This window comes from Cyanistes caeruleus, chromosome 1 (assembly GCF_971803275.1).
Source record: "Cyanistes caeruleus chromosome 1, bCyaCae1.hap1.1, whole genome shotgun sequence".
Classification (NCBI taxonomy): domain Eukaryota; kingdom Metazoa; phylum Chordata; class Aves; order Passeriformes; family Paridae; genus Cyanistes; species Cyanistes caeruleus.
Genome location: NC_141701.1, coordinates 44,976,980 through 45,237,035, shown reverse-complemented (window position 1 = coordinate 45,237,035; position 260,056 = coordinate 44,976,980). Strand labels below are relative to the sequence as shown.

General features: G+C 37.4%; 3 long non-coding RNA genes across 12 annotated transcripts; 2 read left to right on the top strand and 1 right to left on the bottom strand.

The window, feature by feature from the left end:
* The first annotated feature begins 73,625 nt into the window (after nucleotides 1-73,625).
* Nucleotides 73,626-244,781, top strand: LOC111924908 (uncharacterized). Of its 10 annotated transcripts, none has more exons than XR_015286943.1 (11): nucleotides 73,626-74,120; nucleotides 131,837-132,019; nucleotides 138,148-138,276; nucleotides 152,915-152,990; nucleotides 204,731-204,808; nucleotides 218,353-218,405; nucleotides 227,540-227,707; nucleotides 227,862-227,941; nucleotides 228,068-228,458; nucleotides 236,151-236,224; nucleotides 243,026-244,781. It is a non-coding gene; the product is annotated as an uncharacterized LOC111924908 (long non-coding RNA). The 10 variants fall into 10 exon arrangements; XR_002861900.2 differs by lacking the exon at nucleotides 228,068-228,458 and adding an exon at nucleotides 160,832-161,141 and having other exon boundaries at nucleotides 73,627-74,120; XR_015286942.1 differs by lacking the exon at nucleotides 228,068-228,458 and adding an exon at nucleotides 121,316-121,441 and having other exon boundaries at nucleotides 73,630-74,120.
* Nucleotides 75,074-77,270, top strand: LOC111924912 (uncharacterized). The gene is made up of 2 exons (XR_002861913.2): nucleotides 75,074-75,229; nucleotides 77,136-77,270. It is a non-coding gene; the product is annotated as an uncharacterized LOC111924912 (long non-coding RNA).
* On the bottom strand, nucleotides 174,720-222,499 carry LOC111924909 (uncharacterized). The gene is made up of 2 exons (XR_002861909.2): nucleotides 220,288-222,499; nucleotides 174,720-180,097 (listed from the first exon to the last, which is right to left on the bottom strand). It is a non-coding gene; the product is annotated as an uncharacterized LOC111924909 (long non-coding RNA).
* Nucleotides 244,782-260,056: the final 15,275 nt, after the last annotated feature.

The window sequence follows — 260,056 nt, the reverse complement described above, 5'->3', positions numbered from 1 at the left end:
CAGTTTATTTGACTCACGGAAGAATCCTACTGTTAGGATGAACTGGCTAATAAAATCCAGAGAAAAAGGGGAGGTGTGTATTTTGAGCATATTCTAAATGGTCACATTTGAACCTTGCTTCTCCTTGGTGAACCTCAAGTAACATTTACTGCTAGGAGTGGGTCCATGGACTTCTATTAAATTTCTTTCTTAAATTTTTCACAACCTGAGAATCTGCCATTTCTCTGGCCCCTACTGCAGGTAATGAACAATGTGCCCTCTACTGTATTGCACTTTAGTTATCCTTTCGATGTTCCTTCACTTGCTGTAATCCTATATGGCCAGGATTTATCCTAATTCCTTAAATTCAGCCTTATTTTCATTCAACTCCATTGAAAGTATCTCTTACATACTGAGCAAATGTTGCATGAGGAACTCTCTGCATTACACAAATGCAGCCAAGGTGATTAGACTTGGACAGCTGACTGGTGTTGAAGTTCTTGTGTCAAAGATTCCTGTAGTTATTTTTTTTCTTAATCAGTCTGGAAGCAACATGTTGCTATAGGCAACTTGTTTACAGAAGAACATAAAGTCTAATATATACTATTCAGTGATCCAGCCACTCACGTGTGTGTGTATGAATTGCATACTGTATTCACAAAAAAAATAAAATTGGAAAGGCACAACATGAGGCAATTTTCATAAAAGACTAACAATGCTGACAGTAGGTGTCCTTTTAACTGAAGACTTTTTTTTCTTCGGGTCTCTTCAGTAAGAGTGTAAGGTCTTTAAAATAACAAAGTTAATTGTAGCTAGCACTGAAATGATAAAAAAAAGATTTGACTCTCTATGGGAGGCTATTTTTTCAATTGATGAAAGGAGAGAGATGTCTGACAGAATAATAGGATTAATTTTAAAAATATGCTCAGATTTGGACATTATGTCCAAAAGCAATGACATGATTACTGTTGTCTTTAAAGAATGTACAAAAGTTTAATTTTAGGGAAAACACTGAAAATGCTAAGACAGTAGACATTTGATTTGCTTTGATGACTTAATAGACAATTTAGCTACCTTTCAAATTGATGGCTGACAATTGAAAAGGGTGCATTTTAAATAAGCTGTCTGGATTTCACAATCTCGGCTTCTAAGGGCTTTACTGGAAATTGTACTGTTAATATCTTTGGTAACAAGTCCAAGTTTTCTTGAGTAGGTTATTTTGGGCACCACCAACTTCCCCTGTCCAACAATATGGGCAAGGAACACACAGCTTTACCATACTGATCTATAAGGAAAAGTCAATCACATTTTATACAATTATTTTTGAAAGTGAGATCCTGATCTTGTAATGAGTTTATTTTCAAAATATTTAAAATGGTATTTTGTTCCATGAACACAGAGCTGCCTGAAAAGAAACTTTTACATGTTCACACACTGAAGCTGGATAAAGATAATATAAGAAGCTATTTTGAATTCCCTGACCTTCACAGATTGAAGTTTCAACTTCAATCAGTGCTAACACAGTTTTTCTTCTTCCCTCCCCTTTTCACAATACAATAAAATTTTATTTGAATATTGTAGTGTGGGTTATAAAATCTCAGAGAATTGAAGTGGCAAGTCTCCAGGATCTGACTGTGCTAAGGGAAGAGATAAATTACCTTTCTTGAAGAAGAGAGTGATTGCTTCATGTTTAAAACCTTTCTGCTATTAGGAATGAAAAACAAACACTTGGCTTTTGGTCTGTGACCTCCCTGCAATCTCTATGAAGGAAATCACATAAATGTCAGCGAAACTAGGCCTTCACATAGGATGGGGTTTGAAACAATTTCCAGAGAAAGTGGGGGCTTTGCCAGCTCAAAGAATAACATTTTTGAAAGACATTTTGGGGACAGGTGTATTATTATGCATTACAGTAACTGAACTCTTCCAACTTTTGTTGTTTTAAGCAAAAGAAATATTAGGAAGATTTTAGATTAATATTAATATAACTTCTACCTCTAAAAACAGAGAACATTTTTAACATTTTTAAAGTCAATAAAGTATGCTTAGAGGAGCATTCTTGTTATACCAGAAATACATTTTATAAGCAAATGTATTGTTTTTCTGCAATAGAATATATATATATATATATATACACACAATGTTATTCTACAGGATTAATCTGTCCCTTTTCTATGTAATAACAGAGTTCTAACATTAATAAGAAACCTAAGTAATATAATTACCTCTGCTTAGAACATTAGCTGCAATACTAACAGTCCTTGTCATTGTTAAATTTTAAATCTTCATTCCCAAATACACATGAGACAAAATAAATAATTTTGTTTAACTGCAGAAACCTTTCTCCCCCAGATTCCTTTCTTTTCCCCTCTAAGACTTTCTCATGCTATTTTAGTGGTAGCATAACACGTTAACGTCTTTATGCTGCAATTTGCTGATATGAAGTTTCATTGTACATGTTAATATAGGAATGCTACAAGAAAGTTGCTTGATCTTCTTCCAAGTTTTAAATACCAATTTTAAGCAGCAATAGTCTCATTCACTAATTGCTGTTTATTTCTTGCATGCTGCTGTATTTTTCCTTTTCCTATCTTCTGTCTCTACCACAGCAGAGTCTTTTTAATTGCAGCACAATTTTTCATTCTGTTCAGGTCAGTTTTATTTCCCTTCCTCCCCCAGCTTTAACAATATTTGCACAGAAAAATACAGAGTGCTGTGTTATTTTTGGCATTTGATAAAAGTAGTCAGTATATTCTAGCTTTGCATTAAAACCAAGGTTAAGTACTGCTGTAAGTAAGGTGTGGACCAAAACTGAAAAAGCTGCTTAGCTAAAATGTTGGGGTTTTTTCAAGAGGTCTTATTCACATTCAAAAAATAATTAGCAGTGATGCAAATCTATGATCTCATTCCAAGAGAAAAAAAAAAAAAATCAGTTTCCTCCCAAATTTGTCTCAAACTAGGACACCTTTTCATTAACTGGTTAAAAAAAGAAACAAGGGAAAAATCTATAATTTTTTTTCTGCATTTCCAAAGATGGTATCTTCTTGTTATAGATGCTTTAAGCCTGAAAGAGCCATAATGTTCTAGGCTCCAGCCTTTCCTCCCATTGCCTCTTAGGTCAAGAAATATAAATTAAAACATTAACAGACGTTTTGCTTTTAGTATCTAGATTTGGGGTCTCTTCAGGCATCCTGGAGGCTTTTTTTGAACTGCTTAATTCTTCAAGAAAAAAGTATAAGCTTCCTTGTACTGTTCTAGTGTTACCAAACTGAACTTTATTTAGTCTGAGTATACTTCAAGGAAAGAAGCCGTCATCTCTATTTATGATGTCTCGTGTATCTGTGTGTTCATAGAAAAATTAGTTCTTCATTCTGACCCAAGTCTAAAAATTGGTCTCAAATTAATAGATGAAAAGCTCATATTCATTAAATATTCTGTGTTCACTCTCTTATCAATTGTTTTCTTCTCTGCACAGTTTTTTTCTCCATCTTTCTGTTCCCTACACTGTACTTGTAATGCAGCGAAATGTCAAAGTACTTAAACCAAAATAACTCAGCATTAGATAAAACAATTAATAAAATTGTGGGTTGATTTCCCCTCCTCCTGCTCTTCTTTATATCCAAAACTTATAAAAGACTATACAAAATTTCCATGGAGGCTAGAACACAAGTGCAGCTTAATAATGAACTTCACAAAATGCCTTTTGACATGCTTTTATTACTGACACCGCTTACCAGGCTCCTGCTGAGTTTAGGGGCTCTTCGCTCTGTGCACTGTGTAAACAAAGAAGAAGCTTTATACTGCACAGGGGGAGTGAAAGTAGGAAGTTATTCTTCATCTTCAAGAAGGATGGTGAACAGGGACTGTGTTTATTCTATTTTCAAGAGTATCTCTCTCCTGATAAGGTTTGACCTCTTAAGACTGACACTACAGGATATGTTATAGTTGAATGAACCTGTTAAGACAACCAGGAAAAGGAGGCTGAAAATTGAGTAGATGCTGTCCTGTGTATTTTCAAATTTCATAAATCCCAAATTTCAGAAAAGTTAGAGTAATTATAAGACTTAATACAGGACTTTCCAGCAGTCCACTATTACATAGTACTTGAAATAAATGTTGAATTATGTTATTTGAGTTCTGATAAGTACTTATATTACAGTTATTTTTGGAACACTCTGATGAGATTTAGATAAAAACAGACAACTTGGAACTGTCATAGAAACTTTATTTAAAACATAACTTACATATAAATACATATTAAAACCTTTTTGTATCTAAGTGAATAAATACAGAGGAACACCCATAAAGAATCTTGAAAACCTCTGCTACAATTTTGTATTACTTTGTTGTAAAATTTATGTTAAATAGGCCACTTTAATCTCAGCTCTTTAAGTTACATGTGAGCCTGTTAGATCTTTAGTTCCTCTTCCATTTCACTCCACATACCTGCTATTTAATGCAAGTGGAAAAGATTTTAAAATTCCTCTTTCCCTTTGTTCACAGGACTGGAATAGAGGACAGGTTTCCATCACAGAGGAGAAAGAACTTTTATAATGACAAAACAATTAAGTTAATTTTCACTATTTGACTGAAATATGTTTTTTTCTAATTGAGAAGCTAACAGTAAATACTAATACCCTCAGAACATTGAAGTCTCCTTTTGAATCATTCTTCCCATCTCACCACCAGATTTGTCAGGCATTTTCTTGGCATGTATGCAGCAAATGTAAATGTTTAAACTGGAGCTACGGTCTGGAAAGCATGGTCTGAAGGAGAGAGATGTAGAGTCTAGAAACTTCTGTCAATTTGTGTTACTTTGTAAAGTTGTAAAGGTAATTAAGTCACCACATTTGTCTTAAAACATTAGCAAATGTTGCCTCTGTACAAGCACACATTCTTATATCTCTTCTAGTTTTCTGTTGTGCAGTACAACTTTACAAAAAATATTAGTTGTAAACAGCAAACTGGATCAAAAATAGACAATCTTGCCTTCTAAACTTGAGGCAGGATGAACAGCAAAATTGTTCACCTTTCTGCTTCCAATATTCTCTGACACAGTCCATAATGTGATCAGAAGTCTTCTCTCTTCAAGTTTCACAAGTCATATTTTTCAGTACAGAAATTAATTTCTAAACAGAGCAGCAATAAGATTTCCTTTAAAAACTATCAAATCCAGACATTTTTCTTAAATTGTTGATTTTTTTAATGTATGAACTTAACGATAATTGATTCCTGGAATATTTATTTTTAAATAAATTTTTATTTTTAATTAAATTTGTAATAATTTTTTTAAAAAATATTTTTTTTTATCATCCATGTTTCTGTGGCCATTTTGATGTTCTGGCTGCTGCCAATGTATGGTAGACTTCTCTGTACTGGCTGTGCAGTCACATGCTGTTCAACCATTGCCAAAACCATTTTCACATTTTCCACTAATAAAACTGCAGTACAGAGAAATTGACACTTTTATAGTGTTACTAGAAATAATAACCCTTTAAGATTTAATATGTTAAAAAGGGAAATAAAACAGCATCTCTCAAGATGGCTGAGGCTGTGAAACTCAGCTCTAAAGACTATTTTTTCTGTACATTGCCTTTGCTTTTAGACTTCATCATCACTTCATCTTATACTGAAGAAAATATGAATTGCTCAACAACAAAGTAAAATTTAGGAGAATTTCTAACTCCTAAAAGAGATTAAAGTACACTCAATCTCAAGAACATTTGTTAGAAAGCCAGCTTTACTCATGTTTTTGCATCCTTCCACCCACAGAAGCAACTGTAAAAACTGAATTTTTTATTTTTCTGGGAAGAGAAAACTGCAAAACCAAAACTGCTAGTGTTTGGAGACCAGGTAGGTGTGCATAATAACTTTTTCTGTCTGTCTTCTTTTTCTTTCTAATGACATGCCCTGAAAAGTTCTAATATTACACGAAGGAAGGGGACTTGAGGTAATCTGTTAGTGGGAAACATAAGATGTACAATCTCTTGGGAAGATTGCTGAGGGGATGGAAGGGCTCAGTTTCTTGCGTTAGACAGTCCCAGTTGTATGTGTCATCCAAAGAGGGGAGCATGGTGCCTCTACCAGCTAATCTGCTTCTGTGGACTACCCAGTGGTGCTGCATACTGGATAGAGCTCTGAATCAGCACTGAGACTGCTCTCATATCACACCATTATCTCTCTACCATGAAGGTCTTTGCAGCTGATACGCTCAACCTGAGTTACTTATTCAAAACCACACTGGTAGGTAGCTCTCAGAAAGATGTTTTATACATTTCCTGTGAAATCCAGTATTTATGGACTACACACAAACTGGCCCAGGTTTCTTTTAAGTGTCTGGCACAGAAAATCCAGGCATGTTGGTGTGGTTGCATGACAAACTGCGTTAGATCCTGCTAGGATATCCATTAAGTGACAGGCTTGTTTTCGCTCAACCATCACGGAAGATGAAGCCTTGGAGTCCCATAGCTCTGTATTCTCAGCTGTGTTGGCATTATGGACCCAGTTATACCCAGCAAAAGCAAAATCTTCCCTGTCAAAGATCCTATGATCAGCTCACTTAGTAAAAAATTACTCAACTTTAGGCATGCATTCATTCATTCATTCATTCATTCATTCATTCATTCACAGAAAAGCAGGAAAAAGATAAAAGGTTAGGCATATACCCACATTTCCTCTTAACTACCTGTTAGTCTTTACTTTCAATTCTTGGTAAACCAACTTGCACTCAGATCTGGTCCAGGAAAAATAAACTAAGCTTCTACAATGTGCTTTATTTAGCTAGGTGTAACTGTAGTGATACAGTGACAGCCTTAGGTCAAGAGGATTAAACTGAGCAATGCTTACAGCTGCTCATCATACTGTTTCATCTAGGTAGTGGATGTACCTTTGGCTGCCTTTTAATCTTAAAAGTAGGAAGTAGGTTAAGTATCCCAACTAGCAGTGACACAGGAGGACGTCGCTCCTAGAGGACCCAAGACTGAGTTTAAATCAGGGACAGTTGTATTTGGAGTTCCACTGCACAGAATTAGCCCTTTTTCTCTTAAACGCCATGAAATCTAAATCTATTATGCAAAGGAAGGGAAAATAAAGGCGGGGGGGGGGGGGGGGGAGGATTGAAATCTTGCTATACATACTTGGTATGTGGGAAAACTGCAGTATTTTTAATGAAATTAGCATATTAGATGGTGGACTAAGTTCAGTTCTAGGTGTAAAAGCAGAAGAATCAATGTAATCCAGAATTTGAAACACCTTGACTTCCAGGCAAGACTACATTATGAGATATTTTCCATAAGGGAAAGAGACAGGGGAAAGACACGATTGCAAACTTTGAATATGTAAAGAGTTGCTTGTTATTCTCTATGTCCATGGAAACCAATGTTTCCAAAGCAGAGGAAAGGAGAATGTTCAAGGAATAGGTGAGGAGTAGTGATGGAAGGGCTCCTCCCAGATCTCCATGTCTCACAGTAAGGTCTGGAAGAGGAGAGCACGATGAAGCTGAGGACCACCCAGGTAAGTTAGGTGTATGGGTCTGTATCTTGGAGGTTGTTGAGAGGACTGGCCCCTCTGAGGCTGCTGTTTGTCATCTCTGAAGCCGTATCCCACCAATGTTCCTTCCCACTTGCACGTTAGTGAGATCTTCACTATCTCACAACTTGACAATCAAAGCTGGGCCACAGTTACGGCTATCATTAAGTTGTCTAACAGCTAACACGTTAAAACTCCAAGAATTTCACCACTTAAATTCCTTTCATTACTTTAGGATGACATGATGCTGTTTATGAATATTAACGTGATACTACTTATGAATGTTAACATGCTGCTACTTATGAATAAGTGCATTACAGTGAGGTTTGCAAAAAAATTCCTAACAGATCAGGGGCTTTTTTTAATTCTGGAACTTATTTCTTGACATCTTTTTGTCCATAGCTGGGAGTCAACTGCACCAGATATTCCTGATCTCCCATCTTTCTTTCTGAGTTCCCCAAATATGACTCAGCCTGGTCTAGAGCTGTACCTGGAGCAGAAAGCTGAAAAGCAGAGTGTATTAACACTCTGCTAATTTGCCTCTCTGGCTGCCAAGTCAAAGCACACGCACAACTTCGTAGCTTGGAGTACAGCCAGGATAAATCTATGACTACACTTATCTGAGCAGATACACATTTCAACATCTAATTCCTTTTTACGAACATCATTCTAAAAACCCTTTCCCCTTTCAGGGTAGGAAGCCTCTGTCTTTATACATGTCTTAGTATCAGTGTTGCTGGAGGCAGTGGGAAGCAGCAGCCATTTTGAAATAGAGTAATTCTTTTATCACTAGGAAAAAGCACCAGCTTCTAATGAAAGCAAGTTTCAGCTCTGTGTTTTTATTGATAGTTCAAACAATAGCAGAGATAGGAACCACAGGATAAGGAAGAGTGGCTGTGCACTTAAAGGTGTGCATTTAAACAGAATGTGCTGAGAAGAACTGTGCAAGTGTATTTATGGCAGAGGAGAGCATGTGTCAGGGATATGCAAGAAGGGTAAGGAGTGGTGAGGAGGTCTAGCATGGACATTTCAGCCACATGGGCTCCTGTTTCACCAGAAAGAGGAAGAAAAAGGTACTTTCATGTGATCTGGAGAGTCATTTCTCTTAATAAATATTTCACCAAAGGTGAAGATCCAGATGATTGCCTCAGTCATGACCTGGGGTTATTGCATGATTTCACTGTACATGGTAGACCAAAAATTAGTTTATTTGGTTCCTCTGTTGTCCATAGCCGATGTTTGGGTTTTAGAATAATGTTTAGCATTTTTTTTTTATGTACATGTTGTAATTCTAAGCTCTGTTTTGACTATATTGTGTGTGATGGGTTTGGGCAGAAAAACATAGAGGCATTTTTGAGCATGATTTTCAGGCAGAACTACTTCCTGTGCAAGATTCTGTTTTGGCAAGAAATTGACAGTTTAAAAAATTGCAAAACAAAGTTCTGTCTATAAAACAATAGAATCAATCATTTCATGAGTCAATAATTTTTCAATTGAATGTTTAAGTTAATTAAATCTTTTAAATAAGTTCATTGTTGAAATTTATGACACTATTGAATGAATTGTTTAAACTGAGCTGGATTGTACTGAATATTTTTGGGATCTTAATTTTTTTTCTTGATTTGGTTTGGGATGAGATTATAAAAACTTGACCTTTTTTCATTATGATTGAACAGTTTCCTATACAGTTTTAATTTTTAGCAGTGTAAGAATATGTCTTAGTATAGATTTCAGATATATGCCATCAACATTAACTCAGTTTTATTGCAGATTTTTATAGCAATTTATTAACTGACACAAATACATTAAGACCATATTGTAAACCAACCACTGATATAGACAAATTGAGGCTTAAATTCTATCTCAGCTCCTGTTCTCCCCTTCACCTTCCAGCACTACATTAAATGAAATGATTAACATTGATCACATGCAGTTGTAGCAGAAAGTTGCAAGATTTGTAAAGGTCATTATTTCATGTGGTGGCTTAATTCATAGTCCTGTAGACACCCCTAAAGTGTTGTGTCTCCTGCATGGACAAGCTTTACCTCTGTCATAAAACTTCCCTTGTGTCTGAAGAAGAATACCAGCCATTACTCATCATTTGAGAGCTTTGGGTGATTTTTCAGTTACCTTGGCTCCTCCCCAAATCTTGTCTGGAAAACAGAGACTGTGGCCCAGCACAAGGAGTGAAAAACAAATCCAATGTACACATGATAGGTTACATTATTGAGGACATGTGCTTAAGCTTTGTTATGGTTATTAATATTATTATTTCCTAAGGATTGATAATTTCCTGGCCAGATAACTTCCAGCAATAAGGTGATGGGACAAAACAATGAATGACGGTGTCATTTTCTTCTAGGTTTGTGATGGAAGGATGAACCACCACTAGATTTATGTCATTAAATAGTGTTTATGGAAGAGACATTTCACAGATAATGTTGTGGAGAAATCTGGTACAAGCAAAGTACTCCTCCAAAACTGAGTCAGGTTGACCAGCTGCTCATCCATACTTTTGACCAAAGGGAACTCAAACATGGCAAAGCATGCTTCACAAAGTATATTCTACTTACCTGCATGACCTTTGCCTTGCTCTGATTCACCTGCATTTGGCTGTAATTCGTTCACGAAATGAGATAATCTGGTTGACATTCTAGCCATTAATGCTGAAGACAATATAGAGTTAGTTTTTTTCTTGAAATATCATTTTCCCCCACATTTCTTTCTTTCTCCATAATCCTGGTATTTTAAATGCAGCATTCTTTATAGTAGTTTTTTGTTTTGTTTTATTTTGTTTTTCAAATAATATTCCTTTTGAGAAAAAAATACCCACTAAGTAGCCAAATCCATTTGGTGGTATAGCACCTTTTATAACATGATTATTCATATTTTGTGGAGACTTAACAAGGACTAGGTAACTGTACTGTCTCTTATAAATAGAAAAATACAGTTTGACACAATTCAGCCTATCAGAAGGGAGACTTAATGAAATATAAATGAGTAAATAGGAGACATGGGAAAGGGATAGGAAAGGATACAAATAATCCTAATGCTTTTCAACACAGATGGAGAAGTGCAGGACTGCAGTCATTTGGTGCTGGTAAAGGCTGGTACTGTCCTTTTCCTGAATTTTCCTAAATGTGGAAGGACATTTTGGGGAGGTATCAGCACAAGTATTTAAGGGATATGAAATAGCATTGACAGCCTCTGATGAGGACAATGCTTGAAAGCATATCCAAATATGTATGTGTGGAAATACACAGGTGTGTATTACATGTGTATATACATACATATACACGTGTGTCTGTGTATTTATAGGCATAAATGTGTAGCATGTAGTCACCTATATATTTAGTGTGAAATATTCTTCAGTTTGCTGTTGTGAAAATGACAAGTTTGATCACTCCATGTCATCTGTACACGTGTGTGGCTTACTGGTTAGAAAAATCAGGTTTTACTTTGATCTGAATGGTGAGTGAGATATGGTTTGCTCTGATTAATTTCATATCTGTGTAAATATAACCTCTATTTTAGCTGGAGAATTTTTGTTGTGAGTGGATGGAAAATGATGTATGGAACAGAAGGAACATAGTTCCATTTTTTTTAGGCAAAAGTTGAACAGGTAACATAGACTGTTGGATAAAACAACAGTTAAAAAAAGGTCTCTTTTGATTTTTAAACTGAACAGATTTAATCTGGAAATCACCAAGGGAAAATAAATAGGGTACATGATAGATGTCATTTTTATAGTGTCATTTTTTTTTGACCAGAGTTACACTTTAGCAGTTCTGCTGACATGATTGATGTTCCAGTGGAGTCTTGTGCCTCACAGAATTTTAACTGCAAACCTTTATACTTAACACATATCTCCTAAGGCAAAAAGACACAACACAATCAACACTAACATCATTTAAAACTGCATCAGCCAGAAGCTGCAGGTCGGTGTCAGTTGTGATTGCTGCCCATTAATGCAATCCTTTGTTATTGTACCAGCTATTATTTTACCACTTGTCATTATACCACCCATCCCTAGGTGGTATGAATGAAGTTTGCTTTTTTCAGTAGAAGTAAAATTAAGTTTTATGCTCCTAGAAATGTTATTATCCATACTGCATTGTTTCAAAATCATGCAACTTGAGTGATAAGTCCCATATGGGAAAAGAGAACTAGCAGTGGTACCTAGAGATTAGTAGGATATAGATGTGCTGCAGTAAGGCCACTAGAATAAGTGCAGAGCCTGACAGATTATAATTTTAGAGGAATAGTATGAAATGAGTAATGACAGTAGAAAAGTAAAAGAACTGAAAAAATAATTGAGAAGAGAAAGTGAAAAGCAAATCGTGCCACTAAATCCAGCAAAGAATAGTAAAGGGAACAAGCAGATATCCAGGGGAGTGAATAAGCCTTTAGTTATCCATAAGTGGTCCCATTACCAATTTAGAATTCATTACAAGCATTAGCATGGCAGCCATCAGCATCGTTTCTGGAACCTCCCTAAATGCTTTCTTTCATCCTTGTGAAAACCTCCAAAGCATAGCAATACAGCACACCTGGCGCAGCGCCAGCTCACAGCTTCTCAGCTGCATGGCAGAAACAGAGTTATGCTACCAGAGGGCAGAAAAAGTGGGGCCAGGCCAGCGTCCTCTCCTGTCACTGGGATGGGCAGAGATGGGACAAAGGGTGGCTGTGGGGAGGGAGGCTCATTCCTGCCATGGATGAGGGCACAAGCTGTGCTCTTCACCCCTGACTTCCCACTGGCACCCACTCAGCAGCAGGAGCGACAGCAGTGGTCAGGAAGATCTCCAGGGCTTTGGCACAGCAGTCCAATTTGCTGAAAATCTATTGTTATCCCAACTGCGTTATGGCTGGATTCCCTCTGCTGCCAGCTGAAGAGTAAGGGAGATTGACCAAATCTCTCAATATTTTGGGCATCTCTGGATTCAAAATATCTGATAATGTGCAAATTGGTGTTCTCAGAAGGCAGCAATGGAGATATGTTGAGTTGAGAATGCTTGTCAAACGGTGTTTGCTGGAAAATATTTTCTTGAGAATGGCTAATCCCTTGCAGAAAATTCTGCTTAATTTGACTTATTATTTTAATTGATGAAGGTTTAAATATTTTAATGTTTGGTAAATATTTGTTTTTGCCTTAAATATTTGATTTTAAGTAAAGAATAGCAATGAAAAATGTGTTAATGAGAACATCCAAACTAAAGTGAAAGATATCCTTTTAAGTCAGACAAAATGTTTCAGTTTACAAGAAACAATCTTTTTATTTTTTTCTAATTTCAGCAGTAATAGTGGGAGAAATTTTTGAAAAATAGATGGTAAAATGAGAACTGTGCCCGTAGCTTCTCTGAGGACTGCTGATCTTCCTTATGTCCTTGGAAGGCATTTGTGCAGTCCTCCAGTATTTGCAGCAACATTGGTGTGGCATTTTGTTTTACTCAGGCAGTAGTAAATGTTGCAAGTAACTGAGTATCTGTCTCTTAATCAAATATTGAATTTGCCTAGGACACTTAGAGATTCAAACACATTTATAAAGACAGTTGTATCAGTACAATATCCTTCATGGTGACCCTCAGAGTGTCTTCAGGGAAACTATGCTAACAGCATTATGTTTTCTGAGAAACATATTGTTTCCCTTGTAAAAAGGAGCAGACAAGTTTGTACTTAGCTGCTGTAAGCTGTTGTTAGTCTAATGGTCTATTAGGAAGAATTTTTGAAAATTATGTTAATCTCTGAGGCAATTCTGGTGTAAGAACATATGGCGTCTTAACTCTTATATCCTTGTTATTCACAATGAAAAAAGTGGTTTTGTCTGAATTCTGAATCTAAACTTTTTCATTTCAAGAAGTGTAGCAAAATTGTTGATGTTGGGCATTTCACAGTGCATCACAGAAAGAGTGGTCTAATTTCCCTTCTGACCTCATGCTTTTGCATCCCTCAGTCAGACTTATGTAGCTAGATTCTGATTCTGTGAACATTGAAATATCCTATATCCTATATCCTAATTATATTTCCTTTTCTTTCATCTAGATCTTGAGATAAATATGAAGAAATGTTTAATGCAAATGTTTCAACTTTTATAATGATAAGTGATATTCAAAATGCAGCTTAAAATACAGACTTCTGTATCCATTAGGCACCATTCTGTGACAGTGATGAATTGGATGAGAAATAATACAGGCTTGGTCTTTGTTGGCATTTCCATTTTGCCTTTGAAAGTGTGGTAGAAATCAGCAGTTTATTTGGGTGAGTCTTATCTCCTGTCAGGGAGCAGCTTGTGCAGGCTAAATCATTGGTCTTTTCTTTCTTTTTGCTTTTCGTTTCATCTTGTTAAAACAGAAGAGCATTTTTCATAGAACTATAGAAAGATTTGTGTTGGAAGAAACCATACAGTTCTACCCTCCCTGCCCTGGGCAGGGACATTTTCCACTAGACCAGGTTGCTCAAAGTTCTGTCCAACCTGGTTTTGAACACTTCCAGGTGTGGGGCATCCACAACTTCTCCGGACAGACAGTTCCAGTGTCTCACCAAGCTCCCAGTAAAAAAAATTTCTTCCTACCATCTAATCTACCTAAAAAGTCCCCTTTATGTACTGAAAGGCTGTTCTAGGATCTCCCCAGAGCCTTCCCTTCTCCAGGCTGAGAAAGCCAAGTCCAGGTTTTCTCCTAAAACAACCTCTAGCAGAACTTAAATGAAAGAGATGGTCGCTGAGAGAGCCCTGCCTGGGCCTGGTCCAGGCATTTGGAGCATTACAGCAAGCACGCTGAAAATAATGGCAGTTCTGGATTTCCAAAGATGATATAACATGGATATAAATGGTGGCTAAATACTGAGGTCAGATAAAACAGTGGGAAGCAGACTTGGGGGGTCAGTGTAGCAATGAAATGGGAGGTAAATGCATACCAATAGGAATGTTTACAGCACTGGTGTTAACACCAGTGTTTTACACCACTGGTGTAAACAAGTCTGATTTCAGTGCTAACATCCTTGTAAGCAAATAGAAGTAATATGGAGTTTAGTGAGATCAGAAAAGGTAAAGTTACAGTAATTAAGTCTTGAACTGGTAGATCTGATGGTGATTACTCTTATTGCTGTGACCATAACTATTATTATTACTGTTAGTGTTTGCCTGATCAGGCAAAAGTGACCAAGTACTGGGTTTGTGGGGAACAGAGCAGCAAGATTTGGATTTTACAAACAGGAGGCAGGGTAGCAAAATGTAGTGTCTAAGTACATTTTTAAATACCCCAGTAGTATTTTTCTAGGATGGCATTAGTGTATTATTGTATACCAAATGAGTCTCAGAGGTGCTATCTACTTGTGAGCTCACCATCATAACATATTTCCAGCTTGTCCCATCAGTCCCCCATGTGTTTTACATCTGTTGTAGAAACTGAAAGCCTTATCTCAAGCCTGGCCTTGTTCTTTTTAGATATTAAATTGTCCCGGTTCAGTGTTGAGACTTTAGTATTTTCATTGTTTATGTGCAAAAGAGGAGAAAAAAAACCAACACATAAAAATTTCATTACTGCTTGGGAAAAGCTTATCATCTAACATGTACAAATAACCTATGCAACAACTCAAGGGACCAATAGTATAAGGTCTGTAAAGCATATGGAGGTATTTACCACCACCAGTCCAAGACTTCGACAGGTGTCTCCTGGGCAAAACAAGGGGCAGTGATTTTGGAGAAAATGAGAAAGTCTATGGTAATTGAGAGCCTGGGAGGAGACACTCATTGAGAAAGGGAGCACAAGGAAGATAAATAAGAGTTTCCTTTGAAGGATGATTCATTAAGCTGACAGACAACCTGCTAGGTCAGCAGGCCTTGGTTCAAATGAAAGAACAAAGAGCTGAAGAGCCCCTCACTATGTCCCAGTTGCTGTTAAGGTGAAGATGTCCTGTGCTCTCAGGCAAGGATGCTGAGTCAGAAGACTGGCCAAAACCCAACAGTTATGCTTTTTGAAAAGTCTCAAGGTGGTTGAGATAGACATGGGATGTCAGCACGCACAAGATGGAGGCTTTCTGATAGTTATCTGTGAAAGAATGTGATTAATCCATTGGACAGCGAAATAAGACTTTTGTAGGGAGTGACCTGCACAACACAGTGAGGATGTGGGTCTGGCTCTGTGTAAGTACATTGTGGGTATGTGTGAAAGTGAGACTATTGACCAGTGTGTCCTGTCCCCCTCACAGTGCAGCCACCAGCTCTTGGACAGAGGGTTCTTGCATGGGCAAACAGGATCCTTGCTCTGCTCTGCCTCTCCTCCAGTTAATCTCATCAGCACAACAAACCCAGCATTGCTGCCTGTCCTCATCAACATTACTGTTTGTTACTTGCTGTCATGGGGCTTCTCCAGTGAGGAATTTGTGCCACTCACAAATGGAATAGAGGAAAGGTAGAGCAGTACAGCAAGGGCGGAGGGAAGCTGGCTGTCTTTTCCTTTTTTGCACCGTTTTTCACTCCAAATCTCTGTGACTGAACACAGCTCCTTCCCCCACAGGAATCCCATTATTTCACTTTGAAAATCTGGTCAGTCTGCTCATCATTAGGTTAAATCAGGATTCCCTGTCCTGTGCCTAATGTGTTATGTGGGGAATTAAATAATGACACTTAAAATCTCTTCTAATTTTAGTCTAAATTCTTCTCTACAATTAAATCTTGCTCTCTTGGCAAAATTATTCTAGATTATTTTAAACAATTAAATTTGCTGCAGACACATGCCCCTTGATATGCTGAGCTTCACCCTCCTCTCCCAATCGTGGAGTGACTTGGAGCCATGTGTACTCCTTGTCCCCTGAGAGAATATCTCAAGGACAAAAAAAGCTGTCAAGTGACAAGAACAAAGCACAAGGAAGTGCTGCTTGTCCTTGCTCTCCCACCCAGTCCCTAATAAAGAAAACTAATAATGCCCATTTTAGGTAGCTGCTTGTACAACTCTACTCTCATTATTTCAGTAAAGCAGTGTAAGCTGCCAGCTGTATCTTTTGTACCTCCAGACACACTTTGCAGAAGAGCTCTTTGCTGCTATTTTCAATGTGAATTTCCCCCCTCCTCCCTCTTTTCTTCATGTTGCTTCTCTAGATCCTGACTGAAAGGAGAGCAGGGAGAGCGCTGCATTCATGGCTGAGGATGACAGGCAGGGCAGGGGGTGAGCAGCAGCAATGCCATCTATTACTTGTGTCATTTTCTCACTTCCTTACTAATACCCTGATAATTAGGAGGGTTCATATTAAGCTTATCTCGGTTCCTTGGTTTAAATGCTAACTATTTGTAATAGCCAGAGGTATCCTGCTGACTGCTGTCCTGAATAGGAGCATTTCTGCTTACATCCCCAAGGCTTTTCAGCTGCAGAGCCCTTTGGGCAGCCATCTCCCAGTTCCCAGTGTAGCTCTGACAGGGGGCGGATTCTGGGAATGTACAGAGTGCCTCTGTAGGGCTGCAGCATGACTGCTGCATCCTATCTCCTTCAGTGCTGTCCCTACTGGCCTCAAGCCAAGTTTAGCCCTTGCTGAACACAAGAAAAGTCCAAGTGTTTTTTGGCAGAAATACAAACCACTTGGAGCACTTTGGCGTATGGATGTGAAGTGTTTTACAAGCATCCTTAGAAGCCCAGCACAGCTCTTTGTATCATAAATTTCTGTACTGTGGACAAGCCTTGAGAAAATACCTAGGAGAGAAATGGGAGGCAACTGACAGCATAATTACTGGCTTGGGGAAAAAGGAGGCCAGAAAAGGTGGGAAGAAGAGATACTTGTTGATTGGTCAAAATTTTAATAGTGCAATTTGACCAAGAATTGGAAATCAGAGAGAAATTGAATACATTTCCATTTTGACACTTGTTTTTCCTTACTGATAACAAAACCTAAAATTATGCCAAAATGAGAATAATTTAAATTTCTGAAGCAAAACATTTAAATTTACTAGTACCCAAATTCCCCAAATTTCATTTTGGATTTAGACTTATTATGCTACCCCATTTTACTGTTACTTCCATACCATGAAATACTCTGATATCCCTTTAATTTGCATGGGGACTATAAGGGTTGTCTGCAGAGATTATATTGTATTTCTGTCTGTACAAAGTCTCTGCATCACTGCATTCTTCAGCATGCTAATGTTGATACTAGTATTTTCTGCATGATTTTCCACATTTTTATTCCTCAACCGATGCCTTGGATACAACCACAATTTAATTCCATCAGAAGTGATGACAAATGTTCTTCGGTGAATTTGAAAGATGATATCAGAATACACTTTGTGTGCAGTGCTCTCATAAGTACATCAACAATCTATTTCTCTTGGCCTGATGAAAAGGAAAAGTTCCTGCATTAGAAAAATATAAAAATAAAGTGGCTCCACTGACTTAAATTCTTGTCTCAGTTTCACTGTTGTGAATCTGGAGAGAGAAAAAAAGAGAAGTAATATAATTTTTTTGTCTTGCCCATCTGTATCACTTGAAGACTCACTGGTTATGTTTCAATAGCTATGAAGCAGGACACATTTGTGAAGCTGCTTGAAGGTTAGTTGGTTCTCAAGACAATAAAACAGTGACAGAATGACCCCAGTTAACAGGTTTTATCTTGACAAAGAACATAGTCCCATCTGCCTTAAGGAGTTTAAAAGTAAAATAAAGAGAAGCTGTCAAGGTCTAGGGAGATGTGGGCATCACTTCTGAGTGTTAGTAGGGCAGTTTCACAGAGCTAAGGAGACTCAGGGAAAAAAATTAGAGGTCACTGCTTAGCTCTGGTTCCTCTGTTGCATTCAGACCACACCAAGCACATCCCACCACTAACTGACACAACACAGGTTATCAACCCATGCTAAACCAAATGGTTAGGCAGCTTTATACCCACTGCTTGTCAAACATGGGGCAGAGAGCACACAGAGGTATTCTGCCTCCTGTAAACCTGCAGAGACTATATATGCTCTCCCTACGGCCTGTTCTTTTACCACATGGGTGTTTTGTGGTGAGTGAACTTAATGATGCTCCCTACTTATTCCTGCTATTTCTTTGTCAAGAGGAGAGTGCAGTCCCTATGTTGGAAACCACAGCTATTTACTGATTTCCTATGTCTTGCAAAGTAAATCTCCTTGTTTCCTATAATTAACCATGTACTTGCAGTTAGAAAATGACCCTGTGATATTACTGGTTTATTAGAGGAAAGTGGAAGCTGAGAGAAAATCTATGGAACTATGGGAGGGAAAAGCAACTGGTTGAAACTATGGGACAGGAATAAAATAGGATGAGAAACAAGTATTCAAGAAGATTGATCATTCCAAGTGTTTTTCTGGCATGGTGGCACTAGGGAAGTCTTGAAGAAGGTATGGATGTTTTTTCTCTGAACAAAGGAGACACTCTCCTTTAGTTCTGCATCTAGTTCTGTCAGTAAAACCTCTGAAAAAAAGAAGAAAAAACATTGGACTTCAGAAACTTAGAACAGCTTCCTAGAAGCTGGAAAGCAATGTGAATGAATGACCCCAGCATGGGGAGAAGCAGCACAGTGCAGGCTGGGAAAGGGGGTGCTCTTGGCTGAGACTTCCCTCCTCTGCTCCTCTTTCTGATGGCTGCTCCTGAGTTCCAAGTTACTCTAGGGGCTGCTTCGTCACAGACCATCTGGCAGCTGCTCCTGGAAGCACTGCTTACCCTTGCAACCAGAAGGAGATGGGGTATCTTGCTCATTTCACCAGGATTTACCAGCATGGCATTTTCAGACTGCAGCTGGCTAAGGAAGACTTGCAGGAACATTTTGTCCCCTGGATGTGAAGGATTGACAGTCTTCAGGGGGACAGTGGGAGCCTTTGAGGAAGGAAATGATGGCACTGCTAGTATTGGAAGATGATCATGCATAGCCTTAATTGTAACACCTGTTTAAAAATACACTGCTAGAAACTTTAGCAAGGTGCAAGAAAAATTTTAAGGCAGTAACTAAAGACAAACCTTTGGGTTGGTCGCTTCAATTATTCCCAAACTCTGTATGTGTGGGAAGAATTATTGATACAGAAACTTAGGAACACTGAGATGTAGGATACAGGCTACTGTAGATAATGAAAAAAAGTAGTGGTATTGATTGCTTCACCTTCAACAAGTAGGACAGGGAACAATAAGGCAAATGGGGACACCCCTCCACATGGTGAACAGCCAAATATCAAACATCAGTAAAGATTAAAAATAATTGTCATATATGCTTAGTGTTTGTGCTTTGATATAGACTGAGAAGAAGGCAATTTAATCAATTTGTTATACTCTGTGTGATATGCATGTCTCAGAAGTTTGTTGTTTTGAAGCTGGTTTTGAAAAAAAAAAAAAAAAAGTCAAAGAGATTTCATTTACAGATAATATGCTAAAAGTCGGTATCAGAGGGGCCTAGAAAAATATATTTGTATGTAGATGGTAATAGAATTTAAAGTTATAAGACTAGAGAATAACATGGCAATGAAGTTTAGCCAGATAGGTAGGCAAGATTTCTTTTAATGTATGGCATCAACATATACCATTCCTGCCACCTGCAAAATATTGTTTATACACTCTCAATTGTTTTTGTGAGAATATCTGGACTAATATTACTTTTTCTTTTTTGATGTGTCTGCAAAATCTCCTTTCTTACTGATGCTCTATTTATTTTAATTTTTTATTATTTTTTGTGGGTTTTTGTTGGGTTTTTTTTGTGGGGTTTTTTTATTTTTTAGATTATTAATACATAGCAGGTCAAGCCTTGCATAAAATCCCTGTTAGAGCAATATATTAGACTATGGAATCTTCCTATAAAAATAAGATAAAGACAGTAGTTTGCTATTATAAAAATGTGGCCAGCAACAATTCACAGCCACAGCAAAAGAAAAACTGATGTTGAAAATTGGCACATTGAGACATCCTCACTGTTCAAGTCCAATTATCTCCTTGGTAACAAGTTCTTTCATTCATTACATATTGTGTTGTCAGAATAAACCATGTAATAGTGCTGTATCTGGGTCTGTACTGCTCCCACGAATATGGAATATGGAAGCCTAAGTGTGCAACCTGCTAACCATTTTCTTATGCTTGCAGGAAAATTAAAATACCCATCTGAATCCAGATCTGTCAGACTACAGTACTCTTCATTTTTCATGTGTAACTTTCTTTTAAGATACAAGTCTTCAGAAGTTAATGGATTCTGAGTTACTTACTGTCTGGTGAAAGAAAAAACTCCACCTGGCCACAATTTAAAATACCAGTAAATTGTGATTTTGCTATGCTAATAGCTTCATTCTAATGAACATGTTTTATACATTCAAAGCTTTTACAAAAGTTGAGTGGACTTTACCCAAAGCACCGGTGGAATACGCTGTGGTGGTTTACACAGCACCCCAGACTCAAATTAAGTGGTTGCAGCTTTGTGTGCCGAAGGTATAACTTGATGCTGTTGATTTTGTGGGATTTTTTTCTCCTGATTCCAGCTTGACTGTAATTAGGATAATGGTTGCTGGGGGCTGAGAGTGGAAGAGGCCATTCATTCCATAATTATCAGGTCTAGTGTCAAGGAAACCGCTACACGTGAAAAAGAACAAGGCAGAGCTGTGCTATTATAGCCCTGTGTACGCTGCTATCTGTTTTGGGCCAAGATCCAAAAGCATTTTGTGGTCTGAAACAGCATCCAGAGATTTCAGCTGGGATAGGAGCCCATTTCTTTTTGTTGCACAAGCACATAAGAAGAGATATTCTGCCACCCAAGACTTTTCAGTCTTGCTACAACTACAGACTTTAGAAAGGGGATGGAAAGATGGAAAGAAGGCAACTGGGACTGGAACACAGCTTGTACGTGGCTTTGACATGACATCTCTTATGAAGTCATGGCAGCAGTGAAAGAGAATACCAGAATATTCACCTCTCAACTGGTTCCTTCTGGATGGACAAGGAATCTGAAATCTAACATTTGGAGCCAAGGAATGATATCATATAATGCCAGGAAAATTAGAAACCAAGAAAGACATAATATAAGTGTGATGGTCGTGGCTCACTTGTATAGGAGAGAGTATTACCATTTGTAGCAGGAGTTATGTACCTTCTAGGTTAGAGCCTGCCAGCCTGCTTATATCCTGCTGCTAAGTTATTGGTATTAACTTGGCATGTTCTGTCAGTCATTAACTTCAATGTCAATCCTAAGCTTTTCTTGGTAGTGGTAAAAGTGGGAGCATTAGGACAGACAGCACTGCTGTGCATAAGTGAGTAAGTCTGCCCTCCTCTGATAAAAGCTACTCCCTGTTAGAGTGATGTTTGCAGCTGCAGCTGCTAATGGCACCACATGCAGGGGTGAGTGAGCTGAAGGGAACAAACTAGGGTAGGCATATAGTTTTCATAAAGTTATCAATTTTTTGGTTGGTTAGAGAGAAAGTAAATTGAGGAATGAGTCAAGCATGTGATACTAATATTAGTAGTCACATAAATGTTTGAAAGACCAAATACCTAAATATTCCAGAGAAAGCAGCATCTCCCAAAGTCAGACAAAGCGTCAAAACCAGTGCATATGTGATCCAAAAATGCTGATGGGAATATAATTGTATTGACACAGTTACATGTGTGTGAAGCCATGAACATGTGATGATTTCATACAAAACAGGTATTTCAGTGTGCCTCCTTCCACCTGCATTGCATTGCAGAGGTGATGCTTGCTTGAGCCCTGCTGTGTTCGGTGCAGCTGACCCACATCTGGGCTTACCCTGGCACGTGCAGTTGTGTAGTTTTATCCATAAGCACTGAAAAACGTTCCTAGCCTGAAAGCTCCTCAGCTACACGTGATATGTATATGTTGGCTGACAAATGCACACTCTGGAGTGTGTAAATGGTTACTTAGGAACAGTTGCATTTCACCAACTCCATCAGGAATGTTGCCTGAACACAGAGATCTTCTCAATCACAAGGGCTGCCATGACTGTGGGACAGTAGGTCCATGGAGAACATGACATTATTTTTGTACTGGACTCTTCAGAGGAAACTGCCACAATCAGAAATCTGATCTCAGGCTCTCTGTCATTTGGGGTATTTCTGTTTTATCATCTGACAAAAGGGAAAAAAAAAAATCACTCAGCACTGCTTTTCTACTAACCCTTTCCAAGTTTAACATCAATGAAACTTGCTATTTTTTTCCTGTGATGACTGAAAAAAGAAGAGTTTCTCATTCAGACATGCTGGGAAAATGTTTTAACACAGAGCAAAAAGCTGCAGCCTACAGAACAGATCTATAAAAGTCTGGGAAAAGTCTTTCTCAACTGGACATTGAAGCAATTTCTCATAAAATGATAAAAAATAAGGGATTTTTTTTGTAATATTGTGTTTTCTTCTGACAGGTCCTGGTTACTGTTCCAGTATTATGCATGCTGTCACATAGAAGAGAAGCATGCCATCAGCATTTAAAAAAATGATGATCCAAAAATCAAACATTTAAAAACTGGTTGTTCAAATAGTTCCCATGTAACATTAAGTGTACAAAGAATGCCAGAAGATGACCATACACGACCCACTAGAGTCTCAGTTAGATAAGAAATTGCTGAGTCCAAAAAGAACGAAGTTTTCACTCCTCAAGGCAGTGCTAATGCCACTTAAAATACCACTGCATTTCTGAGATTTGAGCTAGCTGCTGTCCTCTGTAACTTCAGATGTATTTTAGGATTACTAGTGTTGAATTTGTAAAGAACTGGAGGTTTAATACAAATATTAGAGTCAAAAGAGAATTACAGATATGCATATTGCAGGGTGCTTTCACAAGATTCTGATACTGGAAGCTAAACAGAAATTAAAGTACTTCCAAAAGGAATTTGAATAGGGAATAGGGATTTTCCCAGCCCTGTAACAAGTTTATGAAATCTGTTTGATGTGTGTTTTTGAGGAGGACAGAGAGCCCTATGTTTAAGTTTTGAAATCATTTAGATATCCAAGCAGGGCACTATGAACCTTCCACATTGACTTTTCTAATTTCTGTTGGATCTCAGTGACTTTTAACCATGGACTAACCGTGTCTTCCATCATTAAGCCATGTCAGAATTCTGACTCATAAAAATACCCATGGTGGGATTTAATACTAGGGCTGTAAATTCTAGGCAGGTGGAAATTTATATCAGCTCCATAGACTTTATACAGGTGTCTTTTTCATTGTCTCAGCTAAACATTAAATTAAAAGCATTAAGGGTGTTGGTCCTGATGGGACTGAGACTAACAAGAATGGACATTTTTTCCTTTACAAGTGAAGCTGCTCCAATTCACATGGTCTTGACTTCCTAAATTAACCCTTTTCCTGTGCAATTGCTCTGACATTGCTTCAGTTTCTCCAGCAATGATTTAAGTCTTAGTAGCTGGCAGTGTTTTAAATACAACAGTGCTTGATCAAAGCAGATCTAGACTTTCAAAACCTACTTTTATTACTCACTCATATTTTTCCTATGCAGATTATTCTTCCTGCTGGTATGGTAGGTCCTGCTGGTGAATGATAGGATTTACCTCAATGGGGTAAATGACTCCAGGCTCTTCTTTTCTTTCAAGCCTTTTTCCATGTATTATGCATGTTTCTCTGTTTATTTACTTATGAATGTACAAAACTTATTTGATTGACCTTAGTTCCAAAATGACTGTAGCATGTGTCATCCTTTTCAAGTTAGGAGTATCATAAAATACAGAGATTGTTTGGGGGCACCTGCAGTGAGATGGACATGGCAAAAGAACAGACTCATAGAAAATCTTCTTTCATAAGTTCTTCCTCTTATGGAGTAATATATAAAAACAACAGCAACAACAACATCAATAATAATAATAATAATAATTAGTAGTAGTAGTAGTAGTAGTAGCAGCAGCAGCAGAAGCAGTAGTAATAATAGTAGTAGTGGTAGTAGTCATCTCCTAAGGGCTGAAAATTTGGTGCTCTTTAAGTTACAAGAAAAATGAGTTTAAAAAAGAAGGTGTGAGATTATAACCCCTGAAGCTGGGGATATTTCTTACAGAATTTCTTCTGCCCAGCTCATTATCTGTATGCCTCAGTGTCCCAGCGTTGTGTCTCCCACAGAGAGTTAAAAAGTGATAAACAAATAGATCTCAATTTAGCAGCAAATCCTTCTGGGAGGATATTGTATAGCTGGAATTTTTCCATCTTCCAAATTTCCTGGTGATTTTGTGTCTGAATGTTTTTCACATATGAAAGTCTTTTCAAATCAGCTTGACAGGAAGCATTGTACATACCACACTACTGAAAGTATGCAGAGTATAAAATGAGAGATGAACAACCTGGCTTAGCAGGGAATGCAGTAAAAATTTGTTCAGTCATCAAGCCAAATCTCAAAATGATCCCAAACTAATTTTTGTCTGGCTGAATGTTGTCTTTGAATGTTAATTGTTCCAGGGTCTCCTGTAGAAAAAAGATAGAAGCACATTTTGAGCTGACTCTTATGTAGGGAAGCCCCATAACTCATGAGATTTGAAAACAGCATCTGGTGAAAGCTCGGTAAGGGCTGAAAAAGATGCATAAAAGACAGAAATAGGGCCCCAGTTCCTCAGAAGCTGTTTATCCTGTCTGCTAAAATGTCTCTTTGGCTGTTTCTCTGAGTCATGCCATGATAGTAACAATACTCTGCGCTATTACAAGATGGGTTGGTGAGAGAATAGAAAAGTTAAGGTAGTTCCCTTTGCTCTAAGGCACCCTCAGTGAGTAATAAATATGAGTCTTCACATTCAATTCCAGCTATCTTCAATAAAAGGATTGTTTATTTGCCACAGGGTAGAAAAACAAAGGTAAACCAAAGAAGAAATAAACAAAAAGTAAAACTTAAGCAGACTGTAAGCACAATAGACCAAATTACTTCAGGGATATGTTTGACCCAGCTAAATATATTATTGCAAAAAAAAAAAAAAAAAAAAGCATTCAAGCTGGGCATAAAAGCTGACATCTTAAAACTCGTTTAGTGTCCAAAGTCAGGCATCTAAATCTAAAATCTAGAATGAGAGTGCTTAAAAAACGAATAAAAAAGAAAAAAATATAAAGAAAAAAAGGAATTTTTCCCAAGGTGGTTGCATTTCTGCAGTTCTCAAAAATGTGAGCAGTACCTGAGGGGAACTGTGTTTTTCACCTTTACAGTTCAAGCACTCCACTTGAAACAACCCAGCACAGAGCTGTAGTGAAACTTCAGGGCACAATGTTGCTTTGGCATCTCTCCTCCCTGCCTTCCTGCCTCTGGAGATGCAATGAAAATTCAGTAAAAGACACAAACGAGCAGTTTTGAATCTGGATTACAGCTTTGCTATAGGAAATGGGTATTTATAAGCACTTAACTGCTGTCCTCATTGCGTTTGTTCCTAATTTGCAGTGTTTTTGCCTGTGTTGTAGGCTCTCCAGTCTCTTCTAGCTTTTGCCATTTTGTTTTTTTAAACACCCTCTCTTATCTGTGGAAGCAGGGGAATGGGCTGGATCCAAGCAAGGATTGTGAAATATAAGCTTTCCTTTCCTTTTCTCTTATGCTATACTCTTTCTTTTCATTTCTGGGAAGAAGAAAACTTCCAGCTCAAGACCATTTTTTAAAGGGATTTAAGTCACATAGTTTAGATGTAAAAATTGTACAGTATTCATACTTTCAGTTGATTTCAGTGGGAAATGAAGGAGGAAAATAGGAGTTATAAATACTTTAGTCAACCTAGAGTCCATGCTCAATATTGCAATACATCTCTCCCAGTCAATCAAATGGAGATGTTTTTGCTATAACAGAAAAATCTCATTTTTACTGTAAAATTGCCTTAGCAGATACTGTGGAAGCTGCATGATCTGACCTGTGCATTTCAAGCAATATAGAGCCCATTTTTCTCTCATTATTTCACATTCAGTTTAGGTTTACTCTCTTTTTGTATTGTTTACAACATTAATGATTTGCATTTAATCAAATAATTCCAGTCCAGTTCCATTGTATAAATTTGTTCTCCAAGTATTCACATAAAATCCTATTAGTGTGTTTTCTCTCAGCACATTTTGGGATACAATAGCCTATTAATATGAAAATGGAAATAACTGTACTCCCAGGCAGGTGAACTGTTGTGTGGCATAACTGCTGTGCTGCTAAATTTTACACTCACATTTTGTTATACAGTATAATTCATATCAGAAATGCAGGATGGTGACTTGTCACACGTGGTATGTGCTCTGGGGTTTTTTTAAGTTTTAGCAAAAATCAATCTAGCTGCATGAGCAGTGAGAGCAGGAGCTCCCTCCCCCACCTCTTCCATATGTTCTGAATTAACTGCTGCATTCACATGAGCAAAACAGAGCTGGAAATAGAAACTGGAGCCCAGATCCTCCTTTGGCATAAACTGCATAAACTAGTACAGTTATACTGCAGCTAAAATGCATGGGTTGATGTAAATAAGTAAAGATATGGCCCTTAAGAATTCACTTATTACATAGCCTTAGCCACTAAAAGAAAAGCATCTGTGCTTTGCAGACTGCAAGCCCACTGTTGTAAAAGAGGATGTCCCCTTTGAAAGTGCTGTGCTATACATCTCAAAAAGTCATGGGAGAAAATTTAAGAAATGTTAAGTCATTAAGTTTTATGATCTTTATATGCTTTCATAATACCATTAAAATTGCTCAGACTAGAAAATTAACTATATAAAATGAGGAATCTCAGTTGTTTTTGTCAAAGTGTGGTTGAGTTAAGGACACCATGCTAAAGCAACGGGGAAATCCTGAGAGAGCTCTGAAGCCTGGGAAGTCAGGAAGGGTTTACTGAAAGCAATTTGTGCTCGAATAGCCTGAATTCTTTCTGTGGTGAAATGGCAGGCTCTGTGGATAAGTGGAGAGCAGTGGGTGTTTGCCTCAAATGTAGCAAACCTTTTGACATATTCTGGAAAAACATCCACATAACTTCACTGAGGAGATAAGGTCTGGATGTACAGTAGTAGTTAATGACAGGAAGTTGAATTGGCAGCAGTCTGATGTTCCTGGGAATCTGACATTGAGGTTGCTCCTGTTCTTCATCTTCATCAAAAGCCTGGTGATGGGCTGGCATGGATGAGTCCTCTGCAAGTTATGGATGGTACAAGTCTGGCATGCTGCAGGGCAGGGCTTGCCAGGGAGGAGCCTCAACAAGCTGGATGAATGGGGAGTAAGGAACATTGTGAAGTTCAACAAAAGCAAAGGTAAATTCCTGTACCTGGGAGGGAATAAACCCATGGATGTACACTAGCTGGAGTTTTCTGGAGAAGTTCTCCAAAAATGGACCTTGTAGTCCTGGTAATGTTAAAGGTGCCAACACTGTATCTCTAAGAGGAAGAAAGCTAAACACATCCTGGGATGCATTAGCAAGAATATATTTGGGAAGTGTGATTTTCCCTTCTGTTCAGTACTGACAAGCCACACTTGGGGTGCAGGGCCCTGTTTAGGGGCATCTCAAAATAGTTGTTGACAAACTAGAAAGAGCCCAGAGGAGGACTGCTAAGACACTGGGGAGACTGGAGGATGTGACATACAAGTCTATGGTTTTGTGTTTGTGTATCTAATTGCAGTCTTTCACTACCTGAGGAAGCAATAGAGGCAGCACACAGCCAAAATCTTCTTTATGCATTAAAAGGGGTTAAGAGATGACAGCAATGAGTTGCAGCAAGGGAAATTCTGACTAAAATATTCTCAGCACAAAGTTTGCTGAGACAGGTTCACATGCAAGGAAATGTATCAGCAAGGTCCATCCATGGCTGATGGTGTAGAGAGTAATTTCTAGGGAAAAAGAGAAGGGTAAGAGAAGAGGAAACAGACAGACCAAAAGAAGATGGTGGGTACACTGCTTATGGGCCAGCTGGGAAGGGAAAGGGATGAGGGTTCCCAGAGGAACACCCTCCTGCCTCCTAATCAGCAGGGCTCCCTTACAATACTGTTTTTCCACAGTAACTCTGTTTTCCACCAACCCTTGCTCGAACTCCTGGCTGGTTGCTCCTGCTGAGGAACACTAGCAGTGCCTGGAGCGTGCTTTGAGGAGCAGCAGGTGCCACACCCTGCCTGGTAGCTGTGCTTTGTGCATGTACCTTGCTGGTTCTCTAATGTAGTCCAGATGCTACAGATGGAGGAAAAAGGGGAGAAGGGGATAAAGAAGAAGTGACTCTCACACTAGCAGAAGCCACCTCCCTGCCACAACACCACTATTACTGTTTGCAGGTGCTTGAGAGAAAAAGCATGAAGATGCGGCTTGAGAGCAACAAAAGAAAGACACCATGGCAGGGGCTCTGGAAAGCACTGCCCTGGCAGCTGGTGTGAAAAGGAGCAAAACTAGGCATAAAAAGGGGGAAAGGAGGTCTACAACACTGTAGGCAGAAGGCCTTTTGCAAGCCAACAGGCTAAGGCATCTATGGCACTGTGCAGCAAGGCTTAGAGGGAGGGTCCTTCACTGAGAGAGTGGTGTGGCACTGGGACAGGACCCCAGAGAGGCTGTGAAATCTCCATGGACACCCAAAGCTTGACTGGACAAGGTCCTGAGCAACCCCACCCAAAAGCAGCTTTGTTCTGAGTGTGGGTTTGGACAAGGTCTTTCCCAGAGCCTTCCTTCAAATTAGATTTCCCTATAATCCTCTGTAATTAGTCTTGTGTACCACGAGCACTGTAAATATATTTCAGTTGGTGACTAAAGGCTTAAAATCTTGTCTAAAAATCCCTGTAAGGGGAGAAGACAGAGTCGTGCTCACTTTGGATGTATTTTGATCTTCATAGGAAGATGATTAAAAAAAGATCATTTTAATTGACATAATTTTTATAGAGACTTAATCTTTTTTTTTACTTTCTTTGGATTGAGACTTATGAAAAATGTAAAAGATGATTCAAGCATAAGTACCGAAGACACTGAAGGTTTTGCAGCTATATTTGACTCAATAGTGAATTCAAGGAAAGCTATAATAATGAAGCTTTCTTAGTATCATGAAATCTCCTTAATAACACTATTCATAAAAATAAAAGTGTTTACTGCTTGAACTAAATGCCTCCCAATCATTAAAAAATCATCCATGCATATCAATTCTATTTTCTTTCCCAGGCTTTCCAATAGATATTCTTGGAGAGATTGTCTTTTCCTAGGTTTAAAAAACGGAATGAGAACAGGTGAGTAAATTTATGTAGAATCTGCATCTTCAGGGATTTATGTAAATGAAACCTGAATTTTTATATTCACTATAAATCAGAGTTCAGATAAATGAGGCCCTGTCCATATTTTGACTGAATTCAGTCAATTCATATTAGGTTCAAATTTAAAAACAGCTTGCAGTGCAGTGACCAGACACTGTGCAACCTAACCAGCTACATTACAAAAAAAGTTTCATTAGAGTTACTTATTCATTTATTAGCTCCTAACTAGCACTTAAAAACTGCAGGAATTAGTTTTATATGCTCTAGAAGGTAAGGTGAAAGAATTATGGAAATGATGTCATTCCTGTACAAGTGTGCGGACTAAAAGATTTTAGTGAGCAGGAATTTGGGATAGTGTTGTAGTCTAGATCAGATGATGGAAAAATTCCTACACAGTGCTAGATCCAGCTGATGAGAAAATTAAATGCATATTTTGCCAATGTAGTGCCATATTTCCATCTTGTCAGCATTTTAGAAAACGTGGGGATTTAGTAGGTGTTTTCTCCTGCTTTATCTGATTAGCTATGTGAATATGACTGTCAGATAGACCACTACAAAAATTATCAGAACTGTATTTTGCAGGAGGGAATTCTTCTATCCAACTATTTATTTACAGGATACAGAGAGGCACTAGTGGTCCCCACAAATAAACACAAGAAATCAAGAGCAAACCATGGGATATCAGGGTTATGCATTCTCCTTGTTTAAAGTTAGCCAAGGGCACAGTGCCACTGACTGATGGAAATCCAGCTGCACACCTTTGCCTGGGATGAAGAAGGAAGTCTTTGAAAGTACTATTGGGTATGTGTAGGCTCATCCTTAGCCTACATGTACAAGGGTTAGACATATCTGCTTCTTCTGAGGTCACTGAGAAGACTATTTTATTTTTTCTTTACATTTTGGTTGTACTTATTCTATTTTTGAACCACTAATGCTTTATGGAGACATAAACCAAAATAAGAACCTGTGAATGTCTAATCCTAGATTTAGGGATGGGAAGAGGGTAGTAAGGATATCTAAGGTTGTTTTGCTTTGCCGTTGTGTCTCCTGGTCTGTTGCAAATTAATCTAGTATGAATGAGACTCTTCGGCCACTCCTTGCTCAGATAATGGATGAGAAGGTTGGAGGAAAGCTGAAAAGACCAGCTGGTTTTAGTCCATCTCCTTGGTCTAAGGCTGGATTAACCATTCTTATACAGAGCATTAGAAATCTGTCCAAACTAACCATTTTTTTACTATCAAATAATGCAAAACTAGGGGTGCTGTACTTACCACTGAATGATCTCTTGCTTTCTTAGTTTGCCATCAACCATGCACTGCAGCATCTGCTGAAGTAAGTTTGATGGAAGAACTGAAAATGCAAGAACAACCAAGAACATAGTCATGTTTGCCTTGTTTTCTTCTTCATTGCAGAGATCAAGGGAGGACTAACTAATGTATTCTATTGTTAATTTGCCTTTGTAAGATATTACTCCCTGAGCCTTGAGATAGAAGGGTATATCTTCTGCTAATCCAACCCTCTTGAGGCATTTTAGCAGCTAATCTGGTTGAATCAAATCAGTCCTGCTGCATATGATTAATTTTGGGCCAATTTAATTTTTATTAGTCATGGGTTTCATTCACCTACAGTTGCGTGACTATAATTGCCCTTGAGCACACAGAATTCCTTTGTAAATTTGATTTGAAAATACACCGGGGTAGCCCCGCCTCCTCTTCACCTATTTGTGCACTGCTAATCTTATCATGCCTAGATTCGTGCCCTCTTAAATATAGGTTGGCAAAATGAGACCTTTACAGGCAAAATTGGAGAGTCAACTTGCCTTCTAATTGTGGGATTTCTCAAGTGAATTTAGTGCTTTAGAATGTGGTGCCTATGGCACCCATGAAAGGATTAGTTTATGAAGGCCAGCTCTTAGAAACAGCCCAACAATAGTGCCTTATCCTCAGGATCACTTATCAGTCAATGGGAGTTTGTTCTCAGGAGGGCCAGAGCCAATGGGTAAACTCCTGTTTATGCTAGCCGAGGAACTCTGTCTTCAACGTTTGGATAAATTATCACTTTGTATCCTGTCGAGGTAGAGTAGTATGGGGAGCTTAGAGGAGTCTTCAGCTTTTGCTCATGCAGCTTTGAGTCACTTTGCTCCTGCCTGTGCAACAGAATAAATTTATTTTCATGTGGAGATATGTTGCCTCATCTTATGCTTCCCCTTTCTCACCCATAAATCCTCTCCAGATGAACCAATGAAGCTGGAGCATTCCCAAGAACTGCATGGGTCTTATGGGGTCTGGACAACCTGGGGCTTCATAACAAGGAAGGTTATAGTGCCCCTAATGAGTGCCAGAAAGAACAATGATTTTTCTGCTGTGATTAGTGAAGTGACAACTCACTTAACAACAGTGTTGGTTTTGAGAGCTGCTTTGGAACTAATGTTCCTGGTACCATTACACCACTCCCAGGCTCACATCTGGCTTTGTATGGGCTGGATTTCTGCATCTGATGGTGAACATTAGGTCCTAGATGTCTGTGTTTGATTGGTGTGACTTGAAGAGCTGCTTCTGGTTTAACAAATATAGGGTAAGAACAAATGAAGGGAAAGCCACACTATCTCTCCTAATAACATTCTCTCTTTACTAAAATCCCATAGAGATGTAGCAGACATCGGTGGTATTAATATTACGGGACTTAGCTGATGCTAAGAAGCATTTGGGAAAACTTTGACTGACTGGCTCAGGCAGTTGCTAATGAGGATATATCACTTACAGGGATATGGCAGAGTAAAGAGGTTTATTTCTCAGTGTGCTATTGCCCCGTCTGAGAGATGAGAAAAATATTCAAGCAAATGAGAAACATGAGGAGCTGTAAACCTCTGCCCTGCCTCAGCCCTGATGACATGAAGCAGCTAAGGAAGGTTTCCTCCCTTACCTTATCACAGCATAGAGACACCATGATGCTGTGAGCTGCAGGAAGGACCTTTTTGCATGGAGATCAACACCCAGGGGCAACAGCCTGGAGAGAATTCAGCCAAGGGCTGCTATCCTAGGAAGAGCCTGATGAGAAATGGCTTGAGGCACCCAGGGGGTTTCCCTGTGCAAAACACTCCCCCCAGATGAAAGAACAGAAATGTTGCTGATTTCAGACACACCAAAAGTTTCAGGATGTAGCTGTGCCTGCCTCTGCGGAAACAGCTCATCATCCTTGTTACCCTTGAGACTTCTGGCTGATGTGTCCTTCTTCCATTAGCCACCATCTCTGAGGCTTCTCTGGGAAGGAATCATTCTGCTTTTCTCAAAGCACAGGAAAAGGGATTTATTTATTTGTTTAGATGTTTTTCTGGGCTGTGCTTTGCCCTTCTGACAAAGGAGGTGGTGGGAATGTGTGAATAGAGATAATGTGGACAGATTGATCTGCACTAAATTAATCTCTAGACAGTTTCTGTGAGAAACCTATTTGAAATGTCTTTATTATTTTAAAAGAGAAAACTTCAGCCACAAGATTTTACCAAGGATACAGTGGCTTATTGTGCTATGGACTCCAATAAACCTTGGATTCCAAAATAGATACAGTCACTATGAAATCATGTGCATGAATTTTTCAGATTTATTCCCAACCTTGGATTGTATTTGCAAGTATACAAATCTTAATAGTATGTTTCACCTAATAAAATCGAATTCTCATACTGTGATTGTGGGAAGTAATGTGACATTAGCTTTAGTCCCACTGAAGCTAATGAAGTTCTCTGGGGACTACTCAATGCAGCCAAAATTGTTTTAACACTAGTGTAATGCAGAATAACAATAATTGTTCAGGATATATGCTTCTCACTGTACAACTCCCTCAACTGTTTAAAAAAGACGGTGTTAAATATGGTCTTTAGGTATCTATATTTTTCCATCCAGAGGGGAAAAAAACCCCATAGCAAAACCTCAGCTGTAAACTTCAGGGTTAAAACATTTCTGCATTTCTGCTCATGCCCTTCATGGTATCTTTCAGAAGGAGGGTAAGCATAACTGGAAACCTGTAAGCACAATTTATATGCATTTTAAATGGGCTGAGCTAACATTCAGTTTAATTGGAAAGAGTCCTGAATGCAAAGCAAAGCCTTCCCACACTGTAGAAATCCATATGTTAAAATGCTTCCTTTTTTTTTAAGAATTTCTCAGCTCTATAGCCAAGAGTTGCTAGAACAAAGACCCTGTGCCGTCCTGTTTTGAAAATAAACAAATTGACAAATCTGTTCTTTGTACCACAGCCACCAGTTCCTCAGTATATTTGCAAATGCAGAAACATAAAGCTGAATAATCTGCTTCTCTCAAGACTGCACATTAGGCAATTAGGGGGGTATGTTTGCAGGCAGGCACGCTGGGCATTAGGCACACAACTATTAACAATAATAAGAATTGGGCATTTAATTCCCTTCATAGGGATGCAAATGTATCTCTGCTGTTTAATGCAAGCCAGTGTAGTATTATGTGATAAACATGGATCAATAGCAAAGGATTTTTAAATTTAGAATGCCATTCCTCTACCACAGAATTGGCAATAGAGAGTGTTTCCCAGTAATAGAACCAGTCTACCTTTGCTGAAACAGGAGCAAAGTTATCTGAGGAAGTAGCAACACTGTCATTTATTTTAATGAGGCTTGTTCTCCAACAAATGCTGTTTCCACACTCTCGGGAAGGTTCCAGTAATGCTATAAAAAATGAAAAAGCCCTAACAAATGCTCGAGCATGTCTGTGTTTATATAACCTCAGATCATGGCATATAACAGGGCCCTGTGTTCATGCAGTAGCAGAGTTATTTAACCATGTGTGTCTGCCCTTGTTGAATATTCAGCTTTTTAGTCCAGCTGATAAACTGATTGTCACGTATCCTTAGGTGATTCATCTGTTTGTTGAGCACTAAAAGCTCAGATTCGAACTTCCCCAGATGGATACTGAAAAACTTGTTGCTTTTAGGACATTAGGGATTCATTATGCTTGTTCCTTTCCATGGAATTTTTATACAACCTTTTGTCTTGCCAGTTCCATACAAGTTGGGAGGATGAAAAAAATCCCCCAACAAATCAGTTTTGCTGTGGGGTTTGCCAGTGTGAGTATGGGGAGAAAATCATGCCAAAAGCACACAGGTTCCATGTACTTTAAATTTGTATTTCATCAGTCTATCAAACCCAATGGGAAACTTAATTTCTAAACATGAACATTATTGAATTACAGAATCTGCATTTAGATCAATCCATTCATGCCAAAATTATTAGACTTCACTCGTAAAAATTAATTTTTGACTAGAAATATCAGCAGACATAGCAGCCCTACTTGTGTTAAATGTAATAACTGCACTTAATGCACTCTTACCTGATGCTGAAGACCCAGCATCTGCTTCTGACATTTTGAAAAACCTGAGAAGCTTGTACCTGGATGTTTACAAATGTTTTCTTTATCAGGTGATCATGCAGTCTCAGATAGATATTTCTGTTAGAGGAAAGCACTTGTCCATTTTTCCCCCCTGCCTGTGCCCCTTCTTTCTTCATGCTAATGCAAGTTTATGGTGAAGGAGAGCTTGTTCAAGAAGCCAGTCTGGGAAAATTAAGATCTAGAAAAGGAGGAGGGAAATTTAGAGAATTATCAACAGAAGAAGCAGCAAAAGAAAAATTATGCAATGGTACAGAACCAGTATAAGCATGTGGTGAAAATCTAATGTTCTTTTAGCAGGCATGGTTTTTTGGGTGTGCTAGTTAGTTTCTTTTACAGCAATGAGTTGTCATGCCTTGTCACATACAAAGCTGTGGGTTTGTTATAGATTAACTTGTGACATTTTTAACTTTCCTGAAGCAATTTTGAAATGTTAGTTAGACTAAAAGCTTAGGCAATGTTTGTTTCACAAAGCAGTAATTGATGAAAAAGTGTTTATGAGTAAAAGTTATGGACCTCTTGTTGGCAATTAAACCTTATTCATGGAGAAACTTCACGCTAGGAAATTGGGGTTGTCGTGCTTTATGATTCAGAAAGAGTGGGCAATGCTTGTAGCAGTGTGAAATGGAACTTGAGATCAGAAACAAAATAACTTCTTCTCATACACCAGCAACAACTTATTTCTGATGCCTCTAAGGAAAAACGAGCTTAAACTGGAAAAAGAAAATCAGAAAGGCAAAGACTTTTTTCTGCAAAGTATAGTAAATGACACTTGTTTACACTTGCATTTAAGGTAGCACTCAGCTTACTGTAGTCCACAGTAAGGTTTATAATCTGCATGGTACTTTCTGATACTTCTCTTTTACAAGAAATCATCAAAGATAAAGCGTAGTTGAAAAATTCTGTGGTAAATATGGCTATCAGTTGCCCTTTCACTTTGTCATTTCTCTATTGTGAGCTTCAAGAGAAGGTGATTTTATAAATGAAAGCCAAATTCCACATGTGATGAAGCCTTTTTATTCTGTTTTGGTATAGGTTTGTAAAAGGTTAATCTAAAGTGTTCTGATTTTATTTTCAATGCATATTCTATGAACAAAAAGGACAACAGTATTTAATAACATTTTGTTTATTATAACCATGTCTTTGTTTGGCAATTTCAGCCTGTAAAATTCTATAAAATGGAATATCATCCAAGGTTAATCCAAGGTTATCCATGAAGTATCGGCAGATTTATGCCTTCCCTGCGCTTCTTAGATAAACACAGTGTGTATGCAATGCATGACTTTAAATATGTAGAAAAAAAAATAACAATCTCTTTGAAGCTAGCAGAAGGCTTGTCAGAGAAAATACCCAGGCAGCAAAGATGCTGCAAAGGATAAGCAAAACCCACTTGATTGTTTAGATGCCCATTAGGGGTCAATGGCTTAATGCAGAAGCTACTTTTATTTGCCATAGCAGCATAACAGTTGTTTTCTGTCAGAGGCAGTGCTACCAAGGTGAGGTGTCTGCTCAGGTGTATCAGGGGATACGGTGTAAAACATGGATCCATGCTTTACAAGTACCTGTGTCTCACTACTGGCAGTGCATCTGCTGCTCTGACATTACTCAGAGGAATTAAGGAGCCCAGGCTGCTGTCCTGAGCAGACACTTATCTTTGACACTGAGGAACTGATTGGTGTAAGCTAGTTAATGCCACAAAATGAAGGGAATTATCCTTCAGAAATAAAGAAGTGATCAGATTCTTCAAATGCTGTGAGACTAAAAATGAATGACTTACCCAATCCTAGAAATAGTCCTGCCTAATTTTATAATTCCTCTAAATTAGACTAGCCACATGCTTACTGCTAAGCTCAAATCTGTCTGCAAGATCTAACATATGTTAAATCATGTGTCTGCATGATTCCCTGCAACCCATTCTGTAACTCAAAAATGCACCAAAAAGCTGTCCTGTAATTTCCATGATCTACCGGCAACTGAAAAGAAATTGTGACTGTGTTGCTGAAATTTTCGTGACCCAGGAACATTTTGTGATAAATGTGTTTGTACAAAAACCCATCAAACCCAAAAAGGAGGTGAAATCCATCAGGGAATATTTTACTTTCTTGTAAAAAGCAAAAGCTGCAATGGAAATCACTTTTCTCACCACAGAAATACAGTCACCTCCAAATAACTATTTTTGGAAGTTTCTTGTTATAGCTATAATTGACAGACTGTGAAGAGTTACTTCTTTTGAACATGTTGAACCTTAGAAATTCCTTTTCTGATTTTGTGAAAATGCAAAATTAAGTGTGATTTTTTAAGTATGTCCTCTATTTGGAAGGGAAGTGGTTTATGGCATATGGAAGCTAAAAAATAAAATTCAGGTCACACTTGTGAAGGACTGCCCTGATTTCTTTACCGACAACTGGTTTCAGCATGCAGAATAGGCACTTGGTTAATTTGCAACCTGAATTTTTACTCATGGCTTCTTGACTTAAGCAGCTTTGTTTCTCCTGGATACAGTCGCACGATGCTTGGTTTCTGTACAAGTGAGTGGGGACAGCTCTCTTATGATGCTGGTGCAAAACCCAAGTGAAATTACTTGTAAACTATCTGGCTTGGACAAGCCAACCAATTCCTTTTCTTTCCTAAGAATTGCTGTCTGCATCAGGCTAAAATGACTGGTAACTCAGGAAAACCTTGGACCCTGATTAATTTCAAGGTTAGTCATCGCACAGCCCTTGACTTGGTGAGTGTTACTTCCGACACTGCCCTCTAATTGCCCTCGACAGTGGGTTTGTGGAGGGAGCACTGATAAGGGGTGAGTGACAGTTCAGCTGCATGCAAGCTCTGAGCCAGGTGACTGAGTCACCCAGACCTTGTGTATCACCTTCTCTCCGTGGATGATGCTGCGGGCTGTGACCTTTATGCTGAGGGTGCTGAGCTAAAAGCACCAAACTTGTCTCCTTCAGTGCCTGGTTTGCTTCCAAATGTCACTGGTTTTATAAGGTAGAAGAATCACTCTTTTGACAGGTCCAACAGGGAAAAGAGTAAAAAAAAAATAACCCAAGGAAATGAACAAAAAAATAAAAAAAAAAAATCCCAAACCTGAAAAAAAAACTTCTGCTTTTTAAAACAGAAAAGTTCCACCGAGTGTACTCCACTGCAGAGTCACGCAGTGTCAATGCTTACCCTCCCATAATCAGTTGTTAGCTATCATCTCCCCACTCCGATAGTTACCTCTCACCTTCTTAATCAAATTGTCATAAATAGGTCAGGAATTCTTGCTACTGGTTCTATTCAATAACACCTCTTTATCTCTTACTTGTCCTAAGTCCCATCCAATTTTCTCCTACTTTCCATGTGCTCTGTTCTCATGACAATCACTTCTGTTTGATTGCTGCTACAAGGCCCTGATTACAGTTCTTCACTGATGAAAGAGTGCTGGGACTTGGGGATTAGGGTTGTATTCCAAATTCTGCCAAAAACATCCTGACTTCAGGCAGTGCATCCTGGATACCTGTTTGGTTATACAGAATATTTGTTTACTCCAGAAGAAAAGAATAAACAAGAATCAGGAAAATGAATCCCAAAATGATTTTACATATTTCCTGGCAGAATTCACAGGCTATAGCTCACAACTATTTTAAATCCGTTTTACCTCTGAGAAGGTAGTGCTTCTCTTGTGGGAGGCTGGAGTTGTATCCCTGTTAATGATTGTTAGATTGTCCGTAACAAGCTTTCCCAGAACACAGCTGCTGTCTGACACCAGTCTGATAAGTGTGAATAAACCATTAACAATCTTAGTTCATTAACAGTGGACCAGGTTGGTTTGGCTTCCTTATTTCATCGTGACTTTGTTTTTGCAGATTGCATGTATTACAATAGGATTTATCTTAGTAAAAGTATTGGCTTTTAATTGTAGGATTATACTGAGTAATTCCCAGATCCCCCATGGGGATTCAGCTGTTTTCCCCCACTGACTAAAAGGAGATGAGTTTTCTACTGGTTATTGCACAAGCCTGGGAACTGGGGAGTCCAGCTTTTATTCCCAGTTGTGTCTGTGATTTACTTTGGGATTTCTCAGCGCCTCAGTTTTACCTGAATAATGGCATTACTTACCTTTTGATAGGAATGCTAGGAAAATCCCTGGGTTGTTTGCTGCTTCACTGAACATGAAGTTGCTCTGCACTTACTGAGGGCAGATCAGTCATTCAACTAATTCAAGCAATAACTGGAGACACTGTGATTCTACAGAAGGTTACAGCCTGTGTCTTGGTGTGTAATGTTGTGCATAAACTGAATATCACTGTTGTCCCAGCTCCATTGGGTGCTCTCTCCATGGTTTAAATGGGAGCACTGGAGGATGCTGTGGCAATCTGAGCAACTGAACCTTACGAGGCTCTCTGCAGCATCTGAACTTCTTTGAATCCTTCCTAATTAAGTTTCCAATCTGTTTAAAATATTCCCATTGTTTTTATCTACCTCTCCACCCCACCTACATGCATAAATATACATACTCTCTTTAGACTGTCAAGTTCTCCGTCTTTGTCCAGCCTGATAAAAATATGCACCAAAAATACAAATGCCAAAAAATCCCAGTGATTGAGAAACAAGGGAAGATTTTAAATAGCTGTTCCTTTCACACATAAATTGTTCTAAGGGATCAGAAATGAAAAGACACCTTTGTTTTTATTCAGGAGTGATATTGTGAAGCTAATTAGTTATTAAATTTTTTTCAACACCCTCCTGTATATTATCATTATGCCAAGAGTAGGTGTACAGTGCTTCCTCCTCTATAGTGAAATTGCTTAGTTATATAATCATATTAAGATGACTAAGGAGAGAAGATAATATTTGGAAAATGCTTTTAGATTTCAGGAGCTTTTAGTCCCACATATATATATATATGAATATACATGCATAATGTGCATGCATACATATGTTCTTTCATATGTATATGTATATATATATATATACACACACACACATATGCATATAGCTATATCTCCTTTGCCTCTCCACTGTGCACCAAAAAGACTTCCATAACATCCCTTTCACAAGCTATTTTATTTCACAAAACTTTCTCATGTCCAAATGACCAGTTTTAATCACTATCACCCAGTCCTCTAACAACATGCAATAAAATAAGCATCTGAGACCAATTACTTAATCAAGCCAGTAGCAGGTTATACCTACACTGCTCCACTGTGTGTATTCATAGCACTAGCAGAAGCTTCTGCTGTTCCATCTTTATTTTATTTTTTGCTTTCTAGCCTGCAGCAGCAGCAGCAGCAGCTCTGATTGCGACAACCAATAGACATGGTTGGCAGGATGAAATGTAAAATAACAAAACCTACAGTCTGCCTTGCTTTGTGGATAATATGCTGCAACAACCAGCCATTTCCTGCCTGTGGCTGTGTCAGCTGAGCCATCCACAGTCCATTTTTTCATTGGTATTATTTTTTTTCAGTGTCTATGAAATTTGGAATGGGACACAGCATGCTTGGAATGTGGCCAGTATCCTGTTGAGTTAGTAGAATGGAAAGAAAATAAAAAGTACACTGACCCAATTTCTTTGACTAAATATACCGGGCCATAACAGCAAAAGCTAGGAACGTGTTTATTCTTTGAATCATTTTTCAGATGAAGTGGCTTAGAACAATACATTACAAGTGGAGATGGAGATCAGGTAGTGAAACCCGGCTCTCTGTTGTCTTCAAGCATGTCTTTACATCCCAGGTCTCAAAGATTTAAAAGTATGTTTCATTTTTTCTTTTTGTTGCTTTTCTAAATTTAATTTACCTGAAAGTTTCTGTCCACTTTTCCTTTTTTTTTTTTTCTTTTTTTTTTTTTTTTTTTTAATTAAAGTAGTTAAACAAAAAACAAACAAACCAAAAAATCAGTCAGTGTATTTTTCCTTTATGTGACAAGTGCTAACACTTATGATTTGTGGAGATTGTGTCCCTTTCTCTCTGGTGTGAGCAGAAATGCAGGTGGATGCATCTGGAAGTGAAGAGAAACATAATAGCACAATCAGTTAGTTTTTCAAATGTGAAGCAGAGGATGCACTTAAAACCTGATGATAATCTAAAGTGAACAGCTTGTGCCTACCTTTGGCTGCCCCACACCTGTGCCATTCATGCTGCCACCCTGGGCAACAGTGCTGTTCCAGCAAGTAGTGTGCCAAGGGGTCGGCGGCTCTGTTCTAGGAACTGTGTCCCAAGGAGGACCAAGCAAACCCTGGGACCTCTTTCTCAGTTTCCTCATTCATAAAATGGGGACAATGGTCTGTCTCATCTTTTCAGAACACCTGGGTGTATCTGATTGCAGCATGGTAGGGCACAATGGGAGCCAAACAGAACTGTTCTCCAATGCCATATGGCCAGACAGGTTGCCAGCATTCAGAGATAAAAAAGACAGATTAAATTATAAGTCGTCCCTCAAAAAAGGCCAAACCCAACAACAACAATAACAACAACAACAACAAAGCCAAAAGCCTCAAGAACAAACAGCAATTAAAGGCTTAATTTAGCACTAAAAATCAAAATGCATTTCAGAAATGCCTGGCCAAATAATCATTCCCTTGCAGTACCCCATCTGCTGGCACTGGTGGAATAATAACAGTACCTACAGAGCTGCTCCAGTACATCCCAGCTTTCGTTGTCTTCTTCAGACCTACAACATAGGGTGCCTATCTTACTGTCCTCCTGATTTTCAGCTTTCCTTTCCAGAGATCCCTCCCAGAATGCTTAAAAACTCTAGAAAAAATTATGCACTAGGTGTGAATGAGAGAAAAATATAGCCAGCCATGTGAATTTGGATTTGACTTGGTCCTGAGCACCTGCCTAATACAGAGATCATTCAAGGTGAATCCTGAGTTTGCTTTTGGCAGCCTCTGTCCTCAACATTGAAATCATTTGTCATGGGACAGAGAGGCCAAGATCTGAAAAGAGACAAGGGAGGGATCAAACACCTGAGTGAGGGGAAAAAAGGACATTTTGATGAAACCTGTACATGTTTCTGTCCAGGAGAGTTTCCCTTTCCCTTATGACCACAGATGAAGATGAGCCAAGGTGCTTTAAGGTACCCTGCTTGACTCGGCAGGGGTGAAGAAGAGTGGTCTGTCCAAAATGATGGCTTGGGAAGTTCTGAAGACAAAAGGGTAAATCATGCACTGGTGTTATTCCAAACGGCCTGAAAACACAAAAGCAGGAATCCCGGGATTCCAGCAATTTATGGGTTGGACTCTAGGTTTTTTTCAGGGCAAGGGTTTTCTATGCAAGAATTTCAGAGGCAACAGCTGTTTCATAGAACATTCCTGTCAGCAGGGCTGGGTGAGCAGAGCTAGCAGTGTGATTGTACAAGGTCTGTATTTCAAGGAAACACTGTTATTTGGTCCATTTTGATTTCAAATGAGGTTTCCTTGCGTATGTATTCCCAACCAAAGCCTATTCATTGTAAGAACTGACAGAAGTGAAACTAAGTGAAGGAAAGCAGATGGCTCAAACATGTTGAAAAGCATCAATAGCCCCAGTTCTGATGCATCGATATTTTGGTGTGGACACATTCAGAATTGATGTTTAAATGTCAGCTGGGCCCAGTTTGCAGCATTTCAAAGCTGCCTTTGTGTTTTGAATTCAGCAGGATTGAAGGTCAGAAGTTTTGCTAAGTATTTGAATCCAACTGTACATTTTGCAAACATTCATTTTTATTTGAAAAGATATTCTTTTATCTTGTTCCACTGGTGGAACTTGTTCCACTTGGTGTTCAAGCCTAGGTGGGAGAACACGGAGCAGGAGAAAGTTCAAAGCTTGGTCAAGGGATGACACTTGCTTATGCTGCCTTGACTCTAACACTCCCATTATTGCTCCTGAAAAACTAGATAGCTTCAAGTCTGATTTTTTCCAGTGTGGAATTATATTGTATTAATAAGTTCCTCTCTGTGAATGAGTAAAGATACTGTGGTAAATAAAACTCTTCACTGAGCTGGTTGGTTTTGATGTGTGCATCTTTTATAGTAGAAAGAAAGCTGTGTGTCTATTTAATAGGAAGTGTTGATAGCATAGAACAGAAGAACATGAAAGATATGTATTTCCTTTTTAATGCTATACATTTAAATTATCAGAACTTAAATTAGTGCAATGCAGCAAAGTCTCTTTAGAACTAGCAGAAATGTGCATTTAAGCCATCTGAAGAGTTAGTTATGAACCTTATGCAATATGCAATAGAAACAGGAGCTACATGAAGCTATATTAAAAAATATTCAGTGTATCAACATTCAGTAGAACAGCTTGTTTTCAAAATAAATTTAAAGATGTTTTTAGCCTTGTCACGGTTTCAAAACAATATTTTGGACCTGCAGAAATTATAGTTCAGTTGTCCATTTCACAAACCTGAGCAAAGTCCTCCCTTCTTTACACACAGTAGGGACTTCAGGAAGTAGTAACTGAAATTTTGGCAAAATAGACATTATGAACATGATTTTGCTAAGTAAGTTTTGAACCCACTCTAACTGAACACATGTCATTCTGTGTGTCACTGTGGTGGCATTCACTGTGTGCTTTGCAGGGAAGCAAAGGACTGCATGAACAAGACTAGTCTTCAGAGCTGTTAATAGGCTACAGTTCCCCTGAAATTAGTAGGACTGGAGGGTGTTCAGAGTTTTTCAAGAGACTTGCATTTATTTTCATCTCAGCTACATTTTATTCTATGAGTGACAGATGTGTGGCAAAATAGAGTATTGAAATTTTACTTTCAATTCTGAACTGTGAAGATAGAACAATACTTGCCACATTTCAAAAAGGCTACAAAGGAATATCCTAAATAGTTCACAGAGACACTAGAAGAAAACAAAATAGAAGAGCATTATAAAAAAAAAATAAAAAAAATCCACCTATATTTATATCTGTATAACAAGGAATCTTCAGAACTTTCTGAGTAACAGAGGAAAAGAATTATCTCAAAATCCCAGGCAGAAAAATGAATTTGAAATTGTGTTTTATTTTGAAGAAAATCTTGGATGTACTTCTGTTGAGCAGAAGATTCTGTTTGTGAGGAGGGGGCTAGGAGACACACAAGAGGAAAGCATTCCCAGCTTGCATGACAGAGTCAGAATGTGTTGTCTGGAGGATCAGAATAGGATGCAATTATGAAATCATTCAGACATGAAGGTCAGCTTGCCCAAAAGTCATGTTATCAGGATTGTGGTTAGTAATTAAGCAGGCAGGCAGTTAAAAAGACCACCAAAACCAAACCCAAATCCAAACTCAGCTTTAAATCCCCTTGTAAGAGGAAAAAAAAAAAAAAAAAAGCAGATTTTTAGTTAATATAAGATTTGATAGCTTGATAATTGAATAGTAGAGTAAAATTTGGAGATTCAGCATGTTCTGAATAATATCTAATTAAATCAAAGGTGGGGGAATGGAAACATACCATGAGATACCCTCTCTGAAAGAAAGCTGAGTCCTTCAGAGAAGTCTTTCAGTGCTACTGTGAATCCTTCACTGAGCAAGACTCATTTTATTTAGGAGGCTTTGAGGGTTAAAAGAAATTATATGCCATGTTTTCCTTTCCTATTTTACAATTACTTAGAAAACAAAGGTTTTTCTCGTCCTCATTATTTCTGTGTAAGAGGAAAGAATAATTGAGTAGAGCTCTGAAAATTCAAAATAAGAGAAAACAGGAACAACTTCACTGCCATGTGCCTCATTCAGACCTTAGAGGCATGTTATGTCTTTAATATTGTGAAAGAAAACTTCATCCACAAAGACCCTTTCGACTTTCTTGGAATGACATTTTACTTGCGGTGATTTTTAGCGGCTGGTTTGTTGGCTTGTTTGTTTGTTTTCATTAGAGGAGTCTGCTAAAGCATATTGACTTAACACAAAGTCACCTTGGTATCAGTTGCAATAGCCCCCAAAGCAGTGCTTGGATTTGCAGCCCTAACTGGCATTGTGTTCTGATGCTTTTTGAAGGCTTTTGGAAGTTAAAGTTGAATCAGTCCTTGACACCACTAACCCTGCACCTGCTTCTTAACCTTAGCTATTTGAAACATAAAATTATCATTGCTCCCCAAATCTTAAAAAAAAAAAGTCTTATTCCCTACCCCCATATTCCTGTTAGATTTTGTGATTAACAGTCCACAGCCTTGAGTTTGTGGCTATAGAGGCCCCCTCATATCACGGGGGTCTCAGTAATTCCATTTACTCCATGTGAGCTCTCTGCACTGGGAGCAAAGTGGAGATTTCATCCCTCAGGGTTATCTCAGCAGTATCTTCCACAAACACATCCCTTCTCTAAAAGAAGAAAGGATCTACCTTTTCATCCAGCTTAACTTTGTCTAGACAACAAATGCAGCCAGGTTTTGTACAGCTGATTTATCTTCCCCAGCTGACTAAGCTAGAGTGAATGTGATTCACAAAGATTTTCTTTTTATCCCATGTTTGTCTTTCAAACTTCTCTGGCTGCTTATCTATGCTATGTACCTGGGAAACCTGGGAAACTCTAAGCAGCTATCCCACTCCACAGGCTGAATGCCAGTCACCTCAGCAGGGATACACTAGTGGTAAAATGAGATTTTGGAGAGTCTTATGGGTAACATGCAGTGCAGATGATGCAGATTTCTTTATTTTCCATTTCAGAAGTTCTTAGTGTTTCTTCATGCGATACAGTTTTATCTGCAGTTTGTCTGTAAGTTATACAACACAAGTGTCTTTACAGCTAAAGATAGGTGTTTCTCTGCATTCTTACTAATTTAAAGAAATAAATATCTTGATGAGAATGACCTTCATTATACTTCAGACCTGATCATTGCTCCCTGTGGGCTCCATTACCTCTGTGAAAGCCAAAGACAAAGTTCACTCAATAATTAGAGGGACTGGAGTTGTTCTGGTCTGAGAACCTGACACCCCTGCTGTGCTGAATGGCAGTGTACAGATGAGGGATTTGAGAGCTAAGAGACCAAACTAAATTAAGGCTGCCTAAGGTCTGCCTTGTGCATTAACTTGCAAATAAGGTGAGGGCACAACAAAAAATTAGTGATCCTCCACCTAAGTAGCCTTAAATCATTCCCAATTCCTAAATCATTTAGGGTATGCTCAAACAGGTGGATGTCAGCTTTTGCTTGCCATTCAAACCTGCAGTGAGATAAGATGAATGTATAATGAAAAATATTGTTTTGTGTCAACTGACAGGTCTAGTACTTTTCCAGCAAAACTTGTTGTATTTTTCTGTGCAACCATCTGTTTAGAAAAGAAATTATACATAAGGAATTGTCATAATAAAAAATGTGTATAAATGTATATTTGCATACACACGTGCACATAAAATATATATCTGTGTGCACGTATCTGAACTCATCAGTGCATAGCAGGAGTGCTTACTACAAAGAGCAGATCTATTCCTGCTAAATTCATGGACAAAATTTGCCTGTTCAATGGCATTTCTCTTCTACATTACCACCTACACCTGTCCTGAAGGACTATCTGGAAGACAGCCTGTCCTGTAACTGTCCTATGCACCAGGCCCAGGACAGCTCCTGTGACACAGAGTGGACACAGGCTTTGTCTGAGAACCTCGCAGAAAGGCTGCATCCAGCTCGGATTTTTGAAAAAACTTGAAGCTGTATATAGACATAACTGGAAATTTGGGACCAACAATGGACGAAGGTGCATAAAATGGGACTTTGGTGGACTTTGTGCAATGGTGAACTGCTAGTGGGTAACTCAGCACACGTTTAGCTGTGACAGGGCTGTCCTGGTTTCATTTCAGGCGGGATAGAGTTCATTTTCTTTGTAGCAGCTGGTACAATGCTATGTTTTGGGTTTTGTATGAGAATAGTATGGATTACATGGTGATTTTTACTTGTGGCTAAACGAAGCTTACTCTAAGTCATAAACTTTTTGGTTTCCCATATTCCACCAGAAAGCAGGTGCACAAGAAGCCATGAGGGACTGTGGCCAGGACTGCTGCCCTGAACTGTCCAAAGGAGCTGCCACACCGTGAAATGCCATGCCCAGTATACAAATTTGGGAAATTGGCTTGAATGGACTGATGACTTTTCAGGGGTGGGCTGGACATCACTCAGCAGGTGATGAGCAGTTGTATTGCGCATCACATTTTTTGGTTTTTTTTTCCTCTCTCTCCTCATAATCGCTATTTTTATTAGCAGTAGTGTTTGTATATTATTATTATTATTATTAATTTATTATTATTATTATTATTATTATTATTATTATTAGTAGTAGTAGTAGTAGTAGTAGTAGTAGTAGTAGTAGTATTGCTTCTGCTGCTGTTAAATTTTATTTTGTTTCAGTTTTTAAGCTGTTCCTATCAAAACCCACAAAGTTTACCTTTTCTTTCCCATTCTTTTCTTCACCAGGGGACAGGGTGGGAGTGAGTGGCTGTGTGGTATTTAGTTGCCAGCTGGGGTTAAAACATGATGTGCACTGGGAAATAGGGGTGAACTTTGTGGCTTCTGTGGTCTTTCTCAATGTGTTATTTCTCTGAAACAACTCTGTTTGCTTTTCAACTTCCAGCATCTGTTTTTGTATGCACCCAGTTAGGGCATCTGGCCCACCTGCAATCCCAAAACCAGGAACAGCTCTACATTGTGTTTGAAAGTGCTCTAGATGCACATCAGTCTGTTTCAGCTGTAGAAGGCACTTTCCAAAATGTGATTCAGGACATTTCATTTTTAATGTGTGTTTTTAAGCACTCCAGTTTCCCAAAGAGTGTATTAACAACCAACCCCTTGGTAAGTAGCCTCTGGGGCAGGAAGCAGGAAGGTGAGGCTGCCTTTCATCTCTGCTTTTGAAGCAGTGTGTCTCTACAGAGGGGAATGTCAGGCTATTCCATCGACTTTTCCAGTCTGTCCTTTCGAATCAGATTTCTGACTGAGGGGAAGCAACCAACAGAGCTGGTCTCAGATGCCTGAAGGGTGGGTGTCTGTCTCTCTGGGCTCCCTGAGGAGCCCAGCCTGCTCTCACCTGAGGGCACGGGGGTCCTGGGCAGGCAGGAGGGGTGAAGCATTTGCTTATACCCTTCTATTTCATCTTTGCAAGGGATTAGAGCAGACCATAGCAGTATTGGGGAAAGCAGTGTGACTGTGAAAGCACACAGGACAGAATGGCAAAGTTCACATTCCAGTAGTGCTGTCTTGAGCAGTCGTCACCTCTTCATTCATTTCTTTCACAACAGCCCTTCTTTTCACTGTCATTTATGCTGGTTAAATTTCAAGTAGGAGCAATTCCTCTACTCAGGGTGCGAGGAGAAACAGTGCCTGGAGAAGTAAGGGTGTGGTATGGAAAATATATCAGTAGGAAAGGAAGGTAGATGGAAATTCTCAAAACCATTTTAAACCCCACTGCTGATGAGCAAAAAGCTATTAGCAGAGTGTGCCATTAATTGTCGACATCATGACAGCAAATGTCTTCTTGATTCTCCACCTAGTTTTTTTTTGCCATCTTTCTTGGATGCAGCTCCTTGGCTTTTTTCCCTTCTTTGTCACTTTGCCAGCCTCTTTCTGGATCCCCTGCTCACAGATGTGTTTCCTGCTGTGCTCACCAAGGCCATGGGATTATTCCTGCTGTTCTCTGACACCTTGATGTGTTATACTAGCTGAAGGAGTTCTCTCCTGCATTTGTTTCTTCCTGGTGGAGATTTACCCCTCTGTTTTGGGGTCTCTGACACATTCAATGCTGTTGGGTGTTTAAGAGCCACCTGTTGGTCCTGTCTGAGGAACAAGCTGTCCCCAGCCTCCACCCACTCCTGTTTGCATGGCTGTGGGTGAGGTAAGAGGAGCAGAATGTACAATGTGTTAATAGAAAATTTATACCATATTTGACAGCATTACTCTATTGATGGCTGCCAAGAATATGACTGGCATAACGTTCTTGGGTCTTTCTCTGATCTCAGATGTATATTTGATATGTGTTCAGGCAAACACATATTTCAGGAGAATTTTAAAGAACAATTTATTCCATATATAGCTGTATTACAAGTATTTACTCTGCTGAATTAAATTCTAGCCATCTTCACAATTTCTCTTTGTTTAAAGTGAGTAATCCCCTATAACTGTGCAATTAATTTTTGGAATCAGAAATTTTAAAATCCCAACTGTGAACTTCCAAGAAATTTACCCTCATGGTCCTCTTTTGTAGCTTAAAAAAAAATAGGTAAGAAACACCTGTATAACTGAGGGGGAAAACCATCCTCTTCTGTTATAATCTCTGATTAGTAGTAGGAAGAGTAATCATTTTTCTTTTTTTTTTTTTCCTTTGTCTTAATACATGGCACTGAGATCCTATTGCAATGGACAATTTGAACCAAACATCTCCCCACCTCAGCCCCCTTTTATAAAGAACATTGTGCCTTTTTCGTGTCAAATTTGAGAAATGTTGCCTTGCAGGAGTGTTACACCACCACTCCAGCTAATTCCTAAATCTAATGTGTGTTAATACTCTTGGATAGTGCTTTCACTTTTGAAAGAGGAAATTTTTGAAGGAAACAAAGACAGCTAAATAGGTCAATAGGAATTACGTATCTCCATGTGCTTTTATAAACACCTTACTCTAACATACTGTGGCATCAAATGTGCACACATTCTGTACTTGCAATTTTTCATACTTGATATATGCTTTGTCTAGGCAAATTTCTATACTCCCTCTTGATGGAAGACAGAGCTCTAATGTAGTTTAAGTAAATATGTGATATATTTGTGCCCATCATTTCTCTTACAGCTGAAGAACATACAAACTGCCTCACTTCTATTTGTTCTGCAGGAAATACGAAAACTTAAAAATAAAGTCTTAGATAGCAGAGAAGGAAAGTCACAAAAATAATGTTTGGATTCTAAAAAAATATGTATTAGAAGATTTTTTTCTTTGCACAGGATGAGTGAAAATAAAAAAGAGAGCAAAGAAGCATCAAAATGGAGAAGTCAAGGTGAAAGGGAGTTCTGAGCCCCTTTTTTACCATGTGTCCAGGTAAAAGACTGCTTTATTTTCTGAGATGAGGTCAGCTTCATTATTTGTTTGCTCCAAGTCAGAGATCGGCGGTAGAAATACTGGTGTGCCTGGCAGAAAGGAGTCAAAGGAGCACAAAGCAGCAGGGTGACAAAGTGGTGTGCTGGCTCCTGGACTGAGCTAACGTCACACAGGGCTGCATGACAGCGTGTAAAAAAGGAAAGGCAAGAGCTGCAGGGAGCAGGGAACTCTTCAAGGACTAAGGGTCCAGTGCCTCTGAGCTTTGCTTAAAAAATAATGAAATGATGAAGAAAAAGATACAGTAGCAGATAGCACTGAAAGTTGAGGGATTGCTTAACTCCAAAGCTATATCATTAGAAAACAGGTTGAGAGAAAGGGAAAACATCAAGGGCTAGACAAGGAAGGCTGGGGAAGGGGGAGACGAACGACAGACTACTGTGGATGACATCTTGCAGCCTGAGAAGAAACAAAAAAATTATTGTTCCTTCCCAGTCACCAGGACAACAGCAGACTGAATTTGGAACTGCCTGTAATAATTTATAACTACTTTGTCTTGGTTGGATTATTGCGTTGCTTTTCCTGCTTTTGTTGGATTCATTAGCTTGGCAGAGCTTCAACCAGAAAGGCAAGGTAAGGGGAGAAGAAAGGGGAATTTTTTGAGAAATTCATATCTACAGAACTATGCTATGAAAATCCTGGTGAGTCTTGTTCAGCAGTCTTGTTGCTTTGAGGACTTTTTGTGCTATGATCTCTTCCCAGGGTTAAGAGAGGTGCACACAAAGAGAAGTGACCATGAGATCCTTTGCTGCTGTACAGGACCTTCTGCTTCCTGTGTCCACTGCTGATCTTAAACACTCAAAAAGAAAGCTCAAGAATGTGCTGGGATCTGATAGGACCCCTTGGCCCTGACAGCCTGCTGGAAGGGGAATTTTGGTGTTTGCACCACTGAAAAGCAGGGTGGCAGGTCCAGAGCCTCTGGAGGTGGGAGGTATTAGTGAAGCTGAAGCATGGCCCTGCAGAAGTTGTGCCTGGTACGTTTTGAAGGCAGGAATGACAGGGATAACAGGGAAGCTGAAAACAGCTGTCTGAAATTCCAGTTGAAAAAGTAACCTAGCAGTGACATAGAAGAGATCAAGCATCAGGCAACATACTGCACTTATGTCTTCAGCTGTCTGGAAGATGGAGAGATGGAGACTGGCAATGAGGGAGGGTGCCCTTTCACAGCAGGCAAACAGCTGAGTGACAAAAATTCCATTGGTCCATTCCTGCTGCAATGTCCACACCTGTTAGGGGCAGCTTTGGTAAACTGCACACATGGGAAAATTGCTCACCATATGGTCCAATTTCCTTTGGAACCAGTGTGTGGTGAAATGCAGAAGAATCCATCCTACAGTATGTAAATAAAATGCAGTATTATGGCACTGGACCTTTTAAGCTTGCTTTTTCAAAAGACAAAGGTTTTATTAGGAACTGTCTGTCCTGCAGACCTACATTTCTGGGACACATCAAAGGCATATTAAAAATTTCAAGCAACAATAAGAGGGTACTAATGATTGCAGGGAAAACTCTTTTACAGTTCTGGATTTTATCCTAACAACCAACTCTTGAGTAACCTAAAAGGGTGGAGATTTGTCTGTTCTTCTCTACCTATAAAGCTATCCAGCCTCATGACAAAATAGCCACATTCCACCCAAGTATTTAAAAAAAAAACCCCAAACACCACTGATTCCTTCATCCTCTCTGCATGCCCAAGTTTTATGGCTTCATTAAAGTGACAGATGTGAGGAGGGAGCAGTTTGGTATGTGTCATGCTTTGCACATTGCACTGATTTTATTACCTCTAACATTTTAAGGTGTCAGGGTAGAAAACATCCTGTCCCTATGCATACAGAGGACTTGTTCAATATGGTGGTTTCTGAACAGCTGTAATTAGGGCACATCCCAGACAAATGTATTTGTGTAAATTATTCAGTATTGTAGCCTAACTGTTTGGGTTGCAACATCCATTTATATGCCTGTATTTGTCTTGACTTGGAGCTTTCCCTTCCAAAGATATTATGGCAGACCTCCCTTTCCTCCAGAGGCTGGGGTCAGCTTATAGTGCTGTTTTAGGATTACAGTAAATAAACTTACAGAAAACATAAACAAGAAAAAGAAATGGCAACTCTGAGCCATACATCATTTTCCCTTCACTTTTTCTTTCTCCCTACAGCTATTACTCTAGTCCTTTATGAAACCCAAATGCTCCTTGCTCTACTGTGGCAAGCACTTTGTGAATTGTTTATTAGCTAGGAAAACTGTTTCTGTCTCTCAGGACAGGTGTCAGTAGAAGATATCCAGGACGAATACTCTGTGAAGAAAGTACCTTTATGCCTTAGGAATCAATGAACTATTCCAAATGATCTAGCACTCTGAACCATGCTGAACTGAAGACCAACAAATGTTACCTTCCATCTCTTCCTGTGACTTTAGTGCTGTCTTCATTATCATCTTCTGTTCTCCCTTGCCAATTCACTCAGCAGTTTGCCTCCTGTGCTACACACCAGCTGACAGATGTATCCTTTTCATTTCACATACTCTTAAAGCCTTGGGCACTGCTTTCTGGAGATATTTATACAGCTCTGGGACCCAGTTGCTGGAAAAGTAGTTTGTACTGAATATTTGTTACATGTTCTACAAGATCCCACACACTATTACTTTGCATAGAGTAAAACAACAACCACAAAAAAAAACCCTGCTGAAGCCTTTGTATTTATTTTGGATGAAACTTAAACAGTGCACCTTGCTGACAGTACACCTCATTCTGACAGTCTTTCAAAGTTACCCTCTGTAACAGCCTGAATTTTATGACTAATAATTTTCATATGTACCACAGTGCCTTCAGAACCTACCTACCACCAAGTTTCTTCACTTCCTAAAAGCAAATAGAGTAGGAGAATATCTTCCTTCTGCTCCCCACAAGACATTTGTTGTGTTCTTAACTCAAACAGTGGGAGAGGAAGGACATCTGCAACAAAACACACCACTAAGTCTGTCTCCCCACATTAGCCAGGGTGAGCAATCAGTTTTGTGCTAATTCTGCTGTTGTAATTTCTTCCCTTTATTTTGGTCAACAACGGGCAAAGTGTGGAACTGATATACAAATCAGTTGGGTTTATGTTGAAATTCTCTTCATGTGCATTTCACTTTCAGCATACCTTATAGACATGTTAGCTATCTATTGAATAACCATTTCCTGGCTCTGCCAGAGGAAGGTGTCAGAATCTGAAGGGTTTTTTGCCAAGTGTTTTACCACTGTTTTCTCATTTAGATGGTCTGCTAGAAAAAAGCGATAAACACAGAATATTTGAAAAATGCCACAGCAGAACCCTTAAGGTAAACCAGCTGGCCTTTGCTTCAGTTTCTAGGGCAGCATTTTAATAAACATTAGTCATGGTGATTATGGAACATTTTTATCAAGGATACATCATTTCCAGCATTATCCCATTTTTGAGTCTATATTAGCATAATTACTTGCATTATTAGTATAATTTGAGACATTTTAAGGACATGGCTGGAGAATAAGAAGCTCAGGCTGGAAAGCCTCTGATTGCCAGTTGCTTGCCTTGCTTGCCAGGGCCAATTAACATATTTCTTCCATTTTTACCTTTGTTTGGCTTATCAAAATACGAATGTGCAGCAGACTTTCAGAATCACTTAGGCTCCTTGTTCAGGCTTAGAAGCACATAGCAACACGAAGCACATTCATGCAGATTAAGTGCTCTTTGGAGTATTAGAAACCACTTAATCTGTATAAATATGCTTCAGGTTGTTCAGCTTTTACAACACCTCGAGAAGGAACTGCAGTGGTTCAGAAAAGCACGTGATGCATTATTTAAAAGAATATATATAATCCACAATAAGTTTATCTTCCAAGTGACTATTGTCAGAATCATAGTTTATATTTTTATATTTTGGACTTCATTGCACTGTGTTAATGCAAGCAACAAAGGGAACTTTGGGACAAAGGAACAAAGGGAACATACTCTATTACTTTCAAAATTCTGATTTTGGATCAACACTGTTGATTTAGAAGATAAGCATGAGAGATGTATAAGTACTGAGAAATTTTACTTTACAAATTTATGCAGCAGGAAGAATTTATATTTTTAAACAGGAAAAGGTAAACAGTATTTATTTTCTCACCGAGTTAATATGTTATTCCATGCATAAAAGACCTATTTAGTTTCCATTGACTCTAATTTTCATTTGCAATAGAGCTGAAAAGAATGAGGTATGAGACAGGCTAAGAACATCATATTGTGATGTTAGATATTTTGCTTTTGGGGTTTACAGTGTCATTTAGTCTAATAACTCCTCATAGTATAGTTTAATTATTGCCAAAAATAGAAAGCGTGGTTGCATTGTGCAGCTTTCCCAGAGGATGTCTTATGTGTCCTGAGATAAATTTAAGCTCTATATTTTAATATATGTGCAACTGTAACTGTGTGTCGCATTCTGAAATCCCTTGTTAGACAAATGCTTGCAGGAGCCATTAATAATTGGAAGGTAACCTGGACAAGATAGCATTCACCTTAAAATGCTGACTCCAAAGAAGTAAATAAGACTTTTTCAGACTGGGTGCCCTCATGAAGAGCTGATTTCAATATATCGAATTCCATTCTTCTGTGAAAACGCGGGACTTTTAGCATCAATAAATACCTATTATGGGAAAAACACTGCACTCTGTGGTTGATCCTTTGAGATCAACTGCACTCTGTGGTTGATCTCAAAGGATGATTTAGTAACTGCCTCTTTTCCTTACTTTCACCTCTGGAGCTGTTTGCCCCCTGAGTTGGTGGGCAGCATCCTTCCCAGCTGTGGCAAATAAATGGCAGCCCCTGGAGGCCACTGCCAAGTGTCCTACTCTTCACCACTGAACTACTTCATTTGCTGAGGAGGCACCACTGCAAGCCAAGCCATCCAGGAGACTATCCTAGGTGGTCATAATATCCACAGTGGTTTATATTCAGGTCCCAGAGGAGCACTTCCCTTGGCAGTATGATCTTAACCTCACTGTAGATGTAATAGCAGCTGCCAGGGCTGGTGTTTCTGTCCCTAATACTTGTACGGAGATGGGGGGGAACAGGGGAATTCTTATTTGCATACAAGAGCAGGCTGGAGGCTCCTTTGAAAGATGTTTAGTAACACAAATGGGACTTGCAAAGGGCAGAAGAAGGCCTGGTTTCGGAGACAGAGTTCAATTTTAACCTTCCTTTTCTCTTTTAACATAAAATAACCAAGGACACAACTTTAGCTGTGAAAAAAATTGTTGTGTGTCTGCTCTGATCATTTAATTGTCCCTATGAAAAAACAAAGCTTTTTTTTTTACAAAGATTTGCCATTTTTTCTTTGTTTGGTAAGAATTCCAAATATTCTCTTTTGTAAAAATAAATCTAAAAAAATTATAAAGAAGCTTTGGAAACTCTAATATTTTACTGTGATATTAGTAACCAATTGCAGCAAACTAAACTGGGTAAAAAGGGCTTCTCAAATTCAAAATGGATTAAAAAAACCCAATTAATTAATTAAATTCAATGGATTCACAAAGAAGACTAGGTAATTAAAGAAAATTTCCTAATTTTAATCCAATTTAAGGTGCAGGTTGCATTGTTTATGAAGCACACAAAAATACCAATATTTTTTCTACTGTAAGCTTGGAATTAATTCCCTGGGTTATATCCAGTGCAAACACTGAAATGTTATATGACCTCTATTGCACAGAGGTCCTTTGCCAAAAGCTCATTGCAGTAATGGGCTTTAATATTTTTTGCATTGGATTTTACTCTACTCTTGGTTTTATCTTTCTTGATCTCGGCAAATGTGCTTTATTGTCTGGATCATTTAATTTTGTTAGGCAAACGTGCTTCATTTTTTAATGATAAAATGTTAGCATACTCTTCAATAATAACTGTTTTTCCTTTCAGAGCTAGCGATGCATAAAGTCTAATCTTTTGTAGTTGAAGGAAGATGTTCTTTAAGAACTGATTTAGGGTCTGCCTTTGTTTTACTAATTTTTAATTACATGCAGTCAGACCTGATTAATCTGAATTAGCATGCAAAGCCCCTTTTTAGAACTAAATAAAATCAGATTAACAAGTAAAGGATACATACAAGGATGTGTTCTAAGGTTGGTTAAAAGTTAAATCCTTCTTATTCTTAAACATACAGACATTTCTGTCTGAACAGTTTATGTATTCTAATTGGGTACACAGTTTTGCTGTGTAACAGAGCTTTAATTCCTTTTGACTTTTGAGCAAAGCATCTAGGCATCATAATAATATTATGCAATGAAATGCCTTTGCAGAGTTTTATAACTGGAACTGGACTTAACAAGATCAGTTCAGCAATGCCCTTATAAAAACAAGAGTGTTTAAAGAGGTGGCACTATGTTGCAATTCCAGAAGTCACTTCACTTTTTAAAGAGTACCTAATGGAACTTGGTAATAGTTGAGAGCATCTGCAACAAGGGTGAAGACCCTGACTTTACTCCAAGCTCTACTCTGCTCTTGCTCCTGGTTACCCACTTACTTTGTACTGGCTTTGGTGATGGAGCTCAACACAGCAGCTCAACTAAATAAAATGGCAGAACATAACCTGGAAAAAAATATATATGGAATTTTTCTGTTTGTAAAGCAATCTGAAGGAATTATCCTAGGGGTCAGCCAAGCACTGAATCTGATGAGATGGGGGGAGAGGGTAAATACCTAGTGAAGAGGCATGAAGGGGAATAAAAGGAAGGAAGGAAGGAAAATAAAAGATAGGGGAAAATTTGTCTTTCAGGCATTGTGGACCATTTGTCACTTCAGTCACAGTGTGGGACTGTGCTCTAAGGAGGCCAAAGTCTTCAGCTCAGATGCTCTTGAATATCCTGTTTACCTCACAGGAGCAGAGTCAGTAAATTCAGTTGGATTTAAGTATGTGCTTTAAGCAGAGGTAGATCTGACAATCCATTGTGGGCACAAACTTAAAATGTTTTCTGACTGTGGTTCACACACATGCCCCTGCCTTGGTGGGAGCACACAACTCTCTTGGTGTTTCGCTAATAGGAGCAAACCTTCTCTTCTCTGGGCAGCCACAGGTATGCAGAAACCTCCTTGGAGACAGATGTCTTTTTAAATTGATTTCAGACTACTACTAAACAATTACTTCTAGTTGTAAGAGCTGCACAGGATAGTAACTCTACATCTCATCTCTATGTTTCTAAACCAAAACATGGCAAATTGTACTGCTAGCATTTTGATGGGGGAAAAAAATATTAAAAGGCTTTTAAATACAATGGAAAAGGTTACTGTAGCAGGATGTTGGTTATTTTAATTTGAAATTACAAATACACATCTAGTAGAGGACAAAAAAGCCTTTATACTTGACTAACCCATGCCCTATTTATACTACATTTTACCATGATGTATTTCCGTACTGTGTACAATAAAATACAAATGACTCAAATTCATCAAGAAGGTTTTAATTGGCATATAATAGGGTATCTGGCTACTATACTGGCAAGCTGCCAAAAGGAAAGATGAAAGAAGCTTGTGGAGAAGGGGGCATAAAAATGCATGTGAGTGCAAAAAGCCAGCAACTATAGGAATAAGTTTATGTGCAAGCTAAGTCCAGCTATGTGACCTGGCTTATATCAAAGAACAGTAGTGACATTATGAGATTCCCAACATGGAATTATTTCTATGAGCCATTCATATATTTAATTTTATTTAGGCTGAAGCTGAATTGCTTGAGCAGACAAGTGGAGTTTTGATATGGCTGTTTGGAAGCTGTAGGAACCCAGATGAGCAGAAACCACAACCATGCTAGCATGCTGATCACATCTCTTCCAGCTGAGAGGCCAAACACTGCAAATCCTTAGCTCTCTGATTAGACATTTTGCTTAGCTGGGGCCTAAGTCAGGAAAACTCATTACTCTTTTTTTTTTTTACTTTCCTATTTTCCTTTTTCTTAAGACTATATTCTCCATTCATTTCTTGTACTGCTGTAGATTTTCAACAATGATCACATTATTGGTCAAATCCACACCCTCTTTCCCATCCCCCATCTGGAAAGAACAAACAGTTTCTTACACTTTCTTAAAAATCTGCTGTTGCACTTATGAACTTCAGCTGTCAGGCACTTAGATGCAATGTTTTTCAGGAGGGAATACAAATCTGTCCATTTCAGTGCTATTCCGCTTGCCCTTAATTCTCCTCCTTCATTCTGGATAAATAAAAAGATTAATTCCCACACATTCTTGAAGCTCTCCTTGGCTCTAAATTAGATCAAGTTGGGAGTTTTGCTCATTACAGCTCTTCTTCCCTGCTGGCAGAGAGACTCTTGTATTTGTCACTTGTATTCTTCCTGTCCTCCTGTCCTTACAATTCAATTGTAAATCCCGCATGACCATCATTCAACCAAAGAACAGACTATCAGGGCTTTTGAACATGTTTCCTTCTGTAAAAAGTGTACAAATAAATGCACGTTACTCCCAGACAAACCCTTACACCGCTAATAAAGTTTTAGATGCACAGAAAATAATGCAGTTGAAAATATAGTGGAGCACAAATTTTAAATGCTGCTTATCTCATTAGAATGGCATTTCAGCATTTCAGAGTGCCAGCGTGTCGCTTCTGTTCTGTGGGTTCTCCCCTTCAAGAAGAATTACTGTCTCTCTTTATGCAGACATCTTCTGCGACAACAGTTCCCACCATGTTTTTAATGCATATGTATATCTCAGGCAGAAAAAGCTATACATAGGATGAATCATCTGTTTCATAAACTCGACTGTGCTGTTGTCAGAACCTATAAAAATAATGTGACAGGCAGGCCTCAGCAGAGTGTCTATCCACCAGCTATTGTGAAGACAATCAACCACCTTCAATCTTCATCATCTTGGCTGGAAACCTGCCCCTGGAAGCCCGGGGGAACAGAGACACTCAGGAAGCCAAAAGTTTGACAGATCTGATTTTTCAATAACCAGGAATATGTGCTCCCTAGCAGAGGGTTTTGAAAACACCTTGTCAGTCCCACCTTTCTGTTTATACTGAAAGAGCTCCAGGCTGAGCAATTTTGTTGATTACAGCACTGGTGTGACTGGCCAATATGATACCATCTAAAAGCACCTGTGCTTTATAAACCTTGCACACTTTTTAACAGTGTGCTGAAAGTTCATGGAGGGCCATGAGGTATGGTATGCTCCTAAACATGACCACACACACAGGAGGTGTCTTTCCTGCTTGTCATTCTAGATGGCCACTGAAAAGCACCACTGAAATTATTTTTCAATAGCTGAACATGTTAGTATTATACTCAGCAATATCAGGTTGAGATTGCTAATGTTTGCTTTTTTTCACAAAGCCAAATGACAAAGTGGAGTGGTGAAAGATGGCAATAGGTTCTGATCTTCTTTCACCAGAAAAAAAAAAATTCAACACTCTTCAATCCTAATGCATGGGATTTTTTTCTTGTAAATGTGCTAAAATACCAGAACTGGTCAACACAAAGTGGCCAAATCACACAATAAATTGTGTTACAATACTAAAAGTTCTGTGGACAAGAAGCCAAGGAAATTATCTTAACAATTTCATCCCCCTGTAATTACTGAGATTGAGTGGCCAGTGTAGACATGAGGATTTTGATTACCACTAGATCAGTGAGACCATATTAATTTTATCGTCATCCAAAAGTGTAGGAACAATAATAAAATAACCCCCAAAACATCTTTTGAAATACATACAAAGCCTGTTTGTAAATTAAAAAAAGCCAAAATAGCATTGAGTTCAGCTATCAGAAAGTAAGGCTTGTGTCTACTATGCAATGATGTGAAATTTTATGTAATTTTGTTTGATAAGATTTATGAGTATTTTCTTCCTAATACATCCATCTATATTTGCACAGTTCAGCTGAATTCCATGGAAGAAATTTGGATTTAGATGAAATCAGTAGGTTTTTGTACTGAAAAGCATTTATGAATGAGATCAAGAAATTGTACATATCTTTCTATTTTTCATGAGCTATCATGTTCATTAAGGATGTTTAACAACAGTCTAATACATGTTTGACCTTGAGCCCTTATTTGGGCTTGACTTTAATGATATGCAATTTCTCATTTGATCTAGAGCATAGGTTGAAGCCTCTTCAAAAGTGAAGATAAATTTCCATAATGCAGATTTGTCTGAAATTAAGATAGGACACAGACAGGTGAAATGTTACATCATGTTGACATATAGTACATGGCTTTTTCTTCAATGTTTTCATCTGTCAACCCTTAGATCCTGGTTACCATAATCAGAGACATGGAAAAGTTCAGAAAGAAATAATTTTCCTAAATTTCAGTAATTTTTCTTCAATTCTGCCTAAATATGAGACACAAAGCTGTCTGAAAGAGAATGATTTTTTAATTTGAATTAAGATGGAATTGTAGTAAACATTTGGCTAGTACAGAGGCATTTCTGAAAGTGAAAAATGTGCATTAAATAATAACACTTGTAAAGGCAGAGAGGGTATAAGGGGTGACTGTCTGGTGAGATCAACTCAGCCACATTTCTGTTTCCCTGGTTCAGCACTGGAAGTCCCCTTGCTTCTTTGAGAAACAGCTTGAACAAAACACTAATGAATATACATAGACGATGCAACAAATCCTGTGCTGGCAGAGGTACAGCTTTTATGACCTAATAGGTCTTTTCTCTCTCCAAAGGCTATAATTCTCTGAAAAATGAATCCCTTTCCATGGAAATGTGGGTATCTACTGCACAAAACAATATTATTTTACAGAGTGATGCAACTTGGTTATACTATGTGGAGATCACCTGCACTTTGTTAAAGGTAGAAAATTAAGAGATAACCAGGCTGTTAACAATAAAGGCCCCAGGAGCATAAATGACTTCTTTTTTAACTACCTTAAACAATTACTCCATTTCTAGGCAACCCAGACTGCTGCCTGAATAGTTCTGTGTTTTCCATAATCCCACTAAAGTCTTACAGAGTCTTGCTGAATTTAATTTCTTCAGTTTCCTATTTGTATCCCTGTACTTTCTCAAATCAGCCATTATTCTAGTGATGTTGAATTATACAGAACCTTTTGATTATAGTGCTACAAAACACAAGGAACCTTCAATATAATTGAGGCTTCTACAGTGGTCAAACCAGCCTCATCTGCTTCTTTATGCAGAATTACAGAAACCGTGTGACGTGGCACACATTCCTCACCACTTTGGCAATCCAAAACATTGTTTTAACAAGAAGGTACTTTGGCACTTCATATAATTCCCAGAAATACAAAGAAGAAAATTTCAGAACAGTATGACTCAACAAACAGCCTTAAAAGAAAGATCTGTTTTCATTTCCTGCTGGAATCAGTAACAAAATAAATTTCAGGCTCCCTCCCTCCCCCCCCCCCCCCCCTTTTTTTTTTAATTTTTGACCCACATCAAAATCAGCTCTTTCCAATGTGAGCCAAACTCTGCTGCTGTTCATTTGGTACTGCTTTCCTTTGTGCTCTAGGCTAGACTACACAATTAATTTTTACCAAGGTCTGTTGTGTAATTTTACTGAAGATCACTAATTTTTACCAAAGTCCTCTGGATAATTTTATTCAGGTCTGCTCAGCAGGAGCTGCTCTGGCTTCTGCTCTGATGGTCCAGCCAAATGCTGGATGCTGCCCTCATATCTGGAACAGGAGCAGTGCACTGCAAGGGCTTCTGAAGAGAGCAGGGCATGTTACAGATACAGTGGCAGGAATGTGCCTCCAATCCGGGTGAGGTCTGCTCAAAAATGCTTTTATTCCTAATCCACCTGGAGTCTCTTGTTTGAGCTGGTGCATTTTATTAATCTGATGTTTTCTTATCCCATATTGGTGTAATTCCATGAACTTTCAGAATTATTTTTATTTAAACTATTGTTGGAAGGGAAGAAACAGATTCTTTACTCAGGAGTTTTTTTCTTAAACTTAGAGCTCACTGACTGCTATTTGTGACAGTTTATCTGACAACCTCTTTTTGATGTGATGATTATATTATTTGTGAATGCATTTTGTCCTCCTTTTCCATAACAGGTTAAACTGTAGATATTTCAGTGCTTTGACTTAATGAGGTCTTTCCTAACCTACTAAGCACAGCTTTCTACTTCCTACATATGAAATAAAAAGTGAACAGACAAAAAGAGAATTTTTTCTTCCTTTTTATGTGAATAACATTTTAATAAAATTGTTGGCAAGTTGTGTATATCTGTGGAGAATAAAGAAAACTGAGTCATGTATCTAAAAGCCATTTAGAAATCCATGGGGGCTGGAGGTACTTCAGGGAGAAAAGATCAATTCTTCCTAAAGTGTGAAAACTTCAGAAAATATTTCAATTGTCCATCTGCTTCAATTGTAACATCTACTTTTGCTTCAAACCATTGCTTGGCATACTGATATGTATATTTTCCTTATGCTCACTTGAATGAACTGAGGAATCAGATGATGAAGGCTTTGCTTCTGAAAGCACACATTCCTTTTAGAAAATCAGGAGAAATTGTTCCAAAACCCCAACTACATTACTTAGGAGATATAACTTTAGTGCTATGGATACCAGAAATCTCAGCATGGGAAAGTTTTCCTGTTATCCCCTTGATATTTTACAGATTCTGCAGTCAGTGTTGTCTTCCACCTGTAATAAGGAGTCTAGAAGAAGCAGAAACTTCTGTCATTTACATACCAGATGAATCCACAAAGCCATTTAACACTTATTTCTCATTGATTTTTATTGAACAATGGCTCCTAAATTCTTTTGTGGATCTAGCAAATAATATTTTCATCTCTTCATTGAGAAGAAGGTAAATTTATGGCCAAATTTCTTCAAAACCCAAAAATATTTGTGTTACTGTAATGCATGATTTTGAAAACTTGTCAGTATATTTTACTGCTGTGCTCAGAAACATAATTGCATGCTTTATAAAGTATGATCAATATTGTCAGACTAAGGTAGACAACAATATATATCTCTTCATTTTGCTCAGTTTCCATATTATTACATTTTTCAATATGTTTGGCAACATTAGCAATTAAACACCATCAAGACTGAGAGGGAATTAGAATCAGCCTCAGTCCGGTCTTCCAGCTCCTCTTGTGCTTCTTTAGAAATATGAAACAATCTCAAATGGTGTTTGTCTGACCCATCAGAGTAGTTTCACATTTTCTTTCTATAGCTGGGGCAGTGCAGAACAGCCAGAGCATGCTGATGACTTTGGCTCATTAATTTTAGCCAGACACTGGGTGTGAAGGTTGTTTAATACTTCTGGGCTGAAGCTTTCTCTGCCTCTTTGGAGGCCTGATGAATGCAGTTGGCAGTGCTGTGTCTGGAGCACCAGTCTTCTGACTAAGGCTTCTTGGAGCCACACTCAAACACAGCAATGAATGCAGCTACCCAACAATCAAAAAATGCATCCTGTCACCCTTTTATTTCCTTGCTGCACTTCATGGCCAGCTCGTTTTCACAGAAAAAAATGCTCCTTCTTTAGGAGACAAACCCTGTGGGCAATGGTGGAAGAGCAAGTCTGCTCTGCTCTGCCAGCTTGCAGTGTTCCCATGGGGCAGTTACCACAACTATGAATCACTGAAGGGACTTTCTATATTTACCTCATTCTTACTATACAAGAGCAGTGCATGAAAGAACTTGTGTGGAAATCCTCAGATGCTGTTACAAGGCCTTTTTAAGTATCTTGCAATGTCAAGAGTCAGTTTGGCCCTAGTATACCTTAACTTCATACTTAAGATCAATGGGGCAATCCTAACATAAAAATGAGGAATGTGTAAGACTATTAATCTGAAAAGGTACTACATTTAATGACACATTACCTAAAATATATTGTCTACTGGTTTCAAAGTCAACACAAAAATATAACACGCAGGTAGCTCAGTCTGTGAAATAAGGTTTATGTCTAGAGGTTGTCCTGGTTGTTACTGGAACACCATCAAACTCACTTCTACCCATAAATATCAGACTTTGGAATGCTCCAGAGCAGGGCCAGCTATAAAAAATATTGTTTGCTATTAAGAAACTCTGAGCACTATCCAAACAAGATTATGGAATTCTAGGAGTTGGCCATGAATACATAATTGCATGAACTAAACAATTCTATGATTCTATGATTTCAGCAGAAACACTCTATGGTCTAATATTAAGAAGGTATCATGGTATTTAATAACCTATCCTTCTCAAAAAGAAGATCAGATTTCAAATATATTAATTAGACTTACGGTAAACTGAAGTTAGCTGGTATCACTAATCATTAACATGCATTACTGAGGTACATGCCAAACACATATATTTGTCAGTCCAGGGAAAATTTTGAGTTGCTTAAAAAAACAAACCCAAACAAACAAAGAAACCAAATAGTTTCTGCCAATCCTGAGCCATCATGGGCTGCCATAGGGGGTATGATTTCTGACCCTGCACCAAACCCAGCCATTTGAAAATTATACAAGTATGTGATTACTCAAATCCTTCCTTCCGACCAAAACTCCACATTTATTTTTTGAATTGGATCTTTTGTGCTCCTTCCCCATAATCTGTTCTTGCTAACTGAAAATTACAGGAAGTGCCCACCAATACAGAGATGGGATGAGACAAAACTCTAACATCCAAGGTTCAAGTGCTTCTGAGGCAGCAGCAGCCCTCACCAGCCTCCCAAAGCACCCATGGGAGACCTCCCCACCAGTCAAGAGAGCACTGTCTGCCAGCTCCACTCCCCCCAACCTCACTCCTTCCTACCTGCCAGCTAATGAGGGAGCTTATTGCAGAGAGGCAGAGATGCTATGCACAGAGGCAGCTGCTTTGAATAATGCCCATTTACATTGGTATTCTAGTCCTGCTTTCCCTTAAAGCTGAAAATGTAGGAGCTTACAGCGGTTAACTGTCCTTATGCATCCTTATGAGGATGTGAAGTTGAGCCTATAGCATTTCCCTTTATGGGTGCTCTTCAAGGAAAGAAAAGGGAAAAATCGATGAGTACAGAAACTAGCATAAAATTAAATCTTGTGAAACACACAATCCTACATTTATTTATGCTCATTTAACATGTTAAATGGGCTATTAGCAGGCCATAATTTTTCCAAGTGTCTCTACATAATCCAGGCCTTACACTGCTACCTCTTTAACACTTCTAGAAAAAGACAGCAAAGAGATTTAAAGCATTTGTAACTGGTTTCTGTGAGTAGCAGTGAGCTGGCTGCATGTTTATCAATGTGCCTTCCAGTCTTGGAAGTAGAAAAATGGGTATTTTCCTCTTAGCACTTGCACCCTGTTAACAGAGTAGTGCACAGTTGTCAGCTCCTCTGAACTGTTTCAGCAGCTGAAAATTGGAGAGAAGAGGAAAACACTATCCAAACAAAATTGACAACAATTTGTGCTGTGAGGCAGCACAAATCTGTCTGTTCACTTTGGAGACCCTGCACCTTGTTACCTTTCTGTTGTGATAGCATATGAGGGAAAATCTGGAAGAACACTTAGAAATGCACAGGAAAGAGAAGTAAGGGAGCCAGCAGCACAGACAAAGTAGCTTACAAAGCAGTTACATCTTGGAGGGGCTCTCCGTGCATTCCAGGCCGCTTTTCTTGGTGTTTGTACAAACTTAAATTGCCTTCCTGAGCCGTAGTCCCAGTTCTCTGTCTAGATGTTTGTATCTCTGTTGTCCTTATATACCCCAGCTTATCAGTTTTGTCTAGTTTTCTTACAAAAAAGTGAAATAAAACTTAAAGCAAAAGAAAGAAGAGGAGAACATCTATCAGTACATAAAATGCTTCAGGCAGATTTTCATCTGGAAAAATATTAAGGAATGAAAAGGAATGTGTAAGTGAGCTACTATGAACAACAATAAAATGTAGAGATTAAATGTGAGATAGAGCTGAGCCACTGGCAGAAAACCCACAGGTTACTCCTGCAGCACACAAATGTCCAGCTTGACATTTGAATGCCCAAAAGGTCTGTATCATTTGCTTCTTCAGTGCACTGTGAACAGCATCTTTTAACAGTTACCCTAATAAATGGTTTGAGGGAAACACCCTCGTATTTTCCATTGATATGCAAAACGTTTCCTTAGAGAAAATAAATAAACCAAGCATGAATAAATTTAGGTTCTTAGATTGTGACATTCTTTACAAGTGAAAATCTGGGCCAAGAGTCAGCTAAATGCAACAAATATTTCTCCTAGAAAAAAAAAGCAGCCCAACCATAACCTAACAAGTCTGAAAGAAAAGGTATGATACAGAAAACAGTTATATAAATTGTTCTTATTATTATTTCATTGTACAACTGGCTCCATAAGGGACCCATCAAGATCAGAGCTGAACCTTCACTGTATCAATCTATAAGTGGCTTCTCAAAACATCCCTCCAGGTTAGCGTTGTTGATTCTGTTCTACAAATTATGTTTAAGGTTATAAAAGAACATAAGGAGTGCATTTCCCCTTCGTATTGCTTATCTGCATCAACAATCCATTTAAAGAATGAGCAGGGAGAGAAGAAAAAAAAAGGAACATAAAGAGCAGGTTGTATCTAAAACCTCTAAACCCTGTAAAAGTTGAGAAACAGGTCAGGAGGCAATAGGGACCAGGGTAAAAATAAAGTCTTGCTGTGATTACTTTCTTCACTGAGATAAAAAGGGCCAATGTGGGGCACTTGTGTGCCTCTCCATTGCTCTGGGCAAAGAATTTGCTCAGCAGTTGTGTTAGGTTTCAGGGTTAAGCCAGGCTCAGTCCTCTTGGCCATGACTTTCTGCCTGTGGCAAAGCTGCAAGGGAGTTTGTGTTTATTTGCTTTGAACTTGGTAGCCTACACATGTGGTTTCACTGTAACTGAAGGCTATCTCTGTGATTGCTGGTGTGGTCTTGCCCTTCCTCTTTCTGTGGCCCTTCTTTTGTGGAGGGGTTTGGGTAGAACAGCTCTCATTTGGCAGTAGCTGCTGCAGGACCCCACCCTGTGCGTGGGACACACCTTCTGCCCTAATAAGAGGCTGTAGTGCAGAAGAGTAATTTGTTTTTCTGTGGGATCACCTGCAGCTTGCTGAGTCCTTCCTCTCCTGTGCTGTGGTGTTGGGAACCCTTCTGTGTGGTATGGGTGGGCTTGTGGTGTTTGGCCTCTGATTTCTTGGAGACCAAGTATCTGCTACAGGGCAGCTAGTGAGGAGCACTGGACTCAGTAATGCTGATGTACTCCTTGATGCTGCCCTTGAAGAAATGTGGAAAATCATATCTTTTACATATCAAGAATCAAACTTACTTATATCAAGGTTAATGGCAAATTTGCAGCTTATTTAAGTGGAAACAAGATCAGGTCATGGGTTGCTAGAATTAGAGCTTGGAGCAGAAAAAGACATTGAAAGTCAAGAAGGTGGTTGTGGTTACATGGACATTTTTCCACTGTTGTGCTGACTGAAACAGCCCTGCAGTCACTTGTTCTTGCCCTATTTGTTACACTGACCCTGGAGTTTGTACATGGAGCTAAATTAGTTTTCTGTGTGGAAAACAAGGAGTTTTGGTGGGGGTTAATTTGCAAATGCATGTAATCTGTTATGTTGTTCATTCTGTGCTCACACTTATGCTTTGCAGACACAACAACTGAGGGTGACAGAGAGCAGGGACAAGTGGCCAGAAAAACTGGGAGCCGCTTAAACTACTTTTAGCACCACCTCACTTTACCTTTTTCCTATTTCCATTTTCAGACATGAAATGCAAATAGAAAATGATATTTCATCTTGTCTCATCATTGCCATTGCTGCCTGTGTGGCCCTGTCACATTCTGTCTTTCAGAGGTGGTTTGGGGTAGAAGCACTGAGGGCAAGTCCAGGTAGATGAGGTGACACAACTCTTACAGAAAGTTGGGAAACACCCTCACAAGCATTCCAGGGCTGCAAACGTGTGTGTCCTCAAGTGAAAATAAAGAGAGCTGCTTTACTTAAGTCTCTCTTGCAGAGCCCTGAACTAGGACAAATTGCCTCAAATTTCCTGGGGCAGACCACTGTGCTGATGCATGGCAGCCTGACTGCATCTGAGTTCTTAGTCCAATAGGAAGCACATGAATATTTTAAAGGACCAACTCCTAAATATTAAGGCATTAGTCTATATGTCATCAAGCAACTATAGCATGACATTCCCTTCTGGGAAATAATACACTGTAACTCACACTTCCAGTTTATTTGCCTTCCAGTTTTGCACCTTTTTCCCAGGATCGCTCTTGTTTCTTAACCTTATTTTAGAAGTGCCATTAATACCACGGGCCCGTGTCCAGCTGCCATTGCCACTGTTGGTCCCTCTCCCCAACTCCTCTGACTCAGCATTTTGTGAAACCACACTTGGCAGGAAACACACTTTTAGAGGGACCAACTGTAATTTAGACAAAAAAGACCATTAGCTGCACTCAGCAGCAATGGCAAGGCTGCTATTTTGCTGCTATGTTAAAAGAGACCAAGGCCAGGAAGAAATATATTATTTATGTTCACTAAGTTTTAGATAGAGAGCTTTTCAAAACTTACCCTGCTTCTTTTGCAGTATTTTGTTCAAATAGATGACAGGCTCTGCTGAGTGATCCTGCTCTGTGGCATTAAGTAGTTAACATTTAACAAAGATCAACCCACAAATCCACAGATGTTTCTGTGTGCGCTTCAAAGGAATGTGGAACTTGCTAAAATGGGAAGACCATAGCATGTGGCAACCAACAACAGCATGGTCTTTGAATCTGATTCCTTTTCCCTGCAGACTGGATTCCCTCCAGAAGTGCCTGTTATCCTCATTAGGACAGAATTACCACTTCTTCCATGGCCAACCAGCCACACACACTGGATCTCCTTTTGGATGTCAAACACAGGAGAAAAGCAGGGGTAGCTTTAGATGATATATTTACTTCGTGTCAAGGCTGGGGGATATTGCTTTTAAAAGAGCAGAACTCTTTGCTGATACAGCCAAAGTCTCCAGGAATTGTCAAGGTAGACACTTTAAAAAACTGCATGTCTTCTGACAACAAAAAACAGAAGCTTTCTGTGGGAACACGGCAGTCAAAAAGTCTATTCAGCCCTTACTTTGGGGACAGCATTAAGGGCAGGTCAAGGATAATGAGCTGTGATTGTAAGAGTCGTGTGTAAGAGAAAGAGGTGGCAATGTGTCATTTCAATCAGGGGAGAGTGAGTGGGAAGGGTATTTGTCCTGTGTCCTCTCAGGAAGAAATCTGTTTCCTCCTGCAGCACTGTCATCGCCTCACACCAGTTATTGGTCTGAACTGGCAGGTTCTGCTCTTCTTTCTGGACCTCTAGAGAGGGGTAAGAGCCCACTGTAGCTTTTGTGCTGTCAGCAGACTGGGCATTGCAATGTGGTGAAATAAAAGCCATCAGCAATTAAGCAGAATATTCACGACAGTGATTGAAGATGACTTTATTTCTTGCTGCCTTTGTTTAAAGAATGTCCTTTCCATACACTCATAATGTATACGACAAATGACTCCATAGCTGTGGGGGAAATACATAATGCTCTCCAATCCAAGGTTGACCACCAAATGATTAAAGCAGTGTTGTTTAAGGTTATTCCCAGGAAGGATTTGCTAGCTTCTTTGGGCAATTTTACCAACTTATGTTATATCTGCAACTGAAAAACTTTTTAACCTCATATCTGAACTCATGTGTGTCTGCATATGTAAACATATCTATGTATAAGTAATTTAAAATGTTAATTTTATTTTAATGTCTTTCTGACAAAGAAATTACTATGGAAACAGGCAGGAGCAAAGGTAAGTGAGCACACATTTGTTTTAGCATGAGCAACCCATTCTCTTTCATTGCAAAAATTTGAAGCTTTTGGCTAAATAAATTTTGAGAAAGGTTAGGGTATTTCTATTTTTTTTTTCCCCTGGGAAGGAAGGAAGCACCAACAGGTGTGATCTGTCAGTGGAAATAAAAAAACAAACAAACCAGACAAAAACCTAATCAAAACCCTCCCTAATGCAACAGGTTGGAAGACATTGATCTCAATAGAAAAGAGACCGTCACTGGTTGAAATCTCTCCCAGGAATGTTCTCCCGTGGATTTTGTAAAGGATTAATTTGAATAGAAATTTTTAAGAAATTATCTGACAATCTGAAAATTTAGCTTTTTCAAACAGCTTTCCAGGACTGCTAGCCTGTTTGAGGTATATGCTCTCCTTTAAAATAAAATTCCAGTTATTTTAAAACAGAGCAGAACTAAAAGCACTACAGACAATCAACAGATCTGATTACAAATTTAATGGCCCGATTCACCCTTGCTCTCCTTCAATTTTGGAGCAGTGTGAATCCAGTGCTTTTTATGTTCTCACCCCAGACACAATCTGGACTAGCACAGCAAGAAACAAGTTTCTGGGAGCTTAAGCTTGTTCCGCTTTATTTGGGTTTTTTCTGTTTTTTGTTGGTGTTTTTTTGAGAGCAGCTGTCTTTGAGATTTGTGATCTTTTCTAAAAGCATGACCATAGTGATCATAAGGGCTTGGTGAATTTATTAACTCTACTTGATTAAATCCTCCTTTGACTCCATTTTGAAAGAATTAGTTCCGGAACACAGATTTAGATCTCCTGTACTATGTATTTGCCAGATGCATGGTGAACTTTATAAGCACTTCTATTGCTTTGGACTCCAAAAAATAATATCAGAATATGTAGTGTAAACCATGAAACCCAGAAGTTAAAGATCATTAATATTTCATGGTCCAGGCCCTGAATTCTGGAAATGGATGATCCAATGGTACCTACCTTCCCTTGCAGTCCAGGAATAAATGTGTGACCCTGGCTTGACAGGTGGTATTTTGAGGGATCCAGAAGTGGTTATGTGTTATACCTGAACAGTGTTTTCCTTACTAAAAAACCTTTGATGAAGGAGGTTGTATTTTAATCACAGCATCAGATATTTCTGAAAAGCGATGAAGCTTATTAGATCTCCAATGCAATGACATCTAAAGGCTGAACGTTTAGCTCAGGAAAAAAAACAACCTGAACTTCTAAATTGTGGAAATTATATTTTCATCATCTACTTAGCTATTAGCAATGATTATATTATTTCTTTTGTTTAAATATAACCAAAAATATTCTCTCCTTCTCTCTCCTTTTATGAGTTGTTTTTTCTTTTTTCCCACAGAAATCATTAAGTTAATCCTTGATAATCCAAGAAAAAAAAAAAAAATTAGAGGCAGTAGTTCAAGCTCTTCTGTGTGTGTTCAGCAAAATGTGATACAACTCCACCTTTAAAACTCTTGGGTTTCTATCCAAATTCTAATAAATACTATATGATGTATAAACTCATAAATGTTCACAGCACACAAATGGGCTGCCTCTGGAAATTACATGGCTTGAGCACAGCGTGATTAGATGTAAAGGAAAGGAAAGAATTTGTTATGACATTTCAAAGCTTCTTATAGCACAGTACCTTCAACTACACTTGCCAGCCTGTTACCACAGGGCTGCAGATTGTTGTTTAAAAGGCTTATAAAGGTTTTTCTTTCCTAAAAAGAATGATGAAATTAAACATTGTCATTTAAAAATCTTTTTAAAACAGGGTTCTTATCTTCTCCCATTCAGTAGCAGCTCCTGATTTAGGGAAGTGAAGAGAATGTGCATGATTAGCTAATGTCATATGATATCCTGAATGACACCATGTAGTGATTAAGACACTTGGATTTTTCTCAACTTATACTTTAGTGCTATATAGAGGTGTTAAAATGACCACTCTGGAAGCTGAAGTCTCCTCTTTGCTCAGCAGTGGACAGAAGACAGGATAATCCTGTCTTGGCTTCATTCAGGTTGGTTTCAGCTGCTGTTTGTTTTCCAATCAACCAAAGCTTGCAGCAAGGATTTCTCAGGACAATTTAAAAATTAGATTAAAAGTGGAAGACCCCTGGTATCTTTTATGTAGGAATGCATTGTCAGTAGATTTTCTTTCTTGAATTCATGGTAATTCGTGGTAATTCATAATAATTCATGGTAATTCATAGTGAAAAATTACATTTTTTTACTTTCATAATTTCATGAATTTGTAGGAATCTAGAGACAGAGACTCATTTTCTAATAATCTTTAAATTTAACTTCATTGTTTACCTGCTTTCTAGCTAGCAATGCACCTTATAACATGCAAAGACTTGCAGACTGGTTTTGCTGTGAAAGTGTATTTGAGAAGAGACTGAGAACTGTTTCCACAAGTGAAAAAACTGATTTACACTTAAACAAACCGTTTCTTCAGAAAGGAAGTTTACCTAGGGTAAATGCTGAGTGGGAATGTTCTTTGAAAGGATGTTAATTGTACCTTGCTTCAAAGAACTCCTTGAAATTCCTGTAATGCAATTATGCTAAGTTAGAGGAAGTTAAAGGATTGTGTATTGGCAAAAATGCAGTTAAAATCCCAGTTGAAGTCATGTGTCAGAAGTGCTATTGATGATAACATTGACACCTGCCTCAGATAACTTCAAAGCCTCTGCTCTCTGTATGAACCTAAGTTCACTGAGCTCAGCTTGCAAAAGGACAAACCCAGACAGAGAAACCGGTCCAGACCTCCAAGAAGTGCAAATGGAGCTGTGCCACTTAACAACAGCACATCAAACCCCAGCTCAGCACCTTTTAACACAGAGGATACAATGGTGCGCTCTGCCAAATGAAACCCAACATCTGTAGACCTACAGCTGCTCATCACAGACAGAAAGGGATCTCTGTGACTATCTGCTTTCTCCATGCTGGTGGGAAAAATGAGATTGCTCTGTGTGAGTTTCTGAGGAAAGACAGAGCCTAAAAGACATGTTCCACATTGGATTCTGAAAGCACTGAGGTTCTAAGGTTTCTGATTCTTCTGGGCGTGAGTTCCACCTTTGTAGGGGGCCATCTTCAGACAGAATGATGGCAGGGTTTTTTTTCTGCTCCACAAAGTACTTCAGAAATAATAAAGTCTGAACTGATGAATGCACCCAGAACTTAACTTTGGCAGTAAAACTCATTGCTCTGTGTATCACCCAGGCTTTCGTAAACTGCTGTTTAGCAAAAATATTTGTGCATTTTGAGTCTGCCTTGAAAATTTCTCTGCTTTCAAACATAAATATCATATTTTATTAACTGCTGCTCTGTTTGCCCAGTTCTGTGGAATAACAAGCTAGAGATGAGAAGCTCTAAGATCACACACCCTGTTGGGATTTGGCTGTTTTGTTTATGTATTTGAAATAAGAGTGGCTTAGCAGAAGTCCAAACAATAGAAATATTAATAAATACATTATAAATACATTATAAACATTTTTAGGTTAATAATCCCTTTTTAAGGGATTTCAGATTTTAAAAATAAGGTGGGAAAGGGCTAGATTTTTCTGCCCAAAGCACTTCTAATTATTTGGTTCAATGTCTGCTCTGTCACAGAGGCTCTGGTCCTTTGGTTTCCCCCTCTGCACACAAATTGAAACATTCAGTAGTTTCCACCTCAGTCACGACCATATTTTCCTTTTTTTGAGGAAATCAGGAATAGGAAAATTGCAGAGCAGTCTGGGTCTTCCCCAATTTGGAGTTCCCCTGCAGATGAGGAACATAACAAGATCTGGGACTACAGAGCTCTTCTAGCTTCTTTAGCAGAGATACATCTAGCCCAGACCCTCAAATGTTAAGGGACCCAAATCTTCACTCTCTAAATTCAGTCTCTTATTGCTACTCTCCTCAGCACTGAGTTCTGTCCATAACACAACTTAAAGAGTAAGAGTCATGGACTTCATGTGAGGAAATAATGGAGGATTTGAGAATTTAGAATTTTGCAAGTGAAAATACTCCTCCCTGGTCATATGGTCTTGCTGTGTACACACACCAGAGGTGCTTCTGATCTGTTATTCAAATGAATTCTCAATGAAAAAATATGCATGTGTAGCGAAGAGGAGAAAAAATACCATAAATGCTCCTATACTGGAACAGAAAAATATGGAGTCATAGAATGATGACAAAAATAGATTAATTTTTTTATGTAGTGCACTGCGGTTAATCCTTGTGCTCACAGTATACTTTATTTAGAACCACTGCAGAATTCGTCCTCTGATTTTTCTCCCTGAAATTAGACTGTAGTGATATGCTTCAGACTTCAGAGGAGCCTAAAGGTATTTGATTTAATTTATATCTATGAGTTTTGTGCCTTGTTCATTTATTTTAATCACTGTTGGTTTTCTCTCCCTTTGACTATCCTAGATTTTTGTTCTGATACATCATTGGTTATTCTGATATAAACAGTTCTCCACTGAATTCAGGTTTCCAAAATTTCAAAGTATAACAATCTCATTTGAGAATGAGTATCATTAAAAGGAGCTGTGTGATTATGCTATCTCAGAAGCAGGATGTACAGTTATAATGTTTCTATAAGGTTTATGGTGGTAATCCTCATGCTAGCACCTGAGTTTTTAATGAGATTTTGAACTTAGTATTTTTAGATACAATTATTATTATAAAGAATATGTAAATATTTGTAAGTATTACAATGTGTTAGGATGCTGGGGGTATTTTGTTAAATATTCAAATGCGTTATTTCATAATGTATTTAAACTTAAATATTTCACTGTTGTATGAAAAAATGTTTGGATATTATATCTTAAAAAAATAAAGTGGTTCATGCCAATTGCAAGAAAAAATAGACTAGCATATTCCACAATTTGAAGCTGACATCCATTTGTATTTACTTACTCAGTTATCACTTTTCAGCATGCAATTACATTAATATTTTTAGATGTTGGATGGGTTGACATTTTGTTCCAACCCTAGACAGCCAACTATGCCTTCAGATGGGTCTCTGCCAGCTAAAAATACAGTCCTAGATAAGAACATACAACCTCCACATTAATATTAGTGACACCCAGAAACAGATTGCTGAGCCGAAAAAATTAACTCCAAAGGATTCAGTGGCTTGTCCATTACTGCGTTAGGTCCTAGCCTGAATATATGCAAGAGTAGAAAGCTGAGCAGCCTGCATGTCTGAGGGTTAATGGCTACTTTCACTGGAGAAATGTGGTCTGGCACAATGCTGCAGCTCCTAGCAATTTAGGAGCATAGCATACAGGGGAGAAAGGAGTGTCTGGGTCATGGAAACAGATCCTCACACAATGGTGCTTTCCACAGACACTGCCATAAAACAATACCTTTAGTTACTGTTTACAACTGTTCGTTTCCTTGAAGCTTACACTATCAGAAGGCTACTCCAGACTGTGACTTGTACAAAGTGAGTAAACTTTTAATTTAAAAATTAATTTATCATCAGTGAGTCACAGTCTTGTCTTAAATTCTGTGCTGGTATGTCTAGCATGGCAATGCAAGTTGATTTACCTCTTCACAAAGAAACAGAGTAGAGGCTTCCCTAGAAGACGGACAAAAAACTGAGTCTTGCAAGAACAGAGTAAATACATAAACTGCTGGTCACCTGTGGACAATCTCTGTAATCTAAGTTTTGAATCTCAGTCTGCATGAGATGAATCAGTTCTTTGATGACAAATAAAAGCCTTTTCTGCATTGGTGGGATTTATGATTTCCTTTTCAATAAGTAGAGGGACATTTTATTCTTTTGCACACCAAACTCTTAACATTAGACAGTGTTCTAGATGCCTTACTAATTGAGAATTCAAAGACTGTAGGGGACATGGCTGTCTTGCAGAAAGGAGGCTTAGAAAAAGAAAGGTTAAGATTTTAAGTATTTTTCTCCCTGTTTTTCTCTTTATGTTACATTTGCATGTTCCACTCACATAAGTCATAAAATTGCAGGAGTATATTTTAGCCACAACAGACAGTTTGTTTTAGGGTTTTCCATCTCCCTGTGTCTCTGCTTAAACCATCTATCCTGACATAGGTGAACCTGTATTTGTTGTGCCAATACTGGTGAACCAGTCTTGCCCGTATTTTTGTACTCTGCACACAGAGAGTAACGTCCTGTGGGCAGAAGATGCTTTTGGGAATGCTTTAGCCCTGGCAGTCAAAGGTTTCACCAACATTGCTTCACTGAGGACAGAAAATTCAACAGTAGCTGAATTGCAGAGTTCCCAGTAGACCATTTTATTCTGAGTCTAGGGTGTGAGAACTTTTGCTTTTAAATCACTGTGCTATGTAGTTAGAGCAAAAGATGTTATAAAAGCAGCATTTACTTATCTGGATTCCTTGAATTTCTCTTCCACTCTTTATAATGGGCTAATCTGGTGCTCAGAAAAATGTGAAAAAGCCTTTTAGAGAAAGCAGTAGAAAGATATTTTATGTTCCTTTACTGATTACTTTTCCTTGATGCTAGGAAACAATTATTTTAAGTGGATTACTTCCAAAGAATAACTTAATTTGATAATAAAACAAATACTACTTTCCCATTTATTGATGAATCAAGCAAGGTAATTGGATTTATTACTTTTGAATCTATGAGTAATCCTGTTTCAAAATCACATGTGTGTTTCCTCCTCTGCTTTTATGTTTGTCAGGAGATGACAATTATTTATTCATTCTCTTTCTGGCAGAATTATTTTTTTTGTTTTTTTAATCTGGACAACAAGAGTTTTATGCATAGTTTCTGAACTCAAAATAGAGCTAATTTATACTTACCACAATGTACATCCTTGATGGAGAAAAGTGAGTTTCAGTCATTCTGAGCAGCTAAAAATACTAGTTAATTAAAACAGATCTTGCATTAATACCTACAATATGCACATTAACTGGTGAATAGATATAACATTGTTATGATGCTGTTTTGTACTACTGAATGTCAGGGTCCTGGAAGCTGAGAGACCCTTTGGACATGTATCCTGGTACATGGTATGGTCTTTGGGCTGATATGTAGGAGATGCCTTTGATAGACATATACAGCTAAGCTGGGGAGTGGCCATGCTGAGTGTTATTGACAATTCTCCTTCCTCTGCTTTTTAGCTTTATCCTACAAATCCACCATGCTGAGTCTTTAGAAGATTATAGATTATTTTAGACATAACAAAATAATGGAAGATTTTTCAGCTAACTGAATAGTCAAGTATTGGTTTTTTTTAGTAGTTAATCTAGCAGCATTTATGAATTTCTTTCACTTGAAGATCTCACATCAGTTCCAAAATATTAAGTAAACTTCTTAGAATCTGTACTTAAATTCTTAATTTGTTTTACAGGGATTGTTAAATCTACAATGGTCAACCAGTATAGCTATACCCATTCACACCAGCACGTTTCTGAAGTGGAAATGAAGCTTCCATAAGAAAAAATGTTCCTCTTTCATTAGAGAATAAAATCTGTTCTTTGAAGAACTAAGTCTCCATATTCTGGTTTAAAGTATGATTTCTTTTAATTCTCCTGTTCCACTCAGTAATGCTAGCAAAACTTTTAAGAGAAGATCAGATCATGAGTTGGAGGTGCTCAAGAAACTCATTCAAACTCAGATTATTTTCTTCTGTAAAGGACAAACAACCCATGTGCTTGAAATACATGACTATATTGATGGGATTCATTGATCAGCATAGGCCTTTGGTCCATTTGATAAAGATAGAAATCTGTTACATTCCCAGCTCCATCACCTTTACTCTCTGCCTAAGTGTTGTCCCCTTGCCTGATAAAGTGTTGTTTAAAAAGGGACTTCCAGAGCTGAACGAACCCATCTGCAGAGCTTGAATTGAAGAGCCAGCTTCTGTCATGTGGAACCACAACAAAATTGCATCTGCTGCAAAGCACACAGTTCTGTTAGCTATCATGGTTTTACTATGCATCTGATAATATTTAGACCTTTCTCCTGGTCATGTTCTTTAACAGTAGTAGGCAATGAAGGATAATGATTCATTTGGGAGTTTCCAGGGTTTCCAGGCTACCAAGCCCCACTGTGGTTTTCAGTTGAAACATTTCAATCCACCTTTTCCATTTTTCGATGTCATTTGAATCCATTGCTGCATTTATTTTTCTTTCAAATGAGAGCAGAATGTGGTGTTTGAACTGAAATACATTCTTGAGTGGAATAGAAGAAGGGGGAAGGATAGACATGTTATTTGTTAGCAAAAACATACTATGGGCTTTGTGGTACTGTGGCAAAGTTTGCTCCTGGTGAGTCTACTAAAAGACCCAAACCCCATATCCCCATTTCCCTGATTCCTACCACATTTTTCTCTGTGCCTCCTTCTATGAGGTGACAGAAAAAGCCAGATCTTTTTGACTAATGTAATATACTCTTTCCTCCTCAGTAGTTTCTGTCTCCCCTCATTGCTCCCAGAAAGGGAGGGACTATTAATGACTGTTTCAGGGCATTGGAGGGCTTTCTCACCTCACTTCCAATGCATTCCTTGCCTCCGGTCACCCAGGAAGAATCTGCTGTGTTTGATTTCTGTCTCAGGTCACTTGTCTCACAGCTACGTGCCAGGTCAGTGCCAGTGAGCAGTCCTGCATGGCAGAGCTTTGTTATACAGGCTGGTTGGTCAAGTTTCACACGCACAAAAGGAGTCGGTGTAAAGACAAAAAGAGACAGCATGTGTTTCAGTGCCAGTAATGAATAAACTATCACATCAACTGCACAGCATGAACATCTTTATCCAGCTGTGTTTATAAATTATTTTCATTAATTATGGTTGTTCCTATCACTTGACACAAACAAGGACTTTTTTTTTAAGTGGCCGTTTTATTAATCCATTATTCTTCTGAGGAATAATATCTGCCCGCCCCTCCCTGCCTTTAACTGGCCAGAGATACATCACTTTCAAAAATAAATCTCCAAATGCAGCCCTGCAAACTACTGCTCTTTGGTTCATCACTTATGAAAGAGGATACCTTTTTCTTCTGTCCACCATGAATTAAAATAAAATTGCTTATAATCTATCTTTGAAAACCCTGTGGTCAAATTTATGCCTGGCATCACAGAGCAGGAAACAGCATAATTGCACAGTGGATGAACTCAGTCTCAAGAGTTTAGTTGTGCTTTGAAAGCTTTTTGATGTATTGTTGTACTTTTATTTATATTAATTTTTTTTTTTTATTTTGTTTTGCTTTTTTTAATACTAAGGCTGTTTAGGAGCTGTGTTAGTAACCTGAGCTTTCTAATACTGACTCTAACCGGAGCAGAACCCTAATAAAGCTAAAGGCATTTTAGCCTTTGTTTCAAAGATTACAGTGCAAAACCAGCAAAAAATAGTTATTTTTCAGATATGCATTTTGAGTCATTGGAAATACTTCTGCATTTTTGACTACAGAGAAGCTTTTGAATTCAGACAAATGCATTTCACACAATTCATTTCAGGGCTGATTCATTTTATCTGTGTGTCTCCTGTGCCAAGTGGAAACATTAGGCCTCTTTAAAAAATGATGGGGGATAATAAATGCTCCAGGCATTTGTTTTGCTGAAATGAAGTAATGGCAGGGAAGCATATGGTGAAATATATTTTTAATTACTTTTCAACAATGTTAAATGTTTTTTCCTTATTTTCATATTTAATGTTCTTGATCAAGCTTGCTAAATAGGCAGCTCTTATGGAACACACCACTTTGTGCAATAACACATGACTAATTTTATGGGCAGTACTGTATATCCCTGTGTATCAACACTGTATTACTGTAGAACTTTGTTTATGATGCTTTGTGCCATGCAAGGAAGCTGGGATTGTGAGGGGGCTGTTTTGTTCCTGTTTCATTTTTTTCCCCACTAAGGTCACAGCTCTCAAAACCTTTGTTGAGAGGGTTTGTTTTCTTACATTTTTGTTTGTGCATGCAGAGCAGGAAATATGATTCTCTTCTGTTAGACTAAACAAAAGGAAATCCACCTGAGACTGAGAGGAGACACCAGTCTCTCTTTGAACAACTTCACTTCTAAATCACTCTTCTATCCTCTTCCTTCATCTCCCTCCCTGTAGCACAGGTTCCACACCAAAGCTAAGTGAACAAAAGACACCTGTTCCCATCCCTGCTAAAGAGAGAAAAGCTGCTAGTGCCTAAAGGCTAAAGCTGAGCTGAAAGTGTTTTGGCTACAGGTGGTGTCTAGGCTGTAGATACACCTGCACAAGGGAAACATGAACCTATTGCACAATTCCATTAAATAACAACTGAAAAGTAAGTGACATCACAGGAGGATGGCAGAGGGAAACCAAGGCACAGCTGTCACCACTTGCCTGCACATATATGTCACCTTTTTGGGATGTGCACAAAGGTTCTTTCAATGCAAAATAGAAAGACAAAGTAAGAAAACCTGGCAATTTGCTGTCAACACTTACAGCAGGCGACCACATTCTCCCCTCACTTGTTACAGAGCTGGCACAAATTCTTTTTTCTGAAGGCGTCACGGTCATCACTGATATGAGCAGAGTAATGCTTCTTGTAGCACACCCTGGAGATCAACAGTCCCAGGCTGTTTCAGTCCAGTAAGTACTTTCCAGAGATGAGAACTCCTCACAGAGAAGTCTCTGTGACCATCATCCTCTTTCTCAGCTTGAGTGCCTTTTCTTCCTGTAGCCCTGGCAGTGTGGCAGATAGGAGTTGGGATGTCTCTCTCGCATGTCCAGCACTTCCTTGCTCGCTGCTAGTGATTCAGGGGATTAAAGCAGCAGGATATAAAGCAACAGATGGGGATTTCATTCATTCTCTCTGCTTTGAAAACTGACTCTGAGGAATATATCCATTATTATTATTGTGACCTTCAGTACACTGCATGCAGATTTCAGTTTGAGATGGGATATCTATGGGTCTGAGGCAGTGGCCAACACTGTGGAGAGAAACACTGTGCTGATAGCTTATCCACATTATTCAAGAAAAAAAACCCAGTTTGTAGCAAAGGTCAGAGCACTGAACTCATAAAAAAAATGCCCCTTTTTCTTCATCCCTTCCCCTTCTCACTGGAATCCAGTGCCAAGGAGCAGAAGTAGACTGGGTGGGAGAAGGAGAAGTGAAGCCCAAGTATTTCTCTTGTGATGACATCTCAGACCTGCCCCTGGTACTGGGAAAAAAGCCAACAAACAGAAAAGAGAAGCAAGAAGTTGCCTGAGGGAGAAGCAAGGCCATGGCAGTCAATGGCTGGTCTCCTACTCTGCCTGAATCCATGGAGGAGAAACCAGCCAGGTCTGGGACTGCTGGTGTGACTTTTGGGACACACTTCTGTGGCGGAAGAGAGAACCACAGCCTTTCAACCTTGGAGCAGTGGGGCAACCTTGTGTGGGTGGTCTCCAAGAGGGAGGAGAGGATTTCCCATAGTTCTTTCTCTTCCTACGTGGCTTGATAGAGGGCTTCCTGGGCAAGCTCAGGGTTTCAGCCTCAGGATATGGAATGAAAGAAACAGCCTCCAGAAATGGTATCATTCTTGTTTTAACAGATACCAAAGGAAAGATTAGTCCCAGGGAAGCTTTTGCTTCTGGGAGTCATATCATGGCAGTGCTGTGAAGCTCTCAGAACCTGGATGTGGGGGACAACATTATCTTTTCCAGGGTCTTCACTTTTAATCTTCACAGGTAAAGAATTGGGTCAGTTGTGCATGGCCAGAGACAGCAGTCTCCCTTGCACTTTAGCTTGGATACTGGAGATAACACTTCCTATAAATCAAGACAGCCTGTAAAAAAAATGACAAAAGCTGTGAAGTTCAGCTTGCCAGGAAACTGTTATTGTGCATGTGTATTTGTTTTAGGGAAAAAAATAGATTTAATATCCACATCCCGTTTTGTCAATCTTTTAAAACCCCTGACAGGGATGTGAATGTTATTCAAGATCTATTACATGTCATGATGATAATTTGTTTCTTTTGAAGAGTGTGATGTCTAAGTCGTTTTTGATGATTACATTTCCTTGGTCTGTATTTATTCGAAAGGCACTTTTCAGACCTTATTCAGAGAATTGTTTCCAAACAGTATGCGTAAATGATTAGTAGCGCTTTCAGTCATGCTGTTTGATACCTTTTCCCTTTAGATATTAGTCTAGATGTGAAGACTATGCCCTACCTGGTGCATAAAGAACAGATCTTAAATGTTGCAGCAGCCGAAAGGTTTGGAATGATTTAAAGGTAAAACCAGTCACTTCCCATAGAATCATAAAATCATGGAATGGTTTGAGTTGGAAGGGATCTTAAAGATCATCTAGTTCCAGCCCCCCTGGCATAGGCTGGGACACTTTCCACTAGACCAGGTTGCTCAGAGTTCCATCCAACCTGGCTTTGAACCCTTCCAGGGGTGGAACATTCACAATTTCTCTGTAAGGTCTCATGGTAATCTTCTCTTTTCCAGGCTGAATAGCCCCAGCACTCTCAGCCTGTTTTTACAGGAGAGGTGTTCTAGTCCTCTGACCATATTAATGGACTTTTTCCAGCAGGTCCCTTACTTCTTTTGTTGGGGACCGCAGAGCTGGACACAGTATTACAAGTGGAGTTTCACAAAAGCAGGGTACAAGGACAGAATTGTCTCCCTTGACCTGCTGGTCACATTGTGCTCTTTCAGGTGTTCTTTCTATCTTTCCTTAGATATTCTTGTGCCTGAATTCTACACCTGAAAGTTCTTCATTCTCTCAGTCCCTGCCTTTGCTCAACTTGGGCAGTATAACTGGAGCACTTGCCAGTGAAGACTAAGGCAAAAAAAGTCATAGAGTACCTCAGAGTTCTGCATATTCCAGGTAACTAGGTCTCCCATTTCCTTCTGGAGACAAGCAGCATTTTCCCTAATCTTTCTTTTATCACTGGCATATCTGTAGAAGCTTTTATTGTTGCCTATGACATTCCTGGTCAGATTTAATTCTACCATGGCTTTAGCTTTCCTAACATGATCTCTGGCAGCTCAGACAATTTCACTGTGTTTTTAGGCTACTGGTTCTGGCTTCCACCCTCTGTAAACTTTTTCTGTTTCAATTTATCCAGGAGCTCCTTGTTCATTCACAGAGGCCTCCTGGTGATTTTGCCTGACTTCTTCTTTGGATACATTTCTCCTGAGTTTGGATGAGGTGATTCTTGAGTATTAGCCAGCTTTCTGGTGTCTCTCGTTCCTCCAGGGATTTATTCCTGGTACCTTACCAAGAAAATCCCTGAAGAGGCCCAAGTCTGCTATCCCTGGGATGGAGAGCTTGCTGTGAGCCCTCCTCACTGCTGTAAGGGTCTCAGATGCCACCAATTCATGGTCATTGCAACCAAGGCTACCCTTGAGCTTGTGCCTGGTGAGAACAAGGTCCAGCACAACACCTCTTCTCTTTGGCTCCTCTGTCACTTGAAGAAGGAAGTTACCTGCTCCAAGAACCTACTGGATTGACTGACCTGCTGTATTGACCCTCCAACAGAAGTTCCCCCTTAGGACCACAGCCTATAAATGTGAGGCTGCTCTTCTCTGTCTATAGAGCACCTCAATCTTCCTGGCTGGCAGCCTGTAGCAGATGCCCAGTATAAGGTCACCTGTCCCTGCCCTCCCATTGATCCTGACCCACAAGTTCTCTGCTTTCTCATCCATCCCAAGGCAGAGCTCTATGCACTCCAGCTGATCACTGATGTAGAGGGTGATGCTCCTTCATCGTTTCCCCTGCCTATCCTTTCTAAAGAACCTTCATCCTTCCTTCCCAACACTCCAGCCATAGGAGCCATCCCACTACTTCTCTGTGACCACAGACCTGAAGGTGTGAAGAATAAAACCAGTCAAAGCTCTGGGTTATCAAATCCTCCTAATATTTTACATGAGCTAAGGATGTGGTTTTGAGTAGCAGAATGCTGTGTAAGCCACTGCTGTGTAAGTAAATGCCAATGCCTCAAACACAAGGTTTCCTATTTTGAGCTTCAGTCTATCACCTACATGTGACATAGTCCTACTTTGCAGCTACTATGCTACAGACTCTAAATTGTCTTCTAATTCTTAAAATTCAAAAGAAACTCAGTTTGTTTAAATGTTTAACGCTTCTCTAAAGAATCTAGGCATTTTACACTAGGCTCACCAGAATAAATGTTTATCCCAGTCATCTGCCTTTGAAAAGAAGATTCTTCATCATACCAGTGAAGAAAATATTTTATGACTACTGTAATTTGTTTTCCTGATAAATGACAAGCAGCATTTAAGTTTGAATAAAATAGGTGTACGTATTTTTGTTGTTGTCAATTTTTGTTTTAATACTCCATTATTAGTGTCCTTTAACATTTGACAACAATGGAACAACTTTTCTTGAGAGAAGACCTTTAGATTCTCTTTATCTGCTTCAAACAATAATTAAACACGCAGTGGATTGTCAAAGCCAAAAATTCATTTTGTTTTAATAGAATATATTATGTACTGAAGTCTGTATAGCTCCTATATTCTGTTGAATTTTAGACTTGAATCTATTTGGGAAAAAAAAGGAAACAGTTGCTGCACAAATTGTGCTTCAAAAGAGATATATTTGAGTAGAGGGACTGATTTTTAAGTGTGTAACAACCATAAGATGCATGTGAAATGAATACCAACCCATTTTATCTTTGTCACCAATAAAAGCTGAAAGCTTTTATATTATTTCCTGTTTTTTTGACCAGAGTTTTCATCTCCATGGCTCCTATTCCTGGATCCATTCTTTCTCCTCCCCAATATGATTTTATACCTCTTTCCAAATGAAATATGCCTTTTATCCTTTGGTTCTTGAGTGGCTTTTCTTTTTACCTTTTTTATTATTTATGTCTGCAAATGATAATAAAACTCTTATGACAAGCTTCATATAATGTGGACATACCTGTTTGGGAACAAGGAGGCGAAGTTTCTTTACTTATTGCTGGGATATTTAGGTAATGGGCAAATGTCATGTAAGCAGATGTTCTTTGAAATGCAGAAAAGGTCTTGTATTATGTCTCCTCTTGTTGGTGACAATGTGTCTTGGAATTTAGCTGATGCCTCAGTTCTTCTACATGTCAACTTGTGGCTGCAAAGCTGGAGGGAGGAAGCACATCCTGCAATTTTACCACAGAGGACAAAAGAACAAATGTCTCAAATCAGAGGAGTACTGTGAGGCCACCATTATGCGCGGAGATGAGGAACAGCACAGCTGGAGTCGGGCATACAGTTTCAGATGGCACTAAAGTGTTTATCTGGGGTTGTGTGAGGGTGGAGGAAAGCACTGATGTGACGTTTTTATTACTCTGGTAAATCCATTCCTAGTCCTTTAGACTTCTTCTTCCTTTAAAGAAACTAAATATGTCCTTCAAAGGACAATGTTCGTCTATTTAAAATTAATTGCAAATCCTTTCCTGAATTTGAGCTTGCAGAAGAAATGGGGTAAGGGAAGAAATGAACCGGCTCTGTGAGACAAACCAGACAGAGCCTGTATAACATGTACCCCCTTAAAATTAGTTACTGTCTTCTAAAAGCAGTAACAGTGTATGAGTTGTCATCTTGATGTTCTTAGACTGTCAGTTTGGCTCTAACTAAGCTACCATTTAAGGCCAATTTGTACAGGGGGTAAGAGACTTACAAAAATAATCATCACTAGCTGCTTCCATCTATCCTTTTCCAGCGAATTATCTTCTATTTAGTTCTTACTGATGTTTATCAGCAATTTTCTCCTGGATATTTTTTAATTTTTTTTTTTTTTAATATTTCTTTGTTCTCTCAAATTTGCTTGCCAAAGATACTGTTTAATTTCATGGGCCAAGCTGGAAAAATGTCTGTGACTGCAGGTGAGGACTTAGAGTCATAGATGCCTTTATAATCAGCTAAAAAGGAACAAATGCACACCTCCCAAACTGGAAATTTCAATACCTCTTCTGACAGTACATGCAAAACAGTATCAATTTTTGAAAGCATAATAGTACTCTTAGAATCAAATTAAAGATCTTACTTTCAAGATATCTTATTTTCTGTTCCAAACAATCTTCAATCCACAGCATAACTTCGTCATCCGTAAAAACCCCTGAAATTAAGAGAAACATTATATGATCCCAGCATCTATTATGCATCTTTTTATTTGTTGAAGGCTTGCTGTAGAGTCTGCTTGTTTCCAAGGAATGAAAATTGCTCATTATCCTGGATAATGAAAGAGAGTGTCGTCATCTATAATTCTTAGTTTAGGATACTTACTGTACCCTTTTATTATAAAAGGGTTGGCAGGAAAAGAGTAGACTAAAAGAAGCAGCTCTTAAAATTTTTTCTTAAGTAAAAGAGGGATTTCTTTTCAAGTGAGATTTATGTGTCTTTGGCAGCAAAATATATTGGAACAACTTTCTTAATTGACAGATTGTAACCTGAATATGAATGCTATTTACTGAATACAATTCATGAGTATTAAAGTTATTTTTTTCAATGATCACAGAAATGTGCTTCTATATATACACCTAAGTATATAAGTGTACCCACCTGTCTCTGTATGAGTGTGTAGGTGTATTGTATATGCTCTTATTGCTTTTTTTAACACAGAGCTTTTTCAGTATGTAGACATTTTTTTCTAGTCTGCTCCTGTTTTATTTCCCTGATTAAACTCTTGCAAGCTTATCTTTATAGTGTAAGAAGGTTTTCTTTAACACCCTCTGCCTAAATATGACAGTTCTGTAAACAGCAGCTGTATGTGGTCAGTCACAAGATCTAGAAATCAAAACTATATGGGCCGTAGTCACAGCTCACGAGACAGACATGATGTGCTGGAAATTGACTGCCAGACAGCCTGGATTTGATAAGTGGCACTAGACTGTATGTCACACTTTCTACAGCAGTAGCATTTCACACACATGCACAAGTGTATATAAATTAAAAAAAAAAAAACTAAAAAAAACCCAAAGGAAAAAAGAAAAGACAAGAAGAAAAGAGAAGAAAAAAAGAGAAACCTACCCAAAACTCTATGATTAAAATTATTCAACTAGAAGGACATTCATAGGAACATATTTTTCAAATGTTTGTGCCTAAAGGGCTAGAAAACCAGTTTAGACCTAAACCCCTGTGAACATCATGAATTCAGAGCGGTTAGCTCTTTCTGCAGTTGCAGAAGTGAGCTTTAAAGATGTGACTGCAGTCAGCCAGCAACAATTTATGCTTACATGGAAGAAAAAAGCTCAGCACTGGAACAGTGAACCCAGAAAACTACGAGATGAAGAAAATGAGAGTTTTCTAATAAGGAAAATAATAGTGAAAAAAAAGTATTAGTATTGGTATCAGCAATCAGTATAGGAGTTCATAAAAAAGGCTTCTCCTGATACCAGTCATGGATTTTTCATCTAAGCCAAGATAGCTTTCATCCATCTCACTGACATGTCCTGCCAGGCTGAGGCTAACTCAGCCTCTGTTTTGGATATCATTGCAGGGATGTCAGACTTGAGAAAGAAGGCTTCAAAATGGTTGCAGATCATTTCTAAACACACACACGTGCAAATCCCCCATGGCTAGCAGGTATAGCATGTCCCTGCAAGCACACAGGCACAGCTGGAAGCCAGCTTTTGGATTCTGTCTATGCCTAATTAAAATTATGCTAATTGTAACAACAAGATTACAACTTTGTAAAACAAAACAAATAAATGTGTTTTCCACAATGCTTCTTTATTACTCTATCCGTTCTCTTCACCTCCTGATGGAAAATAATGGGAAAGGTCTGATGGTCAGTAAAAGAAAAGTCAAACTGTTCCTGGCAATTTTTCAAACATTTTTTTAGGGCTTTCAATTTGAAAAACACCCATGCTTTTCTGGGATATTCACATCCCATTTTTTTTTCCATATTCCAGCCTAGGCAAGGTGAAAAATCCCAAAACCCTGAACCACATTATGACTCCTGCTGTATTCAATATCTTTGCATGTAATACTGAGCTTTCAAAACCTTTTAGCCATTCTCCCCATACTTATGGAGGCCCTAATTAATTGCTTTTGTGGTGTGCAGGAATGCTATTGGTTTGTGAAGAGCTAGAAGGAAGTTCCCCTGGTGTAGGAGTTGATGAGAAGTTTTGGGTCTCCATCTAATTAGGCTGTACACTGCTAGGAAGTAGGCACCATGCTGTGCTTGCTTGTTTGCATCAAGTCAGACACACTCCAGCACAGCTCAGGTGTTTTGTAAAATGCAGATATAACCCATTTTTTCCCTGAGATGGTGGTTGGTGAGGGTGGGGAACGACAGAAACGTTTTGGTCTCATAATTCACCAGTCTTGGAGAAAAGAAGGAAGATTCACGCTTCAGCACTGAAATTGTTGTAAATTGTAAAGGTTAGGTACCTTTTATTTATAATGTCTCTATTGTTTTATTTGGGAATTAGAGAGGAGGAATCTCCTTTGTATTGTGGCCGTGGCTATGAAATTGATCTTCAGGGGGAGGTAATCTTGGAAGAATTTGCAACAACAGAATGTATATTTGCTTTCTGAAGCCATTTGACGTTATGAAAACTAGATGCTGTACCTGTGATGATAGAAAATTCCATAATTTTGAGATAGTCCCAGTTCAGCCATTGTGTTTTCTAGTATTTCAGCCTGCAGTCTTTGCTCAGAACTGGAGTCCACAATTGGACATTCTGGAATAAAAACCTTAACTTCATCCTTCTATATTTGTCTCCATATATTAGTCAATATTTGACTGTTTTGTAGTACAACCAGGTCTCAGTTAGCTCTCACCTCTTTTGTTGCTTACGTGCATTCAAGAGCACTCTTCTTGTGTTACTTTATTTTTTTTCCCCGAAATGGTAATGCAGCGCTGGGACTGGGGAAGGTCAGGAAACACAACCCTTTGTGGTTTGTGCACACACACACACACACACACACACACACACACACACACACACAATTAGCCTGCACCCACACAGACTGCAAGCACAATACGCCCTTTTCAGAATCTGAATTTGAATTCTTGGATGCAAAAGCCATCGCTGTCAGCCCATGGCCTGAGCCCTGTGTGGTCAGTGATTCTCCCAGGTGGCACACATCTGGCAGGACCCCTTCAGGATCACTGCTGAGGTTCCATGGCTGCAGGCAGCACCTGCAAGTCCCTAGTTTGGCTGAGAGATACAAGGCAGGTGATCCTCTGGCTTTGTTTCTCATGGGGGCTGACAGTTCTACCTGCTATCTGGATACTGACACCTTGCAAATACCCACAGAGATGGTCTTTAAGCCTCACAGATGTTGTGAATCGCACCTCACATCACTCCCATATCCAGCAGATTTTCACCAGGCTCTGGGAGAGAGGAGGATCATATGAATAGTGATGCTCTGCTACAGTTTATGCCATTTAGTTGCCTTCAACCAAGGACAGAAGGGAGGGTAATGAATCCTAATGCTTTGACCTGGAGGAATTATTTCAGAAGGAAAAGGTGAAAATTTGATTAAATTATAATTTTTGAGAGTAGCAAGGAAATGGTCCTAATTCCACCAACTGTCCCAACCTGCTTGATCTGAGCTGTTGGGGTCCAGGTCAGTAGGTCATCTTTGACTACAAAAGAGGATCATTTCTACCTTAATGAGGCAAAGATGGCTTATTTCCGTCTAACAGATGGCAGTGGATATGAGTCATGCATCTGTCTGGGATGTATTTTTCTGAACAAAGTAATTTGACCAGCAGTTTCCAGTCGCCCCACACTCTTCCCTATGGCTCCAAAGTTTGCACGTGCTTTATAGACTCTGACCATTTACTATTATATCACACTTGGGAGGAAGGAAATAAAACATAGTGCTAAAAATATACTTATTTACATTTGGGAGCACCACATTGTCATAAAAGCACAAATGTGGAACTTGCTTGAAGTTTTACTGGTTTTTTGGTCTTCATCTTTTTTTTTTAATTTTTTTTTTTCTGGCAGTACTCCAACCTGCAATAGGAAAGGAAGCAGAGGATGCTTAAACTGTTTGTATATTTATGGAGCTATTTGCATTTTAACAAGTTATTCTGGGAGTGCTGGACTTCTTGCTAATGATTTTGTATCTTCTAATTATTCAGGAGCTCTGATTGGGATCTTTGCTGCAGTGATCCTGCAGTGTGGATTACTTGAAATCTGATAAAGTAAGCTTTTGTGTTGGAGGGTTCTCTTGGATCTGCCAGAGCATGCAGAGTTTCTCTCTGCTGCCAGTTTACGAGAAACTTGTAGAAAATTATCTTTGCACTTTCTACCTTTCTTCACAGTTGAGGTGAGCCACAGGATTCAAATGTGTATATACACCCTTGTATACAGTGGAAATGTTCAAGCCTTGGTTCTGGAGTGAATCAGGCTAGCATGATATGATGACTCTGGGGCTGTAAGGATTTTCAGTTCTGAGATATTGCAAGCTGACAGGTTCAGAAGCAGAGTCTGTCTCCAATTTGATTTTAGAAGCTGATTTTGCTTTTGATTTTAAGAGCTGCTTTCTGAAGGAAGTAATGGATTTTCAAGTGAAAAACCAACTTGCTCAAAGTAATTTTTTAAGTATTAAGTCTTTTTTTTTTTCCTTTTAGCATCTCTGAAAATCACCAAACAGAGGGTTTTCCTAAGAATTCAGGATTAGTCTGAGACATGGCATTAACTATTTCTTCCTTAAGCAAGTATGAGCACTATCAAAAATAGTGAAACACCTGCTGTTTTTCAACTTCTGCTGTAAGTGAACTGAGCTTTCTTTGAGCTTAGAAGGTTAAGTGAAATAGAAACTAGAACAAGGAACAAACCAGCAATCTTTACCATATAACAGATTATTCTGATACAGGTCTACCTGAAGAAACAATACGAATTAGGATTTGATGTACATCCTTGAGAAGGTAATTTCAGGATATTTGTATCCAGATTTCTAAGGCAGTACATGTTACATGTCTGCAGTGTGTATTAGTGTTCTCTCAAACTTTCAAACCTGCTGGTAATTTCAACCAGATTTGACAGTAAAGCAAAAAATCTGAAGGATAATAGAGAATACAGCAGTAATTATTCCATTTCACTAAGGTAAGTGCACCCTTGTGGGAAAAAAATTTCTTCCACATCCCTTTCCAGTCTTAGACTGGCCTCGTTGATGAGTGAGGTGCTTTTAAATATTACCTTCCCTCCCATTTTTTGGAGTCTCCCTTGCTGGAGACATTCCAAACCCACCTGGATGCATTCCTGTGTAACCTGCTCTAGGTGACCCTGCCTTGGCAGGGTGATTAGACTAGATGAACACCAGAGGTGCCTTGCAACCTCAGCTATTCCCTGATTCTGTGATTTCACTGTTGCTCCTGGAGCTGTGCACTTTACAGGACCTCATCTCACAGACAGCTGAGTCCAAGCACCTGAGTGGACAGCAGTTTCACTCCAGTTGGAATAATGCTCAAGATGTAACAAACCAAAAAAAGTTTTTGAAAAGCATTTGATGCTTTTTGCATTTAAAAGATAACCATCAGGTTTATCACCAAAAGACAGATTAGCTGAGGACAAAATGCTGTGAAAGAAGAGAAATGGATTGTTGTCTGCAGGGATTCACCTGTTTTCTGGACAGATTTTGGTACACAAGGAAGAATGGTTTAGGGACAGTTCTGTTACACTAGATATTGCACCAAGGCAAGGTGCAAGCTCAGTTGTTTCAGGCATGTATATATATAAATAGCCTCTGCATCTTAGATCTGGCTAAGCTGCCTGGCTAGACGCTGGCCAGACACTAGAATATGTGTGCCTTAAGCCTTGAAATCTGAACAAAATCTGTATAGTCCTAGGATTAACTTTAGTCCTTGAGATTTGTCCTTACTTCAGATTACCCTCTCCCAATTTTTATCTAGGATGAACATGCTGAGCTGCAACTAATTTCTCAGGTGCATGTGGTGCTGTAAACAAATTATCTTTATTCTCTGCTAAATAGAGCAAGAAAACCTTCAAACCTGCCTAAAATAACAACTCCTCTTTATATTCCCAGTGTGAGTTTCTGTTTATTCTGTGACAACCCAAGCTGCTTCTGCAGCTCATGTGTTAACTCCTATTTGGCTTGTCCACAGGGATCTTTCTTTACTTCCTTCACTATCTCCCTGTTTTGTTGGGGTTTTTTTTGTTTGTTTGTTTGCTTTGTTTTTTGTGGATTTTTTTTTTTTAATTTTATCCCTGCATTCCATATCTTTATATACCTGTGGTAACCCTTTCTAGCTCCAAACTCTCTTTCTGTGGAGTGGTGAGCCACTTAAACTTTGTTTTTTTCTGTCCCAAGTGTTTTCACCTCAGCAGATAGCCATTAAGATTTAATTACTAACTGCTGCCTAAGTTCTGGGTAGGTTGTAATGCAGACCTTGGTCAGCAGTACATGTGCATGGGGATATCCCAAAATACACTTCACTTCTTAGTAACAGCTTCATAATATCAGCCAGAGATAATAGATTGTGCACAGACTTTCCTCTGCCTAGAATGTAAACCAGCACTTCCTTGATGCCCTACGAGGCAGCTATACAAACACACTGATTTTCTTCTTCCTCTAGCTCATTTGCTCAGCACTCAAGCACCAATTTAGAATGATGGATCTGGTTTTAATCCAGATGGCTTGATGTAGTGATTTCTCTCCCTCTCGCTGGCTCCCTCCCTCCTCTCCTTATCCTGCAATTTCTCTGCTTTTTTTGGTTCTGTTTTACAACCTTTGGTAGGACAGGTATTCTGCTTTCTCCTTTACTGGATATCTGACATTTGTGCTGCCATTGTCTGCTGAGTCTTTCAAGTCACTCCCAGAGATGTGGTCTTTAAAGGCAGCTCTGCATTAGAGAGGCACAGATTGTCTCATGATGTGGCATCGCTCCTACAGGTAGCAGGCATTTTCCTGGCAGCTTGTCTTAAGAATGGAACAGCATAACTGATAAAGGCTAAAGATGCCTGCAGTATGTTAGTAGAGCTCTGTGAGGAAACTTATGCAGCAATTGTTTGTCTCCAGCTCTGCCCAGTATTATAATCATGATATTGGTAATCTACTGGACACTTCTGAGAATTAAGGAAAAAAATACAGCTAAACTCCTCATGGTCTCAAGATGTATGTGTGACGATAATGAATATTATTATCCTCTCTTTAAAAACTGAGAGGCTGTGCATAAATGATTTACTTAGGGCCCCAAAGGAGCCTGTGTTTGACTAGGGAGCTGAACTTTAATTGTACCTGACTTTAATCCTATGTTCTGACTGTACCTCCCTCATTACCTACCTGTCCATTTTCATTAGTGCTCATATCCATCAGCCTCATTAATAAATATGTGAGGGTGCTTTATCATGACTACTAAACAAGAAACTTGATTGAGACCTGATCTGAAAATGTTTACTTGCCTCAAACACACATTGCCTAAAATTGCTGTCATTTACACTGAATGGCAGCTATGTTATGACGTTAACCATGACTCAGTTAATGTCAGCCATTAACCTCAGGTTATGGCCACAGAATCACAAGTGACTGAAGTACTGTTTTTTTGAGTGACCAGTGCCTGCAGCTGGAAATGACTGTCCCCAGAGGGGACAATCTTGTGACAATTTCAGTCTAAATCAGAGTGTCCATGGTTCTGCCTTTATTGGCAGTTCCTGAAAGATGTTTCCAATCCTTTCACTGGCACCTGTATGCACTTCAGGATGAAAAAGTTCAGAGAGAAAAATCCCACCAAATTGTATTTTTTTTTTAATTATTATTATTTTGAAAGGGCTACTTTGACTCTCTGAAGAGAGAATGAATGTCTTATTCTGGCTTATTCTCCAGTCATTCAAGAAGCAGCGCTGGCACATCAGAAAGTACAAGATCACTGTCTGCTCTGCTCTTGTTTATGCTGTACAGCAACCTCAGCTGAAAGTCTGGTGGTTGCCCACAAGGGCTGGGAAGTCCTTGCCATGCAAAATAAGAGCAACTAACTCAGACACCACTGAAAACAACCTAGGAGTAGACAAATGATCAGTTTCTGTCTCACATGAAGAGTATTAACTTCTCTTATTTAGCTTACTTGATGATGTGAAATTATCCTACCCTACTTACAGAACTTGTGCTGGACTTGGGAACAATAACTGGAAAGGTTATAAACCCAGTTACCAGCTCCAGCTGAAGCTACTGCCTGAGTTCATCAAGGATATGTTTGCCTGGTGATTGAAGTTTATAACAGAAATATGTGATAAGTTAAATTGCTTCCCTTGGCTATGAGTAGACCTGCTCTCAGGGGTAGACCTACTACTTGCTCTGCTGCCCCTGTAACACTCTTTTGCAGGGGAGGCTGGGGAGAGAGGCTGGGGAAATAATTTTCTCAGTTTACTTGAGAAGAAATCGTGTACCAGAGTCCTTGCCAATGGTTTAACACAGCTGCCACCTGCAGCTACTGTTGGAGAAAAAAGTCTCACTCATGGGGGTGTATCTATGAAGGATTATTTCAGCAGCACTGAAATCTTGAAAATGTAGAGGAAATAAATTAATTTTTTATTTGCTGCACAATATAATTTTAAGTTTGACTGGAATAGTTTATGAGTTTAGATCTTTGGCAGGAAAAAAAAAAAAAAAGAGAAAATAATGTTTACTTTTAATTTAAAAGACTTTGCTCACTTTCTTCAGAAGCATTTATTAATCCAGCTGTCTTTGCTTATGTATTACTGCCCTAACCTCCTACTTAGGTGTATTATAGAGTTAGTTTCTGAGCTCTTGTTGAAGCTGATCTATTTTGAATAACTAATGAAACACTAATTTGAACAGAAGTGCCTTAATCATCAGTTGATAAATTCAACCAGTCTTCCTTCAGTTCATTTCTGTGATTAAGGACTAAGCTGGGTTAGGGACTGAAGAACTTTGATACCTGCATAAGAGCTTTCAGCCTTAAATGCAGGTTTTCACTGCAGCTAAGGGGATCTAAGAAGTAACTTGCTGACCTTAATAATTCCTTTTTATCTTGTCCCTTACATCGAAACCAAGGTTAACCCAAACCAAACCAAGCCAAAATAAAACAAAACAAGCCAGTAAAACTAGTGATTTATTGGAGCTTCCTTGATAGCTGGATGAGGGGCTTTATAACAGTTAGAAAAGTACCATAGCTTGCTAAAGAAGAAAACTGCACAGACAAGAACAGGCCTTCAGCAGACATAACTTAAAGCTGTTGCATCCACTGAAGCTGTTGGGAAACAGGATATCAGGGAACAACAGAGCCAGATGCACCAGCAGAGTGGAGAGAGCTGTGTGTGGGTGACAGCGTGGCCAGCATGGCAGTGTCCCCACACACAGGATGCAGACCTTTGGGACCCCAGCAAGAAGAGCACAACAGGTCAGTGACAGGATCAGGATCATCCCCAGATGATCACAGATGTCCAGATCACTCTGTGGGTCACAGGGATGGGATAGGTCCAGGGACAACCTGGAAATGAATCGAAGTCAGGATTATCAAGGTGCACAGCTAGTGCAGATTCATGGACAAGTAGCTCAGGCAAGGACCTGAGTGTAAATGCAGCTCTGGAGAAAAAAGGGAGGAGGGGGAGCAGTAGCTCATCCTGTATAGCTCTCTCACATTATCCTGGTCCCTGGTCCCAGGGTGGCTGTGCCATATTAGCACTGGCTTTGAGGGCAGGCAGGGAGTCCCTGGGTGAGAGGAACTTGCAGAGCCTGATGGCACCCTGGGGACCAAGCACTGGATGCCAAAAATAAGCCCATAGACTCCCTGTGTAACTACACGTTTATGTTACTCAGCTGAGCTCTCTTCCTTTGACCACTTCTGTCCTCTTCCACCACTCTGTTCAAATTTGCCTCAGCTGTGCTACAGCAGGCTGACGTGCCAGGCTCTTAAGTAGGTTTCTGAAGCCTTGCTGGTTGAAAAAAAATCCAAGAACATCAGCAAAGAGTTTCCCCAAACCTTTCAAATCTCCTCAAGCAAATATATCTAATTATTGGGAGGATTGTTGGGAACATGGGCATTTAAGGTGCCCTCACTGCTGAAGAAAACATGGGATCAAGACAAAGCATCAGTCACAAGGCAGATTCTTTGTGGGTTTTAATCTCCTAATATGGATATTTCTCTTCCTGCTATTCTCACTTCACGTGTTTAATTTGAGAGTACATAACCTGTTCATGTTCTTCATCAAAGTGCCTTCATCTGCTTAGAAGAAAACTGTATTTAACACCCCCCCAAACAAAACCAATAAAACAAAGCAAAACAAAATAATAATGAAAAAGCACAGATGGGCAATTGCAATAGATTGCTTCCTTCCTCTGCCTCCAGTGGTGTTTTCAAATCTATGAAATGTATTGCAGTGCTTCAGGTCACTTTGCTTAAGCCACCTTCCATAATGTTACAGAGTAAATGCAGAAGACTAATGATAACATGGACTGATGATTCACAGAAGGATGTACTTTAGAGGGTACATAGAAACAAAGGTGCTTTCCTAGGATTGTGCTGAGGAAAAGATTACTTTGACATATAAATCTATTACATAACTTAAATGTGCTGCATTATCACCGCTAACAGTAAAGACAACAACAACTTCACTGTCTGAAATTTTCTCTGTCACTGCACAGTAATTATCTGTCCTATCTCTAAGGTCATTGGGTACTGTGGTTGTGTTTCTAGTTGCTGAAGACTAATGTAATTATTAAATGCATTACAGCTGCATGGAATTTTCTAGTAGGAACTCCAGAAAAAACAGAATCCAAACGCTTTTGTGGCCTCAATATCTATAAAACTAACTAAATACTATTTTAATCCCAAAAATGTGCTAGAGAGAAAGCTCTAGTTTTAGCTATGTGGTCCTGAAAAGTTTTCTTCCTCTTATCAAGGCTGCAGAATGCACACAGCAGTAGATATGCTTGACGTTATCTGTAGGAGGATAAAAGCCCACACAGCAGCTACTCTGTGCTGGACAATTTTGAAGCTGTTGGGAACAGTTTCTGTCCTTTCAAAGTATTAACTGCATGCACATCAGGGGCTGTGGTACTGTCTGGTCTAATTTAATCACTGTAATGTGCAAGATAATCTTTCAGACTACCACACAGCGTGGGATTTGGGTCTGGCACCCTTCAGTTTTGAACATCAGTGCTCCAAGACAGCATCCCTTATAAAAATAGAATGCAAATATAAAGAAAGAAACAGAGCTGATTATCATAAATTCAAGAACTAAAAATGAGCAGAAGAGAAAATAAGAAAAAAAAAAGAATTACATGGCTCAATATTAAACTAAACGTTGTTCAAGATTTTACCAGAGAAACTGAGAATTTTTCTTTTTCTAAGGCACTTATAACAGGGAAAGTATTGTTAAAAAGTTTCATGAGGTAGAATTAAGATACGTTATGATCTGTTATTATTTTTTTTTTTCCCCCAAGCCCAAAAATCTGTAGTTACAAAGAATAAGACATTCACTGAAGAAACAAGTAAAGCTTTATTAGGTAACAAGTGCTGAATAATATATGTTGAAATCCAGTGTAGAAATATGTGCTGTATTTTAATGTGCTTAAAGCTTTTAACTTGTGGAGTGGCATTTAAAAACCCCATATTAAGAAACAAGTTTCCTGTCATGGAATGAGTATAATCATAGTCTAACATTTTTTTTTTTATGCAGCTCACTTAACTGTGGCTAGCATTTAGATAGCCTGTTTGATAGATGGTGTAGAAATTATGTAGATGTTTCTGTTAGGCAATAAGATGCACTGAGAGTCTTTTCAAGTTTCTTTGCTAAAGGAAACAGGTTTTCCTTCACTCACTGCCACAGTAGTTAATTAACTTATATCAATTCAAAACATTTAAGCTGTCAATACAATGCTTAATTTGGACAAAAAGAAATAAAGAAAGTTTGTGTTCTCCAAATCTTTCCTGCAATGTCAATTAGTAATATAAAAGCTACACAGCTTCTCTGTTTCTTGCTAGCTGCCCATCACAACTGCAGTAAAAGCACCTCAATGGATTAGGGCACTAAACTATATGAACTCCCCAAAACACAGAAATTTCCAATCACAGAAACACAGAATGTTTGGGGCTGGAAGGGGCCTTAAAGATCTAATTCCAATCCCACTGCCAAGGGCAGAGAAACTTTCCACTAGAAAGTTTCCAAATATCTGATCTAAATGTACTCCCATTTCTGTCTAAAGCTATCTCCCCTTGTCCTACCACTCCATGCCCTTGTAAAAAGCCCCTCTCCAGCTCTCTTCTAGCCCCTTTAGGTACTGAAGGTGCTCTAAGGTCTCCTCAGACCATCAATAATTAGGAAATATTCTTTTTATACATCCTGGTACATAGGAGACATTTATTACATGTAGAAATAAAGCAGAGAACTAGACATAGTTTTTTGCTTTTCAAACATTTGGAACAATGATATCTGAATTTAATGTTAACATTTATTTATTATGTTGCTACTCAGATGTTTCAGGCTGGGAAAACTCCCACGTGTTGCAGAAAAAGATGTCTGTGAGTTTTAAAAGCAGAGACATCCCCTCAAATTAGAAGTACTCAGGTGCATGGATTGTTGTAAACAAGATAACTTCTCTTGAGGAAAAATAGACCCATAATGCATATATAGGGGGTGATATAGAATAACATTTAAGGTCAAGGCTGTGGATTCAGTGAAACTGAATTTCACTGAAACTTCACTGAAAACCACATTTAATTAAGGTGTTCCAATGGCTGAATTTGTCATGAAAAGACCACTTATCCTCCAACATCATCTTTTCACGTACCATTTTTTATCAGGCTAATTCCTGATGATTTTTGCCAGGAAATGCAATTTCCTTTAGGCAACCTCTCCCAGCAGTGGTCAGCACATATCATATCAGAGCTGAAAAAAACAGATGGTTTATCATAAAATCAGAGTAGTACAGTTAGTATTATGTATGAATTACACCAAGGTTGGGATTGTAACAGACTATATTAAAATGTATAATTATGTTATTGCTAAATCCTCATTCTATGTAGGAAAAAGCAAGAAAAAATTAATTTATTATACTATAATATTCTTTTTTTTTTTCTACTTTATAAACTGTACCCATAAAATTAATGAAGATTCAACTCACTCCTAAAATTCTCCTTTTAAATTTGGAATTATATGTGCTATCACAAACTTTAAGCCAAAACTTTTAGAAACCGAGCATGTCTTGATTAAAAAAAAAAAAAAAAAAAATCAGAGCTATGTAGAAGCTTAAGGAATAAAATTATAAATAGAATATTTTAAAGTACAACAGAATTATACAATATTATTCTTATTAAACCTGGATATTATTCCTACTGTGAACTGTAATTGTTGTGTTTCAAAATAATGTGAAAACAATTAAGTAATTACATAGATTAATATTTCAACATTTTGAAAATGCTTAAAACTTAAATTAATATTTCCCCAAAAGAGTTTAGATTTGCTTAGACAATCATACTGTGCGGGTTTTTTTAATCATCATTATCTTTTTTGTGCATTTTCAATGCACTGAATACCTTACCCAGGATATACCTACTGATGCCACACATATGTTAGGGAAAGAGAGCAAAGAAGAAATTCAATTTACCATTCATCCTGTCCCCAGAATTTCAGCTGATGATCAGCAGATCTAGCTAGCAGGCATACACTGGAAGAGATTTAACCTGTGACACCACTGCTATTCCAGACCCCAGCCTTCCCTAAAGTCGAACAAGTAAATTTATGACAATTTTACTGTCAAAAAGAAGACTTGGATTTTTCAACATGTGCTCACTGGAGCATATTATTAAATATACATATAGCTATTAATAGCTGAGTTTTCAAAATAGCAGGGATATTGTGGATACAGCTCATGGAATTATAGCTGGCACAATTTTTTCCCCTGTGTTCCAACTGGCTTCCTCATGTATGCACTTTGTATATTTGTATATATATATATATATCCAAATTATAGCAATGTATTTGCATTCCAGCAGAATTACTTGAAACAAGAAACTATTATTCAAGGTGAAGAAGACTATCCTATAGCTCATGTTAAAACATATAGCTAATTTTAGGATGTATCTCTCCCTCCTCATCCTTTTGAACTTCACATTTACAGTGAAAACATGCACATGGCCACTTACTGCAGCCATGTTTCTAGTTTTATCTTTGAATAAATGAAGGGGTCCTCACACAACCCATGAATGCTACTTTTATATTAATAAATGCCCTTTTGTTCTTGTTCTGCCTCATGAGAGTTTTTCCAATCAGTGAAAGTTTGAACCCAAACCCTGCCACCTCACAGTACAGAACACTAAACATATATTTATGGCCAAGGAGGAGTATCTATCACTGGTATCTGGTGTGGCTGGCACACAGCAGTAAGTCATTTATATTGGCACTTACTACCTACCCAGAAATTTGGTTGCTGTGTGCTAATAGTGAAATTCATACATTTCCTACTGTCTCCATTGTGTAAATACTACCTTTTTTTACTTCCCTTGGTAGATGTCCATCTCCTGCCCAGGGAACTATCTCTGCCTCTGGTAAAGAAGACATGTCAGAGGCATGGCCAGGAGAAGGATAAAAGGAAGTTTTTTTGTGTTGATTTCAGCTCTTTGGGTCAGTGATGGATGAAAAGGCAGCTAACACAAACTATCACAGCAGCTGAGGGAGTTGTAAATATTTTCACACCAATCCTTCTTTCATCTGCAAAGACAGAGATGGTTTGGCTTAAGAAAGAATGAAAATAGAAGTATGCTTAAGGAGTTCCAGCAACTCTTATTTGAAGGGAAGCTGGAAAAGTAGGACAGAAAGCTGTAGTGGTATTATTAAAAAGTGATGCTGTCATGGTTGCACACCAACCTTCTGCTGAAGTGAAAAAAATGCTTGATTCTGATGGCTGCAAAATATTCAAATGACCATATTTGTTTTAAAAACAAGTGGAAACATCCTGCTTGCAATAGAAGCAACACCAAAGTTGTGATTTATAGCTAAAGATGCATGGACATTGTCATACAGCGTATGTGCTGGCTGCTGTTAGCACTTGTGGTGACGTACTGGGCCCCTTGGGAGGCCATTGCATGCTTTTGTTAGGGGAGAAAACACAAGCCATATCTGTGTTTGTGACAATTCCCAGCTGGCTTCCCTACTAGTGACAGAAATAATTAGCATAAATAGATTTTTAGCTCTTTAATGCCTCTGACAGTATATTGCACTGAGAATAAATTTCCAGAAAATCATACAACTTGTTATAACTTTTTTATGTTTCATATGTGATTTATTGCTACTTATCATTTATTATATTTTTTTTTCTATTGTGAATATATTTGAGCTGAAAACTCTTTAGGGAAGGGTTGCCTCAAAGTGGAAAATGAAGAAACAGTGAAGTGACTACTCCCAGTACAGAACATACCAATTATGTAGTCAGAATATATCTATTGCAATTCAATGTATAGCTCTGTGATTTGGCTTACTTCCTAACCAGTTCCTAACTATGGACTTGACATTTTCAATGGCAGGGCTGTCTGCCAGCTGTGATGTACAATAAGGCAAAGGTCTGATCAGATTAAAAGTTTTCACCTGCAATTTTTGTGTGTGTCATGAATACACTCATCAAATCAGGCCTCCCTGTGAGTGCAGAATAAATAGGAGTAGTGAAATGGTTGCAAACAACTGATGAAGAGATGGTCAAGCAAGTGCAAAATGACGGATTATTTCTCAAAGTGTGATTCCATATAAATAGCATATATGAACGTGCACAAAGAGCCTTTATCACAGAAAGGACATTAAGTATGGCTGACCAAACCTTCAGCTGTGTGACAGAGCTGGTTTTTCACCTCCATCACAGAATGCTTTGTGATACCTTTATACAGGCACCTTTTCTGGTGCTGACAAAGTACAGTGTTACTTTCTACGTGCTCTTTGACTGGTGATGATGGAAGTGTCTACTGTGCTATCTATTCATAACATGCACTTAAAGGTGAAATCATTTATATATTGGCATCACTTTGCAACCGGGACTTCTAGACAGGTAGCTCTCAGGAAAGCAAATTCTTGCTAGAAAAGCCATGATTTCAGTAGTGGAAAGGCAAAGAAAGCAGGAATTTGTTCTTTAATTGTCTTTGTCCATTATACAACCAACATTAAAGGTAAAAATTTATTTATCTGAAAAATCTGAGAGTTAAAAATGACAATGTTGAGGTATTTGATATATACAGACAGGTTCATTAGTGTTTTTTGGTCGCTTTCTGCTGTTCCAGTAATACAGCAGAGCCATAAACCCAGCAGGATTTACAGCTGCTTTGTTTGCTAGAGCAATGAAAAAGGGGCCAGGGTGTCCCTGTGAAAATGGCTCATATTCTGCAGCCTAGATTATCAACAATAGGGACTTAAATCTACATTTAGGTGATTAAATAAGTGGCCTTATTTTCTGAAGTACTGAACCTACTTGTATCCCACTGAGCCACTAAAGGAACTTGAGCTTAATAGTTTCTGATGTGCAAGACTCTATCTGCAGTGGCTTCAGCTGTGGAATGAAGGGCTGGTTTGAGGATGGGGCTTGTATAGAATGTGGAACAAGTTTTCCAGATTTCTGGATGAGGTGTAGTCCTAGGACTGTGTGGAGAAGGGATGAGTGGGTGACAAACGCTAGGCACTTGAGATGTAATAGTCCTGATTCAAAGCTCAGCAGCCTGAAAATCAGAATGTGCCTGAGTGAGCCTAAAAACCTTTTGACAAGAGTAATTAATCCTAATAGAAAATACACATGCTGCTAACAACAAATTGTCACTTCTTTAAAGTTGCTCAGGAAAATGCAACACTACAAGACACTACATGTCTTTGCATCTTCTGTCCATGTTTCCTAGCTAAGATCCTTATCGTGTTTATTTCTGTGAGGCTGGCAAGGATTTCTCTTGATTCTAGAGAAAGCACTAAAGCTGCACCTTACTTTAGCCAGGAAAGAAATGGACATTGCAACAACAGATATAAAGAAAGGTAGTTTAGATTTTGGATGTCTTCCAAATCTGAAAGCAAATCCTTTGGTAGGGAATACAGATGGGATAAAAAACCCAAACCCAAAAAATATGGCAACAGTGCTCCTTCAAGATGATTAATTATTTTTAAACCCTCTACTTCAGGAGTGCAATGCACTGTTATTAACTTTTGGGGTCAAACTAGATAGTTGGAAGCAGTTGGTTCTGAAACAGATTTCTTACAGCCAAATCAGAAAGGTTTGTTGCAATATAAACTTCTTGAACTGCTGAACATTTCCTCCTACGCATTAAAGGACCAGATTTGAAATTTGTTCAGATCAGTACAGAAAAACAGACTTCAGCTCAGTGCAATTTATTTGTGTCAGCTGAAAATATGATTTTCTCTGCTAATTTTTCTGGTTCCTATCAGTGAAAATGGACCCATGATCCAAGCATTTTAGAATTTAAGCAATGCACCCTACATAAGAATGCTAATTTTTCAGCAAGTGTGTTATTTTAGCTTTGTTAATTTATTTAACAATGTTAATTTACCTTAATTTTCTATGGACATGTGAGGGAAGGCAGAATTTTTTCTGCTTCCTTCAATTAAAAAATAATTTCTAATTTTCAATATCATGGAATAACTTTTAACTGGAAAGGAAATGTGACATCCTGATTTGCCAAAATGAACAATAAATAAGAAGGAAACTGTAAGCACAAAACACAATAAATGTAGTCTAGATTTCAAGTGCTTCCTTTAGCTATGATTCAATAAGTCAAATGGTTATTTTTAATTTCATTTCTATAATCTAATAGGCTGCAACTTAAAAACTGAGTTTATCACACTAGCCTGTCACTGAAACAAAATCTAGTATGGTCATCTAGTTCAGGAGGTTAAGATAAGGGCCCCAGGGTTGCTGAAATAAGTGCATTACAAAATGGAAATGATTCTCCACTGAAAAATTCCTGGAGCAATTTTTATGCTTATCTGAGAAACTACAAAATGGAGTAGAGCACAGTCAATCTTAAGCTGAATAGAACTCAATCCCCTCAACCTAAACCCTCATCTAAACTGGCCTCCCCTACCCCAAACCAACCTTCCCACCCAGTGTCTTCTTTCTCAGCCTTGAAATGTAGTGTTTACGAGCAGAGAAATCTCAAATGCTTCCCTGGTCTGGGAAGCATTTGGATCTAAAACATTTTGTCATCTTCTGTGAGAGGCAAGAATTCCTTTAGTACCTTTGCTTCAAAGATAAAGTGATACACAGAGCAAGGTTCAGGGGAGGCAAACTTGCTGCTGTTCCACACGAGCTTGGTCCCCTAACAGAGCATCCTTGGGGGGATTCCTTCATATGGTTCCTAACCTTGAGCCAGCCTTTCCAAAGGCTTTCATCTGCAGCAGAGCAGAATGGGGTATCACAGTAAGTGTGTTTGCCCTCAGGAGGCTTGGCAAAGGTTATGAGGCATTATTGACCTGCAGTGTTGTAATGTCCCTCAAGACTAACCTTAAAAGTTTCAGTTCTGAGTACGTAAGACTAGCTGGATCTTTTCTATGTCTCTGGGAATATTATAGCTTTTCATAAAACCATGTACAAAGAGTACTGAAAAAGGGCAAGAGGACATTGCCATCTTCCCTGAGACAGGCCTGCAAGGTATACACATACTTGGTTTAAACAAATCCCTCTATGTTAAGACAGTTGGTCAGACTTGTACTGCCAACATCAATACAATCTTGACAATGCTGGGAAGAAACTAGCTGGCTACATCATATCTTCATCCTTTCACTTCAACAAATAGAATGAATCTTAGCACACAGCTTTAATGGATTCATAGTTGGTGTACATTGGATTGCAACTCTGAATTTGATGGAACTAAAAATCTTTATATTAGTTGAGATTCTGGCCTCTACTTTAGATTACAGGTGCAATTTCCACAATTGCTAAAATCCTTTTAAAAAGAAGAATGCCCATTATTTTTTCCAAATTAAGCAAATGTATAATTTTCATAAAGCATAGCAAATTAAAAGACCGATCTCTTTTTCTAGGAAGGTTTATTTTGGAAGCCAGAGATGCCTAATAAGTGGTGTAATGTCCTTCATCTCAGCTGAAAAAGACAGACAAACAGGGCTTTAATTTAAAATGAGATGAGGCTTGCAGAAGAGTTTTTGAAATTCCTAAGCCATTTAGAATCACATCTAATGTAAATTTTCCTTTTTGAATACCTGGTCTTTTGGTTTCACAGCAGTGGATCAAGGATCATATATAACAGAGGAGGGTTACTGGGAAGGGCAAATTTGTTCCAATATTTTTTCTTACAATGTCAGTGAAGTTTATATATTTATAAAGTAGGAACTGCATGCCCCTTCATACTCATCTTTTTCAATGACATTAACATTTATATGTGCTGGAGCTGATTCTCACATCAACCACCAACTGCTTTACCAGTTAGTTCACCATCTCAGAATGCTGATCATTACACCAAAATGTTTTAGCTATTTCATACCTAGAATATTTTACAAAGCATGCTTTAGGTGTCTTTGATATAGCTGGAAATTAAATCAACAGCAGCTTCAGAAAGATCTGTGTAACTTTTTGATTTTCCATGGCAAAGTTTAAAATAATCTGTGAAAATATGATCCTCAAATCCAGAATCATATAAAAATGAGAGAATAATATTAATAAAAAATACTTCTTGTCAATCTCTTTTTCAAAGTTGATCAGAAATACTTGACCTTGATGAGATTTCAAAGCTAACCCTAACTAACTGTAAAGAAGAGAAAGGTATTTAATTGACAATACTTGAATAGAGTTCTGTCTCATTAAAACTTCACCTTATACTTTAGCACAGTTTAGCTATCAAAAATACCAGGAAATAAATCTTTGCCTTGAACTATGTGCTATGTGTGAAAGATCTTGGTAATTTCCACCAGGTTCCTAACAGACAAGTATCCATATCACAAAACTGCTACTAATCAGAGAATCAAAGGAATGAAAAAGGAATGGGTGCTGATTCACTTAAAATTTTCCCTCAGAAGACTGCCTGTAGTGAAAATCTCCTGTAAGAATATCACCCTTAAGACCTGGTGGAGAGCAGCACTCTGTGAATATTAATGGCTCAGGGGCACATGCTACTTGAAAATTATAGTTTAGGAATCTCAGTTTCACATTCAGTGATTACTTTAACAAACTGCATTTTTCTCCTTTTCTGTTTCTTTCTAAATATTTATTAGTTTGGGGTTTTTTTAGCCCAAACATTATTTAAGAAAATGGCATAGAGGAATTTTATATGGTCATTAAAGTGTTTTTTAAATCCATATTGCTAACATAGGTCTTCTTTCACTGGTCTGATTCTATAAATTAAAATCATAGGAAATACTAATTCAGTCAAAGCCTTTTCTTACTAAATGATTTAGAAGAATTGATTTCTTTGGAGGGTTGAGAGGATGAAACCCAGCCTTTCCAGCTGCAAATCTAGAGTCCTAATAATCCATCTAATCTCTTTTAGACCATCAGTTTCTAAGAGACATCTGTTAATCTGGCAAGCTGAGAAAGGTAGAGGTGTTATGACTTGACGACATCTGGTCATAAATTGTTTTAACCTGAGACTCTCTGGCCTTGGTGAGACTCAAGTTTTGGAATAAAGGTTAATGAAAAAACTCAACAAGCAAAACCATCACCACTAGCAATAGCAAATAGGAAAGACATTGAAACTAATGACTGCAATAAACGTTTGCATTATAAATCAGTTACCACTGAGTATCACTAAACAGGTAATTTTCAGCAGGCTAGCAGCTAGATTACCTACTTAAGTGAATACAGGTTACATAGTCAGAAAACCTTGTTATGTCAATTTTCTTGCTGGCAATGTAATCATGTTGAATACCTTTTGCCCTAACACTGCTAGGGAGAGAGACATTTTCTTATTACCAAAACCCAGCATCCAAGGCTAATGCTTCAATAACTCTAAAAACTCTCCTTACTTCCTGTACATATTGATGTTTCTGTCATTGCAAGGGGTGTGATTTTATGAGCTGAGTTAGAGACGGCCCAACCTTCTATTTTGAATGAAATTTCTTATTATGGTTAAGCAAACTCCAGGTCAGTTCAGAAATCAGTCCATTAACTGAAAAGTTGTGGATGGGAAGAACTGGCAATTGGAACTGACAGCTGACTTTTAAGGCAGAGATTGGGGAGCACTCCTGAATGTAATTGCTAAGGAAGCAGCAATCTGCAGCCTGAGTTACTTGAGAACTGTTCAGCACAGAGCTGGACTTGTAGAGTGCTTTTTCGTGCCTTCTGGTGACGGGAAACATGACCTGGTCACTACACATGGTCACTAAAAAGCTTGCAATTAGCTTGCCATTGAGGGACAAGTGTATCCTGCTCATTATTGCTGCTGCTTAGCTTTTACTTTGAGAATGAAGCTAGGCTGCCCTTCAGCTTGGCTCCCAAACCTATATAGCAGCTCTCCTCAAAGTTAAAAGCATTGCCTCTGCCACTTTTCCAGTTAAGACCACTGGTCAGGAGGTGACTAATAAAATACTCACATTACTTCCTGCAGGTGAGTAAATTATTTCTAAGAGTTTTCCAGATCTTACACAGCATATTGCAAAAAATGTGGACTTTCAGGTCCAGTGCAATCCCCAAGCACTCTTGTGTGGAAGCCACCTGATATCTGGTTCCATGTTTGGCTAAGGCAGTTAAATAACTCCTCCTTTGCAGGTTATTGAGATATCATATTACTGTTCACATTAAAACTGACTGGCCCAGAATGACTTCACACATCCTAGCCCACAAAGCCATGCTCAGACAAAGTGTTAGGAAGGAAGCATTGCTGCTGTGACTACCCTTGTGTCATGGACAGTCCTGGCTGACTGACAGACTGGCATCAAGATGATGAAAGAAAGCCAAAAAACCTTTGGATTTTTATTTTTACTGTCCAATTGCTTCCCAAGGTAAGGGTATGAGCTTTTGGATCATACATCTAAGGCACTCGCTTCTCACATACTATATAGGGAGCACAGCTCAAAGCTCTGGATTTTGAATGATACTTTTGGGGACAAATGCTTAAAAACAGGCATTGTTCTGCCTAATGTAGATAGATAAAAGTTCTTTGGTCAATCCCATGAGGGACAAAAGGCTGAGACATCTTTGACTTCCTTTGTCAATCAAAGTCTGTAGGAAGCACATTAAAGTCTGGAACAAATACCACCATGGCTGTTCAGTGGTACCTGCATGGTAGAAGGTTTTTCTTCTACTATTACTGAAGTAAAATAACTATTACTGAAGTAAAATACACTTTAGCATTATCTGTTAAAGACTTTTTAAAAAAAAGCTCAAAACTTGGAGGAGTGTTTTTTGCCTTTTTCTCTCAGCTGCTTCTGGTTCAGCATAAAATACATAAGTGTGATGCACACTTAGAGAGGAATTCTGCAAGATGACACTCTTTCTTCAGTTTACCATTATGTGAATATAAACAGAAAATACATTCCCTTTCTGTAGAACACCATTTTTAGGGCTTGGTTTATTGCCTGTTTCATCATATCCCTGTTGTGAACTGATGAAAAAATGTGTGTGCTCCAAAGAAGGGTGTGGTGATGCTTTTAAACTGTGATTTCCATAGACCACAGTTTGAGAAACCCTAGAGTATGGAATGTTGGTACACATGTATCTGTCCCCAGATAAAGCTTTTCTTTAATGTTTGATAATACAATTTCCAAATTGTCTTTTAGTGGAAGACAGTTGGTGCTTGGATCTAATTTCACATAAAGAATGAGGGGTCAGAGGACTTGTACTGGAGTTTGTTCTGTCCACCCAAAGGATGTTAACCCTCTTTTTCTCTTGCTAAGATTCTCCATGTAGTCTCTCACAAGTATATATTGTAGATGATCTTGTCTCCACCTGGGTGAAAAATAGCATATAAATTCAGCATTTTTATTACAATCATAATATATATTTTTAAAAGCACAATACTGAGATACATCGGTGCAAAATAGTTATTAAAATAGAAACATATATTTTTAATGAGCCCTGAAGCCAATATAACAGCAATTATGAATGTAATTCACTACCATAATAAAGTAATTTATTTATCATAATAAATTATCTCAGAATTAAAAAATAAAATATTACTTTAGCTAGAGTCTGTCAGAGGGGGAAGATTTAAGCATTCTGCTTTAAACAAGATGTTGGAAAGGACAAATCAGGAAATTTTATATTAGATAATTAAAGGCCTTATGAAAACCAGACACATTTTGAAGAGAAAAAAAAAATTAATTCCCACTGGATCTAAGACTCCAACTTTCTCTTCAGAAAATAAGTCTATAACTCAGAGAAATATTTTGTGTTTTATTATTTCTTTCTTTTAGTTGAAGTAAAAACAAGTGTAGATTTAGATTCTAAGGATTAAGTTATAGAAAAACCCACAAACTGACCTCCAGTATTTTGGAGAAAAGCCCAGTGAGTATGAGGGAGTAAGAGAATGAGAAAGATGGAATTTTTTTGTTTGAGTGGTTTTTTTTTGTTGTTTTTTTTTTTCCTATGCTTACAGTGCCTTTAGGGATTTTATCTCAGTATGTTGGGTAAACAACACAATGGAATTATACAGGTAGTCTCTCAACACACGTTTAAATTATGCAACAAATGTTTGATTGGTGACTTTGTACTGAAAAGTGCCTGATTCAACCTTCTGGTAAAAGAGAACATGACTTAAAGGGAAGTGAGTTAGAAAATAATGCAGCAACACACAAAAATTTGGAAGCAAAATCACTGTGAGAGATTGAAGCACCATCGCTAATATAAGCAAGCAACCCTGAGAATTGGAAGCAGAGGATTTCAGATAGCTTGGGAATTTGGCTGCCTCTGTGGCAGATACAGTAAACAGCTTCAGAAATGATTGTGTATTTCTGCTAATCACTTAGGCCATAAGATAACAGCTAAGTTGACATTTTGTGCGCAAGAAGTGAAACTGCTTACTCCGGTTCCCTATTTTCTGTCATTTTTGCAGAACAGTGGCTGTCAGCAGTGCACCCTGAGTGCAATAACAGTACAGCACATTGGCAAAAAGACAACCTTGAGACTTATGTGCCCCCAAACACAAGCCTTCTCTGAAATTTTCTCATGTTTTAAAATGATAAGTGTTGCTATCTTTGCACATCATCTAGTAAGAATGCAAAAGAGTGCAAAAAGAAAGGAAACTGAAGATTACTTGGGCCTTCCTTTTTTTTTTAGAAATATGCCCAGTACTTGCTCTTTAGCTTGCTTTCTTATCACAGTTTAATATGCAGTTCCATCACTGCTATTTAGTGATAATTTCGTGACTCGGTGTTGCAATTGGTTTTGCTATTAGAACTAATTAAAAAAAAAAAAATTCTCTCTCTTTATCCACAGACTTACATTTTTATTTGCACTCAGGTATTGTTGCACCCTGACTTTGCTGAAAAATTGTTCATGAGGCCACATTGTAATTTTCATTGATGTTATATCCTTGTTGAAAGGCAGTTCTTTTTTGGGGATGGTAGAAGTGGTGTTATAAACAAAAAATGTGAAGAGCCATTTATCTTGAAGTCAGATCAAATTTGCTCCTCATCAGGTAATGTAAAAACTCACTGACATATATACAGGATAACACTGTTTTAGGCTTTGGTCTTAGGCATTCAGAAAAGGGCTTCTTTCTTCCTGTGTCCCCTTCATTTAAATCGAATAAGAAATACAGAATACTGAAATGATCTATTCATGAATTGAATGTAATATCACTCATAGTCTGTAAAGTTTTCTTCTGATACTATATTTTTTCTAAAGTTACAATTAAAGTACTGAACCTATCACAAGTATCACTTTACTCTAGAAAAAGAAGGAACACATTGTCTTTCCAACCTGTATTTCACATTTCTGCATGCACATAATAGATGTTTACACTTATTACCTTTGTTTATTTCACAGGCAATGTGTGATTTCAATGCTGAAGAGAGGCTGCACATGGCTTTCAGCAGTTCATCCTACCAGTCTAAGAGGTGAACACCCATAATCTCTTTGGAAGAAGCACACCTAAAATAGTAACAGTTTTGTGTAGAAATTCTGACAGTCCATCCTTTCCTCTAGCGAAATTATGGAGATTTTACCAATGGGTGGGTGAAAGATTATCTTGAAATCTTGCTGAGTGCTTCCATCAATGATAAGGGAAGTGTCAAATCACATAAGGAGTAAATATGGAGAGTATATTCAATTCAAGCATTTTGGGAAGCAGAAAGAAAATACCTAGAGACATGAGAAATAATATATATGGTGATAAAGGAGAGTAGAGGTGGATGTTTCCATAGGAACCAAGAGAAAAGAGATTTGTCTGTCTTCAGAATCACTTGCATGACATTCAGAAAGGGGTCAGCAAATTTCTTGGTACAATTCTTTTTCTTCCTTCCACTCTTGAAAACTCTTTAGATACTTGGAAAATAAAAAAGAGTTTGAAAGTTGGAGAGAACTCAAGACTAGGGTAACTGCAAAGCCAGTGTTGCCTAATTTGCTCAAGGTCTTCTATGATATCAAGTTTCTTTCAGTGATAATTAATGCATGCTTATAAGCAGCTGATGAGTACTAACTAGGCCACATGTGTCTTCTTTGGATTGTTGGGCCTGTGAAATATGGGACATAACACTTTTCTCCTTCTGCAGAATGGTGAGAAAAGCAAGTAAATCTCACCAAAACAGAACTGGCCAGAGAAAATATTATGATTTTCATGTCCCTAGTTGTAGTGACTAATAGTTTTTTGTCTTACAGTGGATACTCTGACACATGTCCAGGCAAAAAAAAAAGCAATCTGTTTATAGAACAGAACCAAAATGTGTCCGAAGTCCAGATATTCAAGAAGGAAGTATGTGAAATGCCTTGTGCTGGAAAAGCTCTGGGGCTGACAGCTAGAAAATAGCTAGGATGGAGATAGTAATGCATTGCAGTGGCAATAAAAAGCAACCTTTTGATCTTGTGTAGTAAACCAATGGAACAATTACTTGGAAAAGCAGCATTGTGGTAATACCTCTCTGGCCAGATCGCGCCTGCACCGTTGCCTTCAGTTCCACTACCCACAGAAAGGCACCTAAATGCAGAGTTGTGGTGACTGAAAGAATGACTTGAAGATGAGGAACAATTAAAAGGTCCTTACTATTTTACTCAGCCCAATAGCAAATATGGAAAAGGATGAGCTCATATAAGAAAAATAAAGTTATGAAACAGGATGAGAAAAATATCCTGACTTAACTATGGTTAAATAAATATAGGCTCCATATGAAAACATCATATTTTTTTCATGGTAATATTTCTCCCTTGAGAATGCCATCATTTTTACATCAAGTTTGAGGAAAACCCTAGAGATCATATGTCAGAGAACAATCATGAATTTGCAGTTATAAGAATGCATTTAGCATGTCTTTCTCATTCTCATTTTTATTATTCAGTTAAATATAAGAAGTAGGAGAATAGTGAGTTGCAGGAAAGAAGAAAAGTTGTAGCTATATGGTCCTCATCAGATTCATAAATTATTGCAAGAGATAATTTCTTTTTAGTCAGATGTAAAAGGAAAAATATGGTATGTAAAGCATGAGTTAAAGAATAGTGGGAAGAAGACTTGAGTGCTCAGAGTTCTGCCATGAAATCATAGGAGCTTTATCAGGTGACATTGAATGGGACATCTCTTTAAGGACATTAATTTTCCAGAAGTCTGGACTTATTTTTCCTACAGCTTGATTTTCTGTAGACCCCAGAGACAAGTTTTCTGGTAATGCTGCTTTCTTAAGCCGACACATCAAAGAGAAGATTTGCCTTGAGTTAACATCAAGAGTTAGTGAGAAGAAATACACCAGACAGCCAGACCGTCTGTTTTGGATTCCCTTCAGACCAGTGGTGGCCAGGCAGAAGCCAACCGAGGGCCTGGGTTCATTGGGGGAGTTTGTTACCCTTTTCATTTCTGTTTAAAACAGCAGCTGCTAGCCTTGCTAAAATGGGTTTTAAATTGGTTCTTGACAAACTCATGTATAGTCTCAAGGCTGTTATTCTTTCACCATCATGGAGATTATTGTTTTGCAGACCATGCTTGGATCTTGAGAATGACATACTACAGCATGTCGGAAAGTCAGTCATGTAAAAAGTCAAGAAATAAGCTAGTAAACAAAAATTCACGTTATCCTGACTGGCTTTGCTAGCTGTTTTAAATGAGAGTGATAAAGTTATGTTTCCTGCATTGGCACTGTAATTCTTTCCTTCGTTTTCTATAAGCCTGTTGTGGAAGACAGAATTTAAATGTCATGGATCATTGCCAGTAGAAAAATGAAACTTCTCTTGGGTGGGAGCAGAGAATGTCAATGGCTTGTTTGAGCTTCGGATTCATTTTGCAGACACACAACTCAATTCAAGGAGATTTGGTAGGATGAGATAAACAAGTGTTGACAAAACGTAGAAAAGAAACAGACTTTCACATACTTATGGAAGGTAGGTAAGCTGCTTCTCTGAAAGGGAGCACTTTAGGGGCTGATCTCTTGCCAGACTTAAGCTGCAGATTGCTATGTAGCTCGTCTGTGTTTCATTCCTTTCCCTGGGTTAGACATGGTTTCTCATCCCCTAGAAATGAAAGGCTGATGGGCAGAAAAAAAGAGGGGAGGGAATGATGTCTCTTTCTCCAGTTTTGATGGTATCAGAACAGACATGATCCAAATGTGGCACCATCACTGATTAATGTGAGACCTATCCATACACAAATCAAGACAGTCTGAAAGTACACCTAAAGAAAAGCCCTTGATTTTATTCCTGCACATTAGAAGGAAAATTCAACTCTGAAACACTTTTTAGAGTACAGTTCTCTTTTGTCTTTTTTTTTTTTTTTTTTTTTTTTTCTGGAGACATTGATACAAAGTTCCGTGCTTCTAGGATAAAAAAGAGTACTTTTCTAAAAGAGACTGAAGGATGAAGCTCACTGAGTTATCTTACTCACTGATTTTGTAAATAGATTTTAGTGGAATTATTTCCATTATTAAAAATAATTATGCCAATAAAGTATTTGTCTGAAACAAGGTCCTATGCCTTTCTGAGGTCATCTTTTCCTGAACAGGAAACAAGATTAGAGCTTTGCAGACAGAATTATCAGTTCTGATTGGGTGGACTTGATGTAACATTTCTTTCTCACTTTGAATCTGCTTAGTTTGAAGTTAGATCTTTTTGAATTTTTCACCTTTCCCAAATGTTTCTGTGCACTTACTATGTATGTCATCTCTACAGTAGTGCAGACTACTAGTTAGCCTTCTTTTTGAAATAACTTTTCCCATGTAGATTAAGTGAGGTTTGAACCAGTGTGACTGCTGAATTCAGTTCAGCTCAGAGAAGGCAATAATCTAGAGAGTTTACATTAATGTGAAAGACAGTGGGATATGTTTTCTCAAGCAGGATAACAACTGGGTATGGTTGCTCCATCTATGCAGGTTTTTTTATGTTTTTATCAATGCCCATATGACACCAATAATGCATAGTTGAATGAAAGGTAACCTGTCAGGGAATAAAAAGATGGATAGAAAACTCTTAATGCATACATCTTGTGCATAGTTTCTCATTGTATAGATTTTTGTATCCTCAGTTAATCCCAAATATTTATGAAAATAAGGACAAGCTCCGTAGGTAGAATAATAAGAAAATCCCTATCTAAATTGTGAAGCATCTGTGGACAGTAAACATGAAAATTAAATGACTGTATAAAGAGATAGTTTCTTATATACTATCAAAGTCCTTTGTGTATACTGATATTCATTTCCAAGTACTGCTTGGTATAGAAAGTATGTTGTGTCCATGAGAGTCCATATACAGCTCAACTCCTTCAAAATTAACCTCCCTCTGTATAGATATCATATCTCTCAAAGGATCAGTTATTAGATTTTTTTAAATCATCTTCAAATTAGCAACATAATTTAATCCGGACTCTGATTCTCACAAGTGGCGCTCACTATAGGTTATGGTGTATTGCAACTGTTTTAGCTTTTGTCTGGGAAATAATATACCAAACCCTATTTGTACATAGATCTTTCTATATTTTTTTGGCCCAAGCAAAATAAAATAGAGGAGAAAAAAGAGTTCAAGGCTTAGGCTTCTGTTTGTTGTAAGCAGATCCTGGGTACTTTGTTTTTCCTGATGAAAACAGTACAAAAATGCTGGCTGAACTATACATACAAGACACAGAGCTGAAGAAGAAAGGTGAAACAATTTTAATCATTTTAATAAACCCCCTATATTTAGTATAAATTCTCATTTAAATATTTCTTAAGAAATTGAATGGAAATACAAGTGAGCAAACAAGTATAATTTTTCTTCTAGCAGTAGGCTGGACCAAAATTAATTCAACACTGCATATGGTCTAAAACTGAAGCTGAGGTGAAGGAAGGTGAAGTACTGCTCAATCAGCTCTATGATACCCAGTGACTACTCTCTGTTTGGATCTCAGACCCATCTATGCCCTTCAGCAAGTCTTGAACCTGACTGTTGTGGCATAAAGGAAAAAAAAAACAGAACAAAACAGGGTGACATCCATAAACCAACTCTAGGGCAAAATAAATGTCATCAGGAAAAAATCAGGACCATCATATTCATAAGCAAAGAGTCTGCACAACATTTTCCTTATTCACTGCTCGGTAATGACAACTTCAAAAGATTGTATTTCCATTTACTTTGACAACAAACTCATTCAATCTATAGTTATTGAAGCTGGTTATTTCAGTATCAATTTATTAGCAGCATTAACATGAATGTTGATTGTTTTTAAATGCAAAACAATGTCTTTGTCGCTAATTTTAGAACTAATTTTAATTTGAACTTGACTTTAATATAAACATGACAATGCCACTTTGCCACTGTGTATTGCCATCATGTATTTTTATTTTCTCATGGGAACTGACAGAATATGATTCATAATGACAATATTAATATAAGCCTATGAATAACAATAAGGATTTATAATAATATTAACATACATAACATCATCTGTATTGAATCTGTCGACATTAATAACATAGATTTTTTTTCCCAACGTGGTATACATTTTCATGTGTCTAGAAATGTCTTCATTAGTATACATTTATGATCACTCTTAAGCTTATGCATAGTCTCTTTTATTATGCAAATAAGGGTTATAACACACACTCAAAGAGAGCAACTCTCCATATATCACTTTTATCTTTAATAAGTCCTGTAAAAAGTGAGTAGGTTAAAAACTCATCCCCATTAATTGATATTGGTTTGCATTCTTGAACTAAAAATGTTAATGATCAAGGATATCTATTAAACTGTTACATAGCTTTTGTATATAAAATCTCTCACAAAAAAAAACCTATGCAAACAAAGTATTTTCCAGAACAGACAAAAAAAATAATGAAAAGGAAGATATTTACAGCTTGTAGTGAAAGTTTTATCTCTACATATATACAGGTGCAATTGGGGACAATAAGACAGTCACAAAGGCAGTTCTAAATGATGCATAGTTGTTCGAGGGCATATGGTACATTTCACTTTTAACTGAGATTTTTTTTTCTACCCTTTTAGTGCTTTATGTTAGAATCTTAACAAGATTTGTTAGTCCAGCTTGTTTTCTTTAAAGTACAGTTGCTAAAAAAAGCCAAGGAGGAAAACTAGTGTCACAGCCATCTGTGAAAAGAGACAGAGCAATAAATGTGTTGAATTGTGATGAGATCTACACCAGTAACGATGAAGGTCTCTGGGGAAATCTTCACATGCTGTTGATCTTCTAGTGAACTGGACCATCAAACACATCACTAACATTACAAGCAAATAAAACCTTTTTCCTCCATATTTCTTCACTGTGTTTAAGAAGAAAAACTCATCTGTTTTAGCAATTAAAAGCAAATCTGATCAGCAATTAAACTATCTCAAGATGAAAGTGTGAGTGACATATTTTAGCCCCAAAGAGTTCCAAAATCATCCTTCTGTTCTTCTCAAAGTGCAATTAGATTAAGTAGTTTCTATTGTCCATGTTGAGAAAAAAGCTACCTGGAAGTGAAGACTTTGATTCAAAGAGTTTTTTTAGAATGTCTGTAGGCAACCCATATGTCTGTATTGAATCTTCAGCTTGGAGCTTTCCTGAATGGGATGTAAGGTGGTTGCTGAAATCCACACAGCCATGCCTAATGTAAAATTTCTGAGGCTCAATACCATGCTTCTTTCTCTAGCCAGTGTCATCACTCATTAGCAGATACAACTTGTCATGTATGATTAAAAATGTATTAATTAAAATTACTATGTCAAAAGGTTAACTATATGATTTATGCTATTTGATTATAAGTGTCTTTAGAGAGATGTTAGGCTGGATTCCTATTTACACCATAAGATATATTCCCTTTTAACTCAGAAAGATGAGTTTCACCCAGGGAAAAGGGGAAGGATATGTTGAGAGAATACAGCTTTTACTTTGAAATGGCTTTAAGAACCCTTTTACAGGTAAGTTTGTGTTGGGGCAGGCAGAGGGATGCCTGCCCTGGGAAGTGGCCTGGCAGCCAGTGTTGCACATTGGTACAGGGAGAGATCACGCTGCTTCTGGAGGAGGCTCCCCAGACCTGCTCTGCAGCACTCAGTCACGGGGCAACACAACCTGTCTCTGTCCCCTTTGGTGGCAGCTGGCACAGCCAAATCCAACAGCCAAGCGGCACAGCCAGGTTCTGGCAGGAGTAAAGCTGGGAATTTCCCACTCCTCCCAATCCATCTGCTGTTTAAATAGTGGTCTGTACGTTTATGAATGGCTTCCATGCCAGGGTCAAATATGGACAACTGTGGCTCTGTTGCAGGGAATGCTATATGCAATTACTGCTATGGATGGCTGCTGTCAGTTTGAATATGGCAGGACCAGGTACTGTTTCAGCAGCTACACAAAAAAACCCGACAGCTAGGAGTAAAATTAATCAACATGTTTAAGAATCTTCATAAGAAATGACAGTAATTTGTGGGTTTGATTTTGGTGCTTTGGGAGTCACATAGCATACAATGGGATCATCAGTGTTTCATCTGGTGTACCTTAAGTGAAAATTGGGCTAGATTTCATGTCATCTATTGTATTTAAGTTCTTCACTCTCTTGGTTCTGTACACAAAATCTTTGAACAGCAGGATCGACATGGGTTTGATTAGAGAGATGATTTTGGTCCTGGTCAGTTCTTACTATATGAACTGTGTTGAGTGGTATGTTTGCTGTCACTCAGGGTCTTGAGATCTGACTCACACCAAATGAATCCTGGAAGCAATGGAATCCAGTGTAGAGAGTGCCTTTCTGTCTTTGGTATTATTTTAAAACTATGAGATACAAATTAAAAAAACATGTAGGGAAGGAAAGTATTTTGAGATGGAAAAACTGGATTAAAATGGTTTTTTAGGTGTGTAGGTGCAAAGGAGAGCTATTTCATCTTTATTTCTCTGAACTACAACTTTTGTCATTGGTGTATTGGTTGTACTTCCACTTCGGTCCTGTGTTGCCTTCAGGATATGCTGGATCTGCTACTGGAGTGGAAGTTGGGAATAACAACAAAGGAAAACAATCTATTCTTACGCTTTAGGAAAGATATTTCGAGAAAATCTGTCTGCAAATTTATTACTCTAGGCTGTTTATTTTTAAATATTCAATGAAAAACCCAAGTCTCACACCCTCTCAAGCCTTCCTCAGAGCAGCATGTAACAGAGCTGCTTAAAGTCCAAAATAAAAAGTAAAAAAACCCAAACCAAAAATGTCAACAGAAACACTAAATTAATGAATGTTCTGTCATAAAAAATAAGAAAAATGAAAATACAATTAAGTACGAAATAGTATGCAGAATATTACATTAAACTCTTAATTTGTAGGGTTTCATGGGTATTGAAAAAAGTCTTGTTTCTGCAATATTTATTGTGTGGCTGAATTTCTATATTTTATTTTCATTTAAGATTCAAACTCTTTTATATATTGAGATTCATGAATTCAGAAAAGAAAATTTAATTTATTTTATAAATCCTACTTATATAGTTCTTTATAGGTTAATGGAAATCTGCTAGATCTCTTATAAAATAATATGCTACAAATCTTTGATTAGATGTTTTTAATCTCTAATATTTTTCATGCCATTTTGATATTGCCTATTATATCACTGTAATTGTTATGTACATAGACATTTTCATAATATTTGGAAATAAATTACCTATCAATTCTTGATGATTCTTGCTTTTAATGGAAAACTTAATCTCAGAACTTTTGTATTGTCCTTATAGCCTGCTCTAAAGGCTAGTGATAAGTAGTTTAATTGATTTCAGTAGTCTGTAACTCTAAGACTTTATCAGAGGGGCATAAAGTCATGCATGAGCTGTAAATCCCAGTTGATTTACTTGGGGGTGTGGGTTGGAGGGGTGGTTATATCAAATAGAGATCAACATTTATACCTGATGAAACCAGTTTTAAAAAATTGGAACTATTTCTCCCTATCTTTGGATGCTGTTTAGTGAGTTCTTGCCTGAATTAAATTTACTCTTTGGATCTTCCTCATTTTACAGACATTTATAGTGACCAGGACCAAGCTAACCACTTGTTCTCTTCCCAGGCAATCTGGATGATACTTTTGATATATCAGCTGAAAAATATTCATGTTAACCTTTACATTGTCCCCTACTAGCTTCAGCATCATCATTAACTGAAGTGTGGCTCACTTCCCTGAGGATAAATTGTTCCATTAAGGGGCCACATGAAGAGTATTACCTTCACAAGTAGGGAAGAGCACTGTGCAGTTTGGCAGATGCCTCTTAAGAAGAAGTGTTGGAGCAGTTGAGGCAAATAGGGGGAACATAACAAGGGCCACAACTCCATTAGACTGCGCTGCCCAGTTAATTGCTCCTTACTCCCATTTACCCCCTGGAATACCCATGTGGATAAGTGATATACAGAGGTACTGAAAAGGTGAGAGAAAGCTGTAGACAGATGAGCTGCCTGTCTGTTTGCCATAGGAAAAAAGAGGCTGTGGGTGTGCATATAAATTAATCTACTGGCTGGTCTTCTCTGCTTTTCTTTTTTTTGTTCCTGTTAACTTTCCCTGTGAAATGTCTTTCAATACCCTGACTTTCTAAAGGAAGAATTTCATAATTTGATGCAATTTAGAAGTCTCCTGAGTAACTGGATTCAGAGTGCCATTATATATTTCAGCCTCAGCAGTTTATAAGCTATATTGAAAATAATAAACACAAGACTGAGAATTTTTTTTTTTAATTAAATGAATGTACAGGAACAGATTCAATCATCAACTAGTTCTTTAAAAACTGTTAAGTGTATGTAATACCAAAAGCTGTGCAGCTGACATAATTTAGGAACACTTACAAAAAAGGTGCCACCCTTACCAGAGCTTCTGTGAACCTCTGGACACAGGTTTTACTGAATCTTGTCTTTCATTGTTACTTTAAATTATAGACTTAAATTAAAAGAAAGAGCAACCTATTAATAAATACCATTCTATTTCAGCACAAAAATTGGGCCAAAGTAATGATAGAGCTCTGATTTAGACAAAGGGGAGATTTAAGGAAATAAATATCCACAGTGACATTACAACATAAATTTCAGCTACCTGAATTGCAACCCAGCAAAGGCAGAGTTTTTCTTAATTGTTATAATTATTTTAAAGACTTTTCCTCTTTAGGCAGTTTAGCATCTCAAAAAAATGCTGTTTCTTTTGTCCTTCTCTTTGCCCTTATCCAAATCTATACAATCTAAACCATTGTAACATTCAAATAATGAAAACCATTAACAGAATGTGTGGGGGAAGTATTATTATCCTCAGTTTTGCACATGAAGAACTGAAATCAAGACAGAAGTAAAAGGAATTGACCAGTTTCACCTAGGAAGTCTGTAGCACAGTAGGGAATAGAATGTAAGTCTTCTAAATCTAAGGTTAATTTCCTAACTTCTGACCCATCTGACCTCTGTAATTAGTCTCCTTTCCCATGTTCCAACTTAGTGTGATGAAATATAACTCTAAGATATTGTGCTGATCCTTAATTTGTCTTGTTTTATGTTGGCTTCCTCCCGTTACCACATTCTTATTCTGTATTTCTTTTATATAAGGTTTTCTGTTTTCTATAAGGTTTTCTTTTTTCTTAGGAGATAGCATCTGGAAAAGAAAGAAATAGATACGTTCATTGCTGGGTTAGTCAATTATAGTGCCCCCAACCCTGAGTGTTGATTCAAGTTTTGACAAAAAATATACACTACATAATTTTCAGATGTGAAGAAATTTATAAGTGATGTAACATGGCAGATATGAATTTTGCCCTTGCTTTTCAAAAACATAATTTTTAAATTAGGAACAAAAAAAAAGAGATAAAGAGAAAAGAAAGAGAGAAGAGAAGAGAAGAGAAGAGAAGAGAAGAGAAGAGAAGAGAAGAGAAGAGAAGAGAAGAGAAGAGAAGAGAAGAGAAGAGAAGAGAAGAGAAGAGAAGAGAAGAGAAGAGAAGAGAAGAGAAGAGAAGAGAAGAGAAGAGAAGAGAAGAGAAGAGAAGAGAAGAGAAGAGAAGAGAAGAGAAGAGAAGAGAAGAGAAGAGAAGAGGAAATGGTGTTCATCCATTCCTTGCTTCATCAGAAGATCTTGTAATGCATTAGTCTCAAAAGATATCTGTTTTCCATGGTGTTCTGTGATCTTTAGCTGACCCCATTTTTCCTTTCATTGCCTAATAGACTGGCCTGGGAGGACCTCATTTGGATGGAAGGAGGAAACATTCTTCCTCAGATAGAATGAGGGCAAAACTAGTGATCTTCAGCAGCTCGATACACAAGCCCCAGTTACGTCAAAGCAAAGCCTGGGTAAGATTGTTAGGGAAAGAATTTCTGAATAAATCTATATTAAAGTGTCTGAAAAGGTTAATGTTCTTGCTGGCTAGAACCTCCAAAATTAATTTTTTAAGAAGATTTGTACACTACTCTCCTCTGAACCCATATGACCACAAATACATGCAAGAAATACCTTACCCCACTTTCTGTCAATCTTAGTCCTGTCTTTAAATATTCAAAATTTTAACAATCATAAAATATCTAAATGTGTAGAAGTTTCTGCAGTTAGCTGAGACTGACTTTCAAAGCTATGAGCTTTTTGATCTCCTAAAGATCTGAGAGCATTTTGTAGTTTACACTTGCATAGAGGTGTTTCAAAAGAGATATGATTATCTCATGTTCATAAAAAAGCATAATGAGTTATTTTTTTTAAATATACAAAGCATTTATTTGTGTGAATATTTTTATACAAAAAAACCCAAAGGTTTATGAGACAAAAGATCCAAAGAGCATTAACTTTGAAAGAACATAAGAGCACATGTGAATTTTTTATTCATATTCTTTTTTTTTTTGCATATAAAAAGTGGAAGTGTTCCCTTAAACTGAAGAAATCCAGCACAATGACTTTTCTGAATCAGTTTTATATCATCTTTAGTGGAAGAAAATACATATAAAATTTAGTGGGCATGAACTGACTGGTAAGAGAAAGGTTGCAAGCTAAAAAGAAATACTGCAAACTCTTCAGATCTCTATTTTCTGGGTCATGTATGATCTTTGAACAATCTGTCTATGATTTAAGCAAATAGAGTTCATAATCAAGAGAAAAAAATATTTTAAATAACGCTGTATATAAAATGTCTATTTTCCTGAGTAAGTTCTAGTTTGCATTAATAATCTAGATTACTTGAACTCATCAACTAAATTTAGTATACCCACATTTGAAGAAAATTGAACTTTGTTGAACTGTCAAACATATAATTGCCACTCAACTAATTGTTTTTATTGATTTATTTTTTTCCAAGAGAATAAGCAGGTCAGTCAGTTATAGAAAGTCTGATAAGGAAAAAAGATACATTCTTAAACATTCTCCGCACAACGATTTTCTCCTCTAGAAGTGAAGGAAAAGCAATGTTGTCTTAAAATGTCTGTGCAGAATTGAAAATAATTTCTCATTGTTTTGGCAAAAGAATGTGGATAATATTGGTTGCACTTGAACTGAGTACTGTGATTTATTTTAGAGTCAGTGTTATTCAATTTGGTGTTTAGCTGCCTTTTCATCATCTCTGTACTTATATCCACTGAGAGTAGAAGTTGCTGGGCACTGCTTATGATTGCTTGGTATTTCCTACTGGTATACTATGTGTGTTCCTTTGAGATAGGAAATATGAATCTTTCCTGGAGCATATGTGGCCCCAAAATGAAAAACCCAAACCTCCAAACTCCCTCCTCCTAACCTCTCCAACAACTATTTTCAAAGGATCTCTCCAGCTCCCTTATCTCATTAGTACACCTGATGGCTCTGCCCAATAGCTTTCCCATCTCTCTTCAGGGCCCTAGAAATGTCCAAATTGACTGCTATAAGCAATGTGTTTGGCTGTTGTTTCAAGTGAAATATGGACAGAATGTAATTTTCTTTGTTTCAGTATCATATTTTTAACTACACACCGCGGCCTGTCCAGAACATGTCTGATGAAACTGGAGAGCCTTATGTTTTCCTGAATTTCTAAGTACCACTATACTTATGTAAAGCTATTAACCAATATATGATGATTAATGTATATAATGAGTGAGCAGCTCAGCTAAATTTCCATGCAAACCAGTGCACAAATAAAAAAAATGAAAAAAAAATGTGTTAGGGATGATAGAGGTTTGAAACTTTTTCCCTCATATCACTGGTGTGTGAAGGAGACATACAAGTGATTCCAGGTACAGAATTCACATGCAGCCAAAGGGATATGTGATGAGCTAAATAACTACTACCAGCCTTCCATGTTACTTTGTTAGGTAGGTAAGTATTGCAGAAATTTGGCTTATATGTGTAGTGAATTTATTATCAAAATGCCCATTAGGTAATGTAAGAAGATAATTTCCATTTGCATATGAGAAGGACATGTACCAAAAAAGCTTCATCTTAAACTTTCAAACATTGTAGCACAAAATATTGGTTTTTTAGAAACTTTAGGATACTTAAAGCATTTTCTATGTGTCTTTCCCATGGCTTTAATTACAGATGTAACTATTCAGGACCTTTGAAAAAAAAGCTCTATGTTTTTAAGATGATTACTCATCAAATTAGTAATTAGGACAGTCATTGATAAAAAGCTTAATATGTGTGACTTCACTTATTTGACACAGGAGTTTCTTGACAAAATTAGAGAGGAAATCCAATTCTCTGGGATGAAGGTTCAAACAATACAAGGTTTGGTTCCTTTTTCTTTTGGTACAAATATGCCAACTTTTATTACAAATGTTTCTGGGGACTTACCATTATGAACTGTACCACCTCTCTTCACATGCAGAATGCTGTACCTCATTAGAGTTCCAGCCTTCAGGTCATATTATGCCTTTTCCTGCTAAGTTAAAAATCATTGTACTATCAGAAAATTTCTGATTATATTTGTATCAATAGTATTTAGAACTTGAAAAGAAGTAATAAATTTAGTGTCAAATTCAAGTGGATGGAATGATTTGACTTCACTTTACCTGTAAACATGTGATGTATTGTTCTGTCTCCATCTGTAATGACCTGCACTTTTGCAGTTTTCTGTTTTAAGAGACCTGGAAATCTAATCCAAAGCTATATTCCCAGAGAAGATGTATAGTGGGCATGCACTTCCTGGGAGCACAATTCGAAGGCTTAAACTGCAGAAGGCTGCATTGGATTTGGGGCTGAAAAATTGCATTTCCATTTTTTTCTAAAATGAGTTTCTGGCTCAACATGTACTACATACAGCCAGGGCTCTGCACTAGCATAGCTTTCAATATCTAGTTCACATCTTTGTATCATGCTGACCCAAAATCTAGATGGTCAGATGTGGATGTAGAAATCTGACCACTATTAGCTTGATGAGTTTGTGCCTGGCTCTTGCACAGTCTAGATAAATTCCAAGGTACCCAAATGTTCTTTTATGTTTGACTGGCATTTAAATCTCCATTCACCCTTTAAACATCTAGGTGTATCCTAAATTCTACTCGCAATTTTTCCTTGTGTGATTTTTTTTGGGTATGCTCATAATGAGCCAGGTCCAAATACAGTCAAGCAGCTCAGTTCCAACTTCCCAGCTATCTCCTGGAACAAAGGAGATAATGCTTTATGATCTCTCTGACGCATTGTGAGCTCTCTGGGGAGAATGAGGACAGCCAGCAAGGGGAGGGAAAGCAAACTGAAGAGAGTCATCTGAGCCAGAGCTCCCACCTCCCCAAGGACTCCTCTAGCCAACAGTGAAGCCTTGTCTCCAAGGCTCTCTGATATTCACAACTGCAGCAGAAGCATGGGAGTTGTTAGAATTGCTTGGGTTTTGTTCAGTTTCCTACTTAAATGCAGTGTGCTGTGCTCTCTATCATTATGTCTGGGAGGAAGGTTACCAGACCAATTTTTTCTGAATATTTTTAGCTTATGCTGCTTCTTGTCCCTCAGCGTTTAGTGAAAGAACTAGAAAGTGTTTTGTCAAAACAAGTGTTTTGTGAAATATTTCTCTTTGTCAGATTTTGATAGAAAATTTTGTCATTATTTCATCCACAGGTTTTCCACTAGAGAAAGGGTTATTCAGTCAAGCCCCCACTTTTTATCCTATCCACACTGGAACTAATCTTACTGGCAACAAACATAATCTTATTTGAATGAGAGAGAGTGAAAAGTGATATCAAATTCATTTCTACATTTAAAAAAAATATTTTAATCTGCTTTGCTCTGTTTAGTTCCAACAATGACTGTATTCAGTTTATCATTCCAGACATTTCTTCCTGTAAACTTGCTCACCAGGTTTTGAAAATAGTTTTTTTTAAGGGAGAACTATTTCAAAAAAATGTTCCACTTTGTCTGAGAAACAGAGTCATGTGGGAACTGCTTGCTATCCCTTGAAAGGGTGTTTTCACTTAGAATTAATATAGCTTTATTTAATTTATGACATCACATGACATGATAAATTATGAATTAAAAATATCATTATTTTCTGTGTGAATGCTTGTCATCCATTTTGATAGAAAATTAATCCTGAAGCTTTTGATAAAAAGCTTCCAGTATCACATAGTAGCATCATTAGCAGCACAAGCTCAGAAAGGTCCTTTTGCAAATGGGGAGTCCTGGAATGTGCACTGCTCTTCTTTGTCTGGCTTTTATAATTTACTAAATTTTCATGTATAGTATATTTTATTCAAAGCTGAATAGAACCAATTGTTTACACTCAAACAATAGTTTATAGATAGCAGGATTTATGACATGTGTGCTGCCCATCAGTTCTAGCAAGGAAAGAGGATGGATTCAGTTCTAGCATGGATCCAGCTGCCAGTACTCTGTCAAGGAGCTTGTTTGTAAATTACTAATTTGCACATCTGCCTCAGCATACAATTTTAAATATTTTTTAAAATTATTTCTTAAAATTTCTTATTGTGCATTCATTTGCTTTCAAACTCAGCCAGACATGAAAAAATATCCTGGATGCTGTTAGGTATATGTCTGTAAAGAGCCTCTAGGTTTTTTGAAAAAACACAAGAATATTTTTTCTGCTATTTTAGTTTTTTGATTTCACTAGAAAAGATGAAGTGATGGTCTAGAAATAATAACACAAAGCTAATTAAACCCGTTTTTATCCTAGAACATTTGAAATTGTTTGGCTGAAGTTTCAGTCAAAGATTTGTGCTGTTTCTTCTTTTAATCTGAACTGATTCACCCATTCCAGTGAAGCTAAGAATAGATTTTCTGTCTTTGTATGATTCCTGACTGTCTGTAATCTGAGGAATTTAAAAAGGAATGTAATGACTTTTACATTTGCTTTGGGGAAGTACTTGGAAGAAATTCTTTCTTTGGTACTCAGTTTTTAAACAAAGAACCTTGAGAACAGCTTCCAGCTTATTCAGCATCACACATAAACTGGATCAACAGCACCTCTTGGTTGAGTTTCTAGCTGTTCTGCTTGACTGAAATATCTCACACTGCATCTGATTTTCTCTTTTTACTGATTATAGCTTTTGTGGCTTTTGTTTAACCTAGGCTACATTTTCAGTTAAGGGGAAAAGAAATGAAAGTAGGGGCAAAGATCCAGCGCTACACAGACATCATAAATCCCAGTAATATGAGCCAGATAAATACGGCTCAGAAAAACATGGTTAAACTTTATTGGTGAGTTTGCTTTTAATATGCTTTTCAGAGCAGCCAGTTTTGGTTGTTGTTCATTTCAAACAAGAAAGGTGAAATGCAATGAGAGCTACAGATAATTTGGTTGATCTGTGGCTAAGAGTCAATGTCTGCCTGCCTGCCTTCTTTACAACTATGACAGCTATTTTTGGTGGGTGAACTGTATGTTAGGAAGAGAGGTAGCTGCAAAGAAAGAAAAAGCAATAGCAAAGGGAAAAGCTTATTCAGAGATTTCTGCCAGGGGAAAAAATATAATCAAGGAAAGGTCAAGCTAGAGGAGGTTCTAAGGGTAACCTGACAGTGCCCAAGGCTGAACATCTAAAATAAAATGCATTCACTGTAAACACACTTATGTTGTTGCTTACTCTGGTGCATATCATGTCAATTTCACCAATGTCTGGTGGGCAACTTGACAGCAATGTGTTTTCTTCACTGAAATTTAAAGAGGAAGCTGGTTTAGAGATGAGTGCAGACAATGGGACGGGAGAAAAGAAATAAGAAGTTAAGTCCTGGGAAATTTGCTGGGTTGATGCATGTGTAAACAGACACCCAGCAGATCTTCGGTGATAAATAGGGTTTGACACTGCAAAAGTCTTTATCATCTCTTTCTAAGTCATGCATTCAACAAAGCATTTGTACATAGACAATTTCACAGTTACAGGTAGAGCTGTGAGAGACACTTTGACAATTTCCTTAGTTAAATAAGTGCATATTTTAAGTGGCTTGCACTGAACCATTGTATGCCATTCAAAATGCCTTTTATAAATTGTAGACTCTAAGGAGGAGAAGCACATCAAATGTGCTAAAAGTTCAGAGAAAATAAAGGTTATTGAAGGAAAGATTATTCTTTTGATAGACATCTGAGCTGTATAAATGTAGCCCTTCAGAGTAGAAGAAAAGAGAGAATGATCAATATAGCAGTTGCTCCAATGACAGTTCAGTGAAACTTTGAAAACATTTATTAGATATGTATTGCTATTTTCTTAACTGGATTATCAGAAGCAGCACACAATATGCCATTAATTTAGTCTGTTTAATGATTTTTTAAACAAAAGGTTTGTAAATTGATCTCGGCCGCTTAACAAACAGTAGGTTACATTGCCAATAGTTAGCAGAAGGAATGTTTTCTAAAGACTCCAAGTAAATCAAAGGGAAAATAGTTAGAGCAAATACTTTTTTTTTTAAATTATATGTTCCAGCCACATGGAAGTATTTTTTTTACGTTTTCTAAACTGCAGTAAAAACAGTTGTTTTACTGTTAAATTTGTGAGGGAGAAAAAAAACAACAAACCAAACCAAAGCATCATTCCCAAAGGAAAGCCTCGAAAATGTTTTTTTTTTCCCTTTTTCCTTTCTTTTCCCCTTCACTTTTTAAACATAAGTCTTTAGGTTCATACAAGGAGTCACATCTGGTCCTGTCAATGTAAAACAGGAAGACATAGTTTATTATTAAGAAACTACACAATAGATACACTTTTGAAACAAGCAGCCCTAAAATCCCCAAAACACTAGCACTGAAAAAGGCACACCAACATTTTAACGGCAGCCTTAATTGTGCCTCTGTTCCAGCAGTCATCCTCTGTGCACTGTATCTGCTATAAAGAAAGTGTTCATTTGCAGGTGTCTTCGTTCCTTTTTCTTTGATGACCAATAAAGGATCAGAAAAAAGATGGTCTTGATATGAAATAGAAGGAAATTCAAGGTGGAAAACTATATATTACATTGATTATGGATTCCCTTGGTTCTTCTATACATAGGCCAAAAGGCCATCAGAAAACTTGGAAACCAATACAGCACTGAGTTTTAAAAGTGTCTTAGCTACTTTTCCATTTAGAGTTTTTTCTGCTACTACACCACTCAGGGCTAAATAAGGTGATAAGGGTCTGACAGTTTGTTAGAAACTGTGCCATGAGAGTCCTGTGATTCAGATCCAGACTTGAGCTCTCAATCAGCTCACTGGAGATGCTGACTAAGACAACAGTTCTGTATAATTTCAGTTATTTTAGACATTGCTACTATTACTCAAAATCACTGCTGCATTAATGTTTATGTTTGCCATACCTCAAGGCCTGCTGTTGGAATCAAAAGACTTTGGCATCAGGAGGACAATCACAAACTGGATGCCCAAGCGCCTGCCTCAGGTTTTTGACATTTTTATGCATTTAATTATAAATGTGTTTTCCACTATCTGAACTGCAAAGCAGAATTGCAAAGGCTCAGGTTTACCTCCTGAATCATCATCCAGATAGGTGGGTATGGTTTTTATTCTAAAATCTTTATCACTGAAAAAGAGAGGAGAAGATTATTGTCTGCTTTTCAAGTCACATGTGGAACTGCAGTACTGGCAGTCAGAACAATCTTGTTTTGACTTGCAAAATGAGCACAATTGATAAAGTCACTGAGGGAGAATAAATGTGAAATATGAGATACCATTTTTATAGCATTCTTTTTCTGATTGTAACAGCCACTTTTAGAAAAAGTAACCTTGGCGATAATTTTATTTATTGTTTACATCCACTTTGAATAAAGTTGAGTTATGGGAATGCAATAAATAGTACCAACAACATTTCTGAACAAGCTGCTAAAATCTGTATTTCTATTCAGCTGCATAGGACAAATGTAAGGAATAACACAAGTTTATTCTCCTCAAGTGTACATGTGATCTTTATTTTTTCATTAAATCAGATCATTTTAGATTTTCACATATAATTGGCTTCATATATTAAATATGAATATGCTACAGATGGAAGATGTAAAATAAAAGCATTAAACCAGTTTGAATTATTGTAAAAATAGATTTGGACAGCTGAGTTTGATATCTATTGTAACTTAGGGATCTGAGGGTATGCAGTAATAAAACAGTTCTGGGACAGTGTAAAAATCAGAATAACTTTGCCCCTGGCCTGTTCCTGGTGTGGAAGTTTTAGTGGTTGAATTACAACAGTGCAGCAAGTTCTCGTCCAAAGGGAAATGCAAAAACAGACTCCAGAAACCTTTGGAATAGCTGTAAGTTTTCATTAAAAGCAAGTATTTTAAGAAAAGCAATAAACTTTAAACAACTTTCTGAAAACCCAATCCTTCTGTTATTTGCTTTCATTACTCTTGATTGTTTTTTCTATTCACAAACTTAACTAAAATAGATCAGACCAGCTTATCTTTCCAATTATATTAAATTGATAATAGTTACTATATTACAATTATATATTATGTTCTCATTGATAAAAATGGGTTCCTGATTTTGGCTGGAATAGAGCTAATTTTCTTCCTATTATTTGGTATAGTGCTGTACTTTAAATTTAGGATCAGAATATTGACCCCCCCCAAAAAAAAGATATTTTAGTTATTGTTAAGCAGTGTTTACACTAAATCAAGGGTTTTTCCTTTACTCGTATGACCTGACCAGTGATGAGGCTGGGGGAGCACAAGAAGCTGGGAGGGGACACAGCTGGGACAGCTGACATAAACTGCCCAAAGGTGTATTCCACGACATATGACATCATCCTGACTATACAAGAGGAAAGGTAGCTTTGGGGTGATGCTTTGGAACTGACTGGGCATTGGTCAACAGGTCCTGAGCAATTGCATTATTTATTATTATTAGTATTAGTATTAGTATTAGTATTAGTATTAGTATTAGTATTAGTATTTTGCTTCCTTTCTGTCATGTCATACTGTTTTTATCTCAAGCCATGAATTTTACCTTTTTTCCCTATTTCTCTCCCCTATCCCCATGGGACTCTGAGTAAATGAATGACTGTGTTGTATTTAAGCACCTGCTTGGTTAAACCACAATGGTCCTTTTCTGGTGCCCAACATGGGACTTCTTCAGCACTTGCCACCTCTTTCTCTACTGGTATTATGAAATCTTTGTTTTCTGGATAGTCCATGACCACCATAGTCCAAAATTCCTGAGTGAGTGGGGTTTTCTATTTAAGCTGTGTGATCAGTGTGATCCACTTGCTCTGTGTAGAATCTGCTGCATGATGTGTAGAGGGGACCCTTCCTTTCAAACATCCAGTCCAACACTGGCAGACAGTGTGCTGGCAGGAGCTGTGCTTCACCACAAATAATTTCTGAAGCAGCTCAAACCACCATCTCTTTTTTCAGCTGGAATATAGCAGGCCTCAGATCTTTTGTATCCCAGACTCAAAAACTTAAAGAGTTGACCTAGAGACTCACCTGGTGCTTCCTGCCAGAGGTTCCAGGTAGAGATATTCCTCTTGGCTGTGTTGTAGAGAACATTTTTTATTGCTCTGTCCAAAGTGGCCCAAGATCTTCTGCATGAGCTATTTCCTGTTTGATTTTTTTCAAAGGCTTGTCACTGCTCAGGGCCCCATTTGAAATCATTCTTCTTCTGGGTCACTTGACAGAGAGGACTGACAATCTCACTGTAATTTGGAATATACATTCTACAATGCTCACAGTTTAAGAAAGCACAGCTGTTATTTTATTGATCACATCCATTGATCCATTGACATCTGGTGATGTTCATCTTGCCATTTTTTTTCTAAAAGCTGATTCTCCCGTGAAGGTTCCATGACTTTGTTCTATGGCAAAGCAGTTTTCAGAAGGATTCAGACCGTTTTCTGCCCCTTCTTAAGAACCTCTTGTGCTATGTAGCATGGCACAATAATATCATCAATGTATCTCAGATTTCTGTGGCTCCACTCTTCCAGTGCAGGCTGGATCAGTCTGTGGCAGATGGCAGTGCTGTGCTTCCATCCCTGAGGCAGCTGATTCCAGGTGTACTGGACACCTTTCCAAGTAAAAGCAAATTGTGACCTGCACTCTTCTACCAAAGGGATGGAGAAAAATGAGATATCAGTTGTGGCATAAGAATCACTGCTGGGGAAAGGCTGGGCAGCAGTCAGTGGGTGGTGAGCAATTTCACTGTGCATTGCTTGGATTTTATTTTTTTTATTATTAATCTCTCTTTTAAATTATTATTATTATTATTATTATTATTATTATTATTATTATTATTATTATTATTATTATATTTCATTTCAATTACTAATTGTTATTTGAGCACACAGGTTTTTACTTTTATCTGATCCTCCTTTCCATCCCACCAGGACTGTGGAGATGAGCAGCTGCATGGTACCTAATGTGTCTGGGGTGAAACCACAACAGAACTATGAATAATTCACCCTCAAGCTGCCAGCCAGATCCACCTGAGCCACTTCAACCCTAGCAGCCTGATCCACCTTCTGGATCTTGTTTTGTTCTCCAGTATCCTGGGTTAACCCACAACAATGGTGAGTGTTTAATTACTTTTATTACTTTTATTACTTCAATTCTAAAAGTTAATCTCTGCAATCCAGTGAGATGGTGAAAGGGGTTCACCTGCCTCACACCTTGTCATCTGGCCATTACTGTCCTCCTGCTGGAGAGCAACACCCCTCTCACACAGCTGCAGAAGGGAACATTCTTCAACACCTCCCTTGTTCCAGTGTCGCTAACAAATGCACGTTGAAGGCTTCTATTGTTTTAACTCTACTGAGATTTGTGATGTTTTTTCCTTCTCTGTCCCCTGGAGGAGTCACAGGCTGACAGCTCCAGATGCAGTTAGTAAGGGTGAAGAATCTGGCCTATTAATGGTCTTTACTGGAGCCATGAGACTGTTCCTAAGACTGTGGCTGTGAGGCAATCAAATGCTTAAAGAGATCCTCAGTTCTTGCTTTTGCTGAAACCAGGTCCTGACAACCTTGTTCTTTAATTCTGAGCTCTTATATAGCATGTATTTTCCTTCTTCTGCACACACATTTTTATTCCATATTTTTTCCTGCAATAATAATCTGAGCATTTTATCAGAAGGCTTGTCCATATGTTCTTTTAAAAATTTTATTGCTATAGCTAAATCCAAAGTAGTTTTCCCTTTCTCAGCTGGGATTTTAACTAGTGCTGTGACATAAACCTCACTAGTGCTCTCACTGTTTGTTTACTTTCCAAGGACCCTCTATTACTGTGCAAAGAAAGAAAATTCTGTAATTTGTTTATGCCCTGCACAGTTTCTTTTCTTATAAAAATGAGCCATTTAATTTCTATCACTGATTTAGGCCTAGTTATATTCACCTTGACTGGCAATTGCTCTTTTTTTCTTTTGTTTCATGCCCTAATCTGTGCTCTCAAGACATAACTGGTTTTCCAGAAAGCAAAATATGGGCTGATGAGGTGTCATTTTCTCCTAGAGGACTAATCTCTCTACAGACCATATTCACTCAGGGGTAATCTCACAAAAGTCAATGAAATTGCAGTAGAGCCACATGTGGCCCCCAAATCAGTCAATGAATCTACTTGTTACAGGGGTCTGCTTCGGCTTTCCTTCCTCTTATACCTCTTAAGTTTGCTGAGTGAATGACACTAATGGCCTGGTTCCAGACATGCCTGTTGTACTTATTGCTCACTGCATTCCCCTTAGTTTAACAACTAAATGGCAGAAGAGAGGAAGAGAAAGGAATTTTCTTTCTTTTCTGTGATCCTGCTGGCTGTGCTTTGTGGGATGAGTGTGGGATGAGTGGGGGATGAGTGTGAGCCTGTCCTCTTCTTACATCCTGCCTTACGAGGACAGGAGGAGAAAGTGGCAAAGTGAGTGGAGATCTGTGGGAAAGGATGAGTTTCTGGATGATGAGATCATGCAACTGCACAGCAGAGCCCAGATCCCCAGAACTATGTACATTTCCTTTCTAAATCTCAACTTATCCTTGTGACCTTGGTTAAGTTAGGCAATCACAAGGCAAAGGAAAGCTAAACTGTTAATTTCTGTAAAAAAAAAAAGACCCCACACATTAAACCAAATGAAAACAGACCCTGAGTAATCTTTGCTTCTGTGTATTACAAATATAAAATATATTTCTGAGCTCATAAAAACAAACTTCCCACATTGCTGAGGAAAAGATTGATGCATGGGAAGACATTTCAGTAAAAAATCTTTCTATGGCAATAATTACCCTAACTTTTTTACCCAGAGAGAGGCAATTAAATTTGGAAACAAGTAACTGCTGTACTCACATATTTACAGAATTGATCTGTGCTATTCCATCAGTTCCCCTGCCTCATTTGACTCATTAAAACCCCTTATGAAATTTATAAAGTTTAGCTCTCTTTGTTATTTTAATTCAGCTACAGCCACTCAGAAGTCATTCTTGTATGACAATAAGGTTAATTCTTTAGCATAACACTATATGGGAGTGTAACTGGGATAACCAACCTGGAGGCAAATAGCATTAGGCTCATTTTCAGGGGTCTTCAAACACTTGTTTAGAATTGCCTGCAGACCTTGGGCAAAGCTGATCTTCAAAGTATGGGGCTTGTCTGAGGATGAAAGTGGGCATTGTTATACATAATTAAAGAGAAGGTCGAAATTGTTCATATATTTGCTTCAATGGGAAAAATATCACTTGAATATATTTTTTATTCACTAAAAAGAAACCTTCAGACTGTGTGCTAAAAGTGATGCTTTCATCAACATTGACATAAAGCTAGATACAGATCTGATCTACAGCTAAAAATACTCGGTAAATTGATTTTGCTGCAAATAATAACAATAATGCTTCAAATTGAGCCATGTGAGCTTCTGCTGGTATTTTCTCCCTTGAGTATTGGTTTTATCTGTCTGCTGTCACCTCAGCAACATGAGCTTCTTTCTTTGTAGTTGAGAGAATTCCTAGGGACTTCAAACTACACAGATTTCCTTTTATTGACTTAAAACTGAAACTGAAAAACAACAGGAGAGAGGAATGTCAGCTCTTCAGCTGCACGGATTTTTTCTGTCCGTAAATTCATTGTCTTCTGAAGAAAAACTCAGACTCATTTTATTGGAAAAGTTCCAGAGGTTGTGTGTAGAAAGGCCACTGTAATGTTGTGGAACACCCCATTTATAAGTCTGGGGTGGAAGAATGCTGATGGTGACTCATGGTGAACAAAGAATTTGGAAGGGAATTTTTTTGTGGCAGCTGAAGTCCTGCTGGTTTTGTTAACCTAAATTCTGTATATGCACTTGCCTGGACATGACAGTGTAATTGATACGCATTATTAAGCTTGATATGAAATTGGGACAAAACAAACACAGTTTTTCTGTTCTTTAAAATGAAAGGTCTAGATAAACCATAGAGACACCAGTGTAGTCGTGAAGGACTGAGAGGGAAGCGTAGGTACCTGAAGTGTCATCACAAGGTTGTGACTTTATCTCTGCTTCTGTTATTTTACGCTCAAATATGTGTTAGTGTGATACTAACCCAGCAAAACAAGCAAAGAAAGTAAAAGCAACCTGTGCTGGGACTGAGTGGCTGCTGTCAAAACAGAGAAGTAGAACCTGACTCTCAGACACCTGATGGGCTGTGCCACATCGCATCAGGCAGTTACACAACAAGATGTGTCAGTCTGATAAACTGATGGGTACAAGTGGCTCTCCAAAAGTTAAAAGGAAAAAGAAAAGAAGCAAATGTTGTTGCCCCATCTCCTTGCATCGAGCTCTCTTCTTGCATTTGGGCACTTTGTTTTTCTTCAAGTGTGTTGAATTAACACAAGTACAGAGTAGCCAGAATAGAAAGCTATATTCATCTAATGGCTCCCTGTACATTTTTTCATGGTGTAGGAGACTAGCAGTTCACAGAATCACAGATATGCTGAGTTGGAGGAGACCCACAAGGACCACTTGGTCCAACTCCTTGCCCTGCACATCACCATCCCAGGAGTTGCTCCAAGTGACACTATAAAAACTATTTACTCCCTAAGTGAAGTGGTGAGTTATATTTGTGCCTGTGGGATATTCAAACAACCTTTGTGAATGCATGAAGGGTCGCATGCCATCCCTCAGAATCAAGGTTGTTCCTAGGGCTACTGATTTATTCTGTGGTGTATTCTGTGGAAAAGCTTTCATGTATGCCATTCCCCTCTCCATTCTATCAAAATGCAACATTTGCTGGTTTATTGTCATCCTCCTAATAAACCCAGTATGCTGAGTATGTAAATCATACCAGAAATTAAATTGAATTATTTGGTTCAGCAAATGGCAACAGAACAACATGGACATCTACAACCCCGTGTGAAGTGCTATAGATACGGACTTGCAGATTTTGGAACACTTTTGGTTTATTTTACACAAATCACATCCTGTTTCTAAGCACCTATCACAAGAAACGTTTCTGGAAGACTGCCTTTTACCTTCAAAGATCTCTCAGGATGCTCAATCTTTAAACAGAGTTTTCCATTACCTTTATACAAAAAACAGGTCTCAAGCATTTTGCTTTTCTCTTCAAAGTAGCACTGTTTTAAATAATGAACTGTTGCCAGGAGCAATGGCACAGGTTTATTTGTGGTTGTGTATTTGTCTGTCTGATCATTATTTCTGCTCTTTGACCGTCTCTAACCCAGCAGGTACAAATAAATCCTCAGGGCTTAAAACCTTCCCACAAGTTATTTTCTCTGGTCACCTGTCAAGAGCATATTTTTTCCTTTCTTTCTTTTTAATATTATTTATTTGTTTTTGTTCTGAAATACACTGATTTTGTTTGTTTTTTTTTTTTTTATAAAACAGATCAGGATGTTGACATCCAGTGACTTTATTTCTGTCTTTTATTATAATTTCTGTAAATATAACTTGATGATCTACAGCTAATAGAGTTGAGACATCTGTAGGAAAAAAAAGAGCACAATTCTTAGTGCACTTAAGAAATAAAAAATATAATAACACAGAAGTTAGAGTGCTACTTCCTTTAATTTTCCATCTCTTTAAATACCATGACAGTAGAAGAGGAAAGGATATACAATAATAAAAACTTGTCCTATGTAAACACTGTGCCTAATAATGACACTTCACCTGTCCTGAACCTGATTTTCAGTTGATGCAAGTAAGAATAGTTCAGTAGAAATCAGAACATTATTTGTATTTCTTGCAGAAAGAGCACATTCCTTGAATCAGTGGTACATTTTGTATACTTCAATGAAGACTTTGCAATTATACAACTTCTACCATATTTATACTCTGCGTGGATATTAAAATATTGAAATGGAGGGAACAAATTTTGCAGATCTAATCTAAGAGTGTGCCTCCATCACTCTCCTAGGAAATGATCCCATGTGTCCAGGATTCTCACTGGATGGGATAGCAGAGTCATCAACAGGCTTAATGCATATTTAATAAGCATTACAAGGAGAGGCTCTCTGTCTCAAATAACAAGCTTCTTCTGTACCTGGGAACTTACAGTTGTTTGGTGTGATGGTTTATTAAAATGGAAAGTTCTCAGGAAAATGCTTTTCCTTTGGCTTTCATCAGTAGAGGTAATGAGAACAGAAGCGAAAAACATGTAGAAAAACAGTCCATAGCATTTTTAGAACAGGAGATGTCAGTCCACTGCTCTGAAGGAACTTTCATGCCCCTGATTCTGAGCTCTAAAAGGTGCTTATCAGTGTGGGTTCCTTCTTTCTCTATACTCTTTTTTTTAAGAATTAAGTTTTATTTTAGAGGAAATGATGAAATTGCAAAATATTAACCAGATTAATTGCTTCCATTTCAGAGAAGCAAAATTGCATAGGATCTTTCCATCAGCAATTGGTGCACTTCTGCAAATAAGACAAATATGTTGCTTCTTAAACGAGTAAATTTGCCTTTCATCTGGATGCAGTAGACATTCTGTGAGATTATGACATTTGATTTTCTCCTATAATCTGTGAGGCTTGCTGGTGTGTTTTCTTTAAAATTAACCTTTCAATGTTGTTCCAAAAACCTGCAGAATTCAAGTTCCAGAGAGTTTGTCACACAAAGCATGACAGAACCTGAACTGAATTCTGGAAGTTATAGATCATTTTTCTAACAATTCCTATCTATGTGCTTAGAGTGATTTTCTTTGTAATTACATTCCATAAGCCAAATTTTCCCTGAAAACTTGATGGTGACCCAGCAAATTCATTAATTTAAATATCCTAAACGTATTCTAAATCCACCAAATGACTGTATATCTTAATTGGAGCATTTAAAACCTTTGGAATGGTACAAATATTAATATGAATTCATGAATAGTATGTTTTATGCTTCACAGACTATGATACTTTTTTATATGATCAGATTTTATTTAATAAGAAAAAAAAATCTTAGCTTCTTGGAAGTAAACTAGGATAAATACATGTTAGAAAAGTGTTAGAAAAACATTACATTAAAGGTCAATTTTCAGCAAAAATAAGGAAAGATTAAATCAGATTATGCAACTAGTTCAATATTATTGATGATTATTCAGACAACTGTCTGGCAGTTTTGAAAATGTGCAAAGGTACAAAACTTCCAGGAGCGTGTTCAAAAATTGATATTAATCTTAAAAATACCCCTAGAAGTGTCATATGCTCTAAATCACAACTCTCTGGTCTTTATTCTCTGGCTTTATTGTTTCAGCTATCCAGGTACAAGAAGAAGATGTATTATCATGCAACCAAGCCACTGACTATAACAACTACTAAATAATAGAAAAGAGAAAGAGATCCTGTGTCAAGTACTGTTTACCTGAGAAGTGCACTTACTGAGGTCAGTGTTGACTGTGACAATTCATGACTATGCAGCATGTACAATCACATAGATTAATCTGAAATTTCATAATCTGGATTGCTATAACAGTTCCTTAAGAAGGTAGAAAACAAATTACATGAGGCTTATATTTTGGAGGAAAAAAAAAAATAAGTGGGGAAAAAACCCCATTTTATTCTTTTAATATTAAGGCAACCAAGTAGGGTTTATGGAAGTGCATGTGTCTCAATAATCAAGTTATGCCCTTATAAGCCTTTCAGTAACTTCTCTGAGAATGTTGGGAAAAACTTGATGTTTCCTTCTCTTCTGGTCACCTGAAAGTCCTGCACATTAAAGTGTCATTTCAGGCAAAACCATTCTAGATCTAACCTGCTCTAGATTTCTTATAGTGCCACCTTCATTGCTGTCTGTTTTGAAGCTTCAGATTCTGCTCTGGAAAAAAAAAAAGGCTCAGAGCTTGAGAATAGACGACAAAATGAATGAAAGAAAGAAATAGGAAAGTTCCTGATGATACTTCAGGAGATAGGGAGATTATTTCCAGAATTTGGAAAGTTTCAGACAAAAATTTTGTTGATAGGAATATGCTTCCTCATATTTTCCTTAAAGGAAAAAAAACAAAACCAAAAACAAACCACAAAGTCATTGGGCCTGAAAAATCTAGTAGAAGTAAATGGTGATATTACTGAATTAACAATCAGAAAAGAAGTGCCATTTAAAGGCAACTAACAAGTCTAGTTCTCTACAGCTACTGAGAACGTGGTATTGGAATAAGCATATCAAGAATGTCATTGTTGTGTTGGAAGTCATAGACAGTCACTTAATATGGGTTGTACAAAACTAGGAACAGTCTCCAAAGGATATAACATTTAAGGTTCTTTCTTTTAGAGTCACCTAATTCTTCCTTGAATGCAACCCATCCCAGCATATACATACATTAAGAAGGGATCAAATGTGTTTTTCTCTACATCCAATCAAACACCATTGCTTCTGTTAGAGCTGTAGAGGGGCAGGGTGTTTTTTCATTTTTTCATTTGTTAAAGGTGCTGAAAGTTCTCACTCCAGCAGTAACTGAGAGTAAGTAGTTAGTTATTTGATGAGCAATCATGTCTAATGGGCTTTTTTGTTAAATTATTTTTCCCCAGCTATGCAGTCCTTTGAAAATATTCAGCTCCTAAGTGAGTCAACCATCTTGCCAAATTATGTCAACCAGGTCTCCCGCAGACAGTGCTTGGCTCTCTGGGTGGGGAGTCATTCACAGTAACAGATTTCTGAATCTACATCATTCTGATGCCTTATCACAAAAGCTGATTGGCGTCGGGATCACCGGATCCAGGCTCGGCAAACGCTTCAAGCCTGCCCTCTTGCATGACAGTTTCTGAAAGCTGTAACCCTTGGATTTTCATGCCTTTTGAACTGGGAGGGTGACAGTGACTGGATGTGGACTGATGTCAGCCCCCATTAAATGGTTTCCGGGGAAGACGAGCGTCCCTGGGAAAATGAGATGACAGTTGAGCTTTCCTCCAGAGTGTGAGAATTATTACTCCATTCGGAGCCACTGAATGTGCGATGTGTAGGTACTGAAAGAATTCACTGTAGCGTGGTACACGGTACACGGAGCTGCAAATAGGGTCATTCTTCTGTTCAGAGCCCCAATGCCCAGAGTAATTAACTTCACATGCCATGGCTCAATGCAGAGGCTGAGTTCAAGTGAAGTGGTGAGGAGCCCAGCCCTGAAGGGCATGGTTGCTTGAGTTCTTTATTACAAACACAATGAAAAAAGTAATAGTTTTTGCTACACAATGTTTCAGTGCTTCTGCTCGGGAAATGAATTTTGATGTGTTTTGTATCTCATGAATTCTGCATATTTTATTCCCTGGAGTTTAGTGTAAAAAGCACTTTTTCTATTGCTAAGTAACACGACTAATTGCACAAACAAAATAAAATGCGCCTGGTACATTACAAGGTTGAAATGTCAGGAGCCATCAGGAGGTCCCCAGGAAAGAATGCCTATGTCATTTTAAATATTCTTTCCACAGCATCTTAAGGCAAACACAGGCTCTTTTTAGCCAATTTATGTTTTAAGATTAATAGGAGCAAAAGCTATTTCAGTTCACCTTTATTTTTAACCATCCCAGGCAAAAAGATTTTCAGCACTGCAGGTATAAGATTTTCATGTAATAATTTGTACATATAAATATAAATAAAGTACAAGGTAAATAATAGAAGCTGAGAACTAACTCCTTTTAAACAATCCAGAAATCCTACCCTCAGTACCAAAACATCTGGAATGCCTTCATTTGAGTTATAGCAGTCTAGTTTGGACAATAAAATGCTTTCCCTCCCCACTCCTTCAAATTTTGGTACTGATTTTTTTCCTCAGATTTATACTATTTTTAAAATTGTTTTGGGAAGGCACAGAGAAGGCGGTTGCCACTAGTGGGCATTTATTGAGCCTGAGGTGTGCTTTGTTTCTTCTCCTCTGCTATTCATTCTGCTGCCTACCTAAAGCAGGTCATCTCTGTGTTTCCTTTCAGTTTGTGCACTGATAATCACATCTGTGGGTGGATGAAGTGTTTGAGCTGGCTGCTGCCTGCATTGAAGCTTCAGAAACAGACAATTTAGAAATCCAGAGGTCTAACATCGTGGGTTTTGTGAAACTTTCCCTGGCTTTCTTCCCTATAATCTAGGGGTTCTACTTACATACCAGAGGGGAGTGTGTGGGGAAGTGGGTGAGAAATAAGAGGGAAGTTTTCTAGACTTCTTTAACAAGCTGTTTGTTGTAAGCAGTTTTGTTGTGCTGCATCTCTCCCACAGGTTTCAGTGAATTGATGTAGACAATCAGCATGCACGTAGGTACACCTGTTATTTCATCTCCTAAGGAAGTTTCTCATCAAAAGAAACAGAAGTGGCTCACAGCAGAAGCCATCACAGTGAATGGTGAATGCGTGAGGGTTTGTCTTGTACATTATCTTTATTGTAGGCTTCAAACCTCTGGTTAACAAGTCCCTGTGAGTGTGATAGTTGGGTAACATCCTCCAGTTCGATAGAAAGCTGCCTGAAGAATACTTCTACTATCAGGGAATTGTAGTCTTTGAAGTCATGTATTTGCAAAATATGCAGGATAAAAAAAGAGTAAATGTTTTAAAGAAATCCTAAAAATGGCCTTCAAGAGCCTATCATGTCCAGCCTTTTCTCAATAATAATAGAATAAACTGTATCTGTATTTTTTTTTCTGACAATCCTTCATTCCTGTGGAGAACTACTTCACATACTGTGAGTTATGATTAAAAAGCTGTGGTGAATTACTGAATAGTCTGTGTGTGTTGGGGAATTTAATTTGTAACCTACTGACAAGAAACCTGTATCTATAAAACAAGGTTGAAGGACAAAATTCATTGTCACTACTCAACTAGTATCCTATTGAAAACTTTGAAAATCGAAAATTTCAAGACAAATGTCTTTGAGGTTTTAAGGGAAGGGGATGCAGTTACTACTCTCCTCTGCAGCAGCAGTAAAGTGACTTGTGGAGTTCTGGGATCCCCTTTGCCTAGGGCTTAATAAACTGTTTAAAGTGGATAGTGACTGTGAGTTGAAGTAAAATTCACTCTAACCTAGGACTGATCACCACATGGAGGTGGCTGTGAACATTTCACAGGGGGGAAAAAAAATCATCATTGCCTCTTCCTCAAAACTTATAAAATTCAAGAGTCATGAGATATGTTTCAAACCATTGGCACAAGCCCTCCAGTCTTCTATTGTACAGGTGGATTTACAAAGCTGCAATATGGACACAGCTGCTAACCTGTTCCTTTCATCCTCCTTCCATTAAAAACATGCTGCTTTGCGCTGAAAATAGGATCAAGACTTGAAAAGGGGTTTCTGTAAGCACTGGAAACAACAGGCAGCATTAGTCTGCTGGGCAATGCATATCCAATAATTCCATGTGAATATCATATAAATAACCAGGCAAATTGTTAAGACTAGTCAGAGTAGCACTACAGATACTACTGTGCAAACTGAAAAATGGTGCAGTGATGGTTATATAAAATAGGAAAAGATCAAGGAAAAAACCTGCAGCTTGACAGGTCTGAAGGAGCAAGGAGAGGAGAAAGAGAAGAAATAAGCCAGTGCTGCAGACTGAGCTGTGAGGTGCCTTATAGGCAAATACATAAAATTTAAGCTTGATTTGGTTGATAAAGCAGAGGGAGTGAAAAAAGGTCTATATTTTCACCATTATTTAAAGATAATCATGCCTTTTGAATGCATCAGAGGGGAGCAATTAAAATATCAGAGGACAAATCTTCAGCAGCGGATTCATTCAAACACTGCTGACCTTCGCTTCCATTTACCTATTTACTGCTTGATAGGTACTTTGTATAATTTATAAGGCACAAATTAGTACTCCCTAGAACATCAGAGAAATATGTACTCCCAAAATCAGTTGCCAAGTCCAAGCTGTTTCTCCTGAACGAATGAGCTCACTAAAGATATGAAGAGTGATTTGAAATTCTCCGACAAGCGAGTATGTGAAGTTATGCCAAGCTGCTGCTTCCCTGCCAGTCTGGTTTTTGTCTTTGGAACAAGTGGCAGCCTCATTGAGCAGCAATACAGATAGCACAGTACTACCTAAAATGTTAGATACTTATTAGATTAGTTACAATGAGAGAAAGATTCTATCAAACCATCATTCTGTTCATTAAATGACCTCTAAAATTATGGATAACTGAAAGAAATGATTTTCCACATACAAAGAGATGTCTCCCTATATATTAATTTAAAGCAGGGAGAGCAGACATTACATGTGGTGTCAGATTTGTAAATCTCAAAGGGTAATGTACGATTTCATTATCTGAGCTATATTCTCACTAGATGATAAAAGAGGCACCAACAGTACAATTTTCGACAGCTGAACTATGCCTAATGGAAGAGATACAGTACAGTATATCTTTTTATAATTTACAATGTAGTGCTAAGAAAGCTCTGGCCCAGTTGGGAGATTCTCACTTATTCAAGTGGTTCTATTTAAGTCAATGGAATGAATAATGCCAGGGTTTCTTTGCCTTTTCATGGGAAAGGACCTCTTGAATTCAGCTGATTAGCACATTTGGATTTCAGGGATAATGGTCTGATTATTTTTTTTTCCTCAGAAGGGAAATAGTCTTATGAATATCAACATACTTTTTTTTTTTTTTTGCGTGTGTGTGTCATTCTATACCAGAAGTGGGACGCTATTTTATTTTAGAAGTGAAAGATTGAAGAGACTAATTTATTATTTGCTTTATTCAGTTTATATCAAGGCTTAACAAAATCTCACTGGACTGAATTCTGTAAATTTCCCAATCAAAAGTTTATTTGAGACTGTTACCAACATTAATTGCCTTTCTGAATTGCTGTATTTTTTTTCCCCCAGCTTCACATATTTTTTTAAAAGTTCATTTCATATTTTCTCAGGGCTTTGTTACCTACTGGGAATCATAGTATGTGTGATAGAGATGCCAAGATTTATATATTAAAAAACCATGAGAATTCATAAATTTAACAACTGAAACAACTACATTTGGAAAGCATGATAATAGCTCTTGAGAGACAACACAGTTATACATTTATGCTAATCAGCCAATTTGCTATTGCTTTCCTTAATGGTGAAAGGTGCTTTTAATGCACAGAGTTCTACTCCCTGAATGATAGATTGAACATTAGAATATTACCTCATGTCAGCTTTTCTGCTGAAATTTGGGCTGTGCCCCTATACACAAGTATATCCATGTTATACACAAGTAACTGAGCACATTACTAAGTTAATGCAAAACACAACTTTATTTTGTATTTACTTTCTTTTATTATTTCTAGTGCTTCCTCTGGTTGAATTTCTGTTACTCCATTTATGCCATAAACAGGACTCTGAAATTTAGTGACTAACCTGTTTTGGGATATAAGGTTGCACAGCACAGAAACAGGTGGCAGCACTGTGGCAGAATAGCCCACAGGTGTCTCACACCTGTGTGGTGCTCTGGTAGGGCTGGTAAAAATGCAAAAGCAAGCACTTTGAAATTAGTAGGCTGCAGAGATGAGTCACAGATGTTTTGAAAAAGCCCCAATTCAGCACTGAACTCAAACAAAGTGAGAATATTGTCAGCTTTACAAATTTCTACTGGTTCGCCTTTCTAAGATTTGGCTTTCTACACCTAGTTCCTTACTCAACCATGATTGCAGTTTCAGACTGGTGTAATAATAAGGACCTGTGGCTTATCTTGGCTATTTTACTGGCCTTAGGGTGATGATGTGAGGGCTGCTCCAAAAGAACAGGGACAATATAAGGTGAACATCTCTCACAACTTACTGTCTGTGCTGAAAGTAATTACATGTCATGGGTGTTGCTGCTCTCTCTTGGATCCTCTAAAGTCACCCGATCCCTAGTAAAAGGCTTATTGGTCCAGATATGTCTGTTTATGCCTGTTCCCTGCTCCTGATAGCATCAAAATATAACTGTAATAATATGGGGCTACCACTTAAAAAGACCATTTTCAGAGAGGTTAGTAATCAGGTATGATGGAATTGGAGAAGTAGATTTACTAAGCAAACACAGATAAATAGCCACAAAAAATAGTGGCTCAGTCTTAAATAAAATTTAAGACAAATGAACATAATTTAACTGATCTCATATTTAGAACTATCATTACACTTTTAAAGAGAAATGCATTTTATATTTATAAGAAAATAGCACTAAAAAGTGGTGAGCTTATTTGCAGTAGAAAGTAAATAAAAGTTTTACAATGACTACTGTCTTCTACACCAGAAACTCTTCTGAGTTTCCTACTTAGCCTCAAGTAGAGAAAACATGCTCATTATTTTAATATGACTCACTTTCAGCCATGCCTGACATGTGCCTTCTTTGTGGGGAAAAGGAAGCTAAAAAACAACATCCCTTTCTCCATTATCCATACTCCCTACACTAAAGCTGCAGCTACAGGGGAGTAAAGACTTGCTGCTGGCTCCAGATGTTTGTCATTTCTCTCACCAATAGATGGGGCTGGGACTTGTGAGAAGCTGAGTACTTTCAGCTTTTAGGAAAAGTGCTTATTATGTCATACCAGTCGATAGACTGACAGCATCATAAGTGCTATACTTTTAAAAGACATTTTACTAACCCTACAGCATTATACTGTGTTGCACTTACTTTACTAATCTTTATTCCTTTAATAGACCACTGTATACAATGCACCTGCTGTGACAGCTGCAAACCTATGTTTTGCTCAAGTTCCTGCACTAAAATTTTAATGCAAGCTGAAAAAAATGATGGTTAGAGTCTGGCCTTTCTCTGGCATGAGGTAATTGCCATCTAGTATACAATGCAGTTTTACTGAAATAAGAACGTTGGACAGAAAAGAAAGGCAAGAATTTCAGGATATTTTATTTTTTTCCTTGCTGTATAGATTGCAAGCTTTTAGGAGAAGGCGAACATAATTGTGTAAGTGCTGCTTCCATTATAGAAGAGCTGATAAGGCTAATACTTTTGAAACTGTGTAATAGGAGTTTGTAACATCTAAAAATAGTGACACCTTTTAAAGACTTGATTTTTAACTCTTAGAATACTTAGCAGCTTGTGAGAAATCTCCTCTGGACAAATAACTTGAGTTCTGGAGAAGAGATAAAAACCTGAACTTTGTGTTGTACCAGGTGATGTTTGGCATGATACTGTATGGGATATTCTGGAGTCTGCCAAAGAAGGAATCAGAAGGTCTAAAGACTTCATTTACTTAACTACTCAGGAAACAAATATTTTAGCTGCTTGCAGTTACAGCTGTAATGACATAAAGGATTTTATATCATTAGAGTGATGTTGGATGGATTGGTTAAAAATTGAGTTACCTGGGCAAAAGCTACCCCCTTTTTATTTGGAAGCATCTGATATTTCTTCCATCTGACCAACATAACATTTTTGTAGAACAATTTTTTTCCTGACCCCAGCCAAAATTCATGCTGCATTAAAGTAGACAGGATTCTTCTCAAAGTCCAGTTTCAAAAGCTTTACCTTTTAGGCAGGAATTTTGGATTTTGAACGTGGATGTTTTGTATAACCCATTCTTCCGTTCAGATATTCATTATTCTGTCACAATAATGTGCAGATAACCCTTGACATGGAGTCTAGTGCTTTACATCCAACTATACATCAGCATACATCTAGTCAACTCCTTTTCTCTAGGTGTGGAGATCTGCTCCATTCCATATCTGTAAGTTCTGCAATCACTCTAATCTCTTCAAATATTTAAATACTATCAAGCTGTTCATTTAGCTGGATGACAACTTTGTGCTGTAGGTAAATCTGATTTTCTTATTCTCTTCCCAAGAACAGATCGCAAGCAATTGCTATTTTGTTCTTCATTTTTTAATTAGAGAATGTTCCTTTCCCACTCACATTCACATGCACTTCCTTCATTATTGAAGGTGTTGGTAATTTTTTACTTTTTTGTGTAAGAATATGAAAAAAGTTTAAAGAATGTACCTTTCACAAGGAGAGGCAGATCTGGATAAAACAATAATGAATGACAATGTATTTAGATATGGCATCAAAATTACAACTAAATGAAGATGCAGGTTAGCCACAAGTTGTGGGATAGTAATGTCATTTACAATTACTGACACAGGCTTTAGTCCTGTACCAGATTTTTCTAAGGCACCTACATTTTTTCAAGTCCAATTTGTTTCATTTTGGTGCAGAGGGTAAAGACTCATATGCTGTTTATTTAAGAATTAACATTCTTCTTATTATGTGTTAACCAGCTATACACAACACTTCTGGTTTGAAAATATGCTGTTTACAAGAAATATGTAAGCTATTTTCTGCAATTAAATATGGAATGATATAATCCTTTGAAAAGAGGCATGTGGCATCAATGTGGCATGGTTGGCACATGATAGGACTTTATCAAAAAGACATTTTTCTTTTTCTGGCAAGCTATTTATGCAAATCCACTACATTTTATGTTAGGGGTAGGATCTGAGAAGCCCCTGAGCAGGCACCTTGCCACTATTACAAATGAACTGGAAGGAAGGAAACTGTGCATGTCTATCAACTCTTTCTGTAAATATAATAGCTGTTTTTCAGGGTCATTAACTGGACTATCCATTGTGATTATGTCTAGGAGCCAAAGGTATTTAGGGAGAGATGACAGTAAATATTTATGCCACCCTCATTCACATAGAATGCTTCTTCATATAGATTTAAAAGGTTTAAGTAATTAATTGCACTGTGCACCTTGTCCAGCTATTTGGGTAATGTTAATTCAGAAAATTTGTTAGTTAAGAACAATGAGCTGGGCATGTAAGTAATGCTAGTAATGTCAGTTGTCAAAGAACATTATAATGGTATTATGGGGAAAGCCAGAAGGCTCATAAAAAAGAAATGTATTCTTGCTGCAAATCTGAGGGACTTGAAATAAAAAATAAATCAAAACAGCTGTTTGATAAGGAATGTAATTTTTCTTTATGAATGATTTGGTCCAAAGAAATTAATTAGCTTAGTTAACCCACTTGCAACCCTAAAATGCTGAAATCATTCCAAAAGCCCCAAGTGTCTGTTAGCATAGGTGATCTTTAAAGCACACTGTGAGATTTTTGCCTTCAGACAGTGTCATGCCGCTTTGACAAGATTCTAAGGAAGGCACTGGCTCATAGCATGCTACATGTCCAAGTTAATATTTCAGCACCTGTTAGGTGAGTTTTCTATGGTATGCATTCCCCAGCAGTGTTTTCCACAGTGTGCATCCAGGAAAGATTATTTTCATCCAGTATTTCATTCTTTTCTCACTTTCACTATAGAGTTGCCAAAGAAATGCTGTTTCATTTAAAACCATCTCACAGTGGATTGCAGGGCCATTAGAGCAATCCCTGAAGAATCTCTTGGAACTCACATTGTCTGGGGGAAAACAGAGCCAGGAATAGGTTCCACTGTGGGGACCAGCTCCAAAGCATGGAGGAGCCTGTGATGAAGCTGTCAGCTTTCAGGAAAACATAGTCAGTAGGGAGCAAATCCCCATCTTTCCTCTGCAGCATAGGCTTCCAGAAGAGTGAAACTTTTCTGTGACTTGAGACCAGCAGTGAAATGCAAGCAGTAAATGAAAGAGAGGAGCTGAAGCATTGGTCAGAAGATGGCAATGCCATTCTCCAGTAATGGCTATCACAGTCCCAAAATTTGCAAGAAATATAGCTGCCTTCATAATAAAGCTGGTCTCAGGAAATGACACGAGCTCTTAAAGGCCACAGAGAATGTTAGGATGCACATCAGAATATACTAAATCAAGGGAAATGCAAGATACACTGACCTTGTTTATATGACTGTGACTTGCTTTTCACAATAACTGTAATCTACTACTTTTTTATCTCTTACAATATTCTTAAATCAGCTGGTGAGAGATGGGTTTTGTGGTTTTAGTGGTAAAGATTCAATCATGGCTTGGGACCAGAGACTGTCAGTAACCACAGCCACAGATGGGTTGCAACTATTAGTGGCCAGTGCCTGTTGAATTTAAATATACTGGTTAAGCTGAACAAAATAGGGGAAGTGGTATAACCTGAGTATGTGTAAGAGGAGAAAGAAATTGCCATCAGGTTCAAGGTTAATCTAGGAGAGGTTAAATGCTAGCCAGCCCAAGTTCCATCACCAGAATTCTTAAATGGGGAATTTGTATAGTAGTTGTTACAGAAATCAGTATTTTCTCATTAAGGTAGCATTTTTTGAAAATCATCCTAGAAACACATTTTGGTTTTTATTTATTTGTCCCTTGAAAACACTAATAGAAACTGTCCCAACCAAGAGGGTACTGTGAGGAATAAATATATAATAAATAAATTGCTTATATTTACTTCTCTTCCAACATATTTTGTACAGATGTAAACATTACATTAGTTCAGATGGATAAATATAAAAGGAAATTCGAGCAGAAAATATAATAATACTAGGAGAGAAGAAAGTCATGTCATGCAAAATATTTCTTTTGAGAAGTTTAATACTGTAAATCCTGTAAATAAAAAGACCTAGAATTTTGGAATAGGTTTTGAAAATGAAACACACAAGATTCTTCCACAATTTAGTAATCAAAGTAGTAATTTGAAATTAAATATATATCTGACTTCCAAATACAATAATGTTGGACATGCCATAATTGTTCAAATTTGTGCATACTACAAATTGACCCTTACCAAGTGCTTTAAAGACAACTTTAGGAACTTTCAATGGTCAGTACCATTCTTATAGGAAGCCCTCTTTTTTTATCCTAACCAGTCATGTCACCACTAGTGCTTAGAAGCTTTATGATTAATAAGAAACACTAAGGTAGTTATGGCAGTCTCCATTAGCTGGAAATGCAGCTGCTCATTGTCTTCTTGGTGATGCTCAGTCCTGTGCTGAACTGTCATCCTTGTGACAAAGATTTTGCAGATGAATTTTGTGTACGTGGAGGATTTACTTTTAAAATTTTAAAAAATGCTCTCTTTCCAGTTTCACTGGATGCTTCATTGCTTGTTTAGCAAACCCCTTTATGGAAAATGAATGCTGGAAGTGTTTCTCCTATGCTACAGCCGGTATATTTATCATGATCTTTCTTTCATTTTCTTTTTAAATAAGGCTTTTCAGTGAACCTCTCTGGGAATTTTTTCATGGCTGCTAGCATTTTTGTTTTCTGTTTTCAGAAACTGCCTAGTTACAATGCTGCTTATGAAAAGGATTAAATTCTGTAAACTAGAGGAAAAAGGGAAAATTTATAAATCTGATGTTAAAATAAGTTATACATCATGGACATGTATATGGGGAATATATAGATTTTACATATATAAAAATATACTAAATATTTCCTCTTCTTTTTGTATAACTTTACTCTTTTGATTTTTAATAGTTACAATTTCAACAATAATTATGGGTCCTCTCATGCTTCTTATGATGTGAGGAAAATACCATTGAGTTATCCCCAGCAATTCCTCTTCTGTTCCCTGACACATTGCAATTAATTTGATGTGTATTAAATTTTATGAGCTGTAGAGACAAGTCAATTCAATCCAGATCCACTAAAACATTTGGATGTCAGGTACAACAGGAAATCTGTTGCAGAGCATGGATTTGCATCCAGCTCAGTACTAGCTCTATTTGATTTGGAAGGAATGTGCCAATGATCTCTAGTTGGAAGCTTATGGCACAAATATATAAAGAACATGAAACAGACAAGGAAACTTAATCAATTTTGATTAAGCACAGAAATATTGGTCTGGTTATTTTAGGATGCTGTTCCTTAAAAAAAAAAAAAAGAAAAATTCCCACCTCATCCTCAACACTCCAACAAAGAAATCAATAAAGTAATTAGAAAAAAGTGAACTGTATTAAGGTTAAATAGAAGTTCAGCTCACTTATTTGAGAAATTGTCAATATTTTCTTATCAGAAAAATATAGATGCATGGGATTTACTGATTATATTGATTATATTAACAGACACCATCTGCTACACAATCCTGTTGCCTAGGGCTTTGTTTTCCAGTGATGATGCCTAGAGGAACAAAAAGAAATAACTGGTCAAAATATTTCTGAAAACCTTCATTAGTTTATAATCTACCTCAAAGTGGCATTCTTGCTTCTTTTACTGAAGCAATACTGTTAATCACATCAACTTTAATTGTTATTAGTTCGGAGAAATATCTTCATTGATATGTGATAGTATTTTACAGTCTCAGTGCCAATATCAGGTAGAGAATGATGAATTTCTAAATAATAAGAAGTGAAATTTATGAGAATGGGTATCAATTTATCTGTTACCGAACATCTTAGAAAAGAATTTACTCCTGATAATGTCTCAGGAGGGACAGATCAATTTAAGGTTAACTTTCTCTTGCAGAAGATGTTTAGCCTTTGATTTCCTTACAGTCTGCCTCAACAGACCTGAAACTGCTTTTTTTCCATTGAGGGGTCATCTTACCAACCAGTTCCTCTTTTTCTCCCCCTTGCATTTCTCTCTCTCTCACGTTTAGCCTGCTTTACAGTCATTTCAGCACTGAAATTTCTGGGGAAGGAAGGGAGATTTTAACTTGTCATGTCTGTATCCTGACTTCGCCTTGGTATTAGCTTCCCACACTTAAAAATTTCTTGAACGTTGAATGAAAAACCAGAATTAAAAAGCTAAATGGTTTAAGGAATTCAGATATTTGTCCATAACTTAGGCCACAGATAAGGCAAGTACATCAGTGGTTTTGTACATAATAAATGAAGTTTTTGTCTCTCATGTCTCAGGATTTTTGGTTCCATTTTGTTTGCAAAGCTGTTGATGCTTCTATTTTGTTGACCTGACTAATTTCAGCAAGTTAGAAAATATTCTTTTGCTCATCTCAGCTATGATCATAGTGCTAATGCTTGACTGTGGCACAACCAACACACTAAATATTATTGGCATGTTTTTGCATTTTTATTCTTCTATTTTTAATTTTTATTTGGGAAATAGTTTGCTCTGACACTTTGTGTTCTTTCCTTTTCTCCACTCATTATCAAACTTTCTGTGTAAGAGTTAGGATGTCTGAAAAAACAGTTTTTTCTTTCTTTTCCTGGCAAGACCCTAAATAATTTTGCTGTTACGGTAATACAAATACTATGGGATAACAAACCCCAACTATTCTGAATACACTAACAAAAAACCTAAGAAATTTTCCACTGTAAATAGATCAACTTTGATGCATTTCAATCAGCTTAGTCTTGCACTGATTGATTGCACTATAAACTGCAATATAAAACTGAGAAAAAATTCAGGGAAAATCAGTGTGTGGGGCAAGAAAAAGGAGCTACTATAGCTTGACCTTCTTTATTGTAACATAACTTGAAGGCAAAGAAAATAAGATGCACCGTTCATCCAGATTTTCGCTGGCATCCTCAGCTCATTAATACCTTAGTAGTGAAGAGATTGTTATGAGCCAGTTACTATGTTTTGTCAGTTAAGAAAAACAGCAGAAGTAAACAAATTAGAAAAATTCAATGCTGCTTCTCTGAATTCAAAACAAGATATTAAATTGAATGTGGGGAATCTTAAATTTGGTCATAATGTAGATAAACAAGGATAAGTAAATTGGTACAACATTTGCAAATATATGCAATATTTTAAAACATTTTCTTTTTAAAAACCAAATATTTGCTCTATTTAATCTGTTTATTTTTGCAGATGAAATAATTGCTCTACTCTCTGTCTTTATTAAACACTGGGTTTAAAAAAGAAGAGTTCATCCAAGTAAGAACTAAGCTTTGTCTATGCCACACCAAATTCTTTAAAAAGTAACAATGTCATTGTTATAATCTGGTGGTTTATGTTTTGATTTTCAGTACATAGTCAAGAATATTGATACAGTCTAGAAATAAGTGATTCTGGTGAAGTGTATTCCATAAATTTGAAAAAACATTTTGGAAGAAGACCTTATTCTCATTTTTATTTGATATTTTCCAAGACTTTTATTTCCCTCCTTCCCCCAAAGAAGAGCTACTGAGTATTGGTGGATTATTGAAGAGAACTTATACAATAGAGAAGTCACATTTTGAAGGTACCTGAAGGAATAACTGGTACCTTGAAAGGTCACTTTCAACTAAAAATAAAAATACATTTCATCTTCCTGTTTTCAGATCTTAAAACAGTATGTCCTGAGTTACCACATCAGTCAGAAGTGTACCTTCCTTTTTCTGTACTGGCATCTCTAAGGTAAGTACTGACTCATTTATGTGGGAAATGTGTCTGAGTTCCAAAGGACAATGAGACAGCTGAAGGAATTTAGAGATGTGTGTTCACTTGAGTAATACAGCAAAATACTGAAATAGAAACTGCATCTCTTGGGGCACATACGTCTTATGAAAAACAAATACATTAGGCTGTGCAGTCAGATTAATAAGTTTTCAGTTTCCTGGAATTGCCAAGACATGTCAAGCTGTTAATCATGTTCTGAAGATCATCTGCTGAGTCCAATACTTTATTTTAGTAGGAAGTGTCACTGCTGAGGGCTGAGTTTTGTGTTCCTTTCTCCAGCAAAACTTCCAGCAGAGGTTTTTGCTAAGCAAAGTTAACAGGTTATTATACAATAGTGCATATTCATATGGTTAATTCTTTTCTCTCTCTTCAGTCTTGACACAAAAGGATATTGGATGTTAGGGAGAAAGGAAGGTGTACAGCAAAAGAGAATAGGATGGCAGTGATGGTACAACATATTGTGTTAATGGGCAAGAGTTGATTTCTGTTTTGATAGCTTGATGTCATAACTTAGTAAGGTGTACCTTTCTTTCCACACTACACAGGCACTGAAAGGTGGAAAAACATTCTTTCATTTTCTGTGAAAGGCTAATTCCCTTCCCCGAAATTTTGTGAATCCTGAAATATTTCAAGTGCATTATGCGTGCCAAGCCTGAGAATGCATTGCAAAAAAAAGGCACTTTGACAAAGAGCTTTTATTATTGATTGAATCTATGAAGTTTTCTAGAAGATACTGGATGTGGATCTACATGTTTCCTGGCCTGATGACCAACATAAAATTTACTAAGATTCCTTGTTTAGCACAACATCAGTGTTCAATGTTCAAGTGGAAATTTCATCACCTGTTAAATTTGAGAAACTTCAAAGATGTTGGAAGGTGTGAAAGAAACCCCCAAACAGCCAAAAGGAGCATTGTCCCCTTTTTAGATTTCTCACCACTTTAATGATGACCTTGCTGGGGAATATCCCTCCACCATGATGAATTGAGTAACGTGGACATTGTCCGCCTCTGAGTGATCATGGCAATCCGGTATATTCAGTGCTAATTACAGCTGAGAGCAATCAACAGTCATCTGATTTTTCCAGCTGGCAGTAAAAGTTCTCATGCACCTATGAGGAATAGGAAGACTAGGAATTCAAAGCTGTGCAGTCAAGGTGCTTCCACTTTGTCCTAAAATGGTAGCCATGAGGTATCCCACAAAAAAGATGGTTTCTATATATATTTGAACTGTCAAGGGTGTATAGAAGGATGCCTTTTTTTGCCGCTATCTAGAGCAGAGATAAATTTGGACAAGTGTAGTAGAATTAGTAGGCAGAATTTAGATACGTGTAGCAGAAAAGGTGTGGCTGTTGTGTGCTTTATGTGTCTAGAGAGTACAAACGTGTGGAATGATATGTATGTTTATTGTGGAACCATCTTCTTCGATGTTCATAGTATGTTATACAAAAAGTATTGCTTTGTATGCAGAAATCACTTTGTGGCACAGCTTTTGGAATCTCTGTACATTTAATAAGGCTTGCTGTGAGAAAGAATCGCTTTGGCTCTCTGGGGGAGGGGAAAATAAATAATTAAAAGAGGCTGATTATATAGCTAATACTACATTATGCAAATATGCAACCCAGAGAGGTTTGACACACAATGCATTGATTTATATGCCATTTAAGGGCACCTTATCTTTCTGTTTCTTTATTTATAAGTTGGACTGTGTGTATGCATATCCAGAGAGAACTGAGGAGCTGCTACTCGCCTTCGTGTCTCAGGCTACAATTTGGAACTGGTTGAAATGGGGATCCAATTAGAGATGAGGGCTTAGTGTGCACGCATAAATACCATGAACTTCAGCCTAAGCTGTGAGCCCTTGGGCAACTTCAAGAAGAAGAAATGGATATTTCCTTCTTGGAAGTTTTTTTTGTTCTTTGGGTGATGGGTCAAGTGAAAGAATGTTCAACAAGGGTGATTTTACAATAGATTCCTGTTAAATTATGGTGGTGAGTCACCATTTCTATTTACAGAAAAAAGGGGTAAATAGAGGTACTTTTCAATGCAGACTCTCTCATAACAAAGATGTCTGGATTTAAAAGAGAAGGAAGTTCTTATTTAGAAGGACGTCAGAAAAGATGAACTAATATGAATTCTTAAGCCATGAGTCTGCATCAGTGTTTTTTTGAATACAACAAGATTGAAGCATATAAGTTCCACCACTGATTTTGGTTACACACCTCCTTATTTGCTAGGGATAAGCAGGGAGTCCCACAGAAGCCTAATTCTAGAAACACACTGAATTAATGAGTACTTCTAGTGGTAGCCCTGGAGGCTAGCAATGTATTTTTGATCTTGCCTTTGATTTGCTAAATTTTTAAAATGTAGTTTTCATCCTGGTTCACGCTAGTGTCAGTGCATGTGAGAACTAAATTAGCGTTTGTTCATCCAGTGTTGCTTCCACCAGATGGAAACAGTGACGTTCAGCCTGTCCTGGGGATATAGCTGTCAGAGAAACACTAAAGAGCCATCAGCTGGTGATGGCTTTTGGATATTACTGATGTGGATTAGAGTTGATTTATAAATTGGAGTCTTGTATTTTGTATCATTAATTTGTGAGAAGCTACTGTTGTTGTGGCTTTTGTTTAAACTATATTAATCTAAGTTGTTAATTATGCAAACTTTTTTATACGTATATTACCCTTCTGTATATATTCAGGGAAACATAAAACTGTAATACTAAAGTGAATTAATCATAAATCTAGCTCTGTAGCTTTAGGAAAGACAGCCTATCACCATATCTTCCCATTAGGAAAAGAGAACAGTTGAGATTTATCACACTGTCTTTCACAAGTGTAGATGTCATAGTACAGTGGACTGAGATGCCAGCAAAATGTAACTAGAGACTCTACTAGTATCTTAGCATATGTTTTGGAAATGCTTTTTCCTATCAAACATGGCCCATGAGCTGTTGTGAAACCACTGATGGGTTATCTATCAACCCAGCTACCATGATGAGTAAAAGCTCTGTGAAACAGTGACAAGTTACAAGACAGTTTCCTTAAAATTCAGCACCAGCAGATCATCTTTGAAGTGAACTTCCCTGCGTATTTTTTCTGATATTATTTGGCTGGGGAGAATTCTCTCTTTATCAAAGGTCTGTTACCCCAGAGCCAAGATGTTGATGGCTGATGAAAGTGCTGCAGTGCCTTGTTACATTCAGCAGCTTAAAAGCCAATAAAAACTAGTTTTTGTCTTGTTGCACTCTTTTCTTCCTTTCCTCCGGAGGTGTTTGCTATAGGCAAGGTAAGCTATTAAGTGCTTCTTTAATCTGAATCAGAAGATTTTTCACACAAGGTTTAATATTTTCTTTTTAAGTAGCCTGTTATCAATTGAAGGAAGGCTGAAGACTAGAGAGGCTTCATTTATCTTACCAATGACAAGAACTGAGAAAAAAAATTAGCAATTTCAGTGTACAGTTGATGAATGTTCTTCCTGTGATTAAAAGCATGTGGATAGCAGCTGTGGACACTATTCTTTAAGAGCAATGGCCATATACAGAACTCTAATTGAACTGTAAAGGCATAAGTGATCAATACAGGGTAAGAGTTGTTAAAATTAAGATTTCAAGTGAAAGCCAGGCTGCAAGAAATGTAACCCTTACATCTTATTTTGTAAGAAACCAACAGTCCTTGGATTTGGGTCATTTCATCACTGTCCTAGGAGATCCAGGGTCATCAGGTTTAAGCAATGGGCTTGGAAAGTTTTGTAAGTGGTTTGTTTAGTCACGATTTTGGAAAATACCTTTTTGTGCTTCTCTCTCTCCCTCTTTCATTAAAAACAATAAATGGTGTGGCAAGACACTGCAATCTCAGGATTACTTCCTCTATTTTTCAGAACTTACGTTGCACTGGACCACTGCATTACAAGAGCCTAGAAAGTCTTAGGAATCCCTATGGTAACCACATCAATGTCAGCTTTCTAACTTTCCAATTTGAACTCACTTCCCACACTTCCTTACTTCCAATCCTACCTTAAAGAGGACAGATGTATCTCTGTGACCTGCTTTGACAGACATTTAACTGTTCTCCTTTGTTGTTTTTTCGTGTGCCTTGCCATTCTTACCAAAGCTGAAGTCTCAATATCCCAGTAGAGCAGCTGGAGGCTGATAAGCTATTACAGCAAATGAATGCTGTCACAAAATTAAACTATAGTGCTGAGGTTTATGTGGAGGAATGTGTTTCTATTACTTGATAAGATGCAGATTCTTCCTTTGCAAGTTGTATTAACACCGTTTTCTCCTTGAAAAATACCTGTTCTCTTTCTCTGTTGCTTCTATCATGACGGATAAAACCACAAATTTCATTGTTTTCCCAAAGCAATCAGCTTTCAGATGTTTCAGTTACAGCCAAGAAGCTTTTATTCCACCAAGAGTCTAAAATAAAGATAAAAGGAAAAGTACTTTTTGAAAACTTATATGGTAAAGATATCATTAAATGAATTAAGAGGCTCTTAATTTTCCCTAATATTTAGACATTATCTGTCACAGCACAAGTTTCTTCTTTCTAAATTTCACTAACACCCTACCTCTCTCAGATAAGGCGTAAATTAGTCCTTCTTGCCTTATCTTGTATGTGTTCATGTCAATACACTGCTTTATTTTGTATAGTCTGTTAATAAAATGTGTCATTTATGCTCTACCAATGTTCCATTCAAACTCAAACCATGTGTCTTTTAATCTTTAGTGATTGCATGCTTAGCTGTAACTGACCATAGTAATTGGTAATACCAGAGTCTGATTCACTGGCTACCTCTCACTGTATTATTACCCAGAGCAAAAAAACCCAGATAAAATCTACTCATCAATTTGGAGCCATATTTAAATTATGGCAGGGATCTCACTCTCTTGTACAGGGGCCTTTTCAGTCATTCTGTGCTCGGTAGCGTAGTTTTTGCATTCTAATTTTAGGCATTAACCCACATAGTTGAGAAGAGAGGAATTTCTTTTTCAGCTCCTATGCAGTGTGTATTTTTTCCCCAAAAACTTCCTGTTGTAGTTATTATCAGTGGAGCTGAACCAGTTGGGAAGGAGGGGGTGGAAGTGTTGGTGTAGAGCTGATGGTGGCCTGGGTGTTTGCTGCGCACTGCCGATGAACTGCTGGTGCTTTGAATGCACGCTGTCCACTCCTGTTAACATCATTTAGGCACCGTGTGGTGGTGACAATGCCAGAGGTCATCAGTGCCAGGTTGACCCTGAGTGCTGTGTTTCTCTAATTGCAACAGAGGCCGTTTTGGCTCTGTAGCAGATAGGGAAAGACAGGCCTGTGCATACTGTGGCCTCCTGATTGCAGGTTTTCCAGCTCTCTGAAAGCTTGGGGCTTGAGGATAACATGATTTTTCCCTTTTAGAAAATCTGCTCATAATGTTTGAGTTTGCAGGCTTATTCTTATTGGTTTTTTTATTTCAGGGAAATATGAACCATCTGTTATAAGTTATTCAAATAATATATATTGGTTTATGCAGAAGTGCCTGGATCACTGAATAAACATTATAAAGTAAATTAATGCCCACTGTTCCTACTTTTGTTGATTTAAAAGTTTCTACAAGAATTGATATAATTTAACCTGAAATGAAATGGAATTGTGACAGGAAGGAAGGTTACATTTCTGAATGTCACTTATTCAGGTGCTCTAGCTGTAAATGAAATCTTCTACCAGTTATAACCCTTCAAAACAAGAACTTGCTATATATAAGTGCACAAGCAAAAGAAAACACACCTGTGAGTTGTCTTGTCTTACTCTTTTCAAGTACTTACATTTATAAATGTAAACTCCAGCAAAACAGGGCCTCACATGACTTTGTGCAAATCCAAATGCCTGTGAAGCAATGACTTCCTTAAAATTAATTTGGTTTGTTTTGCAGTATATTAACACCCTTTAGTTTCAAAGACACTCAAAGTTCAATTAATTTGATGAATATTAGGTATAGACTGAATTTTATTTAAAATATTTCCAAATATAGGTAAAGAAAATTTAAATAACCCTTTGTTTAAATGGGTTATTTAACCCTTTGTTGAGAATTGTTTGGTAAAATATTGAAGGATGCATGAATGTCCTTTGCATATTGGTAAAATTAAAACCCTGCCATGAGACCAGGGTCTGAAGAAGCAAACTGTACTTAAAGCCAGTTCACTGTAAGCTCCCTATCACACTTAAAAGCAAGCTAAAAAAGGAAGCAAAACAAACCAAACCAAATCCAACCAAACTCTTCTATTATGATTCAATGGGATATGGAATTGTTGTGTTATGTGAGACTTACGATTTCACCGGTTTTGTTCAAATGTAGAGACAAGGAAGAATATTATTGTCTGTGTAGTGGGCTTAGATGTGACCCTGTAGCTCTCTTTGAGAGAGAAGTTTGATGTTGGAAGGCATCAAATTGCTGTTCCACAGAAGCAGCTGGGAAGTATCAGCTGAAAAAGAGCTCTAAATACCTCTCACTTCATTCTATTGTGGTTGTTATATTGGGAAATATCTTGAAGATATTGAATTTGGACATAAAAAGCAATAAAAGTTTGCTAAATTTGTCATTTTACAGTGTCCTAAAAACCCAGGTGTCCAGCAGCCCAGGGGATGACATGAGCACAATAGTGACCCAATTTCATCCATTTTTTCCCAGGGAGATAATGGAAAGGATAAGAAATTGAGTCTGAATAGGCTAGAAATAATGAAATGACACATACAGATTTGAAAAAGTATAGTGAACTATATGTGGTCACATTTCAAACAAAGATATGGTCACAAGCTTCTCATTTATGCTTAAATTTATATACAAATGCTAAGCAAAATACACAGCTGAGTGATGTAAACTGTGATATAGCTTATTTTTCCTTTAGGAAATGTAAGGACACAGGTGTTTTCTCTGTGCTCCAGCAATATAAATGTTTGGTAGTATAACAGACAATTCCTGACTTGTATGTAGGAAGAATGGAGGAAAAAAGCATGAACAAAATTATTAACTTTTTTTAAAACTCAAAAAAGGCTCAGTGGGAGTTCAGGTCTGCTCTTATTTTAGCATATCTGATTAACCTATTTATAATGATAATAAAGATGATAATAACACCACCACATTATTACTATTATTACTATTATTACTATTATTACTATTATTACTATTATTACTATTATTACTATTATTACTATTATTACTAAACAACAACAACAACAATAACAATAACAACAACAACAACAACAACAACAACAATAATAATAATAACAATAATAATAATAATAATAAAAATTCCTTTGAAGTTCAATGACAGATATCTGATCCTAAGAACAATGGCTTTTGTATTCATTATAGCCCTTTTCCTGGAGCTATTCAATGTTCCTATGCCCCTGCACCCCATCTCCCTCCAAAATTCCTTTAGTCTGTGAAGGCTTCCTTATAGTATACCTTCCTGCCTGAGGAACAGCACTCTTGGGAAGAGCAAGATTTGACTTCCAGAACTGATGAAAGATATAGAAGAAAAATGTCATCTTCGAGAAGACACAGGCTGGATTGATGACTGGGCTTCCTAACAAAGTTGATCCCAGAGGCATAAAACTGCAGGTGCTTAAGGAGAAGCTTGAGTTATACTTGATGAATCTTGCATTAAATTTTGGGCTGATCAAAAAATGGAAAAGGAGCTGTGTTTTGGTTGTTGTTTTTCCCTTCTCCACCCACAGAGACATTTTCAGACAATGTGAATTACTACTTGTTTCTACCAGAGCAGCTGAGACCTCTGAAATGACCATTTTTCTCTTTCGTATTTTGCCAGTGACAAAATCTAGTATTTGGACACATGGTGAGTTCCCTGCAGGAAAGCCACTGAGCAGAACACATACAACTCAAGTGGAAGATTGCTGTGCTCCAGTTTTCTGTCACCTCTACACATTGGATGCAGGATTCCCTCTGTGTGTACCACAGGCACCTTCCAACCCCACTTCACACTCTTTTCATCCACCTTCTGGCTACCGCAGAAATGCATGAAACCTGTATCCAAAAATCATGCCATTGTGATGACTTCTGGATTCCAAGATAAGCACATACAACTTTCCTGAACTTGGTACCTTTTGGTTATTTTCAAGGTAAAGATCATACAGATATATATCCTAGAGGAATTATTTTCCAAGCACAATCACAGTTTAGGCCACCTCTAAAATTTCTGCTGTGCTTTTAAGTAACACAGTAGGGTGCAGTTTGTAGCCAGAGAAGGGCTGATTTTTTTGCTTCAAGTAGGAGAAATACCAAAAGCCCATATGGTAGATGTCCATCATGCTTTTTAAGGGTTTTTAAACTCTTAAAACATTAAAATAAACATTAAAATAAAGTTGTTTATTTATCTATACCTATTAAAAGATACAGACTATTTTAAGATTAAATAATGCCATTTAAGGTTTTTTAGGTCTTGTTACTTAAAATAGGAAAAATAGGGACTTTTATCTAAAAAAGGGGAAAAATATCCTCAAAAAATTCAGAAGCTCTTTATTCATTACTTGTCTAGACTGAAATTTTCATCCATATATATGTATTTAAACATATCTATAAATGCTATGAGAGTAAACAATAAGAAGATTGTACATCTGGATCGACAATTATATCAGCAACAAACAGTTGTGCCACATTCCTTGTAATATGCCCTGGCAAGCATAAGATGTGCTAGGAATTCAAGATAAGGCCCCAGATTTCATCAGGACACCAATTACTGTGTATGAGTTATGGAGCACTTCTATTGTTTTCATCTGAAATATTTTTTCTAGTGAGTTTAGCACACATGAAAGACATGAGAATGACAGCTCCAGAGAATGAAGGTTTCTGTTTATCTCTAACAGGCAAAAAAGCAGACAACTGCGGAGTGAGTTTCCTCAGTACAGTTCTGGGAGCAAACTTCTAGGACTGGGAGCACAGTAACGCATTTTGACCTTTATTCAAAACCTAAAGAAACCATGCAGACACTGTCAGTCCAAATAATCACAAATGCTAAACATGCATGCAAATCTAGCTATGTGTATTATGTGTATTCACATCTGTTTTGACTAATTTTTTTAATAAAAATAATGAACCCTCATAGAACAGTTATGTAGAACTAAAAACAATTTTATCCTCTTTTTTTTATTTTTTTGTTTTGTTTTGTTTTGTTTTGTACTACCATGTTTCCATGTTCACAGGCTTTGACCTCTCCATTTACACTGCTACAGCAATATCCATTATTGGCAAAAGAAGTTTTCTTTTTTGTAGATGCTTTCAGAAGCAGCAGCCTCCACACCAACTCCAGAAACACTGCAGCTGAAATGCAACCACTGGACTGTAACAATGATACAACAAAGCAACAGGAACTGGGCAATAGCTCTATTGTCATTAAAAGCCCACACCATGGCCTAATAGTCTTTCTAGCTGTTTTGGTAACAAAATAACAGGAAGTCAGTTCAATAAACCAGGCTGGTGTTTTGGGGGTTTTATTCTGGGTGTATTTTTTTTCTGCTGTTGTTGTTGTTTTTTAGCGTTTTATTTCTTTATTTTTTATTTCTTCTTTTTTTTTTTTTTTTTTTTTTTTTTCTTGGAATTTTAATTTACATCAGTAGCAGACACAGAGTACTTGTGACCAGATCACCCTCTGGTCTCAGTTCCATCACATTTAGGCACATGTCTGACTGAACAAATGAATAGTCATCTATTTATGTGTAGGCACTGTCTTAGTGGAATCCAGTCTTTCAGACAAAACACTCACCCTTCTTTATACCTAATTCAAGGTTTTAATAGAGTGCCAGCATCCAGGATGCAAGCTATTGTTCTCTAGAAACCCTTGGATAAATTATGAGACATGAATGCCTCTCAGTGAGATTTTGCAAACAAGAAGAAAAAAATAAAGGCCATCATTGGCTGTATGTTTTCAGCAAAATATGCTCCAGGGTATACTGACATTTGTCAATTAACAATTAATCACCCTGGAACACTATGTGTGGACAAAGAAGGATTACAGCATTCCCACAGTATAGCTGTTGGAGAAAACTTTAATTATCTATATTATTCTAAATTATCAGAGATGTGAAAGGAAGGGCTTATCCTGCTTCTCTTCAAAATAAGTGCTTTAAGATGACTCACATTTTCCTCCTAAACTTTCTAGAAAGACACTCCAGCCCCCTTTCATCATCCTATTTTGTAATCAACAGCTTTGTGTTTTGTATATAGGATTCAGGCATCTTGGGACAGTATTGCTGTAAATCTTGATGGATGACAGAACATCAAATGAATTGTTCTAAATATTAAGTGTCTGTTTTCTGGCACTGCTGAAGAAATTTAGCAGGCATATAAAATGAGATGGCAAAGTCTAAGTAATATGATAGTAATAAATGAAATCTGAGGGTTAAGTAAATAATAGCCACACTTAGTTTTGTTGCTGAACTTTGGTTTCCCAGACCAAGAAAGAGAAGTGGACAACAGACAGAGAGAAATATTTCCAGCATGGCAGTGTGTTGTCTCACATCACACTGGATTAGTTTCTTTCTTCTCTGGGGTTTAGAATTTATGATTCAGAAGGGTTTTGCAGTCCTATATTTTTCTTTTCCTTTCATTCTTTCTTTAAAGAAAACAAAGACTATTTTAATTTTAGATAAATTACTTATAAATAAGCCTCAAATAAGCCACAGCTCTTTATTGTAGGCTGTTGCATAAAATTGGACTGAATATTTTGACCACTTAGGGCTCATACTAATTTTCAGTTGCCAAGACTTTTTAAAATTAAACTCTGCATGTGCTTTAGTGTAATATTTGGCAGGGATCTTCTGGTGTTCTGGATGTGATTTAGATGTACAGGTTTAAAAACTGAGATGATGTGTGTGCTAGTGTAGATAAATGTATCTTTAGCTTTGAGTACTTAAGTCGTCGATCTATTTTCAAGTCTCGTGCCTAAGACTAAGGTTATATTTATGTGGAATAAACAATAACTTTGTTAGAATGGGGGTTTGTGTCACAAGAATGCATGTAGCCTACACCAGCCATAAAATGATACATCATTTGCTTCAAATTAATGTATTTAGTGTTTTCTCTGAAATGTTTATGACATATCTTGCCTTGGGGCTTTTGCTTCTGCTTTCCCACTCACTTGGTAAGTTCCTCTGCTCAGAGCCCACCTTCTGTCAAACCCATTATTTGGGAATGTCACTGGAATACTGACATAAGAGGGAGGTGGGAAGCTGACATATGAGGCTCCATGTACAGCAAGTCTCTGTTGCTTCTCTGTGATAGGAACCCGAGACAGAAACAATAGAAACTCTCTCTTTTGAATAGGATAGAATCAGTTCATGTGAAAGGGATTAACCACTAATTCCAGACTTGTGACAATATATTTTGTTGTACCCACAATTCTACACAAAGATTTGGGGTTGATTCACAGCACATTTATAACTCTCTCAAGCTCTGTGGATTCCCGTGACTTTGTCTTATTTCAGATTTGATCTCTGTTCTTTAATCTGTTACACCAGTTTTACATTAATGAATCAAACCCTAATTCTGAAATGATATCTGCCATCTTTTCATTCTACTGTACATCACCTGGCAGCTGCATGTGTAGTTGCCATGTAATTTACACTTTGCAGGTGTCGGTAACTCCATGTCAGAAAACAGAAAGATGCATGGATGTATTTGGTAATTGCTGTGTTACTAACAGGGTAATTGCACACTGATTCCTCTCTACAAATTACATGGTAGTCACACTCAGAATTATCATTAAAGACGTCTTCAATAGTTGCCAGTAAATAATTGCTTTTTAATTACAATATAATTACATGCTTATTACTGTCTGGTAGAATAAAGCATTACTTGATTTTGTATACTTTGTGCCATTGTCACAGCAGCCAAAGGTCCGTGGATGTCATTCACATGAGCACTGTCAGTGGCAACACACCAAAATTTTTGAAAGTGTGTTTATCTGAGAACAGGAAAGGGCTGTGTCTAAAGGGGTGATACTACTCTTTGAGGAATCAGTTTATACTGTTATCAAAGTACCTCCCAGTTAAGGTTAAGTCTGCCATGGTTTTCAAATGTTGTTGTGACCCCTCTGTTTTAAATTGACAGGAATGGTGTCCATGGGTGCCCAAAGCTCCAAATAATTGTGTGTCACTTTCCCACTGACAGTGGTGAACTCTCACCCATTAATTTACTCTAAGCTACCCTAAAATAGACTGGCTACGAATTTGAGAACCAAAGTAGTATAAAGTTCATAAGCAGTGGGGAGCAGCAGAATATTCAAAAGATAGATCTGTTTTAAGGGAGGTTCACTCAAATGAATCCAGGAAATTTAACAGAATCTGTATATGTGCCATACCAGTAGCAAGACTACTCCAGATCTCATGAAGAAACAAGACTTTCAAGTTACGCTAAATTTTCTAAACTTTCTCAGCCCGGGGTACTTTCCTCTCTGAGCCTGGCCTAGATGAGCTACAAGCTTTTAGCTACAGCATCCCCTTACAAAGAATCACAGACTTGCTGAGGTATAGGTAAGAATGATTAAGTATTTTACTGTAAGATTTTAGAGTCTGGTTTATTGCAAATACAATAAGAAAATTACATGAGGTTCAATTAATCATCAGGATTTGGATAGCCTGAGTCTGCAGAGTGTTAATCACATTTTAAATAAATAGGCAGCATTTTCAGCCACTTAGAGCATGCTGTGCTGTTCAACATCCTTTACAAATGAATGAAATTCTTCCTGTAATTCTGTATAGGACAAACTAAGCAAAACCAGGCACTGAAAAAGCTCAGTCTCTGTTTTGACTTCTAAGGTGTAAAAAGCCTTTCTGTTTGCTAGCTTTTCATCCTCCCTAGTGTAACTTTCAGGCAGTGCTTATTCTTACACATTGCCGCTTTCAATAATGTTCTGATTCACAGATAATGGGGAAAATATTTTATATTTCAAGTTTCAACCTGAATCTGATCTTCCATACAGGCAGAAATGAACTGATTAAATGTAATGGAGACGTAAAAGTTTCAGCTAATCATGGATATTGAAATGAGATAAATAATTTCAGTTAACCTTCAGCTACATTTTCATAAAATCCTACCAGTATTCCACTTTACCAACATCTTCATCTTCAAGAATAGTTTATATCTTGCTCACAAATTATCTTATCAATAGGTAAAGTTGAAATGCAAAGAGCTGTCAACAGCTACAGTGAACTGAATCACTAAAACCATTACAATTTTCACGTACTCCTTTGATTTCAGTTCATTTAAATCTATTTTTAAGGATTGGCAAAATAACAGTAGGCTAAAATAATAAATTTCTTTGTTCTTAACTAATAATACATTTTTCTTTTTAGGTCAGAATTTACAAAAGGATTTAGCATGCATGATATGTTGGCAGTCTTAATTTTCAGGGACTTCCTTTTTAATCTAAAGTATTGCACTTTAGTTTTGAAACTGAATTGCTGGGGTGGAGAACAAACTGCAGACCACTCAGTGGTATTGCAAATAATTCAAAGGGAAATGCAGTGTTTGAAAGCAGTGTCATTTGCTAAAGGACATTTTCTGGCAGACAGAAACATGGACAGAACTACTGTCTCAGATGAATTCTGCAGCACAAAAAAGTCTCGTCTGTACTGGGATTTAGAAATTAATGACCTTCTAGTGAAATAGTATATTAAGATTTGAGTGTTTAACAGAACAAGGAACTGCTGGACTTGCGAGTATTCTCAGAAGCCAATATCAAGTGGGCAAAACAATGCTTTCTTCATCGACTTTGGGAGGCCTAGCATAATTTCCCTGGAGTGTATGCTATCTATATACTGAAAGTTTTCACTTTTTCCCTTTCTAGTGCTGAAAACCTGCTTTGATAATTTTCCTGTGACCCATCCCCTCCATAAACCAAAATAAATATGCATCATGGTTTCTATAAGCTTAGAGGGGTTAGCAGGAGATTCTGACTACTGGTAGGGAGAGAAGAATAGTCACAGGAGCCCCCCAGTTCAGCATTACACCTCCACTTAGAGGCTACATGATCATACACACCACATTCTTTGAACTAACTTTTTCACCTTCAAAGCTTTTTGCTGAAGCAGCAATATTCTGTCAAGAGCACTGAAGCAGAGGAGTGTTATATAGAGTGGAGAGAAGCAGTAGCTGATCTGGAAAAAGGACCATTTCGACTTGATGCATTCATCCCCAAAAAAATCAAGGAAGACTTTCATCCACCATACTCTTGATTCATGCATGCTCCATTACTGGAATAATTGAACCTGGAGTAGTTCCACTAATCAAAAAAACATAAAATCAAAATACAGGAGGAAATCAAAGAAGATGGAAAAATCTGATGAGTTAGGGAAAAAGGATATGAAGCAGATGTGGGTTCACAGCCTGTTTCTGTCTTACATTTCAGTGATTTGAATAAATTATATAAGGTTTCAGTATTTTAGCAGGCCAGGTACAAAACAGGAATAGCAATCCTTCCTCTGTTTCCCTTTTCCACTGTGTCTGTTTAGCCTGTCAGTCGTCTGACACATGGGCTCACCTCAGTGTCTGTTTACAGCATTCCAGTTTTGATGGGGGTGTCTGCCTGACACTTGTAATTGATGGTACTAACACAAATCAGAAGCCTTTTGCATGGACCTTTCCTGTGTGGCTGGGATTTACAAGTGATTATACATGGCAAACACAGTGTGTTACCCCCTCGCTCCCTCTCCACATAACCTTTGTTTCCTCTTTCTGTTCATTTGCTGAACCATCTTACCATGCACTTTAAAGCCTCCTTTTTTAACTGTATTTTGATTTAATCCCTTTGTGCCTCTGAACATGACTATAAGCTCAGGGTTTCCTGAACTTTTTATGCATGTAGAACTGATGTTTTACAGGTACCCTTATATAAGCATAATATTTTATAAGCTTTCCTAAAGCCTCATTAAATGAAAAAAAAAAAAAAAAAGAGCAACATATAATTAAGCTAGTGTCATGTATAGAGTGGGTTTGGGCTTTTCTATTAAGAATAATAGAGAATATTGTTTATTTAACAGTGACTGTGTGCTGTGTCTGTGCATGGTTTGGACAGAAAGGCTCAGAAGGAAGGAATATTCTGAAGAAAGTTGGAGTTATCTGAAAAATACTGAAGTAGTGCTGCTTGTACCTGTTTTATTTGTCATTTTATGAGAGGAAGTTGAAAATGCAGCTGGAGATGAAGAGTAGCAGGAAAAAGAGAGGGGTATGAGTAAAGCTAAAAAGGTGGAAAAGTCTGAAAAAATGTATGAGAAGCAGCTAGTTTGGTAGCTGGTATTGTCTGAGTAATGGGAGACAAGAGAATAGATGGGAAAAGCTGGAGGTGAGGATGAGTGGTTTTATTTTTAATTGGATGAGGAATCCAGGAGTAAGGTGCCAGCAAGGGACACTCAGGCAGTCATTTACTTTCAGCATTTCCTTCCATCTTTTTCAAACACTACCTATCTTGACCAGTTATTCAGAATTCCTTTTACAGGCATTGTCACAAAGACACACATGGTCAGTTGTCTATAAATTGAGGCGTGTCATGATATTTTGCTCTAACTGTGGATTTGGACACTACAGAGGAAAAAGACATGTTGCATGCACACACTGTACAGAAAAATCTGGAAAAAAACAACTATAAGCTGACTAACAAAGAGTTTTACATCCTATCCAGAAAGACAAAATGATTTCAGGCTGACATAATTATTTTATTTTTATTATAACATGTTTCTGAGCTGTGTTGTGACTAATCATTTGAAAAGTTAACATTTGTATTTGAATGAGTGGACATGGGTAGGCATGAGAAAGAATACACTCTCTACTAGCAAATCATTTTTATATTAGTCAAAGCAAAAGCTTCACAGCAAATGTATGTAAATCACTAACTTTCAGGGCACCGAGGGGAATGTACTTCATGCTATAACTTAAATACTAATGAAATCAAGTGAAAATGATAGTCATTAGTCAGCTGTGCCTTGATAGGGTTCCCTGTGGACTGATACAAATTCACCATTAGAAATGGATTCTCTCACAGTCCACAGTGAGCATTTAATCCCTCTGTAAAGCAGATTTAAATTTGATGTTTAATATGTCGGTTTTTCATTTCAGGTCTCTTATGTTTCCATATTTGCAGCTTGTGTTTAATCTTTTTTAAGTCACTCTAAGTTTTTTATCTGCATTCTCTTGGTTTTATGTGCATATTATTGGCCTATGTGAATCATACAGCCACAGGTATTAATGATAATCAGTGAAAGTGAACTAATTAGCACACAGCTCAATATAATGATGTCTCTTACAAGCCAAATGACCCACTTTGGTTTCAGTTCATAAAAGGGAAGTGTTTTAGGGGTAGCATCTTGAAAAGCCTCCAAGAAAAGAGCAGCCATGAACATTTTTCATCTCTTTCCATATAGAAAAATAATTTAAAATTCTTTTTGCAGCACCTGATTCTGATAGATTATTTGAAAATAAATAAACAGAGCCTCACATGTCCATGTATACAGATACACACACCAGAAACCTTAGCTGAGATCATTTGAGATGAATAAGTGAGATTCTTTCCAACATTCTTGCAGGTCAAGTCCTGCTGCCTGGAGCTGGGAGTATGTTCTGCCCACTCTAATTTTGTGCTAATGCTTACTCCTCATTCCCTCACATTTTGTCAGATTTGCATAGGAAACACCAGTGGACCAGCATCAAGCCTTGATTTGAATAGTATCTTTCTGAGAGAAACCTCACACTTAAAGGAGAAGAAACCTTTCTCTGCATAGGAAAAAAAAACATATGAGAATGTAAAATTTGTAATATTTTTCAGTATTATTGTATTATCTCCAGGGTTTCTTGACTTACTACCACATCTAATAACTTTTAGTATTACAGCATTGCCAGACTATGAAAGAGACAAAGCACAGTATCTCATGTGCACTCTGCTCTTTTAAAGTTGGAAGGGAAATCTCTAGGAGTAATGAGCATTACTCTGGGCTGTGTGTTTTGCAACATTATAAATTATAAATCATAATGCTATGGAAAACCAAACCAGAGAACGAGGTCAAGCAGAGATTACTAATTGTCTAGATTCCTAATAGTCTGCATGTTCCCTGCTAGTCAGCACTTTCCAGTAGAAAAATCAGACTTGGCTATACCATTCCCAACAGGCAGTGTGGACACGACTGCACAAGATATGGTTTTCCAAACTTTCAGGGTAACTTCAAGCCCTAAAATGGCCTTCCATATTCTCATTTTATCCATCATGTGCCTTTCTTCCATGATCCCCCCTGCCTTTCCATTACATGAAACTGAACCTGTTCCTAGTTCATTTAAAACAGATGTACATTTATTTTCAATCAGTCTTTATACAAATCTTCCAAATTCTTAAAAACTTATAACAAACCCTCTTGGTACTGGATTTGAAGGAAACCATGATGGTGTTGATGGTGAAGACACCTTTTTGGCAGACAGATGTACAATAGTTGTCTGCTTCTCTCATGAGCACACAGACCTGACCTGACCCTGCCTTGCAGGCAGGTGTTGAAGTGCTGCTCTCCTGTTCCTCTGTGATGATGTCCAGTCTCTGGTGATGATACAAGAAAGTTGGTGGAACTTACTTTTTTCCTAGAAAGCAAAATTTTGCCTCCTCTCTGGTTTGCATTTTCAGTCTGGTTATAAGTCAAAAGTATTATTGGTTTAATCAAGCTCTGGTCAGTAGTTCCCCAATCCTGCTTTACATTACATTTTACATGTAAAATTTGCATTTTACATACAGTTTGAAATGACAATACTAAATTATGCTGATTCCTACATCTGTATCATAGCAAGATAAATAATTGGAAAACACCTCCATACAAAAGTCTTTCAATTGGTGGGTCTGAACTTCCCCATCACTGGAAAAACAGACAGCTTCTGTGTAAATCTTTTCTTTTAGATATTTTGGATTGAATTTCAAAAAAGTTTGCCTTTCAATCTAGCAGATATGTTGTGCAAAGTTATAAACTTTTGACTTTTTCCTCTTGCTACTAAAAACCTGAGCTAAGAACAGAACACAATTTGCATGTAAACTCCAATCAGAGTTCACAGGCAAAGAGAACACAAAGCAGGCAGAGTTTTCAGCACTACTCTGATTCATACGAAAGTGGATAAAAAGCTGTGGGCTTGACATGTGACTCCACCTTCCCATCCCAACGTTACCATTGTGGCTGTGCTATGCAGTCTGTCATCTCTCTTCCTCAGGGCTCCATCTCCACAGTGTTTTTTTCCCACTCTTATCTTTCACAGTGGTCTGGCCTCTCCCCTGAGGAGTGCTGGTAGGTGGGAAAACATAGGGTGAGGGAGAGCAGTGAACACTTTCAAAAACATGATGAATGTGCCACTTATGTTCAGTTTACAATTTAACAATGTTGAGGCTAAGTATGCCATTTTATGACATATTTTGTTTTCACAGTTGCTAAGCAGGGGGTGAAGTGAAATTAGTAACCTACTCTCTAAATCCAAAAAAAAAAAAAATAAAAAAAGCAAACCTAAAATTTTTTTTTTTGATGTAACTGCCCTTTGTAATAAGTTTGGAACTGCTGTCTAATAATTCATGCTGGCCTGACATTAGTTTGTTTTCTGGATGAATGTGTTGGTCTAATTCCAGAGGCATCTGTCTGCAAAAATACACAGAAAGGAGAAGATTGTATTAAACTTAGCCACTGCTTAGCAAATACTTGAGGGGGGAATCATTAGGTCAGATTCTGGTTCAGGGTTGTGAATCTTCTGGACTTAAAAGACTGGTTTGACTGCTCAGGCTCGAAGCCCAGGAACAAACTGTAGGAACTAATGACAACTAAGCACTAAGGAGTGCCAACAACAATTCTTTCTTCAGACAAACATATCAGGTTTTGAAGTGTCCAATTCCTGCTCTTTGGCTATGTGAAGAATTTAGTTTAGGGATTTAGGGAACCTGAAACCAGCAGAGGAGAAAGCTGTTTGTTTTAGGGTTTTTTTGGTGGTTTTTTTAATTTTGTTTTGGTTTTTTTGGTAAAAGAAAAAAAATAAAAAATACCTATTGATCTATTAAAACTCCAAGGCACTTGGAAAAAAAAAAAAATAAAGAAAAGCTTTGTTGTTACCAATGACATATATGCATTTTGTTTCAAGAGGGCTTCCAAATGGAAGAAATGCAGGTTTCTGAACTTACTTCAACCTATAGATAACTATGCCTCTTGATACTTGATACTTTGATGCAGGGAACTTTAAAATGTCATCATTTTGAACATTATAGAATAACAACATAGATCAAAATGTACTACTTTTTTAACAACTAAGACTTCAGGTTTGATGCAACTACTTTTCTTCAAATATTTCATACTTTTTAAAGCAAGCCCTGATGGTCAAAAATTCCAGTAAAATGGAAAAATAAAAAGAAATGGAATCATAGAACAGGCTAATTTTCCAAGGCCAGGTATAAGACCTAGAGTAGATTGTGACTTTTCTTTTATGCCTAGCTTATCTACAGTGATGAAAATATCAGTCCACAGCACCAGTTACTTTTCACAGCATCTCCCATGTATTTAAATCTCTCATTTATTTAAAGCCATAGTGTCCAGAATGGGTCCTTCATGGAGAGTTGGTCTCCCAGCCTCACACACCTCAGATAAACTGGAGCAGCAGTAAAAGAGACTGACATGAAGCTACAGAAACCACATGGACACTTGGAAAGAAGTGCTGAAGCTGAGGTTTTCTGAAAAGAAGTTTATGGCCTCTAGAAGATCTCTTCCAATAAATTTTAAGTGACAAGGTACAAGGGCTATGTCTTTGGCCTTTTTCACAGCTAGAACAGGTTCTCCTCCTGCCTGTGCTCAATAAAAATGTGGAGAAAAGTCTGATGGAAAAAATATCAGGAATCATCTGTAAAATACTCTCTACTTTTTCTCCTTTCTCCCCCCAGGCACTGCACACAGTCTGAAATCAGAATTTACTGCCATTTTGCTGATGATTCAAGAGGCAGTGACCTTCTTTCCCAGAAAAATAATGAGTCATCAGCACAAAGCACAGTAAAACATGGTCTTTGAGTGGCCCTTTTTCCATGTCTGCCTATTTATCTAAGAACCGTGAAATACATCATGAGCATTAATGGCTATAAATTAGGTGGCAGAAGGTGGGTTGATATTTCTAATCCAGAACATGTTCCTGATGTACTCAGTGAGATCAACTCTATTTTAACTCTACTACCTTTTAGTGTGTTTATTTAGCTGATGAAGACCCGCTAGCTTAGCAACATTTAGCAATGTGCTCAAGGTCCTGTGCGAACATGGTGGCAAATTCAACAATGAACACAGAGATTTTAACTCCCACACCTCTGCTTCAGATACATTTTCTTGGAATTTTCCACGGATGTTACCCGGACGGCTCGTAGGAAGCAGATGTTTTTGTTGAAAATGCCACTTTTCTGGCAGCGACATTTCGATGTGATGGTTATTTGAATAGCACAAATGACCTCCCTGTACATTTGTTGTATCTGCTTGAGAATTTTCTTTCTGAGTTTTAGCTTGTAATTGTATTTTAAGGGCCGCTTCTGGCACCATTCATAGTAGCACAACAGCTATTAATTCTGCCTACCTTGATTTTCTTTTTCTCTTCCCTTTAACGAGTTTTTCACAAACTTTCATCAGCACAGATGAGGCCAGTGAACATAACAAATATAAAATAGATCTGTGAGACTCACTCATTAGACACATTTTATTTAAATGTGGGTGCAGCTTGCCGTAGCACAAGCCAGGCAATGCACACAAGTGAAGAGCACAGCCAGCAGTGATGAGAGAGGGGAGCTGGGGTTGCTCTTTGCTTTGCCTTGTCCTCCCACACTGCTGTGTGCCTCGGTGATCAACCTGCATTATTCACACAAGACTAGACACAAGGGGAAAGCTGGACTGTAGGTACCATCCAAACATAAAACCTAAAGCTTTAACTTGAACTATGCATAACAAGCCTTAAAACATAAAACATTTGTTTAGGTATGCAGCTGAGGATCAGTGTTTATACGCCTTGAGGGTCAGCAGTTTTCTCTTTCCTTGCAGAGTAATGTTAGCTGCTTTTTAAACTGGTATGTTCTGCTGGTCAAGTGTGCCTGTACATACATCTTTATACTTTTATATGTGTGTCCTGTGGTGTATATGTGTGTAAAGAGAATATATGTTCTTACACACAAAATGCCTGTGCATGCAATCCATGCGAAGAGTATCAGATTTCTGTGAAATACTTATCTTTTCTCTCAACAAACCTGAAATTGAAAAAAGAAAAGTCTAGCATGCTACCTTTTGTTTTTCCCAGAAGAAATAAAGCAATGTGAAGGCTGCAACTGGTTGACAAAACCTTTACACATCTGATTTATGTCATCCAACATCCAATACTGGGTATCACATCACTCTCCCTTCAACCCTCCTCATCTGCTTGCTTTTGTGTTATTCCTCTATGTGCAAATTGTTTGGCACACTAGTAATGGGATGTGGATAATGAGCTTGCTATTGCTGATGAAATATATTTCCCAGAAAAAATAAGAGTGTATAAGACCTTTAATAGATACTGGAAGAAAGAATGTGTCTCTTATTAGGTATTTTGTTACTTCTGCAGCCCTCTTAGATGTCTGTAATTTACTTTCCCATTTTGTTTTTGGAAGTTCATAGATCTAGACCTTGTTTGCATCAAAAAAGATTGCAATAATCTCAGGGAAAGTTATAGCAGGCCTTTATTCCTATATAAAGTAAACTTAAAATTAGATTAATTACACATCTTTTTACGTTAGATCTGCTTAAAAATTCTATTCAAACTATAATGTCATCATTAAGGCTCTTTCAGCATGGCAGAATTGACAATAGTTAGTTCCAACATGTAATTAGGACATATAAAAACCTTCACTATAAACAGAATTTTAATACCTACTACATCATCAGAGGAGAGATTTTATTTTATGGATTGCTTTTATCCTATTTTGAGCATCTAGCATGAACTGGTGTTTTTGTTAATGTGCAATGAAACAATGACAAGATCAAGTCAACATCTAAATTGTCTCATGTCAGGAGGAGTTGTGGACTTTTTCCCCCAGCAGCCTCACATGGTTCTTCAGGGCTAAGGCAATGCTGCAGCAGTTCTGACACAATCGACAATGTTCCACTCTTACATAGACAGTGTCCATAATTTATTTTCCTTTACTGATTTATTTCTTTTCGCTAGATGTGAAAATTATAATAGAGCTAACTTTTATTTTGAATAGATAGGTATTAGAAGGGTATTCTTTATCTTTCTGCCTGTATGGATTTATCTAGCATTAATTTTCATTTACAATCTTGATTGCAAAAGGCATGCACAGAAATCTTTATATTTCTCAGTGTTCTTACTGGAGCACAGAGGTGTCAAATACTATCAGGTACTAAATTAGCAAGGACATTTTCACTGAAATTGATTTCTTGAGTCTTTGGAATCCTTGAAATCACTCAAAGTCCTTGTTGCTTTTCAGGTACCCTATTAATCTTTATAGTGTCGTATTGGCATTGTTGGCTAAAGGTTTCCTGCTCTGCTTTCTGGACAGATGTGAACAAGCCACAAAAGGGCAGGGATCCACCTTTAATTCATAAGAATACAGGTCTCTAAACTGGAGAGAAAAATCGTATTAAAAGCAGTCATAATTACAAGGTGTAAGTGAGACATAGGTTGCTGAATTATTCCTGGATAGAGATATGTCTGTGTTGATCCCTCTGCTGACTTAACTTTGCTGGTCTCCAAGTGTGGTTTAAAATCTCATAAAGAAGTGGTTCAGAGCTAGGTGACTGATTCTTATCAAAACTCAACACCTACCAAAAATTATTAGCAGAAGTGGGGACAAAAAATATGAAGAAAAGGAAAGAAGAAAAAGCTTGTAACAAGGAGTAGGGAGTGTGGTAGAAGGAGGGAAGGAGGTGGACTGCAATTGTAAAACCCCATTTGCAGGGAAACAAAGAGCAATCAATGTAATAGCAGTATAAAGCAGTCAAAAAAGGACAAAGGCTGCAGTCTGACATCTTTTATTCCTGAGCCCAGGTGGAGCTATAATTGGCAGTCCCAGCTTGAAGATGAATACAGTGTAAAAGAGCCCTCCCTTTGGAAGAGCAGACAAAGAAGTGTCAGGTTTTCAGAAGAACAGTCAAAGAATCTCTAGTTTTTTTAAGGAGGAGGGGGGAGGAGAGGACTAAAAAAATAAAAAAATAAAAAATTAAACGTGGTCATAGGGTGAAAAAATCTTGGCAGGTTTTGAAACTTGTGGTTGTTCCTGCTTACAGTTGTTACAGAGCAGCGAGAACAGTCACCTAAAGAGTACCTGACATCCTCTCAAGGTGCTGCTGGCCATATCTGCAATTTGGGTGCCAAATGCCGATCCCTTTGTTCACAATTAACAGGGATGGCAGAAAATCTGGGCACAATCAGTTGTGATCATTGACATTTAGATTTAACTAAGACAGACTGGCTGCTTTCTTGCTACACAAGAAGGATAAAACATTTTATCATGGAATATCTTTAGCCTGAGCTCAGGATTCCAGCTATAAGGCCCTTTCCACAAAAAGGAACATACAGACTGTGTTGAAACATAAAAATATTCAGTATAAGCAGAAATATAAAAAATATTTATGTTTTTTTTTTTCAATGTAATTTAATATCAATACCTTGTGTCTCTGTTTTCCTGGCTCAGCTCCTTAAAATTAATTTTTTTAAAGTTCATGAAAAATCTCTGAGGTGCAGATCCCAAAGTACACAGATTTGGTGATAAGAGTGCTTTATTCCTTTTTTGAAAAACAGCGATGGAAAATATCTGAAAATGTAAAAAAGACAACATCTAGGGAAGAAGTGCATCACTTACAGCCTCTTCTAATAAACTAGTTTCTTAGGGAATAACTGCATTAAAATTAATCAGAGAGCTACACTTCAAATTAACCAGCAAAAATTCTCATTTTCTTTCCAGATATTATGTTTAAGTGTGCTTAACTATCATTTACTCAGTGGGGGACAGGGATAAAAAAGGCATATTATATGAATGCATTGGTTTACTCTTTTCTTCTGGCCAATAATAGATCAGGAATGAGGACTTAGTTTTCTGAGATTGTTAGTTTGTAGCCATTGACCTTCTGTTTCAATTTTTAATTTGAACTCTGGATGGAATATTTTTAACCTCTAGAAAATTCTGCTATTGTTGACCTTCCAAATTTATGATCTTAGAAAACCTACTGAAAGTAGGTTTGCATTTCTGGGGGTATGTATGTGTCTGTCAAAGTCTGTGTGTGTATACACACACGTACAGACACACAAAAGGTCTTAAAAACTAATTTAGTGACCTAATCAGGTCTATTCCAGGATTCTCTTAGCAGTAATGGCCATGAGCAGATGCTTAGAGTAGGTGCAGTATGAATGTGATCCTTGAGACTAATATTTTCCTAAGACAAATTATTTTCAACCAAGAATTTTGTGTCTGCTCCTCTCAGGAGGAAGCGTCACAGTGTTCAGGCTGGCTAATGAAAATAGCTCCTGACAAGTGCTGTCCCACAAACCACATCCAGGCATCATCTGGCATGTGTCAAAACAATGTTAAGGAGTGTGATAACAATAAAAGAGTGCAACAGTCCTGGTACAGTACTGTACTGTATTCCTGACTGTGCCCTGGCCTTATTTTGTGTAGTTGCATAGGTTGTAGTTGCTAAATCATACTTCACTTACTCTCCATATAAGTGGGCTCTTCCCAGAGAATAACTTTGTCTTTCCTTGTCTACAAAAGAAGCAACATCTGGAAACAGATGTCATCTCTGCTGAAGTGTCTCTAGTGCAGCAACAGGTGGAGTGTCAGCAAGCTTTCATTCTCCTATCATTTCTGTTTTGGATCTGTTCATGTACACTTCTCCATGTGTAAAAAAAAATAGGAGCTAGATATCAGTAACTAATCAAATACATAAATTAAATGTTGACTTTCCACTTGCTACAACTAGGATGGGGAGAGAAAGGTAACAGTTGCAGCATATGGAGATGGTGAGCAGCCCAGGCATTGCATGTTCAGAGACCACAGATCTTGTTTTGACCTCATATGTGCACAGCCTGATTTGAAGGGTCAGCTCAATGAATTCAGTGAGACAAATCTGACAAATCCAGAGCATTTTACAGTAGGGTAGTTGAATTTTTCACTGACTCACTTTGCTGCTGGGCCTTCTGTGATTGCTAGACCTGAATGTCAGATTGCACTAGTTTGCCTAATGTCATCCATCAATTATAAAATGACATGTCTCCCTCGAATCAGTATGACTAGGTTGATGAAATGTACATCACAAACATGTATGTATACCATAAACAACAGTTATGATGAAAATTAAGGAGAGTTTTCTAGTGAGTACATATATGGACAGTGATTCAAGACTGTGACTGTCATTCATTTTAACTTCTAAAAGCTGTCTAAGTTACTTTTTTGCAACCCATTTATCCAGCATTTTCTCCAGTGACTTTTCTATCTTTACAAGTGTAAAACAGAATAATGATGTTGAAGTATATCAATATGTATTAGCTCTACACATGCAATGAACTGAGGTGTGCAGTAAAAACACCTATATACACTCATAATTACATGCATCCTGATACTCATGCAGAGCCTTGTGATTGCCATTAGTCTTCCTCACTAACTTTTAACTTTTTGTGTAATGCATATACATATGATTTCTAAGAATATGTAAAATTATTATGATATTTTTATTCATGGAATTTATGTGCATGTGGGCATAAAGTAATAAGTTTCATACTGAAAGAGCTTAAAAAAACAAACTGCTAAAGTGGGATGCCAAAGACAGGACAAATATAAAACCTAGGTAGGAAGTTGGGACATCTGTTTTCTGATAAATGTTATGCATTTTATTTTTCACTTATCCAGGGCTGTGCTATTTATCACTTGTGTTTACCTGCTGTAGTTGCCGCACAGACTGCGAGTGCCTGAGGCAGGGACTGTTTTCTTTGTTATATGTCTGTACACTACATAGCACAATCGATCCTTGATTACGTGCCTAGGCAGTGGCATGGTGTATATAAATAATAATAACTTTCCAGTGCATGGCCTTTTGCGACTGAATTAAGGACAGAGTGGGACGGTGAAATAGCTGTATTGTAAATTGAAGTCAATAAGGACAGCAGACAGCCTTTGTTGTCCCTGAATACATCATAAAAATAACATGCATGAACAGCGAAACTCTATTTTGGTTCAAAAGAGCCATTAACTAGCAATGACCTAAATTCACTTTATTTCTTAGTGTAGTTTGGATGACCTTCCATACTTGTCAGACAGGACTGAGCTGGATTTTCTGCCAGTGCTTTAGGGAATGACAGGTCTGAGTGGTCTTCATAATCTATTAATCCTAATCCAATCTACCTGTACAAAAAAAGGTTGTTAATTAATACAAGTGGTACAGTTTATGAAATAGACATTTGTCCTCTTAGAATATATTTGGAATGACATATCAATGGGAGAATATTTTCACCATGGAAGAGTATAGTTGCAATTGTGCTCTTGTCCTACTAGTGCTCATTAAAAAAAACAAAAAAAAACAACCCTCCCAAATTTATGTCAAAATAGTATGGAACTGTTTAGTAGGTGGGAGCTTGAAAGGAAGGTCAGTGGGCAGAAGCCTATGAGTATGGCTGGTTCCTGCAATCTTCCTTAATGGCCTGCTATTTCAGCATCAAGTGGCTGAAAGGAGGAAGAGTTAAGGCTGTCTGAAAATCAGTTTGTCATCACTGAGTTTCTGCAGACACTGTTGGCAAGTGTGCAATAGCTGGACTGGACTGCCATAGGGAAGGATGTAGCCTCCTGGGTACACAGTAGTCAGCAGAACTGGGAGATTTAAAGAATATCTTCAGTCCTTGAACAACTCCTGAAAGTGGATTTTAAGTCCTAATGAGATCCCTGTGGTCTGTGTGATGAAGCTGACTGTCCATGATAGTCCCCTCTAGACCAAGCTTCTTCCTTGGAGACAAAGTTATGGAGGTGCATTTTACTCATCTGTTCTGTAGGTCACAGGGGTACCAGTAACAAGGATCAGCTTCCCACCTAAAAGACATTGTTGAAATAGTTCTGTTGAGCATAAAATTAAGAAGGAAAAACACCACAAGGCAGGAAAACCTCTTAGGAATAGAGAGCAATCAAGAATATCATTATAAATTAAAATAAATTATATTGCAAACCTTATTTCTCAAATTACTCTCTGCCAATGTCTTTAAAAATATCTCTAGTAAACTAACTTTATTTCTGTCTTACCTTGATCTTGACTCATCCAGACTGTTTTTATCCAAGTCTCCATTTCAGGAAAATATTAAGACACAGACCTTCTGGAAAAGGAATTCAGAACTGGCCTCATGACAGTGGTTATATCATCACCTTTATCATGACTTGGCTAAGCTTACCCATTGTTCTTGACTGTGTGCTGGAAATGTGGGGTTCCAAAGAGCCTTATGACTATTGTGGGAATAAAAATTTCCTGATGTTACTCCTGGGAAAATCCTGGCAGCAAGAAGCTGGTGAGCCGCTGAGTAATCCTATGCAAGCCTGACAGGTTTGGCAAAGCTAAACCTGACTGGTTTGAAGTTCACTTTCACTGAGAAGCTTATTAATATTTTCTGCCTGATCAAACTTGGTAGAGTTTTGATATGATGTAGAAAAATTTGAGTAATATCATTTTTTAATTCTGGGAAGTTCTTTTTAGAAATCAAAATTGTGAAAAAACCAAACAAGTTTGAGAAAATCTTATAGTGCATATCTCATTAATTTTCAATAGTACAAAGGTTTACAAGCTGCTAGCAAAGACTGAGTATTTTTCCTTGTTTTTACATTTTAAAACTTGTTATAAATTTTAGGGAAGAAATTTAGGAAGTCTCCCATAACCATCTGGACCACCTTAAATAATATGTATTACTTGCCTGGTTTACCCTATGGTAGCTTTGAATTTGTCCAGCAGAGGCTTAGCAGTATATGTGGTACATCACATGCAGCAGTCAGGGCAGAGAAACTAAGACAGCAGGGGCAGAGGAAAGGCTGGCAAAAAAAGCACTCTAGAATTTATTTATTTTTTTTTTTCTGGATTACTTTGTTGCTTCTGTGAAGTTTTACACACCTTACAAAGTAATTCATGAGTTTTTAAAGTTCATAAAGGCAGTTAGTGCCCAGCAGTAATGTTTTTCTTGTACAGTAAGCTTACTTGCCAGTTGGAAAGATGTTTGACCTAATGCAAAACCCTCCTAGGTAAAGAGAATGTTATGTTGTTTAAGCACAGTAAATTCAATTGACACGTGTGTGTATGTATGATTGTAAGTATACATATGTGTGTGTGTAGGCATTATACATTTAAATTGGATTTTCCTCTCGCCTTCTTTGAGCATCTTTATTCACAGTATATCTGTCTTGGCTCAGTTACTGATCCATTTTTACATCTTAGGTAACATTTTGAAAAGTGCCATTGTATGTAAGGAAGTAAATGGCATTCAGACTCTGAAGGCAATTTAGGTGCTTTTGAAAATGGGGTCAAAGTTTCCTTGTCATTTGGATGCATAAAAATTTTTACTTTCTGTGGTTATAACAATTTATTATTAGTATCACAGTAACATAGAGGAGGCCAGTCATGCGAACAGAACTCCATTGTGCAAGGTTTTGAATAAACATATTCTAAATAGACAGCCTCTGACTCAGAGGATTTAGGAATTACTTTTTTCCTCTGTCTGCCCCTCTCTTTTTTTTAATTCGTTATTTTTTTTTAAGCAGAATACAAGTAATGTTAAGATTTAAATATACAATGTTTGAGTAGTTTGGAAGGAAACAAAACTGAATTCACTCATCCATGATTTTTAGTAAGGAAAAAGAACAGTTGCAAAACTCTAAAATTTCTGATGCTAAAAATTCCACTTGATTGTGTAAAATAATTTATTAGATTTTCATGTATTGTACACTAAAACAGATGTTTATTGACTTACAGGAGTGGGGTTCTGTTCATTTGTATCAGACCCACTTGGCCTCTAGAAGAACTTAAAGAATTCTACCTGGATAACTGTAGTCAAAGTTCTTTGCTTAGGTAGATATGTCCACTTGTCAGCAAGGTAAAATAACTTTTCGCTCTTATTGTCTTTACATGGCCTGTCTAAAAGCCAGCACAATTCTGGTACATTGTGGCAAAATGTTTCTCGTGCAAAAAATGAGTGGTATTTTCTTCCCTGATCTGCACTTTGAGTCGTGGAAAAGAAGTCACTGATGTCAGAAAGTCTGAGATAACTCCTTAGGAGATGGATGTTTATCTATGCTCAGATACCCCTTCCAAACTGACCAGTACATGTGTGCTGTGCTGTGTTCAGGTTCTCAGCTTCTGCCATCCAAAGCACCAGAACTCCTCCTTTCTGCATCATTCTGGAACTCTTCATCACAGAAACCACTGTGTGTGGAGGCTGGTATTTTCCCTGATTGTCTCAGCAAGTGAAGTTGGGAAATGTCTGGGATATTTATCTGAACACTCTGGAATTTTCCCTGGAGATGAAAATACTAGAATTTGATCCTCCATATCCTTAAAACAGTAGAATATTGAGATGGTTGTATAGAAACTAATTTTGTTGTATTAAAAATATGACATTTCAATTTATTATTTACCTTTAAAATCTGTAGGCAAATAATAATGATTTTTTGTTGTTGTTGCATATGTGAGTTTTCCAAATTGATTAAAATATTTGTAAAGGAATTACCAACAGTAATTGAAGTAAATGCTTGGGAAAGGAGGAGATTAATATAGCCTAACTAGGGTTTAGTGGGTTTTCTTTGTTTGTGTTGGTGATTTTTTTTGTGGGAGAGGGAGCAAGTGAGGTTTTTTCATTGTTCTTTAACCTGGAGCTGCCTGTGAACTAACTGGATCAAGCAGATAGCTCAGGTCTAGCCTAAAAAGTAGTGAAATATAAGGTTTCAAGAGAATTTTGTTAGATCTGTAAATGAAAACAAGAAAATGGAAATATATTCAGAAATTGAGCCCATTTCTATCTTAATTTTTATTTTTTCTCTCTTCTTTCATCTCCCACACCTTTTTTCTGTCCCTAAATATTGATTATTGACAAAATTCCTATACTTGCATTATATTTACATTTTTTAGCTGCTAAGTGCTGAAACTTACCCATTTACTAAGTAGTTTTCAAATGGCTCCCATCATTTCAAGCTCTGGGTGTCTTTTGCTTTATGACTGAGACATAAATGCTGCATAGAATTACCCATGCACAGAGAAACCTGCTAACCAACATAAAACAGTACTATCAATGATTAGCAAAAGTGTCCTGAAAATCAATGCACTGTAGGGATTTGAAATGTTAGTGATTTCACCAGTGTTTCAAGATTCAGCTACCAATCTCAGCTGCACCTTAGCACTAAAGTAATTTCATTTGGTAGGAATCAGTTAAATGTTCTACGTTTTTAAATTACAAGAGCCTTTGTGCTGAAAAAGCCCTGTATCTGCAAGCAAACTTTCCACAGACTTGGCCATATTGCACACACTCAAACACAAAGGGAACAATTACTGTATATGATGTCTCTCTGCTCCTTATAGAAGATATAGGTGGAGCATTAGGGAACTGTCTTAATCTGTAGCCCTGGTCTTGGCAATACTTACAGTCACTACTGTGTTCACTAAAATTTGTCTCCTTATTTCAGTGCAGTGATGGAGCTCTGGTTCCTCCTGCCCAATTATACTGCAGCAAGATCCCCTTCCTGCAGCACAGGCAGGCTACAGAGCACTGGAAAAAAAGCAGCTGGTACAGGCCCAGCTAAGTGAGTTGCTGGTTCATGGGTGCTATTGCACTGGAATTTTCCAAAATCCTACTTATGTCATTTACCTCACCAGACTGATGCTTTATACCAGGATGTTTTAGAAAAAGACTTTTTATATGCGAAAGTCTCACATTTACTTCTGTGCCCTACTCTGACATTTTAAATGGAATTTGTGAATCTGCTTCCTTTGCTTCTTTTCTTCGGTATGCTGTTCATTCAGACTAGAAGTTGATAACTCCTACAAAAACAAAACAGACCTTTTTATTTTGGGAGATGGAGAGATGTTTGGTTTGCAAATGAAATAAGAAAAATAAATGGAGATTTTCCTGTGTACTTGAAAACATTTCTTTGTCAGAAAATCCATTTCTCCTCCCAATCTATTTCTCTTTGAAGAAGAATTCTTTGCCTGACCTTTGCAGCCAGTTTCTGACCTCTTTTTGCCTCATTTTAATACGTGTGTGTACATGTATATTCAATGCTCAGATAGAATACTGGTACTTCTTTTCTCATCTTTGTGCTAGATGAATAGATCACATGCTAAGGATTTTCCTCTCCCTACCATGACCACTGTGAATATGTATGCACACACATGGAATTCCATCTAAGCCCCTTGTTTCTGAAAATGTTTAAACAAGAAATAAAATCATAAAACAAATAAAAAACATAAAAGACACAAAAATACTTATAGGTTGGAAAGTTGACATAAGTAGCTGGGAAATCTTTCATCCCTGTTTATTCAAGTTTTTTATTGGTCAGACACAGTTAGCTAAGAACATTTCTGAATACAGATATGCAAGTTGTGTTCTGCCTTGTTTTTCCTATGATTTTTATATTCTTGCCACAAGCATCTGTTAATAGAACCAGTCATAAGTATGAATGAATAATAAAAGGCTGATAAGCTTTTTAAGAACATGTCTATTTTAGTAAAGAAAGTGAATGCTGCATCTTGGTTTTTTTGCCTAGTTAATCCTATTACTTCCTAAAATAATTCCTCATGACTGGCCAGAATTAAAACTAATAGGAACAGCAAATGCCAGTTCAGTCTCACTTAATCCGAACCTAATCTGATGGTAGACATAGTGAATTGCTTCAGCATGACCTTCATCTTTTTCTTTGTTCTTAATTGGCTAATTGTGTTTACTTGATCAAAAAGTATTATACAAAATCTGGAACATGAAAGCTAACCTTATTGGTTTTAAGCTTTATTATTACAGAATTGGAGTTTTCACATAGAAGCAACAAAGAAAGATCTGAACTATGTTAGTCGCGGTTTTGCAAAACTGCACAGAAAAGAGCTGGAGGGGTATCAGTGATGAAACTGGTACTGATACTTGCTGAGAGCCAAGGCAGTTCAACATTTTTTTTGAAGGCACCATTTTAGTTTCTAAATGTCCTTTGAGAGAACTTTATTTTATTATTTTTTTTTTTAAATGAAAGAGAAAAGGGAGAGAGAGAGAGAGATTTTACACTCTTTCAATGGGGAAAGATCCATGTAACTTAAAAAAAAGCTACACAATTTTTAACTTTCATTTTCATTTTATATTAATACTGTTTTCAAATCTGAATGAGCCAATTGGCTTAACTTGGGGAAAATTAGCATTATTTGAAATTGACCACATATGTTAGAAGAACAAAAACAAGGCAAAAATCTCAAATATGTCAAAAAAAGTTAGTGGAAGAGATGGAAAAAGAAGATAGATCAATAAGGAATCTAGCATATAAGCTTCATTTTCTAAATCTTAAATAATCATATACCATATACTTTTTAAAATTTTTTTTTTTTGGCTTTTCACATACTGGTATTGTAGTGATATTACAAGTAATTCTTTAAATCTGAAAATTTTATATGAATTTTTCTGTGAATTTCCATTCATAAATTTGTTCATTTTAACATTATTTCTCTTTTAGTCTTGATCTTGATATTCTTAAAGTAATTTGAAATTGCAGTTTCTGTTACACTCCATTTTTTCCCCCCCAATATTTCTTAATGTTTAAGAGAAAAAAGAGCAAATGATTAAAAAAAGGATCTTTAATTTTGAGTGGAACAATTTCTACTTCATTCCCTTACATATTTAACTTGGTAATTTAGCTGCTAAAAGTGATAAAAGCTGTTATAATGCAGTTGAACATGTGAAGACTGATTTATTGTATGAGCTATTCATAAACAAGGAAGGCAATAAATATTTTTGACTGTCTTTAGAGACATTCATGCAGCTTCTATGATCTATTGGTAATACAGATAAAATCAGACCAGTATTTTTTAAACTAATTTCAGGGTTTGATCTCAGCAAAAATTATATTAATACTGATGCCCATTTTGATTTTTTACCAAAAATCCATTTGATTTTTTTTCACAAGGCTTATTACAGCCTAGCGATCACATTATATCTAATTAGTCATCACTTCTTGCTTCAAAAATTTACGTTCGCAATAGCTTATTTCTAGAAATGTAAGACTCTTTAATCAAGAAAAAAAAACCCAACAAACAAACAATAAAGCAGGAAAACAACAACAAAAACGACAAAACAACTCAGAAGATTTAGTTGTTGGCTGATGGGGTAACTGAAGGAAAAGTGTATCAAATTAGGTCCTCAGTGTAACCCAAGTCTACATTGCTTTCTTAAAGAAGTTTTAAGACAAAACCGTCCAAGAAAAATCATAACAAGCTAACTAGATTTGTTATCTATTACCTATGCAATCCTAGGTGTCAAACCTGTCTCTTAAATAATCAACATTCTTCTCCAGGGTCACTTCATTCTCTGTCAATATCCCAGTTTGCCTCGCCTCTATCTTGATCCCCCCCACTTCCAACAGTTAAATGTTAGCAGGGTGAGACATGAAAAATAAAAATAAACCATTTGAGGAGGGAGGGGCAGTGGTTCTTCTCTTTAAAACTGAGGAGATTATTACTTCTTGCAGGAGGTATTTGATGACATGGTGCACCGTATTCTCTGTGTCACATTTGCTCTGTTTCACAGGTGTTCTGGGTCCTTAATTCGTCTCTGGATCACTCGAATTAGTAATGCTCAGATGTATCCCATAGTCATGCAAACCTGCCTGGACATGAGAGGCTGTAGTAACTTTCAATTTCAGTGGCAACTTTTATTAGTTTTCTAGTGAATTTTTAAATTAACAGTCTCGGTGACTCTAATTTGTAAGATAAACAAGTATTTTTCTTTTTTTTTTATGTTAAAGTAAATCCAGACTCAAAAGAAGTGAGACAATAAAAAAAGTGAAAGTCCAATCTCTATAGTGTCACCATAAGAACTTGAAAAATGGCTGGGACTTATGTGCCTGTACTTAGTTTTGGTTTGGTGCTGTGGCTGTGTAGAAGGCCAATACTATCAAATCTGAAGGGTACTAAATGTCAGTCCATAAGTGTGACTTGACTATAGGATGTACTTGCATCCAGTCTCCATCTCAAAGACTTTCTGCCTTATCATTTAGCCTATGAGTCAGATCTCTCCCTGTCAGCAGGGGATTTAGCTATGTGACCCCCACCTTCCAAAGCCTCCATAATTTGTACCTGTGGGCCAGGAGGCAAGGAGAATTTTGTGGGAAAAGGCTGCTGCTATTCTTTTCTAAAATGTGGAGGTTCTATATTCTATCTGAGGTCTTCCATACAGCTCTCAGCTGGCAATGCTTCCACCTGACTAAGAGGCTGTGTCAGGGCTGGATGTCCCACTGGAGGAACAGTTGGGGGACCAGAGTATAAAACTACCCTCTTTGTCCTCAATAGGGCGAGCAGGGAGTCACCAGGCAGCACTGCAAAAACCAAAAGTATGCAGAGTTGTTTAAAGAGTGAAAGTAATGTTAGATTTTTTTCCCTAAGTCAGATTTGCTGATAAATATGGCTCTGACTAATAAACTGTTATCTATGAACTGTTTTTCAACCACACAGACCCTAACCAGGAGTTCAATTATTCTGGAGCCCGTAAAGAATTCTTTAATAGGAAAGTTATTTTCCTTTTTCTGTAGGATTCAAGTGACTAATATAATGCATCAAAAGAATAAATAGTATTTCAGATGAATTAAAGTTGTTTTTCTTAAGTTTGTCCCTTTCTTATTTTTCTTGTTATGGACATATTTCTCCCACTGAAAATTGTTAACAATCTATTTCACCTTAATCACGTTTTTCTATAAATTTTATGAAGCGCTATTTCACTCACTTTTTTAAAATTAGAAAATTACCATAGAAACTGCATCACATTTTAAAAAAGACATCAGTATAGTAAGGAAAATGTAAAAATAAAGCCCACCATTCAACAGAAAAAACCACATTTATGCTCCATCATTTACCTAACTAATTTTCCTTCCTATTAAAAACAAATGCTTTTGCTAGTGGTTCATCTTGGTAGCCTCATTTAGTTTACATTACAGCAAGAAAGAGCAGCTTCTGACAGTGAACAGTGGATCTCAAATGCCAGTGCCCTGAAGTGACCTCCAGAGGTCCTCTGGTGCAAGCTCTCCAGCCCAAGCAGGGCCAGCTGGACTCAATTGCCCAGTACTGTGTCCACATACATGTTTAGCATCTCCAGTGGTGGAGGCTCTACAATGTCCTTGGGCAACACGCTTGAGTGCTTTGTCACCCTTACAGTAAAAACCCCACAACATTCTCATGAGGTAAAGCGGCATTTTGAAAGAGAGACCATTATGGTAAAGACTAAACACTCACTTGTGGACATCTTAGAATGTTCTGCAGCTTCATTTCTTGTACAGCTCAACAGAAGCTGATGGAGTTGATATATACTCAAAACCTTAGGAATGCTTTTCTTTACGTACCAGAACCAAATCCTTTGTGTTTTACACCCTTGTTTGTGTCCACTTTAAGGGCTCAATACCACAGGTACTCCAATTTGTGCACTCAGGGCATGTAGGTACCTTATTCTGATCATGCAAAATTGAAAGCCAGGATGCATCTAATTTGAAAATATTGCTTTTTGAATCAGAGTAAGTGTTTAACATATTAAAAGTTCATCAGCTCAGTAATCTCTTCTGCACTGGTGGCACAACAATTATTTTTTAGAAACAGCATGAGGTGTCATAAGCACAGGGTTATGACTTCCCTCAGCTGAAGGAAAAGCTGATTTGTGAGGGAGAAAGCTATTCAAACACCAGCATATTTAATAATAGCAAGAGGGATAAATAATGTTGCTATCTAAGGAAATTGTTTTTATATGAATGTGTTTAGGTTGTGGGGTTTTTTTAATGCACTCAGTGTGAGAGGCTTCTTCACAGAAAATAGAAGGAATTTCTTTAGAGGTTTTTTTTGGTTTTTTTTTTTAATTTTTAAGGAATTCTTTGTGTTTTTCCATTTCTTTTACTCAAGGAAATTGAAAACAAAAAGGGAAGGCAACCGATTTTATATAGCCCACATTAATCATCATGTGTTTGGAATAATGTAATGTTGACATCATTCACTGATTCTGAGCAAAATAATATACTTTGAATTTAAAAAATAAAGGCCAAATCCCAGAACTTCTAGTCAGAGCTGTGAGTATGGTTGTGAGTTATGATTCCTTTGAACAAGGACTAAAGCAAGGTGAACTATCCATGGTAATTACTTTATGTTTTCAGATTTTATATGTGAATTTTTTTCACAGGATGGGATTTTTGCCTATTAATTGGCATATTCAAGTTTGTGTGAAAAAAACAAAACCAAGACATTTTACATCAATATGTTTTAGCCTTTTATTCCAAAACTGTTTCCTTCAGCTACTTAATATTTATTTTTGTCAGCAAGAACATGAAGGCACTGAAAATCATTAAGCAGAGTACAGTCTGTAGGCAGGAGAGTAAAAGGGAGTTTTAGCTGCTCCATTGATTGATAAGGTGAATACTCTCATGCCTGCTGCACACCTCAGGGATGGCATCAGGGTTGCACTTACACTGCTGCACAGTGGACTCCACCAGTGCTAAAGGAGGGAAGGGGAACCACACAGCTGCACAGCTACAGTCTTCAATGCAAATAAGCATTTCCACTTTATTATTTTCATCTATTTTTTTATTTTTTTTTTCTATCTGTCTTTTCACTCAGTTCCCAGAAAATTGGCTGATTTCTTGGACACGTTTTTTGGCAAGATAGGATTTGAAAAGTGACTTAAAGGCTGGATGGAGAGAAGAGTTTAGCTGGTAGACAAGGGCTAACATGGCTGAAGTAAAAGAAATGCTTACATTTATGTTGGCAGAGAAGCAAAAAGGGCTAGCATATACATGGAGCTGAGAAGGTAGTGCATTTGCTTTTGAAGAGAACTATGTTCATAAGCAAGGAAAACCTAGAGCTGAAAGCTGAATGTACTATACATGACAATATATTATAAGTAATAATATAAATTTATAATCTTTATTACAAATGAAAATATAAATATACCATAAAACATTCTTTGATATATATTTTTAATATAAGCATATTTTTATATTTCTCATAAAATTCCAGAACGGAGCTTATTTATATTCAGTGGTCAAAATGGAAAGCTACAAGTCCCCCTACCTCATTGAAAACTATTCATCAATGTCCAAAAAGTGTCAGTATCTGTGATTATGGCTTTGAGAAGTGCTGGGAAGGCATCATATATCAGCCCATTTTGATCAATGGTTATATTGCCTTCAGTTATAAACTACAGCAGTTCTTTTTCCAGCTGCAGGAAGGAACTTACCACAAAGCAGCTGCTATTATAAGATTTTCATCTGAATTTTTGCTGCTCCCATTTTAGCACACAGCCTTTGGATAACATTTGGATGATCAATCTTTTGGCTGCTTATCTAAACCACACCCAATGTGTTGAGATTTGCCCTTCACCGTTGATGTAAATTTGTTTTATTAGTCTCATCAGTTAGAATACTTTTAATTATCATCATTATTCAGCAATAACCTCATGCCTGACAAGAGAAAGGATACCAATGGATATTGAACCTCTTATCCAAGAATAGGAAGGTTATTGAGTGAGATCTATTTTAGGAAGAAGAAAAGAGCAGATGAAAGGCACTAGTCAAAGCTCTTCCTAACAGATTTATAGCTGGACAATAGATTAATAGCTATAAGCATGTATGGATACTGAATTCTGATACTATTTTACTGGTTTTGGATACCATTTAAATGTGCATCTTTATCAAAATTTTACAAGGAATACAGGCTTTTTTAAAGTCACACCTCCAGTACTTCTGAAGTTTCACTTGATGCACTTGATTAAAAAAAAACATTTACTGAAGGCAAGTTTTCTCCATGGGAGTACAATGAAAAAATTGTCAAAACCAATTTCACTCTAATTTGAGAATGCAGTGGTAATACCTCTCTGCTGATCCTGATCTGTCTCACCTTGTACCCTACTGTGTTAGGGATGGGGAAAGTATCTGTTTGAGCACATGTCTAATGGGCTTGAATGGTGTAGGACTGAAACTTATTCTGGTAATGGAGCTTTCTAAAAGGCTCTATGGTCCTTGAACCTGGCACTTTTCCAAAGCAGAGGGCCACTGGTGTGGCTTACTTGTCATTTCTGTGTACTAAATAAAAAGGAAATCAGACTGCAAAGTATCTCCTTCCCAGATCACCTTTGAAAATCACAGAGGCCTGCTAGCAGGGAGCAGCTATGGGGGAAATTGGAGGCCAAAGGGTTTATTCCAAATATACTGCAGAACTCCCATGGGAAGTAGAAGAGAGCAGCTGAAGTACCACAGGGCATAACAAAACAGTCAGTAGGGAGGAGAGTGTTCAAGTCATTAATGCTAGGGGTGAGCAAATTAGTGTACATAGGTTTGCATGTGATGAATTTCCCTTCTGTTTGTGAATCGTTAGAAAATGGGTTGTCAGAGGTTGGTATTTCTTGCTGCATGCAACACACAAATTTGTGCAGCTAAAAAGGAATGAAGTCCAGTCTAAGTATGTGCATTGAAAAGGGTTTTTTTTTTTCTACTTCAGAGAGGTTTTGAATAGCAAAAAAGGCAAAATGTTCCAAACAATGTTCCAACAATGCTTTTCCCTTGCTAAGCAGTGAGATTCCAGTCCTGCTAATGGAATGAACCATGCTCTGAAGCTGATCTTACATCATACAAGCCTTCACCATCTCACCATGCAAATCAAGAGAAGCTCAGTACCTCATCTGAACCCTTGTCTCCCTCTCCCACTTTTACAGATGCCTCCCTGGACTTAAGGAATTTCTCTTTTTCAATACTTTCTAATGACAAAGCTGGACTAAACCAAATGCTTTACAGTGTTTTTAGATAGCAAAGCCAAACAAACCTTAAAGTCAGAGTCCAGGAAGTGGAATGTTATCAATATCTGTGTACATTTGGCTAGTCAGAATTAAATGTTAAATTCTCCATTGCTTCAGATCATAGGGACCATGGATAGACATGGATCATCACCAGACCACTCCAACCACTCAGAAAATAAGCTTTGCCCATGCTGTTCTTTTTCATATAAACTGGCAAGTTTGTGTGGACAGTTACTGCATTCAGGGAATCTATTAATTGAAAATGGCTTGAAAGTTTCTTCCTGAAACTTCAGGAAAGAAAAACGGGTATATTTCAGTCCAAATGGGAAAAATACTGGTTTTAGTTTTGAAAAGCTAACCATTCAAAATAACGAAAGTGATGATTAAAAAAACAACACCAAAACCCCCACCATTTCTTTAATGTTAAAAACATGAATTTTATTTAGGTCAAAACAAAAAATAATATTTTTTGTGGTTTTCTTTTCCCTTCCTTAAACCAAGAAAAAAAATGCTCAGAAAACTCCAGTACTGCTGCAATCTCAGGCTCTATCTAGTGTTAAAAGAACTCACAGACTGAATATGTGCCTTCATATGACAAAAGATGGAAATTTATACCTGCTAGCATTAAGTTGACCCTTTAGTACAGATGGGGCTTAAAGTTATAAAATCACGTCAATGTTCTTCCTTTTGTCCTATGTGCATTAATTGAGGAGCCCTTTTGAAGAAAGGAGTGTGGTGCCAATTACCACAAAAAATGTGTGAAATTCTGATTCATACCTGTGATTCAGGGGACCATACTTATGTTCGGTTTCTTTGAGAGCAAAATCAAGGGGGGATTGACGTTTTATTCCCCCTCTCTTCTAGATGGAAGTAAATTAGTACATTATCCACCTCTCAGCTGACTCACAGAAATCTTATTTCAGATCATAATGTTGTGCTCTTTGTGACAGAGACAGGGTTATTTTTTACAGGGCTCTGTGAATAAAGGAAGAGATCATGAGCAAACCTTTAACTCCACTAGGCTTGCCTGCTGTTGCATTTTGTTAGAATTCTGCAATACTGACCTTTCTAAACAGAGTCAGTAATTTGAATGAAAATTAGGACATGATCCCTAATCCAGAAGTAGTGCATGAAATACTGCTGTACCACTGACTTGTGAGCTGACAAGCCATTTTTTAAGGCACTGCAAAAAACACCATTACTGAAAGAGACTGGAAGTGGAGAATGGCACTGTAAATAATGCTAGAAGACTGGCAAAGGAGGAGAACATTAATATTCTAGCCCACTTATAATTATTTATTTATTTATTTATTTATCTATTTATTTATTTTAGTTATGTTATTAATCTTACTTTGTTTAAAAGTAAACTTTAGCTTTTTCCCATTAGTTCTTGATTTTAGTGACCACAGACGCCTGGTATTTAGCTGCAGATTCAAACGCAGTGAAGGAACACAATCACCTTTGCCTTTCCCCACTACAATTTGTTTCAAATGTAGCAGTTAGAAGCAGACAAATCATTGAAGAAACACACAAGCAGAAAGGAAATGCAGGGCAGGAATTAAGGTTCTGCTTCTACAGTCATTTTCACCTTTCCAGAATGAGCCCAAAGTGGTGCTAAATCACTATCAAGGCCAAGCAGTACCCATTCGTATCCACTTCACACTCACACAAGTCACTCCACGAGGTGGAAGGTACTCGAGGATCAGGGCCCTAATCTCTTTATCCTAGTCAATTCATGACTTACCTTGGACAAATTGCCAAGCTGCTGCCCGCTCCTGCTGGGCCTGCAGAGGGCTAAGCCATGCTGTGAATGGAACATATGGCCCTTCTGATAGCACTTAGGCTGTAATCAGGTCTCAGCATGACAGAAGGATATCTCTTAGATCCATTATATATTGACTTCAGCTCAACCCTTCCTGTTTGTTGCTCTGTCTTTTATAAACTAGGAAGGATTTTAAGCTCGATAAGCAGGACGAGCACTCCCACGCACTGTGGGACATGCTACATCTTTGTGTTCACAGTAGTGCTCTGCAAGCGTGGCAGAGCAAGGTCGTAAGCCTCAGCTTTCTGCAAACACTGTATTACTCAAAGGGACAGACACTGACAACCCCTCTGGATTCTGACGAGTCCCCAGTTTACCAGGCAAAGGCAGCCTTTTTGTGGTCATTTGGTGGCCACAAAACTGCATACAAGATAAGGGCTCAAAGTTGAAAAAGCCAAGTGAAAATTCTCAGTTCACAAGTATGGAATCGTAGAAACATAGAATGGTTTGGTTGGAACGGATCTTAAGGATCATCTGGTTCCAACCCTGCTGCCATAGGAGGTTATACCTTTCCACAGTTTTGTGGCTTTGCCTAGCCAGAATTGAATGTTAAATTCTCAATTGTCAAAAAGGCAGTAATTTTTCTGGCTGTTGGGAGAGGAGATGCTCAGAGTTCCTCTTTCTACACTGTCAAACAGATCTGATGGCTGACTAATATTGAAGATTCCCAAAAGCTTGTAGGGGCTTTTAAAGACAAGCCACAAGAAAATCTTTTCCCTGCTGACTCACCTCCTGACAGCTGGACATTAAAATTGTGTTCTACCTTCACAGAGGTTCTAGCTGGGTCTAATGGGCAGTTTTCGTAGTGTTCCCTTTGGAAAACATCTAAAGCAGAGTGGAAAGAAAGTAATAATAGATTTCTCCTCAGACTAGTCAAATATGATCAGTGTGCCAAGGAATTTTGAAAGTACCATACTTCTGCAGCATCTTGGTGTCCAGTCCAGATTTCCTCCGGCTTCCTCCACAGGATGGTTCATCTTTGTACTGCCTTTTTCTGTGGGCTGTGGCCAAAACCACAGTGTAGCATATAAATAGAGTTTTCCTTCTCCTTCTTCTATATAAGCCTTCACTTGCAATACAAGTTCTTCTAAGTGCTCCAGAGGATTTCAAAAGATGAAAGAAATTATGTCCCATTCAAACATAACAATAATAATAACACACAAGCAGATAAGTCTGTCAATTTAGTGCAGTTAACTATCTGCTCTGCAATACTTTCATTTGGTGATCTATTTTTACAAGGCCATCCAAAGGGAAAAGGAAAATATGTACAATAAAAGAAAGGGATCAGAAAGGAACAAAAACTATGGGAAAGAAATAAAGCAATGGTGGACCTAAGGGGATAATAGGGACAGTCCACAGTGATGCCATACATCAGATAAAGCTAACCAAAGTCATACCTGCATGATGGTCTCTGACTACTGGTTGAAGTTAGAAAGATGAGGCAGTGATAAGCTCTTTTGGAAAAATAGCTAAGGGTCTCAGAAGAATATTTGTAGCTAGGAGCTCAGAGAGAATTTCTCTTTCTGCAAGTATTTGTGTCTACATAGTACTAAGAGCCATTTGAAGTACTAACCCAAACTAAGGCTTCAAAGCAGAGATGTTTCAAAGAACTTGGAGCAAAACTGAGTGCTTGGTGTCACAAAAGTTAGATTTGTGATGGTGAGTCTGCCCAGGGGTGCCTATTCAAACCTGGACTTGAACAATTAGAAGGTGCTGCAAGAAGTCAAGGAATAATCCCAAGAAGCTCAGAAAGACCACAAGAAACTTTTTCAGAGCTTCTGTGGCCACAGGCCATAACACAGAAAGAGAGTGATTCTTGCTCATTGGTGACTGACAGAACTGATGCAGATTTTGACCACATCAAATAGGAATAATGAAATGTATTGCTAGTGCTTCCAGGCTCAGGCCAGTTCCCCTCCTTGTCCTCCATATATGACCTTATGGAAAAGGTGAATGTGCAGGGCAGGGGAGGAGATGAAACTCCCATATAAGCTATTTGTCTATCCCAGCTTTCTGGATGACTCTAATGAAGATTGTTCTAACACTCCAGGGGAAAGAGCAAGTGGATGAAGCCACACTTATCTAGCAAAATGGGAACAGAGACATTAATCTGTTTTTTTGTGTGGTGATCACAAATGACAGATCTGACCTTTCATGAACTGCAGTTATGGGCAGGTCTGCAGAGCCTAAAATTGGATTGGACAGCATGTCTGCTAGAGCTAATAATTCTGCTGGTACTTGTCAGTGGCCATGTCACTCCTGCTCTTGTAAACTGTGAGCATAAACTTTGGTCTCAGGAAACTTAGTGACCCTCAGAGAGACAAATTCATAAATCCCTATCAATATAAGATGACCACGGGTGAATTTTGATCTGTTGAGATATTTTAAGGCAATCCTGTCTGTGTGAGAATGCTGTGACGTGAAGTCTTTGATAGAGTTACATAGCCGAGGAGTAACTTTGTTGAAGAGGGACCTGAGTCTTTGTAGAAAGATCAGTAGCTGGAAGAAGTACTTAAAACAGAGGAATAAAATTATAGAAAAAATTCTATATTTGATAATTCATGTTTTACCTGATAAAGGAGTAAGTGGGAACTGATGCAATATCAAAAGGTTGAAGTGTAGACATTCCATATTGTACATGAAAATGAAGCTATTTCTACGAAAGGGGAAAAACACCCAGGAAACCTTCAAGGAAAGGTGTTGGGGGGAGAAAGTAAAACAAGAAAGTCATTATGAGAAAGCATCGAGAAGGAAATAATTTATGGAACTTTGAAATTATTTTCTGATCTGCAGTAAGTTTCCACTTTTGAATTAGTACCATTTTTCATTACAAGTCAGTACCTTTTTGTACAATGCTCCAATACACAGTCCAAAATATATGTCTCAGTGTAGACTCTTTTTCCAGTGTTGCGATCTTTGAAATTGCCTTCAGCTTCATGTGGGTTATACACAATGGGTTCCAAAGTGCCAGACTGGATTTGAAGGAGCCCTTAGAGATTCAGTAACTCACAGCTAAAATGGCAGAGGTCTCAACAGTGGAGCTTGTACGCATTCATCTACAGACAGAACAATGTCAGGAGTCAGCAAGTGCTTCTAAGGAACCTGTACAGTCATTAGAGAAAACAATGAAGGTCAAGTTGTTCATAGGTTAGATTCCTACACATACTTTGAGAACTACCTAAAATGGTAAACCTGATCATTGATTCCTACTTAAGATGTGTTTTTGCAGCTGTCTCCAATTATTCGATGACAGAGGCAACTGTCGTAAGTTTTTTGCTTATTTATGGATTAATTCTTTCATCCATCAGCAAGATAACTGTCTTTACACAGTACCTCTTTACTAGTCTCTTTTAATGTAAAAATAAAATAAATATTGCATATCAGACCTGGAACATAGCGCCAAGTCTGCATTATAGAATAGAATCATAGAATCATTTTGGTTGGAAAAGACCTTCAAGACAACTGAGTCCAACCTTTAACCTTAGCGCTACCAAGTCCATCTCTAAACCATGTCATTAAGTGGCACATATACATGATTCATAAATCTCTCCAGGGATGGTGAATCAAACACTTTTTTGGGCAGTCTGTTCCAATGCTTGAAAACCCTTCCTCTGAAGACTCAATCTAAACCTCTCATGGCCCAGCTGTAGGCCATTTCCTTTTGTCTTGTCATTTGTTGCTAGCAGAGTGTGCTCATCCAATCCATGAGTGGTTTCTCTAGGAGGATGCTGGGGGAAATGATGTCAGAGTTTTTACTAAAGTCTAGATAAGCAACATCCACAGCTCTTCTCTTATCCACTGAGTGGGTCATACTGTCATACAAGGAGGTTTGTCAAGCAAGACCTGCCTTCCACGAGGCCATTTTGTCTGGGCCTGATGACATTATTTTCTTGTACATGCCAGGCAATGGCACTCAAGATGATCTTCTCCATGACCACCACTGACACTGAGGTCAGACTGAGGGGCCTGTAGTTCCCCAGATCCTCTTTCCAGTCCTTCTTGTAGCTGTCACAATGGCTAGCCTCAAGCTAGTTTGAGCCTCTCTGGTTATCTAGGACTGCCATGAAATGATGGAAAGTGCCTTGGTGAGCACTTCTGTCAGCTCTCTGATTCAGTGGTACAGGACTACACCATCTCTTCTCCTTTGCCTCTCCCTTCCCAGATGTCTAATGACATCCATTGCAGCACTCAGTTGTGCAAGTCATCCCACCACGTTTCTGTCGAGGTAACTGTGCCATGGTTTAATTCCTGCACAGTGGCTTCTAGCTGCTCTTGTTTGTTGCTGCATGTATTGGTGTAGATTACATGAGGATTTATACTTTTTGTTACCATGAGAAAAGGAATAAAAAAACAAACACAAGATATTTATATACCCCAGTTAAAAATGTTGCTTGGCTTAACTTTCTCAACATTGCTGCTAGTATTGTGAATATCTCTTCCCCAGGTTGGCATCACTACAGCAGCAGAACCATTATGAGATGCAGTTTTGCCAATGTAAATTTGTTTTTGCTGGCTTTGCTTATCATGTTTGAAAGCCATTTTTTTGGAAAAAAATAAACAAGCAAGCAAAAACTAGTGATTGGTGGATGCCACATTTATGCTAGAGCTAGAAGAATGTAGATGAGCTTTTGAAAGAAATCTTGCAAAAAAACCCATATGAATGTGTTTTCACCCTGGAACAGAAAGCAATACTCCCATCCATTCTAATTCTGCAAAAGTATAATGCTTCAGGAGAAGAGGGCATAGATTCAATAAAGTTCTTTTCCTTGTGTGTCTGAGAAAATTTAGGCCTAAACAAGTTTCCAATAATAAAGTATTTTGAATTTATATGGGATTTTTTATACTATGTACTTTAAAATATCTGTTTTCATTAAGCAGTCAGTCCTAATAAATGCTCCCCTGAAAGACAAGTCTCTTCATTCCCTTGCTCCTTCCTGACTCCTGTCTCTGTGTTGACTCATCTACACCATGCTGATTTTCCCTGCATCCATACATTTATTTGGATTCTCAATTTTTTTATCCCCCCTCCTAACTATCCCACCCAAAAGTAAATTTGTATCATTTACAGAGACCTATGTGCTATTCATCTCTAAACAAAGATGGTAAGGAGTTGATCTGCTTGCAACAGGTAAAAATGTTCTAATTTCTCTGCCTGTCCTCTGCACCTCCATTAAATGATTAAAGACTGTATTTTAGTCCTAAATTTCTAGAATAATATCTTATTTATGTTTTCTCATTAGAGATAAAAGTTCCACCTATTTGTCATTAGAAATTTGTCAGTCAGCCAATTTGTGATGGCTGCAGAGAGCTGAGATCAGCAATATTAAACCCCTTTTATTTGTGTGTTTTTAATAAATTCCTACAGGAAGAGAACTAGCATATTGCATTAAGTAGGAGTTTTATCTTTATAACTTTTTTTTTTTTCTTTTCTCATTATCAATTCAGTGGGTAATTTTCTGGTTGAAATTCATCTTCCTTGAGTCTATCTGCCACAAGGAAAATAAATGCCCTAGGTATTGTTATTTTTTTTTGGCACAATCTTAATGTATACTTTATGGACTGATGTGCTAGTTTTCATTAGTTCAGATGAAAGAAGATAGTTTGGCATGTGGCCTCTGTACTTTAAAGCCAAGTTATTTTAAGAGAAGAAAAAAATTGTTCTTCATTATTATATAAGTCCAGTCATTTAGTAGCATGACGGTTCTAAATGGGGTGAATGCAGAATATATACTCCTGAGATATTTGGGAAGGAAAGTCTGCATTTTGGATAATTGGTCTACTAATGCTAACACCTCTATTTGAATTTCCACTGGGTAAGAAATACTATATTACCTTATAAGTATTTTCAAAATAGGGAGAAATTGCGGACAAATTATGATGAAAAATAATTTTTAAACAATTGTCTACAAAACAAAAATTCTGACTTGCGTAGTAATGTGTGACAGCTTGAGTCAATGATATAATTTAATTTTGACAATTTCAACCTGTTTCAATTTGATTTCCCAGAAATATTTCACTGTTTATACCCTAAGTTATATTTTGAACAGCAAATTACTTTGACCTGAAACGGAACCAGTTTATGAAAAGGAAAACAGCATGTCATATTTTAATATATATTTTACATTAGAAATATTGCTTGATTGGAATGAGTATTATTCTGTAGTTTTTTTCAGATTAAAAACAGCAACAAACAACAATTCTCAATTCCTTGTATTATCCTCTATTCCTTATACTATGAGGGAGCCAAAGGCAGTCACTAGGAACAAGGGCCTGCCTGCCTAATTTTCAAATGTTGCAACAGATACTTTTAAGTTCAGCTATGAGGAAGTCTTACTTTTCCTTCTGCGATGATCCTTGCTGTGCCATCTGTAACTGAATTCAAAAAAAATGCAGCAAGTGAAGATAAAGTTCCTTCACTTTTTGGGCACATTACCCTTTCTGCATCATCTAAATGTTGTCATTCTGTGCTGTCTGACAGCACCATCTGGTTCAGAATATAATATCTCAGATCTGGCCATTTCTAGAGCTAGATGTGCTACCACCATATATAACGTGAGTCGCTTTTGCCTTTGTACTAAATCTTCTGAAATTATAATGCTGATGCGGCATCTTCAGATGATCCAAAACCCCAGACTGTTTAAACAGAAGCAATGAATAATTCACATCAGAAACAGAGAAAAGCAAACAAACAAAAGTCAATGGGCATCTCCTGCTTAGCTGGGAAAGAAGGGGATACACAGTATGCTCTGCTGTCATTGTCAGAGAGTACAGAATAACCTTTGCCACGTGAGGAGAACTCTTTTGGAGCTCTGCTGGCAGTGGCAGAGCATTTAGAGGACCACTGGCTCCATATTACCCCTCCCTAATATGTCAACCAGGAATGAACTATAGTACACAAAGCTCTCTCTCTACAGGTACAGTCTTCTGGGAAACATAACCACTGGATATAAAGCCAGTAGTTTTGTGTAGCATTGCACAGTGTATTTTGGACTGGGGAAATCTTATCTAGCTTCTTAATTAGGAAAAAAAAGGATAATACTCATAATAGTTATTCTTCCATTAACAGGTAGGAAAATTTTGCTCTGGAAGATGTATGGAGAAATTCAGTGGAACACTCAAACAGCCTTGCCCCACTTTCTGACAAAAACCATTCATAAATCTGATTTTATGTGGCGGTAGCAATAAGCTTCTGACTGCTTTATCTCATTAGAGTTGTGGGAAGAAATTGGAATATGTCTCTAGCCTGGCAAACTAGTCCCTCTACCTGTAAATTATTAAACCTTATGTGTGTCAGGTGTGCTCAGAAAGGAATGAGCCAAGGAGCAGAGAGAAGTTGCAGTGTTAGGTGCAGAAACCAGAAAAGAGATCAGAGGAAGAAAATCATATTTTGTTTTGCTTTAGCTTTACCTGCTTTTTAGGAAGCATGGAATAAAAGAACTGCTTTTTAGAGGTGATGGTAACACGGGGAGATAATTCATTGAGTGCACAGTCAGTGGAGGGAAATGTGTGCTGACTAATATGGGCATTGGTTTTTGAGAAATGTTTATACATAGGAAATAATGCTCAGTCCTAAGATATCAATTTTTCATTGTATTGGAAATAAAAAAGAGATGCACACCAGAACCAGAAAATATAGGGATTTGGATCACATGATCTAGATTTATGTGCATAAATACTGGTTCTGCTGGTACAGTGGATGTGCATCATCAATAAGTTTTTCCACAGTATTTCTGAATCCTAATAGGTCCTCCTACAATAAATCTCTTCACTGGTATCGTACACTACTGTGAGTTGCAGGGTCTCTAACACACACCTGGTTTTTTGGAGGTGCCTAATTGACCCTGGCACTTCCATGCATCATGGAACACTGGGAACAACTCTCCTGTGGGTTTTATTTGAAATTATTTTAGGCAACCAAAGTCTGACTCCAGGTTACTCCTTTCGCTGCATTTTTTTCAGGTTGACTGAGCACATGCTTTAGTACACAGTGAGTGAGGAGAAAAATAATAATCAAACAGTTAAGCAAAAATGGAAGCAGTTAAATATAAAAGATCTGAATAACAGCAGTGTATGAGAAAAATGAAACAAATGTAGGCATCAGATGTAAAATTGAATTGCACGCACTGGACAGTGAAGGGCCTGGATTGTGACTGTGTCATATTAGAAGTCTGAAAATGTATGTGCCCTTACATTGTTATCTTAAAGGTACTCCAGAACAAAGGCAGTCATCTAGGAAGATATTAGTCTCTATAGCATAATATCAGAGATGTAGCCATTAAGTGCCATTGGGAGTAGTACTGTTGCTCCTAGGAAGGGTGTCATTACTGCCCATAGATAAAAGAGTAAAAATCTCATTTTATCTTCTTCATGGTGCTATTCAGCAATCAGTTTCTTTTCTACTTCAAAAATCTGGATTAAATGAGGCACAGCTGGAGGACAGAATGAAGGGAATGACTGCTCTGAAGCTTTAGGGAAGAGGCATGGAAGAGGCAGCTTGAGACTCACACTGCTCCAGAGGATGCCGTTAGATGTCCTAGTTTCTGGCAGAAAATTGAGAGTATTTGTATTACATATACATCACCACAATGTGTCAGCTCAAGTCTGAAGCTCTATGGTCTGACCATGAATTCGTTTCCTACACTTTCACATGCTTGTTGTTCACTGAAACAATAAAAAACTAACAAACACCTGCCATTATAAAACTTTCATTGATACAACAAATATAGAAATATTCTTTTAATATACCAGCATGCAATGATTTGTAGCAATATGTTACAGGATGACTGACCAGTGGCAGAGTGAACTCTAGCTGTGTGATTAATTCCAGACATTAAATCCTTATAGCTCTCCTGTATCCTCAAATCAAACCCCCATGCTTTCCACATTGCTCGCTAGGCACAGAAAATAACATGATCAGTTTGGAAGTTCAGTCTCGCCTGCAGGCAAGAACTTGTCCCGTCATAGCAGAAACAAAAGCAGCACAGCAGGACCTTCACTATCAGGAACAGCAACAGGAATTGTCCTCATGGAACAACAGCTCTCTTATGTATGAGCTTAAACGAGGATATTTCATTTCTATGAATGCCATTCTCAACAATGTGTATACCAACCTAGATATATAATGAGCATAATCATTCCCTGCAACTAATGAGACGAATAGTTCCACAGAAAATATTCCCAATTTGGAAGCATTTTATGTAGTCACTATGACTAACAGGGAAGAAAAAAGAGGAAGCTGCACTGTTTTTTTCCAAATCATCATTCTGATTACTTAACTAACACTTCTAACATGTATAACATGTAAAGGAGTTCCTTGCGTGGTAGTGGACACTGTTGCTTAGGCAAGGATCCGGGACTCTGCATCTGTGCTACCCTTTCCTGTGCTCTCCACCCCACCCCAGCTATTTTTTGCAAAGATAAATATTCCAGTCCAAATTAAAAATAAAAAAAAAAAACAAAACAAACCATAATTGGTCAGAATATGTAAGAACATAAAATCTTATAAAATATATCAACACAGTGATTACATTTATTAAAACACTTATTTCCTTAATGACAAAACTGTATCTGTCAGCAACAAACACCCCTCTCCCCCACCATTTGTCAGTAAACTACATTTACACTGGTGGCATCTGGCTACCAGTGACTGGATGCTTTATAAATATAGAGATAGATGAATTAACTAGATTAAATAGATAGATGTAGGATGTTTGGGCTGAAGAGCCATGAACTCTTACTTAAGGGATTTGTCCTACAAATTCTTCTGTACCAGATTACTTTGTAATAATGGTTTATAGCTATCCAGGCTCTAAATCAAAGAACTATTGGCTTGCATGAAGGATGAGGCATGAATCATATTGTGTTATATAGATACACATAATACCCAGTTGTTCATTTTTTAATTTGCTACATGAGGAAAAAAAAATTTCCCTCCTTGACTTAACTCTGCAATGAATTGCAAAATGGCAGGAAGAAATATAAAGATCTTTAGTCTTTGGCATTAAATAGGCTTTAAGGTCTTCTTGATGAACCACTAGTACCCGCAGGCTACATGCTGCCTCAGTGGGATTCTGGTGCACTGATTTGCTATATCACACTCAAGTGCAGTAACCCTTATGTATCTTAAATGCAGCAGCCACACAGCAGGCAGGGGTATGAGCTGATCTGAGCCCAGTTGTATAAAAAGAGAATACCAGAGGAGTCAGCTCAGAAACCACAGTTTTATGTATAGCAAAGGCCCATATGCTGCTTGAAGCAACTACTTTCATGAATTCAAAACTGATAGCATTCTAAACACAAAGAGTAGGGAAAAAACCCAGTTGTGGAGAAGTAACAAAAAAGCCCAGGCATGAGATCATTGCATGGAATGTAATGAACTTGTGGCACTTAAAGATATTGCTGTGTTGTCTTGACAATGCTGAGTTAATGTTTGGACCCAATGGTATTAGAGGTCCTTTCCAACCTGAGTGGTGTTGTGATTCTCTGGTTCTCTGAATATTTGTGTAATGTTGTGGAATATTTGATGTTCATTCCTCCTTCGTTCTTTATGTGACAAGCATAGATTTGGCAGGTTTTGGGCTTCTGCATTCTATATTTGGGGGTAGGGTGCTGTGAATCTTTGGTGATTCACAGTCTGATGCTGCACACTTGTGTGAGGGTGAGGACAAGCTTCCATGTGAGGACAGGGGTGGCCAACGTCACCCTCAGGTCACGTCACAGCATTGTGCTCAATCCTTGTCCAATTGCCAGATTGTCCTATACCCACCCCTCTTTTGCTGTCATGTAGGCAAGTTTTTCCCTCAGCTTGTGCTCATAACCTAACCAACGCAGGTGTTTTGATATTAACTGTATTTTGTACTTCCCCAGACAGAAACAATGCTCAAGGAAGTGTCTCATTTGTGGAACCCAAAGTTTGCCTCGACCCAGTGCTTTTGTGGACCCCGGGTAAGGATTTCTCTGTAATATAGGCATAACTAGCTGGAGCTGCTAGGACATAATGTGTGAATGAAGCACAGTTTAGTTTATTATATAGGGCCTACAAAGTTTTCCCCATAAAATTACTGTATTTTTAAATTAATATTTACAATGAAATGGATCTCTCTCCTTTAAGTAGACTTTGTTAATTCTTTCCTCCATTATTCTCAGATTAAAAGTATGCTGACTATTGAAGAAATGATTAATTGCTTTCATCAAACAGTTAAGAATTTTTGCTTCTTTCCTTATCAACCTTCATATATGGGGTCCTAATTTTTAGAATAAGCTTTTAATTTGTGAATTTGTGTTATTTACATTGGTATATTTTGGACATGCAATCCTTTATTCAGTAAAGCCTCTTAAAGAACATTGCAATTAAGCACCATAATAGTCTTAAACCCACAAAATTAGCAATATGCAATTAATAGGATGAGCTGTCACTCATTATTGAAAGCTTAATATGTAGCAAAGCAGCCAAAAAAAGAATATGATGGTGTTAAACTGTTGACACTATGCTGGTAACCTAGGTGATAGAGTTAGGCACAAAACCTGCACTTTACAAGGATACTGGGGATGACTCCACCATTTGCTGTGTAGACCCACATCATGTCCAAAAGACAGCAAACTGGCTTCTATTCACTTTTACTTAAATGCTGACTTGGAATGGTATTATGTGAATGTTGTAATGGTGCTGATAAATGTAGTTTCCACATGCTTTGAGAACACCCACCTACTCTTTCACTTATGACCTTAGTTGGCCATGGTAAATGCACTGGGAGACATCTTCAAAAGTGAGTGAGATTAAATAATCTAACTGAAAAATGCTGCTAAAATTTGAGATGGCTGACATAATTGCCATATTTTTAGGGGTATAAATTTCACCCAATTCACTTAGACTTGTGGGATTTATTTTGCTTTTATTCCTCACCTTGTTTCCCTTTTAATATATGCATAATCAGTCTGTATGATCAAAACACTGTTGCTCTGGAAGATTAGTCAAAGCATACAGTAGAGTTATGTACTAGATATACATGGGTTTGAAATGTGTTCCTCCTCAAGGAAAACATTTTCATCAGTTCTTCTGTATTTCTCCTATATTTCTCATTGACTTTAAAAGAAAGTGTCACATAATATGTTATATATTTTCTGTTCTGTTAGTAAGATTTTGATATGATACTTACTGGTATTTTTTAAAATTTATTTTAAATATGGCATTAAAATTCAGAAATTATATTTCAAAAGGAACATAAATTCCACAGAAAGGACAGATTTACAGAATTTTAAAGCAAATTTCAAAAGCCAGCTGTCATCATACCATCCGTTGCAATGAGTATAAATAACTTCCTTTTAATATATGAAGCACTGGGAGGAGAAAAGAAAAAGATATATGCATAGCAGGAAAACTCCACGTGCTCCTAGAGTTATTTGGGAAAGTTTCCAGTTCACAATATGGAAATACTGCCACTCAGGCCAGAAAGCTTGTTGCTATGGGGACACAATAACAGAATCATTTGACAAGTTGGCAGTTGTTAGAGTTGGCAGAGAGAGCTCTGGGAGAGTTGGATGATTTCAGGTGGGTGTGCACTGGGGATGGATGGGTGGCCAGGAGGAAAACAGACAGAAATTCTTTCAATCTTTCAATCTATCCTTTATGTTGGAGTGAGATTTTGTTCGTTTTGCTTTTTTTTTAAATTTTTTTTTGTTTGTTTTTGTGTTGATTTTTTTTTGTGTCCCTACTTAGAAGCTTAACATCTTTGAAAAAAGGAAGGAGAGAAGACCCATATTCAGACATCAGCTAGCTATGCATTCACCCTAGGATGAATATATATTGAAGTGCAAAAAAATTATGCGAGAGCTGGCAAAGAGATAAGGCTGCATAAAAAGCCAATATGATTTTGGCTCTTCCCTCTGAGGAGTCATATCATAAACCAAGAAGATTATAGTTCCTCTGTAGTTCAGATGTGATGGTAGTTGGAATATTATAGTAGCTGCAGTACATGGAGAGTCAGAGATTAACTAGGAAGAATTTAAAAACAGGTAGCAGTAATTATCGAAAACTGGAGGCTGGTTTATAAAGATGAAAGAACTAACGTTGTTTAAGTTGGCTGAATGTCAGATAAGATGCATTCACTAGTTCGCTAATATTTCAAGAGTCTGAACATCAAAGCAGTCAAGGAAATATTTAGTTGAATAATAGTATTCTTGGAAGAAATTGGGGTGGAACTGAGGAAAATAAAAAACATATTAGATATAAGGGAAGGAATCCTACTGCTGAGTCTATTACATTAAAGAATGGTCACAGTTTCTGAGGAACAATATTAAACACTTGGAAAGTCCCAATTGATGCTGGAAAATGCATGGAAAATGTACATTAGGCAGAAGTTTTAGTATTGTATTGCGGCTGAGAAATGTATGAATCCTATTTCTTTTAATGGGAGGAAGTGAGAAAAATCTGGTGACTTTTTGGGGTGCTTTTCTAGATGAAATTAGAGACAGCAAGGACTGAAAAATCATTCTGTGGCAGTTCATGAGGAATTGGTAATGTGTCATATTTGAGTGATGAACTTACATCAAAAAAACTCTCAGTTACAATGCTCCAAGAGAATCTAAGGAGAGAAACAATGTCTTAACTCAGTCATAGATAAGGAACAGTGAAGTTTCCTAAGCTTCATTGTGGTCTAAATATGTTGAAGATTGTGTAATTATATCATTTAGGCTATTTGGGAAAGTTTTCTGTTCTGTAACAGTTTTTCAGGGGAATACTGTCTCTACTGTCTGCACTAGAACAAAGAAAGTGATGAATGTTTTCTGTGCTTTTATGGCACAATATAAATATCAGATGTGTTCATAGATTTTAATCCCTTCCTACGGGCACACTGCCTCTGTTTCTTTTCTGTTCTCTTATGATCATGCCACCCAGACTGCTCCCTTTCCCTGTGTAAATCAAAATCAATTAAAAATATCCCCACAGGACTCAATTTTCAGAGAACTTCTATATCCACACCTCTAATGGAAGTCAATGATAGCTGCAGGCATGTGGCATCTCTGAAACTCAGGCTCTACAGAGCTAAGTAAAGAAAAACATATGGATTTTTTAGGTAATATACCATGGGAGAAATCTCTAAATAGGCCCTGAAATAATGAAGCTACATGTTTTATACTATAGTCCAACTTGCAATCACTAGGCCCTCTCACCACAGGGGAAAAAGAGGATATTGAGAGTTATTGAACATTGCCAATTTTTGCTGTGGATCAGCTTGAAGTTATTTAGCACAGATGTTTCTGTAATTGTGACACACTGGGAAAATCCACATGCTCAATAGCCCTCAAACTTGCACTTCCATCTGTGCAGTATGATGGTCTACAGTTACTGCACACAGCTGCAATATAAAGCACACAGAGTTCTGTCTGGCTTAAGATCTGCTGAAAGACTTTTCCTAGCACCATCTGAACCTTTTATCTACCTGTCTCCCTATGGTTCTGTGTTTAGATGCAGTACAGTTATAAGACAGTAAAATATAAGCCTAGTGAAAATAAAAATGTGTAAAGAACTGTACAAAATTTAACAGTGTGGTTAGAAACCTCTCATGATGTGAAATTATGATAGGAATTTAACAGTAAACTGTGAAATCCATCAGTATTTCTATTTATATTAAGTCGGTTTTGAACTATATTAGTAACAACTGAAAGATTAGATTCTTATACTAGAAAAAGAGCATGGTTTAACCCACAGTGGTGAAAATGATGCTTCTGGAAACTGTTTCCTCATCCCAATGCCTTCTTAGACTTTGATCACATTCCAAAAAGTACAGGGAAAAAACCCCACCTCTGCTGATTTAACAAATATTTTGGAATCAAAACAGTGTGTACCAATCTAGAAAATTAGAGAGGAAGACTTCCACTACCTTTGAAATTTAAATAGGCTTGAGTGTTAATTATTCATAACATATTTGTTCAGTTCAGGCTCAGGATACAAAGAAAAAAGAAGGTAATATTTCAAAATTTAGGCATATACAGCTCAGTGTGGGGAGACAGAAGCTGTTGTTGATATTATCCAGGCAGAGGGAAAACCTTTGCTGTCATATTATTTTTTCCCTATGTTGCTGCAGCTGTGGGTCTATTATGCATCCCTGTCTGAGGAGAAAGTGGGACTATTACTTCAGCCCTTGACTTTATAGTCCTAACAGGAGGGTGAACTTGTCATTTAACTTCTTCTCTGCAGAGAGCTGCTGCTCTTGTTCTGCAACTCTTTCTTGCAACATCCTGATCCAAGTCACTTCTATAGCCGGTTATTGCATTGAGAAGCGTAGCAATTCCAACAAGAGGACACTGTAAAATGTTTCCCATCATGCAGCCATGCTAAATAATGCAAGAGAACTTCTGCATTCTCACATTTAACAGTAGCTCTTCAGACCTTGAGAGACTAAAGAAAACCATCTCACTTCTAAACCAGACTGTAATTTCATATGATTGTCTGGAATGTTCACAGAATTCAGTCCTGTAGAAACCTGGAATATTAATGACAGAGTTTTGACTTTTGCTAGAAATATCATGGGATCTGGAACTGTCAGAACCTCTTTTTTTATGTCTTCTTTTTTTCCCTTCTTGACTTCTGCTCTGGGAGCTTAATTTCATCATGTTCTGAAAGAAACAGCTAACTGTACATCAGTGCTGGAGAACCAGCATGTTTCTGGGATATGTTTTATCCAGCCCTTCCATCAAATTATTTTTGTTTATTTAGATTTATAGATGACAGAGTCATAGATAGATGCACAGTGTGTAGTCATCCAGCACTACTGCACATCTGTTATTGTATTTATGTAACATTTTCTTTCTCTCAAAAATAGAAAAGGCCTTGTGCTGTAGCACATAATATTAAGACACTACTTCCCTTGTTGCAGGAGTAAGTTTCTGCCCAGAGTGCAACAAGACAATCCAATACATAGACATCTTGAGGAATACCCTGTGGCAGGAAAGACTAAATTTTGTATGCTAATTCTATAATCTCCACAAAATCTATGGTGGTGAAAAATGCTATGCCTTCCATTTTCATATCCTTTCCCTTATGTTATTTTCAAGGTTGAATTCATTATGCCACACTTTCCTTTTTATTTTTTTTTTTTTTCTTTTTTCCTTCTTTCTTTGCCTCTTTGGAATGACTTTGGGGAGCCCTTAACAATACATGTCAAAATGTAAGGGCTGCACTGCATTGTGAACTGTTTCTCTGCTGACTCATCTGCCACAGCTAATCAAGACTTTTTGGTCTACATACTGCAGCATTTTAAACCTTTTAGCAGTAAAGCAGTGCTTTTTGCTCAAAAGCTTTTAAATTATAGCACATGGTGGGTGGCTGATAAGATTTTTTTTCTAAAGTGAAAATTCTTTTCTTATTGCTACCTGGTGTCATGTTCTATTTATCAAGACACAAAGTTTTTGGAGTCCAGTACCTTTTAATTTATTTTTTTTTTCTGAGCTGGGGAATTGTTTTGCTATTTAGGCAACCCCACACCTTTTCAATTTGCTCTCAATGACACTCCTTAGTGAGACACAAGCCTAGGTTATCCTTTCCTTGCCCCATCAACACAGTAAAAAGAGGAACATTGGTCCTCAGTCTTCATGCTCCCGGAATGAAGTTGGAGACAAGAAAGATTTCAGGGAATTTTCTGGGTACAGCATTTTCAGTTCATTGTAGCTCCTTGGGTGAGGAGAAGACCAAAAGACCACAACTCCCAGAATTTTCTGGTTTTATGCTCTCCCTGCTGTCATGAGTTGCCTGTATTGTCCTCTTTTGTCTGGAAGTCCTAGCAAGTACTGTCCAGTCCAGTACTTCCACAGAGGACTCACATGACTTGAACTAAATGATTTTCCTCACCACTTTGGCAGCTGGAGGAAAAAGCACTGTTTGCAAAGGAACAATATGTGCAGCTTGATGAATGGTGCAGTCTCTGTATGTTGCTTCTATAGAACATCTCAAACGTTGTGTCACCGCTTTGTGTTCTCAGCAGTTTTCCTTTTAGGCAGCTCCTTCCTCCAGGATGAAACAAGATGAATATCCTTTCCTTTGGGGTTCACAGAAACTGTATTCACCGTAGAAGTAAAAATTAACTGTATCTAGGACCTATATTGTGTAAGCTGCTCATTTTGCAGTTATTTTTATCACCACATTTCCCAGTACTTAATTCTGAAACTTCCTCACCAATTCACTTTTTCCATATGGGAAGTATAGTAAAGAGCTGATTTAAGGATTTTATAGAGATATCTGTTAGGAAGTACAGCACATGATAACTCAAGCCTTTTTTTAGAGGGTCTAATAGTTAATTCTGGTTTTGTGCTGCCAAAAAAAACCAAGGTGCTTATTTAACAGACACAGAGATTTAAATTACTATACTATCTAATATATCTCTTTGACTATTACACTTGAATAGAAGCTATAGCTTGAATTGTTTTTAGTTTGATTGTTAAATGATTATTAAAAATCTCAAGACATTTTTATAATGACGGGGAAGTCCCATCCCTTGATGTGTTCAAGGCCCAGTTGGATGGAGCTCTGAGCAACTTGGTCTAGTGAAGGGTGTCCTTGTCCATGGCAGGGAGGTGGAATAAAATGATCTTTAAGGTCCTTTCCAACCCAAACCATTCGATAACTAATGCTATGTATTCTGGAGTGGAAGTAAGTTATAAATCACATGGTACAAGTAGACTTTAAGTTCTTTTCCAGTGAATTACACAGACTATTTTCTGCTTCTTAATGATGATATATTTTTCTGAGTCAGCTACACTTTTTTCTCTATCCAAGTTCCTATAATAAGAGCGAGAAATTTAAAGATACCTCTTTTTTTTTTTTTTTTTTTATTTTGGAGGTATTATGTGTTTCTGGCTGGTGTTCCTGCTCCAGAGAACTATAGTCTTATTTACTTCAGCAGCCAGGAATCATGAAATCCTAGGACAAGAAAAGAACTTCAAGAAATCATCTCATCCCTTTTGTTTGTTTGTTATGTAAAGCAAACACCATTCTTTGGTCTTCTCTACTCTGAATTAAACTACTCATTTCCTTTAGTCTTTGCCCATAGGCCATGTTTTTAAACCTCTGATCTTTTTTTTTTTTTTTTGCCAGACTCTCTGCATTGATCTATGAGTTTATTGAAGTATACTGCCCAGGACTAGACACAATATTCTGTCTAAGGCCATAGGGTTGAATAAAACATTGAACAAAGAAGAGGGATTACTTCACATTTCCTTCCAGTCATAGTCTTTCTTATACATCCTGCTGTACAGATTCTGAGGCATTTGCCTTTTCACAACAGCATGACACTGTTGACTCATGTTCACTTTGTGACCCCTTACAATCCTTCATTTATTTTTTTTACAGAACTGTCTGTAGACAGTTATTCCTCATCCTGTATTTATGTAGTTAATTAATAATGACTAAGTATGGGATCTTACTTTTACCACTACTAAATCTTGTAATATTTTCTGTCTATATCTCTGATTTTTTAAGATCATCTTGAGTTCTGTCTTTGTCCTCTAACATTCTTTTGGTCCCTCCCAATAAATGGTATCTTTTAACTTAATAAGCCTGCTCTCTTTTCCTTCTAGATCATTAATGAAAATATTGAATTGTATCAAACCCAAAAGAGACAGGCCATTAGAATGTGTCCTGTTAAGTATCTATTTCTGATGAATAACAAATTGAAAACATAATTACATTGTCTTAATATACAAATATAATGGTTGACTGAGAACTGACAATATGGTTTTATTGTATCAATTAAAAATTTTATTGTAATTTGAGTTCAAAAAATGGATAATAAATATTCTTACAAAAAGGTACATGCATTTGTGCAATGAAAAGATTAGTTTTCTAATATTTATTTCTGTCTACACATGCTTTTTTAGGGTTGCCACAGATTTCATCCATGACCTCAAAAAGCATGCCATCAAAACTGATGTTGAAATCTATACAATTTTGTGAAACATTTTGGTATTAATAAACAGCTATTAAAAAACAAAAAAAAAAAGATAAATTTTGAAAGGTTCCAAGCAGCTGTAATATCTGTAACTGAACTTCTGATTAGCAAAACCTTAGACTAGGTTGAAGAAAGTGCAATGTTATTTGACAAAATAAGATGGAACTGAAAAGAGAAAAAATGAATTAATTTTCAAGGAAATCTTTCCGACAATAACATCAATGGCTCTGAGCTCTCATGGGAAGATATGGAAAATTCTTTGTGTTCCTGCCCATGGCAAGGAGGTTGGACTAGAATTTCAGGGCCCAGTCTTTTTTAGACTTAAACAGTCAAGTATCCAAAAGGGACCAGCTGTGCCGTGACAGGCAAGTGAGCCCATCTGAGGTCACACAGAGAATTAATGCAGACACTTCACAAGTCTATAGCTGCTAGAACCAAGGAGCACATGACCTCCATTAGGCACTGAAAAGAAGGGAGTCAATTCTCCTGAGCTCAATATAGTTCAGTGCCTGAAATTGTCCACAAGGCTTAGTACACAGCAGATTTTGTTTTAATTTTTTTACTGGTTTCCCATTGTTAGGAATTTAAAGCAATGGCACTTTTTTGTTTGTTTGAGGTAGTCTAGTTTGCATAATAGTATATTTATTATAAACCTTTGCACAGAGAGAAAAATTTCACTATTTAAGTTTAAAATAAAATAATTCCTCTTTGAGGAGAAAGAAAGAGTAATGAGTACAATATGAGTGACTGTAGCTTGAAGAATCTACTTTGAATATGAGAAGGAATAGAAAACAAATAAGATCTTTTCATAAATGTCTGTTACAAGTTGTCGTCAATTTTTCACTTTATTTACTCCTTGCAGGCAGTAACCCTACTCTTCCTACTCTTTAGATGTTATTTTATATTGCTAGTAATAAAGAACAAGAGAGAGAGCAAACCACATGTGACAGATGGTAAAGGCACACTTAATGTGCTATTGGGAGAACTACTGCGGAAATGAGGACTATTCAGGACCATACAGTGGAAAGTTGTACATTACACATAGGAGGACAAAGCTTTTCTGATTTAAGGAGGTGTGAATTTAGCCTAGCTCCAGATTAAGCACGGATTTCTAGAAGGAGGTCTTGCAGGGTTAGAGATCTGCAGCTAGATGCTAGAAAGAAGGTGGTGAACTATGAGAAATACATGCCACTGACCTATTTTGCAGCCCACCCCCTCCCTAGCAGCAGAGATTCTGTCACTCAGATGTAGTCATCAGTTTTGGCACAGTTCCTCCTGAAACCTCAGGATTCACCTTTAAGGAGGGAGACTGAGATTTCTGCCAGCTAGAGGCAGCTATTTTGGGTGAGGTTGAGGCTGCTGGCAACCCATAGAGATGGTTTTCTTTGGTGGCTGGGTGTCTATTCCTGCACTTTTTCATACTATTTTTGTGCTTGAGCAGTGTGTATCTGAATAGCCTCTGAAACTGTGTAAGAAAAACTCAGCCCTGATTTTGATTTTTGTAATTAAACTAGATTTGTATGAAGAAGAAAATGAGAATATAGATAGAAAACCTAAGGAAAGTTTTCACTGGGAGCAGTTAGTATATAGGGTCTTTTGTTCATATTTGTTTTTCCTGACATGGACATTAATCAATTTCCATTGCTTGGACTAATTTAATGTCAAGTTTACTTAATTTTGTTTAATGTACATATTTTTTAAATTATAAGGGAAATTCACACAAATTGAATAAGAATTTGTCCTCCTTCCTGAACCCCACCTATTTTCATGGTAAGCTGTCCAGGAAAATGGCTGTATTTTGCTAAGTATTTAGATACAGTTTGATGGAGTAGGTCTGATCTCAAGCTGGACCCTAGACACTACTGTAATACAAATAATAAAAAAGATTTTGCCAACAGAGAGGGTATGTATATATTTATATATGAGGATTTCTCTCCCATTTTTATTCTTTCCTTTAGAAGTTTAGAGGGTTCTTTACTAGTCACTCAAGTACTAAATATTTAGCATCAATTCATATGAAAGTTGCTTTGATCTTTGTGTAAATAAACAGGCTCTGTTTCCCCCATAGGACTCTTTCTTGAAAATGATTTCTTTCATCAAGTAGTTTGTTGCATCTCTGTGAACATCAATACTGCTTCCATCAGAACTTCAAACAAATATTTCCTGCACATTTACAGGAAATATATTAAACACTATAAATGGCAGCCTGCCTTGCACCTGATTCAATAGTTAAAATGTGGCATGAGCGATGGAGTGACACCGTGCTCTTCTGGCATCATGGCAGAAAAGTGTCATACATGGGATGTCTTCTATAGCAATGTGAACAATACATTTGTAGATGTAAACACCTCTTCTTTATGCAACCTGAATGTTTAAGCATTGATCGTACAAATCTTGCAATTATGGTTTGCCTTTGATTATCGATAATCATCCTGGAAAGTCCCAAAGAACAATAAGAAAAACTAAGATGGTAATTCAAGTACAGATCTCTTATAGATGGGAAGAAGGTAAGCAAAAAGAAATGCAACAAACTGGGAAGAGAGGGAGAATAGAAATCCCATCATGGGGTTAGTTTACCTCTGCAAAATTTTCAGCAGAGTACGTGTTCTGTCCCCAAAATAGGTTGCATTTTCTGAGGCTTCACCTTTGTTACATGTGTAAACTTGTGTCCAGAATCTGGTCTTCAGTATCTTAAATGAGGTATATTCGGCAGCAAGCCATAGATGACTCTAGAAAACATAATTTCAAAATGTGTTTTCTGCAGAATAACTAATTTGTTGAGTCTCTGAGAAAAAAATAAGTGGTTTTAATGAGTGATTGTTTTCCCAAGCTGTCTTCCTGGAACTAATTTGTATGATTGTCCTCTTCACCTTGTTATCAACTCTTCAAATTTTGACTTATCAGGAGGATATTTTGAAAGTTTTCTGTAGACATCTTGCTTTCTTATAGAACAAACCAGCCCTCTGTGAAGCCAATTTTCATAGCTTTACTGGCTTTGAGTGCTCTTCTTTGCACTTAGAATGCTCTGAAATTATTTTAATTGAATCAAAGTCATAAATTATAATGTCTGGGAGACACTGCAAAGTAATTGTTTCTCTTTGTAATATTTACATTCTAACTCAGTCATCCTCTCCAGCATCCTGTTTTGGAACTCCATTTTGGCCATGTAATTCATTCACTTCACAATCAGTCAAGGCTCTGCTATATAATTCTAATTTTGTTAAGTGATATGAATATTGAACAGCTGAGGTTTATTATCTTTGAATGAAAGCACTCTTTATTCTTCCTGTCTTAAGACTCAGTTAATATTCTGAATAAATACACAGTTTCCAAATAGGTACATAATTGGCCTTTAGTTAATTGTCAGCCAAAGAGATTAGGGAAACTCAAGCCTGTTTGATCCTGCAGATCATTTGAATCTACAAACAATTTTGGTGCTTTCCAGTTTCTCTTCACAAGAAGCAGCTTTTTATTTGTCACTGTCCAAAAGGGGAAGTTCTCTAATTCCTGAATGAGCTGAGACACAGAGAAAACATGCATGCTTTTACAGCATTTACAAACTTAACAAACACAACTTATAAACCTTCACTATTTCTAATTCTAGACTATGTAGATAATTTCTATATGTCATATTAATTCACAGTTTGATTTCAATGTTTAGATACTTTATATTACTTGGACAATGAATGACTAATGGATCCCTACAGCCTTGACAACTAGACTAAATCCTCAAAAGATTAGAAAGCCGTGGAGACTAGACCAATATTGGCTCCTAGTCATCAGTCCAGGAGTAAGACTTACATAATGTTGAACCCATTTCGAAAAGGGCTGTACCAGAAGGCTAAATGTGCTATTCCCAGACAGAATACTAAAAGAGAGTAGAGGCTGACATTTTTTGGATGCCCTGTCTTTAAAGCAGACATATGCATTCATCATTATTTGAATCACCAGTAAATGGAGATAAGACTTCAGGACTGCTGAAAGAGTATAGTGGGGTTATCACAGCTGAGCAATAAATGAGACATTGCACTATGCAAATACTCTGTTGAAAATCTGAAGATTTTTTAGCACATATAAGAGATTTAATGGCCTCAAATACTGTTAAGATCAAAGGACTTTTCCCACTGTAGCAAAAAGGGCAAAGAAGCAACTGTTGATCTGCTCCCTCTACCCCCTGCCTGAATATACCTCCTGGATTCCCAGAATTTGGATGTGAGTTAAGCCACCTGATTCAAGATAAGATAAAGGTGGTACTGTTATCCAATTATCTTAGGTTTAAGGACAATTAAGCCTGGAGGAGAATAATATGCCCACAAGGAAAGGCAACTCCGCAGCTGCGCCAAAAATTATCCCTGTCTGGGTCTGGCAGACGGAAGCTGTAGCTCACTGACTCAAGATGTGAGGTCCAACTCAAAAAGGGAGGAAGACTGAGCATGGGACTTAATAGTATTGGAAGCAAGGGAATAATTTAAACAATAGGATAAAAGAAGCATTAGTCAATGAACATTAATTTCTTTGCTAAAATGTATAAATGGTGGGAAGATTTGAATGACCTTGGGATCCCTGCTACTGAGAAGACCAGGAGAACCGACAGGATGTCATCTGGATCCAAGGGTGGTGGAACATTTTCTCTTAATCTCTCTGATATTATTTCTTTCCCTGCTCTCTTTTTTTCTATTTCTTTCTATCTCTCTCTACTACTCATTAATTATTATATAAAATCCATACTATTGGCTTCAGCATATATTTCAGTCTTGTTTGCACCTTAATTCAGGCAAAGTCATCTCTCTAATAATTGTAAAATCAGATTTTAACAGCATGTTATAAAGTTCTGTTCCCTAGAGCAATTAGAATTTATAAACATTGTCTCACTGAAACACTTGGAAACACAGACCATGATGTCTCTAACAGTCTTGTGATTCATAAACTCTTGAATTTTATCATGAGCAGGACATAGCTCTAGAAGAAGTCTTGGGCTGATCTAGGAAAATAATCCCAGTCTTCCTACAGCAGTGTATTTTAGGGCCTTGATATCATTCTGCAGTCTGTCTCACGAGTTTTGGTGATAGCAAAAGTAAACATGACCTCACTTTCTAGAGTTGTGTAAAATGTAATAATGAAAGCACATATCTATTAACTTGTCAGTTCACAATCCCTCGTTTTAGAAACAATCCTGATAGGAAGCTGACATACTGACATACTTGACATTAACTTGAATGTTTGGAGTTCTTTAATTTTCCCTCTGATGAGTACTTTTAAAAATCTGTGTGTGCTATTTGCTCATGTTGAAGTCTGTGACTAAAAATGTATGTCACTAATGGTATTAACATGTAATCAAAAGCATTGTCATGGTTTGGATTATGGTTGGTTAAGTTCCAGAGAGAGTTTTGCAAGCACTATCACTGTACTGTGCAATCTCATTTATCAAAAGAACATTGTTTGTACATTTATTAAATAAAAATATGATATGACTGAAAAGTTTCATCAATTTTGCCTTATATTTCTTTAATTTCCACTGTTTTTTGTTTTTTTTTTCTTCTTCTACAGTATTCTCCCAGCTGCTTCTGCTGACCTCTGAGTATGAAAACAGTTTCAGGCAGGTAAGTAAAATGCAGTGAAGATTTACTTTTCAGAAAGACATAGGAGTTGGGTTTATTATTTGGAAGTCTTTAACTAAAAAATTAATCTGTTTAATTTTTCAAGCTCTTCTTTGCAAAAAAACCTGTTTTTTACACAGTAAATCTCCAGTTAACCTGGTTTCTGAGGCCACTTAACCTGCAGCAATTACACTGATGGGCCAATGCTGTCTCTGGGATAACTCTATTAAGAGCAGTTAGATTACACCATTTTTGGATTACGTTGTGGTTGTTTTATCAATAGCAGGGGAAACAATTCCTCAGTATACTTCTGAAAAGATGCAACTTTCTCAACATACTGGATGCAGGGAATCCAAAATGGCAACAGTTTCAAAAATACATCATGAGAGAGGGAAAGAACTCCCACTTTTCAGTCTCCTACGTCCCTGCTGGTCCCTCCCTCTCCTAGTGACTTCTCAGTGCCCTCCTTCCTCCTCCTCCCCTGCTGCTGTCAGCACTGAGAAGTAAATGGGTCAAGCCAGTGGGTCACTGATGGTGCAGAATGAACCTCACCATGTGTTGCCATGAGCCATACAGGATTACATGCTTAAGTTTCTCAAAGCCTGTTTTATAGGCCCTAATAGAAATCTGCTCTTGATAAGACAAAGGAAGGAGTGAGCCAGAAACAACGTACATATTTTAAAGATGAAGATGGTTTTCCACTTATAGATGTAAAGAAAATATTGTAAAGAAAATTTCTAATGGCAGCCCTTCTGAAAGGACTTTCAAACAGTGTTCCTTTTTTCCTTCTCTATAAAGAATAAAAGAACTCTCCAAAGTCCAGCCACTCACAGATCAGGATACTCGTACTAAAAGGGAAGGAGATCAAATCTTTCACATGTTATTTGGTGTCAGCCCCATCACGTTATGTAACATGACTGCCTTGTCACAACATAATGCACTGGGGAGGAATGACAAAAGGCGTTCTTCACAGCTACATTTGGAGAAGCCACAGAACTTCAAACAGGCAACTTAATCTCTTTTCTTGTTAAAGGACTTGCTCTAAGGACAGATTGAAAATGTGCTCTTTTCCCAACTGCATCTGTAGAAATACACACGTTCTTCAAACATCATATATATGAGCATCATAATACATAATGTCTTTACACAGGAAAGAATGGCTGAGTATAGGTGCATACGTCTTTTGGTTTCTATGGGTTAATATAACAATCAGGATGGTATGTACAACATATGAAGTTGCACATGCTTAATATCTATGGATTAACTTTTGGGATTACTCTGAGTGTGGTGATCCCTAGTGCAATAACTAGTTTAATAGTTTCAGTTCAAACATTGAAGTTTCAGCAACTTATATTTCAATTGCAGTCATCACAATGTGAGAGTGTTGCAGTCAGCAACCTCAGGATCTCGTCCAGGGAAGCAGCAGGATTCTGGGGACCAGCATGAAACACCAACCGAGACGGGCTCCCGTTCATGAAACCATTTATTCAACATGGGAACAAAGTCAGGTCCAGAACAGAGAGCCCTGAACAGAGGCACAGCAGGGATTTTTGAGGGACAGAACTCTCAAGGGTCCCCACCTTTGAGGGTGGAGTTCAGGGTCAGGGACCAGTAGAAGCACAGCAAGGGAGAAACCCCCAGGGACTCAAACCAAATCAGAGCACCTGGGCCACCCTTCACAAGGGGTTTGGGGTGGGACAATGTAACTCTTTGTCTCCCCTGAGGCCGCTGCCACATGAGAGCATTTGTCAGTGGCCATTTTATCTGCCCCACAGTTCTTGTCATAATGGTGACAACTTATTTTCCTGATCCATCAGAAGCCCGCCCCTGACCATTCTTTTCTGAGCAACTTTGCCCTCCCCTTTTTCTCACCTGTTTTACCTACCTGTTCTCTATGCTCTTCTCAGCAGTCACTCTGGATCTCCTCTCCTCAGGTTTAAAGGCTTCAGTAATGGCCTTTGTGTTAATTCCATGCAGTACGTATCACAGAAGTGAGATGAGAGCATTAGCAATGGAGGCTGACTTGAATCTACATCAGGACTACAACACTTGAACTTGGTTTCATCTAGTGCTGATGTACTGAAGAGCGCCTGTTCCTTGGCAGCTGCATGGTCTTGTCACCTTTCACTTATCTTCCCAGCAGTGTTGTGTCCTTTGTCACGCTGAACTGCCGTTTCTGGAAATGTCACTTCCTCAAGCAGAACAATTATGGGTATAATGTATCAGTGCCAAGAATGAGTGATTCAGTAATTCACTGGTGCTTGAAAATGTCAGTTCTAGAAATACTCATGCTTTCCTTAAGTTCGATTGTGGCTCAGGCATGTTAGTCCAAAAAGAAGGGACTCGAAAAGTGAAAGAAACTAGGGAAATACAGAAAATTCTCTATCATTGCCTTCCATCACTATCTAAGCCTTAAAAATACAAAATACTAGAATACTTGCAGAACATTTTGCTTTTGCTTTTGAAGAGTGAAAATTAACTAAGTTTCAATTTTTAGTTTTTTCATCACAAAGGTCATTTGACTGCAGGCAAGTTGTTTACGAGACTGAAGCTCATTGCTATCAAAGTGAGTGATTCAAATAACATAAGATCAAACCTGCTTGTTTATTTTATATTTCAACTAGTTTAGATTCAATGCTAATTTTCTTTCCTTGAAACTTTGAAATCCTTTCGCATTAAGAAATTAAATTTTAAAGGGAAGATATAGTCAGTGGTCCACATTTTAGCTTTCAGTATGACTGTTAAAAATAAAAATATAATGATAAAAAAATGCCTCTGTATTTTCTTTCTAACTTGAGGGGAGGGAAGGGAAAGAAAAGTCAATACTTGGCTGGAATCATGAGCAGCTTGTTGGCTGAGTAAATCAGTCAGGAGCCCTGCAGCTGGTCAGCTTCACCTCACTGATAAATGTCACAACTCACTGCTGTCAATATGAATTACCAGGAAAGGTTTCCTAGGAACTAAGGATGAGGGAGCTGTTTTCCTTTGAATTAATTATATGGGCCAAAATAATACTGATATAAGATTAGAATAGGCTACTCTAACTAGGCAATTATTTAAATGAACCCTGAAATCAAGACACACCATGGAAAATACTGCAGGTCAGGTTAGGGAATGCAGAAAATTTGCAACTTTAACAAAAGCTTGAGAGATTAGAACATGTTAAATTGCAAAGCGAGTTTGCTTAGGATTCCGTACTAGGAAAGGTATCCAAGGAATTGTGAGCTTTCTATGTAAAATGAAAGGAAGGCAAGCACTCTTTAAAGTTATTCCAGAAAGATTTCTTCCCAAGTCACTCACAAGGTGCTAGTGCAGCTCCAGCAGACTTCCTCGTGGGAGGGCACATGGGCAGCTCCCCCAGCACAGCCTGGTCCCACCACCTGCACTCTGGAGAAGGAGGCACCCACTGAACGCAGGCATTTTGTGTTGTCCCTCTGGAATGAAAGGAGGACTGTGAAAACAGACAATGGTCCCAAATTCGTTTCAGTCACAGAGAATAAGGAGCACCCGCCAATCTCTGAGCCGGCTGGGCGGTGAGCACGTCTGACATTTGTTACCAGAAATAACAGTGAGTGGGTAGCTGCCTTAAAACAGAATAATGTGGATTTTAATCGCTTCTTCTACACCTTGTCCTCATGTATTGTGTGTTATGCTGCACCCAGTTGTTGCCATTGGACCTGACAGGATGTTGACATGGCAACATGTTATTTGGGACAAAACAATAAAGTGGTAACAAATGAAAAATGCTATTTTTATGTATCTGCAAAGCATATGTCCATATACCACCAGCAGTCACTATGCTGGTCAAAAAATTGAATTCCTTTTTCACAGAAAATCTGGACATAGAAAATAAGATGTTATGATCACAGATAAGGAAAAAAAAAAAACCATAAAAGACCAAAACAAAAACCTTCTTGCAAAGAGGAAGACTTTCTGAAAACTGAAATGGGACATTTATTTTAACTAAAATTCTTAATTTAGCAATGATGAATTATTTTCATTTCAATAATACCAGCTATTTTTATTCAGTGTGACAGAAAATAGAACAGAACAGGGTAAAAATATATTTAAAAAGGTGTTTCTATGTCTTTTTTTATTCTGAGCACTACCTGAAAAAACTCATAACTAAACAAAATGTTCACTCACTCTGGATGTTTTATTTTTAACACAGTTTAAGAAATACTACTGTATTATTAAGGATACAAAAATAATAAGAATCAGATGCATGATTTCTAAATGAAGACTGTCAAAGGCTTCAAAGAAGATATGTAAAAATGAAACATTACAAAATCATTGTAAATTTTCTGAAAAGAATTCTTGGTGGCATCAACATGACTTTGTGAAGCATTTTGATTTTGAGTGCCTTAAACAATAGAAAATTGTCCTGTCAAGTCTTTCAAGCAACCCTCTATATCCTTATGTAAAATATGGTAATGCACTTAACATTTAATCCAGCATACCTACTTAAGCCACACATTTCCCTACAATATTCAAATCAAACACCAAGTCAGAAAGCATATTTCCACTTCATTAAAATAATGCTTTTTGACTTTATTCAAATGAATCAAGGAAATAATAAAGTTTTAGGCTTTCTTCCCAATTTGAGCACCAAAGTGGACAAGCACATTATTTTGATTATAGCAAAATTTCATTTCTCAGTGCAAATAAATGTTCCAGCACTGCATTGAAGAAGATAACAAAGGATGCAAAAAATAATGTGTAGTAAGACAATTTGCTTGACAATATATCAGGTTCTGGTACACTTAGGCCATTTCCTTAATTATCTATTAAAACTATCTGGATATCACCTTTGATATGACATGGAAATAAGCAAGATAAATTATAAACTAGATATGAACACAGTTTTTGCTTAGTGCCCTGGGGCATTTCTCTGCTACCATATACTACTACCAATTCACTGCTTCTCTCTGTTATTTCTGGGAATTTAACAGTCCAGTCAGAGGCATAGAACAACTTGGTCCAGGCTGGCACCCCTGAACACCTGGCATATGGCACATGGGTGTTTCTGTAGAGAAACATGAACACTGGCATTCCCCAGCAGGTGTCAGGTTCTTTATGGTCCTGCAATAGAGCATGCTGATATACCAGAGATGCTGAAGTATAACAGACAGAGCTCATTCCTTCTCAGCAGAATCAATGTGTGTGCTCTGTAGGATGCCAAAATCTTTATCTCCACCAAGTTTTGCAGTCAGAAAAGCAAGAACTCTGTCTGCACACTTCACTGGCCCATTAGATGGTAGCAGCTACTCAGCTCCTCCTTTTTAATTAAATTTGCATCTACCCTGACCTGATAATGCAAGGTATTTAGAAAGGGATTGTAAAAACTACTGAGTAGGCAAGTATTATGTTTCCTTTGTGCTGCAAGGTAAACAGAGCATACATGTTAAGCTTGCTCAGTATTTTGGCATGTCTATAAATCACACTACAGAACTTTTAGGCTGGACAAGCTGTATAGCTGAGTAGGAAACACCAGATACTCATTATTGGAGAGCTTTGGAAATGTAGTGCTTTATTCAGTTTCTTTTAGTTTTTTTTTGAAACTAGGAATATCTAATCTTAGTAGGAGATCAGGAATATGTAACATTGGTTAGCACCTGGTGTGATGCTACATCAAGAAAAAACAAGAATGATCCATAACTGAAAGATTTTTTTTTTTAATTACAAGTTTCAGCTTCTTTTCTGTCTTTATTCTGCTCTTTCTCCAGCAAAACGCTTATTCCCGCATGTGCATTTACACAATAACCGTCTTGAGAAAATTCTTACTCCAATAATTAGCCTGTTGGGAAATTAGTTTTATGGAAGCCAAGGATACTTCCCTGCATTCTAGATGACAAGGATACTTTTTTTGGAAAGATATGTCTACAAGGCATGTGCAGGACAGGCATTCATGTCCTGATGTTGCAAACCATCTCTGTGGAACCACACCAAAAAACACCTATGGGAAAAGTGTTTGTGAACTCAGAATGTGCACTGCTTTAGGAGTAGGGAGAGGAATTTTTGAGGACAGGTATTACTATGTTCCATTCTATATTTCCATTTGTTTTAAAGTAAGGTACCTTAACTTAGTTATGTAATAATGGAAGTCAGTTCAGGATCCTTCCCTTGTCTATGCTTTTTATGATCTACTCTTGGGGAATGTAATCGCCAAAAATCTTTTCCTTTTACTCTTCTTAAAAGCACAGAAATGCTTTTAGCTCCTTCCAATAATCTCATTACTAAAGAAAATTGTATTGAAGAAAAAAGTTAAAAGTATAAGAGTCTACTTCCAAAACATGAACACACTTGAAAACATATTATCATATTATCATGACTGTTATTAGGAGTGTATGAGGGATAGTAACCTGTTTGATGGATGCCATCCATATTTCTGTTTGTAAATTGCTTGTGGCTGGTAAAATTCCTTAGTGTATGTTCTGGTTTCCTGTGGTATAGAGATAATTTTCTTCTTCATATATGGTACAGTGTTGTGCTTTTGATTCCGTATGAGAATAATATTGATATCAGACTGATGTTTTAGCAGTTGCTAACCCTAAGTCCAGGATTTTCAGTTTCTCAGGCTCTGCTAGGGAGGAGCTGGGCAGGAAGATGTGAGGAACCATGGCCAGGACAGCTGACCTGAACTGGCCAAAAGAATATTCCACACCACAGAATGTTGTGCCCAGTATACAAACTGGGGCAGCTTCGTTGGGAGATGCCAGTTTCTACTGGGGGACAGGCTGGGCATTGATCGGCAGGTGGTGACCAATTATATTGTGCATGAATTTTATTTTCTTGGGTTTAATTATTGTCTCTTTCTCCTCTTCTTTACAATTATTATTACTATCATTGTTATTTCAATTACTATTATTAGTATAATTGATATATTTTACTTTGTTTCGATTATTACACTCAGACCATGGTTGATTCTCCTCCCCCCTGGAGGATGGTGAGCAAGTGGCTTCACAGTGCATAGTTTCTAGAGGGAGTTAAAAGACAACAATGTATTAATTTTCCAAAATATTGTAAATTTCTTAAGGATTTAAGTCAATATTTTTGATTAAGTCCCAATGAATATCTTGCAAACACAAACCTGAGTTGTGTAAGCTACAGTATGTGAATTACAATGTTGATTTTAAGCAGTCCAGTTTTAGAAACACTTGCAAAATATTTTGATTTTCTTTCATACTTTAAATCCCATTTTGGGGAGGGAATATTTGTATTAACTATATGAGATTCAAATCGCCTACTAACTATTTTTTTAAAAAGTACCCCTTTATCTCTCTTCATGTACCAATAAAGAATAAAAAGTAAAGAGAAAGAAAAGTATAAAAACATAAAACTTTCTTAATGAGACATAACCACAAAGATAAATTATGGCAGTATCAGTTTCTGGCTCAATGGAAATAACTGTGTGCTTATTGTGGTTTTTTTCTCATTTTTGATTAGAGGATTATAAAATGGCTATCACCAAAGTAGAATTCAGATCCAATGGGCTAACATTGAATTAGATATGCTGTTTCAGACAAGAGAGAGACTCTTCTCTCTCTCTGAGCCTGGCTAGTGTCATTAGGAGCTGTGGAGAATGAAGAAACATAGCAGAGACAGACAGGAGCCAAGCAGTAAATTGACCCACTCATCTCCCTTTTGGAACTCTCCCAAAGAGATTTTATTTTATGTGACAAACATCTCCACTGCTCACTTGAAGGTCAAGTGACTGATGATGTCTCACCAGTTTCCAGCTCCTCAATATTTAAGAATTTCCAGTTTATGTTATCTGTTCCTTTTCCCTCCACATCATCAGTTGTTCTCTTTCAGAAGAAGTGGGCAGCAGAAAAATACAGCTACAAATAACAGTCTGTAAAAGTCCATACATACTCCATTCTTACAAATTTCAATCTCACACCACAGACAACAAATCAATGATTCACCCTTATGCAGAATCATTTATCAGCAATGTCAAAGTTCCTTGGTCTGAACCCTTAGGTACACTCTTGGGGGATTACAAGGATAACATTCGTGGAATTGACTTTACATGAAATAAAAAGCAAACTTAGATTCTCACCTTCTCTCGTTCCTCTTTCAGAGCGATATTCACAATGAAGAGAAAGGGAGCAACCTTCACATATTTTCAGTGGGAAAAAATGTTTCCTTATGTACCTCTTTACAGGACAGCCAAGTAGCAGCCAGAACCATCATCGCTTTTGAGGGTCCTTGAGAAGTGCAAACAGATATCTATGAGTAAATTACCAAGATAATGCCTGGATCTGAAGTAAAACTAGAAGTCACAATCTCTAATCTTTGGACAGTAGTTATATCCTATTTGCTAATTATCCTCTCCTATCACATGTCATGTCTAAAATAAGAGTGACAGGGTCTGATAAAAGGGAAGTGTAGTTTTCAAGCAGCAGCTCTAAAGATGTGGGTAAGACCCCTGAGGATGTTCTCAGAACAATGAGAAATACACAGACAATGTGTGGCACCTCTTTTCCAGGGACCACTGTAAGGATGGTTTGCTGAAGGCCACACAAGAATCACAGCACACATTGAAGGATAAAGCAATGGGACTGTACTGCTTTCCACATTACATTACCACTGTGCTCACCAAAACATACAAATGTTCTAAGTATTAAAGATACAAATTTATGAGAACTACAACTTACATTAACACAGTAAGAGATCCCTAGACTCATAAATACTAAATACCAATCATTGCTCTTCACATGTGCAAAATGAGAAGATGTTTAAATAAGTACCTCCTGTTAGTTATCTCTGACACCTCCTAATGAATAGCCATTTTTTTACTGCAGAACGGAAAATATGAATGTTACAAAAAACAATCCTGTATCCACGCTTCATAAATTTTACTTACTCATTATAACTTATTACACTTTCATAGAATATTATTATGACGGCGCTGTGAAAGCCGGGTTAGGTTTGAACCATGAGTCAAAATATGTACTGCTTACAGCCACCTGTCATTCCCACAGAAAATGGTCCATTAACATCAATCCAAGTTGACCATGCTTCTGATTTTGCCATATGAAAATACAGAAGTTGGTGAACACAACAGAAGAAATTAGAGAGGAGAAACACGAGGAGTACTTATTTGCTGGTTTGTCCATGCTCCTTTTTTTCAGCAGCCACTCCTTCACAAATCATGTATCTCCAAAAAAGGACCCTGATAAAGAACACCTCCCTCCACCTTGTAATCTGAAAGATCTGCATACCTAGCAGACAACACTGGAGATGTGCTTGGCTGCTACCGCACAGATTCCCCTGCCCCTCCACCTCCCACCAGCACTGAGGTAGGTTAACTGATGCTGCCATCTCTTAATCTTATTTAGTCTCTTACCTGCCTGCTTGCTATTCTGAGTTACAGGGTTAAACATATAACCTGGGTGTGTTTGCTGTATGCAGTTTTAGAAACCTGGCCTGAATTTCTCGTAATTCTTCCTTCAGCAATGCTACCAGTGACAGGAAACGCACTTGGCCTTCCAGACAAGTCAGAAGAAATCAGTGAAGGATCAATCTACGCAAAGGTATTTTGAGATGCTGCTAATATGAAAGAACTTACTAGCATTCTAGCAATTCTTTTATTTCCAGAAAATAGTGTGCGGCTATTTCAGTAAGAAACATGGACTTCTGTTTCTTTTAATTTTTTTAAGGATATGGTTGCAGAATAACCGGTCAGATATGCAAGGAGAGATTTCTGCTAAGAGAAACATGATGCAGATTCTACCTGCAGAGAAAGACTCCATTTCAGCTGACACAGTGTAGCTTCTGCCAATGAATCATAAGGATCCTGGGCTCAGGAACAATTGCAGCAAAATGCAATATTACATACTGTCCAGTGAATGAAGATGGAGGAATCTATACCTGCCCTTGTATCAATCCTGCCTTTGATTGATCTGCATCTCAAAGTTGCCACTTCATGAATTTCACAATTAGGGTTTTAACTTGTTCTTTGAATGTGCATTTAAGTTTCTTGCTGATGTTGCTGTAGAGGTTGTTCTCCTAGTTTTCACTTTTGAGAAAAGTCTTTTGTCCTTGATCCAGGTAAGGCGTCTTAGGGGTAAAGAAAATTTATCTAGAAGTAGGAATCAGACTCAAGGAAGTTAAAAGTGAATATACTTTCTGAAAGAATTGATTTTGTATTTAAACTATTGTGACAAGAAGAGCTTTCATGGTTCTTTTCCTCCTTTTCTCAAAATTTCCTTTTCAAGATGGTACATCAGAACTATTACTCTTAAGTGATCATCATTCTCCTCTCTTGACTGATATGTTTCAGGGCAATTTGTGCAAAGGCCTCACTGTGGACTTCCTGTAAGAGTACAAATTGTCCCACTGATTATTTCTTTGTGCCTGTTTTTGTGGAAAAGTAACCTGCTTTGGGAGAGAGACACACATCCTGAATATGTTTGTGATTGAAATTTTCTAGGTATTTACATAAATGAGATGTTAGACTCCATTCCTTCATCCACCTTTTCGCACTTCCTTTTCTGTTGCTTTTTTTTTTCCCAGAAAAAAAACAGAGAATTTCAGATTTCTGTCCTACTTCTCCCTCAATTCATCAAAGTCTCATATCCTAGCTTTTATATTGACTGCTCAGACCATTGTTTCTTGAGACATGCTTCTTGAGACTGACTTACTTTTAGGATTATTTTTTGTTTAACATGGAGAGACAGAATTTGTCCTGTCCTGTAGAAACATCAGTCTAGAAACTTCCAGTTTATATTACTAGAGCTAGGAACTGGAGCTATACTTTGAGCTCAAAGTAATCCATCTACATTTGATTTTTCAAAGTGAAGGTACTGTCATATCTCAGTTAACATGCTGACAAAGGACAGAGGAAGAAATAAGAAAACACTTTTGTTTGTTTAAATGTGCACCCACCTATACACACAAACTTATCAAAGTAACAGAGGAGGAAGAAGGAAACAAGGCATTTTAGTGATACTTTGGCTCCCCCTTCTAACTGAAACAATTTTCAGTACCATACCACTTCCTGCAATATAGAAAATAAACTCCATTGCAATCTCTCATACCAATGAAAACATAACCAAGTTACAACCCGAAACAAATGTTTCTTCAGGAAATATGTATAAATAACTTTTTTTTTCCAGTTCACTAGAAAATAAAAAATACTTTTAGTTTTCATGCAACTGGTAAAACTTACTTGCTTTGAGAAACAAAAGAGTTTTACTCTAATTTTGGACAAAATATTTATATTTGAATGGTTGATAAAAACCCACTTTCTTTTAATCCAAAGATAAAAAAACTTTTTTTTTTTTTTTTTTTTACATGAAGCATTTGAATTTTGAGGGAGTAAGATTTAGATAGTTTGTTAGATTTAAATTATCTTTGATATATTCAGTCTTTAGTTTTGTCACATTTTTTCCAGCCAAACTAGCATTGCCATTGACCTAGGAAATTGTGTTTAATGTTGGTTAGAAAGTAAATTTAATAGGAACCATAAAATCATTATGGTTGGAAGGAACTTCAAAGAGTCAGAGACTCCAATCTTCCACTCAAAACAGCATCTGGAGAGTCACATCGGCTTGCTTAACATTTTCTCCAGTCCTTCATAATCCTCATAAATTTCTAATCATAATCTTCATAAACCTCTAAAGGTGAAGATTTATCAGCCTCACTGGACAACCTGTTCTGTTACTTCACTTTATCAATAACTTTCTTGTACTTAAACCCTGGTACAGCGTTCTGTATTGTCTAACAAGTGTCAGGTAAATAATCATTTTCAGTGATAGCCTTGACGCCCTCTGATGAGTGCGGCCCAGGATGCTGAGAACCTGCTTTGCTGTCAGGGCACACTTCTGGCTCCTCTTTAGCCCAGTGTGAACCAGCACCCACAGACCCTGTTCAGCAGACCCACTCCCCAGCTGGCCAGTCCGCAGCCCATGTTGATACAGGGGGTTAATCTGTCCAAGGTAAACGACCTTGCGCTTAACCTTCACGAGTTCTTTATCGGCCTATTCCTCCAGCCTGTCTAGATCCCTCTGGAAGAAAACTCTGTCCCTGAGCCCATTGACTGCACCTCTCAGTTTGGTGTCAGCTGCAAACTTGGTAAGGGTGCACCTGATCTCCTCCAGGTCATTGATAAAGATACTGAACAGGAACAGTCCCCATACAGACCCCTCTGTGCTTCACCTGTAATCAGCCTGCAGGTAGAGTTCCAACCACAAACTACTCTCTGTAGAGGCTGAAAATCCAGCTATCTGGTAGTTCCCTCATCTAGACCATAATGTCCTGACTTAGTTACTGAACCTAGTGCTGTGCTAAAACCAAAGTATCTGCTGCCTTACAGTAGTTCACAGATCTAATAATTTAATCATACAAGACAGTCATCAGGTTGGTCAGGCATGGTTCATCTGCTTCATTTACTGCCAGATATTCCAAATCACCTTCCTCTGCTTCATAAATCCATAAGTGGCTTCCAAGAGGACTTCCTAGATGTTTTTTCCAGGGCCTGAGGTGATGTTGACTGGACAGGATTTCCTTTGATTACATTTTGGGCCATTTAATTAATATGGGGAGAACATGTCTTCTTTGGCCATTGGGACATTCCCTGAACGCAACAGTCTTTCAAAAATAGTTGAGAGCATCCTCATGATGCCAATAACCAGACCTCTCAGTGCCCTTGAAATATCCCATAGGGATTGCCTAAGGGGCATCTAAATCAGTTCTGTTCTGTATTGCTGGAAGCTTTTCTACACCTTTTCCTGGAGTAAATTTTGTTAACAAAATCCAGGGCATGGAGTACCTTAGTCTTATCTGTGTCTGCCGGAATTAAATGAGTTGCCCCATTCAACAGCAAGTCTATGATGAATAAAAATTAACAAACTCCATTTGATGAAGGAATATAGTATTCTTCACAGGTAAATAGTAAAACCCACCAAGAATAGAAACCCCAGATGCTCCCTCTGAAACTTCATTTTTATTTTTTTAAATAATCAGGATAAAAGATATAAACATTTCTTTAACTACTAATGATAGGACACATTTATTCAAATATATTCTCCTCAAATATATCTCATTCTAGACCTTTAGAAATCTTTTTACTAGCTAACAAATGTGACTCATCTGGCTAATTATTAAAGTCACAATTTCTGTGATGTCTAGGCTGAACTGAATTCACTAACTCTTCTTGAATATGCTTATGAAAAAGTGGATAAAAGTGAGGAGATGGAGGAATGCTTCCAAAATCCACCATAATTCTCTATTTCTACATCAAAACTGAAAAATGAGTGAGAGTAACTACAGATGTTCTAAGTGAAATATATTCCTTTTGTGACTTCAGAAGGACTTTCTAAAACTCAGGTACTATTGTGGCACTTTATTTTAAAAGGGGAAAAGGAGTGTTGGGACAAAGGCCCTTTCTTTGTGACATCAAACTGAACACTCAGAGTCATGAGATTTTCAGACTCTTCTCATAGCAAAATTGATTTTGATCCTAAAGGCTACAGTGTATATTGTTTTTCACTGATTCCTGTACCTGAAACTTAATGTGGCAACAAAAGACTTCCTAGTTTACTTTTTAAATATGCACAATTTTCTGGTCTCCAGAGTTAAGAAAAGAGTTCCTGAAAACAAATGAGCCAGGCAGTTTACAGAAGAAGAGATGGAGAAGAATGGATGAGCTACTCACCTTTATTTAACCTAATGATTTTTAGATGAATGATAAAACTTCTTTTGGGCTGACTCATGAATTTTGAAAGCTTGAAGTTTGCGCTACTGACACTGACAAAAGTGTATATAGCTGACTTTCCTGAGACAAATGGAAAGAGAAATGGAAAGCTACTGTTTTAAGCCTCCTACAATTTCTATTAGGCATCCCTGGTAGAATAATTACTCCATATTTTAATATCAAAACCTTTTTTTAAAAGTGTATTTTCAAGAAATATAATCATAGGATTGTTATTTGCACACAGTAGCTCTTTAAAATCTTTACATGTAGTTAATAAGGTCTCCTGTAAACTGGCTGTTTTTACACTTTGTGTCAAGTATTATTGGAGCTACCTGTCTCAGGGTGCAACTTTTGAGAGTTTTGTAGTTCTGCCTGGCTCAAAGGTACATTTTGCACCTTTCACACGTTCTGAGGCAATAATACCGTAAAGGTCATAAAGACACTGCAACAGATTTCAAATTCAGCCCTTACATTTTTTTATTTTAAACTCTTCAGAAGCTTTTAAAGTACTATGCAACATATGCATATATAAGCAAGATAGAGCTAAAAACCATGCTGAGATTTATTGTAACCAATGCCTAACACTTTCCATAATCCAGGATAACCTGCCACCATTCCTATGAAATAGTTTCTTTTCCCACTTGAGGAAAAGTAATCAGTTTTTCTGCTGGAAGAACTATTCCATGTTGAAGTTTACTGGATGTGAAATTTACAAAAGGATTCACTAAAAAGTATAAATAACATGAGTAAGGTCTATTAATACAGTGGAATGGAACATAAAAAAGGCATAATCCCACCTTCATACACTACCCATTTTTTCAGAATAGTCAGGAGCAAATCATCTATCAAGGAGATGCAGAGATACTAAATATAGAGTAAACCTCCTTTGGAGGTTCTAGTATTGAGCAGCATAAGGAGTTTTCAGTATTAAAAAACTATGAATCATTCTCCTAAAAAAATATTTCTTCTTCATTATTTCTTATTCATTATGGGCCTTTTTATAAATGCAGAAAGCACTCAAAAATCCCAGAGGTAAGCCAAACAACCCTGCTGACTGTCCTAATTAGATCTTTATAAAAGCAGATTCCATTGCCTTGATTTTTTTCATTTCCTGGTTATGCAGCTATGGTGCTTAATTTTTAAGGACTGCTTTGGGCATTACATTTAAATATATTGTTGTTACAGAAGGTTTCTCATTGTCTTCTTTTTTTGGTACTGCTTTTGATTTGCCTGATCAAATTTGTCTTGAATTTGAAGATGGTAGACTGTTAGCCATGATAGACATTCAATGCAGTAAATTTGTTGGGTACTACTTTATCTGGAATCTTGAGTGTGGTGATCCTGTTAAGCACATGGTTGATCAAGGGCGACACTTTAAATAAGATTATAAGGCTAAACTCTTCTTGATCATGAGAGAAATAGAAACGCTACCCTTGCTTATTCTCACAGGCTACAGCTTTGTATTAGTTTTACCCCTAACAGAAAGTTCAGAAGTTTAACTTGGAAGTTAACTTCTAAATGAAATTTGTTGTCCATAGATTTTAAAACCTCAGACTAAGTTATAATGCTGACCAGGAAAACTCTCTTTTTCCTAGTTCCTAGGGAATATCTGTGTTAACATACACTACATCAGCTTTTCTAAAGCTTAAAATCATGAAGATGAAAGTTTTGGGGTTTTTTTTTTGCTTCCATATCAAGCACTTAAAACATCATTTACTTATGGAAGACTGGCAGACTGATATTTTACCTGGCTAACTGACAGCTCTCCTTCCTCTCACAGGCATGCTCACATCTCAAGAAAAAGATAAAATCACATATCTACCATTCATCTATCACTATAAATCAAATGGCTGACTGAACAACAGAAGACTTGAATTTTCCAAACCCTACACAAACATCATCTGATGCCCTAAATCACCAGAAGGATACAGGCATGATTTGATTATAGAATTATTGGTCTACTTTCAGCACCTGCTCTGGTACTGAGCTGAGGAACTGGAGTCTGAAGCCAAGGATAAAATATTATTATGGCCATTGGTCTTGTGCTTTCCTCTTCTTCCTGGCCTCACAATGAATGTGGCAATGATGCTCCATGCCATAAGAAGGAACTGCAGATGAAGCTGCTCTGAGACACTTTTAGTTGATACTCTGGCTAACCTGGAAAGTAGGAATTAAAAAGGCTGCTCGTGGTTATATTTGTGCCCTCACTTCTGTATTGGCTGTGTGCTTAAAAATATCTCTGACTATAAACATAATATTCAAGAGAAAGCAGGACTCCAGAATGAATTTATTATTAGATTGTCATATTTGCAAAAGAAAAAGTGTTTTTTTTTTTTTTTTGTTGTGTAGTGTGCAAAATATTTATTGGGGGGGTTGTTGTTGCTGTTGGGGTGATGTTTTGTGATTTTTTTCAGCATACATAATTTTGAATACCACTCAAGCTTCATTTTTCATTTTCTCATTTTATTGTAATGATGAATTTTATGGGAAAGCCACAAAGCAAAGCAAAAGGAAACAAAAACTAGATGACGTGTTATTATACATGGAGTTTCATCTCTGGCCAGATGAGATTGATGGACCTGACTGTGGTTTGTGTATTACTCTCCCTTGCTAACCAGAAATGAAACATCATGTGTCTCAACTTATACTTTATTGTTTTTAATTTGTAAGCTATCTTTGGATAGGACAGAGAATCATATTTATTTTATAAATATGGACCCTGACTAATCTAAGTGTTTGATGAAACACTTCACATTAAATAATTAGTCAACGAATGAGAACAGGTCATCTGGGCCTAAAGAACAAATGACTCACAGAGAGAAATTAAAGACTATAGGTAGATCTTAAATCATCACCAAGGCAGAAATACTGCTATGCTAGAATTTTGAATAGTAAAGAAAACTAAAAAACTAATATAAAAAAATCATCTTTCTTGAAAATCCACAAATAACAGTTGGCTAGTCAACTTCAGCAAACTTATATTCTTAAATCCCATGGCTTTCTCCTAGTTTTGCCTGTAGATCCATAGTGAGGTCTTGAAAAAGCACAATCATATGGAAGCTTAAATACAGAAATTTGCATACAGCAAACATTTTTACAGAATGAAAATTGTCATCCTTGCAAGTTTGAGAATGAGAGAATCATCAAGGTTGGAAAAAATTCAACAGACCTTCCAAGATGATAAGTCAACAGCTGCCATCAAATATCTAGTTTGTGTCTAGGGTTTGACTGAAAAAGAAAGTTGTCTTCTATGGATATAATATGATGAGAACAGTTGAAAAGAAGAACTAGGACAGTAGAAATGAAGTGAGGAAAAATATGAATAGGACCTTAAAGGAACTTGCAAAAATGGATTTTTTTTTATCTTGTGAGATGCAGCAATGCCAATGGGAAGAACAATTAAATGGAGGCTAGTGCTGAGTGCCAAAGAAATAATTTTTAAGGACTTTTCTCTTTTTCACTGAGCATAAGAGAAAGATATAAATGATACAACCCTTGGGCTCATGAGCTTGGCAAACCCTGTTAATTTTTCTGTAAAGACAGTCTTACTTTGCCAAACAGATTTCACCAAGTTTTCACATCTCTTTCTAAAGCACTCCAGACAACAGGAAACCACAATTGAACAAAAAAAAAAATAGATATAAATAATAAATAAAAATATAAATAAACATTTAACCAAAACAGGAGTGGTAGGAATCACAGATAAACTGAGGACTTGTTGATGGAGGAATTCTTATAAGTAATAAGCAAATAAGTAATGCACTTTCTGTTTTCCTCTTTGCATCATTAATTTGTAGTAAAACATGAATTAGGAGCAGTTTTCTAATAGTGACTTCCCCTCTGTTTTATAATATGAGACTTACTAGAGAATGTAATCTGTCAAATGCTTTCCTTTCAAAGATCTTCTGCTTCTGGCTTGCTTTGGAAGTGAGAGTAATTTGTGAAGAACTGCTGTGCAGTCTAGATCCAAATTGTTATTTTTGAGTGTAATGATTTTTCTCCCTGCTGACCTCTTCCATTTAACAAGGCAGTGCTTTGTCTTTTAGATTTACAGAATAAAGGTGTGATGAGAACAGACAAGTTGAAGATACCGGAAGAGTCCACAGGTGAAGGAACAGAGGTCGGTAGCATCAGAAACGAGACATTATTACTCTGACAGCCCAAACAAAGTTTGCAGTTGTTTTGCTGTTGATGTGTAGGCAGTAGACCAGAGAAGGAAATCCATTTGCATTATCCAGAAGAGGGATACAAACTCAATGGCTGAAACTTTCTGTCACTGTGCAGTGACTGAACTCCTAAACGGAGGAAGTCAGCAAGAGCTTCTCAACCTTTTTATTTTACCATTCCTCAGCCAAACCACTCTATGAGTGTTCTGATAAGCTCAGTTAAAGTGGCATTCACATTGTTCAAGGTGAAACTACCAACGTCATCATTATTTTCTCTTTTCTGCCTTCTTTGTTATGTTACATCATTAATTCTCTTTCCAGAGCTTTCAAAAGCAGACTGGAGCATGTCACATCAGGCATTCTGTGGCACATGGTGTATCTGAGCAGAATTCACCATTCTCTGCTTCCTTGTGACTAACATTTTATCTCAAGATTCCTATTGTAAGCATCCTTTCTGACCCTCCAAAAGTAATCAGAAAGATTTGTCCACTCCCATTAGGCCTGGAAGGAGGGAAATAACAGCATTAGAAGTCAATTATGGGGGGAAAGAGGAATGGAATCAAAAATTGCTGGTTTCATTAGTGTCTTCTTGTAAAAAGAGAAAAGCTACTATCTAAAATTGTTAATACAGAAATAGACAAGGAATGATGCCATACATCAAATGGTATTGCTTACAACTACATATGAACAATGCTGCTAATAAAATAAACCTGAATAAAACCCTTTCATGGGTTATTCAGATAAAAAGGCCAGATTCACTGAAGCTTAAAAAAAGAAGACAGAGTAAAAGGCTCTTTTCCAAGAAAAAGAGATTGAGAATGATGCTTTACTTGTCTTCACAAGACAGCAGAGCAATGATTTGATATGGAAAGTGTTTCATCTGGAACAGAACTTCTTCAGAAAAGCAAAGGTTTTTAATTGCACTGTAGAGTCTATCTAGTGAAGAGCAGGCAAGTTTAAGAGACTGTGTCGACACTAAAAAGTAACTTATGGAAAGGAAAAATCTGAAAGCAATTTAAAGAGATTTAAAAAAACAAATTGTTCTCTATTCAGGCTACTCTTCTCAAAACTGAAGGCTCATAATTCTTTCATCCTTCATATTAATTACCATGCAGATTAATTTAAATTGTGCTGATTAGCTATTAACACCAGAGTGATGGACCCCTATGTGCCACAAAGGCACCAGTGGAGCTCTCATTAGTCCTGCCTTCAGCTTTTCCCTGTGCAATGCTATCAGCTATTGAAAGGTATAATTATTTGTACCTATCTGCACTTCAAGTTCATCTTGGTCTCTGCTCTGGATAGCTTACAAAGAGTTAAAATTTCTGAAGAAAAACATTGAGATTATTAAAACACTTTCTTATAGAAATTATTCAAAAAAATGAGACCTATTGTAAAATATAAGGATTAATTTATTAATCAGAGCTTTCTGAACTCTCACATTAAGCAGCTTTGTTATGCTAATTCCCTTATAAATGAATAATGGACTTATTCTCCCATTATTGCCTATCATTTTAAAAGACCCATTTAGAAAATGAAGATGTCCTTTTCACTTGAAAATTATTATGTGTTTTATAGCACAAGTTTTTAAAATTGAATATTTGCTCCCTATACGCTTCTGTTCCCCCCTGCCCTGCTTGTTCTCCTCAGTCAATGTTGGAATCAAACACAGCCATAACCATTTGTCACAGATACGTAGTGTATGGAAAGAAAGCACAATGGAGACAATGGGTTTTGAGAACAGAGGCCCAAATCTACAAAGCTATTTACTTCTGACAAATTTATATGTAGCCATAGTTCCTAGACATTTTAAATAAAATTCTGTTGTGAGTAATGACATAAAAGAAGAAAGCCAAGATGGTGCAGCTGTATAAAGCCAGAAAGTTAAGTCACAACATAGGATAAATGTTGAAAAGAAAAAATATCTTTACTAGAAGACCTTCGTTTTGCTGCACACTTTCCACACGCCTTGAAGAGTTCATCTGCTCTTGATTGTGTATATATGCACTGTCAGTCAAGTTCAAAGCTATGCAGCAATTAAACTTACATTGTCAGGACCCTTATAAGAGTTCTAGTACTTTCTGGGGAAAGGTCCTGGCTAGATTGTTGCCTTGATATGTGTTTTCACTTGTGCACTACTCAGGAATCAGAGGGAGAGGAGGGAAGGAAGAGGGTGAAAGGGGTTTGAACACACTGCAAACAGCTGGCAAGTAAACACCCTGATATTATTGTGTGCTAAGCACACAAGACATATTGCTTTTGGGACAATTGACATCCCTGGCTAAGGAACACCAGGTCCTTTGGTCCCAGGTCATGGCTAATACAGCTTCTGGAGAAAAAAGCCTTGGAGTAAAGGGACAGAATCCCCTCTCTCACCCTGCCCTCATTGGTTTTGATGCAGCCCAAGACACATTTGGCTTTCTGAACTGCAGGAGCACATTGCTGGGTCATGTTCAGCCACCAGCACCCCCAAGTTCTTCTCAGCTGGGCTGCCCTCAATCTGTTCATCCCCCAGGCTGTGTTGATACTGGGGGTTGCCCCAGCCCAGGTGCAGGACCTTACACTACCTTATTAAACCTCATGAGACTCTCCTGTGCCCACTTCTGGAGCTTGTCCAGGTTCTTTTGGATGGCATCCCATCCATCAGGTGTGTCAACAGGACCACTCAACTTGGTGTCATCTACAAAATTGTTGAGGGTGACCCTTTCACCTGTTATTAATGAAGCTATTAAATAATACTGGTTACTATATGGACCCCTTAGGACACCAGTTGTGACTGATGTCCTTCAGGGCTCTGAGCCATTGACCACTGCACTCTGGATGTGACTGTTCAACAAATTCCTTATCAATCTAACAGTCCACCCATCAAAACCATCTCTCTTCAGTTTAGAGAGAAGGATGTTTGTAGGGAACTGTGTCAGAGGTTGTACAGTAGTCCAGATAAACATAATTTGCAGCTTTTTCCTTATCCTCTGATGTAGTCCCTCCACTATAGGAAGCCACAGGGTTGTTAAGGCAGGACTTGCCCTTGATGATGTGGAGGCTTGAAAAAAAACCTATTACAAAGTCTCTTCAAACCAACACAGGTGTTCTGAGTTTTTTGTACCTGTGATCTCTTAGACCTTGCAAAGGCAACTTTGGCTTGATTGTGGAAGAAATGTGAACAGTTCATTCGTTCATTCTCTGTTGCTAAAGCAAGTGAAACGCAAAACAAGTAGGGATAGCTCAGATGAGAGTACTTGCTGGACCTTGTTTTGTCTCACAGGTTATGATCCATAATGTTGTGCAGTTCAGTGGTTAAATCTTAGAGAGAATTAGAGTTGGAAGAACACAGGTCTCTTCCAGACTCTGGTGTTGCTTAGCTGCATTTCTCTCTGCTTCACCCACCAGCTGGATAATGGCTGAGTTCACAGGCATTTGAGAAGAGTTGTAATTTTTAACTTAGTCTGCTGGGTGAACACACAAAAAAATAAATTCTCTTTTAAGCCCAAATGGAAACTCTCATACAAATTTAATTCAAAATTACAGGGTCTGCCTGATGTCAGGAAAGGATAGGTCTTTAGAAAATAAGTGTAGCTCCTTACTTGGGTTTGGAAGAGACTAAGAGACTCTCTGGGAGAAGTGTACTTTGTTCCCATTGGTTGCCAAATTTAGATGGGATTTAGAGGACCAAGCATATTCTATAGTAGATTCTTCATAAAGCAGGCACAGTAAGCAATAGATACCTCCAGAAAGTTGGGACAGAGGAAGAAGCATGGAGTTTAGAGAGCTGCATTACAACCTAAAGTAGATGGCATGGCTGTTTTCCTTCATTTTCATTGATGCTATAGACACTTAGAACTCCTCTGCCAGAACCCACAAAACATGCATAATTGAATTCTCTTCAGGTGAGGAGAAGAGGGAAAAATGTCCTTCAAAATAATTCTGCATCTGCCTTTTAGGCTGTTCCATTTTACATGTAATCCTTCAGCTGCCAATTTTCTTTCCTCTTGCCCAGAAATACTTACCTGCGCTTTTTCCCTTAACCCCGTGGGCACCCATTATTAGTAGATTTGAGCACACTGTTCTTACAGTATTCCAAGACTGGAAATTTGCTTGAAATCATCTCTGCTCCTTGCTGAGAAGGTTGTGGGAGAGCCACCATTAGCCATTTGACCACTTGTTAAACCTTCATAAAATGAAATGGTGGAACAAACTGGGCCACACTAAAAATAGAAAAAAAAAAAATCTATTAGAATTATTTGAAATTAGAAAAATTGACCCTGTACTTTGTACTACAGGGCTTTCTAAATGCTGGACGTCATCTTATGGGGGACTTGTAACAGGAAGAGAGCCAAGCATTTGATTTTTATCAAAGAGTTATGAAACCCACATATTTCCTAGGCAATTGTCTGAAAATAATCCTAGGTTTCTGATATTCTTGTGCCCTTTCCTAATGTCCTTGTTTGTTTTAACACTGCTGGTGTCTACTTTCCTTCATGGAAGTTAAAAGTATTCATGTATTTTCCTGCCTGCTGTTCATCTGGCTTTAAAATAAATAAATAAACCTCAATTATTTTTTATAAGCAGGTGTTCTTGCTTATAAGTATCAAATAAAGTACCTATCAATTCACATTTTTGTAACAGAAAAAAGAAAAAAATTGAAAAAACATAGTGACAAAATGCTATGGTATTGGTGGGTTTGGAAATGGGGGATTTGAATTTGTGGATTTTGTGAGCTCTGAAGAACAATAGAGAGAGATATAATTTTCAAAACCCCGATATGGTTGCCGTGCCTTTTAAGCCCCCACCATGTGCTTTTAAAGGCATAAATAATACTTAATGATCACCTGCAGAGCTGGAGTTGTGCTTTAAATTACTGAGGATTTTCAAGGGTTTGATGGATGCACTCAATCCCTGCAATCAAACCAGCAGGAGTTGGTTGAATTGCCAATGGAGGCAAAGGCCTGAGTCATAGCTGGGCCCAGAACTCCTCCAGGGAACCCAGAGTGGAGCAGGGGGACCCAGTGAGCATCCATGCATATGAGCTTGGACACAGATCATACAATTAACACATGAACAGTGTGTTTTCCAAGATTTCAAGGAGCAAAGGAAGTTGTCAGCACAAGGAATCCCATGCAAACCTGTCCCATTGTATACAACTTAACCCGGGAACCCTTTTACCCCATAAATATAACAGCTTAAGTGAGCTTTTTTTAGGATGTCTGGGCTAGACCATGTGGCTGCAAGGAAATGATCTGTTGAGCTGGGATTCCTCCCAGGTTTGCTCCTTGTGGCAGATGTATCCTCCTACTAACGTCAGATCTTTGCATGAATCCAACTTGAGTTCTCTCTATAAATTGCAACTGGACTGCATTCCAGATACTCTCACCAGGAGCTGGGCTGCCTATCAAGGTTTGAGATTCCTTACCTGATACTGAGATCCATCCTTGCTCAAGGATTGGAGAGACCCCCAATAAGAACACTTGCTAACAGCATGGTAAATTTATGGTAATGAACTCCATGTAGCTAATCTCTTTAGACTTAAACCACTGATCGAGTCAGTCTATGACTGGACCTAGACACACCTAGGTTCCATAAGTTCAAAAAGCAGGGAAGTCCACTCTAAACCTTATGAGTCAGTGGAAGGGTCTCCCTTATCCCTTAGAATCTTCAGTCTCTCTGTAAATATTTTTAAATACATTCCAATTTGATTTTTCTTTGCATGTTTCATTCACGTAGCAAGCAATAAAGTGAACCTTGCCATCAAAATTTGTTGCAGTGCATTTCTGTATATTCTGTATATTTCTATATATGGTATTAATTCTAGAAATCCAATGATATTAAAACCAATTTTGCTAATAATTTTGATGGTTATTATTTAAGCAACCTTAAATTGTTCATTTGTGATGTAAAGGAAAGAACAGTGAAGACAACATGTGTGAACTGAAACATAGTTCAAGAGAAGCTGAAAGAGTTTGTAATTGGATAGGCAATGTAGCCAGGAAGCCTCACATTCTCCTGAATGCTACAACAAAAATACAATATTATGAAGTTAAAGTTTCTTTTTCTTTTTTTGGTAAACTTTAATTTGCACCTACAATTTTCAGGCAAGATTTATCCCAAAGCCTTCTAGCTGTGATTTAAAGCCTTTTTTTCTTTTTATTGTTTTTATTTCTTTCCCAGCTTTCAGAATAGATTTCTATTTCTGTTAACTTTTTTCTTTTTTATTTTATTTATTCTTTTTTTTTTTTTTTTTTTTTAGCATTTTGTCATTATTTTCTTTTCCTCCCCCTCCACACATTAAAGATGAATGTATTTAAGGACTCTTCAGTCATACAGAAAGACAGTCCACTGTGACAAGTTGTGTTTCATTTCTATCTATTATATTTTTCATCTAAAAGTATGAACCTTTCACATCTCCATTTTCCCATTTTCCCATTTCATTATGTGAAATGTATTTCCACCTGCTGGACACAGGACACTGCCAGCATCTGAGTCTGAACTCTTTCTGGATCAAACAACTTAAACAAGGTTGTTTAAGTCAGCAAAACAAGAAGAAAAAGGAAAATCTTTATTTCTGGACCTATTTAGAAGGCCAGACATTTAACACATATTTATTTAGTAAACAGATAAAAATAATAGTTTATAACAAATAGATCTGTAAGTACTGACTTCCACATGAAGCTCAGAACTACATGTTTTTTAAACTGCTAGAGTTATTATGAATATTAGAGATGGATGACCTGTACTTTTCTCTCTGCTTTTCTTCACAGTTCATCTCTGCTGGATTTCTCTTCTTGTGATGAAATCATAATGTTTTACAATGACAAGCCAGTGTAATTATCATGCTATGAAAACAAACCATAGTAAAAAGTGAAATGGACAAAGAGAAGAAAATACTCTGTATACTTGACTGCTGTCAAATTAAAATGATGTTGTACAAGACTTTCCCAGTATGAGAATGATCTTCCTTAAATAAATGTGCTCATTTTAACTTCTGTTGTGAATCAGAAATACTATTATGCTTTTATTTACTGGCTCCTGAGAAACCTTAAAAATCTTAAATTGAGATAAATTCTTATTCTGCTGCATCCACTGTATATTTTGTTTATCAACAAATAATGGCACAAAATCCTTTTGTATGAAGGCTTCATTCTATGCAGGATACTAAAGCACACAGACTTTCAGAGTATAGCAATCCTGTAATAATTTGCAGCTACAGAAAAAAGGGTATGAATACCTTGAAAACAGACAGTAAATATGAATGATCTTACTCATTTATTATTTATAACATTTTGCAGAATGGAATAATATTTTGGAAAAATTGAGAGTTTGGGGGGAAAAAAGGGAAAGCTATTTATAGCAATTGTAATTATCCCCCAAGTAATTTGCTCATTTTAACTGTTTGTACATTACATAAAATCTGGCTTTCACCTGTTCCTTTACTACCTAAATATTCTTTTCAACACCAAGGGCAGATCTAGCCATCTAGATTTACATATCATTGAAATATTCAGAAACCTCAATTCAGTCTTCCTCCCTAGGTGCAGATACACATCAAGCAAGAGGGGCCTTTGGGTCTATCTTGACAGGACACTGTTGAAGAGAAGTCAGACAGCTTGTGAAAACTTTCTGATTTTTTCAGTTTTTCAGCTAAATTAATAGTACTTTGAGACTACTAGTCTCATAGGAAACCATTGGATATGACAGCTTTATATGGACATCTGGATTAAATATTTGCACATACATAAGACCAGGATAAAATTTCCTTTATTTGTAAAAGATCCAAGATTTCACCTTTGTGGAGGAAAACTGTTGTGGCAATGTGTTTCCTGCTATCTGTCCAACTAATGTGGTACAGTTCAAGGAATTTTTGTCTTTTGAATGCAGCAAATGTCAAGATATGAGGTTTCTTATAAAAAAGTCACTCAAGGCAGGATTTGCAAACACAAAGAACAAGCACAATTTAAGATCTGTGCCCTTTTCTGAATCTATTTTCAACTTTGAGCTTCTCTATTTGTTTTTTATTAAGTTTAGACATTTTCTTATGGGGATTGCCATCAATTAGATATCCAGTGTAAATTTTAATCAGATCAGATGAGAAAACAATGTACATTGTCATAAAATAGGTGATTATGCCTCACACACTCCCTGGTTATTTCTTTGTAATTGGTTAACAAATGGCCATAGCAGATGATGAAATAAAAAATAATTCTCTGTACATATATTGTAATTTTAATCTTCAGTGTGTTATACAAATTAGTTAACCAGTACAACAACCCTTCTAATTCCATTATTTTTCCTGAAGTACATACTGATGAAAGGTAGTGCCAACACATAGCTGACTTGCACCAGGCATATGGTCTGTATTGGTGTTAACTAAGATGAGTATAAATTGATTCAAAGATGTAGTGTAAAGTTAGCTGACTAAAAATTAAGTGTGTTATTTTTGGTTTGGTTTGGTTTTGTGGGGTTTTCTTTTTCCTTCCCTTTTTTTTTTTTTTTTTTTTTTATTTTTTTTTTTTATTTCAGTGTATCTAATAAAAATATCTGGGAAAATGATTATGAAGCAAGGGCATTCATGTAGTTTATGGAATGCAGCATGCAGACTTGATGTTAGTGTTCCAAACAGAAATCATTAGCTTGTTAATAACTTTTGAAAACTTAACTCTTTTTGCCTATATCTTTTCTACAAACCTTGTCAGTTCTAACCAGGTCTAAACTCTGGTAAGGACTAACATCTGGCAGGATGATGATTTTTCTTTTCATTTGGCTACGCTGTTGTGGTTTAACTCCATCTGGGAACTAAACTCCACCTAGCTGCTCACTCAGTCTTCTTGGTGAGAAGGAAGTGAGAACAAGAATGGTAAAAGTGAGAAAATTCATGGTTTGAGACAAATGCACTTTAATAAGAAAAGCAGAAGCCATTCAAGGAAAAAAATAAAACAAAAAGAATTAATTAACCACTTCCCATGGTTAGTCAAGTGTTTAGCTATCACCAGGAAAACTAGGCTCCACCATCCATAACTGTTCGTTGGGATGACAAACACCATCAGTCCAAATGTCCACCCTTTTCTCCTTCTTTCTCCAGCTCTCTATGCTGGACACGATGCCATATGGTATGGAATGTCCCATGGGTCAGTTGGTATCAGCTGTCCTCATTGTGTCTCCTCCCAGTTCCTTGTGCACTCCCAGGCTGCTCACTAGTGAGATGGGCTGAGGAAGAGAAAAGGCTTTGACTCTGTGCAAGCTCTGCTCAGCAATGAGGAGCACATCCCTGCGTTATCAACACTTTGCTCAGAAATCCAAAGCACAGCCCCATATCTATAGGGCTACTATGAAGAAAATTAGCCCAGCATGAACCAGTACAAACTTTAAGTTAGAGCTGAGCTTCCTTGTGTATTCGCTCATTTATGCTGTTCCCTTCAAGCTATTGGAAGGCAAAAAGTCACTGTAGTGGTCAGAATTGCTGTATCATCAATAACATGGGAAAAACAGACTTGTTCTCACATAAAACTCCTTTTGATGTCACTGAAACATAGTTTGGACCTTAACTGACTGATGTATGCGGAACTGCAGCTATCAACCTTATGCGACTACAAGAACACCAGAAAACTTAAGGGTCAAATTCACCAATAGGTTCTGATTGTTTTGCATTGATACAGCAATAAAAAAGAAAGATGAAGATGGCTTTGTAACCAGCTAGTTAAAACAATTTTCTTCACTGAGTCTGAGACCAGATAGTCTTGCTGTAATCATAAGTTTGACCTTCTGTACCACACACATGCCTTTGAATTTTTTGAAGTGACTCCATATCAAACCTGTTACAGTTTCTGCTGCACATTTACTAAAGCAGCACATACAGGTCAAACTGATCCAGATAATAGTGTGAGGTGTATGAACAGTAATTTAACTCATTCTGTTCAGATTATATTTGCCCTGTGTGTAGCTGTGCAGTGCAACTGCAGATTCTAAGTTATGACTTTCATGTTTAGTGCTAGTTTGAAACAGTGCGATCAAAACTAGAAGTTCTTCTAAAGCATATATCTCTTTTTAACTTTCTATCTGAGTGAAAGACAGTAGGTTTACGTTAGAGACTAAGAAAAAACTGTTTACTGTGTGGGCACTGGAACAGGTTGCCCCATCCCTGGAAGCATTCAAGGCCAGGATGGATGGAGCTGTGATCAGCTTGGTCTATTTAAAAGTGCCCCTGCCCATGGCAGGGCGTTTGGAACAGGATGATCTTAAAGGCCCCTTTTAACCCAGAGCATTCTGTATGTAATTTTGTGATCATATAATAGTGTGTAAAAGATATTCGTATTCGTAGCACCACTTTGTTGGTGAAGAAATTGTCGCATCAGAGGATTCAGCCTTTTCTGAAAGCCCTGATTTCAAACTCACCTGCTAGCAGTGCAGCATTCCAAGCTGTCTAAACACATGAAAATGCTGCTCCTGAAGCTGCATAGCTCTATAAGGTTGTGTCAGCTATTTCCAGTCCTTTGTAGGGTGCAGTCTTGTTACCATGATCACAGTCCCCTGCTAACAGACATGTCTCGGGAAATTTGGGACAGACGCTGTTTTCCAGCCTGCAGTGATTTACATAGACACAGTTGCATTTTCCACAGGAATGGAATGGAAGTTTTACCAGTTAATCTCCTGTTTCATCTTTAAACCCTCATATTTGTCAAAATCAAAACTTCTAGGCACAGTCTGGATGTGAATCAGTCAAAACTGTCTCTCTCTCTCCCTGGAGCTTTGAATACAAGTATGATACTTCATTTCCTATTTCAACCCTTTTCATGTTTTACTGATATTCTGTGTGGGAAATGCCAGTGTCTAAGTAATGATGACATGATGAAAAAAACCCAATAAAATAAAAAGTTTCCAGATGATGTTTTATTATACCATTAAATGTACTAGAATTGAAGGTAGTAATGTAAGATGAAAAGCTGTTGAAAACTGAACCAACAGAATCCACCAGATACACTCACTTTGCATTTTTTTTCTTTTCATTAAAATCTGTGCAAGTCTTGTGAGTCTTCAGTAATTTCCACTTTCTGTAATTTATGTGGTGTTTTTCTTATATTTACAATTTGGGCTACCAAATTTGCCATAAAGAACTTCAGTGAGAGTGCAACATCTGTTCTGAATTTGACACATTCTAACCAGTTCTTCAGCTGGTTTGCAGACAACACAGAGCGGGAAGGGATTACTCTAATCTTGCTTACAAATTAAATAAACATTTCTGTGTAAGGAATTCTGGCTTACATGTCTCTGACAGTTATATAGGCATATAAATTAAGCAGAGTCTACCATAACATTTCCATTTTTCTAATCCATCTGGTTAGCACTTCTTGATTTATAGGTTTGGTTAACTAAGCACCATTGAAATATATGTCTTCTAATGACAGTTTCATTGTTCTTTAAGCTTAATTAATTAGCTATCTTTAGGGATATGAGTAAGGAATCATACCTTTCTGAGATTTTTTTTTAATTTGATTTCTTCCCATAAGGAAGTTCATAAAAGTCCTGAAAAATCTCCATCAGTTCCCATTCAGTAATGGGACTGTACAATGGCAGATCTAGTTGTAGGGACACTTACTGAATTGTTTACTAATTGTTTACTAATGCCTGTAAAATGTATGGCACTATAGTCTTCCCTTCTATGAACACCTGAAGAGGTGGTAGAACAGATTTTCCTGCCATGAAAATTAATTTTCAAGATGTTATAGGATTGAAATTCAATATATCTAAAAAGCAAATTATCTCTCTATCTATCTATCTATCTATCTATCTATCTATCTATCTATCTATCTCTCTAATCTAATCTAATCTGAACTGTCATACATGTACTGCTTGGTTCAGAAATAATTAATAAATACATTTGATATATACATAAATTATTCATATATAATGACATTAAACAGGTGTCCAGAAGGAATTCTGCTATTAAAATACAAGCAGAAAGGAAGTTAGATGAATGCATAGCAAGCTGTCTTTCCTCTTTAACCACATTCCTCGGTAAAGAGATGCAGGTGTTCATCACATGAAAACAATAAAAAAAATATATTTTTGAGAGTGTGTACTGTATCTGCAATGAATTTAATGCAATGTATGTGTGCATATCTGTTATACCTTGAAGCTTTTTTGCTACCTACTTTAAGGAATGTAAGAAGATAAAAGATCTATAGCTAAAAGGAGAAATGGGCATACATGAAAAAAGCAGGAAAGGTCTGTTTTCAGTGGAGGTGATAATCAGTTCTGAAGCTACTGAAAAGGCAGGGTGATTTTAGAAAGGTGAATACAGTGGTTAGCTTCTGTTGACTGCACTGACTTCATACATCTAAAGTTGAAATGACTTGATTCTCAAATTGGAGACCTTATCTTGTAGACAGTTTCAGAATCAGCAGGCAGGAAGGATATGTTTACTTCTTTGTAGAAATCTATTAAAGGTAATATATTTTTTTTTCCAGGAGTCCTCCCACCTTCCCCTAATAGTCACTGGTTTTAGTTTTTTGAGGCTTAGTACTCTTATCACCATTACTTGAAAAAGCACACTGTAGACTTCCAAAAATATCAGAGGAAGGACAAATTCTATTCCTTCTGAGGAACAAATTTTATTGTCATATATGCATTGCCAATATCAGAAAATATACTTTGATTTGAAATTTAACTATGATTGATTAATAAAAAATTACAACAACTCTTGTTCACAAACTAGAGCTTCTGTGAAAGCCTATTATATTTTTATGGAATTTTTTTTCTCAGATTCAACTGAATTTTTATTGGATCTAAGGAGTTAAAATGGAATTTCACTAATTTTTAATATTTGATTTTATCTGGACCTCCTACCACCTGTCTCTGTAGGGAAAAGGGTAATTTTTATTTCAGGCCTAGAATTACTCCTACCCAGGCAGTCCTTCATCATTTACTTTAATCCACTAAAATGTATTTATTCTAAGTAAATAACCCCAAACCACCTAGTAGAAACATACAGAGAAAAACACTCCAGGACTTAAAATGGTTTTCCAGGTGGTTTAAACAACAAACAGCACAACAAACATTTCTTTGACCTATACAGTGAACGTACCCAGGTGAAGCTTGCAAGGAACTCTAATAAAATATTCCTTGTAGCTTTCAAGTAGAAAGAGCTCTTTTCTGACCCCAGGTTTTTTATGTTTCTCCATTATGTAGATTGACTAATTTGATAGGCTAAGGTGACTGATTATAGCTGAGTCTCAAGGTGGCAGTGAATCTGATTGTCTGTGCATTGGTAGAGAAATGAATACTCTCAAAAGCAACTGTCAGCTACATTATTGGCATTACGTGGGAGAAAAATCAAATAAAAATTTAAAGAAGCTAATAATTTCAAGAATGGTCACTGTATGACAATATTGGCAAAACTGAAATGATGAAGAGACCAAAATCAAATAAGATACAAAAAAAAAAAGAAAAAAAAAAAGAAGAAGTGCTGAATATTGTCTTTATCAGTATCATTTTGACTGTTTAATTCTGTGAAGACATGAAATTAAATGATCTCTGTGACAGTGGAAAAAACATTGTAGGCATCAACTACTGACTGAGGTCACAGAAAATAAAATGGATCTGCTTTCATGAGGTGCTTCATTATTTTAGGAAAGCTGTTTTATCCATACTGTATTTCATAAAGTCTTGAATGACAACTTCCAGTTTGTTACAAGACTTATATATTATGGCAACATTTGTGAAGCAATCCTGATTTAGATATCTAAGCCCTGAAGATAAGATACGAGACACCCTGGTTTTGAGTGGTTATCAATGTGTATAAGGCAGTGAAGAGTTCTCTGGGTCAGTATTGATCCCAAATGACATGTCCATACAATATGCTGTAGATTTATGTAGGATTACTGTCTTAGCTTTAATACGTTGTTCTGAAAACTGCAATGATTTAGAAGTAAACCTCAGCTGTAGGAGCAGTATGGATGTGTGTGTAAGGTAATCACACACTCTCCCAATTTAATTTGCCACAGAATTTGAATCAACACCAGCCCTTTAGATACAGACCCTATCTCAATCCTTTTGATAGATTAGTCCACAGAGAGAAAAATAATCTGTGATTCATAACCCTGTCAAGTTCTTTAATGTTTTTGGAAGGCCAACTGTAAAATTATAATGGGATACTCAATATTGAAAGGTTAGTTAAAGAATTTTATGGTGTTGGAAAAAGCACTGAAAGCAATAACAAAAGTCTAAAATAAAAGCTGGTTTAATTGGTTTCCTAAGATATTCTGAAAATGCAAGCAAGGCACTATGCTTTTAAAGTGCTTCTACCCAGAAACTGACCCTCACTCTCTATTTAGAGAGTTAATGAAATTCATGCAAAATATCTTGCAATATTCCAGAAGAAGAGATGTGGTTTAAGAGGGGAAAGAACTATTATATCTAATATTGAAAGCCTGTGTTGTTTTAAGGTTAATCCATTCGCTGGAGCAGAATTTTTGCTTACGAAAATTGCTAGAGCCATTGACACATCTTCTAAATAGGGAACAATGTTTACCAGCAGAATGTGGAATTTAATGGTAATAAATGCAGTGAATTACTGTGCACTAGAATATCTTCCAAGTCTTGTATCTTTCATCACACACCTTTTTGTGCTCAGTAATCCCTAAACTTACATAATACAGAGAAAATGGCATTCAAAGTGATCTTTATGAATGTTTTTTGTGTTTCATAGCTTGAAGATAAGAGCTTCTGTCTGCTGTGGAAAGTCTCTGTCAACAGGATCTGCTTGATCAAAGCATCCTTTGTCAGTTATTAGTAGAAGGAGTGAAAATCCACTAAATTGTGATTCACTGTTATCTGTAGCATTTTCAGCTTGCAGCTTTTGCAATTTTCATGCTTCCCAAATTGTAACAATAGTTTAACATTTCAAATATGTTTTTTGGCATGCAGCTAGGAGAATATCAGGGGATGTATTTGTTTCTTTTTTTTGGAAAATAATTGAGGGTTTGTTTTGGGGTTTTTTTCCCCTCCTGCAATGTGTTTCTGCTACTGCTTGTTCAGTTCATCATTTTTTGACTTCTAGAGCATGCCTATATGAACCATTATCCGTCACAACTGAACCAGCCTTTGCTTAGACTTTCTGGTAAACTAAGTTACCATCACATGCAAGACACTAGCCAAAGACAGGTAAGAAAAACCTGGAACTAAATCACTCTTTCATTGTAAAAGCAAATGACTCCTGTAGACAAAACTGAAAAACACAAAGACGCTAAGAAAAGAGCGAATTTAATCTCTCGCTTGCCCACATCCTCTCATAAAAGGTGACTTTCCAGTATTGTCTCTCTTATTTTCTTTCTTCACTTTAAAAATCCTAATGTATCATATTCCCCCCTTACTCTTTCCAATATTTTTAAACAATTGAATCACTTGCGTGACTGACTTTCTCCACTATGCCTCATTAAGTAATCGAGTTAAATTGATTCAAAATAAAGTGACACACTATTTCACAATGATTGGTTTGAATCAACATTTGCCTTTTTTCCATTGCATCTTCATCACAAGCTTTTTCTCTCTAATGTTCCCAGAATTCTTTTCTTGTCTTAAGTTAGGCAAGCAGTGAGCATAAGCATTGTTCCTGCAATATACCTACAAAGAATAGTGTCATAGCTCTTGTGCTTCTATACAGTGATTAGAACCATTTTTAAAATCCTAATTACTGTGACATTAGTAAAGAAAAGAATTGCCAACCTTTTTTTTTTTTTTTTAAATTGTCTAGGAAGATTTTCAGAGGAAAAAAAATGAGATTGAATTGAAATACTCTGAAAAATATGTAGGAGCTCAAAAATATTCATCATAGAATAAATGAGTCTCCTTAAAAGGTACATATCAGATTACAAAAAAACACCCACAACCAAAACAGAACAAAAAAAAGACCCCAATTAAATTTTAGAAGATAATTAAAAACATATGGGGGAAAATTATTTTTTCCATTGAAAAGCTGGAAAAATACTGACCAAAGCAAAATAAATTTTTGATGGCATGTTGTAAGAAATGTGTTGACATAAATCATTCAATCAAATCTTTCTGTAATGTCTTTCTTTGTGTTTATGGTTCACTAATTCACTAAAAAGTGGTAACACTTTAACATGGTGAGCTTTAAATTGGAGTAATCACAGAATCACAGAATCATGGAATCACTGAATTACTGAATCACAGAATAAGCTGAGTTGGAAGTAACCCATCATGTTGGAAGGAGCACTGAGTCCAATTTGCATCCCTGCACAGTATCATAATTTGACCAAATATCTGAAAACATAAGGATGGATCCCTGTAAAAAGATTCCAGATGAGTCTCTGAATGTCAGTGTTTTTATTAACATATCAGTTACGTTGTCCCTGACATGAAATTGCAGCAGATTGTTCTCTTTAGGAAACAAATACCAAGCCTGAAACCTATATAACTGTGATACTTGCTCTTCCAATAGCTGTTGGCAACAGCAGGCTACTTTACTAATAAGAAAAGTGTATTTCTAAATTGTGACTGATTGAAACCAGATTTTTTTTTTTAATCTATTTGCTTAATAGAGAAATAAAAAAAAAAAATAAAAAAGGAAGAAAATCAGTTTTTCTTTTCTCTTTGCCTTGAACTTATCCCAGTATCATTAGAAAAAAACAAAAATGCTTCATTGATTAGGTTGCTCAAGCAGATTAATGTTCAAGTACTTTTTCCTGGAGAAAAGATCTAGACTTTTACATTGTAATATAGCTAATGACCCATGCCTAGTCTTGCTATTGCTGGAAGATTGCTATTTGTAATTTCTTATAAACACAACATGCATTTTAAAGAATATTATCAAGGGTGGGAATGCTACTGATGCTAATCCTTTATTATTCCAAACCCAAAACTATTCTGGTAACCAAGGCTACAGAATATTACATTATGCAAAATCAGATCTTGAAAAAAAAAATTGTAATCACTATCTATATTGTGGTTTTGCTCTCCATAGTGGGTTGACACTAACTGGATGCCAGGCACCCACCAAAGCCACTCAATCACTCCCACAGCTGGACAGGGGAGAGAAAATATAAAAAAGGTTCATGGGTTGATATAAAGTCCAGGAGAGATCACTCACCAAATACCATAATGGGTAAAATGGATTGGATTGATGATATTATTTGAGTTTATTATAAACAAAACAGGAGCAGTATAATGAGAAGTAAAATGAATATTAAAAACCTTTCAATCCCAGCTTTACCTTGTTCCCCGCCCCAGAGGTGCAAAGAGACAGCAGATGGGGGTTATTCATAGTTCATCAACACTATTCCTTATACTGCCCAAGGAGAAAAACCTTTCCCCATCTTCAGCTTGGGGTCCCTCCCATGGGGCACAGTCCTGGATGAAGCTCTCCAGTGTGACTCCATCCAAGGGCAACATTTATCCACAAGCAGCATGGCTCACTCACAGTGTGCAGTCCTTCAAGGACAGGCTGTTCCAGTGTGGGTCCTCCTCACGGTCACAAGTCCTACCAAGAAACCTGCTGCAGTGTGGGCTCCTGTCTTCTCCACACCTCTGCAGGCCTCTGCCAGGAGCCTGTTCCAGCACAGGCCTCCCACAGGGTCACAGCCTCCTCTCCAGCACCCACCTTCCTGAGCATGGGTCTCCTCCATGGGCTACAGGGGGATTTCTGCATCCCCCTGGACGTTCATGTGCTGCAGGGGAATCTCAGTTCTGGTACCTGGAGTGTCTCTTTACCCTCCTTCTCTGACACTGGTGTCTGCAGAGCTGTTCACACTTGCTCTTTGTCACCAATTACAACTGTGTAATAATATGTTGAGTTTATTTTTCTTGCTAAATAAGAGGCATCATGGCCATTTCTGATTGGCACTGACTTGGTCAATGGTATGTCCATCCTGGAATCAGCTGGCATTGTCTCTGGCAGACATGGAGGAAGCTTCTGGCAGCTTCTCACAGAAGCCACTCTTGTAGCCCCACTGCTACCAGCACCTGACCATGCAAATCCAATACACTTTCTCCTATCTCCATTTTTCTCATAGTTTTGGGAGATGATGTATATTTCATACTAAAGTTCTTAAGGACCAAAAACCTACTTTTATGAATGTAAGAGTGCCCATGTGTATGTAGATTGAAATGAAGGATGTTATTTGCTGAATTAAAAGAGTGTCCATCAGTACTTCACCAAAGCAATTTTTCTACGAGCTGGCATAAAAAAAGTATAGAATTTATTCTAGAATACATATGCCAATTTAAAAGGTTTGGAATGTGTCACTAAAGTTAAAGGTTTAGGAGGAATTTTATAATAATTAGCCTATGAGTAAAAGTTATAATTGTGAATTACTTCCAGCTGTATTTATTCCAAAGAGAAACCAGTTTTTTTTTATTCATACAATTGAAGAATATGAGCATGAATAAATATTTATTTTCATAGTCATATGACATAAATTTCAGTCTTTTGTGTCCCTGATAGTCTGGGAGGTGCAGTGTAATTATAAGAATTGCCTAGCTACCACTGAAGATCAAGAAATCAAAATGTCTATCCTTCACAGAACAGGAAGACTGTGGATTAGGGATATCTGGAAGGCAGTCAAAAATAATGCCAAGAAAGAGCCTTTGAAAAGAGGTTCAATAAGTGAGTTGCTAGGATCAAGTGAATAAAACTTTCATGTTCATTTATGTACATATATATGTCTGGTGAAGGAGGTTCCACCGCCCCTTTGGTCAGCTGTTCACAGCCTACATTGTTGTCATAATTAGAATACCTAACCTAATATCAGCTCAGTTCAGATTTGTCTTACTGAAGACAGTTTTCCTCAATCATCTTAAGTGGATAATGTTCCTTTCATGACTACAAAATCGGCTGAATAGAAATAATGAGCTTGGGGGTTGGATTTAATTCAAGGACAGACTTAAAAACATGGAAGCAGGACTCATCTTAGGTGTTAAATATCATAAAAATGTATGCCAGATCAGTCTTCATGTATACCCTTATTACTCTAAGAACTTTATTTTTGAACATGATCTAATAAAACTGAACATATTAACTCTTTAATAATGGTTCAAGAAGCATAATAGAAGCACAGTGTGAAGTAGCCTTAAACTGACGTATGTGATATATGACATATTCAGTGTTCTCCTTCACAGAGAAAAATGTATTGTCTTTGGGTGAAGGAAAGAGAGATTTCTTACTGCCATTGGTCCTTACTAATCAATACTTGATCCAGACAAGATATTCCATCCTAGAAAGTTGCAGGATACTTACATGAGGAATTCTTTTCTCCCACCAGGAGATTGTGCTTCAGACTCTCAAGGCATAGAGCTTTGCAATGTACTGCTGTACATATTACATCAAACACAGTAGTCTCACAGCAATTAGGAAAAAAGCTTGTACTTCAGTCTTTGATTCACTTCATTAATTTCTTCCTTGTCTAGAACCATATGAATATACCAAAGAATTATTTTTCCATTCCTTCATTTATAGAGAGAATAGCCAATATTTTTCTTTTATGGTCTCCCCTTGAAAAATGCAATCCTTCTGTAATGACTTATGAACATTCATCCAGCTCAAGCTATGCAATCAGAATGGGGAGAACTTTTTTCTGACAATAAATCCATGAGCAAAATCAAAACCAGACAGATAATATGAAGCTTGTTCAGCTCAAATCTTTAAATGTTGAAAAATGTGTTTTACTCCACACAGAACATAGCTATTAAAAAAGATTTAATCAGAAAGAATAAAAATAGTGTTCACTTCAATGTTTTCTGTTTGTTGAAATTGTTGGTAGAAGAAATGGTTTTATTATGTGAGAGACAACATTTACTCTTTAAGTCTCATGTCAAGAAAAAGAAGAAAAATGTTGACTATATTCTCTTGGAAGAAATTATATTATTTCTTCAACTCTTATGAAATACACTTTTTTTCTCTTTGGACTGGCCACTGCATAACCTTATCTGATGCACTAGATGTGTGAATTTCTCCATAAACATGTCAGTGTTTATAATTGCATGAAAAAATATCCTCATACTGAAACCATAATATATGTATTCTTTATTTTAAAATATTTTGTTTTGTCAGTCTTTCAAGTAAATTCACTAAACTGTACTCATTGGTGGGTACATTTCTGCAACCTGCATATTTTCAACTGGACCTCTTGTATTTATGAGAAGATAGTTTGATAACTTGCTTAAGGATCATTTATGGTGAAGTAAAAGTAGATATATGTGTCCTTTGTTTTATTAATATTCAGAATCAAATATTTCAAAATGTGTGGAGTGTTGTTTTCAGTCATATTTTTACAGGAGTAATATAAGGCAAGGTATGTTAAAGTGCAAAATTTTCATCTAAGTTCCCTGCTGAGCATGGAAACGAAACTTTTCTGATATGAAATGTTATTGAACTGAACCGAATTTCAGTTATGAACAGAAATTGAAGAAAAGAGTTAGAAGTTTCCAACATTTCTCTGCTCATGGTCAGACCCCAAAGCAAGAGCTCAGTCATCATCAATTTGTAATGGTCTCTCCCTGGTGATAACTACAGAAGTAATCCAGGAAACTGTCTGGGCAATGATGGATTTCTTCCACCTGCCTGCAGTGACCTATCCATCCACATTTTTATTTATATTCCAGGAGCTGAGGTCTTCAACCACTCTTTATCCCATGACAATGCACCTGTTTATTGGATATTTTCTGTTCCATGAACCAAAAAAGTTATAATTAATGGCTGTTCCAGTCTCTAGGTACCTTACCAGAGAATTAAAAATCAAATTTCTGGAAAAGCAAACTTATAGTTATTCTCAGTGCCAAAGAAGTGGGAAATGTAGTCACCTCACAGCTAGCTCTCCCAAAATCAATATCACCTGATTCTTTAAAGTCACCACAAAACAAGATTGGCCATCAATCAGAAGTTGTTGCACAAAAATGAGATCATATATGCCTGAAGAAGTTTATATTTCCTAGAGCTTGGAGGAGCTGGACAACAGTAGAGCACCATCCACATCATTCCTTGCAGAGGTTCATAGCTTCAGAATTTTTGTCCAGGATGGAGAAACACTTTTAGAACCACATCTTATACTCACGTGTGTCTCTGCCTGGCAACACAAGATGCTGGCTTCAGTCAGGGTTTCTTGGCATTGTTGCAACAGTATCTCTGATGCTGTGAATAAGGTTCTGTGATACCTCCAGTGCTATGAGTTGTCATCTCTTGTTCTCCTCTCCTCCTGTTCCAAAGGTGAGTGCTACCAGTGTCAGGTAGTACCTGACCTTATCACCAAGTAAGTGCTAAACGAACATGCTGCTGCCAGAAAGGCACTCTTTGACCAGCACTTAAAATGGATGTATTAAGTCAATGCAGGACAGCTAATTTAATGGAGAAAGCATTACTAGGCATAATTTATGGGAAAGCAGAAAGACCATACATTTTGGGGCTGCATGGCATTGTTATCAACCTCATACAAGTGAACCTCAGTCACTACTTTCTGGCCCAAAGCTTTATAAATAGGCAGAGGTGCAATTAATTTGTACTCCAATTGTCCTCTTGGAATTACTCAGGAGGTACACAGGGTCTGAAATTAAGTCCCATTTGACATTGCTACCTTAAAACTTGTAGCCCAAGGATTTTGCTAGCTGTCCTTAAAATCCTTCCAGGCTGACATATCTAACTAGAGGTGGCTTAATTCTCCAAATCAATATACAAGGGGAAAAAAAGTCAGCTGGTGTTTGACAACAAGGTAATACAAATTGTATGACTTCTTTCAGCCTGCTCAATTAATATGAAGGCCAGGGATTATTTAACACACTTAAGAGTTGTTAATTTTCATAGCAGTATCTTGCAGACAGCCTAAATTAAAACAGACTGCTGCTGTGCTGTTACTTCAGATAATCTCTCAGTTAGGTGTTCTGAATTTCCAGACAAGTTCATTAAGCACAGACACAGCTGCAGAATTTACACGTGCAAAATATTGCCAAACAGATGTCAGAGTTTGCTGTGCTGGGCCGTGCCAATGCTGCATTCCTCTCCTATTTGCATATCACCTCATGTTATCTGGTGTTATGCTAATTGATGCTATACATAGCATGTGGCCACATGATCTCTGAGCTTAAAATAGTGTTATGACATTTTATCTTGAAATGTGGAATAATTCATAAAGAAGTAGTCAGTTTCAAGTATTTTCCATTGAGTGCAAAAATGATTGATTTAAGATGAAGCAGCCATGAAGGGCTGCTAATGCTGAGCAGGGACTGACACCAGGGACTGACCCCAAACCTGAGTCAGTTCTAAACAACTTTAGTTACCATTCCATTTGGAAATTATTACCTATTCTCTCCCTGATCAGCTCACAATCATGAAGTGAAATTAGATGAAAAATCAAGTGAGGTTACATACCAATAACATGTAAATAATTTTGACAAATGTTTATTCTGCTTTTGATTAGAACATTTGCCTTGCTGTAAAATATGCTCAGTGTGGTATTGACTGAGCAATAAATTAAAATTATAATGGAAAAAGGGGTTAGGTTTCCAATGAAATGTTTGTGGTATTTGCAAGAATCATGTGAAGCATTATAAATAAAATGGTATGGTAAGGAGAAGAAAGAAGACTATTAAGAGAAAAGCATTATTTTGACATAATTTTAAGATTCACAGTTTCTACAGTTGGTGGCAGTGGGTTAGGGAGATTCCTTGAAAATAGTTGAAATTACCAGCTATTAACATTTACATTATGTAGAGAATATTTACTTTAACATTATTTTTCTGAGTTTTGGAAAGTTTATCATTTTTATTAGTCATCAATAATCAATCATACATTTAAGCACACTTTTTTATGCACAGTAAAATTTCCAGAGCGAGATTGATTGTCCTGATCTTACTAATTTGAAAAGCACATGAACAAATATACCATTGAAATAACCACAGGAAATATTTTCTAAGGACAAGAATTGATTGAAGGCACTAGCAAAGGTTTTTCACATGTCTATAATGAATATAGATCCTCAAAACTGGAGTACAGCAAAAGAGTACAGCATAGGAAAAATAGTAGACTGAATTTATTGCCCACTAGTTTTGGATATGAACTTTTAATTATAAGATCTTCGGGTAAAACAGTTATGTCAAACTGCATATTTACATTTCACATTGATATTTTTCCATTAATTTGTAACAAAAAAGCCTCATTTGCATACATTGATACCTACACAAATACCAATATATAAATAAAAATAAATAAATAAACAAATAAATTTGTATGTGTATTTCATCTATTTAAGCAGACATCTATCATCTATCTATCTATTTATCTATTCACACTTATTTGTCATTTTAGAAGAGCAACCTTTGGATTACTGCAGAGACTCGAGAAAGTTGCTATCATAAATGAATTCTGTAACTTTGATCTAGACCCAAGAAAAACTTCATCTGTAGTGTTTTACTCTCAAACAAAATTGTTTAAAATAAAAAAATAAAAATAAAAATTAAAAAGCAGTGCAAAGTGCCACAAAATTAGAACATTAACAGTTTATTACCCAAGAAAGGGGATGTAAACAACTGTTTTTTCCATGTTAGAAGACAGTGATTAATTCTGAAAAAAAAATGTTTTGAACAAACTGAAATTAGGCATTGAATGGTTTTTACTTATTTTTATTTATTTTTATTTCCCCCAACCCAGCCACTCAACTTATTAGAAGTTTAAATTATTTTATTGAAATTTCATTGACACTTTTCTTATATGAAAAACCAATGAATAAAAAATGTAAGATTATCCTCTGAGTAACTAGTTATTAATTATTTTAATACAGAATCAATTACTTTATCCT